The sequence below is a fragment of the Phyllostomus hastatus genome, unplaced genomic scaffold, assembly GCF_019186645.2.
Source record: "Phyllostomus hastatus isolate PE091 unplaced genomic scaffold, TTU_PhHast_1.1 phas_contig_210, whole genome shotgun sequence".
Classification (NCBI taxonomy): Eukaryota; Metazoa; Chordata; class Mammalia; order Chiroptera; family Phyllostomidae; genus Phyllostomus; species Phyllostomus hastatus.
In genome coordinates, this window is record NW_025333737.1 from 25,423,691 (window position 1) to 25,700,342 (window position 276,652).

General features: G+C 54.1%; 11 protein-coding genes and 1 long non-coding RNA gene across 31 annotated transcripts in view; 4 read left to right on the forward strand and 8 right to left on the reverse strand.

Moving 5' to 3' along the window:
* Nucleotides 1-14,735: 14,735 nt before the first annotated feature.
* On the forward strand, nt 14,736-22,749 carry LOC123816868. 2 transcript variants are annotated; one of them, XR_006785352.1, is made up of 3 exons: nt 14,736-14,949; nt 17,235-17,494; nt 19,543-22,749. It is a non-coding gene; the product is annotated as an uncharacterized LOC123816868 (long non-coding RNA). The 2 variants fall into 2 exon arrangements; XR_006785353.1 differs by lacking the exon at nt 14,736-14,949 and adding an exon at nt 16,226-16,363.
* Nucleotides 22,750-22,880: 131 nt separating this feature from the next.
* LUC7L3 (LUC7 like 3 pre-mRNA splicing factor) lies at nt 22,881-45,618 on the reverse strand. 5 transcript variants are annotated; one of them, XM_045836088.1, is made up of 12 exons: nt 45,377-45,618; nt 36,818-36,884; nt 33,598-33,637; nt 32,936-33,080; nt 32,502-32,576; nt 31,383-31,487; nt 30,063-30,224; nt 29,178-29,461; nt 28,383-28,543; nt 24,875-25,015; nt 24,670-24,769; nt 22,881-23,308 (listed from the first exon to the last, which is right to left on the reverse strand). In XM_045836088.1, the coding sequence occupies exons 1-12, from the start codon at nt 45,473-45,475 to the stop codon at nt 23,275-23,277; spliced, it is 1,413 nt and encodes a 470-aa protein (XP_045692044.1). In that variant the 5' UTR covers nt 45,476-45,618; the 3' UTR covers nt 22,881-23,274. The 5 variants fall into 5 exon arrangements, with proteins under 5 accessions (XP_045692044.1, XP_045692047.1, XP_045692046.1 ...); XM_045836091.1 differs by lacking the exon at nt 45,377-45,618 and adding an exon at nt 35,627-35,712; XM_045836089.1 differs by lacking the exon at nt 22,881-23,308 and adding an exon at nt 23,315-24,211.
* Nucleotides 45,619-50,494: 4,876 nt separating this feature from the next.
* ANKRD40 (ankyrin repeat domain 40) lies at nt 50,495-60,005 on the forward strand. The gene is made up of 5 exons (XM_045835635.1): nt 50,495-50,876; nt 55,537-55,685; nt 56,065-56,547; nt 58,046-58,227; nt 58,717-60,005. The coding sequence occupies exons 1-5, from the start codon at nt 50,743-50,745 to the stop codon at nt 58,861-58,863; spliced, it is 1,095 nt and encodes a 364-aa protein (XP_045691591.1). The 5' UTR covers nt 50,495-50,742; the 3' UTR covers nt 58,864-60,005.
* A 2,664-nt stretch (nt 60,006-62,669) lies between these two features.
* ABCC3 (ATP binding cassette subfamily C member 3) lies at nt 62,670-102,422 on the reverse strand. The gene is made up of 31 exons (XM_045835634.1): nt 102,319-102,422; nt 93,345-93,521; nt 92,856-92,981; nt 92,499-92,636; nt 91,590-91,715; nt 91,304-91,365; nt 90,521-90,652; nt 89,151-89,342; nt 85,817-85,994; nt 85,557-85,718; nt 84,931-85,023; nt 83,576-83,779; nt 83,322-83,468; nt 82,821-82,908; nt 82,393-82,459; nt 82,037-82,163; nt 81,785-81,961; nt 77,131-77,298; nt 76,615-76,807; nt 75,456-75,573; nt 75,121-75,268; nt 74,813-75,020; nt 74,282-74,592; nt 72,993-73,192; nt 72,715-72,841; nt 71,626-71,727; nt 69,091-69,237; nt 68,772-68,930; nt 67,997-68,163; nt 65,334-65,528; nt 62,670-63,264 (listed from the first exon to the last, which is right to left on the reverse strand). The coding sequence occupies exons 1-31, from the start codon at nt 102,361-102,363 to the stop codon at nt 63,156-63,158; spliced, it is 4,593 nt and encodes a 1,530-aa protein (XP_045691590.1). The 5' UTR covers nt 102,364-102,422; the 3' UTR covers nt 62,670-63,155.
* A 9,316-nt stretch (nt 102,423-111,738) lies between these two features.
* Nucleotides 111,739-173,682, reverse strand: CACNA1G (calcium voltage-gated channel subunit alpha1 G). Of its 7 annotated transcripts, XM_045836219.1 has the most exons (38): nt 173,230-173,682; nt 166,132-166,243; nt 165,838-165,971; nt 165,396-165,493; nt 163,112-163,271; nt 162,345-162,645; nt 162,128-162,220; nt 159,048-159,831; nt 156,729-157,105; nt 144,520-144,671; nt 143,548-143,733; nt 143,344-143,458; nt 143,095-143,250; nt 140,230-140,298; nt 138,644-138,728; nt 138,364-138,557; nt 137,131-137,562; nt 136,142-136,242; nt 135,799-135,922; nt 134,000-134,068; nt 133,693-133,877; nt 132,687-132,813; nt 130,987-131,112; nt 130,350-130,439; nt 129,653-129,845; nt 127,751-127,804; nt 122,524-122,675; nt 121,708-121,817; nt 120,915-121,048; nt 120,540-120,610; nt 120,336-120,414; nt 120,123-120,244; nt 119,463-119,816; nt 118,640-118,783; nt 116,500-116,634; nt 114,594-114,771; nt 114,126-114,295; nt 111,739-113,045 (listed from the first exon to the last, which is right to left on the reverse strand). In XM_045836219.1, the coding sequence occupies exons 1-38, from the start codon at nt 173,469-173,471 to the stop codon at nt 112,311-112,313; spliced, it is 7,143 nt and encodes a 2,380-aa protein (XP_045692175.1). In that variant the 5' UTR covers nt 173,472-173,682; the 3' UTR covers nt 111,739-112,310. The 7 variants fall into 7 exon arrangements, with proteins under 7 accessions (XP_045692175.1, XP_045692176.1, XP_045692178.1 ...); XM_045836220.1 differs by lacking the exon at nt 127,751-127,804 and having other exon boundaries at nt 129,632-129,845; XM_045836222.1 differs by lacking the exons at nt 127,751-127,804; nt 140,230-140,298 and having other exon boundaries at nt 129,632-129,845.
* A 5,367-nt stretch (nt 173,683-179,049) lies between these two features.
* Nucleotides 179,050-187,194, reverse strand: SPATA20 (spermatogenesis associated 20). Its single transcript, XM_045837075.1, has 16 exons — nt 187,071-187,194; nt 185,860-186,039; nt 185,699-185,763; nt 185,360-185,514; nt 185,141-185,284; nt 184,846-185,047; nt 184,379-184,509; nt 184,175-184,279; nt 183,875-183,949; nt 183,568-183,777; nt 183,282-183,474; nt 182,805-182,973; nt 182,328-182,539; nt 180,655-180,854; nt 179,527-179,607; nt 179,050-179,379 (listed from the first exon to the last, which is right to left on the reverse strand). Exons 2-16 carry the CDS (start codon nt 185,982-185,984, stop codon nt 179,209-179,211), a joined length of 2,238 nt encoding a protein of 745 aa, XP_045693031.1. The 5' UTR covers nt 185,985-186,039; nt 187,071-187,194; the 3' UTR covers nt 179,050-179,208.
* Nucleotides 187,195-189,820: 2,626 nt separating this feature from the next.
* Nucleotides 189,821-200,545, reverse strand: EPN3 (epsin 3). 5 transcript variants are annotated; one of them, XM_045837373.1, is made up of 10 exons: nt 200,257-200,545; nt 196,398-197,098; nt 195,322-195,440; nt 194,564-194,644; nt 194,231-194,359; nt 193,279-193,366; nt 192,538-192,804; nt 192,252-192,368; nt 191,905-192,132; nt 189,821-191,719 (listed from the first exon to the last, which is right to left on the reverse strand). In XM_045837373.1, exons 2-10 carry the CDS (start codon nt 196,957-196,959, stop codon nt 191,385-191,387), a joined length of 1,926 nt encoding a protein of 641 aa, XP_045693329.1. In that variant the 5' UTR covers nt 196,960-197,098; nt 200,257-200,545; the 3' UTR covers nt 189,821-191,384. The 5 variants fall into 5 exon arrangements, with proteins under 5 accessions (XP_045693329.1, XP_045693332.1, XP_045693328.1 ...); XM_045837376.1 differs by lacking the exon at nt 200,257-200,545 and adding an exon at nt 198,708-198,977 and having other exon boundaries at nt 195,322-195,410; XM_045837372.1 differs by lacking the exon at nt 200,257-200,545 and adding an exon at nt 198,708-198,975.
* A 1,346-nt stretch (nt 200,546-201,891) lies between these two features.
* LOC123817446 (MYCBP associated protein) lies at nt 201,892-220,083 on the reverse strand. Its single transcript, XM_045837140.1, has 19 exons — nt 219,978-220,083; nt 214,561-214,688; nt 213,907-214,066; nt 213,641-213,744; nt 212,635-212,818; nt 212,293-212,408; nt 211,612-211,762; nt 210,168-210,283; nt 209,963-210,078; nt 209,422-209,533; nt 208,710-208,899; nt 208,080-208,267; nt 206,876-207,022; nt 206,010-206,399; nt 205,481-205,602; nt 204,448-204,563; nt 203,886-204,031; nt 203,534-203,704; nt 201,892-202,055 (listed from the first exon to the last, which is right to left on the reverse strand). The coding sequence occupies exons 1-19, from the start codon at nt 220,051-220,053 to the stop codon at nt 201,954-201,956; spliced, it is 2,835 nt and encodes a 944-aa protein (XP_045693096.1). The 5' UTR covers nt 220,054-220,083; the 3' UTR covers nt 201,892-201,953.
* Nucleotides 220,084-229,333: 9,250 nt separating this feature from the next.
* RSAD1 (radical S-adenosyl methionine domain containing 1) lies at nt 229,334-240,805 on the reverse strand. 5 transcript variants are annotated; one of them, XM_045835627.1, is made up of 11 exons: nt 240,537-240,805; nt 240,003-240,136; nt 239,690-239,894; nt 236,999-237,136; nt 236,771-236,893; nt 236,504-236,567; nt 235,917-236,064; nt 235,315-235,369; nt 234,525-234,628; nt 234,206-234,339; nt 231,196-231,432 (listed from the first exon to the last, which is right to left on the reverse strand). In XM_045835627.1, exons 1-10 carry the CDS (start codon nt 240,669-240,671, stop codon nt 234,225-234,227), a joined length of 1,221 nt encoding a protein of 406 aa, XP_045691583.1. In that variant the 5' UTR covers nt 240,672-240,805; the 3' UTR covers nt 231,196-231,432; nt 234,206-234,224. The 5 variants fall into 5 exon arrangements, with proteins under 5 accessions (XP_045691582.1, XP_045691583.1, XP_045691579.1 ...); XM_045835626.1 differs by lacking the exon at nt 231,196-231,432 and adding an exon at nt 229,334-229,776 and having other exon boundaries at nt 236,771-237,136; XM_045835623.1 differs by having other exon boundaries at nt 236,771-237,136; nt 240,537-240,803.
* Nucleotides 240,806-243,071: 2,266 nt separating this feature from the next.
* Nucleotides 243,072-264,948, reverse strand: ACSF2 (acyl-CoA synthetase family member 2). The gene is made up of 16 exons (XM_045836864.1): nt 264,781-264,948; nt 255,141-255,336; nt 254,653-254,781; nt 254,377-254,430; nt 253,858-253,976; nt 253,555-253,720; nt 252,888-252,983; nt 252,593-252,750; nt 252,210-252,301; nt 251,862-251,938; nt 246,158-246,265; nt 244,815-244,966; nt 243,863-244,004; nt 243,665-243,775; nt 243,456-243,524; nt 243,072-243,225 (listed from the first exon to the last, which is right to left on the reverse strand). The coding sequence occupies exons 1-16, from the start codon at nt 264,906-264,908 to the stop codon at nt 243,175-243,177; spliced, it is 1,848 nt and encodes a 615-aa protein (XP_045692820.1). The 5' UTR covers nt 264,909-264,948; the 3' UTR covers nt 243,072-243,174.
* Nucleotides 247,353-251,848, forward strand: CHAD (chondroadherin). Its single transcript, XM_045836865.1, has 4 exons — nt 247,353-248,481; nt 250,324-250,487; nt 250,755-250,900; nt 251,233-251,848. The coding sequence occupies exons 1-3, from the start codon at nt 247,702-247,704 to the stop codon at nt 250,894-250,896; spliced, it is 1,086 nt and encodes a 361-aa protein (XP_045692821.1). The 5' UTR covers nt 247,353-247,701; the 3' UTR covers nt 250,897-250,900; nt 251,233-251,848.
* Nucleotides 264,949-274,716: 9,768 nt separating the features above from the next.
* LRRC59 (leucine rich repeat containing 59) overlaps nt 274,717-276,652 on the forward strand; it is an 11,506-nt gene continuing 9,570 nt past the window's right edge. Inside the window, exon 1 of the mRNA XM_045836535.1 lies at nt 274,717-275,061. Coding sequence (XP_045692491.1) covers nt 274,957-275,061 — 105 coding nt within the window. The 5' untranslated portion in view covers nt 274,717-274,956. The remainder of the gene's footprint in view (nt 275,062-276,652) is intronic.

The window sequence follows — 276,652 nt, forward strand, 5'->3', positions numbered from 1 at the left end:
CAACCTCCCCACCTGGTCCCCGAAAGCTGTGAAATCAGAAAGTGTGAGAGTCTTCCTTCTGAGATGGGAAGCGCAGAACGACCATGATAGAAATCTCTTTTGTTTTGTCTTCTTTAGGAGGGAACAGCGGACCATGCAATTCCCTTGGCCACAAAAAAAAGGACTGTGGTTACCAAAACAGTGCACTTCCTTTGTGCTAACGAGAAAAGCTGAAGACCGTTAACAAGCTCAGGGACTCCACAGCGCCCTGGTGATCTGACTCATCAGACAAAGGTCCCAAGTACAACTAGGTAGACCCCTTTCTGGCTTCTCTTGTAAGAGATTTTCTGTGGGTATTGTCTGGCCACTCCATATAAAACAAAAGACTTTTCTCGTCATTTTTTTCTACACAGCCTGTCTTTCCTCTATAAAATATAAACTTAATATCTCTGTACCTCAGTTTCCTCTTCTGTAAAGTGGGGTAATAATACCCCATAGGAATATTTTGTGGGAGAGAAACATCGATTGGTTGCCTCTTGCATGCACCCTGACTGGGGATCAAACCTGCAACCTATGCATGTGTGCTGACTGGGACTCGAACCTGTAACCCTTCAGTCTACAGGACCAAGCTCCAACCAGCTGAGCCACACTGGCCAGGACCAGACCGTACACTTTAGATTTTCATTATGGTAACGTTCCACTTCTGAAACGTTCCATTCCATACCAACGTCTGTCTTAGTGAAAGCAACACTGGCATGTAGAAGAAACAAACTCCCAAATTTTGTCTGCTGAACACACTGGAAGTTCTTTTTTTTTCCTTGTAAAAAAAGGCAGGATGGGAGATGGGCACGCGGGATTAGGGACCCTGTTTGTTACAGTCCTTCAGGGACAGACGGATCGAGGCTGTGTCATTTTCAGTGCATGGCCTCGGAGGGCGGCCTGGGTGTCAGCACCCAGGCAGCGGGGAGCAGGGAGCAGAGCAGGGCCTGGCCTGGTGTTGCAGACACAGACTCGTGGGATGTGGTGCTCCAGCCACGCTCCTGCTGCCACGAGAGGCTGGCTCGGCGGCAGTGGGGATGGCGCGGCTCACACCGGCCAGGCCGGCTGCTCTCGGGCCCTTTACAGAGTCTGCCACAAACAGGCCCTGGCAACTTCTGTCTCAGCACGCGTGCGTCCAACTGCTTCCCTAAACGCCAGATCCGTATTTCTAACAACATGCCGGACTTCCCACACTTCTTGTCCGCACACAGAACTCAGCCCTGTTCCCTGTTCCTTCCAACCTGCTTCTCTGTCTGTGGTTCATAATTCACTTAGTTGTTCATCATTCTCTCAGGCTCGCAAACTAGAAACCCCAGGATGGCCCCTGACCTTCCCATTCCCTCTGCTCCATAGCCAGTGCTCTGTAAGTGTTTGCACTTAGGGTCTCAAAGATCCCCCACCCGCACTTCCCTGTACCCTGCCAGCTCTTGTATTAGCCTCCTAACCCCTGAAGCCCCCACACAACTGAGGCAGCTTCTTCAAAATCCAGTCAGCCTCAGTCGCTTGCCTATAACGAACCCCTTGCTGGCATCTCCTGAGGTCAGCCCCCTACGCAATGGGAGAATCAAGATGGAAACTCTGGTTTAGGAGCCGTGTTCCGGTCCCCCATTCTTTGCAGGATAAAAGCTCCAGGAAGCACAAAGAACATTCTTTGCATAGCAGAGCTCTCAGGCCAGCACAAGGGAAGCCCCTTTCTACACCCTCGGAGAGGAATGTTGCTGTGGGCAGAGCCCTGTTGCCCTGCCCCCTTCTCTCCGTTTCCACCTGTCCCGTCTGTGGGAGACCCCTGGGTCCCCCAGCCTGAGAACCGGGCCATCTCACAGAGGCAGCCTGCCTCCAGAGACTTGTACGAGGCAAAGCCCTTCCCGGAGACCCCTGAAGGTCACTGTGGGCCCACTCCTCCTCCCACCCCTCCTGATGACACTGCGGCCACTTTGGGGGACAAAAAGAAACCAAACCAGGCTGGGGTCCTTCTGGGGAGTCTGAATTTGGTCCTTGGGGCTGCTTGGTGACCATCCTGCCCAGTCGTGAGTGACCCCCCCGTCACTCCCCACCACTCCCCACTGCTTCCTCGTAATACATCCTTCGCTGAAATGGTCTCGTCTCTCACGTGTGTTTGCTTATTCGTCAGCCGTCTCCCACTCTAGAAGGTAAGGTACCAAGTCAGAGGGCGACACTGTCTCTCTTCTCTGCTGTTTCCCCAGCATCCAGAAACATGTCTGACTTATCCTTGACACTCACACGTAGCTGAATGAATGAATGAATGAGTGAATGAATGAATGAAGTGGCCAGCGACACTCTGACAGCCTCTTGCTCCCCCCACGTGGTGAAAGGTGGGGCCCCTCAAGCCTCCCCAGCTCCCCTGGGTTGCAAAGACCCTCTCCTCCCGGAGGACTTGGTCTGAAACCGAGCCCCCGACGGACGCTCCCACCTAAGCAAGTAGCAGTTCCGTTCGTCTGCTTGTTCACGCCAACGCGCCGGCCACCCTCCACTCCTGCCGCCTTGCCCTCCAGTGCACCCCCACGGTACTTCCTGACCAACCGCCTCCCACGCCCCCACCGCTACTTCCAACTCTCTCCTCCGACTGCAGCGACCTCCTAACACGGCTCTCCCCTTCCCCTCCAAGTGGCCTTTCGAAAATACAACCCAAGTGGCCTCACCCCTCTGGCTGCACCCTCCCTTCACACCAAAGGGGCCTTCCTGGGACCCTCGCTCCCCTCGCCCCTTAGAGGGTCTTCCCCGTTGCACCTTCTCTTACTGCCCCGCCCCTCCCTCTCCAGTGCTCACTGCAACAACGGACCCGTCCCAGGTCTACCAGCAGCGCTGAATGTCTGTCCCCACTGGGTTACCAGAGAGCAGGACCCTTTCCGGCCAAGCTCCGGGGACAGGCTGCCTGAGTGCAAGTCTGCCTTCCAATGAACTGGGAAAGCGACCGAGCTGTCCAGCCTCAATTTCCTCCTCCGAAAAATGCGGGTCACTTCAAGGGCGTGACCCAACGACATCGCTGACGTGAAGCACTGTGCTCAGCGCCTGGCACACCGCGTGATCAAATGCCAGCCACGGAAAGAAGGCTGGTGCGAGAAGTACCTAGAAGCACTTAGTCTGTTTACGCGACTTCACTGTGTTCTGCAAGCTCTTCCAGTGAAATACGTAAGCAGCACTCCAGGTACCAGACCGCCTCGATGAGGCAGGTTTGAAACTGCCTCCGGCACATGCATGTTCAGGAAAATGCGAGAGAGACGTTTGTTGTTTTTGGTTGCTTAGCATCCAAACACCCATGGGAGGGGCTGAATCCCTAGATGGTGAGGGCAGTTTCCGACCTACCCGGCTCCCTCTCCCAGAGCCCTGCTGAGAGCTGCACAGTCAACCTGGGCCCATTCTGCCCCGGGGCTTTGACACTGAGGGAAGGTCACAGAGAAGCTGGGACCATGAAACGTCACTCCTCTGGTGTCAGGGGCCCAGGAGGTACCACCACAGGGCAGCTGTGGCAGTGATGTCAGCAAGCCCAGCCTCACCCATCCCTGCCTGCGGTCCTGACTCCCAGCTTTCAGGGTTCTCGCCCAGTTGATGAGTCTGTCTCACTAAGCTTACCCTGTGATTCTGTGGGCCACCTATCCTTCCAGAAAATTCCTTTCAGGCAGCAGTTAACTTGAGTTGTTTTCTGTTGTTTGTAACCAGGAACTCTGACTTGTCTACCCTCCCACGGGGCCGAGCCCCAGCCCTTAGAAAACCTCTGCTGGCGCCCTCGGCCCCACCTCACACATCAGCAAAAGCCCAGAGCTTCCCTGGGGTGGTACCATGGCTGTGCGTCAGCCTGCACTCAGAGCACTCGAGAGCAGGGGAAAAGGTGTGGCCGGCTGAGATCTGGAAACATCACTGGGTTCCTCCCTAGAATGCCATCATCTCTCTCTACCCTGACACAGACGGTGTCAAAGACGTGCCCAGGAGCACGCAGAGGTGTTCCAGGAGAAATGGAGAGAGGCAAGAGGAGCTAGGTCGGCAACACTGAGCTCCAAGTTGAGGTCTTTTCCTCAGTAAAAGTAGGAAGCATGCGAGAGCATTCTCTTGCCTCCTCCCATGCCATTCTCTGGGCTGGAGAGGGGGCACCAGACAGCTCAGAGAAGTTGCTTCCTGGGTGAGGGTGTGTAGGGTCACCCTCTTGGAATACCCTCCATGTGTTTACATGTAAATCAGAGGTGGTAGCGTGGCTTCTCTGGCCAGAGAGGGGCTGTCTCAGGCCCCCAAGTTTCCTAGAGAACTATCTGAGAGCCCTGGCTGGTGAGGCTCAGTGGATTGGGCACCCGCCTGTAAACCAAAGGGTTGCTGGTTCAATTCCCCGTCAGGACATGTGCCTGGGTTGCAGGCCCAGTCCCCAGTTGAGGGTGTGTGAGAGGCAACCATCAATGTTTCTTGAACTCTCCCTCTCTTTCTCCCTCCCTTCTCCTCTCTCTAAAATAAATAAATAAAATCTTTAGAAAAATAAAAAGAAGTATCTGGGAGAGGGTTCTGGGGCGAGAAGAGGTGGAGGACAGCAGGGATGATGCAAAAAAGGAGGCGGGACGGCCGAGAGGCCCCCTGGGTGAGTGCTGTCAGGTGTGGGCACAGCGGGGTGACTCTGGCATGGACAGACACCAGCAAATAATGGCCAGTGAGGCCAGAGACCATCAGGACAGACGCCAGCAGAGAACGTGAGCGTGACCAAGAGCAGGAGCCCCCTCCCTACGGACAGCGCTAGCTGGAACCCCGGGGAGAAAGGCGGGCAAAGCGAGCCCCAACGGAGGAAACCCTGAGTTCTGTAAGAGCATGTCCCCGCACCATGCGACAGGGCAGATTCAGATGGGGATGAAAGTCAGTTACAGCAAATGTCCACACATCTGCCTCTGTTGCCTGCGAAATTTGTACCTGCTGCAAAAGACTCCCGGCCCAAGGAACCCTGCCACCATCGTTGCCCAAGAGAACAGAGGGGAGACAGGTCTTCTTGGGGCCTGGACAGCTTTGGGGAGAGTTGTGGAGTGAGACACTACAGGACTTTGGAGCCGTGGTAAAGCCTTGCTTGTGTGCCAGGCACCATGCCAAACACTAACTATATTGTTCCTGAACTAGATGGAAAATTATGTCCATTCTGCAGACAAGGAAACTGAGGCACAGAGGTATTAAATAGGGGTGCCAGGATGCCCTGAGCTGATGTCCCACAGCTCAACTGACGGTGACTGCAAAGACGGGCTCCTTGGGTAAACCGGAACACTGCTCTGGGGCTTTAAACCCGAAGGTGGTGTTGGGAGAGATGGGAGGTTTCGCCAAGGAGATTAACTGAAGTGCTGGTTCTGGCGGTAACTCAGGCAGGAGCGAGGCGGCCCCTGGTGGACATGAAGAGAATGGCAGCTCAGGGGCTCTGCTCAGCTTCGCCAAGGGCCCCAGATGGAAAAATGCGAAACTCGGAGGTGTGCTACGATGGGAGGGGCCACGTGTGGGGTGCGGTCCCTACTCGGGAGCTGAGCCCCGGGATAGCAGAGACTACTCCAGCAGGGTCCTTTCTGGGAAGGAGCGTTCCATCAGGAGAGACAGAAGAAAGGAAATGGACCTTCACTGAGCAGTGGCCAAATACTTAGGAGAGACATACGGGAAACAATGGTATACAGTTAAAAATGGGCAAAGATACACAGGCACATGGAAACCAAAAGAAAACTGAGGTCATGACCTGAAGATCAAAGCTGAATTAAAGATAAAAAAAAGTTGAATTCAACTCAGGAAAAATTATGTGGGACAGAGAAGATCTCAAAACTCTTAATTACCAGGACATCCTTTAATCTTAACCTTCTTCAAAACCTCAAAAGACAAAATGTGCACCAAATAATATAAAAACATGTACAACAAGCAAGTAAAAAGGCAACACACAGAATGGAAGAAAATATTTGCAAGTCATCTACCTGATCAGGGACTTGCATCACAATATGTAAAAACAATCTCTTACAAATCAACAATAAAAAGACAAATAACCCAATTTTAAAATGGGCAAAGGATTTGAGTTGACATTTCTCCAAAGAAGATATTAGTCATTGGGGAAATTCAGAGCCACAATGAGAGACCACTCTACACCCACTAGGATGACTCAAATTAAAAAGACAGGCACTGCCCTGGCTGGTGTGGGTCAGTGGACTGAGCTCAGGCCCGCTAACCAAGGGGTTGACAGTTCCATTCCGAGTCAGGGCACATGCGTGGATTTCAGGCCAGGTCCCCATTAGGGGGCGTGCGAGAGGCAACCAGACATTGATGGTTCTCTCCCTCTCTTTTCCTTCCCTTCCCCTCTCTCTAAAAATAAAATCTTTTTAAAAATACAGGTACTAACAAATACGGGGGAGGCTATGAATATACTGGAACCCTTATTCATTGTTAGTAAGATTATAAAATGTCACAGCCACTTTGGGGAAGTTTGGCGAGTCCTCAAAATATTATACACAGTTACCCTATGACCTGGGCATTCTACTCCTATATGTACACGCAAGAGAAATGAGAACACACGTATCCACACAAACACCTGTTCAAGGATAAGAGACTTGTACTTGTTCATAGCAGCATAATTCATAACAACCCCAAAGTGGAAAGAACCCAAATATCCACTAACTGATGAATGCATAAATAAAGTGTGGCATATCCTTGAGATGGAGTTATTCAGGAATTAAAGGGAAAGAAGTATGATACATGCTACAACGTGGACAAACCCTGAAAACATTATGCTAAGTGAAAGGAGCCAGACATGAAAGCCACACTTTGCACGATTCCATTGATAAGCAATGTCCAGAGTAAGCAAATCCATAGAGGCAGAAAGTAGATTAGTGGTTACCAGGGCCTGGAAGGGAGGGTGAGGGGTGATGGCTAGTGAGGACAGGGTGTCTTTTTGGAGTGATAGAAATGTTCTGCTGTGAGATAGTGGTCTCAGTTGCACAATAGTGTAAGTATGCTAAAAACCACTGAATCGTACACTTTAAAACTGGTAAGCTTTATGCACTGAATTGCATTTTAATAAAGCTGTTATTGCTCTGGCTGGTGTAGCTCAGTGGATTGAGTGCCAGCCTGCAAACCAAAGGGTCATCGGTTTGATTCCCAGTCAGGGCACATGCCTGGGTTGTGGGTCCCCAGTTGGGGGCACGCGAGAGGGACATTTGACAACACCTGGAGACATTTTTATTGTTGTTGATGGGCATGCACCTGGCATCTGGTGGGTAGAGATCAGGGATGCTGCTCAACGCCGTCGAATAGCAAAGGCCCCGAATAGCAATCGTGCCAAAGTTGAGAAATCCTGGTGCAAATTAACATGGAGCCCCCTGATTAGAAAGGAAGTTCAGAACCACATTTACACCATGGTCCCATATTTTTTCTGAATATATTTATGCTGGCGAACACATAAACACATTTTAAAAGGTATCAGAAAAGTCATACAGAACTGCTCATTCACACGTCATTCTTTCATCCATTCAGCAAACATTGGGCACCAGTGGTACCAGGTGTTACTCTGTTCTAGTGCTGGGCACACAGCAGGGAATGGGCAGAAGAGGCCTCTGCCACTGTGGGTACTCCGGGGACTTCTGGGAGGGGACCAGGAGAACTTCATTTTCTTTTTATTTAATTAACTTATTTATTTATTTAGAGAGAAGGGAAGGTAGGGAGAAAGAGAGGGAGGGAAACATCGATGTGCAAGAGATACATCTATCAGTTGCCTCTGGCATGCCCCCTAACTGAGGACCTGACCTGCAACCCAGGCATGCGCCCTGACTGGGAATTGAGCCGGCGACCCTTTGCAGGTTTGCAGGCTGGCACTCAACCCACTGAGCCACACCAAACAAGGTGAGAACTTCATTTTCTATCTTTCAGGCTTTTGAGGATTTGACTTTTTTTTTTACCAGTAACATTACATTACTTTATAAATAAAAAAACAACAAATACCATAACACCAACAAGCTCATAGATACAGATGGGAAGAAAGGAGGCAGGGCAGGAAGAAGCAGAGTTCAAAGCAGCAGAGTTCAGAGGGCAGGTGATGGGACTCAGCTGCCTGCCTGCCTGAATCTCCTGGGTGAGGAAGATTCTCCCAACCCAGGAGCAACAAAACCTGCTTCAGTGGCATCCGTAGGAGCCCCGTAGATGGTATTCTTTCCTGCTTAAATTTTGTAGGGGCGTGGCTCTGCGACACACAGCTCATCTGCCAGCCCAACTTAAGCTCTTGAACTCGCCTTTGATCCCTTCATCCTCAACTTAAATCCCCAGTGTGTGCAACCAACCCGGACTGCTCTTCCGCCCACCCTTGTAGTTCAAGCACCATAATGTGGTCAACAGTCAGCATGTCTGTGCTGAGTCCAAAACCAAACAAAAAAATTATATGGCTACAAGAGCACCCCACCCTGCCTCGCCCAGCTCCCTCCCCTCTGAGGCCAGAAGGAAACAAAAAACAGGTGAGGGAGGGCGAGGCAAGCATGTGAAAGCACTTTGGTAAAAGACTTGTCCCTGAAGAAACGGAAGCCCCCGTCCTCTCCTGCCCCCTAGTGGTCGCCCGAGGTCCTCTTCGGAATTGGCTGCTCCAAGGCCACCAGGATTCTAGCGAGCAAGGACAGTAGCCGACAGGTACAGAGCTTTACTTCACAGAGCACTCTTTTGTATATTCCATCCTTGAATCGTCCCTAGAAGTAGAACAGGTGGTGTCATTATCATCACCCCTGGTACAGATGAAGAAACCGAGGCTCAGGGAGAAGTTCAGCAAACTGCCAACAGCCCCACGCTTACGCCTATGAGAGCAGGACTCTTCCTCCAACCCCCGCCCCCTCCCAGAGTTGCCCTCTTTTTTATTACGGAGCCACACTGGATTTGTAGCTGGGCCTCCAGTCCTAGAGGCCAGTGTGGATTTCTCTTCGTTGATCCAGCCCACGTGCTCAGGAGGGCCGGCTAAGGACCAAGCGCGGTTCTGCGCGTTCACGGTCCTACCTCCCAGGAGCAAGCGTTTGCTGGAGCAAGCCGCCCCGCCGTTTTGGCCTGCCCCCTGCGTTTATGTTCGCCACAGGGACAGGAGACAGGGTGGGTCTCAGTCCCACTCTTCACGGCAACCTCAGGCCTGGGTGGGCCCAACACCCTGGCCTTCTGAGGCACCAGGGGCTCTCAGCTGCCTTCTCCACACCCCACAGGTGTATGTGGGGCCGCGGGGGGGCGTCCCTGGGGCTGCCTTCTGGACCACTTACCTTCCTCAGCCATTACAAGTATTTTACCTTTCTTTCAAAGTAATATGTGCAAATACTTGCAAAAAGGAATACTAATACAACAGCTTACAGAGGAGGAACCTAGAGCTTAGGAGACCATAATCTTTTATAACGGGCGGTAGGCCTACCTGACCTTTGCCCCAGAGAGGGAGATTACCTTCATCATACTGCCCTTTGCTCTGGAGAGAGACTAGGTCTCTAGCTTCCCAGGTCCTTCACCATGCAAATATTCCAGAAAAAAAAAAAAAACAGTCCAAAGACGGCCTGTGACTCTGCCCCAAGCCCCAAGAGACCTGTAAAGAATTTTCTCCCAACACCTAAAAAAGGCATTCTAAATGATAAGGGTAAAATGATAAAAGAATGCAAACAGGGCAGGCTACAAAGCTCTCATCCTCGGAGCCGCTAGCAGCCTGCCCGGATCAACCCCAGGGCCAGCGCCAGACCGTGAGGGGCAGCCCCCGTGACCCGGAGTCCAGGGATACCATTCAAACCAGCCCACGCCAGACCTGCTTATTAGCCCATCACGCAGTCTCATCCACTCTCCCCGTGAAATACGGGCTCTCGCCTGCATGTCCCCTCACTGCCTCGGCCTCCTGACCACCCCTGGTGCTACTTCCCCGCTGCGGTCCCCATGAGGTAGCCTGCCACGTTCCCCCGCTCCCGGGAACTGTGAGCAACAGACTGTCTTTCCAATGTCAGCTGTCTCCTGACCGGCTGGCCTCACTGTGCCTTAATAATAATAAAGCCTGCCTTTTAACACGCCACTTCTTACTATCTGATGGGCAAAAATCACAAAGCCTGACAACATACCCTCTGGGGGAGGCTGTGGGGAAGCACGTGCTCTCGTCCGTGGCTGCTGGGAGCTCGAAAGGGCTGCACAGTAACGGGGAGAAATGTGGCACAAGAGACTATCACTGTGTTGGCTTTTCGACCCATCAGTCCAGCTTCTGGGAATTCACCCAGAATATACACCTCCCACAATTGAACACATACACAGGCACGAGATTGCTCACTGCAGCGTCGTTTGTAGTTGCAACCTATTAGAAGCATGCTGAATACCTGAATGTAGGCAGTTTCTCCAAGCCCTACAGAATGCTCACACTGTTGTGGGGTATGAAGACGCATTACCTATTCTGTAAGTCAGGAATAATGAGAAAATATACATCTCGCTGTTTAACTTTGCAAAAAGAAACATTGAAAGGATAAGTCAGAAACTTAGGAGATGAATTTCCTACAGAGGACAGAGGAGAGCAAAGAAGGGCTGGGAGGGTTGAAAGACATGACTCTAAATATAAATATAAATTTATATTTATAATTAATATTTATAATATATTTCTATTTATATATTTATTACAAATTTCTATATATAAATATATATCATATACATATAAATATAAATTTAATATAAATATAAACATACATTTATATTTATATATAACATGTCAATGTTTTGCATACGTGTGTGTGGTGTGGGTACACAAGGATTAGGAAGAATCAAAAATGCACATGTGTACAAACGTGGTGAACCTGTTTTTCTTTCAAACGAGCGGTTCTGGAACTACAGTAGTTCCCTCTGGCTCCACTGTTTTGCTTTCCTCGGTTTCAGTTACATTTGGGCAACCAGTGTTGCAAGGTATGAAATGGAAAATTCCAGAAATAAACAATTCGTAAGTTTCAAACTGCGTGCCGTTCTGAGGAGTGTGATGGAATCTCCCACCAGGCCATTTGGCCCTGCCCGACAGGAGCCGCCCTCTGTGTCCAGCACACCCACACCGCGCATGCTCCCCGCCCCCGCCCCTGGTCACTCACTCAGCTGACGTGGCTGTCAGACCCACCTGCCGAGGAGTCTCAGTGCTTGTGCACAGGCAGCCCTTATTTTACTCACTCATGCCTCAGTCGCATAACTCTTATTACAGCATTTGTTATCATTCTTCCATTTTATTGAGATGTAGAGATGATTAATCCCATTTCCAGATCAGAAAACTGAGGCTCCGGCCGTGGCTGGTGTGGCTCAGTGGATTGAGTGCCAGCCTGCGAAACAGTGGGCACTGGTTCGATTCCCAGTCAGGGCACATGCCTGGGTTGCTGGCCACGTCTCCAGTAGGGGGTGTGCAAGAGGCAACCACACCCTGATGTTTCTCTCCCTCTCTTTCTCCCTCCCTTCCTCTAAAATAGACAAATAAAATCTTAAAAGAAAAGAAAACCAAGACTCAGGTTAAGTAACTTGTCTGAGTCGTCCCTGCTTCTAAGTGGCAGGCAAAAAAATTCAGATCCAAATCTGCTTGGTCAGAGGGCATGCTTTCTGACCTCTGTGAGACCCCGTCCATCCACAGGGTAGCCTCATCTGACAGCTTAATCAGAGAGTAAAATGCTCTTCAACGAGGTGGGCCAGGCATGCGGGAGGCTGTGTCAGAGGAGCAGCAGCAGGGCAGAGCAGTTGTGCCAGGTCTCTGGGGGGCTGAGGCCCAGCTGCTGCAGGGGCTGCGGGGCTGAGCCCCCTCCATGGCCCAGACTGAAGGGCGACGACCAGACTCTGAGGATCCTGCGTCCTGGGGGCGTGGAGCTGGGCAGGAGCGTCTCATTTCCGGGGAGGCATTCAGCAGCGTGGGAAAGGCGTGCCTTGGGCCCGAAGCAGGACCAGCGTCATGGGCCCGAGATCAGAGCAACATGCAGGGCAGCGGGTTTCAACCATTTCATCTTACGACAGACACAAGCAATTAAAATTCTATGGCACATCACAAATACATACATTTGGTCAGCTGATCTGACCCCAAAAATAGGTATAATTTTGATTCATTCACACTGGACGGCTGTTGTCATTTTCTTATTTGACAATCCAAGGGAAAAGGGGTCAGTACCCCTGACCAAACAGGCGAGTATTGCATGTTTTAAAAACTCATGCGGCGCCCAGGTTGAATATCACTGGTGTAGGCGCCACATTGAAAAAGTCCCCACCGTTGGCACTTGGGACTGGGTGCTCTGTGGTCAAGGTCTTAACATTTTTAACAATTTTATCCTTAAGTTTGCCCTGTGAGTAGTCATGTGTGTGGACCCTGCCCGGCTCATTGTCCCTTCCCCACCCCACGACTGCTGTGACCTCCACCAGCATCCCTCACTCCAGTGTCACCTTCGGTCCCTGGTGGAGAGCCTGCACAAGAGCAGCGAGTTGAGCAGTCAAGGCAGGAAAGGCAGGACACGGGTCTGAGGCATCTGGGCACAGGAAGGTGGGGGTTTCTCACCACCCCCCGCCCCCACCCCCACCCCCACCCCCACCAGGGGCCGGCCCGTTCACATGGGGGAGGCTGCAGTGCCTTTGGGGTCAGCCATCCGCCTGGGTTGAGCGGGGTGGCTTGTAAAAAGCCACTTTCCATGTTCCTTGTGTGCCGGGCTGCACTGACTGTGTAGCTGACCATGGTCACACCCAGGTCCTGCCATTTGCTAACGGAGCAGACTTCACCAGTCACTCTACCTTTGGGCCTCCAGTTCATGGTCAGAAAATCGGAATGTGTGCATCCCACAGCTGTTTTTTTGAAGACAGCGAGGTTTCTGTTTGTTAAACACACACACACACACAAACCAAAGAAAATCCCAAAATGCAAGTGTGATCATCTCGGCCACCTTGCTGTAACCTGCCTAACAGCCTGGTGCTGTTCTAGAATAAAGACACAAGCCTTTCACCTAGACCAAGGCTCTCCAACAAATACACAGTGTAAGGCACATATGTAAGTCAAACGTTTCTAGCAGTCACATTAAAACAGTAAAAGCAGCCCTGGCTGGTGTGGCTCAGTGGACTGAGCACTGGCCTGCAAACCAAAAGGCTGCTGGTTGATTCCCAGTTCAGGGCATGTGCCTAGGTTGCGGGCCAGGTCCCTGGGTTCTCTCTCCCTCCCCCGCTTTCTAAAAATAAATAAATAATTTTTTCAATACAGTTTATTGATTATGTTATTACAGTTGTCCCATTTCCCCCCCTTCACTCCCCTCCACCCTGCACACCCTTTCCCACCCACATTACCCCACTTTAGTTCATGTCCATGTGTCATACTTAAAATACTTTAGTTTCTACATTTCCCATACTATTACTTTCTTACCCTCCCGCTGTCTATTTTCTACCTACCATCTATGCTACTTATTCTCTGTACATTTCCCCCCTCTCTCCTCCTCCCCCTCCCCTGTTGCTAACCCTCCATGTGATCTCCATTTCTGTGGCATTCCTGTTCTACTTGTTTGCTTAGTTTTTCTTTTTGTTTTAGGTGTGGTTGTTAATAATTGTGAGTTTGTTGTCATTTTATCTTCTTTTTCTTAGATAAGTCCCTTTAACATTTCATATAATAAGGGTTTGGTGATGATGAACTTTAACTTGGCCTTATCTGGGATGCACTTTATCTGACCTTCCATTCTAAATGAAAGCTTTGCTGGATAGAGCAATCTTGGATGTAGGTCCTTGCCTTTCATAACTTAGAATATTTCTTTCCGGCCCCTTCTTGCCTGCAAGGTCTCTTTTGAGAAATCAGCTGACAGTCTTATGGGAACTCCTTTATAGGTAACTGTCCCCTTATCTTTTGCTGCTTCTAGGATTCTCTCCTTCATTTTAATCTTGGGTAATGTAATTATGATGTGCCTTGGTGTGTTCCTCCTTGGGTCCCACTTCTTTGGGACTCTCTGAGCTTCCTGGACTTCCTGGAAGTCTATTTCCTTTGCCAGATTGGGGAAATTCTCCTTCATTATTTGTTCAAATATCTTTTCCACTTGTTGTTCTTCCTCTTCCCCTTCTGGCACCCCTATAATTCAGATGTTGGAATGTTTAAAGATGTCCTGGAGGTTCCTAAGCCTCTCCTCATGTTTTTGAATTCTTGTTTCTTCATTCTTTTCTGGTTGGATGTTTTTCTTCCTTCTGGTCCGCTCCATTGATCTGAGTCCTGGTTTCCTTCCCATCACTATTGGTTCCCTGTACATCTTCCTTTATTTCACTTAGCATAGCCTTCATTTTTTCATCTAATTTGCGACCAAATTCAACCAATTCTGTGAGCATCTTGATCACTGTGCTTTGAACTGTGTTTCTGATAGGTTGGCTATCTCTTCATCACTTAGTTGTATTATTTCTGGAGCTTTGATCTGTTCTTCCATTTGGACCTTTTTTTTTTTTTTTTTGGTCTTGACGCACCTGTTATGCAGTGAGGGGCGGAGCCTTAGGTGTTCACCAGGGCGGGGCAACCCACGTCTCTGGTTTGTGACGTTATATGTGGGGGCGGGGTCTGAGAGGGAACAATGGTGCTTGCTCTGCTCTCTGCTGGATTCAGTCACTTCCGCCGCTTCCCCTAAGCAAACTGGGTGCTTCTGGTGCTGACTCCCATGTGGGTGGGCTTGTGTACGTCCTGGGACCCTGTGGGTCTCTCCCACGAACTCTCCTGTGAGGCTGGGAGTCTCTCCCAGCACCTCAACCCCCGCAGGTGTTTTCAGTTAGTGCGCTGAGGCTTTATTTCCTGGCGCTGGGACCCTGGGTTGCGTGGTCTGTCTTGCTCCCCAGTTTCTCCTGATTTATCTGCGCTCGAATGTGGAACCACCCAGTCTGCCAGCTGCCTTGTGTGCCGCGCCCCTCCCCAGTCTGCCGCCTCGCCGGGTCTGCCAGCTGCCACCTTGCCCAGAGTCCTCTCCACCCGGCTGCCCGTCTCCACCCTTCTTACAGGTCTGGGTGAGTGTTTCTTCTTTAACTCCTTGGTTGTCAGACTTCCATACAGTTGTTTTCTGTCAGTACTGGTTTTTTATGTCTAAATTGTTGTCCTTATTTTGGTTGTGCGAGGAGGTGCTGTGTGTCTACCTACGCCTCCATCTTGGCCGGAAGTCCTAAATAAATAAAATCTAAAAAAAAAAAAAAAAAAGTAAAAGCAGCCCTGACCAGTGTGCTCCATCGGCTGGGCGTCATCTTGAAAACCAAAAGGTCGCCGCTTTGATTCCTGGTCAGGTCACAGGCCTGGGTTGTAGGCTCAGTCCCTGGTTGGGAGCAGGCGTGTGGAAGGCAACTGACAGTGGTTTTTCTCATCCAAGTTTCTCACCCTCTCTTTTCCCTCCCTCCCTCCCCCCTCTCTAAAAATAAACATATTTTTTAAAAAGTAAAAACAGGTTAACTTCATATCTGCTTGACCCAAACACCAAAACCCAGTGTGTATTTTACACCTAGGGTGCATCTCATCTTGGGACAGCACAGGCCAGCTCTCCCACCGTCCAGCTGCAGCCTGCGCCGTGACACTGTCCCTACAGCCACGCTGGAGCCTTCCTTTCATCAAAAGTGCCACTGCCTCTCCTGACGTGGGGTCCCGTCATTTCCGACTTGGGGTCCTGCCTGGATCCTGGAAAGCTCTTCTCTCTTCCTTCTGGATCGAGTTAAGCTGATTCATCCTTGTGTTGCCAGTTCAAATCCCCAGCCTGCAGATTCCTTTCTGGACACCCTCCCATGCTTTCACCACATTGTGTGTCTTGCCCACACCACACAATTGTAGTTCCACATGTACTTTGGGCCACTTGATGGGTACGTCTCTCCTGTTAGCTTGTACACTCCAGGACAGAGGCCACCTGGTTTTTGTCGTTTGAACCATTTCCCGGGTTTAGCACGTGGCCTTGTGCAGAGTAAGCTTTCAACCTACTGGGGGATGGAGACTGTGAGTACTCTGTCGTGTTCGTCCCTTTCCCTCCCCTCCAGAAACTTCTCCTTATAAAGGAACTCTCCTGTGTAACTGCTAAAGAAGCGAGGACAGAAAGCACTCAGTGCTGAAAATATTTAAGTAGAAATCTAAGCACACAGATTACAAATATTTCTCCCCGATGTTACGTGCCACTTAAAAATAATGTCTCAGCTCTTGTTGATGATTTGGGCTGTGATTAAGGAAAATTACTCCTCAAGCTCGAAAGTAATTACTGCTTTTCCCCTGAGGAGGAGCTGCAGGGCAGGCGGTGGAGATCACTGTCCCGGTTTCACTGGCACATCTGGCAGGGAGCCGAATGCTCAGCTTCTTCCTGTGCTAGCACCTTTTCAGGTGAACCTACAGGAAGGTCCAGTCCACAGCTGCCAACTGATCCGGGAGATACCAAACCTGACGACACTGGTGTAGGTGAGGTCTCCAGCCCCTCCCCAGGCTGCAAAACCAAACTCAGCAACGGCTTTCTCCACCTTCAGTCAGTATCACTCCTTAGGACAGTGAGTTTGAAGATTCCATGCCACTGACCCCAAACACTGGAGTAGTATCCATTTCCCAGGGCCTGCCTCTCACCTTGGAGCCCTGGGGGGCGTAGGAGGAGCCACGTGGGAGTGAAGTGCAGCTCAGCACAGTGGCTTCTCAAGGACCCAGAGCTACACGTTTCGTTGGAGCTTCCAGAAACCCAAGTGCAAACAACTCCCACTTCAACAACATGGCACGCTGTCTTCTGGCCACACCCCTTACTCCTGTACTCTGGGGAATTCTAGGCAGGCACGATGCCTTCCTGTCTCCCGCAGGCCAAGAAACAGGTCGTCCCTCATTTCCAAATTCTGGATAGTTCAGATTTAAGGTTGGGGAAGGGCACCAAGGCATCACATGAACACTTGTCTCACCCAACCGTCCAACCAGTGGAAGTTTTATTTTTATTACTAATTTTTAGAGAGAGGCGAAAGGAGAGAGGGTAACATGGGTCGCCGCTTCTCACACATGCCCCAACCCCAGACTGAACCTACAACCCAGGCATGTGCACTGACCAGGAATTGAGCCAGACTCCTCTCCATTTGCGGGACAATGCTGAACCCACTGAGCCACGCCAGTCAGAGCCAGAGAGGGAAAGTTCTAAATAAATACATGGAATGTAATGAGTGAACCTGAGACCTGAATTTGCAATTTGCAGTATGTGTAAGGCCCTCAAAAAAATTTTTTTTTTATTTTAGAGGGGAAGGGGGAAGGAAAAACATTTATTGCCCAGTTATTGATACATTCATTGGTTGACTCTGGTTAGGTGCCTGAACCAGGGATCAAACCCACAACTTGGCAAATCAGGCTGATGCTCTTAACTGCACTGTCCAGCCAGTGATCCACGGGCCTCCTTCAAAGTCAGTACGTTTTTCAACCGTCGCTCTGGTGAGATGATTTGGGACGTAAATCCAAAGGCAAGTTCTCCACTCCACCACCTGCTCAGGCGGAGGACACAATGGGCGAAGCCTCCACAGGCCTCTGAGAGTTGGAGCACCTCTGCACTGAGTGTGCCCTCACACAAAGGTATGTTTCTTTTTTAAATATATTTTATTGATTGTCCCTTTTTTTTTAAAGATTTCATTTATTTTTAAAGAGGGGAAGGGAGGGAGAAAGAGAAACATCAGTGTGTGGTTGCCTCTGATATGGCCCCCACTGGGGACCTGGCCCGCAACCCAGGTATGTGCCCCGACTGGGAATGGAACCTGTGACGCTTTGGTTCGCAGCCCGTGCTCAATCCACTGAGCTACGCCAGCCAGGGCCAAAGGTACGTTTTCAAAAGGACAGTGGGACCCGACACCAGCCAATTCCACACAATGCTCAGTGGTACCGAGGACTGTGATGCGGAAGGACAAGGGTTAACTCCCAAGTGCCACTTTCAGGAGGTATTCTCAATGTGGAAAGTTAGGCAGGGGCTCAGGGTTGGTAACATTATTGGCCTGAAATCATCGTTGTGCAAAAATGAGGTTTTAGATTATCTTTCCGTGAACATGGCAGAATTTGGAAGACTGCTTTTGGGAGCCAAGCTTATTTCTAGCAGAACATTACGCAGGTTTTGCTTAGCGGTTAATTACAGTAAGATCAGCAAGGGCAGCAATACAATCAATGCAAGGATCAGCTAATTCAAAACCAATTCCAAGTTGTTACACACAGCCTGAGTCAAAATACTTTTCTATAATAAACATGAAGTCTTAAGGCTGCACATTAATGAAAATGTGAGGTGCTTCAATAGTTGTAACTCGAGTTTTCACTTCACCCAGACTATGAAAACTAATCTGAGTAAGGGCAATTCCACTGGGAGTTGTTTTTTTTTTTTAAAGATTTTTTTTATTTTTGGAGGGGAAGGGAGGGAGAAAGGGAGAGAAGCATCAATGTGTGGCTGCCTCTCATGCAACCCGTACAGGGTACCCGGCCTGCAACCCAGAAATGTGCCCTGAGTGGGAATCAAACTGGTGACCATTTGCTTTGCAAGCCCACACTCAATCCATGGAGTCACCTCAGCCAGGGCCATTTTAAGATTTTTAAAGCACTGGCATGAATCAAATACCAGAATACTCTCTTGCAGGGGTGTCTGACCTTTTGGTGTCTCTGGGCCACACCGGCAGAATTGTCTTGGGCCACACATTAAATACATCGCAACATGTATGTAATCACAAAAAAATCTTAACATTTTAAGCGAACACAATTTTGTGTTGGGCCACAATTATAGCCATCCTGGACACAGGTTGGACACCCCTGCAGTTTCGTAACACATACTTAGGTTAAAATAAAATACGAAACCATCTAGAATTCTTGGTCTTTCCCACCGTTAACTTGCAGTGGAGTGACTGGGACTGCTCACATCACCTCTGTCCCTCAGAGCTGAGGTCCCTCAGGGACAGGCGCCCGAGTCACAGCAGTCAGGGATGTTTGCACAAGCTGATAGCTACAACCTGGGCTCACAGAGGGGACCCATTTGGGGTCAGAGGGGCGCTGCCAAATGATGCACGTCTCACACTTAATGGTACCCCTACTAGAAGAACAGGCCAAAAAGGAGCAGGCGCCCAGGTGACCACGTAGGGAACACAGGGAAGGCAGGGCCGACCAGCGGCCGGGGCACAGCTCTTCACTGCCCAGCGGCTCCCCTCCCAGGACCAGCACAAACCTGAGGGAAGCTTCCTCGGAAGCTGCTTCAACAGCTGAACAAGAGCATCGGGCTCCTTCGCTGGCACCCAAGTGAAAATTCTATCAAGGTGAAAGGCCGTTTCTAGCTTTAAAAGAACTACAGTTAAGACCCTAAATTTCGCACTTAGAAAACAAGAATTTAAAGTCTTACACATTGAAAGAGGGTTCACTCCATGAAATACATTGTGTATAACATTTTATTAGGCACTACCTTCACCAAAATCTGTCCCTTTAACTTGAAATTTTATTAAGAAAGAGCATACAAACAAAAGCAGACACACAGAGTACAGCAGCAGCCGCGGAGCACCGACCACCACCAGTTCCTCTGCAGGCTGCTCCTCAGCTCGGCCCCCTCCAGCACCAAGGATGACCATAAACTTGTTCATCATCGCCGTGTGTTTCTTCCACAGACCATGTAAACACAGCCTGGTTTTGACCTTCAAGGAAATGGAGCCCTAGTGGATGTGTTCTTCTGTAATGTGCTTTTCTGACCAGAGGTTTCATCTGCATTCCCATGTGCGGCTGTCGCTGAGCCTGACTTCCGTGGAGTCCACTGCAGGAGCACATCCCAGTGTTGACCCAGTGGCCTACTGATGAGCATTTGGGGTCTTTCCAGTTTTTTTTTTTTTTTTTGCTTTTTCCTGTTCTTCCCATGACAAACACTGCCGTTACAGCACGTTACGTCCACCTCCTGGCACACACACGTGTCCCGCCCCTGGAGCTCCTCCCAAGTACTGGGGACGAAGAGCCACGAAAGAAGGGACGGCACAGCCACTTCCGTCAGACAGTGTCCCACCGTCCCCAACATCCTCATCCCTGTTGACAACAGATTCACTCGGGGTGCATGAGGAGGAAGAAACAGATCAACTATGAAACTCTCAAACTTCATTTCAAAAATAAAAATTAAAAATCTGACACAACAATGAAAAGCACGTTTACTTCTCGGTGCTGGTTTACTTGAAATGTACTTTATGTCTGCTATGTTTCAAAATACGGGTGAAACAGCAGTACTCAGCACATGTGGTACACCATCACATACTTTAAGAGTCTACACTATACACACATGCTCACAGCCCCCAAGGCCCACCTCCCCACAGAACACCCACTTGAAAGAGCAATAGGTAACAGTCGCAGCCCCTGGAGAGGGAGCAGAAAGGGACAGGAGAAGGAAGACATGGATCACTGAACACTTTCAGTGATGTATTATTCTTTTTTAGAATTCTTTTAAAAATTTTATTTTTCTACTGTTTTTTTTTTAACCATGTACAAGCATAGTAATACAAGATTTCTAAAAAGTAGTCAACTGGGGTTCTTTCATAAACTAAAAATCAGTCTGAACTGAAACTTGAAAACCTGATTTCATTCCACAGAAAATGTACACGATAAATTCTCAAGTATATTTTCCGTTTCATGCATTTTAGAAAAAAAATGTTTGAAAACATTCACACAGTTCATCTATAGTGCATTTTTAAACGCATAGAATGGACACAAGCCCCAAAACTTCTATCCTAGATTAATTTTAACATCTCTGGAAACTTAATCAGAAGATGGCTGACTTCAACGAGCACGTGGCCCAAGTGCCCTCGGACCTCGGCTGTGGGTCGGCTGCCCTGACACTACTCACACAGAGGGATCCAGAGAGACCTCCTACCGATGAGTGGCGGTGTAAGAAGAGGACACAAATCCCTAAACTGGGTGATGTGACTAGCTGGTTATAAGCGGAAGAAGGTAAGAAATGAGTTTTAATTCAAACTGACAGATGACTGCATTGTGATTTAAGAAAAAAGTCTTAACCAAGGGGGCAGAATACAATGTGGAAGAGACCCCACGTTGAGGCAGGGAGAATGCCAGAGCAGGGGACTCAGTGACTGGGTCCTCTCGAGAGGCAGAGAGAGAGGAAGCAAGTTACCAAACCAGACTCCAGCTCGTGACTGGACACTTGAAAGTTCACCCCATTTCCTTTAATCAGTGAACTGTTAAAAGTCAGTTATCTTTCAGAGATACATGCTGAAATACTTAGATTAAATGGTATGTCTGAGACCTGAAAATAATAGGGGTAGGGGATAAACACTACCGATATAAGACTGACCACTGCATCTTACTGGCGATGAGTTTTACTAGAAGTTAATGATCCTGGTTCTACTATGTGTATGTCTTAAATTTTCCAAAATAAAAAGAAACCAACTGTTTTGAGTCCAATCTTATCAAGTAGTCTTCTGATTAATAAAAACTGGCTCCCCTTAAAGGCTTTTCAAAAAGGAAATACAAATTACCCAACTAACAACGTTCAGGTCTGCAAGGCAGAAACGTGTACTTTTTATACAGAACCTCCCTATATGGAATTCTCGTGAATTTGATAACGAAGAATCAAACTCTGGGTGTTGGGGACGACCCAGCTTCTAGATCTCCACAGCTAAGACCAGACATTAACTATGGACACTTTAAGAAGCCAGGCCTCCCCCTCGAACCCCACATAATGTCAATATTGATCTAAGTGTTTGTAGAGATGAAGACTTTCATGAACTGATTAACTGTGTACATCATTCAAATAAGTTAGCTAGTAACTCCAGATGAGGCAGAACAGAATCTGGTGTTTTAATACCTTAATTTGGTACCTTAATACTTCAGTAAACTTCTGTTTTTCTTAAAAATTAGTAATAGAATATGGTAAGTTATCACTTTAAATTCTTTACCCCTACAGCCGAGCTCCTGTCAAACCGCACGAAGCAGTGCTTGGGAGGTGGCTCAGTGTGTGGGACTGGTTCCCCACCTTCTCTGCCTCGTCGCACGGGCCACCCCGACAGACTCGGAGACAGCCCCCTCGCTGCATCTTCAGCTTCAACTACAAGCACTGCCCTCCGAGGAGGACCTCACAGAGCCTCTGAACCGGCAGCTTTGTTGTTTTCCAACGTTCGGCGGAGAGCATTTTAGTAAACCCCGGAGCAGCTCACTGTGCCTACTGAATGCACGCGGCGGCACAACAGCGAGGCGGCGCTGAGGCCGAGGCCTTGATTCCCTGTGCCGGCTCCAACATGGAGCCGGACGGCCTGGGGTAAGTCATTTAACCCCCTTACTCAATTTCTTGACCTATAAACTGATGGCAGTATTTGAAAGTTATAAATCACAAAGTACTGCTATGATATATGTAGCTGGAGATAACACTTTTACACAATCTTTGACAAAGGAGGCTCCCAGCAGAAACTTGCTACCACATCTGCCACATGTGACAAAAGGGGAAAACCATCTGCTCAACCATTAGTTTACTTCTTAAAAACCCTTGTACATATTACACATCCCACAGAAATACATACATCTGTAACCTGACAAGATCAGGGAAAAGAAATCTTGGTACAGGATTTAAAGACCAAAAACGAGTTAAAAGTTCTCGAATGCTCTCTGCATCATTGTGTCCCCGCTAGAGGATCACAGTGTTCACCAGAAGGATGTTTTGAGTTTTCTACTAAAGATATCTTTCAGGGATGTAAAAATATATTCTAGTTCACTGTACATCTTTGCTATTTAAAAGCAAAATTCAAATTTATTCATAACTACCCCAAATTGAAGCACCATTATTAAAAACATTTAAACTGCAAATTCTGTGAAAACAGAACCAGGTATAACTGTACACCAACACCTCTAGCAACGGTGTACCTCTTATATTTAAAACAAGGGACTAGTTCAGAGTCAATACCTTTATTAGAAAAAGATTAATTAATACTAAAACTTTTCAATGACAGAGACAATCAAATTTGTAACAGAAAGTCAGAGATACTTTATTTTCACTTCTAAATCCAAAGGCTAAGTATAGCAGTTGTAAAAATGGAACCCCACTTAGTCTGATTCACACAAATACTAACGTTTAATCCCGTTTTCAAAGTCCAAGAATGAAAACTTGCAATTAAACACTGAGCAAGCCACATGTTTAGGTAATATTTCTTAAAAAGTCTCAAAGAAAAAAATATGATACATGACCTAAGTTTTCAGTGGCATATATATGATATTAACACGTTCTGAAATCTGGTAGGTCACATCAGTCCTGAATTAATTTTTAATAAAAAAACAAACAACTAACTGAGCTTTTTCTATGCCACTATAGTTTTCTTTCACCTCATTTTAATGTCGGTCTTCGCTTTATGCAGTTTTCAGTTTTCTTCCAAAAATCTTCGAACAGTAGTCCTATAATGCAAAATTTGGGGAAAAATGATAATTAGACAACATGTAAAAGGCAAACTTTTATGACTAAGTGTTGGCCCAGTCACTAACTGCTAATAATATATGTACATGGAGTGCTTTTTGCATCCTTTTTCATTGTCGAGGCATCAACGTGGTCTTAACACGTGTGCCTGTGAGTGCGTGCCTACATGGGAATGTGCACACAGACATCACCTTACGTGGCTGCCCTCGAAAAGGAACGCCATCGACAAACCAACTAATTGGTGCTTCCTTTCATCAGGAATATTCTATCCCACGCCACTAGCCCAAAGAATGAACGGTTTACAGGTTTTAAGAACTCTTATAAAACCTGACTTTTAATAGTTCTTAAAAAACCCAAATTCATTCTATATGGTTCATCAGTCCTTTGTTTATTTCACACATTGAAGAAGTCTATTCTTGCTATTCATGGCTGCTTTAAATGTATCAGCCAGTGATTATTCCTGTATTCCTAGGGCTGACTGAAGAATTCTCCTACACAGTAGGAAATATTAAGCACATACCTCTTAAAGACTTGAGAATTGCATTGAATGTAACAAGGCGAATAATATGAAGTGCTTATTGTATTTTAAATTCTTTAAAGAAATCTAATTCTGGGCACCACTGCATCCCTACACACAGTTGAAAAAAAATTCCATTCTGTTAACATTTGATTTATAAATTTTCACGCAATACACAAAAAACCCCTCTGTGCTTCTTGTAAAGAACAAAAAAAGATACACAACAGTTAAGCGTAAAGATCACAGGCAATAGCATTCAAACATGGATGTGGGTAGAGAAAGGAGTACCTGGCATGAGTACCTGCTTAGTTTGACTGAATCCTTGATTTTTAATTTGGCTTTTCATGGGCCGCTCACAACACCAACGCTGTGTGAGGTATGGTAGTCAGCTGCAATAATTCATAAACCCTACACTTCCATCAATCCAATGCTACTGGCTCTCGAGTTACAGAACAAACTGCATTAGAATGCAAGGCAATAAAGCAAAAAACTAGAAACATCCTTGACAAAGAAATAACTAGCAGTTTAATTAAAACAAAGTAGTCCAACATGTGCCTCAGAAATATTTAAGTTTTTAAAGCATATGTCTCTGCCAATGTACCAACACAAGATGGACTTAATACCAAAAAGAAAAAAAAAAAACAGTTCAACCTTTTTATTAAAAAAAAAAAAAAAGAAAAAGAAATGACAGCAAAATCCCTAAAAAAAAAAAAGGATAATTAACTTTTCAATGGCGACTATATTACAAATGTGGGCAATAATTTCCAAAGAGGCACACTAAGGGGCACGAGTCTGCTACAAAATAGCTGAGACAAAACAATGTACCTCAAAATGTTTTGCAGGACTACACTGTCTTTTCCTTCAGAAGATGTATGTCTTCTTACTCGGCTTAGTTCCATCTTCATCTGTGCATACTTACGCTGCACTGTCAAACAGTAACAAAAAGCCCTAATCAAAGTGAGAAACAATACACTTACCTCTGTCTGATCTGAGGTCTTATCAGATCAGTTTTAATTGGACTGAGTGTCACCTTCAGATTTAATGTCTTCACTGGTCCCATTGACCTCATTCTTAGTATCACTTTCCTTTGATTCAGTGTTTGTGTCTTCACTCTGTTTTTCTCGACTACTGGACTTCACACTACTTTTTTTATCATCAGATCCCTTCTTTTCTGCCATAAAAGAAGACATTGATCATGGATTTTAAAGTAAAATACAAACATGCATAATACTTTGAAAAGTGAAATAATGAAGAGAGAAAAAGACAATAATTTCCCACAGACTGCAAGTAACAGTTTGGTTAATCTATTAAAGAGGTACAAATCTCTAATTATGGAGGAGCGGGGAATCGGAGAAAGAAAAAGGTAAAAGAGTGGGCAAATTCTCTCAAACCAGTAAGAAACTGAAGTACAGGCAACTCCAAATCACTGCAGAATCTAAAATTTTAAGTAAATTTTATTTGGGGTAAAAAAAAAATCCAAAAGCAATGGGAAAGATATGAAAGACAGTACACAGAAGCTGTGTTCACATGAAGTAAATTTATTAAGTTAAAAAGATAAAAATAGTTACTGCAAAAGGTGAAAAAAAGTTGACCCTTTAATAGGCACGTTTCTCCAACTATCTTTTTAAATGCAAAAGATTACTTATGTATCTATATATTTGAATGCCCAAGAGGGACCAGCCCAATGAAAGAAAGTGGATCTTAAATCCCAATCGGAGTACTGAACTTTTATGCTTCACTAAGTAATACATAGGCCATTTCAGAGTTGTTTTTCCAAAAGGAGAAATTAAAGTTCAACTCAGCTACAAATACAGAATGAAAAAAGTGAAGCTTGACGTTTTTCTTTTACTGTTTTCCCTGGAATGCTGAAGGCTCAGACTAGAGATAAAAAGTGGTACACAGAACAAGTATACGCTAGCCTTTCTAGTTCCAAGTATTGCTAACAAAAGATTTCCACAGAAAATGTTAAACTACACTTTCTGGAAAAATTACCTTTTTCTCCTTACAACTAAATTAAAAATAGCTGGTCTAGCAGAGCAGTTCATAAGACAGACATTTTAAGAGAAGCAGAATCCTCTCCAGAATCTGGGTAAAGGTGTTAAGACATAACACTAATAACTGGGAGAGGACTGGTAATGAAAACAAAACATTGTCCGGGAGCACTCATTCAAAGAACTGAAGATCTCATGTGACGGAGCATCTTCAGCTCATAACACTTGCAGAATGCACAAAGCAACGCCCAAGTGGCTGACTGCAGGACTTGCTTCACATCTGTCTGTCCACTCATGAGAACTGGGCCAGTACAGTGTGCTCTAACTGACCTGGTGGGAAAGTCCTCCCTTTGTGCCTTATGGGCTTCTCCGGTGCACAGGTGGCTTCAATGAGGAAGAGTCGTCTTGTTGCCCCGTAGAGGACTAGTAGTCAGTCCAATAATCTTATCTTCTGCCCTATGTAAATATGGTAGATCTTAATAGTCCTAAGGACATCCACATGTGTGGTGGATTTTAGGGCTACCGATTAAAAAAGGAAACTCTCTTGACTAAGAGAGCACCCTAAACTGGTTGGTAGTAAGAAAAATAGGTCTGCGTGAGAAACCACTTTTCACTTGCAGAGTTAGACAAAAGTGCTTCCGTCACAGTAGTGAACTCCCTCATATCATCGCCATTATCAAATGTTTGCTACTGCTCGTACACGGCCTCAAAGTTCAGGCCTTTGGTCATTTATACACCAGGGAGAGCCTGAGTGGCTACATGGCATTTTCAAAAACCAATAAAACATAACATCACTTCTAAAAGGCAGCCCAAAGTTTAAGATAAATCTGTAACAGTATACCCAGCCTTTCAAGATGGACATGATGCCGAGTTTTCTCTGAATCAAGTCTTCTCTCCTTCCTTATCTCAACAGGAAAATCCCTGTTTGTCCATGAACTAAACACACTGCATCTTATTTTACCTAAGTGTCATTAACATTCCATGATGTAGTTATTACAATTAGAATTACAGCTAAGCAATTCGAGACGTCTTTTTCCCCCCTTCCTCTCTCCAGAAATTACACAAACACCGCTGGTTTGTTTGTTTTTTTTCCTCCAGTCAGCCAGTGGCATTCACTGCTCAGCTCTGTTGGCAGGTAGCTATGAAAGCAGCCAACTTTTTGTCCCTGAGAACCAATTTAACTATTTTAAACAGCTTTAGTTCTCAAAGAATAAGTAATTTGACCTCTGACATCAATATCTGCCTCTTAAGTGTTGACCCCTCACCCCAAAAACACATTATTCAAAAAGCCTTGCAAAAGTGTTGGGTGAAATGGGGAATATCTGTAATAGTGTCAACAATAAAAAATAACAATAAATGTTGGGTGAAACTTTCTTACAACTAATGAAAATCAGTTAATCCTTTATAGCCTTTTGAATAAATTCAGAATTTCTAAACTTAAATGGCAAATAAAACAGCTTGTGAGAGTAAGTTTTTAAAAACTATCCATTTCCTACTTTTTAACATTTGCTCCATGTTGCAGAAAAACATTTTTTAAAAGTGCACTTATTTAAGGAAAAATAAAAGCAGAAGACAAAAAATCGTGCTGCTAGTTCTCTTACTCAACCTATCAAAAACCTAAGCCTGTGCCCCCAACAACGCCCAAATCACCACAGGGTAATTCCACAAAAGAAAATAATAAATGAGTGTCACATGAAAGTCCAGTACAATAAACTCAAACAGCAGCACACATATTAGGCTGGTGATCACACATGGACACAGACAGGTAAACAGGATGAAGAAAGAGAGCCAAGAAAATTAGGAACAGGCCCTTTCTCTCATTCCTAAAATTCATGCAAAGCAGAACAGCCCAGTTAACACCAAAAATGAAAGATGCTCAAAGAATCTGAAGGAAACGAAGGAAGAAGACACTGATGATTAAAAGAATGATCTTTCAGTAAAGGCTAAGTTGAAGGGTGGGAATATCCTTGTGAAAACATGCCGAAGACAAAATGAGAAAGTCCAGTAATAGTGCACAGTTAACCAGCTACTGTGCACAGAAAACCAAAGAAAAAAGGCAGAGGGGAAACAGCATGATGTTTCAGTAGAAAACATGGTGCAGACACACGTAAGATATTCAATTTTTGTGAACTTAGAAGTTAATTACTGAGTAAAATGAATGTTATACATGAGAACCAATGCAACAATGTACATTTATGCTACAATACGTTATTGTGGAACACTACAGCAGATTTTTAAAAAATCTGCTACCAATAACCAAGTTAACATATTCTACAGCCTGAAAGCCCTGAAAAGTAATGTAATACTTGGAAGAATACAGATGATAAAACTTCCGGTTATTAATTGAATGTGTTCTACAAAAATACCAGGTCAAATGTCATTCTCACAAATCAGAGCAGGAGAAAATAATGCCCGTCTCCCGCTGAACTGCACTCACTATTAAGTGAAAAGGAGTATAACTTGAAATGAAACTCTGCTTATGTACAAAGAAGAGTGAGAAGAGTATGAAATAGTCTCTTAATAAATGAAATTCTCATATAAACTAACCTTTCTCCTTGGATTTTCTGTCTTGTTCTCTGTCCCGACTTTTGCTCCTGTGCTTATATGACTTTCGATCCCGGCTTTTTGATCTTCTTCGATCCCGACTACGAGATCTATGCTTTCTTTCTGATCTATCATGGCTTCTGCTTCTTCGGCGATCTCTACTTCTTAATAATTTTAAAAAAAGGGGAAGCAATTTCAGCTGATATTACAATAAGAAAAAAATCGAGAATTATATACCACTGAATAAACAAGATTAAACTAAAACCCTTAAAAGGCAAATGAACACAATCTACTACTAAAACACGTTTATGTTAGAAATTTTAAGAACTAAAAATCTTTGTAACTTCAATAAAAAGAGTTATTATGTTCTTGATGACCCCCTTTCTGAACTCTAATTAAATAAAAAGTTAATTTCATGTTGTGTTTTTTAAGAATTAGTTACATGATGTTTTCGTTCTTAATTATGATTGATGTTGTTCAAAGCAAAAGTAGGTAACCTTAACTACAGTAACTTATGATCTGAACGTCTTCTTAGGACCAATGAGAAAAGAAGCACTTAAAAGACCATTCGGTACACTCAGTCCCTAGCAAGACTGCATCAAACCTCGCCAGACTGGTGGAAAACAGCAAAGAATTTGCCTTGAAAAGGGACTAGTTCACTGATTCAACTTTCACAACCCACCCCAGTGCTTAATGACTGTTGAGACCATCTCAAGTAGCGAGGAATAACACCAGCAATTACACCAGTTTACTGCACACTCACTGTGTACCAAGCACGGTCTCACATGTCCTACGTACCTGCTTCGCCTTCTTTCTCTACTTCGTGATCTTTTGTGGTCCCGAGACCTGCTGCATCTTCGGTCAGAAGTCCGGCTTGAGTGTCGACTTCGTGAACGACTTCTCTTTCTTCTCTCCCTGTCGCGAGCCCTTTCCTTTTCTCTTTCTTCCTCCTCTCTTCGTCTTTTCCTTTCTCTTTCTTCCCTTTCTCTCTCCCGCTCTTTTTCTCTTTCTTCCCGTTCCTGCTTCTCCTTCTTTAAACGCTCATCACGATCAGGTTCTTCAGTTCTTTTTCTTAATTTTTCCTAAGGAAATCAAGTTCAATTTTTATTGAGCTATGTTTATGACCTTTAAATACAACATCAAACAATGGCTACCTACTGTGAAGCATTTGTAGACCAATTTACGAAATTTTATGCCCAAAAATGGGTGTCAAACTCATTTTCACTGGGGGCCACATCAGCCTCATGGTTGCCTTCAAAGGGTCAAACGTAATTTTAGGACTGTATAAATGTAACTGCTCCTTAACAGTTAAGCGAGAGCTCGGCACTGCCGCCAGGCAGAAACAAGGTGCCAGGCCGGATGAAACAAGGTGGAGGGCTGGCTGGCCCTCGGGCTTGTGTTTCCCACCTGTGCCTAAAAGGAAATACCAACACCACATATGTACATGAGATATCACTACTTGACTAAATGCTCAGGAATGCTCCCAAATTCCTGGCACTAAAGAGTGAAGGTAATAAAGTGCTTTGGTAGTCTAACTCGCAAAATTTTATAGGGATTATCACTGCTTCAAAGAATGCAAACCAGCCAAATATCATAAGAGGTTTATAGCTATGTAATTAATTCTTAGACATAATGAAATACAGTATTAGCTATAGCTAAAATACATGTTTAAAAGAAACTTACTTTTAATTCTTCTACAGTAGCTTTAATTTTGGCATAGCCCATGTGCTGTTTTCCCATTAAGTGGTCATCTACCCGGGACTGGGCATCTCCTACTATCAAAAAAGCTCCACACACTTCACAAACTTCCATTTGTTTTTCTTGGGCAGCAAAACTTTCAATGGTCTAAAATGATAAATCAGTTATAAGAACGTCTGAGGAAAAGAAAAAAAAACAAATCCCGGGAGTATTTAACATGTAGAATAGATTTCCAATTTTGTGAACTGCTCCCCTCCACTCCCCCCAGCCACAATCCCAAGCAGCACCTGGCCGACTCTGGAGAGGCAAGGACAACAGTGACCAACTTTTCGTCTCCTCCAGGAAGTGCCAAGTCCCCGTCACACAACTGTAACCACTGAGTTACCTGCACCACCTTGAAAAAGTTAAACTATTTTTCAGAAAGCTACCTATTTTAGTCTAAATTCACTTCTTGCTTAGGTTGAACAGGCTAAGGTATCACCTCCATACTAAACTTTTTTTCAAAATCATTAATGGAACTATTGAGCATAGTCTGAACATATCCTATTCAATAGTTGGAAAAACAATGACCAATTATATTCTACCATCAATATCCGTAGATATTCTCTAATTAAAAGATTTTTTAGAAAAGTATTTTAAGAGTATACCAATACTGAAGATTAATATGTACTGAGTAGCTTATTGTGACAAAAAGATAAAAATCAGTTCCAGTCTGCCCACATCCTCACTAACACTTGGTACGGTCGGTCTTTTAATTTTAGCTATTCTGACTGGTGCATACGAGGTCCAAATGAATACTCATGATGCACCAGTTGGCAAACCAGCAGCTAGATGCCTGTTTTTGTAAATAAAGTTTTATTGGATACAAAGCCACAACCATTTGTTTATGTATTGTCTAAAGCGCTTTCATAATATAAAGGCAGAGCTAGGTAGCTGCCCTAGAATAGCATGACTTATACATCTAAAATATTTATTTTGGCCCCAACTGGTATGGTTCAGTGGACTGAGTGCCAACCTGTGAACCCAAAGGTCACTGGTTCAATTCCTTCCTGATGAGGGTACATGCCTGGGCTGCAGGCCCCGTCCCACATGTGGGGTGTGCAAGAGGCAGTCAGTGGGTATCTCTCTCACACAGCAATGTTTCTCTCCCTCTCCTCCCCTCTCTCTAAAAATAAAAAAAGTAAAAGTTTGCTGACTCTTTACTCAAGGCACTAGAAAATTGTTTACAGAAGTTCTCAAATAGGAATAGGTCATAGTAATTCATAGCAAACAGCCTGGGTAAATCAAAATGAGGATGCTACTCACCGATGTTGTGGACCTAAGCAATTCTCTCTCTTCTTTTAACTGTTCGACTAATTTCATCATTCCCTGGGCTTCTTCTACTTTTCCTTCAGATCCTAATTCTTCAATCTAGGAGAGGTCAAAACAACAACAACAAACTAACTAACAAAAAAACCCCCACAACAGTCAAGACTCCTTTTCTAACCAGACTAGCCAGGCATCTCCCCCTCTCCACCATGCTTCATTAGTGTGGTTATTGAGGGTCTTTTTGTTTGGTTTTGTTCGCTGAAGCCTCTTTGTGTTTAATTAACCCTTTTGATTTTTTACAGCATTAAGAGAGTATACTTGACAGGCAGTAAGTTGCTCATTTTAAGGTGCACAACATTGGTAAGTTTTGACACCCATGAAACTAATACCTTCATCTAAATAATAAAAACATCCATCACCCCAAAAAGTTTCCCCATGCCTCTGTACTACTTCTCCCCAAGTAACCATTGATCTACTACTTATTTTCACTATAGATTATTTTGCATTTTCTAATATTTTATATAAATGGAACTACGCACTTTTGGGGGAAGGGGCTGACCTGGCTTCTTTCACTCAGCCTAATTATCTTAAAGTTCACCCATTGTGTTACATGTTGTTAATTCTTTATACCACTGGGTAATATCCCATTGCAAGGATACATCACCCTTTGTTTACCCATTCACCTGTTGATAAACATTTGTTTCCAGTATTTAGGGTTTCTGTCTACTATAAATAAAGCTGCTATACACATTTATACAACTCTTTGTGTAAACATGTTTTCATTCTTCTTGGGTAAATATCTAGGAGTGGAATGGCTGGCTCATGGTATATCTTTTAGCTTTCTGAGACACAGAAAAACTCTTCTCCAAAGTGGTCACGCCATTTTACATTCCCCCAGCAGTGTATGACAGTTCCAGTTTGCCCACATCTTCACCAAGACTTGGTGTGGCCGGTCTTTTAATTTGAGCTATTCTGGATAGGTGTACAAGTCTGTGGTTTTCATTTGTATTTCCTGAAGGACACTGAGCACCTTTACATATATTTGCCATCTTTATTTCTTTTTTGGTTAAGTGTTTATTCCAAGTATTTTCTGACAGTAATGCATACAATTCTTACCTGTTGCAGGAGTACATCAATTTTATCTGTTAGAACCTGAATTTTTTCTTCATTTTTTCCTGTTGGGCCAGCTGCCTATTGAAAACAATAAAATATATTATCAAAAAGAAAAAAAAAAATTCAAACTCTCACAAACTGTACATAATATTTGTATTTAATAATTAAAATGTCAAATCACAAGGATAATAACTCAGTTATCTTCAATTTCTGTTAGTTGACTGCACATTGTCAGTTACTGATATTAAAGACAAAAATCTTATGATTGGCAAAATCAATATTACATTTACAAGTACAGATAAAAAAATGCCTTTTAAAGTCTTATGTCATTCTGAAAGAACATGTAATGAATGAAGCTAAACACAAGTTTCAATACCAGACAGGTCTCTAGAGATCAAGGACACTTTACAAAGACTGTAAATTAATTTCATACTCACCCCAGAGGACTGCTGGTTTTGAGATAATGCCAAACGAGCATGGCCTCGTCTAATTCTACGTTCCACTTCTGCAAGTAAGCTCTGCAAGTATCTCAGAAAATCTCTCTCGTAGCCAACTTTCATGAAACGAGAACTCTTCTCATACCTGATAAAAGTGAAAATAAACAAGCATTATATTTTTCCAAATCTTCACCCATTATAACTCATATTCTATCTTAACTAGTTGTCTCATGGATAGTTACATTAAGGCTAAAGGGTAAAGGAGATGTTTAAGAAGTGAATTTCTAGCTGTCCCTGCACCTGGTACAGGAAAGGTAGCACTGAGCATTACGTTTGGTTAAGAGCATAGATTTTATGATCAGGAAGTGCAGGTGCTCCCACACCAGCTCTACCACTATACTAGGTCTGTGACCCTGGACAAGTCTCATTTATAAAATCGGTGCTGTGAAAAAAGCAACCATGACGTAGCATTGCTGAAGCTACTATATGACTTTCTACCACCACAGCTAATGAACAGGACCTCTATCAGGCATTCATTTTACACCAATTCCAAATTATTTCTTCAATCCTTGTCCCCTTTAAACCAAACAATGATCAAGAGGAAAAGGGTGGGGGTAGGGAGAAAAAAAAAACACCCCTCCCAAAAACCCCCCACAACTTACTGTTTTCGTAGATTTTCATCATGAATTTTTTCACATGGACCTGAAGGAAAAAAATGCAAAATATGAATGTATATGAAGTACTGGTGACCTTAACAACTTTTCAATTTTTGCCAAAAAGGAAACTTTCTTAAAGAAAATAAAAGAAAAAGAAACAAGAAACAAGATCCATTGTATCATCTCATCTGAGTAGGTTGTATGTAGACACCTGCACTGTGCCTACCGAAATCATGGAGCAACGGGCCCGAGTAAGCACACGAAATTAGTCTTCTAGATCAATATAATGGAGAGCAAATGTATGTTAAGGAAAGAGGGTGTGGGAGGAAAGAGAAAATTGTTCCTTACTGCCACCCAAGAAAAAAAAACTCTGACAAAAAATACTGGTCCGAACCACCACTGACATGGTACTAGTTTTGAATATCTGCACATGAAGTCAAACAGTACAAGACTAGCATCCTAGTCTCATCCCTTCCCACCTCTAAAAGGCTACCAATTTTAACCCTTTTAGCTATTCTTCTGGATATTTACAAGTTCTCCATATTTATAAATTCTATACTTATTTTGCTTTCTCTTGGTTTATATTGGGTATCACAATTTTAGGTTAAATATAATATACAATGTTTATATTTTGACTATGCAAGTAATATCAACTGCCAAGCTAAACAAAAGGTACATTAATTATGATGACACTTTGAAAACACTTTATACTTTGTTGAAATTTTTCATTTATTTAGTTTTCTATTTACTTCCAAATTCTTTGCAAACCCTTTAATTCAGTCACAGAAACTATCTGAATATTAAATTCTCTCAAGATTCAACACACAGCCCTGGCTGGTGTGGCTCAGTGGATTGAGAGCATCAGCCTGCAAACGAAGGGCTGCCAGTTCGATTCCCCATCAGGACACGTGCCTGGGTTGCAGGCCAGGTCCCTGGTAGGGTATGTGTGAGAGGCAACCACACATTGATGTTTCTCTTCCTCCCTTCCCTTCTCTACAAATAATTGAGAAAAAAAAGATTCAACACACATCAGAAAATCAGCTTCATTTTCTTCCATGAACTTTCTGACACCTTCAATCTGGGCTGCTTATTTTCTAAGCTAAGAGTTGTCATGCTGAGAAATTCCTTTTCTGGTCTGCATTGAATATAGTTTACTGGATCTCTTGTTTTTCTCCTTCTTGGTTTATGCCCATGTGTTGGTGAAGTTTCCAGAGGAAAGGTTCATGGGAGATAAATTTGTTGAGACCTTGCATGTCTGAAAGTCTGTCTTTCACACCCACTTTCCTGTTTGGCTATATAGCCAACCTAGGTAAAATATTTTCCACTCAGAATCCTCAGGGAGTTTCTCCAAAGTCTTCCAGCTTCCAGTGTTTACTGACAAATCTGAGGCCAGTCTGATTCAGTCCTGTGTGCTCCGCCCCCACCCCAGGTGTTCTGAAATTTCACAATGGTGTATCGTGGTGTGGATCTTGTTCACTCACTGTGCTGAGCACTTGAAGAACACATCAATCTAGAGACTAACAGTACTGCATATTAAAATTTTCTCCCCCTTCTGTTTTCTCTATCTAGACTCTTATTCAGCTATCAAGAGTGCTAGGCTGATATTTTAATCTTTTCTGTCTGATTACCCAACAGTCCAGCAAATTTCCTTGATTTTATTCTCAAACCTTTCCACTGATTTCAGATTTCTCCAGTTCTAATTTCAAGAGCTCTTTTTGGTTTTCCAAAAGTTCCATTTTTATGTAACATCCTATTCTTCCTAATATCTTCTCTTATTTCTCTGATATTAAATTTAGTTAAAACTTTTCTTCTGCTTATCCCATTATCTCTAACTCTACTAATTTTTACTGTTGGTTTTGGTTAATCTTTCATGTTGAAGGTTTTCTTCAAATGTCTGATTGGTGTCCTTGGCTGGCAAAACACTCCACAATCTGACTGGAAGCTGATGTGCAGAGTTTGTCAACTACTATGAGCTTTACTATTGGAAAATGAGGCAGCAAGACTTTCTTTTAGGAGACTCCCCAAGGGTCAGTACCTGTAGATCACTTCACTGGAACTGTTCACTTTCTCTAAAGAATCCTCTTCTCTTCTGCCTGGGGAAAAACATCTGGCTGTATCCTTCTAGGAACAGGGCAGAGGAGGGAATGGGAAAACCCCACTATTAAGAATATAGACTCAATTAATCTCTTACAGTCTCATTTTTACTCTTTACTGCCCTTTGCTATATCTTGAATCCCAGTATCTAGACTCCTCCAGCCCTAATGCCCTACTGAGTTCCTAATGCTCTAGGACAAGCATTGTGCTTAATGAATTGACTTCTCTTTTATGATTCTAAAATAATACTAGTTATGTACCACCTTTGGGAGCACAGTCACTCAGTTATTTTTTTACATTCTGTGGTTCAGTTGACCTAGAGTCTCTTTAGTCTAATTTCTCCAGAAAGGAACCCTCTAGTTTCCTGGGGTACAAGGGTGAGAGAGACAGAATCACCACACGCACAGGTTTAAGAGTCTGGTCGCCTAAACTGGAGGTCCTCGACAGAGAGGAATTATGCACACCCGCCTTCCCTGGGCATGTGGCAATGCCTGGAGGCATTTCTGGCTATCACAACTGGGGTGGGAGGAGGACTACTGGCATCTAGTGGATAGAGGGATGCTGCTAAACATCCTACAGAACACAGGACAGACCCCTAAAACAAGAAAACCACAGACCCCAGCTCACAATGTCAAATGTCAAGGTTAGGAAACCCTTGACTAATCTGTCATTTTGCCCCACGATTCAACTGCCTTCTATGGTACCTTGATGCCTCCAAATCTTGAGCCTGTCCAGGGTTCTGCTGATCAAAAACACTTGCTTCTGTTTAACATCCCATTCTGTAGGCTTTTAGGGTACAGGTTGCTCTGCTCTGTTGAGTCTGCTGCTACTCTTCCATCCACTTGTCATCTTCCAAAATTTGTTGATATCTCTAATGTTATCTCCTCTTCCATTTACACCTTTTTTTGTTGTTTTTAAATTTTCATTTTAGTGGAGGGGATTTAGGAGGGAATGTAAATGGACATGTACTGTATATTTAACTAAACTGACATTTACTAACACATTCAAAATTCTAAGCCAGGAAAGAAACTAATTTGTCAACAAATCTTTTAAGAGAAAGCTTTTCAGAAATATAAAGTACCAGTTTTTTAAAGCCACAAATTTGATAAAATTACACAGAAAATTCACTTACCAAGATCTGAACGAGTGTTTGTGAACAATTCCGCAGGACAAAAACCACACAGATAATATTTACAAACCTAGTAAAGAAAAACAGAGGTACTTAAACTTTTAAAATTGTTCAGTTTTAAAACTATATTGGGAAAGGTGCCAAATAACTATGTTCTCATTTCTGGATCTTCATCTTTCAACCAAGTACGAGTCAGCACAATTTCACGTGTTAGACCGCATTAGGTCAACCAGTGCCTCTCAGACTCCTGCATTTCAGTAAAAGATAGATAAGACTGACAAAGAGTTACCAGCTTTTAAAATCACTGACCATACCCTCAATAGTGACAGCAAATATGGGAAGAAAAATATGGAATCTTGATTTTTTACTTTAAAAAAATTAACACTGTTCTTAGCATTCTAACATTGTGTTAAAGGCCAGAACCAATTTATAGATTAGGATTTGGGAACCACTGTCTAAATTACAATACTCATTTAAAGCAATCTGGTTCAGTATTTTCACTTGAGAGATCCTGTAATCTGCCCTAAAATGTATTGGTTATTTTCATATATACCAGCACTTTACTGACTTAAAAAAAATCCTCACCCAAGGACATTTTTTCACTGCATTTAGGGAGAGAGGAAGGGTAAGAAGATGCAAGAGGAAAGCACTGATTGGTTGGTTGCCTCCCATAGGAGCCTGAACTAGCGGATCGAACCTGCAACCTAGGTATGTGCCCTCACCAGGAACCAAACCCGCAACCTTTCCATTTTTGGGAAAGATGCTCCAGCCGAGCCACAACAGCCAGGACTAGTGAGTGATTCTTTAAAATTTATTTATTTTTTTTAGAGAGAGGGGAAGGGATGAAGAAAGAAAGGGAAAGAAACATCAACCAGTTGCCTCTCACACACCCCCAACTGGGGACTTGGCCCGCAACCCAGGCATGTGCCCTGACTGGAACCAGTGCTCAACCCACTGAGCCACACCAGCCAGGGCACTACTGAATGACTCTTGATGGGCTTCTATGATATAGGAACTTAACATGAAACCAACTTTTAATTCTCTCCCAGTGGTGCTTTTGTAACTCCTTCAGATGTATTCTAATACTATCCTATATTTAATTCTGTACTCCAAAAACCAAAACCTGGTAAGGAAAATCAAAACTCCCTTCGTCTAATAACTTCATTGTTCCTGGATGAATTATCAGTGTACAACCATGACATATAAAAAGAAAAGGTATGTTGAATTTAAGATTGAGAGTTCTTTCTAGATACTTAGAAACAGATGTTAAATATGAAATATTGTATTCTGTCTCAAAGGCCAGTTGTTTTATATTCGTTTGAAGCAATGTGGTTCCATAAGCCGTGTCCAGAAAAACTAAGGTCATAAAGAACAATTAGCCCTGGCTGGTGTGGATCAGTGGATTGAGTACCAGCCTAAGAACCTAAAGGTCACCAGCAGTTCAATTCCCAGTCAGGGCACATGCCTGAGTTGCAGACCATGTCCCCGGGGGGCCCGCATGAGTGGCAACCACACATTGATGTTTCCCTCTCTTTCTCCCTACCCCCCCCCGTCTAAAAATAAATAAAATCTTTAGAAAAGATAAACTATGTATGTTAAATTTGTAGAAACAGGCAAGTTATTCTGATTTTTAAAATACTACCCAACACTTAAAAAAAAATGTTTTTAGGCACTATGTAGACCAGCCTGTGGGCTAAGCAGGTGCTACCTATAATTTAATCTAATCACCCAGTCTGAGACAAGAAAACTGAGACCAAATCACATGACCTGTCCTGAAAGAATCTAGCTACTTACAGAATCTAAATTAGAACCCATTTTCTTAACACAGTTCTGTGTGCTATTTCCACTCCAACTCTCCTTACGATACTGCTATAATGTAATGGTACATCAAAATATTTATAAACTTCTATCCAATAAACTGTGGCTACTTAAGACTGCTTCCTTCCACCCTCCCCAGGGATAGAGGATATTTAACTAAAAATATTAACAAAATCTTTTATTCAGCAAGACTTTACAATCTGACACCCAAAGGTGCGTTGGGGAGCAGAATTCTGTGACTTATCCCCTTGATAAATTTAAGGCAACACCAGTGACAGAGGTTGATCCCAAGAGCATACTTTAGTGAATTCACTACCAGTTAACAGAATGCAGAAATACAGTCAATCTTGGAACTCTGACTAGAAAAATTTAATTGTAAATTTTCCTCATATAAGCAAAGTTAAATAAAAAATTAAAACATATCTGACATAGCGTTGGGAAAAATGACATTCCACACAATAATAGAGGGCTGTGGGACAATTTGGGAGCATCCACCAAAGCATGAAATGTGCATTTAACTTAGTAATTATCTTTCTAGGAACCTATCCTCCAAGTGACTCAGCAGTATGTACCAGAATACTCACTGCAGCTTGGCTGGTATTGGCAAAAGGGTTAGACATAATCTACATATCCACCAGGAAACAAAGAGTTAATTAAGGTAGATTTCTATACCAACCAAAAGATTCCACAGAATAATTCAAAGTTCTTAAATATATTAGTGTACCTATGACAACTTTCACTCATAGGTATAATATATGTGTCTGTAAATTATTAGGGAAGATTAGAAAACATACCAATTTTTAATTTTTTTTCAAGGATTTGGCTGTGGGGATGGGAGGCCAGGATGACTTTCACTATTTCTATGTTCAGTTTTAATCTTTTATAGCAAGCAAGCATGTTTACTTTCATAAATAATTTTAATGGTTCTAAACTCAGAAGGAAAACAAAATAGTAAAAGCAATCCCAAATATATTAATAAGAGAATGTTAGCTAAAACCTGCACCTTCACAAAACATCCTATATTTTAGTATTTACCTCTTCAAGGCACTATCAATTCTGGACATCAATTTAGACCACTTCAATCACAAAAGTACGCTATGAATATTTCTGTCTTCCTATTCCTACTTGCTTCCAACAGTAAGCAGTATATTTCTCCCTGAGCTAACCAAGTATTTTCAGTGCTGTCTGCATTATTTTACTAAACTGCTTTCCCCAAACCAGTTGAATGCCTAGTTTCTCACCCCAATGGTCAGGTTGGCTATATATTATTTACAAATAGTAAAGCCCTCAAATCATTAAAACACATATGGATGTCTTTACAAACACCTACAAACACAGGTTCCTAGCTAAAATCCTGTGGATAACTTAAAGAGCCTCTTTCAGTATTCTAAGTTACTAATAACCTTGTTAAGTAATTGGTTTCACCAGGTACCAAATTCCATTTTATAAACAATATAAAGATAACTTATTATTCAATTTCTGTTTTTGATAATCTACCCCCATTTTAAATGCATCATGGTGGGCCCTGGCTAGGTGGCTCAGTATGTGGAGCATGGGCCTGTAAACCAGGCTGCAGGCTCCACCCCCAGTCCCCCAGTCCCCCAGTGGGGGAACATACTAGAGGTTGCAGTTCAATCCCAGGTTGGGGTGCACAGGAGAGGCAACCACCCCGTGTTTCTCTCTCATATCCATATTTCTCCCCCCCACCCTGTCCCCCTAAGATCAGCGAGGGTGCCCATAAAATTAAGTAAAACAAACAAACCTACCATGTTGGCAACAGTCAACCTAGTATTTTGATGATAGTGACTTAAACTGTCACATACATTTTTTCATTTAAAACCCAGGAATACCTGGAAATTTTACTAATGGAAAAGGAGGATTACCTTTCACTCTGTAATCTTTATAGTCACTTCCACCATTAATAGTTTAACTCAGCGACTTTCAACCAGTGTGTCACAAGAATTTTTAAAAAATATAATACCAGACTATTTAGTCAGGGGCTGATAGCTCTTCCCTTAGACTGTCAAATAAAAATGACAATAACCAACAGGCTGTCTGGTCAGAGCAGCAAAAAATATATTTTTGGGTGTGCCACATGCCACAGAATTAGCAATTAGTTCATGTGTGCCATGAGATGAAAAAAGTTGAAAGTGCTGATTTAACTGACTACAACAGGCTAGAAACAAATGTTTCTTCTTAGCTAAAAGAGTTGATTAAAAAGAAGATAAAATACAAAAGAGAAAGACCGTACTGTAAGAATTCATAACGAAAGTACTGTCCTCAGTACCCACCCCTCGGTCTCCTGTCTCAGCTACGCCAGGACCACTCGTTCCACTGCCACTCATTTCCGCGCCTTCTATCACACACACCCCTGCAATCACAGCTCTTTTTCTTGCCTCCACAAACTTTTGGTAAAATTTTAATCAATTTCCCATAGTAGCCAGAAAGTAAAAATCTCTCTGCTGCTTGGAAACCTTCAATTGTTCAATTGCTTCCCAATGTAACTGAGCCACAACTTTTGGTAAAACTTAAAAAAACACATTCAAAACCATATTCCTGCCCATGTAGCCACATGCCCCCTCTTCAATGAAAACACACAAGGGCCCCAGCTATAACACCACATTTATCAGGCCTATGATTTTCTCTAGCCTCTAGTAAATCCATCTTCTTTACCATTCCCTCAGTCTAATTCCTACTAATCCTTTAGGTTCCAGTTTTAAGGGTCACTTTAAGAGGCCTTTCCCAAGTACCCCAGTCTGGGTCAGGTGCACCTCTCATACACCCTTTTCCCACTGTGGCACTTACCACCACATCATGCTATAAAAGCACATTTACTCCTTCATATCTGCCACCACACTGGTGGCGCTCTCAGACCAAGTGCCATCATCTACACTAAGCTATATTACTATAGCTTCAGAGTGAAACATGCTTGTTGAATAAACGAATACAGGAATTTCCCCAACTTACATGTAACAAATAAAAAAAGTAAACATTTCACAAAATAAAAGCACTGTATTACTAACTTAAGCTACTTTTTTCCCTTGTAAAGAAATCAAGTCTAATGATAATTAACTACACACACTCTTCTGCTAAAGTAATCAAATATTAAGGGAAAACCTCAGTATTTTCAGTGTGATAATAGTACTGTGGGGTTTTTTTTGTCTTTGTATTTTAGAAATACATAATGATGTCACTTAAGGTCTAAGTGATAGAATTCTTCAAAATAATGGAAGGAGCAGGAAATATAGAGAAAAATAACATTGGCCATGTGTTGATAAGGTTGTATTGGGTATGAGTACCTGGAAAGTTCATTATACCATTCACCCTACTTTTTGTTTGTTTTGGGAAGAGAAAGCAACAGCAGTTAAATATACATATTAACACTGACTGCTAGAACTTCTGAGAAGCCCAAAACTCACTATGTATTAATAGGACAGGGCAGCAAATACCTACATTTCCAACAGAAAGAACATTTTGGGGACTGAATTAAAATTAATAAAATACTTAAAAGTTCAAAAATGAAAATGTGGACAGAAACCTTAACTGTTTCTTTTCTACACTTGATCTTAGCCAAAAGGATGAGAAGCAATAGGTTTTTTCTTTTCTAAATAACTTCCAGTGTCAATGACAATATTTGGTAATATTCTGAGGATTTTAGAAAAGAACGTTTAATTCAATTCCCTTCATAAACCATTAAATTTCCAGTGAACAGAAAGCATACTTGAATTTGATAAATGATGAAAGAAATCTCGTTTTAGGTATTATTAGAATTAGAGTTAAGCCAATAGTTATATAATTTCACGTATGGGTTGAGATCTACAATGTAAAATCCTCAATTTGAAGTACAAAATTCCTGTTACCTACTTAGGTGGGTAACAAGCTTCTAGCATCTGGCAAACACTGCAATTTTCTCATGTGGACACTAACTGAAAGGTGCTCACACTAGGCAGTTAAAATCATATGCTTTTCTCATTGTTGTGGTTGGTTAGAACTTAATAAAGCAAAACAAACTGCTTAATACAAAATACTAATAATCTCAAAGAGTAAAATATTAACAAAGGAGGCAGGAAGGTGTGCCAATGAACCCTTGGAATATTTCACTTCAGCTGAAAACCACTATCTCTCAGATCCAGAGCAATCTGCAAAAAGGTTGGAAACGCCTGTTAATACTAACCTCAGAAAGGTACTTTCCAAGATTCAGCTTTGACAGTGGTTCATATATCCATCCTTACAAACAAGTGAAAGGCCTATGATTTTCTCTAGCCTCTAGTAAATGCCTCTTCTCTACCATTCCCTCAGTCTAATTCCTACTAATCCTTTAGGTCCCAGTATTTAAGGGTCACTTTAAGAGGCCTTTCCCAAGTACCCCAGTCTGGGGTACTTTGTAATCACAAATACATCCTTCACTTAAAAAATGAGCTTTCCAAGTGCTACTCAAAACTAAGAACCCAGGACTAAGAGGTGTGTCAGGAAGCAGTAGAAAAAGAGTCCATTTTAAAATGTGCAGATTTCTGGGGCCTTCCCCCAGCCTTACTGAATTAGAATGGCGACAGGGGAGGGGTGCACAATCTGCATTTTAAAACAAACTCCACAACTCAGATACAGGTGTCCTGGAACTACATTGAACACTAAAGTTTCCATTTCAACTGTTAAACAAAAGAACCCCACCCCGCTGAAATTGCTTTTCCTAACTAGTGCAAGTCTGGCATAGAAAAAATTTCAGATGCAATTGGAATACAAAAATATTTTGAAGTATCAGGTCACAATATATACAGGGGCTGTCCATTACCCAAGATTTCAGCACCAACTGCCAACAGCATAAAACATGGAAATGACCCGGAAGTGATTCCATGAACTCCCCAGCTTATTATATTCTACAGTCATTTATCAGTAGCTTGTTACCCATCTAAATAGGTAACAGGAATTTTGTAGGATTTATTTAGAAGGAACCATGTGCTTTTTTTCCTAGTCAATGCCAACCCTTCCCCTGCAGCCCTGAATCTGAAATACCAGTAATTGACTTTTTAAATCCCTGAATCTAGAATGAAGTGCAATCTGTCATTAAAGGTATAAAATATTTTGGTGACAAGCACTGGAAGTTTAAATCTGGGAGCAGCACTAAAACTGAAAGGAAAGCAGATTTATTACAGCTGAGATGAATAAAACCTAACTGCTATTCTGAGAGCCTCACTGCTAACGTTCGTTATAAACCCGTAACACACAATGCAATGTGGCCATAAATACCACCAAGAAAACAAAGTCTCTCCACAACACACGTTCAAAAAACCAAGGAGGCACAGGCATAGGCTGCTCCAGTTGATGAGGCAATCAAAAGCAATTTTCTCTTTGATTCAAAATTGGCAAATGTCCTATTTGCACATCAATCAAATCATAATGTTCTTTTTTGACAAACCTTAGGTGAAAAGATTACTGAGTTAAATGGTAAAAAAAAGTTCACTGTAACAAAGAAATGACTACAAAAAAGAGGGTCAAGACAAGCAACACAATTACGACTTCTATTTAGACAAATAGGGGGGAATCTGAAATATTAAAAACCTGCAAATTTTTCAAAGCTTCACCTCCCTTGAGGTCAATGCCAAATATGTGAATCTGACCCCACTCAATGAATTCTACCCTAACTCTTCATACTACTTTGGAATCAGGTAGCATCCCAATACTTTAAAAACAACACTTATCTTTTAAGGCGCTGAAAGGACTCGTGCAGCACTCTCTTGTTTTCATGTATTGCAAAAAAGATTTTACTCTGACCAAAGCCTATGTTTAAAGAGGAAGCAACTTTTTATAAAATGTATATTTGCTTAACTATTCCTCCATGTTTTGATTAACAACTGCCTTTAAATTACCATGTTGTTTGATTATAACCGCAAGCCAAGTAAGGTTAAGACCTAAAATAAACGTTACGCTGCAGGTTCAAAACACCTGAAATACGTTACGGTATTTTCGGAGAAGCAATTGCATAGAGTTGTTGAAAGTGAACAGGATCACAAAGATTTAGTTTCGCCACTTGCCCACAGATCTTGCTTGGGTGAGCCTCTGAAGTCTCATCTGTAAAACTGGGATTGTCATATTTACCCTTACTCGCAGGGTTAAAGAGAACCAAGTAAGTTTCTGTGAAAAAAGTCCTCTGACAACTATCTACATGAAGGGCTTACTAGAACGTACTCCTATCAAACAATATTTGTAAATCACGACGTATAAAATCTACCAAGTTATAAACTCTTTATAAAGATTTATTTCCCCATATAAGCGTCCATTCAGAAACTGGCCCATTATTGAAATAATATACTGCCGTGACTTTTACCACTAATCCCAACCAGAATTTTCGGTCTGAATACGACGCTCAACCCAAATAACGGAAAAATGTGTCCTTTTCCCTACTTCATTATAAGGTGAAAACTCTGGAGCCTTTGACATAATAAAACACTCCTTTTTTTCTCGCGTTTCCCTGACTGCCTCATTAAGGTTCTTTTCAAATCTAAGGGCCCTCTAGGCTTCCTCGATACTAAAACAACAAAAACAAATCATCCCTTATTCCAGGATACAGTGGACTCCTCCCTCCCCGGCCATGCTCCCGAGTCCCGCCGGCCACGGGGATCAAACACTCCACAGCGTCCCGATCCTGGCCCTGGCACCAAGTAGCGCAGCGGGCACGGCGGGCCCAAGCCCGCGCCGCTCCCCTCCCCCACGGCGCCCGGGCACAGGCCCAAGGCCCGCGGGACTTACGCTCTCGTGGTCCCACCGCACGTTGCTGCGCTTCTCATCCGGGGCGAGGTTTCGGTCCCGGCCCATTAACTCATCCAACAATTGCGCGGCCGAAATCATGGTGCTTCTCTCGGGCGGCTACTCCCACCAGCCCTGGCACCTGCCGAAGAAAACACCGGCGACACCGTCGCCAACCTCTTCGGCCGGCTCGCGGGCCGAAAAAGCCTCCTCTAAAAAGGAGCCGATAAGACAAAATGGCCGCTGCGCGGGCGCTTTCCCAGCATGCCGTGCACGCGCGTGCGCCCACGGGGCACGCCCAAGTCTGGAAGACGAGGTCAAGCCCATTTCCGCCGGCCCAGGGGCGGAGCCTGCCGGCTGGGCCGCGCTCCGCCCCTGCCTAGTGGCACCGCCCTACTCCGCGCCTAGCAGAACCAGAGGTTAAGCAGCGTGCTAACTCAGCCCACCTGAGCACGGAAGAGTCTTCGCGAGCTCTTTTACAGGGAGACAGAGGAGACTAGGTCCTGAAGCTTTGACACCGCTCCAAAATGGAGGAGGGAGTGGTGTATTTCTTTGTCCCACGCAGTTCACTTCGTGCCATCTTCCAGTGGAAGAAACTCATTCCATATTCAGAGTCCATTTTTAAAAAATCGATTTTAGAGAGAGGGAGAGAAACCCATTTGTTGTTCCACTTATATATGTATTCATTGGTTGATTCCTGTACGTGCCCTGACTGGGACCCAACCCGCAACCTTGGCGTATTGAGGCATGCTTTAACCAATTGGACTACAGGGCTGGGGCCAGACCCCGTTTTACTAGACTGCTCTAGAGCATCTTCTACCTGGCTTGGTCCTCCCACCCAGATTCCTGTGATTCACTGGGTGGGAAATCAAGGCTACCATAAGGCAGTTTCTACAGTCATGCAAAGTATGAGGATTCAGTCCTGTACCTTATACCTCCCAGTCTCAAATTAAAAATATATGTATTGGCCCTGGCTGGTGTAGCTCAGTGGATTGAGTGCAGGCTGCGAACCAAAGTGTTGCAGGTTCAATTCCCAGTCAGGGTACATGCCTGGGTTGCAGGCCATGACCCCCAGCAACCACACATTGATGTTTCTCTCTCTCCCCCCCCTTCCCTCTCTAAAAATAAATGTATAAAATCTTAAAAAATATATATGTATTGATTCATTTATTCAACAATTACCTGAGTACTTAACATGTGCCAGGGAAGCTCCTGAAGCTTGATGCTAAGCTGTGAACTTTTCAGACACAGTCCTTGCTCTCACAGACCTTGAGGATTAGTGAGGGAGGCAGTCACTAAGGAAATAATATCAAATATGTCAATATAAATCGTGGTAAGGGTATGGATGCTACACCCAGATCCCCTGGGTTAGTAATCCCAGCTCTGCCATTCTTTCTTTCTCCAACAGCAAAATGGGGTTTATAATAATAATGTCCCCTACACACATGAAGTTATTGTGAAAATTAAATGAATTGATACAATGTAAGGTGTGAAGAACAGGCCCAACACATTTTGAGCCCATTTGATCATTAGCTATTACGATGAAGGGAAAAAGCAGGGCTCTGTCAAAGAGTAAATGAGAGGCTTCTCTGTGGAAATGACTTAAGACCTAAAAGATGACAAGGCTCCAGCCAAGAAAGTGGAGAGAAAAGAATTCCAGGCTTCATCCCCAGTACTTCAGAATATGACTCTCTTTTGAGACAGGGCCTTTTGAGAGGCGGTTAAGTTAAAATGAGGCCTTTAGAGTGGGCCCCAATCCAATCTAACTGGTGTCTTTAGGGGAAATTTGGACCCACAGAGAGAAACCAGGGATGAGTAACAAAGAGAAAGGACTGTGTGAGGATGCGGCAAGGAGGTAACTTATATGCAAACCAAGGAGAGAGGGCTCAGGAGAAACCCAACCTGCTGACATCTTGATCTTGGACTCTCAGCGTACAGAACTAGGCAAATGTTTATTTAGGTCAGGTATCATTTCTCATTCATCCCTGTATACCCAGATTCCCATATAGTATAAAACATGTAGGAGGTAGCTCCAGTTCATTCCTAACCCTATTGATTTTCTGGCTGCCATCCCTACTGCTCCATTGCAAATTTCCTTTCCAAGCTCACCAGCAATTTCCCTGTGGATAAACCCATTCTATAATTTTTAGTCCTTTCTTTGTTGTCTTTGCTGCAGCATTTGACCCTGTGGATCCCCTTCTTTTCTCCAAAACTTCCCACTTCTTTGCTTTTCCTCCTATTCCAACTGCTCCTCTTCAGTCTCATTTGAGGATTTCTCCTTTTCTGTCCATCATTAAAATGTTGGGTATTCTTTGGGGTTCTATTTTTGGCTGTCTTCTCTCAGCACTCAACACGCTGTCTTGCAGCCACCTCTTCCATTCCCATGACTTCAGCTAGCACCTTTTGCTGATGACAGCCAAATCCAAATCACCAGCCCAGAACTCCTTCTTAAAGGTCACACTCATATATACAGCTGTTTACTCAGCATCTCCACTTAAATGAAAATCAGAAAAGAAAGCACAGGCTCTGGAGTCTAACTGCTTGAGTTCAAAGCCTTGCTTTCTGCCCTGACTGGGTAGCTTAGTTGGTTAGAGCATCGTCTTGATATGCCAAGGTTGTAGGCTTGATCTACAGTCAGGGCACATATAAGAAGCAACCAATGAATGGATAAATAAGTTGAATGACAAATTGATGCTTCTCTCTCTCTCTCAAATCAATCAATAAAAATTAAATTAAAAATTTTTTAAAAAGCCTTGCTCCCTCACTAAGCTGCATGGCATTGGGCAAGTTACTTACCTCTTTGTGCTTCAGATAATAATGATAGTGATAATTATGGGATCGTTGTGGGTACTAAATAAGATAATTCATAGATAATTCATGTATAGCATTTAGCATAGTGCCTAGCAATGTGTTGATAATAGTAGTAATTAAAGGTCTTCAGAAAGCTCAATTCAACAGATTCAAAAGTGAACTCATCACTATCATTGAGACCTTCTCTTCATTCTTTGTTCCAATCTCAGTAAATGGCAGCACTATCTATCTGGCCAGAAACATGGGTACTATCCTTATTTTCTGACCATAATCACCTTTCCATCCTATCAGGGACTCTTCCTTGACTTAATCTGTTGGAACATACCTACAATCCATTAAGTGTTTCCAATGTACAAGCTTCACACATATTCATTCATTCGACCCATAGAACAGTCCTGCAAAATAGGTGTTATTGTTACCATCCCTATTTTGCAGATACAGAATTTGAGGCATAGAAAGATTAAGTATCTCATCCAAGATTATATGAAAGGGAAAGCTGGGATACAAACAAAGGCAATCTGGTTTAAATCTCCTTGCTCGAAACCACTATGCCATATGCCATACTGTTTCTATTGTAATATTCATCGCATTCTGTTGTTTGCGTCCTCCCCGCTGCCAGATTGTGTGTTCTTTGAAGTCGGGGACCCTGATTTGTTTCCAGCAGCATCTCCAGTGACTAAATCAGTGCCCAGCAAAAGGTGCCTGATTAATGCACCCAGTGAATCAGATAATTCCCTAGAGATAAGACAAAGTATGAATAAATGGAAGCAATAGAATAGCCATTGGCTTGCATTCAGTTATGGCCAAGAGTAGAAATTTTGTTTGTAAAGAAAGTTTTTGCTTTTGTTTTTATTTTTATATGTGAGAATAACAAGCAAAAAAAAATGGAGTCAGAGCTAAGTAGAGGATGAGTTTAAGAAGATATTAATATTCACTGGTTCAACAGTTATTGGATGGCACATTCTATAATCCTTTTAAGGAAGGGAAATTTGACAAACAAATTCTTATAACAAGAACTCATGGGCTTTCGAGTGCACCCAGGACCAATTTTTTAACACTGCTTTTTTTTTTTTTTAAAGAGGCTACTACCTACTTCCACATCATTCAAATTGTGTTAAGGGACCCAATTTCAGTCTCATGCACATGAATTACCATGCTGGGTCTGAGAACTAATATTTAAATTGATGGAAAATAAAAATATAAGCTCAGAGTTCCCATTTGCCTTGGGGGTCAATTTAAGTTTGCAGTTAGTTTATATTCAGCACCACCTGGTGTGCATGTGTACTATGTGGATTACTCCATCATAATAAACAGAGACGTGTTGGCTTTTCTAAACAGTAGCAAGAAAAACGCTTGCTGTGCAGGACCTGGGCAGCCCCAAGAGAGGGAAATGAAAACTTCAGGCCTAGATTTGTCCCTTCCTATTTCATCTCCTCTCTTTGTTCAGGCCTTCCTCCTTTTCACTGCAGGGTTATTTCCTTAATCCTCCTGACCCCATCTGCAAGTTCCATTCCATGCCACACTGGAAAATCTCTCAGAGGCACCTGAGCTCAGCAAAACAATATTTTCTTTTTTTTTTTTCAGTGCCAACCAGACTCTGAACCTCACTAGACTGAATAGGCAAAGAGGCGAAATGCTGTTTATATCCACACCATAGCTCCCCCTGGAGATCCTGCCATCAGGACTGGGACAGCTCCAAGAAACCTCTTTGGGGTTCTTTCTTTTTTCTTTACATGACCTTCATGAAGAGTCATTAATTTTGATTTATAAGCATCAATAAAACAGTTTAAAGACTCTAGGCACGATAATAATATTTCCCCTGAAAGCCAAGTTATAAGAAATCCCTGTTAGAAGAAATGAGATGTAAAGCAACAGCCATGGAAATAAGTATTCGAACTGAATGGTCCCAAGCCCTGTCAAAAGAAAAAGGACAAGTGTAATCTATCTCTGCAATAATGGGCATATAATAATAGGATGGTTTTCAGCTCATTTCCCCATCCTGCTGGGCAAAGGCTGGCTCCGATAAGGAAAAAAAGGCAAACGAACTGGAAGGAAAAAAAAAAAAAAACACCCCACAATTATTTTTGATGCCTGGTAAACAGCCTGCGCCAGAGGCTTTTCTGGCTCTCCGATATGCTTTCTTTTCTTTCCATGTGTCTGTCCTCCCTTGAAGCTGTGGGATGGGGAGATCTAAAAATAGTCCATGAATCACGGCAGATCGTATTGTGCAGCAGTTACATAAACAGCCGGCCCGGGTGCCCGGACCGAGGGTAGGAACGGAAAATATCTGGGTCAGGGTTGTCACTCTGAATAGGGTCCCCCGGAGCCGGCCTGCGGGAGGCGCGGCCAGGGAGGAGGCTTGGGCCTGCGGGCCGGCAGCAACAGGGGAGCGGCGGGCGGCCGGCGGGAGGGAGCCGAAGCCCCGGGCCAGGCGCGGGCGGCGGCGTGAGCAGGGCGGGCGAGCCGGGCGCTCTACCCCCATGGCCCGGAGCGGGCCGCGGCGTCGGCGGCGCTGACAGGCCCGGGGCGGCGCGGACGGGGGCTGGGCCGAGGGGAAGATGAGCGCTCTCCTACAGCAGAAGGAGCAGCAAGAGAGGCTGCGGGAGGCTGCGGCCTTGGGGGACATTCGGGAGGTGCAGAAACTGGTGGAGAGCGGGGTGGATGTGAACTCCCAAAATGAGGTCAACGGCTGGTAAGTGGGGAGCGGGGAAGACCAGGGTCAGAGCAGCCGGCCCGAGCGTGGGGCGGTCGCCCGTGACCTCGGCGACGCCAGCTAAGGCGTGGCCTGGCCCCTGGGGCCTCCAAGGTTGTGCGCTCTTGAGGCTAGTCCAGGCCCCCCCCCCCCCGTCTAGTATAGTCAGGCACGCGACCTGCCTAAATCCTGGCCCACGTGGGCTTCCCCTGGCAGCGCCCACCTGACCCCTGGCGTCCCCACCGCCTCTGCATCCCCTGGCTAACTTGGCCTGAATGGTGCTGGCTGTGGTTCTCACGCTATTTTGGAGCGCACCACAGTTCAAGTGTTGAGTTATTTTGCTATAGGTGCTTCTGAAGAACAACATATCTGTAGAGCAAAAATCATAAGCAACTGAGCAAAGGTGAATCTTATAAACTAGCACGATTTCTTTCTCAAGATCTGAAAAAAAAATCACTTGCATCACTATTCTGCTTCTGTTGTCTCTCTGCAGCAGTGGTTGCTGCTGCCTACAGCAGCCTGTTGAGGGAAGACGCATTCGTTGATGCTATAGAGAGTTTTGCTTTGTTTTCCTGTTACAGTTTCAATAGAGGATTTGAGCCAAGGCTTTAGATGCCTACCTGCAATTGAGTCCTCCCCAATTAAATTAAGGAGTCTCATTTTAAGATGTGTTGGTGGTGGTCAAAATTTTAGTGTTAAGTTACTGAATGTAGTATTATTCTGCCCTCTTCCACTTACATTTATTTTACTAGCTTAGACTTAAAGTGAGTTTGCAAGTGTTTTATTTTTTTTTAAGTGGAATTATACCTTTGGAACTGAAAGGGACATTGCAGATGGTTTCAACTCCAGAGACTACCTTGCCCTAGGTCACACAGCTATTGATGTGATAGCCAGGACCAGAACCACGATTTTCTGACTCCTCACAATTCTCTCCTCTCCTTACTCTAAAAGAAAAAAGCCTGGGTAGCACTTGAGAAAGCCAGGAAACAGGAGATACTGCTGTTTTGCTTAAAAATGTTTGCAAACAAATTTGCAGTTCAGCGTGTTTCTTTTTTCAGCATTGTTGAGTGGTTCACGAGCTGTGAACCACTGTTGTGGCACTGGGAAGCAGTATTGGGTAGATGAAAGAGCCTGGTCTTTTCTCGCAGATTCTTCTCCATTCCTGCCTAAGTGGAACTTCCTGGAGTCACTTTATTTTCCAGTTATTTCAGAAAAGTGTTGTGAGCATTTAATGAAATGAAGCATAATATAAATAGCTAACATTTACTGAGCTTGTTCAGTAGCACAAATGAGGTTCCAAGCACTTTACATGTATTATTCACAACTACTCAGAGACATAGCTTTTATTATTCTCTCTGTTTTAGAGATGGGGAAACCGAGACCCAGAAAGATCAAGTGATTTCCCCAGAAAGATTAAGTAAGTTATTGTAAATTATAGAATTTACAATAACTAGAGGAGCTGGGGCATGAACCCAACATTGGACCCCAGACCCTTTTCCGAACTGCAATACTGCCACATAATAGGTGCTGTTAAAAAAAAAAAAAAGGAACTGCCAGCCCAAGGCCCCAAGTACAGCAGACCAAGACTTTATTGCACTTTCAGCCTCTCCCAGAAATGTGGCCTTAAACCAATCAGAGCAGGAATTTCCTGATCAACACCTAGTGAGGTTATCTACCTAACAGGACTCCTGCTGCACCCAAGGAAAAGTGCACTGCCTGAAAAAAAAAATCCTTTCTTGCCTTATGCTAATAACTTCCTTGTCCCAGCCCGTTTCTGCCTACAAAAACCTTCCATTCTGTGCAACTTCTCAGAGCTCCCTTCTGTTTGCTAGATAGGATGGTATGTGATTCATAAATTAATGAAGCCAATTAGACCTTCAGGTTTACTGTGTTGAATTTGTTTTTTTTTAACAGTGCTCAGTTAACCTGAAGAGGCTTCTCACAGGTTAAGTGGGACAGATATCCAGTAGGCACCATGCATTCAACGTGTCAAAGGTTGAATTCCTGGTCTCCTTCCACCCCCTAACTGCCCCAAGCCTGCTCCTGGGTGTCCTCCTCATTGCAGCATCAGAGGTGCCCCAGCCAGTACCCATGTTCAGGCCATCCTTGCACCCCCACCCCCAGCCATTCGGCTAATTCTGCCAGGTCCTCCTTCAGCTACTGTCAGAATCTGCCCCCTGCTCACTGGCTCCACTGCTGCACCTCTGGGGCGGAGCCGCCATCAGTCTGTCACCTGGGTCAGAGCAGTAGCCTCCTGACTAGTCTCCTTGCTTCTCCCCTTGTGCCGGATGGTCTTTGTTCAACACAGCAGCCAGAGGGATCCCTTCGCTCTGCTCAGAACCCTTTAGTGGCTCCATCTCACACTGAATAAAAGTCCACAGGACGCTGAAGTTTCCACTCCTGTCCCCTGATCCTTTCTCTTGACCTCTGTGCCTCTCTGGATTTACCCCCTTGCTTTCTCCATTCTGCTCCCCTGGCCTCCTTGCTTTTCCTGAAACATCAGGCATAACTCATTCAAGGTCTATGTGGTTTCTCTTCCTTCAATCTAAAATGCTTTTGCCCTCTCACCTCCTTCAGGTCTTAGCTTAGATGTCACCTGGCCGAGCCTCTCCTTGGACCTCAATTTAAAATTGCACCACTGTATCTCAAAGCTGGGGTGGGGGGGGGGGAGAGACAGCACAAGGAAATAAAATAAAATAAGTTACACCATGTTCTTCCCTGCTTCTGGCATTCCCTAATTCCTTTCCTTGCTTTATTGTGCCTGGAACACTTGACAACACTTCATAACCACCAAGCACACTGTTTGTTTTGCCTCTTTGTTTGCTGACTGCCTCAGTTTCTCCGCTCGTGAGATGGAGGGAGCACTGATAAGGGTACTTAGCTCATGGGTTGTTTAGAGGATTAAATAAGTTAATATATGTATTGCTTTGAGACCAATGTCCAGCATGGAAAGCATTATATCTGTTTATTTTGTAAGCAGTGTGCTGGCTGATAGGGTAGGAAGATTACCCTTGAAAAACTTACTCTCTAGCATAGGAAAGCAGGATAGTTATCGCTTTCGGTTCTTAGCTGCTCAGTAACCACAATTTCAGCACTGATGAGTGATGCCCAGGGCCTCCGGTGCGAAATACCTCCTGGCTTGTTACAATTATTTATTTTTCAAGCCTGTGCTACAGACATCCACACACAAACACACTCTTGGTTGCAGCTTGCCTAGAATCAAGTATGTCTTGGATCTTTCTACTCCTAGTGACATCTACCTTGTTCTTGGCTCATCCATTCAGCGAGTATTAATTAGGCACTTGTTTGTCCAGGCAGATACTTCCTTATCTTCATGGAGCTTATGCTGTAGAAGTCTCAATGAAGACTCTTCCCTTATTTTTCCCCAAATGGGCAGTCATTTTGTCATAGAGTGCACCGTAAAGACACCTGAATAATCTAATTCTAATGAATAATTCGGTGGAATGTCACTCTGAAACATCAGTGGGACTGCTCCCAGCCAGCCAGCCAGCCAGACAAGCTAGCTTTCTGTAGGTCATAAATGGTAGGATACCCAGGGTGAAATCAGCTTTTTCCTGAAACCAAATGACCTTTCTAGATACTACATTTCCCAGGTGAGTGGCCTCCTCCTCACTATGGAACACATGTTCTAGTCTTTGCCATACCTGCATTTGTCTAGAAGCTCTGAAGATATTTATCTCAGTTCAGTTGGGATAAAGATTTTCCGTCCGTAATATCATTCAGCTCTGACAACTGGAGATGAATTTAGTAGCTCTGATTCCTTTCAGTTATTAAAACGGAGTTTTTGCTGGTGCACTAATATTTCTAGCCAGTGTTAAATTAATTGCCCTTCGGTGCATGCATAGCCCCTATGCGTACACTCTTAAATAACTAGTTTTACTTGAATGAGTCTGGTATGGTAGAAGAGTTCTTGAAATTTCGGTCGTTGGTGTACATTTTTAAAATGCCTTAGAAATTAAGGCCTGTGCAGCGCCCTGCGTCTAAGCAGATGAAGGTATGTTTGTAGCCTTCTGGAGAGAATGAGAAGCCAACTTTTTAAAAAATGGAAATGTGGAAACCCTTTTTTTTATGAGTGTGAGGGAACGAAAAAGAGGAGAAGGGAGTAAGCTACTGAGATTTAGACAGTAATATCTTCTGTAGTAACAATAATTTTAGTGTCAGAGCAAACTTGTGGATAAGAGATGGGTATTTGCCTGATAATGTTGAATCTTCAAGGAACTGGTGCATACGAAGCAAGCATCAACAGTGTGTAAAAAAGGAGTGTGGCACTTTGAAGAAATATTGTGAAGAGGTTGGGACAATCTAATGAGCAATGCTGCTAGAGTAACACTCAGCAGTACCATTAGAGTTATCCAGCCAGCCAGCCTGTCAGCCTCCTGGAGGCCATTGAAATCCCAGCTCTCAGGACAAATTAGTTTCTCCCAAGGGCCAGAAATGAAATTCAAAAATAAATTTTAAGCATGCTAAATATTTTGATCATCTGCTTTCTGAAAAGAAAAAAAGCTGAGGTTACCAGCTTGGTGCCCCGATTCTAGCTGAACTTTCGCATATATTTATTTACTAACGTGTAGAATTTTAAATTCCAAGTCACCTCTCCTCTTTATAAATCCCTCCTTCCCGCCCCTTTTCTTTGGGACAGGACCTGTTTACACTGGGCATGTAAACGCAATCACGGCCAGGTGGTCTCTTACCTGTTAAAATCTGGAGCGGACAAGGAGATTCTCACCACGAAAGGAGAAATGCCGGCCCAGCTGACGTCCAGGAGAGACATCAGAAAGATCATGGGAGGTGAGTCAGGGTCTGGGGGAAGCTTTGGGTGTTGTCTCGCTGATTTGAGGCTCGAGGTGTTGGCTGCATTCTCGGAGCCATTCAAACAAGCAGTCTGTTTCTAAAAGCAGAGACTGAATTATTGTGCCAAGATAGTAATTCTGTGTTGTTGCTGGAAAGGTAGGCATTGTAAGGTTTCATTTTTATAATCTGTAAAATTTAAGATGATAAAAATGGTAGTCATAAACCTGATAAAATATTCTTTTTCTTCTGGCTTGAAAAGGCACTCAACACTGACCAAAGGACTTATATACCAAAGGACACTAGCTTTCCCAAGACACCCTTTTCTTGGTAATTTTTAAAGGGCTATGTGAAGGTTCTGTGTTTTCTTCTTTTTAAGTGGAAGATGATGATGATGGTGACAACCTCCCCCAGACGAAGAAGGAGTCAGAGCTGCCCTTCGTTCCCAACTACTTGGCCAACCCAGCCTTCCCTTTCATCTACACCCCTGCGGCAGAAGATTCGGCCCCGCTGCAGAATGGGGGCCCCTCCCTGCCTCCTGCCTCACCCCCTGCAGATGGCTCTCCTCCGTTGCTCCCCCCTGAGGAGCCGCCCCTGCTAGGGGCTTTTCCCCGGGACCACCCCTCTTTGGCGCTGGTTCAGAATGGGGATGTGTCTGCCCCCTCTGCCATATTCAGAACACCAGAAAGCACAAAACCAGGTCCTGTCTGTCAGCCACCAGTGAGTCAGAGTCGGTCTCTGTTCTCTTCTGTCCCGTCCAAGCCACCTGTGTCTATGGAGCCTCAAAATGGGACATACACAGGACCAGCGCCAGCGTTCCAGCCATTTTTCTTCACCGGAGCATTTCCATTTAATATGCAAGGTAACCCCTCGCCAGCAAACAGCCTCTGCACACGTGCAGACAATACCCAGCGGTCTAGTGCGTTACTTCCTGGTTTGGGGGAGGTGCGGGATTTACTGATTCATTTTGAGTAATTACAGATTTACAGAAAAGTTGCAAGGCCAGTAATAAGGAGCTCTCTTTACTCAGATTCACAGATTATTTATGAAAACCTTTGCCCTTTTACCCTGAATAGTGTGTGTGTTTCCTAAGAGCAAGGAGCGTCTCTAACATAATTACCTGCGGTACAATGATCAGATTTAGGCAAGGTGACCTTGACATATAATGCTCTCTAATCCATAGTCCTTATTTAAATTCTGTCAGTTGTCCCAACGATGTCCTTCATGTCTGTTTTCACTGGCCCCTCCGCTGCCCCTTGCCCCAAATCACCGACAACTTTTAGTTACCATGTTGTTTTAGTCCCCTTTGATCTGGGAAATTTCCCCAGCCTTTATCATTTCGGACCTCAATATTTTTAAAGAGTTTAGGGCAACTATTTTGTGGAATATGATTTCCTGCCATTCTTTATGACTTGGTATTTTACTGTAAAGAAGGGCTCTCCCCACTCCATTTATATCAGTGTAAATGCATAGATTCCTATTTATTGGGTTATAATTCACTACTGTTATTTTGATAGTCAAATTATGCCGCGCTTGCCCAGAGGGAGCTTCTTCAAGCCAGTTCTTGTGTCCCTTGGGTGTGTCCCATCACTCTTGGCCTTACTACCTTACTTTTTGTGTTTAAACTGATTTTGAGAGAGAGAAACAAAACATCAGTTTGTTGTTCCACTTCCTTGTGCATTCATTGGTTGATTCTTGTATGTGTCCTGACTGGGATCGAACTTGCAACCTTGGCGCATCAGGTCGACGCTCTAACCGACCGAGCTACTTGGCCAGGGCAAGCACTACCTTACTTTCTTGTCCAGCAAGATGTTTACTCCCCAAACCAAAACTCCTTCCTCATGAAGGCATCCTGTATTCAAATTATAAGTAGACTTTAATTTTTATTAATGGCTTTTTGCCCTTTACTAAGTGTTTAATGCAAAGAATTTCATATTTCATAAATATCTGGAGATCCACAATTGCTAAGTCTTTTTAGAGTAATCCATATACCATATTTTTTATCTCTCTCCTCCTCCTCCTGCTTATATGTAGTTCAACTCCCGAACCCATACTTAAGCCTTAACCTTCTTAATTTTAGCAGCAGAAATAAATTATCCTCTATATAGTTGGGATTGCTGTCCCTTCCCCAACCCACCGCCACCCCCTTTTTACAGTCTTAGGTGTGCAGAAGACAATGCAGGAAGCTGTGCTAGCAAAGCCAGAATTGGGCGTGAGGAAATCTTACTGATGGCGCTTAGTTTTGCTCACTGGGTGGCACAGACGTGACTAAGTATAACCATCTTCTGGAAAAGATCTTCCGTTACATAAACTGATTATGCCAGGACCATTCATTAATATGTCTCCCTCTTTTTTTCTAGAGCTGGTCCTCAAGGTACGGATTCAAAACCCATCTCTTCGGGAAAACGATTTCATTGAAATTGAGCTGGACCGACAGGAGCTCACCTACCAAGAATTGCTCAGAGTGAGTTGCTGTGAGCTGGGCGTTAACCCAGATCAGGTGGAGAAGATCAGAAAGTTGCCCAATACTCTGGTAAGAAAGGTAAGGAAAGGTCAGTTAAGCATGTGTGGTTGGTTGCTTTTTGCATTTGGAAAATACCCCGTTTCCTTCTTGGTCATATGAGTCATAGTTGAAGAAATGAAGAGATAATAGAAAAGGAGGAAAGGGTGGTTTTCCAAATGTAATCATTGAGCTTTCTTTCCCTCTACTGGGTCTGTAGACATCGCATTTTTGAAAATTGAAGGACACCAGAGGGGATTCTCTGAACAGGCTTCTCAGAGCAGCCGAGTGAAACTGACCCTGCATTGCCTCTCCCTTCAAGGTCTGCAGATCGCAGAGCAGCTGCTGGGACGGGCCTCGCGCCCCTGGGGACTTCCCGTACTATCACAGACAGCCTGCCACAGGGATTTTTTTTTTTTTTTGCTTTAGGTTTTAAAATGAGCCAAGACACTGATATCAACTCAACACAGCACACCAAATATATGGAGACGAGTAGCTTCTCTTAATCTGATTAGCCCATTTCTGTTTCAGGACAAAGACGTTGCTCGACTCCAAGATTTCCAAGAGCTGGAACTGGTTCTCACGATAAGTGAAAATACTTTTCTCTTCAGAAGTGCTGCGTCCACACTGCCTGAAAGGCCTTGCTACAACAGGAGAGCTTCCAAACTGACTTACTGATGCAGCAGGGACTCTCACCACCGAGTGTTGTGACAGTGCGCGTCCCCTCTGGGCCAAGGACAAGCCATCAATCTACACGCCTTGGGCGCCCTGTAGGCCCCCAGTGCCACCGAGTAATACACACTAACATTGTTCTGCCAAGGTAGGAAGCCCCTGACCCTCAAGCAGTGGTGCCATTCTCCCACGCCTCTTGGTGCACAATAAACCTATTGCTCGAAGCTGTGACAGCAAAGTGGTCTGGAGAGGCAGAAGCTGACGGTTCTGTACCTAGTGTTTTACACGTAGCATGTGAAGGGAGTTGTCTGAGCCGGAGCTGAGAGAGGGCGAGCCTGTTTCTAGTCACCCTGTTGGCAGTGCACCTGAAGGGCCGGGGTGCGCTTTTTTCATGTTGCATGCTCACAACTCTCCCGAACTGGGAACTGGTTCCGGAGGAAAACTGCGAAACACAGGTACTGGACAAGTGGGTTTCAGTGTGACTTGTGGCTGTGAGGTTTCATATAACATATTTATAAATGTTACTCAGGTTCAAAGTATTTAAGAATACAGTTACCTAATTGTAAATAGGCTGTTAACCAAAAGAGCTTCCCCTCCCTCACTTTTTCCTTTGTAAACACTCATGACTGCTTCTCCGTTGTCTCCAGCCAGCCATCGCCTAGACGGTCATCTCTGCATAACACCCCTTTGTGGCCACTAGAGGGCTCTCCGATGCCTTCCAAAAGAGCACCACTTTTTTTCTTTTTTTTTTTTTTTTTTCACTGAAGTGATTCCTGCCATCCCCGGGTTTACTTGTATGAGAAGAGCACAAACATTGCCTGTCCGTGTTCTGCACTTTCGTTTTCCACTAGAAATGAAAAGCGGTTTTTGAGACTGAACCTGTTGCTGTTTTAGAGGTTATTGTGGGAAACTGAGCTAAAGGAGTTAACATACTTATTTTTGTATCAAAGATAAAGGTTATTTTGAAATTATTAGGATTTTTACAACTCTGAAATCTGTTGCTTTTGTAAACAAATTGTTTGATCTTAGGACTCCCCCACGATCCCCACCAATCTACTACTATCCCCGACAAAGTCAATTGTGAGTCTGCCGGGCTTGTCCTGGAAAAAACAAATACACACCTGATTAAACTCTTGAACATGGTGTAAGAATTTTTTAAAAGAATGCTTTCAAGGATTCCTCTCCTTCCCTTCAGTGTCATTAATGTGAAAAGGAAAGCCACTGTCTTGTTGAAATAAACATTTTAACTTTAGAAATAAGGACGAGCACACACACAGACAGGAGAGCAGGGCTTTGAAGCCAGCTGTTGCAGGGCACCCCTGCTGTCTTAAGAAGATTTTTCCCATAGTGCCTATAGTTTCCAAAGAAACTCAACCTCCGGTGTTAATTTTATTGGAACACGACTTGAGAGAGAATGTGCAGAAGATGTCAGGGGAAGAGAATGTGGCGCTAAGATGCCGGCCTCCTGCTGCTGCCCAGATGCTGAGCTGAGGTCGAGGTGTTTTCAAGGCCAGCTCCACGGAGTCGCTCTGTTCAGTGATTTAATGTGTGTCCCAGCAATTCCTGGTGGCGACTTACCCTTGTACAGTGTCTACATGGCGGAGTGAAGGTGACTCCCTGCTCCCTTTCTCTGAAGTCCTTTAAAGAAACCTCCCGTGTTCCAACCAATCAGAAGCTAGCTTATGCAAACATACTAACCTTTTTATCCCCTTACCTTTGAAAAAAAAATGTTAGTTTAAATGATAAAATTAAGATTCATTCTATCTTGAAGGAAATCAATTTAGTATTAATTCATGTCTAAATCACTGGGGTTAACACCCTTGCAGCCGTCCCGATCAGTTAGCGATCAGAAGCAGTGGGGGCCCCCGGCTGGGAGGCGGCCTACAGAGGACTCACCCAGGGCATTTCCGGGGCTTCAGAAACCCTGGGAGCCAGGAGCCTGTCATCTCAGGTGAGAGGCGGACCCCACACTGGTCTCTCTTCTCCTGCATCAAGTCCTCTCTAGTCCAGTGGCTCCTATACGTGGCAGTAGGATGCGACTGCGCAGTTGCTTGCGGGTGAGTTTAAAGTCTAAATCTATGCATTCAGAGAAATATTTTTATATGCTTTGTGTAATTTATAACAAAGATTTTTTTTAGCTTTGTTAACTGTGAATTCACCCCTCCCCCTCCACTGCATATTTAAAGCATGAGTTCACACTGTGCGTAAACATTCACTGAAGATAATTTTCTTTGCGCATCGCTGACTGTTCAAATATAACAAGTATTAATTAAAATTAAATATTAACTGACCCAGCCCACAGTCTTTCATTGTGGCCGGCCTCCCAAAGAGCACTGCATTCCTATCACAGGGGGCACAAGCCGCTGGACAGTCACAGGGGCAAGACGCTCTGGAGGAAGGATGGAAGGGACTGTCCCCTACCCGAGCCGTCTCCACCCTGCTGCAGCCGTGGGGCTCAGGCCCCGTCAGTGGCACCGGCGACAGATACCTGTGCGGTGCCTTTCCTCCCGGTTCACAGCCGTCAGCTTCCTCTCCCCGGAGTCGCTGAGCCACCTAGACGGAGGTCATCCTCTATCAACCACAGTTTTTGATTATCCTATTTCCTCTACACAACTGAGCCTCTCCTTCGGGCTGTCAGCACCTGTCAGGGCCTCAGTGAGCTCAGAGGCAAACTCCCAAGATCGGAGAGGAAATAACAGCTTTCCACTCTCGGATCCTCAGCCGAAAATGCTGCTGAGTGAATCTGCGTTTCTGTTGGGTGAGGGCAGCTAGAGCCTCGCAGAGCAGGTGTCATGCCAAATTGATCTAATAAATCAGGGAGCATATAGCAGAGACCTTTTCTTAGCACCAAGCAGAGGAAGAATAATTTGGGCATCTGTGCTTTCATACTTGTTTTATCACAGGGATGGAAGTCTTCTTCCATACACTCATAAAACACCCTGAGCCAAAAGAGCCTGCCAAAAAAAAATGTGATTAACCTTTAACAAATGGTCCCGCAGCACCGGCTGACCTGCTGCACTCGGCAAACCGGATCAAAGGAGCCATCTCCACCCCCACGGCAAACCCTTTGGGGTGGGGGAAGGAAAAACCATCCCTCACGGCTTGCCGCATCACGCCCAGAATAAAGACTGGAGAAATGAGAGAGGAGACCAGAACACTTCGGAAGGTAACCAAGAGAAGAGATCCGATCCAAATACAAGGTCTTGTGCAGGTAGACGGGCCGGCAGGGGATACACAGCTGTCTTGCTCAAGAGAGCGAACTGAATTCACCCCCATCCCCTTTGCCAGCCTGGGGCTGTCAGGGCAGGGTGGCCTCCGGGGCTGCTCCGCGCCCCTCCCGCACTCAGCTTCACCAGACTGAGGACGATGAATGACTCGGAGGCCTCACCGGTTATGGGGACCTGTCTGGAACAGACGGCTACGGGAGCAAGGAAATAGCACCGTACGCTTTTCAGCCCCTGGGGAAGCAGGCTTAGAGGTCTGAGGGATGACATAAGCGTGGAGGTGTTCACGGCAGTGTTCCCAAGAGGCCTCGGGTCAGATTGCAGGGGCTTTATTTCTCACCTTTTTATAGTATCTGCACAGCAGAGCAGGAACTGCTGGCAACAACCCACTGCATTTTGGCTGTAAAGACAGTATTTCCAGCCCAAAGCTTTTGGGTCTGAAGTCTTCAGAAATTCCAGCCATGTAGATGTGTATGAAAGTCCATTTCCGCCTCGCTCCCCTCCTCCCTGCCGGTCCCAAAGGCCCTGGTCCTGGCACCTGTGGCCAGGCAGAGAGAGCCTGCATCGAGTTATATGTCACGAGCCACCTTCATTTCACCAGTGCTCCATTTTTAATGGATTCAGGCCAGCACTCCAGAGTACCGGACTCGGTTCCTGGGGACGGTCTGACCTGGCAATCTTCTGTTCCAGGAGGGAAAAGCTTAATTTAAAAACAAAAAACAAAAAAAAAACCCCTTCAGATTAGAAAATACAGGGATGAATCATACAGGGATACAGAGGTCATTCCATGACATGTCTGCAAGCACCGTAGTGGGAAAAGAACACGAGATTCGGAATCGGGAGACCCAGGACTAGTCTGGGCTCTGCCTCAAACCGTCTGTGACCTTGGGCATGTCAGGCACCTTCTGGGCCTCCCTTCCTTTTCTAAAGCATGTAGCACAGTTATCCTGAGGAGTGCTTCCAAAGGCAAAAATCTAGCAAATGCTCCTGGCAATTGCTATCAAGTCCACTCTGCAGACATATTTGGTGTCCTTTCCCTTTCTGAAGAAGAACAGGAAATCCCAGGAATATGTTTCAGGCAAGTCCAGCATCCCTCGCCATCCCGTAGAAGATGCCTCTGGCTGCAACAAGGCTGGCCGGAGAATCGAATTCAGCCACTGTCCCTTTGTCCAGGACCAGGACCCTAGCCAAAGAAAAGGAGTGGTCAGGTCTCTGTTGGCCCAGCCCTGGCCTCATAGCCCAACCCTGCCCTTCTGGGTACTTCTCAGGCCCCGCAGTGCCATGCCAACCCTCCCACTTCAGCCAACCCACCCAACACGGCCGCTACGCCACATGTGCACACTTGCAAGCCTGGTTATTTTAGCCGCTCCATTTGCTCTCCTGGCAGATGAGGCGGTTTCTGGGATCAAACACAAGGTTCCTATTCATCTCTGCAAGTCAGGGATCCGAAAACCTTCCCTAATGAGCCTTTCCCCTGGCCGGGGTCACAGGACTGTGCGTGGGGAGCCACGGTCTGTGCGCTGGGCCCTGTGTGCTTCCATCTGCTTTGTGCCGACTCACAAAGGCACCCAGCAGGAGACTGGGCTGCAGTAAACGCGACACTGGAATCTGGGGCTTTGGCTGCAAACCTGGCTGCTGCTGATGGGTCGATCTTCCCCCACCCACACACGTACCGTAGGCCTGGCATTTGACGATCCCACCCCACCACTGACTAATCACAGGGTGCGCCTGGTACGAGGCCAACAGGCTGGCCGCCAGGGAGAGGCAGGAGTGCAAAGGGCTCTCCCAAGCCTGGGGAGATGCCCCTGGCCAGGAGGGTGTTCACCACACCATTTCCCCGTCTATGGGGTGCCCGAAGCATGTCCCGGGAAGGAGCGTGTCTGTGGACATCACTGCCTGAACACCTCCTACACTGGAGCCCAGGAGACTGCGCCCTCCTCTCAGGGGCTCCTCACTGCATGCAGGGTATGGGGTGCTCTACCCTGGTCCTCGAAGTACAGCATAATTGGGCCCGCCCCTCTCTCCCCTTCCCCTTGGTTCTGCTGCCCTCTTCACCCCGGCACTCCAGCCTGACGTGCCTTCCTACCTCAGGGCTTTGCATGGGCCGTGTCCTTTGCCTGACATTTCCAGCTCCCTCCCTACCCCATCTCCCCCTGCCACTTCCCAACTCCTACTCACCCCTGAGGGCCTGGCTGGGCTTCCCCTCATGGGGAGAGGAGGTGTCCTGGCTGCCCTGGGTAAACTGGCTTTCACGCCCCGCCCGCTTCCCACAGACCTGCTTCCTTCCTGTGGGCTTTCATTACACGTTGGGTTGCGTGATTATTTGATTAATGTCTGTCAGCCCCACTAGAATAAATACCGCCCCACCCCATTGGTAGGTTTGAGCCTTCTCCCCTCAGAGCTGCTGGTGAAAGCCATTTCTAGTTGGGCCTGAAAACCGACCCTCTCAGCCCAGCCCCGTCCCTTATCTGGACCCAGGGCCAAGCACTTCCTGCCCATCCGCCCTTCTCTTCCCCCAGTGGGGTCCTGGGTGGGAGTGGGGAGTGGGGCGGGTGGAACCGACAGATCGCAGCACAGGGCATCCTCAGCTTGCTGCCCAAGCTGCGGGGAGCTGTGGGGACACCTCAGAGAGAGGAGCGAGGGCTGCCCACTGCCACACCCACGACCCTGGCCCTGCGTCCGCATGCCCTGCGGGCGTTTATCTGGTGAACGAAGGCCCGTCCACGTGCTCTCGCCGCCCTCCTTCAGCGTGGATCTGTGGCCGTGTCCTGCCTCCTCGTTCTCACTCTGAGCTCCGTGTCCTCAAGGGGGCTGGCCTGCTGGGCCCACGCCAGCTCGCCTCCTCGAGGCTTCTGAGTCACCCGGCCCCTCCCCTCGTTCCCCAGCACCACACTCTGACATTGGGCACAATGAGGGAATAGGTCACACAGTCTTTCCTTGTGGCTGAGTGCGCTGTCTCCCCAAAGCAGCCTCAAGATCCCGAGGGCAAGGCCCCTTCCCTGATCCTCTGAGAAAACGGGGACTAGGGAGGATTATGGTAAGGAGCTGGGGAGGAAGCTGGCGTTTCCCGGGATCTCATTTCATCGACTCCGTTTACTGTAACCCTGAGAGTCAGAGGTTCAGAAAGGTGTATCGCACTGCCCAAGGACACACATCTGTCCCATGCCCAGATGACCTTCACCTGCCTGCTTCTCCCCAGCGGCCCAGGGGACCCCCCCCAGGTCCCTTCCTGCCTGGGTCCCGGTGCCCCACCTGGTGTAGTCCATGATGGTGTTGAGCCGATGTGCGATGGTCAGCACCGTGCAGGCCTCGAACTCTGTGCGGATGGTAGCCTGGATGAGGTCATCCGTCTCCAGGTCAATGGCGGCTGTGGCCTCGTCCAAAATCAGGATTCGGCTCTTGCGGAGGAGGGCTCGGGCCAGGCACACGAGCTGCCGCTGACCCACACTGAGAACGGAGAAGGCAGACATTTCCAACTGGCACCCCCAACCCGCCCCCGGCCCTCCCAACTGTCTCTGTCTCCACTCCTTCCCTGTGGCCCAGGACTGGCTCTCCATCTCAGCTCTTTCACGGCCCCTCAGCCCTGTCCTGCTGGAATGCGGCTTGAGTGGGGGTCTGGACACCGCAGGATGAATGAGGGGCCTCAAGGGCAGAGCCAGTGCTCAGCAACAGTAAAACCTCCGTCTGCCTCTGGCACGCCGGCTTCCCCTTCTCTCCCTTCCTCTGCTTTCGTCCCCCCTCCTCACTCCTCAACTAGCACCGGGACATTGCTGCTTCACTCTGTCATTTACACCTTAGCGAGAACACGCTTGAACGGCCCTTCCCGGGTATTTGCACACATTATGCCGTCTTGCTGAGGCTCACACCACACAATTCAAAGTCTTCTCCGGCCCCCCTGGGAAATCCAGGCCAGGGCAGGGAAAGACTCGGGGGGACTCCCTGAGTCCAGTCTGGTCAGGTCGCTAGGGAGGTGGAGGAGAGGCGGGATGCATACCCTCAACCTCTCACCTTGGGAGCCAGAGCCGGTGAACAAAGCCAGGCTGTGTTCCCAGCCACAGAGGCGGCAGCACCCCCACACCCAAGGACAAATACCTCGGCCCTTCCCAAAGGGGTGAGTCACCACAGCCGGAGTGAAGGCCAGGCTCCCTCCCCGGCCCATTCCCGCAACTAATGAAGGTTTTGGCAGCAGAATGAGCCGCCAGATAGAATTCAGGGCTGATTTATGGTGGGACTGGTGCAGGATACAGGTTATACTTAAAGAGGCAACAAGCTCAGGGAGGGAGGAGGGGAGCCCATTTCTGTCTCAGAGCCTGGTGTGCATGGGATGGAGGGGTGCTCTGGGGGTGCTGCTGATGGAGAGCAGGCCGAGGAGAATGGGCCCCCAAACAACTCTGGGGGTGCAGGATCTGGATGCTTAGGCCTGTCTGCCAGCTACCCTCCACACAGCTGTGGAAGTAACATCCTGTTAAAATGCACATTCAGTCTCACAAGGCAGGGGCATCCCATGGGTGGTTATAGTGCAGCAGAGAAAGATCTGGGCAAAACACCCCACGTGCCTGAGTTCCTGGCCCTCCCCTTGCTCGCTGAGCAGCTTTGGGCAAATAACTGCATGCTTTGGAGCCTCGTTCCTGGCCCACAGGACTGCAGTCAAGATTAAACGAGATAGTGGAGGCCAAAGCGTTTCGAGCACTACTAAAGTCCTGAGCGAACGTAAAGGTTTTTGTTTTCGTCTTTGAGGTCTGGAGACAGTCCATGGGTATGAACCAAGTAGAAGAATATGAGTAAAGAAGAACAGCTGGATTTCTCAGGAGTATATATTGGCTAAGTCCCTCCTATCAATCACGACGACCCTAAGACTGCTCTGGCCCCATGTGACAGAGCATGTGACCGGTCCCTGGTCACTGTGGCTGTGGAGCGCTCGGGCGTGCCCTCTGAACTTGGGCGTGTTGTCCATCGAAAAATACATACGGGATTTCAAAAGTAGTAAGAAAAACTGTAAACTACCCTGATAACGTTTACATCAATTACATGTTGAAAAGATCATCTTTTCAATATATTGGGCTAAATAAAAAACACTATTAAAATTTATTTCACCTTGTTTCTTTTTCCTTTTTTTTTTAACGTGACTACTAGAAAATATTTTAATTACACATAACATAGCTCCCATTAAATTTGTACTGGGCAGCACGGTGCAAAGATGTATAGGACTGTTATTATTCCCATTTTAAAGTGAGAGAAAAAGGGGGCACAGAGAGGTTAAGCAACTTGCCCAAAATCACATAGCCAGCACTGCTGTGGGACTCTGAAGCCTTAAGACTCAGTAAGCAGAGACTCCTGGCTCTCCTTGATGGACAGCCCAGAGGCTGGGCACATAAAATCTATGGCGGTAAGAAAGCAAAGAAGAGCCTAGAGAGCGCCCCTTGCCCATTCCTCAACTACAGATGAGACTGCATCCATCCTGGAAAGTATTTATGCTCTGCTGAAAGCACTGGCGGTTTCCTTTCACCTGCTCCACAGGTGCAGCCCACACCCCCACAAGCCCCAGGCCAGCGTGGCATTGAAAGCCGACAGGATAAGACTCTGAGTAGGGCTTTGGAATCTCCCAGACCTGGTTCAAATCCCAGGCATGCCTTCTCCCAGGGACGTGACTTTGGGCCTGCCTCAGTTTCCTCATTTTCCAAGCAGGACGATGGACCATCTCCAGAGCTTGTGGGAGGAGTCAGTGAGATGGTGCTCTGCACTCGGCACACAGAGTACGTTTGAGACAGATGAAACCCCCCCCCCGCAAGTGCACCCGGCTCAGGTCGGGGTGGGGAGGACGAGAGAGACAGCCGGCCTGGACTCCGGGTCCTTTGGTGCCAGCTCCCCTGGCTCCGCGGGGTATTGTTTCTGGCCCGCCCACTCCCAGCCGTTACCTGAGATTCTCCCCTCCCTCGGAGCACTCGAAGTCCAGGCCTGCTGGCTGGGAGCTCACAAACGTGTGCAGATGGGACAGCTTCAAGGCATGCCACAGGTCTTCCTCGGAGTAACTGCCAAAGGGGTCTAGGTTCTTACGCAGGGTCCCCGAGAACAGGATGGGTTCCTGGGAATACAACAAGGCCTTAGAGGGAGGCAGCCTGGCCCCCATGAGGAGCCACGGGCCCCAGAGGCAGGGAAAAATAACAGGAGTTGAGGTGGACGCATTCCTACTCTGTCCCCAGCCTTCCAGGAGGGAGGCGATGGCCAAGGAGACAGAATATGTCTGTGGGGAAATGATAAACCTCAGCTTTGCCATTCACAATGTCCTCCGCTTAAAGCAGAGGCCTGAACGCTAATCTGACTCCGAAGTGTCCAGTCAGCAGAAAAAAGAAACCCCAGAGGAGCCAGAAAAAGTGAAATGTAATTCGGAGCTGAGGAACAAGGAGGCCGGGACGGAACGACTTTGGAGTGGGGTGTTGCTGGGGTCCTACGGTCCTGGCTCTGTCTGCTGGCCCAGGGGCTTGCAGGGCAGGGTCTGACAGGGCCAGGGCGCGCCTGACCCTTCCAGATCCATAACAGGTGGCTGCTCTGCGGCTCTGCTCCTATGGTCTGGCTCTCCAGCCAGTCTGGGACCACAAGCTGCAGAACAGGGGTAGGGTCTGTCCCCCAGGGTCACTGGCCAAGACCCCCAGGGTCACTGGCCAGAGTGTCCAGTCCGTGTCAGGGTCATACCTGGGGAATGATGGTCAGCTTGGAACGCAGGTCATGGAGTCCTATGTCTGCTATGTTGAGGCCATCGATGCGGATTTCACCCTCTGAGGCCTCCAGGATGCGGAAGAGGCAGAGGGTCATGGATGATTTGCCAGCCCCAGTGCGGCCCACGATTCCCACCTGGAGGGGGTGGGGAGGGACAGTCAGGGGCAGGCATAGGGGTCGGTGGGGACATCTGCTGGACTCCCCCAGAGAGGCCAAGCAGACGACTGGGATGGAGCATCTGCTCTCCCAAAGGCCCACACTCCCCACGAGGGGCACGAGCCCAGCCCACGCGCACCTTCTCGCCACCGCTCACGTGCAGACTCAGGCTCTTCAGCACCAGGTCCAGGCCCGGCCGGTAGCGCACAGAGTAATTCCTGAACTCCACCTCGCCCTGGGTGGGCCAGCCTGCAGGAGGACGGCTGCCCTCTATCACCCAGGGGGCCTGGCGTGGGGGGAAGATGGGTTCTGCATTAGGGTGGCACCTCTTCACCAGCCTGGCCCCCTCCCACTTTCGGCCTCCCTGTTTCCTAAGGTTCCCTCCATCCTCACCCACCACGGTCGCTGCGGGGGAGAGTCACCGGTGCCTCTGCGGCCCACTTGGTGGTTCAGTGAATCTTTTACCCTCTGCCTCCACTCCCCACATGCTGCTCCAAACCCTCCACTCCCACCCTCTCCTATTCTCTCCTTGCTTTCCCCCCTTCAGAGCTGCCCCTCCTTCCCTGACCTAGCCCCCCCATCGCCATTCATTATTATTGACTGTGTGCTCCGTGACAGGTGCTGGAGTCACAGTGGTGAACAAGACAGAGTCCTTGCTCCCCTGAGGATTAAATTCTGGCACAGGGGCATACGATTGACAAATAGGAAAATCTGCATAATGTAAGAAGGTGATGAATGAGTGCTGAGAAGTGCTTGGTATTGCTGTTCTGTACAGAGTAGTCAGGGAAGCCTTCCTGGAGGAGGTGATGTATAAATAAAGACCTGAAGGAAGTGAAGGAACAAGCCAAGTAAGTATCTTGGGGGTAGGGCACATCAGGCAAAGGGAGCGGCAAGTGCAAATGCCTGCAGGTGTGTTCTGGAGCACAGTGACAAAGGTGAGAGGGAAGGGACAAGTATTGGGTGGCCCCGTAATGAGAGGCTTTGAAGGCCATTTTAAAGACTAAGATCTTTTACTCTAAGATGCAGAGCCATTAGATGGCCATGCACAGAGGAATGACATGATTTGATACTTTTAAAGGACCCCTTTGGCTGCTACCAGGTGAAGGAAGAGGGGGGAGTGGAAACAGAAGGACTAGGGGGAAGGGTGGTAAAATAAACTGGAAGGACCTGAACAGACACTTCTCCCAAAAAGACACACAAATGGTCAACAGACCTATGAAAAGAGGCTCAACGTCACCAGTATTAGGGAAAGGCAACTCAAAACTACAAGGAGATACCACCTCCCACCTGTCAGAGTGGCTGCTATCAACAACACAAGTAATAACCAGGGCTGGGGGGAGAAAGGAACCCTCATTCACTGCTGGTGGGAACGTACACTGGTACAGCCACTATGGAAACCCGTAGGGAGGTTCCTCAAAAAATAGAGCCCTGGCTGGTGTGGCTCAGTGGACTGAGTGCGGGTCTGAGAACCAAAGGGTCGCGGGTTTGATTCCCAGTCAGGACACACGCCTGGGTTGTGGGCCAGGTCCCCAGAAGGGGCCTCATGAGAGGCAACCACACATTGATGTTTCTCTCCCTCTTTCTCCCCCCTTTCCCCTCTGTCTAAAAGTTAATACATAAATAAATCTTTTTTAAAAATTAAGAATAGAGTTACCATATGACCCAGCACTCTCTCTTCTGGGTATCTACCCAAAAAATTTGAAAATATTTATTTGCAAAGATACAGGTACCCCCATGTTCACGACAGCATCATTCACAGTGTCTGAGATATGGAAACACCTGAAATGTCCTTTGCTAGGTGACTGGTTTAAGAAGATGTGGCACATACCGTATTTCACCATGTATAAGGTGCACTTTTGGTCCAAATTTTTGAGGGAAAAATAAGGATGTGCATTATACACGGGCATGATGGTTACATAACATGGGCATAATAATCCTGTGTATAATGTACATGAAAGTGTGGGCGTGCATTATACACAGCAAAATACAGTATGGACAATGGAATACCACTCAGCCCCAGAAAGCTGAGATGAGGCCAGATGAGCTGATGGACAGAGGGACGAAGGCAGATGACAGGACTGGGAGTCCCGGTGAGGACAAAGTTCCGTGACAGTGGAGGGCTTGGAACACACGAGCTGGGAGGGACGGGATGGGTGGTCTCAATGGGGATGTTTGATGGAGATCTCGGGGATGGTGCGGCTTCTGGGCACGAAGAGGTCTGGGGTGCGACCATGGGAGGGTGTGAATGGAGAAATCTCCCCGCAGAGGACAACTCCCTCTCCCCAGCAAAGGGCAGGCTGTCCTACCGCTGCTCCTCTGACCAGGCTGACGTCTTTGGCTGGATGCTCGCCTCCCTGATCACGCCAGCTGAATGATCCCCTTTGGTACATCACCCGAGCTCTGGCCTTCCACCCCAGCACCCTGCGGTGTGCCTCACCTCCGCCACTCCATCAGAATCTGCAGGAGGGCAGGCCCTGTCTTGCTGAACTGGGAAACCTCTACACCTCACCATAGACCTCTGCTTGATGCTCAGTTAGGGCTGAATGGATGAATGAATGAATGAATAAAGAGCCACCCGCGTAGACGGCTTTGGGGTATCGGGACAGTGGGCTACTGAGCCCCCTTCCCCAGCTATGGCAGACTCCCCCAACCCCAGGTCCATCCCAGCACCCACCTCAGTCTCCGTCCTGGAGTACTCCTTGACTCTCTCCACAGCCACAATGTTAGACTCCAGCTCTGAGAGCATTCGTACCATCAGGTTCAGAGAAAATGTCACCTGGCCAAAGGGATTGGGTTGTAAGTGGGGTGATCGCTCCTCTCCCCCAGTGGCTCCTTGGTTATGTTCCTATCCCACCAATGACCCATGTGGGCCTGGGCCAGCCAACAACGGTGCCACCTGGGGCTCTGGTCACAACTGCACCTCAGGCAGGGACAATGCAGACTCAACCAAGGGCCCCTAGGCCAGAGTCTCCCAAACATTAATGTATATAAGACTTCCCAGAGAACCTCGCTTCTGACTCAGCAGGTCTATGGCGGAGCCTGAGATCCTGCATTTCTGACAAGCTCCCAGACGACGCTGACGCAGCGGGTGCCTGGACCACACTTTGTGCAGCAAGGAGCCTCGACGGACACGCAGGACCCTGAGCCCCACCCTGGGCCTCCTGCCCCAGAATCCACACTGTAACCAGACCTCCAGGTGGTCCTCGTGCACCTTGCAGGCTGAGAAGACTGACCTGCCTGAGCTGTCCTTTGTTTGCCAAAGCTCTCAAGACCTGAGCCTCCCGAGGTGCTGAAAACGCGATTTGCTTCACAAAATTCCAGTTGTGGCTAATGACCTGCCTACCCTCTAGCTCAGGTACTTGCTCTGCAGGCACCTGAAATGCGGTGTACTCCAGCCCCACACTTCCCTGCCCCAGGACTGTCAGGATGGACCTTCTGGACCTTGTGCACAGAAAGGACAAGTCCTGCTTGAGTGTTAGGGCCAAGCTCCAAGATAACTTCTCCAGCTCCCCAAAGTGCAGAATCTCCTCCGGGTCTAACTGCATTTTGCTCCTCCCTCCACAAGACCTGCTCACCCGGCACCACAATCCCCTGTTGGTGGGAGTGTCTCTCCATGCTTGACTGTGAGCTCTCGATGCTGGAGAGCGGAACCTGTGGCTGGTCCCCACAGTGAGCAGAGCAAGGTGCTCGGAAGGTGCTCGTGACACCTGTGTGGCCTCTGCCCCAGTGGTGGCCCTGCCCGGGGGTCCAGACGCCTGCATACCTGTAGGGCGTAGGACACAGAAAGGCCCGCCATCCCTGGACTCAGGCTGCTTCTCCCAATCACAGCAAAGAGTGCAGCGAAGAGCACGACACAGTTCCCCACGAACTCCACTCGGACTCCCAGCCACCTGCAGGGATCAGACAAGGACGAACTGGGGCAGGTGCAGGAAGGGGGCTTCGGGGGAAGGAGGGGCTCGGACCCAGAACACCAAGGTCTCTCCTGCAGAGACCCTAATGGGAGCTCCTGGAGGAGCCTGGGGTCGGGGGGAGCCTTCTGACCTGTTGGAGAAGTAGTTGGGATAGGCGTTCTTCAGGTTGTTGTCCACCTTAGCATCACTGATGGCCTCGAAGTCCTGGATGCGGCCATAGGCCCGGATGACGCTGGAGCCGGTCACCGTCTCCGAAAAGTGGGAGTAAATGGGCGAGCGGCTGACAGATTCCAGCCGCTTCAGTTGCCGTGATGTGGCCACATAGAAGCGCTGACGGAGGGTGGAGGAGAAGCCTGGGGTCAGGACTGTGGAATGCCAGCTCAGTCCTGCATACCCTCTGAACCCCTCCGGGCTCCTCCCACCCTTCCCCACTCCCCCACAAGACCTTGCTGCCTCCCCCCGCCTGGAAGCATCTAAGACGCAGGGGCCTGATGTGGCTGCTTGAATTCGTTCCACCCTCTCCCTCTGCTCAGCACTGCCCAGGAGGTGCCCGAAAGGCCGCTTCATCCACAAATCCTTTCCGGATTCCCTCTGAGCTCCTGACCCCCCTCACTCGCTGAGGGGCCTGGATTACAGCACAGACCTTGCTTGGCCTTCTAAGTCCGTGAATATGCCTAGCTCCACTTAGGGGCTTTAGCGGTGTGCTCACACAGTCGAATGTTTTTGCAGAACTTGCAAAAATAAGATAATTTTGCATCCTCTTTCTTAAAGAGCCTCTTCCTCTTCCCATGCCCCAATCCAGTCGTTCAAGCTTCAGCCCCACGAAAACACGGCTCTGCCTCCAGCTCCCCTCCTCTGCCCTGAGGGCCCGAGATGGCCAGAGCGGTGCACGATGTGCGTCTGAGAGTCCCCTGTCCCAGCACGGAGCACAGCCCACGTCACAGTCTCTGCACAGCGGGGCTCCTGGCCACCTTGTGCGTACCCTCATCTACTGATTGATTCATGGCAGGACAGGGGCCTGGCAACACAACCGCCTTTTATCGTTGGCTATACCAAAAGTTGTCAACCCATCTTTAAAACATACATACACATATGTGTTTAGAAATGTATAAAGCGAAGGAAAAGATAATGTGTCTCAGACTGTGAACAATATTGTATTAAAAAAATAGCCCGTAGGAAGGAGTTCTGGGGCCAGCCACGATTCACGAGGACTTCATTTCATCCTACTGACAGCCCTACGATTCTCCCTACTCTACAGGTGAGGAAAATGAGTTTCCAAGAGGGATAGTAACGGACCACTGTCCCTAACCAAACCCAGCTGCGAAGTCCCTGGGTCTGCCCTCCCTGCATCCCTCCCCTGGTCCCGCCCACAGGAGCTCCGGCCCTCCGGAGAGCCACGCCCACCCGCCCCCTGAGCACCTGCACGAAGATGTAGAAGGCAGCCAGAGGCAGGATGACCACCGTGAAGAGCGGCGTGCTGATCACAATGATCACGAGGGTGGAGATGCAGGTGCTGAAGGAGCTCAGCAGCATGAGGATGGCGGGGCCCAGAACCATGTCGATGACTTGGACGTCCTTGGAGAAGCGGTTGAGGATACGGCCCGAGGGCGTCGTGTCAAAGAAGGACTGTGGCGAGCGCATGTTGTTGCGCAGCAGCGCCTGGTGGAGCAAGCGCGCGGCCCGAATGGAGCCCACTGCCATCAAGATGGACGACAGCACCACCAGGATCCCTGTCGGAGGAGGCAGGGGGGGCTCGCTCACCTGGCCCAGGTGGCAGGCACGCAGGGGCAGGCTCAGAGGCAGGGGGGCCACTACTGTGGGCTAGGGAGGCTTCGAGGTGGGGCAATAGCCATGATGGTGGGGAGAAGGGCATGGTTTGGGGGACTCAGCAGCTCAGAGGTGAGAAAGGGGACTGCTGGAGCCCCTTCCAGGTATTTTTTGCAGCCTCACCTTGCAGAATTCCCAAGGCGGCATAGACACCCAGCCTATGGGAGGTGTTGTTCTGTCCGCCATCCACCATAGCCTCGTTGGTCCAGGCACTGAGCCATATGCTGGCTCCGATGGCAGCTGCACTTTGACCCGCGTACAGCAGACAGATGGCCAGTGTGATGGAAAGCCCCAGAGCCTTGGCATAATCCCAGAACACGTTCACCTTCACCTGCATGGCCATGGTGGTCAGGGACAGAGGACTCCCGTGAGCCCCAGGACTGCTGGGGACCTGCCCACCCTATCCAGCCCACCCAGTCCACCTTACTCACCTTGCCCACCTCCACCTTCTCCTCCTCAATCAGCGTCCCATTTGCCTTCCCTTTGGCTGCCTGCACTGCCTTTGCTGCTGGGCCAAGGTGCTTCAGGGGCACAGAATGACCTTGGCCCTCCCCGTCCGAAGACATGGCACTCAGCTGCCTGTGGAGGCAGCTGGTCAGGCCCGGAGCGGAGGCCTCCGGCGCACTCACAAGACAGGGCCCCAGGGGGAGGGCGCAGGCTGCAGCGGAGGCCCGGGGTACGAGTGTCAGGGGGAATACCCCACCTGGCAGGGCGTGGGGAGCCCTGACACAGCCCCGCAGGAAGCTGAGAGCTCTCGGGAACCTACCTCTTCAACAGTTTCTGGGCCTCACTCGTGACTGGTTCATTGTCCATCAGGTCTGTGTGGTTGCTGAGCGTGTCTTCAATCAGCGGCACCTCCTCGCCCTCCGGGTTGTCCAAAGCTGCTGCGGGGCGGGAGGAAGGAGGCAGAGGTCAGCTGGCTCCCTGCGAGCCCCCGTGCCTACTCCGGTGAAGAAGCCCGAGTGGACAAGCATGAGATACGTCAGATGACAAGGGCTGAAGGGGCAGCGAGGACAATAACGACAAAGATCAGTGACCAACTCTGTGTAGGCACAAGAAAAGGGCAGCCAGAAAGGCTGAGGTTAGAAAAGAAGGAAAACTTCCCGTCAGGGGCGATGGCGCAGGGGACTCCAGTATGAGGGTCAGGAGCCTGGGCTCTGACGCCAGACTGGCTGAGCTTCAATCCTACTTCCTCACGGCACGACGTGAGGCGGGCATGTAAAATGGGGATAATAATAGTACCCCTTCATCATGTCACTGTGAGAACTACAGAAACGGACATGTGTCAAGTACTCGGCAAGGCACGGGGCACTGAGGAGACGCTCCAGACGTGCAGGCCGCACACAGAGCAGCAGGTGAGAAACCCCGGGAGCAGGTCAGTGAGCCAGCCCGGGGCTTGGGGTTGGGGAGCAGGGACCGGACGACAAGCAGCGGGCGGGGCAGGGGTGTCTCCTAATGCCAAGGACTTCCATATGTTCAGCGAGGACAGGGATTTGTCTGTTTGTCCGCTCCTCTCTCAGTGTTTAGAACAGTGCCTGGCCACAGTCATTGCTTGATAAATATTTGTTGATAAATCAATGACGTCTCTAAGGGCTTACGTATGCGCCGAAGAATTCGTCTATGAAACGGCCTGGCTGTACATGCTGGGCCTGGGCCCTATGCCCTTTTGACAAATGGGAAAACTGAGGCTCTGAGAAAGGAGCTGCTGCTCCAAGGCGGCAGCGAGGGAAGAGGAGGAGGAAGAGGAGGAGGGAGGGACTTGGCTACACCCCCTGCCCTTTCCCTCCTGGTGATATTTGACCACCCACAGAGGGTCCGGGACCCCCAGAACCTCCCCTGTACAACACTGGGCCTGTCCACAGATACTCAGAGATGCCTTCCCCAGCCAAGACAGGGGACACAGGAATACGGAAAGCTAGGGATACCAGTCTTGCTGTCTTCCTCCGGGGGTTCCTCGCCCGCATCAGGTGCGTAGTTGTGGATGAAGGTGGCAAAGGAGCCGCTGCGCTGCAGGAGGGCTGAGTAGGTGCCCACCTCGGACACCTGTCCGTCAGCCAACACTATGATGAAGTCCATCTGGGGCAGGAAGCTGATGCTGTGCGTCACCAGCACCCGTGTCTGGGGAGAAGGCAGCACGCTGTCACCCCCACCGCCCTCAGCACACACCCCCTTAACAGGCACAGGGCCACGGAGCAAGTGGGAGGAGCCTGTGTGCCAGGCTGCATGGATGGGCACATCAGGGACGCGCCCCGTGCTCGCCGCAGATAGCTCAGTGCATTTGGGCTGTGACTTCCACATGGGTTTCCCTAGCCACCCATCCCCTCCCTCCTCTTCTCAGATTCCCACACCTCCAGGTCTCACCCAAACCCCTTGGCCTCCCACCAGTTCTCTCCCGGGGCCCTAGATCTCGCTTTAGCCCCTTAGCCTCCTGGAGGCCTCACCTTTCTTGCCAGCACACCTTCTGGTCCAATGACTTGGTCAAAGATATGCTTGGCCACGTGGGAGTCCACAGCTGACAGTGGGTCATCCAGCAAGAAAACGTCGGCATCACTGTAAACAGCTCGGGCCAGACTGACTCGCTGCCGCTGGCCCCCAGACAAGTTAATGCCCTGGACGGAGGAGAGAGGTGGGAAGTAGGTACTGGGTAGAAGGGGGTCGGACAGGCTCAAGGGGGGCAAAGGCCCCGCCCACTGTCATTCAGCACGACAGGCCTCTGAATTCACATTTCATGTGCCTGGCCTTGTCTCTGTGAAGCTGTAAGGCCATGGAGAACGGCTGGTGGCTCTTGGAGTCCGCCTGGGACACATGAGGACATCCCGCTCCCTTTGCTCCATCACCCGGCCCAACTGGCCCCCCTGCCTGCCACCTTCATCCTCTGGGAGGATGAAGGAGGTCCTTAACTGACCTTTGAATCGTCCATCACCCGCACGGTTTGCAGATGACGTTCCCAGCAGTTACCCCATTTGGTCCTCATGTCCATCCTCCCAGAGAGGTACCATTAGCCCCACTTTCTAGATCACGAAACTAAAGCCCAAGACATTGATGACTTTGTCCATGGTCCTGAACTACTAAGTTCCAAAGTGAGGACAGAACCCCAGCATCAACCCCCGAATTCATCAACTCTGAGATCGTTCAGGTGCCAGAGGGGAGGGAAGATCTCTCCTTAAACCCTTGACGGGGAAACTGATGCAGACAGCAGCAGGGCTGGCCCAGAGGGGTAGCCTGCCCTCCTCCCACCAGCTTTCTTCATTCCTCTGGAACAGAGCCCGCTCTTTGGGGTGCCCTGAGAAGCTGACCCCTGGGGAGGGCAAATGTGGGATGGGGCGGGAGCTGCTGGCGAGAATCAGGTGTAGCGACTGAGGCATGTGGGCATGCCTGTATTCGACCAACCCATCTCCCCTGAGTGCCTACTGTGTGCTGGGCACTTCATTGGGTTTGTGTGTGTGAGAGGTCAGCATGTGTCCGAGAGAGGAGAAGTCATGTCATACATGGGGAGGTCTTCCCGGGGTTCCTACAACCTTGGACTCCTACTCCCCCTGTGCCCTCTGCTCAGGCCGCCATCATCCCCCAAACCACCACGAGAGCCTCCTCACTGGGGGCCTGTGCCTTCGGGACCCCTCAACACTGTAGCCAGAGCAGCTCTACAGCTGCCCCTGCTCAGCACTGACAGATTGAACATCAAGATAAATAATGATGGTACAGGATTATAACGCATGGGATCAAATAAGAATCCATGAGCCCATGCGACATAAAGAAATTAATGAATCAGTAAAAAAGGGGAAGGAGGAGAAAGCTCTTTCTTAGAGTAAAATGCCAACTAATAACTATGGAATGAACGGAGGCAGAAAATTACCACTTGGCAAACATCATAGCAGACACTGACTCAGGCGAGACTCATCAATGAAAGTCATGACATAAAACGATCAATGACAGATACCACCTCAATCAAGTGGTCAAAGTTCACATTGTTAACAAGGCACAAAGAGACCTCACCTGCCTCCAGAGAGCGTGCACCAAGGACACAACATTACTTCAATGGTATTTCCAAAAAAAAAAAACATAATCTGAATCTAACTATGTTCAAAATGAGAGACATTCTACAAAGTATTTTTCAAAAGTGTCGCCGAGGTCCTAAAAGACAAAGATTGAGGAATCATTCAGATTGACAGAGAGTAAAGGGATATGACAAGTAAACGCAACTCATGATCCTGGATTAGATCCTAGCCCAGGAAAGAAAATAGCTAAAAAAAGACATTACTGAAACAAATGATGACATTTGAGCACAGACTGTGACTTAGATAGTAATATTGTACCAACGTTCAGTTTCTGGATTTTGACAATTCATCTGTGGTTATGTAAGAGGATGTCATTGTTTTGAGGGAATGTACACGGAAATCTTCGGTATGGAAAACAAAAGTGCTAAAACTCCTAGAAGAAAGCAGAGAGGAAAAGTTTCATGACCCTGGCAATGACATGAAACTTTTGGCATTGTTTGGCAATGACACCGAAAGCACAGACAACAAAAGTAAAAATAGATAAGTGGGATCACATAAAATTTAAAACCTCTGTGCATCAAAGGGCACAACTGAGTGAAAAGGCAACCTACAGACTGGGCGAAAATGTTTGCAACACGTATATCCGATAAAGGGGTTCAAGTCCAGCGCAGTAAGTCCTCGCTTCCTGCAAGTCATTGTGACTCAAGCTAAATGATGGATAATGGAACCAATGGATATAACTGATATAAATAAGAGTTAGGTTCCTACAGCATGTCACCACGTTATAATGCACTGACATTGAATGAAACGACGTAATTTGAGGACCTGCTGTATATATAAAGAACTCCTCCAACTCAATGAGGAAAATGCTGCACTCAATCACAAAATGGGCAGAGGACTCAATGGACTTTTATCCGAAGAAGATGTTCTTTATCCAAAGAACACACCAATGGACAATGAGCACATGAAAAGATGCCCGACCTCTGATCACTGGGGAAATGCAAACCCAAACCTCAATGAGATGCCACCTCGCACCCATCAGCATGGCTGCTGTCAGAAACATGAACACCGTCCCACTCCCAAAATCCCCCAAGTGCTGGCCAGGGTGTGTAGAAGTTGGAACCCTTGTGCACTGCTGGTGGGCATGTAAAATGGTGCAGCCATCGCAGAAAACAGGACGGCAGTTCCTCAGAAAATAAAAAAGAAAACAAACAAACCTAGCATCACCGTATTATCTAGCAATTCCACTTCCAGGCAGGCACCCAGAAGAACTGAAGGCAGGGTCTTATTTGCACACCCGTCTCCACAGCTGCCCTCTTCACAGCAGCTCAAAGATGGAAGCAGCCCAAGTGCCCACTGACAAGTGGATAAACAAAGCGTGGTCTACACAGACAATGGAACGTTATTTAACCTTAAGAAGGAAAGAACTTTTCACTCATGCTATGACATGAATGAACCTGGAGGATATTATATTAAGCGAAATAAGCCAGTCACCAAAAAAAGATACTACAATATGTGATTCCATTTATATGACGCGCCTGGAGGAGTCAAGTGCGTAGAGACAGGAAGTAGAAAGGTGGTTGCCAAGAGCTGGGGAGGGAGGAGGATGGGAAGCTACTGCTGAAGACACACACGGGTTTAGCTCTGCAAGCTGAGCAGAGTTATGGAGGGCTGTACAGCAACGTGAATGTATTCAGCACCACTGACCTGCACGCTTAAAAATGGTGACAACTGTAAATTCTGTTATGCACATGTCACAACAATTAAAAACAAATAAGTAAACTAAAAAACAAAAACTTTCACTGATATCTCATGGTTTTTAGGGTACATGCCAAAACCTTAACCAAGGTCTTCCAGGCTCTGCCTTGCCCTGTACCCTCCTGTCCCTTCCTAACTAGTCTACCCACCATCCTCAGCTCACACCTTCGAAGACTTTCCATCCCTCTTGGTATAAAGCCAGTCCCTCCAGTGGCCTGCAAGGCAGCCTGGGAAATGGCTGCCTGGACACCTCGCCGGCCTCGGCTCTTCCCCTTCCCCCGGCTCACTGCGCCCCAGCCATACTGGTCTCCCTACTGGTCCTTAAATGCCTCAATCACTCGTCTGCCTCGGGGGCTTTGCACTTACTGCTCTCTCTGCCTCATGGGGCCTTTCTCCCGGGCGAGGCTCCGTGTCCCCAGAAGTGGCCCGCTGCCTCCTTTCCAACCTTCAGTGAGGCTTTCCCAAGGCACCCGAACAATACAGCCCTGAGCACAGCCCTATGTCCCCTCTCTGTTCCATTCTTTCCCCCTTAGCATTTATCTCATATATATTACACATTTATTTATCTTGCTTATCATCCCCCCCCACTAGAATGTAAGCTATCTGAAGGCAGAGCTTTTAAAGATTTTTATTTACATATTGTTTTTAAGAGGAGAGGAAAGAAGGAAGAAAGAAAGAGAAGGAGAGAGAAACACTGATGTGAGGAGAGAAACAGCAATTGTTTGTCTCTCCTAAGTGCCCCACCCAGGGACCACACCCACAACGCAGGCATGTGCCCTGCCCAGAAATCGAAACCAGGACCTTTCCCTTTGTGGAGCGATGCTCAACCAACTGAGCCAGGCTGGTCAGGGCATTTTCTTTTTAAGATTTTATTTATTACTTTCAGAGACAGGAAAAGGAAGGGAGAAAGAGAGGGAGAGGAAAAGGCCGAGTTTTAAGACTCGCGTACTCACTACTGTATAGCATTGTCTGGGATGTGGGTGTGTAGTAAAATCTGAGGAATGAATGAATGGATGAATGACAAGCCCTTCTTCCTCAGCTGTTACAATGCAGTTCCAAAGTGACGCTTTTCCGTATGTAGACTTCCCCCGCCTGCACTGCCCTCCCTGTCCCTGCACAGGCCTTCAGCCTGACCTGCAGACATTTTTCAGCCTCTGCCTGCTCACGGATTGGCTCCCCCACCCCCGACAACAGATCCGTTTCCCCAGGGCCTAGCGCAGAGCTGGGCATGGTATTACATGAATGTGTGAATGAGTGAATGAGTGCATGTATAGACCCGGGCTGGGTTACGGTGGGCAGCTGTGTATGCCGACTCCCCAGAGGATGGGAGGGGACCATGTACCTTCTCTCCAATCTCTGTCTTGTCCCTTCCAGGCAGCACCTCCAGGTCGGCCAGCAGCGCACAGGCCTCCAGGGCCCGTTGGTAGCGATTGGGGTCCAGGGTTCTGCCAAATAGCACATTTTCCTGAAGAGTGCAGTTCTGGATCCAGGCCTGCTGGGGCACATAGGCCACGGAGCCCTGGCCATAGGAGAAGCCTAGAGTTACCTTGGGGTTCGCCAAGCTTCCCTTCCCAGGAGTCCCCACCCTTCTCACCTTCACAAACACCTTGCCTTCCAGCTTCTCCATCTCTCCCAGAAGGGCAGACACCAGGGAGGACTTTCCACAGCCCACAGGCCCCACCACGGCCACCAGTGCCCCCTTTGGCACCTGGATGTCTAAGCTGGGAGACCAGGAGCCCAGTCAAAGACAGAGATCAGGATTTTGATTTCCAACCTCCCACCTGGAGACCCAAGCCCTTTTCCCTCCCAGATACCACCCTGGCAATTGAGGCTCTCTCTTCCTGCTTTCCAGGCCAGAGACTTGGGAGTAAGGGTTAGGGGCAGGTTTTGCTATTGATCTGAACTTCAACCCACTTTAGGCAGCTAGGAAGGCACGGGAGAAGCTGGTACCTGTGCAGGGCTGGGGGCAGGTCCTGGGCCCAGGTGAAGGTGCCATTCTCTATGATGACAGCATGGTCTGGAAGGGTCAGGGTATACAGGGTCAGTAGGGCCAGGATCCTGGGGGAGGTTAGGAGGGAGAGGGGTGGGAAGCCCTAGGGAAGGGGTCAAGGGGAGAAGGCAGGGAAGCTGGGCGCACCAGGAAAAGGGGCGGGAAGGCCTGGGACAGGGGCATGGGGAGGCCGAGGGAAGGAAGGAGAGCGGGGGGAGGGATGAAGGAGCGGGCAGCAGAGAGCCAGAGAGGACAAAGGCAGGCACAGAATTAAAGGTATGAAAGAGGAAGAACAAAAGGGGTCACAAGAGGAAAGTTAAAAGCTTGGAACAAGGATTTTCTGGAGCAGGGGCCGCTGCAAGAGCAGCCCAGGTAGCGGTGTCTGGACCTGGGGTGATGGTCTTTCTTTCTACACACTGGGAGTCAAGTTCATCTTGGCTCAGGAAATGCTGGATCCGTTTCAGGGACACGCTGGTCTGCAGGAGGGTGTGAGTCAGCCCTGGAAGCCGTGCATTGTCTATCCCCCTCCGTTCCCTCTTACACTTGATGTCCCCCAACTTCCTGGGTGTGGCGGAGCCTCCTGAAGGCCCAGACACTGGTTTGGGGGCCCCTCGTAGGACTAAGTCTTCCTTGGATTCACAGCCAGAGACAGTCCAGGTTGGTAAGAGGAGGTTGCCTCCAGAACTCAGGTTTTCAGGGACCCCACCTGACCTCCTCTGACCCCAAATGACCCCTGATTCTAATGACTTCATTCAACTTTGAATGATTCTTCTTAATGCCAGATGGCCCTCTCCTGGTTCCAGTGACTCTCCTTGATTATCTCCTGACCCTGAGCAACCCCAGCAACCTGCCCTCCTCCAGCAGAACCCCCAGCCCCACCTGCGCTTACCTGAGTCAGACCGCTGATTAAATTGGGCAATGAGCTGAGGGGGTTCTTCAAGATATTGAACAGGGACACAGACACAAAGGCCTTCTCGGCGTCCAGCACGTTGTTTGGGTCCACGGACACGTACACCCCGAGGGTGATGAGGGTCACCTGCGCAGCGGTGGGAGTGTCAGGGTGAAGTATGCTGGGCCCAGAGGCCCGGGCTGCCCAGGTGGGAGGCAGGAGGTGGGAGGCCAGCCCCGGCAGGAGAGCCTCACCAGGAAGGGGGTGCAGTTCCAGGTGAAGACGGATATGGCGTGGAGGTAGGCAGCCCGGCGCAGCAGCCGGAGCTCACTCTGCCGGATGCCCTCCACCTGCTGCTGGAGGCTGGGCTCCCAGGCATACAGCTTCAGCACCTTGATGCCACCCAGGATCTCACTCATCAGCTTGATGCGCGAGTCCTTGAACTTCATTTGTTTCGCCTGCAGAGAGAGTGGCCGTGGCACGCTCCGCTCCCCTCCTCAGGCCTCCACCCTTGGGGGCTCGTACCTTCCACGCAGGGGCACACACTGCAGCCGCCGGGGCTGCTCACCACTCCTCCCCGCCGGGCCTGTGCCACGCCTCCGCCGGAAGGCCCAGCTCAGCCTCCCCGTGTCCTCCAAAATCTAGCTCCAACCTCAGCACCAGGGTTATGGTCCCTCCCAGGCAGCATCCTCTGTCCCCTTCCCTGGGTCTCTAAGGCACAATGTGCTTCCCCAGTTAGGCCGCCAGCCTCCTGACCCTAATCCAGGACACAGCATGCCAAATGAATTTATTCATTCAACCCCTGTTTATGGAGTGCCTACTGTGTGCCAGGCCACGTGCCAGGTGTGGGGCAGATAGCCGTGACCAACTTAAATAAAGCTCCGGTCATCATGAAGCTGACAGTCTGATGGGTAGGCAGGTAGGAAGTGAACGATTACTTAAATAAACACTGAATAAATCAGCGTGCGTATCCTGAGGGAAACCATAGCATTCTGTGAGAGTCTAGGAAATCAGAGTTTATGTTGGGAGGTGGGACAAGGGAAGGAGTTGGGCAGGTAAGGAAGGGAAGGGCATTCTAGGGAAGTGTGGGTGGTGGCCCAGAGGTAGGCAGAGCTCAGTGCTTTGCAGATAAGTAAGAAGGCCAGATTGGCTGAAATTTGGCCAGACTGCAAGGGCAGGGCTTGCGAGGTGAGCCTGGTGTATGGACCTAAGGACTTGGTCATTCATTCTGCATGCAGTGGGAAGCTACTGAAGGCTTTAATAAATGTTTGCAAAAAAATAAGGACTGGGTGACTGGCTATTCACACTCAGCACAGTGTGGCAGAAGAAACTGCATCAAGAAGATGCAGGGTCCAGTCCCAGGTCTGCCTGATTCTGGACTGCCATATCTCTCTCTGGGCGTTGGTTCCTCAGATGCAAAATAAGAATGTTTCTAAAACACTCTTAGCGTTGTTGTGAGGATACAGTGAGCTAGTGTTTGTGAAAGTGGCTTGTAGCCACCCATCATTAGTAAACAAAATAACCGAGGGGCCCCAGGGTAGCGAATGCCCTTCCCAGGCACCTGGCCAGGTGCTCCAGGCAGACACGGTACACCGGTGACAGCACCCACCTGGAAAGCACGCATCTTCATGGCCACAACTGCATTGAGTGGGATCTGCAAGACCAGGAAAGCGACTCCCGCCAGAATGGAGGGACCCAGGTTCTGAGGAGGCACAGGTGGTCAGAAAGGACACATTAAACCAGTGTGTATGTAGATGGAACCCCACAGACAGAGGCTTATCGATCTTAAACACAGAGATGGACGGGAAGCAATCGATAATGATCAGCCAGATAAGCAGCGAAAAGGAGACACAGAGAGAAAGCCAAAATGACCAAAACATCTGCAGAGGCCGCCGGCCATCCGACAGTGACGGCAAACAGGCACAAACAGGCAGGCGAGGAGGGGTGTCCAGATACACATGAGGGCAAATACAGACACAGGGACGGGCAGTTACACACACCCTGCCTCTCAGTCCCTCTTTCCTCCCCTGGGACCTTGGCGAAGGGCAGTTCCCCAGGCTGGGACAACTTGGTTGCACACGCCAGCATCAGCACCCCTGAAGTCCCGACTCCCACCCCAGCATCTAGGGAAGGAAGTTCTTGTGTCCACGATGCCACACCTCTGCTGACCAGTAGTAACCCTCTCTTGCCCTTCCTCAGCAAGGTCAAGGTCAGAGGAAGGGGCCGGAGAGTCACCTGCCAGAGGAAGTAGATGGCCAGGATGATCTGCAGCGGGCCTGACCACAGCAGGTTGAGGAAGGGGGTGAGGTCCATGAAGTGCTGGGCATCCACTGACATGAGGTTGACAATTTCCCCCACGGTGGACTCACGCCTGACTGAATTGCTGATGATGAGAGCCTGCAGGTAGACAGCAGGTGATGAACTGGGCCAGTGACACTCGCCAAAGCTCCCCAGGGCCAGCCTCCCTGGCCCCGCCAAGCCCTGCTCCAGCTGACCTTCCTGTAGATGACGCCTATGATCCCCGTACGAAGCCTCAACCCCATCACAAAGATGTAACGGTTAGCCTGGTGCAAGAACAGCGTCTGCATCACGGAGCACACGAACATCAGCCCGGCGACCAGGAAGCCCCACCAGTTGGGGGCCATGGGGTTTGAAATAAATCTGATCAGGACGCTGCAAGGGCAGGAGAGAGGCATGAAGGTGTGAGGGGGGGGGCTCCCCAGGCTGCTCCCTCTCCTGCTTCCCTCCCCTTTCACCCCCGGCCTCCACTCTGCCCCCTCCCCTGAAACCTCTGGGGTGGCGGCTGCTAACCCTCCTCCCTGCCCCCAGCCAGGGGGACCCAGCCCAGTGTTGCCTCAAGACCGTGACCCTCCCTCCTCGCTCCCTTCTGCATTCACCTCCTTTTCTGTCTGCCACGCCCCCGGCTACACCTCCCTTCTGGCTCTCTCACCACCAGCCTCATCTGCCTGCCTTTCTTGCCTGCTTAGACCACACGGCAGGAAGTGATGCTACATGTTTCTTGATTAGAATTTCCTGTGCCTTCTCCCGGGCTGCTGAGGGCTGAGTGTCCTGCATGACCACACAGGCTCTCAACCCTCAAACCCATCCTCTCCAACATCAGCCGGCGCCAGTGCTAGCTGGTGACCTGCCCCTGGGCCCTACCTCACCTCCTCTTCCACCACCGGCTTTACCGCTCTTCTCTTACCTTCTGAGCGGCTGCCCATTGAGTCCTCCCACTTAACTCACCTGTTACAAACCCCCCACCAACCACACACTTTCCTTCCAACACTTGCCTTCTTCCCTCTGCTGCCTCAGGAGAGAGGGAGCAGCTCTCCTAGCCTGCCCCTGCCCCGCTAAGCTCTGCATCCCATCCACCTCCTCAGGAACACGCTCCATCATCGCCCTCCTTCCTCCTGGTCTTCAATACCTTCATCTCTGCTGGCAGCTCTGTACCTTTCCCTTTGACATGACCAATTCTCTTCCACGTTGGGACACACCTCCCCTTGACCATGGGGATCTACCTCTACAGCCACAGCCAGGCCTCTCCTTCTGAGGGTTGGACGTGTCTCCCAAAACCATATATTCAAGTCCTAACCCCTGGTACCTGTGAGTGTGATCTTATTTGAAAAGAAGGTCTGTGCAGACATAATCAAGTTAAGATGAGATCACGAGGGTGGGCCCTAATCCAATGGCTACTGTCCTTATAAGGAGAGACTTGCACAGAAACACAGATACACTCATGAAAGGGCTGTGAGGAGAAGGCAGGGACAGGAGTGCTGCGTCTACAAACTGATGAACGCCAAGGAGTGCCAGCAACCCCCAGAAGCTAGGGGGCAAGAGACAGATTCTCACTCAGAACTTCTAGAAGGAACCGACCCCACCGACACCTTGATTTCAGCCTTCTGGCCTCCAGAGCTGGGAGAGAATAAACTGCTGTTGTTTCAGGCCACCCATTGTATGGTAATTTGTTGCCACAGCCACAGGAAATGAATGCATCTTTCTACACAAGAAGTTTCTAGACCTCTACGGCTCCTGTCTCCCCTGTAGACCCCCTGCTCTCAGGGCCTTTCCCTCTGTCCCAGTCTCTGTTCTTGGCAAAGTCACGAACCAACTCCACGTGGCCTTGCTCAGGCTCCATTTTCTGGCCGCCTTGCAAGCGCTCTGCTCCTCCATCTCTGCTCCTCCCCGCCAGGCTTCCGCTTACCCCCTACCCGTCAGAATTCCCCAGGGCTCTGTCTGGGGCCTCTGCACGGCAAAACTGAGCCACAGGGTGCGACCCTGGGCTTCCACTGATGGCTCTGAAATGTGACCTTCGGCTGGCTGGCAGTCTCACCTGGGGGGGCCCAGCTGAACTACACAACCATGTAGCCACAACTCAACTCACTACCTTGTCTGTTACCCAGCCCCCTCCTCCCACTGAGTTCATCATCTCAGCAAAAGATCCTTCATCCTCCAGTCACCCTGGACCCCTCCCTCTCCTGGCACACCCCTCATCTCCAGAGTAGCTTCTGAATCCTATCTCACTCCTGGCCTGGGCTCCCATCCGCCCTGGATGGCCCACTTTCATCTGGCCACCTATTCTATTGTCCCCTGACCTACTGGCAGGGGATCCTTCCAAAATACAGACCAGCTGCCCCACCTGGCTGCAAATCTCTCAAGGATTTCCTTCGCTCTCCCCCTCCCTTTGTCTTTCTGCCCTTCCCTCTGACCATGCTTCCCTCCAGCATCCCGGCCGCCATCGGGAATGCCTGGATCGCCCGGATCCTGCTGTCTCAGGCCTTTGTGACTCTGGCTCCGCTGCACCTTTCCCTCCTTCCTCCCCTGGTTAACTAACCCCTGCTTGTGCTTCCAATTTTTATACCCTCCCTGGCTGGCAAACATACCTGCTCTTTCCCAAGCTGGCTTCTGTACCCCTCCTGGGGTCCAGACACCTGAGTGCACCTCTGCCCGCACTGCGCCTTAATGGACTCACCCCCACAAGACAGTAAGACCATAGCTCTTTGGTCCCCTGAAGCTCAACAGCCACTGAATAAACAAATGCATGAATGGAGGGGCACGGAGCTGGTGGCTCAGCGGCTAGGCAGCGCTCTTTCTACCCCCTCTGTTGAGGGCTCAAGCTACTCCTATGACAGATTCTTAGAGCCTGCCTGTCATCTGGGAAGAGCGCTGCACGTGGCTGAGTTCAGAGCCCTGGACTCCAATCCATCTTTACCGGCTGTGTGCCCTTGGGCAAGTCACTTCACCTTTCCAAGCTGCTGCTCCCTCACTTGTTTTTATTTTTATTTTTTAATTTAGTTTTTCTGCTCCCTTGTTTGTAAAATGGGAGTAGGGGCACTTCTCTGTGGGATTTAAAGAAAGAATGTTTGTGCTCTGGCTGGTGTAGCTCAGTGGATTGAGCGTGGGCTTGTGAACCAAAAGGTCACTAGTTCGATTCCCAGTCAGGGCACATGCCTGAGTTTCGGGCTAGGTCCCCAGTGGAGGGCATGCAAGAGGAAACCACGCATTGATGTTTCTCTCCCTCTCCATCTCCCTCACCTCCCCTCTCTCTACAAATAAATAAATTAATTAAAAAAAAAGAAAAATGTTTAACACATCCACAGGGAGCCTGGCACATAGTATGGTAAAGACAAGTTGGATGTGAATGGGGAAGCTGAGGTGCAGAGCCATTGCCACTGCCAGAGGGCACACAGAGAGTGGAGAGAGTCCCTTCGGCTCCTGGTCCGGGGCTCTCTCCACTCTGGTCATCCCCTCCCCTGGGCTCAGCCCTCAGGGACAGCCAGCCACCACCCGCCCAGGGAAGGGCTGCAGCGAGAGGGAGCGTGCGGAGACCTGAGCAGCTGGGGATTGACGAAGGACAGCAGGTCCTGGGCCAGCATGAAGCACGTGCTGATGAGGAAACCCGGGCCGAAGGTGACCAGCAGGGCCTTCAGGAAGGAGGGCTCCCGGGGCCTGGGCCGGCTCCCCAGCAGCCCCTCATCCTCACCGGAGACTGTCTTCCCAGGTGCCCCTGCGACCCTGTGTCTGGTCGGGGAGGAAGGAGCAGTAGGTAATGGGCCCCGTGCAGCCAAGTGCCTGGGATGGGTGGGGAGGAGAGGGGCGCTGCTTTCTGGGCTCTCAGGACTGGGGGCCGGGGCAGGGGGATGGACAACATGACTTTCCAGGTAAATGCCTCAAGAGATTCTGTCCTCAGATGCCAGAGGGTATCCTTACGCCAGAGGGTAAGCGGTGTCAACTGACATCTGAGGACTATAACCCAGCAACGCCCCACCTGTGGCTTGCCCCGGCCTGCCCAGGGAGGATGTGGTGAGGAAAGGGACACACGGGCAGGCAAGGCTAGTGGCCTCGTCACGGGGAGCTGCGCAGGGAGGGGGTAGAGGCGATGCGGAGGGCCAGAGAAGGGGTGCCCAGGCAGACTGGGGAGCCACGGGGCTTCCCAGAGGCTCCACGTTATAGAAGCGAAGACGCTGCTGACCAAGCCCAAGTGCCAGGCTCCTCTGAAAGCTGGCTGGTGTCAGGGACTCCTGACTGAAAAAGCACCGGAGTCCCGGGCCCGGGGTTGGTGGGGGGCTCAGCCCCAGGGTCAGAGGTGGAGGAGAGGAGGACTCAGAGCCCCGTCTCTTGTGGCTGGCAGTGAGCCGGAGATGGGGTCCCTGATGGGGGGCTTCCTGGGGGAAGGCCCCTCAGCTGGAGGGTTGTCTTCTCCAGCTGCTGCCTTCAGACAGGACGAGGCAGGACTGGAGGCCCTGTTCCTCCCGAGGGGCGTCCCTGGAATCTACCTCCATGCTGGGCAAGGTGGTGCAGGGTAAGAGCAGGGGAGCCAGACAACTGGGTGTGAATTCCAGCTGTGCCACCCCCAACTGGGGGACTTTGGGTGCACCACTGAATGTCTATGTCCCCTTCTGCCACAACAAGGGGACAGCAGAGTATACACTGTAGGGGGAGACCGAGTTCACTCTGTGCTCAGGGCCACGCCATGGGTGGAGTAAGCGCTGCAAAAGCAGCAGCCGTCCTCCGGCCTCAGGACAGCTGGAGAGAGCTGGCCTCACCCAGGCCTGAGCCTCCCACTTCAGGACCCCCTGCACCTGCTCTTCTCCCTACCCCCAGCCCTGGAGCTCCCCCCAGTCAGCAGCCTCCCCTGCAGGAGACCTGGGTGCATGAAGGGGCTGGGTGGAGAGGCGTGGGCACCGGGGGGCCCTCACCGTGCTGCCTGCTTTTGCTGCTTCTTCCAGGCCTCCAGCAGCCTCTGCACCACCACCTCGGAGGAGTCTTCCTTGTTCAGGGACCAGAGGTCTCGCTCTTCCAGAGGACGCCGGTAGCCGAGAATGGCCAACCTGGGGCAGGCAGATGGCCCCAAATGGGAGTCAGAGTTTAGCGGCCTGGAGCTGGAACAAGGGTCTCCAGAAAGGAGGGTCTCCCTAGGGTGCTGTGGCCAAGGGAGGTGTCTCCTTTATTTGCCACGTGAGAACAGGCTGAAGGCCACTGCCTCCCACCCCAAGTTCCCATCTCAGGCCCCTTCTTTCCCTCTTCCCCTGATGCCCCACTGACCCCTGGGCCCTGGCAATGAAATTCACACGGGCTGGGGCCCTCTTCAGTGTGTGCAGCACAGTTACTGAGCTGTCACCCAGGTCAGACACACAATTATCCTGCCTAAGCCTTTCTGACAGGTGGCCAAGGAGGTGACAGAAGAGTGTAGAACTAATTACAGGTTTCTTCTAGCCCCTGGGCCTCTCCGCACCACCTGCTAGACGCAGGGCTGGACTAGGGTCAGGGCTGGGCCTCGCCCAGCCCTTGCACTCAGCCTCCAGCCTAAGTCTCTCCATCCTCTCTCACCCCATGGCCACTGGGGCTGGGGTTTGCAGCAGAGGGGCCAGCCAGGCCCAGCTCCTCAGGCCCCCGAACTTCCAGCCTGCTTCCCTTCCTCCCCTTACCCCCACCTCCCGGACCCCTCCCTCTGGCCCAGGCTGGAGGAAGAGCCAACTCACTTTGTGAACCACCAGAAGGTCAGGCGGGAGAAGAAGCCGGCATCAGCCTCTGGGCAGGGGTTCTAGAAGGTGAGAGTAGAAAGGGAGAAATCAGGAATGCCCACCCCCTCTCAAGGCAGAGTAGAGGGAGGAGGCCCTCTTGCCTTCCAGCTGCGAGCCCCAGGGGGCACGCTATGGAGATGACCTGGGAATGGAAGGTTCCGGAAGGGATGGGGAATGCAGGTGAGGGCCAGCCGAGGGGCGGGCGTGGAGCCTCCGTTCCCACCGGCCTCTGTGGGAAACTCACTGAGTCCGCGTTCTTCGGGGAGAACAGCGGCGGCCTCTCCCTGAAGCAGGACAGGACGAAGGCAAGGAGCACCAGGGCGGAGTAGACGTAGAAGGTGGTGAAGCGGAAGGGGTCCTCGATCTCGCCCTGCGGGGACCACAGGGAAGAGTGTCAGAACCTCAGGCTCCTCGGAGAGGGGTGGGCTGTAAGGGGGCCACTGTTCTGGGGGGACTTGCCCTGCATCGGGCACTGTGCCAAGGGCTTGCCTTCGTTGCCTGGTCTGACCCTCCTTGTCCCCCCTGCGAGGTAGGAAATCTCTGACGCCCAGTTTGCACCTGAGGACATGAGGCTCCAGAAGACTAAGGAATTTGCCCAGGATCACACAGAATAAGTGGACTATTCCAAGCCTGCGCTCTCATGAGTATATTTGACTACCTCCCCTTGAGATGGAGAAATGGGGAGACGCTGGATTGACCCCCAGTGTTCCCACCACCCACCATCAGCCTCACCACAGATCAAAAGGAAGGCTAGGAACCGAGGAAGGTGAGAAGAAAGGGCAAAACGACATCATGGAAAGTCCAGGTGAGCCAGACCTACCCATGCATGTCTGCAAACACATGTTCCCTACAGAGCTTGGGCAACCCCGTCAGACCCTGCAGTTGGGGGTGGCTACAGAAAGCCCCCTGCACTCCTGCAAACATCCAACAATGGCCCCATTCTCCGGAACTACACTGGTGCTCAGCCTGAGCACTCCCCCCACCCCCGCCCCACTCTGCTTCCCGGCAGAGATACAGCCAGGAGAGAACACCACGAAAAGGACTGAACCTCGGGAGGGGCAGAGTGGGGGAGCCTGGGACCCAGCAGTGACCTCGAACCCTGAGGTTACCCCCTGCACGAGGCTGGACTGGGCAGGTGCCCCTTTCCCCTTACCGTTGCCATAACCGAAAGGATCTTGGAGCGGAAGGGGATGATGGCACAGAGCACGCACAGGAACCAGAAGATGATGAGGATCCCCGAGGACTGCACCCCCTGCAGCCGCTCACACTGGACCAGCAGGGCGGCCAGCAGCTGTGCAGGGAGGGCGGGGGAAGCTGGGCCAGCGCACGCACCTCTGGACGTGCCCCCGTTCCTCCCCATCCCACTCGGCCGGATGTCTGTGGGGTCACCCCCATCTCCTTCCCATTGCTGAGGTGCCCAGTCTCCTCCTCCGAGCCCATGGGTCCCCCATCACCATCCCACACCCATGGGAGACCCTCCCCCACTCAGCTTCCCGGGTCCCACACTGACCATGGTGACCCCCACCACCAAGGGGGTGACAAAGTAGATGGGGGCAGGGGCCCGGCCGTGGACCAGGCCATGCAGGGAGTAGAAGAGGTCGGCCCAGGAGACGCACCACAGCAGGACGCCCACGGCCTACAGACAAGGTGCATGTTGGAGGGTCTGTCCCCAGAGGAAGGGACAGTCCCTTCCTGCTCCCGAGGCTGCCAGACCTGCCTGAGCCTGGCCCTGAGAGCTGGGCTGGGCACTGGCGGGAAGCTTCTCAAGGGTGGGAGAACCGTGATGGAAAATTTGCTTGCACCTCCCCAAGAAGGGAATGCTTCAGTTGGCTGCAAACCCAGCTGGCAAGCTGCCATGGCCCCAGGGCCGGCTGGTAAGGCTCAGGAACCTTGTCCAGCAGCTGAGGGTTTGGGAAGGGACTCATTAAGAAAAGCACCCCCACCCCACCCCCACCTTTCAGTCCCAGCCCTGCCCGAAGGCGAGCCCTGGGCCCCTGACCGTCTTGAGCCTGGAGAGGTGGGAGAGGACGATGTAGCCTCGGTGGCGGCGCCGAAGGTAGAGCAGGTAGCAGGGCAGGGTGGCCCACAGGTAGATGCAGGGGGTCCAGGCCAGCACGGAGTTCTGGAAGCACGGAGTGAGGTCTGGGTTGTTTGTGTACACCGACAGATTGGAGTCCTGGGGACAGAGGGCACAATTCAGTGCTGTGGCCGCCTTCTGCAGAACCGGGCTCTCCCTCAAGGGAAGTGGCTAGGCCAGAGAGACACTCCACACGCCGCAGGGTCAGAGGGTAAGTGGGCAAACGAGCAGGTGTGGTTCTAGGTGTGAGCTCTCCTCGGAGGACGTGGCTGTCCCCATCTCCCCATATTCTCTCTCTCTCTCAACTGCAGTGTGATTTAAGCACAACGAACTGCACCCATTTAAAGCGCACAATCCAATGGGGTGACGGTTGCACACGCCTGAGAAACCACCAGCATGGAAAGGGGCCGAGTGTGTCCATCATTCCCGGAGCTCCCCGTGCCCTGCACAGCCCATGCTGCCTGAGCAGCCACCAGTCTGCTTTCTGTCATTCTAGATTTCTACTCTTTTTTTTTTTGTAAAGTAATTTCTTATTTTATCAAAACAATATGTGCACGTGGGTGAAGAGGCCACTTCCTCTCTACGCCTCTTCCAGGAAGGGACAGAAAGCTTCCCTGCGATTTCGTGCCTCTGTTTGAAAACGGGGCAGGTCATCCCCCACCCCACCCACCTCACTGGGGGGTGTAAGCTCCGAGGCGCAATGGGATGGGGAGAGAGCTCTGTAAGTCCCCGAGCCTGGGGCGCCAGCCGCCTCAGTCTGTGTGCAGCTGTCCTGGTCCTGCACCAAAAGCCTGGCGTCCTGGGGACCCCGAGAGTCCAGACAAGCCACCCCCTGCCTTGTCTTTGACTATACCTCTACCTAAGAACTTTTTTGGAAAAGATGGGGGAATACATTCAAACACATATTTTACTAAGATTGTTTCCTCCAAGACCCGCAATCAACTAATCTTTCTTCCCTTTTTTGCAAAGAATTAGATGTTCTTTACAGAAAGCTCGGAAAATATAAACAACTGTGAGCCAACTGATCAATGTTTCTCTTCCTCCCTTCTCCTCTCTAAACAGAAATAAATAAAATCTTTAAAAAAATTAAGAGATGGGGGTGTGAGGACTCGGGTGGCCGCTTTGACCTGCTGGGAAGTCCAGCTCCAGCCTCTTTCCTTCGGACACGCACGTCTCCACTGGGCCGAGCCCTCCGACGAAGGCAGCGGGCACCAGCCATGCCCGCGTCCCCAGACTACTTATTCTAGAGCTAGGACGCCCATGGGACAGGACCTGCACGGCAAGCCCAGCACAGAACGCCCGCCCACCCCCTCCTCTCCTCTCTAGCCTGCCCGCCTTGATGGATGGCGACTCTCTCCTTCTCCCAGGCCAGAATCCTTGGAGTCATCCTTAATTCTCCTCTGTCTCTCACATGCCACATCCAACCCTCCCTCCAACCCCAATCACTCTGCCTTCTCATGAGCAGGCGGAGCTAGACGAGAGTGCTACATTCAACCGTTCTTATCTACAAAAAGGCAACCTCAGCTCGTTCTCCTTGATGGACGCAGCATCCTACCACTTCTCCGTGCCCCGTTCTCCCACCTGTACTTCCCTGCCCCGGTCTTCCTGCCGCCACGCCTGCCACTTGCCCTGGCAATCTTTTCCCAGCGCGGCAGCGAGAGGCAGATCTTAATGAAATCTAAACCAAACCACGCTCCCTTGTTCCTGCACTGGTTCAAAGCTCATTCAGTGAAAGCCGAAGTCCCCACGTGGCCCGCGACACCCTCATTACCTGCCTCCCCACACCTCTCTGACCTCATTTCCCCCACTCTTCTCCCTCACCCGCACAGCTCCCACAGCTGTCACCCACACAGCTCCCACAGCAACAACAGCTTCCTGAATAATGGGATTAAACAGCTGGATGGATCCGGTAAGTTCTAGTGCCCCCAAAGGACCTCAAGCCATGAAGGCTGAAATCCCTGCAGACCCACACAAAGGCAGGTGGGAGTGAGGGCCCGAGGTCCCTTTGCCCCAGCGAGGCCTCGGCTCTGTCAGTGACCTCCCAGCTTCCCAGCCACCCCAGACTTGTTGACAGAAGAGTAATGACTTCCTCAATTCTTCGGGGTGGGGAGAAGGGATCAATTGACATGCTCGTTTATTTCAGCGGAAATGGAGGTGCAGAAGGGGCAAGGCCCCGCTCCCACTCACTGACCTAGCGGGGCTGAGGGGCTGAAACAGCGGCCTTTGGAAGGAAGGGCCTGTGGGCCGGCCGGGGGTGGGGGTGGGGGCCAGCCTGGAGCTCACAGGCCTTCTGAAAGGGGCGGGGCCAGACCACAACTTCGGTTATTTCAGCACTGCATTGTTCCAGGATTATCTTTTTTTTTTTTTCCTTCACCCGAGGATCAATTTTTAGAGGGAGAGGAAGGGAGAGAGAAACACGGACATGAGAGAAACATTGATCGGTTACTCCCATACGCGCCCCGACTGGGGGATCAAACATGCAGCCTAGGCGTGTGCCCTGACCAGTGGTCAAACCCCCAAACTTTTGGCGATTGGGACGATGCTCCGCCCAGCTGAGCCTCCCAGCCAGGGCCCAGGATTATCACTTAATGTTCATGACAGCTGAAACCCATGGCTGGAAAATGACTGGCCCCAGCCCACGAGTGGGCCGATGTGAGGACTCGAACCCCAGGCGGTCCGGCTCCAGAGTGCCCACTCCAAACCAGAGTTCTATGGTCTTTTCCCTATGCCCTGCAGGGCTCCAGCAGGACACCCCACCTTGGGGATGGGACATACGTGTCCAGGTCACCAGAAACATGAAAAATCTCCTTTCAGCCTTGCAGCCCACCCGCCCACAAGCACCTCCTTGCTTAGGCTCTTCTCACAGAGCTGAGGCAGAGGGGCTGCCATGCCGCCCCAGAGTAGCAGCGGCTGAGGTTCTGGGAACCCTTGGACTAATCACTTAGGAGGAGAAATCCATTTGAGGAGTAAGCCCCCATCAGTCCCCTCCCCTAGCACCAAGCCCTGTGGGAACGAGCCCCAGTCAAAGAGGGAGAGGCCCCGCCGCCCAGCAGTGGCACACCCAGGTCTCAGCCTTTTCCAGGGATCCGACTCTGCCTGTTGCTTCTGGGACGGTCCCAGCAGGGCAGGGTGGGTACAGCCCAGGCACTCCGGCCCTGCCTCTGGGGTGGGTGAGCTGGCAGTCCCCGCTAGGAGCCAACGGATGGGCTTGGCAAAGTTCCCTCACTTCCTTCTGTGAGCGTGAGAGCAGAGAGCAGCGGGGTGGGAAGAAGCCAGCCCAGGAGGACAGGGGCCAGATCCTCCCGCCAGGAGCCAGGAGCTCAGAGGTTAAAGGCATCCAGCACCAACTTCACTGTCCCCAGATGGGCCGGAGGAAGGAGGTTCTAAGGGCCCTGGCCTGGCAGGAAGGACTGGTTCCTGATGGAGGAGCCTGGGTGCCCACTGGCTACCTCAGGGGCCTGCCACTGCCAGCTTCCCATAGCTTCAGGTGTCACCGTGTTTATTCCAGAGCCAATGTGCCATGTTGAAATTGATAGGGGACTCAAGAGTTGGGAAATTAGAGTTTAAGGTAAATAGTTATAAGCCTAGTAAGTAATGCATTTGTTAAAGCTTTTGTTTCAGAAACTACAGATAAGCCCCCCCCCCGCCCAGCGCCCCTCCTGGGCAAACAGCCGACCTCCTGGGGCACTGCTGAAGATTGCTGCCTGGGGACAAGTGGGGGGCATCTGGGCCTTTGTGTTCCATGGAGCGAGAGAGGACCACCCACCCCTGGGAACAGCTAACTGCCCAGGGCAACATTCTGCAGTTATTAATCTAATTGTCCCTGAATTTCAAAACCCCTCACCACACTTTGTTCCTGTCATAAAAACGCTGGCTTGGAAAGAAAATGTAAGATGGGTCCATTAGGGCACAGGTGGCAAACACAAGGCCCGAGGGCCCACCTTGTTTCCACCCAGCGGTAGTGCGAGCTCTTGCTCAACTGTGAAGGAGCAGTTACATGTATACAGTCCTGAAATTACATGTGGCCCTTTGCAGGCAACTGCCAGGCTGATATGGCCCCCCGTGAAAATGAGTTTGACACCCCTGCATTCAGGTATGAACCTGCCGTCTTCTCAGATCGCTGGCCATCTGAGAATAAAGGGCCCATAAAGATTCAATCCCTGTCTCTGCCCATTGGGTTTGGCACGTGACAGGCGGTGTCTTTTCCGGTTTCAACATCAGAGTCTTATCCATTACTCATGAGTTTCCAGTGGTTACCTACTCAGGCTAGGAAGCAAGCCAGGAGGAAGAGCCTGGGAAGGCGGTGATACCCAGGAGCCAGAGAGTTCAGAAGGCCCTGATCGCGGCTTTGCCAGCCCCCCTCCCCAAGCCTGAGGCCCAGGCTCCCAAACGGGGCAACTAGACCTGAACCGGGCTCCAGAGCCTACCTAAATTCAGCTGGAGCCCAGAGACAGAGATTTGCTCCAAGTCACATGGCTAGTGAGTGACAGAACGGGGCAGGTTGGAGCAGAGCAGGAGACGCGGGGAGCTGAGCCTCTGAGGGACTAGGGCTCAGCCCCAACCCAGGGTGGGTAAGCAGTCCAGGGAGCAGTGGAGGTGCTGGCACCTGAGCAGTGAGAGACCCACAGGCTTCTACTAAGAGCTACCACTAGGTAAATTCCAAGTCTAAAGTGAGGAGAGCGCCAGGGGAAGGGAAGTCTGGAAAATCAGAGGAGGGCCCAGCCAACCTCGCACTGGCCACACCTTCCCTCTCCCTAGGTGGCCATGGAACTTCAGAGTGGGACCCCCAACTCCTTCCTTCATTTGAATCATCTCTCCACGATCACCACCAAGTAAGTAGTCACTAACCATGTGCTTGCATACCCCCAGTGATGGGGGAGATCACTACTCATCAGGCAATCACTGCCACTTCCAGACAGCTGTCTAGAGCAGGACCTTCTGATTTCTGAGCCATCACCAGCCTCCCAGGAGCTTCCTGGGGCCCTTAGATCAAGGCTGATTCTGCAACAGGTCAGGACGTCCTGAGGGTAGCAGCCCTGGGCCCTTCTCTATACACTGTCTTCACCACCTGGGTGCTGCTCAGAACAGAGAGCAACCCTCCAGGCAAGGGACAACAGGGTGCAGCAAAGGGACACCCCATCTCCTTGGTTCTAGAGGTATCCCTAGCTTTATGCGCCCTGGGCAGTTTGGTCATAGTTTATTCTTTTGGAATTTATTTCTACTCCCAAGTCTGGCTCAAAGATGTTGGTAATCTGACCCAGACTAGGTAGAGATGAGAGAAAGATTAAAAAAATTTAGCTAAATCATTCATCTGGTACACAGTGTGTGCGTACACATGTCCAGGGGTCAAGGGTCCCCTCAAGCCTGCTACCCCCAGGTTCATCTGGGGTTGAAGTTACAAAATCCCCAGCAAGCAGCTGAAAAGGGAGCCCCTGACCCAACGGCCCAGCCAGCCCCTTTCTCGTAGGTCTTGCCAGATTTGACATCCCTTTCTAACCTTGTTTCTCTTTCTCTTCACTCCTCTTCCCAGGAACAGCTTGACCGTCAGCCATAATTTTTCGGCTGTCAGTATCGTTTCACATTCTCTGTCTCCTTTGATCTCTGCAAGAATCTTGTGAGGCGGCTGGGAAGTGGCTTATTCCCCCATTTCCCAGGTGGAGAAACTGCGGCTGTGAGACTAAGCTCGTGAAAAGACTTGGCAGCCAAGTGGCTCAGAGGGGCCTAAACCACGCCTCTCCACCCCGCCCCCCCCGCCCCCCAACACTTCACCTCATCCCGTTTTTTCACTCCAGGCTCAGGAACTTCCTGGCTGCCCTAAACTACTTCCCACAAGATAGGTCAACCACAAGCTCCTAAGATAAAAGATTCAGGGGCAGGTATACCTGAATCATATACAATGCGAATGAAACACAAATTTGCACACCACTAAAAGAATAGCCCCAGAGTTCCAGGCCTTCTGGAGAACTGAGCTAGAACTGAGGCTCTAGCTCCAGCCTGTAGGCCCCAGGTCCTCCCTCGTCTCAGCTGTGCAAACCTCCCGGGATGAACTGGGAGCCTTCCTGCTTTCTAACTACCCCACCCCGAGTTACAGGCCACACTGGGTGCAGCCTGGAACAACTCTCAAGAGCCAAGAAGATAATTGGAAGATGGAGGGTGTGTAGAGACTGGGGTGAGGAAGAGGAGCAGTCACCTCCCTGGCCCCTTGAGTTATCCAAGCAGACACCCTACGTGGACTACATCCCTGAGACCTAATATAGATGCGTCGACTCCCACGGACTCTGAGGTCCTCAGAGGAGGTAACAGTTCATGAGCCACACGAAGTTCAGGGACAAGGGTGCCCAGAAGCCCGATGGTGCACAGTCAGGCAATAGCAAAGTTGGAACCACATCTCAGGCGTCCCGCTTTCCAGGCCAGCACCCTGCACCTGACTGTTGTGCGACCTTGACAGGCCCGTTCCCTCCCTGGCCCTTAGTTTCCCCAGGTCCACCATGAGGAGTTGGGCTAACTCCTCCAAGTTCCCAAGCTCTGACATTCTTGAGTTCTCTGATATCATGAAGAGTGGAGCCAAAAGAAATCTCAGTTTGGAACAAGAAGGGGACCCTGAGTATCCCGACTCCAAGTTCCTCAAAGCCTGTCTCTGTACAGTCCTAAGCTCTCAGGGTCAACTGTCCATCCAGGAAGAAAGGGCCCTTGCACTTGGACACATCTGCCCCCTTGATGCACAAGCCCTCTGCTTGGTCTCCCAGACATCATGGCCATGCCATAGCCACACCAGCCAGGCTCAAGTGGACAGTGAAAGAAAATACAGTTGACCCTTGAATAATGTGGGTTTGAACTTCATGGGTCCACTGATAGATTATTTTCACTTGACCCACTCAATTCAATTGAATGGTACAGTTCAAACCCACGTTGTCTGAGGATCACCTGGCGGTTGGAAATTCATGTATTTGGAAGACCAACTTAAGTTATGCACAGATTTTCAACCGCATGGGCGGTGGGTACCACTGACCCCCACATTGTTCACGGGCCAACTGTATACTCATGAGCAAAAGGTGCAACCTCCAGATTCTGGTGGCCAGTAACCAGTCCAGGCTGGATGATGGATGGTGTTGACGCGGGGCTGGGCAAGAGAGCAGCTTCAAAAACCTTACACAATCTGATTAACCCTTTAGTGACCCAGAGAAAAAGAGAAATTCCCCAAAGATACTTTTTTACAGCTGCTCCATTGCCCTGGGTTTCAAAAATCCGTGTAACCCTCACAGCCCATTCCAAACACGGCCCATGAGCAGGGTATCTGACTGCTTAAACACTGGTGTGCATACACACATGTACACACCTGTGGGTAACACATTGTGGGCACACACACGCTAAGCACATAGGTACAAATACTCGAGGCCCTGGATTCGGGACCAGCCTATGGGGGAGGACCACAGACAAGCCTTTTAAGTCTGAGCCTATCTGTGAAATGGAGACACTACCACTTGCCTCCCCGGGCTGCCATGGAATCAAGGCAGCTGCTGGGAGGAGGTTCTGAAAACTGCAGGAAGGCTCTGGGGCTGTCCACAGTCAGTGCACCTGAGCTGCGCCGGGGGCTGGAGTGGGCAGCCTGGAAAGCACCCTGATGTCTGAGAAAGGGGGTTGGTGTATCAGTCCGTAAGAAACATTCAAACCTGCAGAGAATTTTTTGGGTGAGTTTATTGGAACCAAACTAACAACAATCGCCAGGAAGCAGCATCTCAATGGACTGAGAAATGCTCAGCGGAATGGCAGTTTAGCAACTTACTTTATACATTAGAATCAAAGGAGAAGCCACAAGGGGGTTACATGAAGTCCACTGGTGACAGATTAGGGAGGTGGGAGAAAGCAAAGGTGGGGGGGTACCTCTGGGATTGGATAAAAGGTAAAATGATGGACACATACTTCTTTTACATAGGTGGGTAAAGGATAGTTAACAATCAACAATTAACATAACAATAACAATGAGGGGGATTTGTGGTCTCAGCTTGTGCCCAAGGGGTTTGGGGGGAAAGAGGGAAGTTACATAGCTTTTATAAACATAGCTATTTTTTAAAACATAGCTTTTATTCCAAAGCTATGTTACCATAGATGTGAAAAGACAACAGACAGGCTTAGTTAAAGGTTGACCTTTGTTAGGGAAAAATACCGGTGCAGGACGTGACTATCCGCCATGAACTGCTTTTAGTTAATCAGTTTTAATTTTAGACCATTGTGGTCACTTTAAGTCTCAGAGTTTGTAAGGCTGCCTTGCAGGCCTCCCCTAAGCTTGTCAGGTTAATATGTGGCCCCTCTTCTTCCACACCAGGGAATTCTGGGATCCTTGTACCCGTAGGGGCCTGCCTCCAGAGTGAGGTCTGCCTCTCCCTCCTAAGGCCAGGGCAGTGAGGGCCGCCTGCTCTCCTGCTGCCTTTGTTCCCAGAAAACAAGGTGGCAGGGACCCTTTCAAAAGACGGCAGAGCCCAGCGGAGCAAACCTCCAAAGAGTACCTGGTTGAACAACTCCGGGTGCCCTGGACCACAGGGGAGCTGTAGGAGTGCTTAACTGAGCCTTAGTACCGGGTCGTCAGGACTGTAGTTAATGGGGAAACGCCCCTTCTGCACCCTGCGGTCAGCCTCAGAGAGGGACCGGAGCCAGGCAGCAAGTGGGAGCATCTTCCGATTCCGGGGATGCCACTGGCTGTGTCGGGAGGACCTAGTGCCTCGCTTTTCCCAGCTCCTTCACGCTACGGAGGAAGGGCAGGACAGGTCGGTTCCCGCCTGCCTCTAGCCACCCGGCTCTGGGCGCAAGATGACCCCCTCACGGTATCGCATGGCCCCCTCCCCGGTGCCTTTTCAGGGGCTCACTGGTGCGTGACCTCGGTCCTGGGACTCCTCCTTACCCAGAACTTGGAGCCGAGCTCCCCGGAGCCGCACAAGGAGTCCATCCCGCCAATGCTCAGCTGCGGCGGCGAGGAAGACCTGAGCAGTCAATCGCAGGGCATCCTGGGATACAGTGGGCGGGCCAGACGCTTCCCCCGCCCCTCACTCCGCCCCCTCCCCTTATCCCCGCCCCGCCAAGCCCTACCCTCAGGCCCTTGGGTCTAATTCTCCTGTCCCAGCGAATGCTACAGAGCTCCGCTGAACCTGCAGCTCTGGGAGGCACTTTAGGCGAGGTGGGTGGGGAAAAGTCATTGACACAGTGGCCACTGTGCCCACTGTGTCCCGGAGTGGCCACTGAGCCACATGGAAGAGATGCCGCTCCAAGTACTGAGATGGATAGGACCGGAACAGGGTCTGTTTTCAAGGGGCTCACACCCACTCCCACCATGCACAGCTCTGTGGGGGCTGATGAGTCACTGAGACCTGAGAGGGACCTAGCAAGACTCTCCGGGAATAGATCCTTGGAAAGGCCACGTGCATCTCTGGAGCTCAGTCTCCTTATCTGTAAAATGGGAAGACTTGTGTTCCCAGACAGTCCTCTCCACACAGGTTTCTGGAGAGCCAGCAGACACCCCGGCATAGCGTGCGCGTGTGTGCACATGTACCTGAGGGGAAGGGGACAGGCTGGGGTTCTGGCATCATCCAGGCGGTGGCTTTCTGATTCTCTTAAATTGTTGCTTTCCTGCGGTCCTGTGGCTCCCTGATCTTGTGTGTATGGCTTTAGCATCACTCTGTGCCTCCATGTTCACTTCTGAAAAATGGACAGAGGACCTACCTCCTAGGGTTACTTTGACGATTAAACAGGAAAGGTACATAAAACGTCAAGCACATTGCAGGAACGCTTAGTAGGCACCCAGCATGGGTTAATTTCCTCCACCTCAGCCTGGTCAGGGTGGAGGATGGGCAGGTGAGGCCCCAGGAAGAGACCACGCTGGCACACTGGCACCCTCTTCCTAAGGATGAGTCTCCACGTTCCCATCTGGAAAATGGGTTTGGGGTCAGTAGCCTCTTTCTGCTTGCCCCCGCTTGGCCATGCTGGGGTCCATCCCTCCCTTCATTTCTCGTTCCCCCAGTCACCCTCTCTTTCCTAACAGGATCCCAGAAAGCCAATTCATCATCCCTTCTCAGGGCTGCAAAGGAATCGCTGCCTCCTCTCCACAGCTCTTTCTCCAGGTCCCTCTCTCCCCTGCCCTCACTTCCCCAACCTTGTTCCTGTCCATGGCATCTGCCCAGGTTTACCCCTGGTGATTCTTTCATTGGCTCTTATTCTTTTTTTTTAAGATTTTATTTATTTTATTTTCAGAGCAAGGGGAAGGGAGGGAGAGAGGGAGAGAAACATCAATGTGTGATTGCCACTCATGTGTGCCCCTTACTGGGGACCTGGCCTGCAACCCAGACATGTGCCCTCACTGGGAATCAAACAGGTGACCCTTTGGTATGCAGACCGGCACTCCTTCCACTGAGTCACACCAGCCAGGGCGGCACTTGTTCTCAAGAGAAAGTATTTTCTTCCTTGGAGTGATCAGCAAGATATTGCAGCAGCAGCCAGCCACTCACTACTTGTTCTTCTGGACAGGCAGGAAGTCACCAGAAAGAAGTGTCTGAGGCCATGGGCTATCAGAACAGAGATCTGAGCTGGGGCATGCCAGCAGGGTGGACAAAGCTCCCCCTTCCCAGCCAGTGGGACGGGGGCCTTTTCCCTCCACTGGGCAAGTCTTCTCAGCTCCTTGTCTGCCCTCTTCTCCCTTCCAGTCATCCCATCACACCCCTTACTCTGAATCAGAGACTTCACAGAGGTTTCACACTCTTGTCCCGATGTGCCTTGGATTATATTTGTTGTGAAGAGCCTGTCTTCCCTGCCAGTCTGAGAGGCACCCAAGGGCAGGGATGGACTGAGTTACCCACAATCCCCCTCTATGCCTTGGGCAGTGCCTTTTGCATGCCATGTGACCTCAACAAATCCCTTGATGCTTCTTGGATTCAGTTTCTTCAGCAAGTTGAACCAGATGCCATCTAAGGTCTCTCCTAGCTCAAGTGATCCAGGCTTCTATGGTCTGAGCAACTAGCAGCCAACCTTCAACCCTTCCCCTCACCCTGATCTTGGCTTCACCAGCACCTGCTACCCTTGTGTTTTCATCTCGGTCTACCCATCAGCCTCCCCTGCCTCCCTCTCTCTTCTCCTGTTTCTTCTCTAAAGCACCAGAGGAACCATGAGGCTGGCTGGGGGCTCAGGGTCATTCAGAAGGTGAGTCCCCCAAGCTGTCCTCCTTCCTGAAATGGGGAACACAGGATGGGCCCACTCAATTAACTAGCACCAGAGCTGGCCAGGCTGTCCGCTGGTTAGAGCTGTGGTGTGGGGCCAGGCCCTTGGGTTCTGTCTTCAGCCTTGAGGCTGCAGCACCATCTCCTTTGGCCCAGCCTTCTCGTGTTGCCGTTGGAGAGCCCTTCTCCAGCTGCTAACCTCCGAGATCATGGCGGGAGCCCTGGGCCATCCTCACCTTCTCCCGACTCCCTTGACTCATTGAGGGTTTGCCCTTCCTGGCCCCTCACGACATGTGGTTCTTGCCATACAGCCCTTGAATAATAACCACAGTATTCCTAAGACATCATGGTTTAGGTTGTTCTCACGAGAGCAAGAAAATGGAGGCCTCGGGACGTCTGGTGGTGGCAGAGGCCGGATGTGCTCCACATCTCCTGAGTGCCGGCTCCTTGCATGCAGTCCCCTTGGCAGATGCACTTCCTGTGTCTGTAGCCCTGGCACTCATGCCCCCAGCCCGCCTTCAGGCTTACTTGGGCTACTTGGGCTACGCTGCCCCCTAGGCCTCACCTCCCTTTGTGCACCTCGAAAACTCTATTCATCCCTGAAGATTTCACTCAAGCCCCGCTCCCTAAAGCCTTCCTTAAACCTCCCTCACCCCAATCCTGGGCTAAGGGACCCTTCCTCTGCACAGCCCTTCCTCCCTGTGTAGTATTTGCGGATTGTCTCACTTACTCTTCCAGAGATGGTGGCCAGCTTAAGGATAAGAGCCAAGTCTTGTTTATCGCCGTATCAGCACCCAGCACAAGGCTGGGCAAAGTCTGTCCTCAGGAAATGTTTGTTGACTGACTAAACAGTGATATAGTAGGTGATTAGACAGATATGAGCAGAATAGAAACGATAGGCCAGGCCAGGTAGAGAAGGTCAGAAAGCCCTGGGTACCTAGCAGCAGGCAAAACTGGGAAAACAAGTATTTTAGGACCTTGCCCCCAAGGTGACCTTTCCTCCCCCAGCATATCACTGGCCGTTCGCTTCAGACCCTCCCCTGACCTTTCCTCCCCTAGTGTGTCCCTCCTCACGCAGCAGACTCCCTTAGAGCAGGAACAAGGACACCGGGGAATAGCCTCAGAAGACTGCCATACAAGCCCTGCACGACCACTCCCTTAGGCATTAAGTGTGCAAGTCGGTGAGGTTCTGCCCCGCATCAGATAATCTTAGAAACAAGGCCTGGGGGCTGTTGACCACAGAGACAGAGTTTCGGTGGAACTGGAGGTAATCTCCAGCCCCAGAAAAGCAGCAAAGCCAGGGCTGGCATCTGGACCAGCTGTGAAGACTAATGAAGATCCTCCTGCCCTGGCCCCAGCCCATCAGTGGAGACCAAGACCCTGTGGAGACACCCCTGGGAAGTTAATGAATCGTCTGTTGAGATCCTCCCCTGAGACCTCCAGATAAAAGTCCTTAAGACAAGGATCCAGCCCTGGCTGGTGGGTCAAGTTGGTTGGGCATTGTCTCACAAAGAGAAAGGTCAAAGTTTGATTCCCACTCGGGGTACAAGCCTGGATTTCGGGTTCCATCCCCAGTTGGGGCTCCTATGGTAGGGAACCAATCAATGTTTAGCTCCCTCTCTTTCTTCCTCGTCTTCCTTCTCTCTAAAAACAAATAAATAAAATCTTTTTTTAATAGATTTATTTATTTTTAGAGAGAGACGGAGGGAGGGAGAAAGAAAGGGAGAGAAACATCAATGTGTGGTTGTGTCTCGCATGCACCCTACTGGGGACCTGGCCTGCAACGCAGGCATGTGCCTGACTGGGAATCAAACCAACAACGTTTTGGTTTCCATGCCAGCATGCAATCCACTGATCCACACCAGCCAGGGCAAATAAATAAAATCTTTAAAAAAATAAATAAAGTCAATAAATATGCCCTGGGGTGAGGATTAAAGAAAAAAAAAGACAGTAACCCAGCTCCTTCTCTCTCTGGAGTGCGCCCGTGCCTTTCCCTGTCTGCTCCTCCCAGGAGCATTTTCTTGGCCTTTCTTTCCCCGAAACTCCAAGCTCCCCTCTTTCGCCTCTGGAACTTGTTTTCTGAGCCCGTGCAACCCCGCTGGCTCACTTCTTCTACCTCTGTGACTTTCTCAATAAACTTTCGCTTGTATTTGAGCCTTGGCCCTGAGTTCTTAACCAAACCCAAGGACCAAGGTCTAATGTCTGGTGCTGTTCACCATTAACATAAGTATCTCATACCCTAAGAAGAAGTCATAGGTGAGACCTATGACTGCTGTGACACTGCTGTGGCATTAGGCACAGTCCCAGGGGTGGGCACTGCCCACTCTGTTTTTGAGTTTTCAGAACCAAGCTGTTCCCAGCTGGAGACACTGAAGGAGGCAATAGAGACCTTGTGGGTTGGGCTGCAGCAGAAAGAGGGAGGGGACCTACCCCGGCTGATGTGCCCCAGCTTCCCTTCCCCCTCCCTGGCTGCCTGCAGCTCCAGGCAGAACAGAGTGTGTTGCTGTACCTCCCCTGCCCGAGAGCCTCCCAGGGGAACCCAGCACTGGGGATTTCCTGGCAGGGAGATGGAGAGATAAAATGATTGCAAGGTACAGCTCTGAGCAGGAATGACAGCAGAGAGGAGAAAGCAGAGCAAGGCAGGGACAGGGAGACCCAGGGACAGGAAATGCTACAAAGGAGAGGCAGGTGCGAACTACGAAGCGGGGAGGGAGGGGCGATGGCCAAGGCACGTTGCTAGCTCTCCCCTACAATCATTGCCTGATTCCTTTTAACCCCTAGTGTCTGCTTGAAGGCCTGGAGCACCCCCAAACCAGCCTCCAGGCCCCAAACTCCAGCCTTCTCCTTCCCTCCTGTTTCCTCCAGACCCCGGGCTGGTGGGGGCCGCATGGATCCCACTCAGCCTCAGCAAGGCTGCCTCTCGGCCCCCAGCCTGCACTCAATCCGAGCTGACACATGTGTGAGCACTGGCTGCTGTGCCCGTCTCAGGAATTTCCAAGGCAAGAAGAATTCATTAGCTCCACAGGCCACAGTCAGCAGTTCCCTCACCTGGACCAGGGCTAGGACACACAGAGTTTCAAAGTTCCCTTGCAGAATTCCCACCTGGGTGTGTCACCTCCTTGGTCTGCCTTGCTGTGCCCTCGGAGCAGGGCAGCGGCCAACATCTAAACTCACTTTGTTGTTGTTGTTGTTGTTAATGGTACATTTTTCCTAAAGATTTTATGAATTTATTTTTAGACAGAGGGGAAGGGAGAGAGAAGGAGAGGGAGAGAAACATCAGTGTGTGATTGCCTCTTTCATGCCCCCTACTAGAGACCTGGCCTGCAACCTAGGCATGTGCTTGCCTGGGAATCGAACCAGCGATGCTGTGGTTCGCAGGCCAGTGCTCAATCCAATGAGCTACACCAGCCAAGGCCTAAACTCACTTTTGAGTTAATTCCCCTCCTGGCAACCACTGTCCTGGTCCCCTGGAGTTAGGCAGGGATCCCTGGGCACCACGGTTAAGCACTCGGATAGCTGGGCTTCTCCACACACAGACAAGTCCTTCAGCGGGCCCCGTGAGCCTGTTTCCTCTTTTGAGGGGCATGGTATGCAGAGCGCCTCCCCATGGAAGGTGTCCATTGGTGCTGGTATCCTCTTCCTGGCTTGGCCCCTCTGCAGAGGGAGCACTGGGTGCACTGGCACCAGGTGAAGGTGACTTACGTGTTCTGCTTCTGGTGCCTGATGTCCTCCCTCCACTGCCATCGCCAGCCCCACAGGTGGGGCCACTCAGCTGGCCCAGGAGAGCAGGCAGGAGGCCGTGGGCACCAGGCTGTGATGGGAGGGGACTAGGAGTGACTATGGAGGGAAAAATGCTTAGAAAGTGGGAGAGGTCTGGGTGGGGCAGGGGGAGACAAAGGGGTGGAGGAGAAAGAGGTGCCCTGAGGTTCACGGGCGGCATGATGTTGGGGAAAGGTGGTTCCTGGGAAACAGGGTGGTCACAGAGCCAGCTTTGGCCAGCCCTTGGACAAACACCTCTGCTTACAGACACCTTTTTTGTGGCTTAACCTCTCTCTCCATGCCAGGTGGATGGCTGTGGGCTTCTCTAAGTCTCTGAGCGTGCAAAGCTGGGAGTTCATGTGTGCATTTCTGTGAACACAAGTGTTTTTGTGCCCTGGCTGGTGTGGCTCAACAGATTGAGCACCAGCCAAAATATCACCGGTTCAATTCCCAGTCAGGGCACACGCCTGGGTTGTGAGCCAGGTCCCCAGTTGGTGGCGTGTGAGAGGCAACAGATCAATGTTCTGTTCTCTTCCTCTTTCTCCCCTCTCTCCTCTCTTCCCAGTCAGGGAACATACCTAGGTTGCAGGTTCAATCCCCAGTCAGGGTGCATGTGGGAAGCAACAAATCTGTTTCTCTCTCACATCAATCTCTCTCTCTCTCTCTCCAAAATCAATAACCATATCCTTGGATGAGAATTACACAAACAAAAAAGAACAACACCCAATTCTGCCATTTCCTGGCCATGTGACCTTGGGCTAACGTCTCTGAATCCAAAGCCTCACGGGAAAATGAGAGAACCGATACATCGCTGGCTCCGGTGTTGTGAGGAGTGAGTGAGAGACTGCATCTGAGCCTCAGACTTGGTTTAGCGCTAACCCAGCTCACTCCTCTTCCCAGTCCCCCTACAGCCAGACAGACCTTTTCCTGGAGTCTGGGGGCAGAGGAAGCATACGCAGCCAAGCCTGAGGTGGGAGCCTGCAGCTGTTGACATACCTTCCTTGGAACCCCCGGGGAGGAGGCTGGGAGCAGAAGTGCCAGGGCAGATGCTCTTACCTCCAAAAGCCCCACGTCCCTGAAGCTCCTGGCCGGTGGTTCCAGTTCTATCCCCTTGGGGGCCCTAACCCAAGACCTGCCGCCTCCACGAGCCCTTCCCCGCCCCCAGCCTCCTCAGACCCCTCTACTCCCTGCCCCCAGTGCCCCGGCGCAGAATCAAAAAACCACCCAGACAAGCATTGTGAGGGTAGCATCGCTGTTATTATTACTACCGTTAATAAGATCCAGCAGAGTCACATTTCCATTTCAAAACCCTTTTAATGGGACACAGCAGTTTCCATCATCCGGAAAGTCTTTACATTCTTCGGGGAGCTGCCATAGTCCCTCCCCCACCAGGCATTCACTTGGACTCTGGGGGTGGGGGTCTTGGGCTAGAATGGAGGGGACAGGGCTGCAGCCCAGCTGTCTGGCTTTACCTTGGCCCCGAATCCTCCAACCATTAGAGGGAAAAAAAGGTCCAGAACCCCCTCCCCAAATTCCCCAGCCTTACTAAGGAATAGACAGCTACAGAATTCTATAAAAATATGAAAGCTTAATCTGCCTGCCTAGGTGATAAAACTAGGAATTTTATACAGTTTTGCTTTAAAAAAAGGGGGGGGGCTGCTTTTGCATACAAGCACCGTCCCCTCTCCCCCCGCCCAGGGAGGACAGAGGAGAAAGAATCTGATGTTACTACAGGTGTTTGGGTCAAAGCCCAGGAGGCTCAAACTAGGTGTTGGCTGTAAGGACTGGTGTCATTCCTGTCCAGGTTAGGAACCACGAGGTCGGAAACATGAGGTTGAAAAAGCCTCTGGCTTCAACACCTAGCAGTCTGGCACCCTCCCCTTCACCCCCCCCCCCAAGTCTCACCAGCACCCCTCCTGTCCCAGGTTAAGACAGCAGCGGCTGTGAGGGAGGGCTGCCAGCCACTGTTGAGGTTTCAAGCATCCCGGGGTTTGAAGGTGCTGGGCATGTCCAGGGGAGTGGGTCTGGGGTGGGTGTTTGTGGGGTGCTGGCAAGGAACAGGCTGGTTGAGCCCATGGTTGGTGCCTGTGGCGCTGCCTTTTGGCACCAGGGTTTCAGAGAAGAGAATATAGCCCATGGTAGCACCAGAAAGGAGGTTCTGGGTCATGGCGCCAGCCTCTCCACCTCTCTTTCTTCCTTTCCCTCCCTCCTCCGGGCTGGTTCCCATGGGGAGGGCAGCAGCAGGCTCTGTAAACACCTTTCAGGTACTTATTTATCACCCCCCAGGGGCCGACTCCCTATTAGGCAGCCTGGCTTCCTGACCCTACCAGTTCCACGGGGGTGGGGGGGGCGGTGGCCAGTGGGGGTGCACAGCAGCCTGCTGTTTATACAGCTTAATCCCATTACCTGCCCTCACGGGCCAGTGCTGGCAGTGCTGGCCAGCGCCGCACTCCCTGCCCCCAAAGTGGGAGGCTGGAGGCCGGACCACTCAGGTCACGCCTGCTGAAGGCTGGGAAAAGAAAACCCAGAAGCACACCAGCCCACGGCTCTGATTTCGGCAGCCGAGACTCAGACTCAGTTGGCCCATTAACTAGAACAGCTTCATTATGCCGATTTCCAGCTTTCAATGCTCGGCTGATAGCTGTCAGCAGAAATAAGAGTTAATCTGGAATTACATTCACAGAGCTGCCTGGCTCAGAGGAGGCAATAAAGCGCTGAAGCCGGAGCAGATCCTATCTGCCGAGGCTTCCCCTCGCATGGGGGGCGGGGGGCGGGGGGCGGGGGGCGGGGGGGCCGGGGCATCTCCCCTCCTCCATAGCTCCAGGGCGGGGGGGGGCGGTGGGGGGGGACTGAAAGGTTGCAGCAGCCCTGGGGAGAGGCACATGGCTTCTCTCAACCTCAGACATGGACGCACACACACCTATATACTCACTCATATGTGCACTCATACACACTCATACGCACACTCATTTATACACACACATCCATACACTCATACACACTCACTCATATACACACATGCATTTATAGACACATCCATATACATCCATTCATCCACACACTCACACACATCCACACTCACAAACTCACACACCTACGCGCAGAGGCAGCTGGGACCGCTCCCCTCCCCCCTGCCCACACCCCTCCTCCAGGAGCCCCGCTCCAGTGCCATCTGGAAATGCCTAACTGTCCCTTGTGCTTTTACTCTGCGCCGTGATTAACTTTTTATTTTGGAAAATTACTTTATTATATAGATATAGATATGTATGTATGTATATATAAAAAGGTTCCATTTCATTTGTAAAATCTTATTTTTTTCTTTTTCTCTTTTTTTTTTTCCTACAGAAAATGATGACGAGGTTCAAGGAGAAAATAAGTTACATTGCAGTTTCCAAAATCGTTCTCGCTCTCCGCGGAGGACGGGCCACCGTCAGGGCTGCGATGCACTCGCCGTCCCAGCTTGTGCTTTGCAAGAAGAGGGGATATAACTAGATGGGTGGTTTTAGGTTAAAATAGCCAAGAGACAGACGCCTTCGCCTCAAAAATATTCTGAGACACATAAAAGTAGAAGGAAACAAGTCTCTTCAGTCACAAAATGTCGTACATCCCGCATATACTAGATTCAATTAATTTAATAAAATAGAATATACATAGAGATTCTGCACAAACGTATTGCTTTCTCCCAACAGCTCCTGGTGTCGGGAACCTCAGCTACACTGGGCCTCTCTCCTTCCGCCGGGAGCCCGGGCGGTCAGGGCCGCCGCTTCCAGGCCTCTGGAAATCCTGCTGTCGCCAGTGCCCAGTGCCACTGAGGCAGGGAGGAGCCCCTCCTCGGTCTCCACGTGGGACTTTTGTCAGGAATATAGCCCAGGAGGAGGAGCTAGGATTTGGCACCCAGTGGAGAAAGGTGAGTGGGAGAGTGGGGCAGGACTCAGGGGTCCAGGTCTGCCGGGTCAGAGGGTAAACCGGAGACACCCAGCATGTCTTTCTTTGGGGAGGGCGAGGCAGCCATGCTGTCAGGGGGGCCAGAGGCCGAGAGATCCTTGGAGTCGCTGGACGGAGCCCGCCGCCGGAGGCAGATGCCAGGGCTGGGTGGGGGCCGAGCACCCTGGCTCTCTGGGGGGTCTATTGAGATACTGGGTGGGCTGAGTTTTTTCTTGGGCCGGCTCCCGGGCCCCCCGAGAGGTGGCCCTCCGAGGCTAGAAGGGCCGGGGTCCAGGTGGGCTTGGGAGCCGCTGTCCAGGCAGCTGACAGCAATGGAGTGCCTCCTCTGTTCCTCCAGCCAGGACGCGGGCCGGCGCTGGCAGCTCTGGGCCTCCACGCTATAGCACTTCTTCAGGTCCCTCGCAGACGGGGGCTCCTCCTGGCTGCCGACCGCCAGGAGGTCTCCTGAAATCCAGCTCAGCTCCGTGTCCAGCTCTAAGCTGCTCCTGGCCTCTGGTGGGCTTTTGCCCCAGGTGGGCTCTGGGCCCGGGCAGGGGACCGGTGGGTGCGTGTGCTTCGAGATCTTGCTCTGGCTGCGGGAATGCTGCTGTACCTGGGTGCTCAGCCGGCCCCAGAAGGAGGAGGTCCGGGCCAGAGGTGGGGAGGGCCCGCTTGCCTCTGACAGCAGGTCCTCCCTGCTACCCAGGCCCTGAGCATCCAGGGAATCGGTCCTTATTGCTGCCTGTACAGGGTGGAGGGAGGGGAGGCTCAGCCTGGGGGCTTCCTCTCCCCCATGAACTGTCCCACCACTCAAGCCAGATAGCCCTCTCCCCCCCACTCCAGGGAGCTGCAGGACCACCCCAAACAGGGCTACCAGTATTCGCTCCTGTTAGGAGATGGGGGCCATGTGCATGCTGTCCTTTAGCCTCCCCCCCTGTCCCCCAAGCCTGCAATTTTCAGTCCTGGGGACACAAGAAAGCGCCGGGCCAGCTCTGCTCCCCAGCTGGCTCCTTCAGGCCTCCCTGCCTCTGCCTAGGCTCTTGGGCCTTAAGCACCCCTCAACCTTATGGGCTCCGGTCCTGCGTGACGTAGTACCCGGGAATCTCAACCCTCAGATACAAGGGCCCCCTTCCTCTTCTTTGTGCCCTGCCGCCCCAGGCGCACGAACATCCCAGTGCTGGGACTTTAAAGATCTGAAAGGTGTAGGTCTCTGCGGTCAGACCCTGAGTTCTGGAGGGCAGGGCTGTCTTGCTTGTCTGTGTCCCCAGGGCCTGGCACACGCGGGCTGCTCAGGGAGTATCTGCAGGATGGATGAGGGTAGGGTGGAGCAGATCCGCATGTGGCTATGTGCACACATAAGGGCACACACAGCATGGGCCGTGGGCTTGCCACCGGGGGACAGACAAGCCTCCCCTGGCTACAGGAGCCTCTGCTCTGTGCCCCTGGAGTGCGGGCTCTGGGACGCAGGCCCCTACAGTGCCTCGGGCCTCTTCGCTAGGCCTAGACGTACAGAGAATAGGGAGGCGGCTCTGAGTCGAGGAAAGGGAGCCAGAGACCTGGGCTCTATCTCCAACTTCTCAAGTGTCCCTGGGCCAACTCAGCCCCTCTGGCCTCCGAGCTTCCTCCCGGAAACAAGGGAGGGGGCCAACTCCAAGAGGGCACAGCCCACTACCGCTTTGCCTGGCACCGTGTCCCTGGGACCTGGGGTGGCACGTCACTGGCTCATAGAAACTGTTTGCTGGGAGAGTGGAAAGGGGCAACTAGGATTTGCAGCAGAGAGGCCAGCCCCCAGGCCCACGCCCACCTCTCCGCAGCTGCTCACCTGGCGCCTAAGCGGCCTCTGAGCCAAAGGGGAGCGGCCTGGAGGGGGCAGCTTGGGGATGGTGCTCCAGGAGGGGGTGCTGTGGGGCTGGAGCAGATGGGGTGCATCTTTGGGAAGCTGCAGGATATAGTTGGTGTCTGCTGGTTGGGAGTGAACAGACAAGACAGAGCCTGTGGGGGGTGGGGGGTGGGAAGAAGGACAGAGAAAAGGTGAAAGGTCGACCAGTCTGATTCCCACCAGAGTCCCCTCCCTCCTCCTCTCCCTCCCCTACCAGGGCCTCCATCCTTATCACAGAACCCTCACCCTGGTTTGAAAGCTGCCTCCCTCAGGCAGGGGCTGGATGCCCCCTTTCGGGCTGGGGGTGCTCCTCGGAAGTAGGAGACAATCTCTTTTACTGCCTCACTTTCCCCCTAGGTCAAGGAAGGGGTCCCCAGTGGGAGCCCTGCTGACCTGCCACAGTTCCGGTACCTGACTGAGCTTTGGGGAGCCCCCAGCCCCTGTGTCCCAGGGACCCCTCGCCAGAGCTTCCGTCCCGGCACATGTAGCTGTCGTTGGGCAGAGAGTGTGTCCGGCTGACCCCAGACTTCCGCACAGTGAGCAGGTCTGGTCCCAGCGTGCCGGGCACCTCCTCCGGGTGGGGCACCATCTGCAAAAGAAAGAGGGAAGGGAGGTGGGAGGAAGAGGGGGCATCCAGATTGGGTAACTGAGGCAGAGCTGGACAACAGAGAGCAACAGCCCCCCTCCACCACCGCCCAAGGCCCTGGCCCCACCCCCTTCTTGGGCAAGGCGGTGATGGGATGAGTGTGGTGGGGCAGAAGGGGCAGACACACGGAGGAGGCCTCCACACGCGGGGAAGGAAGGAGGTGGGGGGAGGCCCGGCCCCCAGGAAACCATCCACACTGCAAACCTTGGAGCCTCCAGGTGGGGGTGGCGGAGGGGTGAGGAAGTGTCCAGGGGAGGGAGAGCAGCCCCCAGCCCCCAGCCCTGCAGGTGGCTCAAGAGCTCATTCTCAGGGCCCCTCGGAGAGGGGCTGAAGAGCCACACATGAGGATGGAAACAGCATCCCCCTAACCCCCACTGCCAGGGCTGCTGGTGGGGTGGGACTGGGGAGTGAGGGAGGACCCTCCCAGCAAGCCCGAGACTTGGCAGCCGGGAACTGCCTGCAGAGAAGAGGCAAAGTCGCCACCCCATTCTTCAAGGCAGCCGCGGCACACAGTATGGGGCACGGGCTGAGCTCACATGGGTTGAATGACAGATGAACACTAAGGGATGTCACAGCGGGCTTCCCCACCTGTCTCCCCGCTTCCCTTTTAATTACACAATGGGGGAGGGCTGGCTAGTACAGGTGGGGGTGGGGGGGACAAGGCCTGGGAACTATGGACTCAGGTCCTCCCTTCGTGGACAGACTGGGGGTTAAGGGATTTTTTAAAAAATCCATTTCAAAGAAGGGCAGTCATCAGCCTTTGACTCCAGCCAAAGGGAGACAAGGTTTGCTCCCAGGAGATTTCTCCACCCCCCCATCTGTTCCTCATTCTAGGGGAGGCCGTAGGGTCCCCACATGGGCCCAGCCAATGGAGCACCCCGCCAGGCCTGAGAATGGCTGTGTTGAGACAGTCTGGATCCTTTGCTTCCCCGGCCCCCCAGCCCAGGTTCCACTTCTGCACCCACCCCAAGACCCCTAGGGACCCCCAGCCTGTGGTCAGCACAGAGCCCTGCTGTGAGGAAGGGGGCCCCAGTTTTCTCTTTAAGTCCCGCAAGAAAGGAGAAGGAAGGGAGGAGGGGGCTGCTCATAGTCAGACGGGACTAGGAGTCAGGCGAGGGTGGAGATGCTGTCAAAACACAGAAGCCCCCCAGGACGCAGGGACACACAGGGACAGGGACAGAGGAGACGGAGACGGCCCCCCAGGCGGAGAACGGCAAGGTGGTGGCAGCAGAGATGTGGCTCTCCCCCACTACGTGGTGGCGGATGGTGGAGGGTGGGGGCAGGTGGGAAGGAGGGGTGCAGGGAGGGGGAGGGCTGGCTTGCACAGGGCTCCAAGCTCAGAGACTGATTCTGCATCTAGGCAGGCCCCTTGGTCAGCTGCCTGATGCCACCTCTGTTTGGGGCTGGGCCACTCCTGGGTGTCTGCATTAACCCTTTCACGCTGCTGCCGCTGGGCTCTTCTCAGGCAGGCCCCACTTTAATTTTATCTAATTTCTGTGTCCACAGTGGGAGACCTGAAAGACCTAACAGTGGCTGGAGCACCGGGTGCCTGCTGGCTGTGCTTCTGCACTGGGGGCCTGGGGGCAGAGTGAGGGGGGGCGGGATCTGGAGCCCTGCAGCCAGCCCAGCCCCTGGGGAGGCTGGGGGGGCAGTGAGGGGCTGTGTATGTACATTGCTCTCCGGGGCACTAAGTAAGAGTGTATGAGTGTCATCAGGCAAAGAGTCATCCGTCAGAGCTAGAGAGCAGGACGGTTCAGACACAATCTCTGACGTCAGAGACAGAGCCTCCATCTCAGCTAGAGGGATCTAGACAGGGAGAGAGATGATCAGGCATAAGAAACCAGGACAGCGCGCACCCTCCCGTGGGCACGCACACACATGCAACGCACACGCACGTACACAGAGCCCCTCTTCCCCCCCTTTCACAAAGCACAGGGAGAAAAGGCCTCCCTTCTCTCCCCCCCCACCCACTTCCCAAGTAAACTGAGAGCTCCTCCCCTCCCCGCACTTCAAACCCTCCAAACCCGCTCTGATCAGAGAGACTGCGGCAGGCACCAAAGAGCCAGAGCAAACACTGACAAAGCAGGAGACACAGAAACGTATTCTAAAGATACCCCAGGAGCCTGACAGCCCCCTCCCACACCACCACCACCCAGGGCGGAGCGGGATGGGGAGGGCTTTCGACTCATAAAGATACTAAGAAAAAAAATAAAATGAAAGGAGAAAGGCCAGCAAAGCTCCTCTCTGCTCTCAGCACAGACAGAGCGGCGTAGGGGGTGCTGGGGACACAGCCGCCGATCCGATGACTGTTCTCTGCCTCATCTCTCTGCTTCCAAAAGCCTGGCAGGACTTGGCCTGCCCCCACATTCTGGCTTCTCCCCTCCCGGGCCCTCCTCCACACCGCACCCACTAGCTCCAGCTTGGGTTCTGGGAGATGCTCTCCTCAAGCCAGCCTGAGCTGGACACACCTGAGTGGGCCGACACACCATCTGGCTGTCTCACCTGGGATCTGCAGAACTACAGGACCCTGGGGGACCTACAGGGCCCTGGGGGAGACTGGGGTCCTCCTTTCCAGGTGAGCTGGCTGCTCTGATCACTTCTCATCACATCCTCTTCTCCCCCAGCACCTTTGCCCATGAGCCTCCTTCAGGATCGGAGGCCTCCTGAAGCCTCCCACCCTGGACTGTATAAATGCAACTACTCCTTAACAGTTAAGGGAGAACTCAGTGCTGTCGCTGGGTAGAAACAAGGTGCCGGGCCAGATAAAACAAGGTGGAGGGCCGGATTTGACCCGAGGGCCTTGTGTTTGGCACCTATGCCCTAGGTCATGGCCAGGTGCAGGTCCCTATGGCCTATCTGAGACTGAATCCTACCCAGTGTCAGGAAACCTGGAGGCAAGACCCCTTCCCCCATGAGGATCAGATGCCTATAACCTGCCGGCGGCTGCCCTTTCACCCAGCAGGGCCTGTGGAACTCTAGGCTCTTCTGTCTCCCGTTGGTACCTGTTTCCTTGCCTATACTCGAGGTCTACTGCAGCCTCTGACCTAGGAGAGGGATGGTGGGGTGCTGTGGCAGGTGGAGGGGGTCAAGGGCAGCCAGACAGGTCACAGGGAGAGAGGAGGGGACCACAGAAGGCAGAAGACCCATGTTTAGATGGGGCCGGGGGAGAAAATCACGTGGCACTGCGGGAAGGGGCCGGGCTGGGGGAGGAAGCCGAGGCTCTGTCACAGCGAAGGCCCCAGGCCCCAGGCCCCACGCCCAGCTGGGGCCGTCCGATGCTTCTTAGGACCAGGTCAGGCCCACTGGCTCCGACAGCAGCCGCCGCACCCGCACAGAGGACTGGGCGGTGGTTGCTGGTTTTGGAGAAGAAGCGGACTGTGGCCTAAGACATGTCCCTCAATGGGTCCCCTTGCCACCTGCACTGTCCCGAGAGGCCTTTCTGCCCTGGATCTGGCACCTCACTTCCTCCACTCCCTCAGGTCACAATGCCAGCTGGTCTTCTGCTCCAGCCTCCTCCTCTCTTTCCGTTTCTTCATAACCAGCGCTCTCTGCAAACCCTGTCCCCATCCACCCTCTCACTGAGAAGTGCAGTCTCAGCATCCCTATCTTCCAGCCATGTGTCTCCGAGACCGATCTCAGGCTGCGCGACACCTGGGTGCCTCCTGTCAAGCCCAAAGCTCAACGGAGGCCCCGAGGCTGCTCTTTCTCCAGATACCCCGTGAGCTAGATACACCCCACCTCCCGGGAAGCAGGCACAGCATGGCACAGCTCGGCAGGGTCAAGGGAGGGGGCACAGCACGGGCACAGTAACCTGTGGGTCGGAGCCGCCCGCGCTGCTGGCTGGAGGGAAGGCAGAGGGCTGGCCCCATGGGCCTGCCAGCTCGTCCATCAGCTTCAGCTCCCCCTCCAGGGAGCCCTGGATCAGCAGGGATATGGTGTCAAACAGCTGTCTGTCCTGGGAAGGACCAGCCCGTAGGGGGCGCCGGAGAGTCAGGGAACAGGGGGCAGAGGGGCAGTGACGGGAAGTGTTGTGGCAGGGGATTGAACAGGGACACAGAGGGAGAAAGAGAACACACACACACACACACACATACATACACGTGCACACACAACAACAAAGAGACAGGAAGAGGAGGGATGGGAATGGTGGGGAAGAGAGAGGGGTGGGAGGAGGAAGGAGAGATGGGAAATGGAAGTAAGAGCCCACGGGGAGAGGAAGGAGGGGAGAGAAGATCGGGGAGAAGGATTGAGATGGAATCAGGCAGGGGGAGGGTGGGAAGGGAAGGGGTTTGGTAATTGGGCAAGGGTAAGAAAGAAACAGGAAGGAAACAGAAAACTTAGCCTTGAACCTAAGAGCCAGGAAGGGGAGGCCAGGTCGGGCTGGAGGCTCAGGATGGATGACCCAGCACATATGTGGCTCTGGGCGGCGGGTGTGGGCTGCCGTCTCTGGGGATGGGCAGGGGACAGCGAGCCCCGCCACATCCAGGCAGGTGCAGCAGGAGACCCAGGAGGAGCCCTGGGGTCCGTTGGGCTGCCCGCTCCCTGTACGCGCCCCACCCCACTGAGCCGCTGGCCATCCGTCCCACCTGTCTCCCTCCCCACACCCCTCACAGCAGGTGTGGGTGTGTGCTCACCGTGGGGTGCTCCAGGGAGTAGCCAGAGGCTGCACCAGTGTGGGTCCTAGCATGCGGGGCCCCAGGCTTGGGGCTGTCGGGGCTCTCGGGGCCCTCGACCCCAGGCCAGAGGAAGGGGCTGCCCAGCGGCGAGTGGGGCTGTGGGCTGAGCGTCTTCATCTCTAGCTCCAGCTCCGCCTCCAGCTCCGCCTCCTCCTTGGCCTCCTTGTTGCTCTCCTCCAGGTGCTTCATCAGCACGGCGATCACCACATTGACCAGCACAAACTGGGCCGTCAGCACGAAGGACACGAAGTAGATGGGGGAGATGACTGTGTTGTAGCAGGTGGACTCCTGGTCGCAGTCCCGGAGGGTATCCTGGGGGAGGTGGGGGAGAGGGGTGAGGCTGGGGGGACAGGGAACGGACCTGTCATGGGACATCAGGCCACCAGAGCATTAGGAGCTACTGGGTCTTGGGGGCAGGGGAGCATTAGACACCAGCCTGGGGAGGGTGGGCTGGAGCACGTCCGGGGAGAGGGAGGCCCACAGTGTTCTGGCATATGGAGGGTAGGAGGGCACATGCTTTTATTCACCTCTTGTCAAGGAATTTTGGCTCAAGGAGTAGGGCTGTCTCCTTGGAGCCCACGCCAGCCCTGGGGGTGCCCCACTGCAGGGGGCTCTCACCTTCATAATGCCATTCCAGTTGTCACCTGTGGAGACTCGGAAGAGGGTCAGGAAGGCCATGCCGAAGTTGCGGAAGGTGGCATGCCGGCCCAGGCCCTCGCAGGGGTGCGTCTCGTCACACTCTGGAAGAGGGGAGGGGAGAGAGACCCGAGTTAGGCCAGGAGGCCCCAGGTCCCCAGCTGTGGCTCCTCTGCCCTCCCCTCCTTGACTCACCCAGGTCTCCAAAGAGCTCCACGCCCAGAGCTGCAAAGATGAAAAACAACAACATGAAGAGGAGTCCCAGGTTCCCCACCTGGAAGAGAGGAAAGGAATGGAAACGGCACCGCCGGGCTTCCCGGCCAGCTTCCCTGAGCCCCCGCCCCTTCGGAGAGCACCCCCTCCCTGAGAGGTCCCCTCCCGCCCCCACCTCCCAGCTACCTGGGGCAGGGCCTGCATCACTGTGTCCAGCAGCGCCCGCATGCCCACAGCCATCTTCAGCAGCTTTAGCACTGCAGAAAGGACAAAGTCGTGAGCTGGCCCCTCTGGGTCTCAGGTCACATAGCTGGTGGGGCCAGGGCCAGGGCTGGGGCGGGTAGGATGGTCAGCCCTGGCCTGCAAGGCATCCACGGCTCCGCTGCTGCCCTCAGCCCAGCCCCCAGTCCACTGCCTGTTTGGCAGAAGCTGAGAGAAAGACCCACAGAAACCCATAGCCACCCAAGTCTCCCACCAGCCACCAAACTGACCCCTGCTCTCTCCCCTGGCGCCAGTCACCCTGGGAAGGCAAGTGTGGTGGGCAGGCAGCTGCGCACTGACCTCGGGCGATGCGCAGCACCCTCATGATGCGGATGATGGTGGGGTTGATGGGCAGGGAGGCGTTGACCTCGATCTCCTCCAGCGTGATGCCCATGATGGAGAGCAGCACGATGGCCAGGTCCAGCTGGTTCCACCTGCAAAGCCCAGGACACAGATCCCTGAGTGTGGGGTGGGGGCGCTGAGGAGCAGGAGGTAGTTTAGGCAACAGAAAGGAGGGTGGAGGCCGGCCAGTGCAGCCGCCCCACCCTGCAGGGAAGGCTTGACTTGTCCCTGCCCACCTAGCCCGTCGGTGGTACAGGCGGGGCTACTACGACTTCAGCTTGAGGGCCTCTGCTTTTCACTGTTACTCATTTGGGGTTTTTTTTTTAGCACTCATATGGTGTTTGCACTGTTTGAAGGGCTTTACAAATAAGAACTCCCTCTGACATGCATTCTATTACCTCTCATTTTACAGACGAGGAAACTGAGGCACAGAGCCATTCAGTAACTTAGCCAAAGTCACCAGTTTCTAAGTGGTGGAGCCAGGATTCAAGTCTGGTTCAGGCAGTCTGGCTCCAACCTCTTTGTTTTTAAGCCCCAGTCTAGGCCACACTGACTTCTAGCTGCCAGTGTCCCTAGGCCCTGTCTTGTCAAGTTCCCTTCCTTCTCTCCCATCTCCCAGGCCCTGGATGTCACACACCCCACCCCGCCACCATCCCCCAGTAGGTTCTGGAGTAGAGGCTGGAACTCAGGAGTCAAGACAGGTCTCCAGCACTAGATCCTTCCCCGGTCCCACACACCCCTCTTCTGTTACCTGTCCTGGAAGAACCGGCGGAAGCCAAAGGCCACGAGTTTGAAAACTGACTCCAAGACGAAGATGACGGTGAAGATGTAGTTGCAGATCTTCAGAGCCTCGTCCAGGATCTGGTGGGGGTGGGGCATGTCGGGTAAGGCGAGGGATGATGCCTGCCCCTCACATCCTACCTCCCAGATCTGGGAGACGGGTGAGCCTCAGAGGCCCTTTCCTCTCTGTTCTCACCCTGATGGCCAGCCACTGGTTACTGCTCTAGGAGAGAGCCAGTCCTCACTCACACGCACAGTGCAAGCTTTGTGCTACTGGGTCTGTCCTGGAGGGATGCTGAGACCACGGGACAAACGTGCCGGCAGGCCCAGAGCACAAGAGCTGGGAGGGGCCTGGTGCATTACCAGCTCAACACCCCTATTTTACAGATGGGAACACAGAGGCCTGGGGGCGGCTAATGGAGGCCGACTTGAGAAGTGGCAAGATTAGTGGTGAGTTTTGGAGCTGGACATTCACAAGAACCTACTCTCCAGAAGAGCTAGCCCCAGTCTGCCTTCTTTACCCTGAAAGGTCCAGAGCCCAACACAGGGCAGACACTCGATAATAATATGCTGGGTGAAGGAACCAGGTGCTCTGCTTCCCAGCTATGTGCCTCAGGTCAAGTCATCTAACCTCTCTGAGGCTCGGTATCCTCATCTGTAAAACCGAGACCTACCTCCAAGGGTAGCGAAAGGGGTACAAGAGGAACCCCCACAGCACCCAGCTCAGGCGGGGCTGGCCTCCCCACTGCGGTCCTGCAGCTGTAGGCGGGGCCCACGTGGCTCCTACCTGGGGCTGCTGGTAGTGCTCCATGGCCATGGTGACCACGTTCAGCCCGATGACACCCGTAATGAAGAGATCCAGGTAGTGGCTGGTGCAGAAGTGGTGGACGAGCAGCCGGAAGCGGGAGTAGTCCGAGTAGTAGGGTTTGCACTGGGCCTCTGGTGGGGTGGGGAGGAGAGCAGAGCAGCCATCGGGCCCTGACCCCGGCGCCCCCTCCACCCACAGTCCCTCACAGCCACCAGCCGCTAACACTCGAGCTGAAACATTCCAGTGTCACCAGCGCCCTCGGCCCCCATTCACTTCCTTCCCAGGGGCCTGGGGGAGCTCTCTGGGCATCGCCCCTCCAAGCATCTGTTCTACTGGCTACAGTCGGGTGCAGAAGGGGTCAGGACATGCAGAGCTCCCCACCTACATTAGACACCAGGTGAGCCCCCACCCTGAGGCAGCCTCCAAAATCCATCAGCCCCTCGTAACACCCTTGACGCGGTGTTCCGCAGCCAGGCCAGATCAGTAAGATGAAAAACAGCCGGTCTTATCGGGCTCAGAGGCAACTCCATCAACGGAGAAGGGAAGGCTCTTGCTCCTTCACCGGGGGGGGAGCGGAGGAGATTACACAGAGCTGGGATTTGGAGATAAAACCGGAGATTGGAAATTGGACCTCTTGGCAGGCTGTACGGATCCCTCTGAGGGCCTCTGGGGGGTGGGGCAGAGCCCGCGCCTCCTGCATCCTCAGGTGAGGGAGGGCAGAGGGGAGGCCACAGGGCTCTGCTCTGTCCCCGGCTGGTCTGGGAGGGCCCCACTGGAAGGACTCACCCAGTTTCTAATGAGGCGACGCCCAGCCTGCTCCTGGGTGTCAGCGCAGTGTCAGACCGCAGGCTGGGCTGAAAGCACTGTCTGAGATCTGGCAGAGGCATAGCGTTTCTCTGGCGATCAGTGGATCGCTTAGTTATAAAAACCGTGGTGCCAGAAAGAAAGTTGGCCTGCCAAGTGGGGAGAATACATCTGAGGGTGAGAGATGGCGGGGGGGGGCCCTCCTCCAAGTGCTGAGGAAAGGCCAGGACAAGTTGGGGATACATGTCACCCACGGGTGGTTGACAGATCGGTCTCCCAGGCAGCCACAGAGAAAAGAGAGGCTCCCCATGGGAGGCTCGGGCAGCCTCAGGTCCCAGACAGCCCTTCCCCCTCAGGAAGTCTAGGGCAAAAGCCAGCCGGCACACGCCGCAGCCTCTGAGGCCTGTGCCGGAGTGGCTGGCTCAGGGGCAGCAGGAAGCTAGGGCCCAGGCCAGCTCCAATGGAATTGTCCTTTCCCATGCAGAGGACTATTGACCAGAGAAGTAAACTGAGGCAGAGAGCGGCCTGGGCGGGCCCCCACCAAAGCCGAAGGAAGAAGAGTGCCCGAGAGCCGCACGTTCAGCCTCGCCGGTGCCACCCTCCAGCATCGGCCTCCGGGTGTGGACGACCAAGGGGTGGCAGGTCCAGAACGTTCTGGCGCACCCCAGGGTGTGTTAATCCGTCTTTTTTGCTTTTAGACGTGGGCCAGCCGACGGTGGCTTTGTTTGCTCAGGCAGCCCTCCTGACCCTCGGGAGGGTAGGAGGGGACAGGCCCAGGACAGGGGACAACATGAGGCCACAGGCCGTCCACAGTGTGATCCTGGAGGGCGCACCGGGCAAGGGGGCCTCTTCCTTCCTTCCTTCAGGACCCACAAGAACCAGAGGGCGCTAGTCGCCTGTGTTGCCTGAGCAGCTGGAACTCTCTCTGCATTAATCTCCATAAGTGCCGAGAGCACCCGATCCCATTATGCTAAAATATGAATGGAGAATTAACTAAAATGTTTGAGTACAATTAGGTTAGAAAAAGCAGCTCCTTATTAGCTCCATTATCAGCTGAGACGGTGCTGGGGAGGGGTTGGGAGTGCGCCCCCTCTCCCCTCTCGCTCCAGTCTGACTGTACAGGCAGCCCCAGGCCCAGTCAGGCCTCTGCCACCACCTCCGGCTTCTGGCCGGGGACCCCTCCTCCAAGTGGCCCAGAGAGACAGTGGGGGCAGGACGACTAAGGCAGGGCATCTGCTCATAGGGACCGATCCAGTCCCAGGCCCTGAGGTCTGTACAAATGCCCTCCCACCTCGCCCCCCGCCCCCCAGACCAGCAGGTGCCCAGGCTGCTGGAAGTCCCCCGTGACAGCGCAGGTCCAAAGTGCACCAGGCCAGTCCAATCAGCACCTCCTCGGCCAACCCCTCTGTTTTAAAACACCAAGGGCGAGAACGAGGCCAGCAAGCAGCGAGTCGTCCGTACGCTGCAAGGCAGTGACAGAGCCAGGACCTAACTCCCAGCTCGAGTCCCTCACCAGCGGCCAGGCCGGTTTAGATACGGAGCCTTGGGGCTTCGGCCCAGAGGGTGCCCTAGAAGCGTCTGCCCAAAGACCCGTGCTGTCGGGCTCTGGAGGACACTGGCCCCTTGACCTTGGTTTTATCGACAGTGCCTGGGCTCACAGAACTTGAGGTCACTGCCCACTCCACCCCCACCCCTGCCCAGAAGGCGGGGTCTTGGGCAGACTGAACCAGCGGTCCCTGGCATGTTGGCAGCCCTGGCCTCGTCTCCCTCCCTCCCAATGAACCGCATAAGGAAGAGAAGACCCCAGAGCAGACAGTGGGGAGAAGGGCACCCCAGAACTGCCCAGCCCCCCATCAGGGGCAAGGAACAGGACAGGCGCAGGCCGGGCGTGAGGCTGTGAGTGAGGGCAGCAGGTGCAGTGCGTTAGTAGAGGTCACTGGGAGCCCGAGGTGCCGCGGGCAGAGCGCTTGCAGGGGACAGTGTCCGGGAACAGGCGGAAGGCAGGGACGCAGGCCCACCCAGCAGAGGCCGCACCATCCGCTGCTGTGGCCAAGCCTGATCCCTGGATCCCAGTGGGGAAAGAGGGGGTGAGGGGAGGCAGGTGTCACACACAGGTGGCAGTGGGAGTGGAGCTGGTGCTGAAGGTCACGTGGTCACTCGGGCTAACCTGACTGCTTGGGCTGGACCCGGGTGTCCAGACAGGCTCATTCCCCTGATAGCCACACCCTTTTCCCTTCCGCCTCACCCTGGGGTCTGGCCAACTACCTCCCAACGCCCCCAACACTGGGCACGGCACTGGGTGGGCACACATGGCACTGGGCGGGCATGGTCCTGGCAGGGAGGTGGTGGGCGTGTCTGATCCCCACAGCCCCAGACTAGAGGGTGTGACTTCATCCCTGTGACCCAACTGGACAGGCCAGTGCAGCAGCATCGCCAGCCCTGGGGACCAATTGGAAATGCAGGTGCTCCCCTCCCACCCTGGTTCCCGCCATGAGATTGTGTGGGTGGGGCTCAGCAATCCATGTAAGAATATGTTCTCTGGGTAATTCTCATGCACACAGAGGTTTGAGAAAACCCTGGCAGAGACCATGAAGGACGCCAGGCCTGGGAGAGAGGGATAGGGCATCGGTGATCTGAGCCCCTCGTCGGGGTCTCCACGGGCTCACTGCCCCCTGGGAAGGTGATACACACTATGTGTAATCAGCGCACACACCTGCATGTGCCAATCGCAGCACCGCAGAATGTCCCTGGAGAGGGGTACAGCACAAGGGTGACAAGAGCGTTTAGCACCGAGTACGTGTGTCAGGAGTTCTAGGGAGCCATGAAGCTTCCGAGGCCTGGCCCTGTGCTGGGTGGTGTTTTGCAGTGAGTGTGGATGTGTGGACACTTCAGTCTACAGGCTGGGTGAACCCACAAGGAAGGGGAGAGCTGCAGGCCACTTCCTCCCACCTTCTCCTCGCCCCCTGACTCATCAGGAGTCTGCAGTGCTAGCTGGTGCAGAGACTCGGGACCCAGGCAGTTCAGACACAAACTGGCCGGAGATGCCTGAGCCCCAGAGACATGGTCTCTCAATGCCAAACACCAGAGCTCACCCCATGGGGAAAGCAGACATTGATCTGCCTAGGGCCTCAGGGGTGACCACCCAAATGGTGGCTCTGGGGATCCCTCTTGGGTGGGTCCCTGAGCCCCCATAGATCAGACAGCCCAATGTTCACAGGGTTTCTGGCTTCTGGGGCAGGTGGAGTCTGGCTTCTGGGGCAGGTGGAATGGCGAAGAAAGGTACAGCCCAGTGGTCCCCAGCCTGAAGCTCCAGGCCCCGGCCCCTGAGAAGGCAGCCACGTGGGGGTTCTTACGTTATTTCCAATATTTCTAAAAGCCTAAAAGAAATCGTACATGTGCCTGTGTTCAGATCCCACAGATGAATTTAATGGCAAAATAGTCTTTTTGGGGAGCTATCATTCAGTGTGAAACCTTCTGCAGCTCAGACTCTGATCAGCAATTACACGTGCCTTTGATTAGCAAAAACAGTGGAACAAAGTTATTATTGAAGTGCTCTTGACTTCCAAGACGGTCTTGTAAAACGTGGGGTTTGTTGGAGCGGATAAGGGGGGGCCCTCGGGGATGAACAGGTTGGGAACCACGGTGTGGAGACATCAGAGGCTGTGACGAGGTCCCCCAGCCCTGCCGCAGAGCCTCACGGTCTCAGAACCTGCGTCTGGGGGCGGTGTTGGGAGGAGCAGGGGCCTGCGGAGCAGGGGAGGGCAGGACCAGGAAGGCCTTCCCAGAGACACGGCTCTCGAGGAGAAGGACCCAACTCACTCCCAAATCTCTGGTCTTGAGGAGAAGCTTATGGCTAACTCCGGCCTTCGAGTCCCGGTGCCTGCTGTGCGTAGCGATGACGCGCCACCGCGGTTACTTGACTATTAATGAGTCTGTTCAATTATTCATTGTTACATTTTTAAAACAAATCCTTCCCCCCTCTGCTCCGCTCATCCTGCTCACTTGATCAAAGTCTCCCCTTCAGACAACTGAAGACGGGAGAGATTTGCAGCTCTAATATCGCACGGGGTGACCTGGGAGGAGGAGCAGGAGAGGGAGGAGGCAGCAGGGGGCTGGGAAGCTCAGGCTTGGGAAGCCTTGGACGAGAAGGTGGGTCCTTTAAGAGGTGTCTGAGGGAGGAGGGAGCTGAGACCCTCACCTCCCGTCCAGCGCAGCACAGGTCTACGGGGTGACACAGAGCCCGGCTCCCCAGGGACCCTCACCCCCTTGCAAGAGGACAGAATCACTGAGCTGTGGAGAGGGAGCAAAGAGGACACCTGCACGCAGGAGGCGGGCCTGGGGGCATGCAGGGCCTGACCACCCCAGGGCCACGCCCTGGAACCCACAACCCCAGACGCAGTACCTGGCGCCGCGCTGGCTGAGCTGCCGGAAGCAATTACATCGTCCAGCATTAGATCTAAAAGAACGAAACACGACATTGGTCACTGGCCGGACCGGGCGGGCTGGGCAGGGCCCTCCCCCCGGGCTCTGACCCTCACTCTGTTTACGAATGGGGTGTGCTGAGCACAGGTGCCTGAGTGGCCAGCTCCAAGCTCTGAGCACAGAGCACTTGAGGCAGACGTTTTAGCCAACTCCTCAGGGCCACGGGGACAGGGAATCGGAGGCACAGGGAGGGGCAGGCAGCCTGTCAGCAGAACACATGTCCCCTCCCACCCGCACCTTGGCCACAGTAGCACCTGAGGGGGCTACAGAACCCAGAAGGGGAGCCAGCTGGTCAGGCAGGGCCACAAGTGCCTCCTGCCGAAAGAATTCCGTCTGCAGACACCCCGCAGAGACAGCAGACTGAGAGGACGGGCGGGCGGGTGGATGGAGCAGGGATGGGAGCATGGGGGCTGCTGCGGGGGAGGTACCTGCGCAGCTTCAGGCATCCACAGGGGGAGCCGAGAGGGACCCCTACCCCCGGGCCGAGCAGGACAACCCAGCACAGGTATCGAGGGTGTGGGACACGGACACCTGCACCAGCGCTGCTGTCCAGAGAGTGGTATCCCCTCCACCCCTGCCTTGGACAGCCCCTGCCTCTCCTGGGGCACACTGGCTCGGTCCCACCCTCCCCCACCCCCACATTCTCTCCCCTCACTCTAGGTGGTCCTCACAGGCAGCAGGAGCTAGAGTCAGGGGCAGAGGGGCACCGCAGCCCCTCACCCATTTGGTGGTACTCACATGTCAACACACCCAAGGGAACTCGGGGCACTGCATACATCTTAGCGGTGTAAAGAAGACGGTTTGTGAAAAGGTGGAGAGAGGAAGGGAAACCCGCAGAGCCAACAGAGACAGACACACAAAGGCTTAGAGAAACCCACACACAAAGACACTTAGAGAAACGTGGGCAGTGACAGAAAGAAAGAATCATGAGGATTGCTGAGTACCAGACAGGCAGGCGGAAGCCCCGAAGACAGGGAGACAGGTGCAGACACACCTGGGGACACCAAGGAACAAAGGGGCTCCTACACCTGTCACGTCGCTTCCATCCTTCCTGTAACCTGTGTGTCTTTTCACTTGGTCTCGGCCCACCCATGGCAGAAGAGTGTGGGGAGCGGTGAGGAGGGGGGCCTCCTCCAGTGAAATGTTGGGAATCACAGGTGAGGGGGCTGAGGGTTCTAAAGCCAGAGAGCCATGAGCTTAGAGTCCCCGTGACCTCAGACCTTCTCTGAGCCAGAGGGAGATTTTATTTTTTTACAGCTTGGCCAAAAAAATGACAGCCAAGAAGTGAGGGAGCTCTGCTGGAGACAGGGAGGGAGAGTGGACCTGGGGTCCTCGCTTGCTGCTGCGCATTTGCAGCCTCTGCCGAGACCTTGCTCAGCAGCTACAGACACTGGGCAGGCTCAGGTTCAAGACGCTTCCTCGCCAGCCCGGGGCCGGGCAAGGCTGGCACCTGGGCCAGTCGCTGCGTCTCTGGACACTGGCCCCGGACAATGGAGCATGATTCTCATCCCATGAGGCTCTTCCAAGAGTCGAGCTGGGAGAGGCTATGTATAACTCCTCTGGGGAGTATGATGCTGAGACCCGGGGAGCCCCAAGGGTGGGGGTAGCTCCCCCTGACCATGGGGCTAGACTGGTCTGCTTCATGCAGTCTCTAAAGGCTGACATGCTCTTGGGGGAGAGGAGGTGAAGAGGGGGGCGGGAGCATCTTCTCCCTGCCCCCAGCCCCAGCCCCTAACCCCCAACAGTCAGTCGCAAGGCCAAGGTCAAGCACGACTCAGAGAGATGTGGAAAGACTACCGACCAGCCATCTGCTTCTCCTTACTCCTTCTCTTTTTCTCCAGTCTCCGCAGACGTTTCTCCTCCCGCCGCCGGGCCTCCTCCTCCTCCTGGTGCTGCCGACACTTGTGGAAGTTCTCCACCACCACGCCCACAAACATGTTCAGGACAAAGAAGGCCACAATGAGCAGGAACGAGATGAAGTACAGCAGCATCCAGGGGTTGTGGTTCATGATGGGCTGGCAGGGGGCAGGAAGGACAGGAGGAGGCATCAGCACCACAGGGACTGTCTCAGGTGCTGCCCCACAGCCATGTGGGTTTGGTGTTAGACAGTAGGGATGGGTGGGGACTATGGCAAAGTGGAGAGTGGCTCTATCTAAAAGGGATAGCTGCTTCTTCGTTCCTGCTGACTCCTGCCCTGAGGGAAGGCAAGTCCAGTGTTCCCAGATCTTTGGATTTCTCCTGAACAGGCAGGCCCAAGTCTGGGTTTTCATGGGGAATTTGTCAGTTTTTAAATGTTCACCAAACAATTTAAACATTTCGCAAAGCCAATAAAACATGCCTGGATTTGGCCCTCCGACTACCAGTTACAGCCCCTGCTCTAAGAGTTAATGCCTCTTCGACAGCATTTTCCCAACCTGCCTTGCCCTCTTTCTGCCCAGCGTCTGCACCTGTCATGCCCGGAGGTGGCCCATGCTGAGTGACCTCAGCCCGAAGATGGGTCTTCCCCGCTTCAGCCCTACCTGCTGGTCCACGCCCACGGCATCCAGCCCGTCATACATGATGTCCACCCAGCCGTCCTTGGAGGCCAGCACGAACAGTGACATCAGGGCCTAGGGAGAGGAGACCATCTGAAATCCAGCATGGATGGCCAAACCACCACCCACCCGTCCTCAGATCACCTCTCAGCATCAGCTGGGAGGACCCCAGCCTTTCAGAGGTCAGGCTGGAGTCATACTCCAGCCCCCCCAAGGGCTCCATAGCTGGTATGAAACCAGAGGAGCTGGCGGAAAAGACCACACCCTCTGAAATTCAGGACCCCCCACCAGGGTGGGTCAAGGAAACACACCAGCAAAACTGAGTGAAGTGCTTCATTTCATATACCCCCCCACCCCGCCCCCGTCTCTGCAAACGTGGAGTGAGCAAAGGGACGGTCTTGACGATCCGCCTGCACTCTGCACCAGGCCGAGCAAACACACATCGTCTCACTGAATCCTTACCGTGAGCCTCTAGGGAGACACCACTAGGACCCATTTGCCAGCTGATGCAACTGAAGCCCGCTCTAGCCAGTTGCCCTGCAGGCATCATTAAGCACCAACTTGTATCCTCTCTAGACTCCTTGCACGACTCCCACCTCCACCTCGGAGCCTTGGGGCTCACCTGGCCGAGGTTGTCGAAGTTGTACTTGTGTCGGACCCACCGGTAGCTGGCTTCGGCGCAGTCAGACTTGTTGGTGATGTTCCTGGTGTCCTCGCCCTGGCACACGAAGAACTTCCCTTTGAAGAGCTGCACACACATGGACCCGGAGATGGGGAGACGTGAGCTCTGATCACAGGAAGCCCAGAACTCCCCAGCCCCACCTTCCCGCAGCCAGCCTGGGGCCTGAGAGCTCTGTGCACATCCTGGGTAAAGGGGGGTGGGGCGCTCAGCCTTGGGATCAGTCAAGTTAGGGAATCTCCCCTGCAGGCACCCCTTCCTGTGGGCTCCTCGGAGCAGAGCCCCAGCGAGGGGAGGAAAGGTCATGGGGCGGGGACTGACAAAGGGTGGATGGAAGGGAACAGTCATTCATTCTGTACAAAGAACGGTTCTCCAAGTAGAGTTCCCAGACCCGCATCAGCATCATCTGGGAACGTGCTAGAAATACCATCATGGGGCCCACCCCAGACCCACTGAATGAGATAGTCTAGGAGAGGGGCCAGGTGATCTGGTTGAATGGGGGGGGGGGCTAAGTGTTTTTACCCCACTCTACAGATGAGGAAAACGGAGGCTCAGAGAAATAAATTCACTCACTAAGGTCGTGTAACTAATAGAAAGCAGAAAAAGGCTGGGCCTCAGGTCTGGGTGACTGAAAAGCTCACTTTCACTCCAGCACAGACCGGGCCGTGACTGTCACGGGGGTGGGGTTTGAGGAACGAAAGGCCCAGGGGCCCTGGGCAGCTGCTCCGGACACACCTACATCCACAGGGGGAGCCCTGGACTGGGCTCAACAATGGTTTCCTCTCCTAATGCAAGCGGGCCAGGAAAAGAGGGGAGGGAAGGGGCACCGGGCGTGCAGGGAAACACCACACAGCCTTGGCAACTGCACCCCAGCTGGGCCCCTGGGGCTAGAGAATTCCAGGAAAGCAGGGACGGCCCCCATCCCCTCCCCAGCGCAGAGAGGACATCCCAGGAAGTCAAAGGAAGGGAGGGGGACAGGGGTAGCCACCCAGGAGCTCCCCTGCTGCCCCAATAGCCAGCTGTCTACCCTGCAGCTGGAACAGCTGGAGCCAGGGGGAAGACGGAGTGGGAAGACGGGGTGGAGGGGCTCTCAGAGGCGCCTGCTGAATCCTGCAGGCAGCAGCTCCCGCTCTTTTTCCTCCAAAGCCAAGTTCCCTCCCTGGGCCAGAGGCCAAGTTTCCCCTGCAGCCCCCACTTCCTGCCTCGTCTGGGGTCTGCACCCGCTGGCCTGCCAGCACGCCGCTAACCTGGCCCAGCTGTCTGGGCCCTGGATCCCCAGGCCTGGCCTGCAGCCCACCCCACTCAAGCAGGGGAGGCAGGGAGGGGATCCCGGAGCAGACTGGGCCGGTGCCAGCGTCTGCGCTCCGGAGCACAGTGCATCGAGGGGTTGGAACAGCAGCCTGCAGCTGTCACAGGTCAGAAGCCTCTCTGAGGCCCCTGTCTCCTCAGGGGCCCTCTTCCAGGCTTCCAGCTTTCTGAAAAGTGCCCAGGAAGCACAGAGGCCGAGCCCTAGGCCTCGAGGGAAGTGTCCCTATGTATTCCTTTCTGGAATAAAGGTGGCAGCAGATCAGGCGTCACCGTCTGAAGACCAAAAGCAAAGCCACAGGCTTTTGCTGACAGCCGGCCCCCAGACTCCTACAAACCTGCACCCCCAGGATGCCAAAAATGATGAAGAAGGCACAACAGATGACCACGATGTTGCCGATGGGCTTTAGCGAAGACATCAGCGTTTCCACCACCAGCTTCAGGCCCTGTGCCCGACTGATTACCCTGGGGAGGGAAAGGAGAAAGAGGGGTCTTCCATCGTTCAGACACTCCCCTGTCCCGTGCCCTGCCGCTCTGCTTCCCAGTCTTGGCTCAGTGGTCCCCTGGGCTCTGACTGAGGGAAGAAGCCGCGGTTCTGGGCTGAGCAGAGGCCTGTGCAGAGCAGTCCTCTTTTTTCTGGGACCCCTGCTGTCAGGGGTCCCAGAAAAAATCCCCCCCCCTCTAGGATGTCAAAGGATTACGTGGTGGAGCTAGGTAGGGACTCGGCTCCGGAAAGGTGTTCCCCAGGGACACCATGTGGCGTGAGGACAGGGACATACACTTGGAAGGAGCATGTGGGAGGCAGGCAGGGCGGGAAAGCTCGGATTGTCACAGCTAGGGAAGCACCACTAGAGTCTTCATCCGTGTCCCCATCCTCTGGCAGCTCTGACTCTGGGAAGGGGTTGGGGGCGACTGCCTCAGGGGAGGGTTTCCTGGGAGGGCGGATCCCCTGCGGGATCCGGAGGGTGGCCCCCGGGGGGGGGCACGGAGGTGGGGAAAGCAGGGAAAGGAGTCTAGGAGCCTGTCACTGCACCAGGGAGGGCAGAGAGTCACCCCTGAGGGTGCCACCCAAGGCAGCGAGGCCCTGCCTGGGGCCCCTTGTAGTGTGCCGGGCACAAAGCCAGGGCCACAACGGCCCTGAGCAGAACATCACATGGGGAGTGTCACGGAGGGAGGGTGCCCGAGGACAGAAACTCCGTAGCCCCCAGTTGAAGCCAAGTAATGGCAGGGCTCCCTGTGGGGGTCACAAGCAGGAAGCAGGGGCAGGTGCGGGGGCTGTGGCCCCACTGTTGGGGAGCTGGTTGTGGGGGACATCCCTGAGGGGGACGCCTGGCGGGGGCTCACCTGAGTGGGCGCAGGGTCCGCAGCAGCCGCAGCACCCTCAGCATGCCGAGGATCTTGGTGCCGCTGTCGGAGACCATGGACACCAGGATGTCGATGATGGAGATGAGCACCAGCAGCCCGTCCAGCACGTTCCAGCTGCTGCGCAGGTACGCCTGCTCCCCGAAGCACCAGCCCAGCGCCACCACCTGGGGACACCCACCCTGTCACTGTCACCGCCGCCTCCCTGCAGTCCTCCACTCACGGCCCATCCTCTGCGCCCCCACCAGACACCAGATAGCCCCAGACCAATGCAACTGGCCCCCGTCACCTTCACGGTCATCTCCGCCAGGAAGACTGCAGTGAAGACGTAATTGGAGAGGGTCAGGAAGATGCGTTCCTGCGAGAGAGAGCAGGCGCGTGTTGCCACCAGGGCCCCCTCCTTGGGCCAGGTCTGCTCTGCATGCGGGGGCTGCTTTCACCGTTTGACTCCGAACAGCAACCCCTCCCCTCCCCAACAAGGCAGACGGTGTCCTCCCCGCCCCTACTACACACACACACACACACACGCATGCAGTCCAGGCCCGCGACTCACTAGCACCCAGGCCCTGAACAGAGCTGCTCGCCTCCCCAGAGCGGCCTGGAGGGGGAACGATCCCACCACAGGGTTTCACCCGAGCCCCTTACCCCGGCCCTATCCTGATTTCGTCTTTCTTAAAACTGGGGCACGATTTAACTTGATCTCTTACGCCCCCCGCGTGCTACTCTCCTCCCTGCTCCACAGACTCGCTCTCCTGCTGTGTGCCCCAGAAATGGAGCCACAGAGAAAGCTGGGGGCCTGAGGACAGGCTGTGGCAGGAAGGGAGAGAAGGTGGCCCAGCCCCCCTCCCGCCCCCCCGCAACATCTGTGGGCTGATTCCATTGCCGGGTGGCCCAGAGAAGGCTGCGGAGAGCTGGAGAGGTGCAGCGAGAGCAGAGTGTCAGAGAGTGAGCCCCGGAGAGCGAGCGGGGAGAGAGAAGCAGGCACATGACAGCTAGAGATGGAGCAGCTGAGTGCGGAGACCTGGTGACAGTGGCAGAGAGCTCTGCAGCAAGGCCTGGGGCGGAAGGCACACGGGGCCAGTCGGACCAGCTGCCCTTGCTCCACCCCACACAGGCCCAGCGCGGGGGTCCCCAGTGCTGTGCTCCCTCATCCACCTCTTCCTGGGCTGGCCCCTACACCCCTCGGGGCTCCCTCCATCCCCACCCTGGCCTGGCTAGAACCCACCCTAATGGAAACCAGAAGCCCCGGCAGCATTGAAATCCAAACAATGGTGTGGAGGCATGAGGTGGGGGCACGAGGGGCCACCTCCAAACAAGTGGTGCAAGACGCCATGAGAGGCAACAACCCCCCGCTTCTTGGACTGGAATCATTGCCAGGGGGAGGGGCTATGATGCCAGGCTGGGGGAGACAGCTCCCAGAGCAGCTGGGACCATCCCAAAGAGGCTAGCCCCGTAGGACTGTGTCCAGACACTCTGGCCTCTGCTTCTGAGAAGGACTGACAGGTTCACAGCCAAGTAGAAGCGACGGATGTCTCCCCTAACATCCCCGAAAACCTACTGGTTTGGGACCTGGCAGGACCAGAGGAGCCAAGGCAACTTCTCTCTCCTGCTCTGCACCCCCAATCACAGGTGGGGTCGTGAGTGAACCTGAGACCCTCTGCCAGGCAGGAGCAGGGAAAGCAAGACGGCTGCACCCAGCCAGGGCCAGTCTCGCTGTTCGCACCACCCAACACTCGCCGACTCACACAGGGACCTCACGGTCACACGGCAATGGCTCACGAGAACACGCCGTCTGCAAACAGCTGGGGTGTGATGGAGCTCACTCTTCACCCAGGTAAGGAGCAGAACCCACCCCCTTGGCTGGGCTGGTGTATCATGGAAGGGAGACAGAGCCAGGAGAGGGACACAGGAGGTGTCTTCTCGGGGTGCCAGTTCCAGGGGTGGGAATCAGGGGGACCTGCGGCAGAGCCCCGGCTCCCTCCTGCTGTGTCTTTCTGGGCCTCCTTGTCCACCCTGCCCACTAACCCGGGAGGGGCCTGGCCCCGAACAGGCACTCGACAGCCGCCGTGGGCCGTCCCAGGGACTCACAGCGCTGTGCGGGTCGATCTTGGGGCGCTCCATGGCGATGGTGATGCAGTTGAGGAAGATGATGACGAGGACCACGTGGTCGAACATCTTGTGCGTGATGATGCGGTGACACAGGAGGCGGAACCTGCTCCAGGACAGAGGCCAAGGCCGAGCGGGAGGCAGGGCAGGGCAGCGGTGAGAGGCATCGCCCGAGGCCCCTGCCCCTCCTGGGCACCCCCAGCCCAAGGCCCCTCTCTCACACACTCCCGTGTCTGGGGGCACTTCTAGCGTTGCTGGGACGGCATCGCGGGATAATTTCCCATGAAGAGGGGAGATCGGGGACAGGTCAGAGGTCCCTGCTCACCGTGACTGAGGAGGGAAGATGTAGGCAGACCAAGAGTCTCGCTCCCGGCAGCAGGCGGGCAGCCGGGCTCGGATCCACGCCCTCAGCCGTTCCCCTTTGCTCTGCAGACAGATCAGCAGGGCTGTGAGCCGGGCCAGGACTCCGAGTCCCCAGCCCCTCACTCTTTCACAGCAGCGCCACGGGCCCCACCCCTGTCTACCTTCGCCCAGCCCTCTGCCTCTTCCTGTGTTCCTAAAACCACCTCCCCACTCCCCTCAAAGCCCCCTCTTGCCCTCTGAGCATCCCCCGAGTCCTTCATCTCCCTCCTCCTCCCTTGCACTCGCTTCCCCCGCACCAAAGCTCTCCACTCTTCCCATCTCCATCTCCAGCCCAGCCCCCCACCTGCCCTCCCTGCTGGGCTGGGAACCACATCAATTATCCAGCGTGGTAGCCAGCACAGCTGTCTGTTGAAAGGTGCACCTGGGATGAAGAGACACGGGCCCCTCCTCCCCGTGTGCTAACCGCTAACCGGGAGGTCCCGGATCCCTGTGACCCACCCCAGGGTTAAAGGTGGCGGCTGGCGGTTGGGGCTGGGGGAATGGGAAAGACGGGTGTGGAGTCGAGGCTGTGATGAGGTCCAGATGAGAGAGGGGGACAGGAGAGGGCATCAGTTTGGAGAGATGAGTGATGGGTCTTTCCGAGTCACAGGGGGAGGACCATGAAAGATTCATACACATCTGCCCGAAACCATTCATATCCTCCAAGGGCCTCAGAGCCACAGCCCCGGGCAAGATGAGGATCTGGGACTCAGCAGGGCCAATGAAGGGAAGAAAGCAGATGCTTGAAGCTCAGCCTCCAGGGCCGGCACCCCTGATACCCTCTGGGTGTGACGGTGACTTCCTGAATGCCATCGAGCTCGGAGGGGTTGTCCACCCCTGCACCAGGCCAGGCGGAGCTGCCCCCACTCAGGGCTGGGGGTGAGGGGGTCACTGTGCCCGCAGGGGCCTCACCAGGTTGCCCTCGTCATCGCCATCGTCCCCATCCAGCGGGGGGTCGTCAGGCAGCGGGGCCTGGGCCAGGCGCCCCGAGGCCGACTTGCCGTTGCAGCCCTGGTGCTCGGAGGCTGAGCTGCGGCCGCTGGCCGTGCGGTGCAGCCCGGGCACCTGCAGTGTGTCTGGCAGGTCGAAGGAGCTCTTCGCCTCCCGCTCCAGGGAGCCCCGGTGGCGACGGTCGCTGCCGGCCGGGCTGGCCCGCTCCTCTTCAGAGCTCTCCTCCTCGTCCTGGCTCTCCCGGCCCTCGCCGGACAGCAGGGACCTCCGCTCCCCGCTCGGGCTCCTCCGCTTCAGGCTGGGGGCGCGGCCTAGGCTGTTCCGGCTGGAGCGCCTGCTGGTCCAGCTGCTGGCCGCGCTCCAGGGGCTGTGCGGGGAGCTACGGGCACTCGGCTGGCGGGGGGGAGCAGAGGAGAGGGTGCCCTCAGCCAGGACCACACGGTCCTGCCTCCCCCACAGGCACCCCAGCTCCTGGAGCCTCCCCAGCATCACGCCAGGTGTAGGGGGATGATAAGCCCGGTGCCAGGTGTTTAGATTGGGGTCTCAGCTTACCCCGACCTGCTGTGTGACCTTGGCCAAGTTACTGAACCTCTCTGTACCTCAGTTCCTCATCTATAAAACAGATACGATGCTAGCACTGAGTCCTCATTTACCTGGTGACGAGAGAGGTCTTATCACCAGCTGGTGGCAGTATAAAATAATGGCCAGAGCAGGGGACCTGATGCCGGCCTCCTGAATTAAAATGCTGGCTCTGTCATCTCCTTGCTTTGGAGCTTCCCACAAGTCACTTGGGCAACCTGAGAGGCAGGTTCCAAAATGGGGATAGTAATAGTACCTACCTCCTAGGGTTGCCGTGAGGATTAAATGTGTCTAGAACACTTACGAGCAGTGTCTGGACGGTGTCTGGCCCAGAATCAGGGACCGGATGGGGTCTGCTATCATTATAATAAGGTAGTAAGGAGCGAGGGACACCCCCTCCCCCAGCACTTTACAAGGAGGCTCAGAGGCTGAGCCCCCCTGGGTCAGGGAGCAGGGGTGGCAGGACCAGGACCCCGGCCGCGGCTCCTCTACACGCCTGCACTAGGGGGCCTGACTGGTCTCCCAGGACTCGTCCAGCCCACGGCTCCACCTACCCACCTCCGCCCTCTCTTCCCTCACGACGTCCTCACGTCTCCCGCCACCGGGCACCCCTACCGGCGACTTCATCTCGTGGGCTGCCCCGGGCTCGGCGGACCCGCTGCTGCTGGTGCGTCGGGAGGCGGGGCCCAGTGCCTCAGCCAGGCCGGTGCTGGAGCTCTTGGGCAGTGACATGGGCGTGGCGGCCGTGTGGATGATGAGAGGCGGCAGCAGGCTCCTCCGGAGCTCCGGGTGCTCTCCCAGGGACACCACTGCGGGGGACAGATGGGGAGACCCTGAGCCCCCTCAAGGCCGCACCCCCAGGGCCAGGGGCTGCACTCCCAGGATAGACACTCACAGGCCAAGCGCTTCTTCCGGTCCTCATCGCCATCCAGGCTGGGCGAGAAGAAATCGGGTTCCGACTCGGACTTGGTGGCATCTCCCTAGGGTGGGGGAGCAGGGGGCCGTTAGGGGCCTGGCCGGGCAGGGGTGGGTGGGCTGGACGGAGGTCTCCCTGTCTTCACACACACACACACACTACACAGAGGCCACAGGAACCAGCAACCACGGCACGAGACATGCACTGGCATAAACCAGACCATCCAGGCTTGGGGCCCAGGGCTCCCCAGGGTCCCCAACACCCCTGCCTCCCACCAACCACACGTCAGAGAGGGCCACTGTTAACCCCAGAGCCCACAGCACAACCAGCCTGGCTGGCTGGCTCCAAGAATCAGTGAGGGGAGAGAGGACAGCTGGGTGGGTGGGTGGCATAGGCCAGGGGGAGCTGGGGGCCTGAGTGAAGTGGTCACTAGAGTCTCAGTTCCAAAGGCCACTTGTGCCCTTTGCTTTTCCTCCATGGCTGCCCTCCCCGAGCCTCAGCCCTGAGGACCCCGGAAGGAAGCGGAAAGACCCCTGACAGAGCAGCTCAGCCCGAGGGCGCCACTCCAGGCCCTCGGCCTCTCCCCCCATCCTGCCCAAGCTCCCACCCCTGCCCTGGCCCCGTTTTTTCCTCTCTCCCTGTCTCTGGGACAGTTTTTTTCTTCCTTCTTAGCAGGTCAGTAGGTTCCCCAGTAATTACACACTTCTCCTCAAGAAGTTATTAAAAAATACTTGATTGCTACCTTTGATCAGGACATAAATATTGCGTAATTGGCATCTCAGGGGATCATTTCCATTAACTCAGTTTACGTCCCTAACGAGGCCTTTCATTACCAAGTGGGGTCTCCGGGGGGCTGCTGGGGACGGGCAGCGCCGTGGGGTCCTGCGGGAATCCCACCTTCGCCCTGAATTCCGGTGCCGGTGCAGGGAGCGGCAGGGCCCAGGCCCGGTGCGGGGGGCCAGAGGAGGCATGTGCCCCCATATACCTGCCGGACTTCCTGGGTGGCCAAGGGGCCAGACGCTGGGAAGGGGGTTGAAAATTCTAGCCCATTCTGGCAAGAGCCATCCCTACCCCCACCCACATCCTCGGAAGATCTGTCCCGGGCTGAGGCAGCTTGTGGGGTCTCCAACAGGGGCTCGAGGCAAGGGGAAAGGGAGAGAGACTGGGGGGGGGCAAAGTCTGGGCCACAGATAGGACTCCAGTGAGGCCTGGCAGCTGGGACCCCCGGGGGCCCTCTGCACAGGCACACGCGCACACGGTGTACCACCCACGTGCACACAGAGGATTCCAAGTCCCTTCCTTCTCCCTTCATCCACCGGTCTGTCGGGGACGGAGCGTGCCCTTGGCGGGTTGATGGGGGCAGAGGCAAGGAGGCTCCTCTCCTCGATGGCCTCAGGGGGGAAGGGACTTAAAATCGAAGCCAGCCTCACGACACTAACGACCACCACGGCGACCACAGGTTGCACAGGAGCCGAGCGTGAACACGAGCACAGAGACACGGAGGCAGAGTGGAGGGGGCACGGGGCACGGGGCGGGGGCATGCCGACTCAGGATAGCGTACCTACCCCCTGGGAGTCGACAGGCAGCTGAATACAGCTCAACTGTCCACTCGCATCTTCCCGTTTGCTGATTTCCTACAGGGAGAGGGGGAGGCAGGGGACGGGCGCTGGTCACAGGCGCTCGGGCTTTCAAAGAGCAGCAGTGCCCAAAGAGGATGAAGGGGAGAGATGCAAACCCGACAGCAGGGAAACAAGAAGACACGGGGCGGGAGGAGGAGGGGCGAGAACGGCCTTCCAGGATTCAACCACAGGCTCTGGGGCCAGAATGAATCTGAAGGGTGAGGAAGGAGGCCACGGAGATGGGGACAAGGGCAGGAAAGGAGATCAAGCACCCGCAGAACCCTGACGACAGCCACCACTCCCCGGGGTGTGCGAGGCACCGCGGAGCCGCTCCATTAACACTAGCTTGCTTCCTTGCAAGGTGGGAAGCAGGTACTGCCAGCACGATCTGAGAGGGGGCGCCTGAGGTCTGGAGAAGCTGAGGACTCTGTGCACGTCACAGGCAGAGTAAGAGGTGCATCGGGGCCTCCAACCCAAGACTCCAGCTCCCCTTCCCCGAGGGGAGGTGGCAGGCTTGCGGAATGGGCAGGTAGGGAGGAGGGGAGGGGGCATGGATGGAAATGAGAGCCTGGGAAGACCAGGTCGGGGAGGAGAACAGGCCCCCTAACTCCCATCCGCTCCGCCTGCATCGCCCCCCCGGTCAGAACGGGTCTGGCTGCCCCGTTGGGAGGGGAGCGACAGGTGACACTGGGATGACAGACAGCCTGGACGTTGTTTAGCATCAATTAATGGCCTCACACAGGGCCTGCTGCCTGTTCATTTAATTAAGTGTGTGGATGATGAATACACAGGGATTCAGGGCGCTGCCCCCTACAAGTCAGGAAATCAGCAGCCAGCCGGCTCCGTCCTCCAGGCCTCCTCCTACCGCTCGGCAGGTTGGCCTGGGGACACCCCGGGGGCCTGCGGCCGAGGACAGCTCACGACATGGAGGCAGCCACTTCCTCCACCGAGGTGGGTGGCTTCGTGCCATCACAACGGCAGGAACCAGCCTCCCCCGCCCATTCGAGGGGCTCCCTCAGAGCCACAGGTGCGGCCCCCTGAAACTCGGCACAGGAGAGGGCAGGTGCCTCTGGAGGTGCCCAGGTCACTGGCACTGAGCGACCACGCCCGACCCAGGTGTTGGCTCACCGCATGCAGGACAGGGAGCAGCTGGTCCAGCCCCTCCACGGGCCTTCCAGGGCCGTGCCATTGCCACCCCCACAGAGGGGTGTGGACCCCGAAACCCTTCCCTGCCCTCCCCAGACCCGAGGCACCGAGACCGGAGCGAGGCCCCCCCCAGCAGTCACTCGCACTCTGAAGGTCGAGGAGGCTGTGGCCCCAGGTCCTAACTGACCCCTTAGGCTGAGGCAGCCACAGGCCCCCAGCAGGGCCCAAGTGACCAGGCCAGGCCCTGGGGCCAGCTGCTCTCTTCCCACACACAGACTTTGCTGCTGCCTAGCAACCAGGCCAGCTCAGTGGCACTTGACAAGGTGCTCGTTGAAAAAGGCAGGGGTGGGGAGGGGGCTGCCTGTCCGGGGCACCTCGGGGCCTCCCGCCATGGCCATCAGCTAGTTTGAGGGGAAGGGGACAGGCCCAGGGTGCTTTTCCTTTTCCTCCACAGGGTTCCACAGACGTTGTTCTAAGGGAATCTTGGCTGTCAGGAGCTGTGGTGTGGGAGGGGCCGAAGGACCACATCCCCACCTGCTCCTCCTCCCACAGGCCAGGAGCAGTGGCTGGGAGTGGGGGAGAGACCCTGGCTTTTGTGGGAGCTCAGTGGCACTCCTTGACCCTTCAGGCCCCAGGGAGCCACCAAATCAGTGTCCTGTCTCGGGGAGACACCAGGGTCCCTCCCTACTGCAAGAGGCCCAGCTGTCACCCAGGCAGGGCTCCACCACTGCCCTCCCTGTCACCCAGCAGGAGAAATGCGATAACGGGTAACTGTGGAATGACAATGGAAGCTGGAGGAGACCAGTGCTGGACAGACGTCCCCACACCCTGCCAGCCTGGCCCTCCGGGAACAGCCCCCCCACAAGGCTGGGAAAGAGGCGGAAAATAGATTTTTGTTTTTCCACCGTGTGCCGAGTATTTATAGACCAGGCCGCAGCGGGAGTTTCCATCCGGGTCACCCGGAGAGAACTGGACCAAGAGCTTCTCCACGTCCAACCTGGAGCATTTCTAGGTTGGGTCAACCTACCCTGTGCAAGGCACTGGGCTGGGCCTGGGTGGGAAGAGGGACAGAGCTGAGGGAGTGCAGGAGCGTGCAGCTTTTCTGGCAGAGGCTGTGCCCTAGCACGGCAAGGGCAGGATCAATGTAAATCAATATTAATTGATGATGCTGCCTGTGACGAAGGTGATGGAGCCTGGGCTGGAAATAGGACGCTCATCTCTGCCATGCCTGCAGCTAATTGGGTTCATTTCTCACCCTGGGCAGCTCGGCCCTGCCCGGGCCCTGGTGCATCTTCATCATCTCGACCAGAGCTCAGATGACTTGCACACGAGCCCCCCCCCCACCCCAGCTCGGATGGGTCCCCCCCAGACGTCCCCGGGAGCGCCTGTACTCGGGCATCCATCTGCACTGAGTGCTAACCCTTGTCCGGCTTTCTGCGGAAAGGTCTAGCTGACTTTGAAGGGGAAGCCCACTCAGCGGCTGACCTGGAGACCCCCACAATCACCCTGTTTCCCCGAGTGCCGAGGGGCTTCCTGAGACCCAGGGTGTCCTACCCTTAGTCACCTAATCTGAAAGGCATCCGAGGCAGGACCTGCCAGGCCACCACAGCTAAAGCCAGGCAGCCACCTCCTCCTGGAAGTGAATGGTTGTGGGCAGGGAATTACCTCCGCCTGGAAGCCCTCCACCAAAATGGCGACCAGCAGGTTAAAGAGCACGTAGTTGCCAAAGGTCATGAGGGCGATGAAGTATAGGGCAGCCCAGGATGACGTGGAGGCCATGCCGTTGTAGAGCACCTTGTTCCAGTCCTCCTGGGTCAGGATCTGTGGGCAGAGCGTGCAAGTCAGGGCCTCTGCCAGGCTCACCCCACCGCCCCTGCCCGTCCTGTCCTAGCTCCAGCCCTAGGTCCCCCGCACCTGGAAGACGGTGACAATGGCCCAGAGCAGGGAGTCAAAATTCTTCCGGTCCGGGAGTGTGTCCCCGTCCCGCTCGGATGCAAACTTGCAGCCGAAGAGATGCATGCCCAGGATGCTGAAGACACAGGGGTCACGTGCCAGGCTCAGGCCCCAGCCACCCCACCCCTCAGGCCCTTCCCCCGGCAGGCGCCCCGCCCCCCTCACCTGAAGATGAAGATGAAGAGCATGAGCAGCATGCAGAAGGTGGCCACGTTGTCCATGGTCTTCATGAGCACCACGAGCTGCCGCTGCAGCGCCGGCAGGAAGCGCACCAGCTTCAGCACCCGCATCAGGCGGAAGGTCCGCAGCACCGACAGGCCGCCCCCCTGTTGGCCCACGATCTCCCACACGCTGCAAGTGGGGGGCGGGGAGCCTGAGCCTGCTGCATGCCCACCCCACCTGCCCCTCCCTTTACAAGGGGCCAGCAGCGCCTGGGCCCTGGATTAGCCAGCACTGGACTGGTCAGCAGTGGAACACAGACCAGCCCTCGAGCCTCCGAGACAGCAGAGATCTGGGTGACAGCTCCAGCCCTCCCCACCCTCCCGGCCAGGCCAGAGAGCACACGTCCTGGCAGAGCACTGCCCTCTCCTGCCATCGGCCAATGCAACAGCATTAAGTTATGGAATATTTGCTTTGTTCTCTTCTAATGAAATCTAGAGCCAATTCCAAAAAGCAATAAAGCAGCTCTCCTGGCCCTAGGCCTGTGGGGACAGAGCACTTTCCCAAGGTCTTGGAAAAGCAAGCCGCCGGCGTCTGAGATGGTTTCCAAGCACTGTGCAAGCAAGGATCACTGGCTGGGCCTCACACCTCCTCCAGCTGCTCTCCAAAGCCAGCTCCCCAGTCCTCACCCACCCCAAACCTACGTGGGGCCAAGGACAAGAAGTAGAAGTGGGGAGAGGAGACTGCAGAGGGGCTTGGCCAAAGGAGAAGCGAGGCCAAGTTCGTCCTGAGCAGGGTGGGGCTGAGGGACAGGGTGGAGCAGAGCACGGCGGGCACAGAGTCCCCCCCACCTGGGGGAGCAGCGGGGCCCGACTCCAGACTCTTTCACCACAGAGGAACAGGCCGCCGGCTCCTTGCCCTGAGCCACCCTGTGGGCACCCCTTAGGCGAGCAGCAGTGGAGGGGCAGTCGCACGCACCTGATGACAACGATGACTCCGTCGAAGATGTTGTAGGGGTTCTTGATGTAGCCAAAGGGACCGTACACGAGCAGCTTCAGCAGCATCTCCAGGGCAAAGAGGCTGGTGAAGACGATGTTGCTGATTTCCAGGGCGTTGGTAAGCTCCTCGGGCTGGAGGGCAGGGCAGGGCAGGCGTGAAGCAGCCATGGCTGGTCCCTGAGCCCCTCATCCCCCTCCTCCCAAACACAGGACCACAGGGAGAGAAGGAGCAGGAACAGCAAGCGGTGGGAGGTGGCCAGGGTGGTTCTTGATGCTCAGGCTTATGGGGAGGACCCTCCCCCAGGGGGTCCATGAGGAATGCACTGAGGGGCAGCTGTCACAGGAAACCCTCCACTCCCAGGTCTGGATCTCAGATCCTGGGGCCTGCCCTGTGGGTCCTGCCCACCGCCTCCTGGGAGCTCTGAGGCCCAGCTGCTCCTGTGCTGCCAGGTCAGTTCAACGGGCCCAGGCCAGCAGCTCAGCGATGCTGGCCCATGTCCCCAGACGGCTGTCAAGGCTTCCTACACATACCAGTCACACAACCACCACATGCAAAGCCACCCGTGCTCCACAATTACCTTCTCTTGGACAACTGTCGGCTACCCTACTTTCTTCCAGACACATGCACAGACATGCATACACACATGCACACAAACACACACGTACCCACACATGCATGGACACACAAACATTCTGATGCACAGAAGGGAACCCCCGAGAAGGGTTGCCACAGATAAGGAGGCTCCTGGAGCTGCTACCTGAGACTAGGACACCTGGGTTAATCCTCAGCCTATCCTATCACCGCACTGCGGGACCTTCAGCAAGATTCTCAACCTCTCTTGCCAAACATAAACCACTGGAGGTGGCCCTGGCTGGTGTGGCTCAGTGCAATGAGTGCCGGCCTGCAAACCGAAAGGTCACCGGTTTGATTCCCAGTCTGGGCACATGCCTGGGTTGCCAGGCAGGTCCCTAGCTGAGAACATGCGAGAGGCAACCGATCAAGATACATCAATGTTTCTCTCTCTCCCTCTCTTTCTCCCCCTCTCTAAAAATAAATAAATAAACACTGGAGATAAATTACCTTTTTGCTCCAACCCAGGGTCTGGAGAGAAAGCCAAGGACACATCCTAAAGAGGTCATCAGAACTAATGACGAGCGTTATCTCATCTGCTATGCCAGCTCACCACTCACCTCCCTCCCTTCCTCTTCTTTTGACAATGAAACACTTACTGCCTGCCTAGAAACGAACCAGGTATTAAAGGGGCAGCAGAAACACGCCAGCCACGCTCTCTGCCTTCCAGGGGTTCAGCAGCTGGCTGGAAGCGAGTTGTACACACACAACAGCTGAATAACTGCAAGAGGCCTCAGATGCTTCGGTGACAAAATAAATGATCCAGACAGTGAACCTGGGAGTTCAGGGACGGAAGGTGCAGGAAGAGCACACCGGGAAAGCCTCAGTCAGCAGCCAGCGCGTGAAACGAGCTCCGAAGGGTGAGCAGGGTCTCCCCGGACAGAGGGCAGGGAAGGCATCGCGGCTTGAGCATAAGGAGTGAGCCCTTTGGGGAGACAGGGAGGAGTGTGGCGGGCTGGAGATTCAGGATGGGGGTGACCGGTTCAGCGAAGCCCACTGCCCACCTGGTGGGGGGTTTCACCATTCAAAAGCCCAAAGTCCATGGTAGCTACGCAAGAATAACAAATAAATAAACAAAGGAAGCCGTCAGTCCATCAGACAACTCACCCTGTTTACCAGGCTGCCTCCTCTAGCCAGCTGCCCTGGTCGGTCACCCAAGCGAGGGGCCAGGCCCCGGAGACCCCAGATGCCACCAAGTGCATCTCAGTGGCCCCAATTGGAGTGGGCAGCCTGGGGGGCAGGTGGGGAGGATGGGGAGGGAAGGCCCTCTGACTATCAGGTGAGGGCTGTTTGGGGGTCCTCAAACATGGCTGCTCAGAGCCCGCTGCCCAGACAGTGCGTGCCTGTCATCGGGGCCGATGCGGCCAGGAGCCTGTTGCTCCAACAGATCTGGAGCGAGTCTGCGCTCCCCAGACTGCGCGGTGGGGCAGGAGAGGGAACCGTGACCTGACCTAGTGAATGGGGCCCAGGGAGACAGGGCCTCTGGTGAGCACGGTGCAGGTGGTGGGGTGGGGCTGCTATCAGGACAGATAAAGCCTGGGACTCAGACCCCTCCTGACGGAGCGGGTCCCCCACTCAGGGCTCCCAAGCCCAGTCTACTGGGATCCCCGTCCCTCGGCCACCTACCCAGCTGCACGTCCTTGGACTGGATAAAGACAAGAAGCACGGGCAGATGTGGTATGTTGAGGGTTCCCAGGCTCACCGTGTGTCTCGCCTCATGTCATCCACACAATGGCCGCCACACGCTCATTTTGCAGATGCACAAGAAGTCCGGAAGATGGTGAACGACGGGTTCGGAGTCACAGGGCGGGGAGAGCCAAGGAGGTGCGCCGGTCCCACCTCCCTCTGACCCTGATCAATACCAGGCAGGACCCAAACCCAACAGTGGTGACAGCGACGGGTCTGGGAGCCCAGACACGTGGATGGACTGAGTACACACTGTCCCTTCTCATGTATATAAAATCATGTTTCACATGAACACAGATGCCTGAGTAAAGAACAAATGATTTGAAAGCGTAACTGAGATGCACTATGTACATTGTGGCATATACATGACACCTCACAAATGCAAATGAACCAAACGTTTTAAAAGTACCTTTTGTGGTCTTGCATTTACTCAGTCAGTGAGCCCTGAGAGCACAGACACTACCAGGCGTGTGGAGGGAGGGTGTCCTCCTCATTTCCTAAGGTTACCCCTGAGGCAGACACAGTCTGCCCCTGAGGGCTCACGGACGGGCCCACATACCGACAGGAGGACGGTGCGGGACTTCCCCCAGGCCTGCAGCACCCGTCCCCCTCCAGGGGGTGGCAGAGGAGCCCGAAGCCTCCGCCTGGCCCCTCCAGGCAGCTCTGGGACTGGAGAAGCAGGTGGGGAGCAGGGCCGGCACGCTCCCCCTGCCTGCATTCTCTCTCATCTCCACCCCCTCACTGGGCACACTGTAGGGGCAATGCCTGCCCTCCCAGGGCCTGGGATCCCCTGTGATCCGTGGGAAAAGAGCCCTCCTCCCCCAGACATCCAGGTCTGTACAAGTTACTAAATTGGAGGCTGGGAATGTTCTGCAAATGCAGGACAAGGGCGAAGAGATGCAATCTTAGCAACACGGTGGCCCCAGGGACCAGATCCCGGCCACAGCAGCTGCAAAAGGGCGGGGAGGTAGCACCCTCCACAGGTCCTGCATAGCCAGTGCCCTCCTCCCAGAATGTCATTCCCTCCCCGCCTCCTGGACGGGGCGGCCTGCTCCGGAAGATGTGGTCATTTAGAGGTCACATCCTCTGCTCACTTAGAAAGGTGCATCTGTGCCTCCCGATGCACCTTTCCATGCTGCCACCCCTCCCCCACCCCCACACAGAGCCCGTGCAGATGCACACAGCCCATCAGGCAGGTGCCAGCCTCCTCCCACTGACCCTCACTGGTTGCCAGGAAGTCCTTTCTCAGGTCTAGGCTGCATCCTCCCTCTTATTCAGAGGTGCCAAGGCCCGGTGGGGGCTTCGGTGAGTCAAAGCCAGGCAGTCTGAATGTCTCCCACCCAGAGGCCTCAGGCTCTTCTCCAGGCTGAGGCGAACTGTAAACCTCCCATCGCCCATGTCCCAACCCTCCCCCTCCCTCAGCCCGTCACCTTAGAGCAACTGTGGCTCCCACACCAGGATGCCCCTGAAACCCGCAGCACCTCCAGCACCTCCGTCAACTAACCCGCGGTGCGTATGACACTGGTGCTGAACAGTGGGGCTGAACCTGAACACAGGAGGCCTGCCAGCGCTGAGAATCTCCACCTGTGTGACCTAGAGCAAGTCCCTTTCCCTCTCTGATCCCTAATGGCCTCTTCTGTTAAACAGAGCAACACCACCTTGTGCTGAGGCTGCTCTGCAGAACACAGGAAATCGAGCCTGTGAACGCACCCAGCCGAGAGCTGCGCGCAGGTGGCCCTGTGGGCACTGACCGTGGAAGCAGGCCTCACACACGGCAGGACAGAGCGCCTGCAAGGCTGCAACCGGGCACCACGCAGGAAGGCAAATACTAGGAGTGCCCCAGGAGCTCCCACCCAATGGAGGTCAGGGGGCCATCGGGGAGGAGGAGGCAAGGGGAGAGCTCCCGTGGGGGACATCCCCCGCTGGGGGCAGTGTGAGCCAAGGCGCAGAGGAGGGAATGGGCAGGGCACACTGGGGACCAAGAATCAAATGGTCTGCCCTGGGTCAGAGTGGGGAGGGGCGGGTGGGGGACATGCCTGCAGGGTCGGCAGGGCCTGGCGGAAGGACTCTGCTCCATGGCTCAGGCTGGGCTCGCCTCTGCCCACATGCTCCCACCGAGGCCTCTGCGGGTGGGGGCGGGAGGTGGAGCAGAGATGTGCAGAACGGTGTGTTAAGGAGATTAATCTGGCTGCAGTGGTGGCAGCGTATGGACAGCTTGGAGAGACGGAGAGACAGACCAATTAGGGGATACTGCAGAGGTCCAGGCAGGAGGCCGGGAGCAGGCCCGACAGTCAGGTGCCCATGGCAGGGAAGGCTCGAGGCGGGTGGACCAGCCCGGCGAGAGCTGAGTGGGGGCTCATATGAGTCACCCCAGTACTGCCAAAGTGCCGCTCCCACCCCCAGCTCCCAGCCCCCTGCTCCACTGACCCTGAAATCTCTGCTCCCCAGCTCCAACCCTTCAGTTCACTCTGCTTGTGACAGTCCCACCCACTGCTCCCACACAGCCGGGAGGGCTGTTCCAAGGCGGCCGGAGTGATGGGTAAGGGTCACACTGGGTCCCTGGGATTGCCTCCTTCCTCTTCCTCTTCCTCCTCCTTTCAAGGGGGTATGGGAGGTCAGGGGGCATTGGTGTGGCAGGAGGTTTCCAGGAAACGCCATAGGCTTCATCATATAGATCGTGGCCTTGCTGTTTGCCATCCCCCTGGATGCTGGCCAGCTTGGAATGTTGCCGGCTGGAATGTCATGTTGCCCCAGTACCTCCTAACGAGGGGGGCTGGTGGGGGAGGCTTTAGCCCTCACCCACAATCTCCCATGAGCTCCTCGAAGCTACCCCAAGTGAATACACAAGCTAAGCGGGCACAGAGCACCTATAGTGCTCACTCAGCTTGCAGACAGCTAACCCAAAGCCCCTTTGACCTAAAATTCTGGAGCTGTGGCCCATGCCCCTCACCTGCCAGGACAACCTCACGATCCAGAGCCCAGGGTGGACCATTTAAAGGCTGTGTTCATGCAGCAAACCTTGGAGGGCTTCTGTCCTGCCCAGTCCCAGCCCTGGCAAGTCCCCACCGCCTCTGCCTCTCTGCTGCGGTGGGTGAACTGCTGAGCATTGCTCTAGTCACGAACCTGTGCTGACTGGACAGGGTGAGGCCCTGCTGGGGCCCCACGGCTGCTGTGCACCTTTACTGACTGTCCTTTATTGCTGGATGCCCATCTCTCCCCGCCAGGAGCTGCCCCAAGCCTCTCCCTCCCCTCGGCCCCCGTCCCCACGCCCAGCCTGGCTTCCACCTCCCTCTTTCCCCCATGCGGCTCTGGTCCTGCAGCCAGCTCCTCTCTTCCCCTCCTGGAAGGGAGCCAGCCGCTCCTCCACCTGCACCTCCATCTCACTCCCATCCTCCAGGCTCCCCTGGGCCCCATTCCGTTCCATCATTTATCCCAGATTCCTGCACTCCTCCGATCTCCTTGCCCCGCCCCAAAGCAGAAACTGTCATGTGAATCCAGGCCCACTCAGCCCTGGACCCCGGGCCCTACCTCTGCAGCTCTCTCCAGGACCCTCTTCCCAGCCCTCCCCTCAGTGAACGCCAGAGCGGCATCCAAACACCTGCCAGCCCTCTCGCCTGGTGGCCAGCCTGCTCTGACTTCTGTGACCCTGCGCTGGTGGCCACCTGCTGCCGTCCTGGGCTCCCTTCTCTCAGGCCAACATTCCTGAGTTGAACCTGAGCCCACTCCCTCCCCTGGGCTCCCCGCTCCCCCATTTCCCCCTCTCCCACACCCCCAGCTGTCACTGGGTGTAGAGGACACTAACCAATCTCCCCCCAGGGCTTGGCTCCTCACCCCGAGAGCCAGCCTGCCTGAGAGCCTTCCCGGGGTGGCCCACGGCCAGCTCCAAAGCAGCACGTCCAAAATAAACCGTCTCCCCTCCCCTCCCAAACCTGTCCTTCCCTGACTTCGCGGCTCCCTCACTCTCCAGGATTCTGTCCTGGAACCTGGGAGTTATCTAGGATTCCAGCCTGCCCGCCATCCCTCCAGCAGCAGGTGCCAGTGGCAGACCCTGCCTGTGGGCCGGAGGTTCCCCAGCCCCTCCCTCTCCCGGCCACCTCCAGACTTGGGGCCCTCATTGTCTCTGATCCGAACGACAGAAATAGCCTCTGGTCCCTCCCCCAACCCAGCCTGCACCTAATGGAATCTCAGGCTTCCTTCAACTCTGCTCAGACACCTCAGGGTGGGGGTGGGAGGCACCATGATGGTCCTTTCAGAGCCCCCCACCCCCCGTGCATTTCCAGGCCGGGCTTCTGGAATTCGCCCTAACCCTTCCACCTAGATCTCTGGGCTCCTAGCCCTAGCTGCTGCCAACCCCATTTATCTTTCGAGGCCCATCTCAATAGCCGCTTCCTTCATGAAGCCCTTCCTACCCCCCCACCTGGGTGCAAGCACAGCTCTCTGTCCCCGGAAGCCTCCCTTACCACATTCGGCATCATCGTCCCTGAAGCAGAATGACTTTTCCACCAGAACCAAAGTTTCGGGGTGCTTCTGGCTCTGCCCTCACCTCTGCCATTCTATTATTCTACTCTAGGGTGCTGTGCACAGGAGGTGCTCCCAAGTTTGTGGAATTGGGGGAGCTGAGAGCCGGAGGATGCCTGAAGGAAAGTGAGCACCCCTTCAGCTGGCCATCTCCACAACAGCACCCTCCTTCCCACCTATGGCACGATCCTTTGAAAGCCGGGGGCCTGGGCATCTGTAAAAGGATCAGCCCCCCCAAGACCTACGAGGACCCCAGCCCCAGCTTCTCAGCCAGGGCTCCTCTGCCTGGAGGCAAAGGACCCCTGGGAGGTCCGAGGATTGAGTTTGGAGTGGAAGGTGTCCATAAAACCCCTCATTCACTAAAGCCATCATTGGGGTGTCTATGCATGCATGTGTTTTCTGGGGAAAGGGCCCCCACCTTTCAGCAGAACCCAAAAGGAGTCTGTGAATCCTCTCAAAAGTTAAGACCCACCACATCTGGGCTCGCCCCCACCTCCACCCCCAGCGTCCTTCGCCTTGAACAGCCGACCTCACTCAATTATAAATAGCAACCCTCTCTGGGCACGTATGTGGAGTGACAGGATGGGCCCAGAGTCGGAGCAACGAGCAGAGTCATCACCAGCCCCGTCCTCTCCCGGCCTCAGAGGCCACCATCTCTGGACGCTCCCTCTCTCTCCTCCGCAGCCTCGAGACGACTGAGACACGTGTCCTTCCCCTTCTGCATGCGCTCGTCTGTCCTCTAGAATACGAGGTTAGCCCCGACCCTCAGCAATCCAGAGCCAGGAAGGGGACAATTAGGAAGCTCCTGTGTCCCCAAGACCTCCTTGGCACCCCCAGCCTCTTGGAGTGGCCTCGCCCCAGTGCAGACCCAGACAGAGACAGGTTCTGAGAGACACTTCTCTTCTGAGCTCCGGCCACCTGCCAGATAAGTACCAGGATGTCCTGTGGGCATCTTGTACGCATCGTCCTCCAGCCCAAGCCTGCTCAAGCCCCAGTGCACCCACCCCAAGCAGAAATCTGGGTGCGATTCATGCTGCCTCCTCTCCCCAAGGACCCCACTGGTGTTGATCCAGCCACCTGCCAGTCTCCCGGCCCTCTCCTCTCCATCCCAGGGGCAGGGATGGATGAACTGCCCGAACCACTGCAGCAGCCCTCGCGTTGGTCTCCTGCCTCCTGTCCCCGCCCCTCCCTTCCATTCCCCGAGTGACTCCCACAAACACAAACCTCCACGAACGGTGACCTGCTTAAACCCTCTGTTAGAAACCCACCACCTTCACGATAACATCCAAACTCCATCTTTGCCTCTCAGGATCTGGCCCTGAGTTTTTTCCAGGCTCATCTCTTACCATTTGCCCATTCCAGCCCTTACCCAGTGCCGCGAACTCCTTATAAACCTCTCCATTTTGGTGCCTGGTGCCCCTGGCCCTCCCCAACACTGTGCCCTCCCCTCCCCCTTCACCACTACATCTCACTCTTCCTTCAAACTCAGCTCCAAGGTCATGTCCTGCATGGAGCCCTCCCAGAATCCTTTCCCCAGCCTGAGTCACGGGTTGCGCCTCTGTGCATCCCTCTCCAAGCTCGCACTAATCAAGCAAATGTGACTATTTACTTGTTGGTGACCCTTTGAGAGGAAGGAGGAGGAGCCTTAGGCCCAGCAGTGTGCCGGAGCTGTCTCGCACCGGCTGGAGGGGACCAGTCGTGCACATCTCTTCCCAGATCTCCTCTCAGTGACATCACAGTGGGAGCTTAAAACTAGCCGAGGTGGGAGCATTTACACCACGGTAATTGGCAAACGCTATGAACACCACAAATCAGGATTTCTTTTTCTTTTTCTTTCTTAAGGGCTGGTTGTTAACCATTTATCAGGATGCCACTGCTTGGGCCCAACCCTGACACACAGGAAATGTGTGTGCAATGGATGGATGGATGGATGGATGGATGGGAAATTCACGGAAGTTCCTTGCTCCACGTACTGCCCCCTAGTGGATGGGGCACACATATGCTCACCCTCCTCCATCAGATCATATTCTTGCTCCCTCCTCAGTGTCCTATGTCCTTATCATCCTCACCAGTCCCCTCTGGACAAACCAGTCCTGCCAGTTCCCCATCAGCTGGTGGGTTGAGTGGATGGGAAAGAGGACAGTGTGGATAGCACGGGGCCTCCCTTGGGGGGAAGGGGTATGACAACATGGCTGCTTCCTCCGCCAAGATGTTGGTGGAGAGGGGCGGGAGGGGCATCACCGTCCCCGGGGCGGGGGCGGGAACCGAACGATGGGTGCGGTGGGGTGGGTGACAGTGGAGAGGACGGGTGTGGGAGGGAAGAGAGCTGGCTCCTCCCCCAGGGAAGCCCCAGTAACCGCCTCTCCAGCGCCCCCCAGCCTGATCGATAGATACTGGGATCGATGGACACAATTGCCTCATTAAGGGCTCTGCAGGGAAGCCATGAGCCTCTGTCAGCATCTGCTGCCGCTCTCCCTGCTGTCGCTCTCAGTGGTCTCCCTCAACTGGCTCCACCATCCTCCTCCTCCTCGGGTTGGCAGGCTCCACCTCAGGGTGCCTCCCCGTGCCCGCCCCGCCTGCCCCCGCCTGCCCCCGTCTGCCGTCCGTATCTGGGCCTTGGCCTCTGTCTTCGGCTCTCACTCTGCATCTCTGCCTCTGTCTCACGTCTCTGTGCCCCCCTCCATGTCCGTCTCCTCCCCCGAGTCTCTATCACCCCCTCCTATCACCGCCCCTCTAGTCTCTGCCTTCCTGGCGTTACATCTGCCTCTCTCCCTCGGGGCTCCAGCTTGCCCTCTGTGGCCCTGTCTCTGCTTCCCCCTTTCCCTCTCTCCTCCGCCGTGTTTTCTGTCTCAATCTCTGTCTCTCTCCACGTCTCCATCTCCCCCTCTGTGTCTGTCCCTCAGCCCCCGTGTCTCCTCACTCCCCTGCTTGCCCCCCTCCGCCCCTCCCAGCAGCCTGCACAGGCTCCGGGGCCCAGATGGCGGGACGTTCACACCGCAGTGCCTGCAAGTGCAGGACCATGGCTGCTTCTGGGACTTCTCACCGCCCCCGCGGCCCCTGGGCCTGCTGGGCAGCAGTCAGTCATCTGCCTGGCCTGCTGGGGACTCCCACTCAACCCTACGGGGGCTCTCAGCAACCAGGTATTGGAACAAACTCCTCCCTGGAGCAGACTCAGTGCCACCACTGAGTGGGGACTCCCTGCCACTGAGGGCTCGGGGGGCCATCCCCTGCTTTCCTCATGAACTCTGGCAAGGAGATGTTGAGGTGCCCCCGACTGATCAGTTCTAATTTCTCACCTAGAGGATGTCCTTCCTGATGTCTCACTGAAAGCCCTCTTGCTGTGGCTTCATCTGCCCGCAGTTTCTGTGACTCAGCTTCTCTCTAGTGCAAAGCCTCCACCAAGAGCCTCCGGCTGGGTAGAAATGAATGGGCACACTGGCCCCCCATAAGAGACATTGAGTGGGTGACCCCTGGGCGACGGGCACTGACCACAGACAGATCTGGTGTGTCTGTGGAGGAGGCTGAGGTTCAGGCTTGGAGAGCCAGGGTAAAAGGAGGTTGGGGTTGCTACCCTCTGGGTCCCGGCAGCAGAAAACGCTGCCCCCACCAGCCTGGAATAGCAAAGCACCTCTCCCCGGGAGGCTGGCTGAGCGGGCGAGCGTCTACACCCCCACGCCCCAGGCGCCCAGACGCAACACGCCCATCACAGCGCCATACTCCCCACCTGCTGGCGCTGCAGCTGGCATCCTTCCTGCCCACCTTCCTGCCTCTCACCTCCACAGGGAGGGAATCCGGCAGAGACGGCTGGCGGGCGGGGCGGGCGCTGAGGCAAGAGGAAGGGGTGCCAGCATGGTGTAATGGTGGTGGGGAGGGGCAGGGGGTTGGGCATACCGGCCGGACAGGGTAACTGGGGTACGAGCCGAGTGCTCACAACACTGTGGGCAGAGGTCTGTGGGGGGAGGGAGAAGGCTTCCGATCTCCTGAGAAATGAACATCGAGTATCTACCCGGCCCCAGGTCCAGCAGCTCGGACCTACGCTCAACCCAGCCTCACCGTTGGTGGGGACCAAGCCTCAACCCAGGCCCCCACTTCCTCCCTCCCTGTGGGCCCCCGCAAGCCAGTCCCAGACCCTGCCTCACAGTCGCCCTACCCTTCCCACCATGCAGGCGTCCCATCCACTCCTCCGGCCCTTACGTGCCTCTACCCACAGTCAGGGGAGCCGGGCAAGCACACAGCCTTGGTGCCACACCAGGAAAGGTCAGGGTCTCGTGACCCAGTTCCCTCCCTGAGCCCCAGGAAGGTGAGGACACCTAGGAGAGAAGGGCACAGAAGGGCCTGTGGACGGACGGCAGCACCTGCCTGCTGCCCCCTCCCTTTCCAAGAATCAGCCAAGGGGGTGACCTGGCCATGGGGCCACACTGGAGGGAAGGGCTGCCTTCCAGAAGGAACAACATGGAGGAGGCAGTTAAACTTGGTTGTGGTGCCCCATGGGGCTTGCAGCCACCCCAGTCAGTGTGAGGGGTGGGGGTCAGTGGGTCCCCCAGGCCACCCCTTCTGTCTTTGCTCAGCTCTGAGGGTGAGGGCAGCCTCCCCTCCTGAGCCCAGGTCCCGCTGCTGGCCGCCGTCACCCCACAAAACAAGCCTGCTCCCTCTTCCACATGAGAGCCCTTCAAATATTTGAAGGCAGCTCGCCGGTCCCTGCTGAGCCTCCTCTTCTTCCGACTAAACATCCTGGTTCTTAGAACAATTCCTCAAATGCAGTGGTTTCAAGTCCCCTCGCCGTGCTGGGCACTCTCACGCACCCAGCGCCCTGCTCAGAGCAAGGCTCGCAGCACGCAGGCCAGGCCAGGCCAGGAGCCGAGAGCCTCGGCTCCACCCCAGCGCAGCCGCCAGCCCTCCACTCCTCACCCCTACCTGCACAGCCCCCTTCTGCCTCCAGTCCATCATGACCCTAATGATGGAGTCAGGTGCGTGCTAAAGGATCTCCCAACACCTCCCCTTATCTTCTCCAAAGACCCAAATCTCTTCCAGGGACTTGTCCCTCCAAAGAGGCCTTGCCCACATCTGATGCACATCACTCATTCACACCCTTCAAAGCCTGACTCCTCCGGGGAGCCTTTCCCGGCGGAGCACGCCCAGCCCAGGCACTGCCCCTGCCTTGGACAATTTCCACACTCAGAGATGCATGACATTCACTGGGTTGCACCCTCTGAAAGAGCTCACGTGCTGCCGCGTCTCCCTCCTGGCCTCTCTGCCATGCAGGCCCGCAGCGTGGAGAGGAAGCCAAAGCCAGGGGGCAGGACGGGAGGAGGCGGCGGGGGGCCCCAGCCCCGGGGGCCGCGCCCTCGCCCTACCTGCTCGTGGTACTCGATGCCCATGCTGAGCGTGTTGACCAGGATGGCGATCATGATCCCCCGACCAAAGTACTTGCTGTCCACAATCTTCCGGAAGGTGTCACAGACCAGCCTCCAGAAGGCCAGCGCAGAGTTGGGCTCCACGTCCGGCCCCAGACTCCGCCGCCGTCGACTATGGGGGTCCCGGAGGTCGCTGTGCTGGGCATCCTGTGTGAACTCATAAACCGCCTCGCTGTCTGAGTCGGGCATCTCGTGGCCAGCGAGCTCCACCTCCCCTGCCCCAGCCCGGGCACAGTACGGGCAGCTGTCCGGGCCACAGGCTCCACTGTCTGCCTTCAAGCAAGGGCTGGAGATCTTGCAAGAGCTTTGGCAGGCGCCTGGGACAGGAGGATAGAGGTTAGATGCTCCGGCATTTCTTAGCTGAGGCGGCCCTTCCCTCTGAGGGTGGGTAAAATGAGTGGGGGAACGTAGGGTGATTCCAAATGGTGGGGGTGCTGACTGCCCTGCAACGTGGGCAGTCTGAGCACAGATTGCCCTCCAACACCAGGAGCGCCCTACTGACAGCCTCTGCTTTCCTCGGGTCAGACCTTGACATCCTCTGAGGTCCTGGGCAGCTTTGATGTCCAGGAACCTTCAGCAAGGAACTTAGATCACCTCTCCACCCCAGGGAAGCCAGCCCTGCATGGACACTGCTCTGAGTAGCGTTTTTCAAAGAACCTTTAAGACACACACACGTGCTCGCACACACACACATACACACCAGGTGCACACACATGTATACAAGGTAGACACTTCATGTACATAAACACATACACTGTGTATTACACATATTATTTGCATACCACACATTATGCACAACCAAACACACATGTACACAGAGAATGCACCTACACCAGGCATGGGCACACATGGGCACCACACAATGCATATGTACCAGGCACGGGTACACGTGGGCATGCGTATACACCAGACAAGAGCATCACTCCTGTGCGCGCGCACATGTGCCTGTACACATCAAACACACATGTGTGCGCACACACATGGATACCAGACACGTGCAAGCACGCACACACACACTGGACAGCTTCTTGCAGGCATGCACACACCCCAGGCTGTGCATTCGCATGCACATAGTGACCGATCTTCAGATGTCAATGGCCATTTAAATCCAGCTTCGGTCATCCAATACGAGAGCTGAAAGGTGCCTCAGAAAGCACCCAGGAAAAGCAGGTACAAAAGGGCACCGAGCTGAGGGGCCCAGCCACTGGCATCCAACTCTGCTTCCCCTTCCGACTGCACACAGGAGGGCGTCCACAAGAACCCACGGACGGTGACGGTCCCAGCCTTGCCTTTTACACAGGAGGGAGCCGAAACGTGCCTGCATGTGTGTGTGCAGCCAGCCCCCGTCACGTGGCGCGGTAGCGGGAAAGCTGGCACCGGAGCCCTTCGCACTGTGTTCTGTGATAGCACCTTCCTGTCCCAGCCCACGTTCCCACGTAACGTCCCACAAATACACCTTCTCCCACGTGCCAAATCCTTCCTGAAACACAGGCCCTGGGCTGTGACGACAGTGAGTCTGTCTGTAGAAGCGGGCCCGCCCCCCTGCCTGCCTGGGGACACCCACAGGCAGCGAGCACCTCACTTCCTCTGACAGTGGGTGTTCTACTCATCTGACTACCAGCCCCCTGAGGGCTTGCAGCACCAGGCCCCAAGTCCCTGTGGGCAGGAAAGGAAACTCATGCTCTCGAGTCTGCTCAGTGTGGGGCACGGAGCTGGCCACAGTCACACCGCATCTCCCCTCCGAGCCTTGCAGCAAGGGGGTCTCCACAGAGCATGGGTCTCAGAGCCTGCTGGTCCTGGGCCCACCCTCGCCAATGGCATGAGCTTGGGCAAGTCATGCAAGCTCTCCAAGCCTCCATTTTCTCATCAGAAAAATGGGGTCAGTAAGAAGGGTTATTTATCACCTCAACTGTTTGGAGGGGCTCAAAGGATTCTGCCTGCAAAGCATGTGGCAGGCACATAGCAACTGGGCAGCAACTGTTAGGTATCACTGCAAACAGCGCGGAGCAGAGCATGGAGCAGGTGCTTATCACATGATGGTTATCATTATTATTACAATGTGGGAATTCTAATTCCCATTTTAACGGGTGAGAACATTAGGGCTCAAAGAAGCCACAAGACTGACTGACAGGCCCAAGGCTGTGAGTGGCAGAGTGGGGATCCGAGCCCAGTCCTTCTGACTGCAGACCCCGGTCCCTTCTGGGATGCCACCCAGCCCTGGGGCGAGAGGCACAAACAGGCCCCTTCCCAGGTTCTCACCTGTACTCTGTGTCTCTAGCAGCTTGTGCATGGAGCTGTAGCGCTCAGGTGGGATGTTGAGGCTGGTGAGGGTGGGGGGTCCAGAGGTGGGGGCCACCTCCATGAGTGCCTTCTCCTTCAGCATCTCTGGTGGAGGGCTGGTGTGCACAGTGGGGTACACCTTTCCGCTGCTCACAGTCCTGCCCGATGCCTCAGATGGAGACCGGGGAGGGGGCGCCTGGCAGCGGAGTGGCTCCAGGTGGCAGTCAGCATGGTAGAAGCTGTGCACAGCCTCGGCGGCCCCCGGAGAGCCCCCGGGGAGGGCGGGTGTCGAGGGTGGTGGCAGCATGAGCCGGCGGGACCCGTTGGCATCCCTATCCTGGATCTCCGGGCTGGCCCGGGGGCCCCGCAGCGTCCCGTTGCCCAGGTGGTAGTGGTGGTGGTGGTGGTGGTGGTGGTGCACCAGGTGATGGACGGACGGGCGGCGGTGGGAGCGGGAACAGCTGCCGCCGGGCGGGGGCTCCTGGGCCCCAAGGGCTGCGGGACTGCTCAGCAGCCCGGCCCGCACGCCCACCGCCCGGGAGACCTGGGCCAGCCTGCGGGCTGCTTTACGAAGGATGTACACCAGGTACTTGAGCAGCTCTTCGTAGCAGCTGCCCGGCTCCGAGAAGCTGGCCAGGGTGCTGGCGTTGGACAGGAATCGCACGCGCTGCTCCCGCATCAGCTGGCTCTCCCGCTGCTTGGTCTCCGAGAACTGTGTGGCGATCACCACCAGGCACAGGTTGATCATGAAGAAGGAGCCCACCTGTTGGGGTGGGGACAGCAAGAGGAGACGTCCTGAAGAAAAGGGAATGACAGTGCCAGCCACCGGGGGCTAAGCACTTCCTTTATGCCGGGGGCTGGGCTCCATAACTGTCCAAGCATTGTCTTATTTTATTCTCATGACGACCTCAAGAGGCGACACTTCTGTTATTTTCATCTAACAGGGGAGGAACTTGAGGCTCAGAGGGATTGAAGAACTTGCCCAAGTTCATTCAGCTGATGCATGGCAGAGCTGAGACTCGAACCAAGCTCTGTGGTGTGCCAAGGCATTCCTATGGACCCCGATGCTACCGTGCAAGGGTCTCCCAGGGTGCCTGCCCCTAAACACGCCCACCCACAGACTCTGAACGCCCAGTAGGAGTAGAGGAGGCTGCCCGATGCCTCAGATGGAGACCGGGGAAGTTCCAGAAGTCTTGGAACTTCTGAGCTGGAAACCAATGCAATCTTGGGGACAAGAGGTTTCCACATTGGGTTGAGCCCTTTGAGACGCTGGCGAAAAGCCTTGTTCACTGGCCTCCTGCTTCCAGTCCCAGTTCTAATCGTGTGACCTTGAGTGAGAAACCCTTCACTGTGGGGTCTCACTCAGGACCCTCATGTCTGTATCCCTCTTCCCTACGCCTCTCCTCTCCCCTAACTGGCTGATGGGCTGGACCCTGAGCCCAGCAGACCAGCCACCGGCCACTGGGACTTGCCCACACCGCTCCATCCCCATCTCCATGCCCCAGGTTCCTCGGGATTCTGGGAGAGCTGTTCTTGGACAATAATCCGAAATGAAGGAAATGAATATTTATGGTGACAAAGCAATTTTTTCTAGATTGTGTCCTAGTAATTATGATAATTAGCTTTGCTAGTGTGATTCCAGAGAGCTGTTTGGAAAGATTTGTCTGGGGGTGTGTGGGAAGGTGGAAACCAGGCCCCTCACCTCCCTAGTGCTTCCTTCCCCCTCCCCCAAGCCCAGCAGCCGAGTGAAAAAACCAGGCTTCCTAGAAGCACTGGCGTTGTCACCTCAGGTGTTGGTGGGGGTGGGAGCAGGCCCCCAGCCTGGCCTCTCTGCCACCAGGGATGCGGCAGGAGCAGGGCGGGGTGGCCGGGAGGACTCGTCCTTTCTCAGGGCCCAGCCACCGCCTCTCGCTCACGCAGGGAGCTGCCTTATTCTGCCTCCTCCTCTCTGGAGCTTGTCCTAAATCCTGAGCAAATCTTAATCTCCCTCTCTCAGTGTCTGGTATCTGTCTGTCTGTCTGGCTCAGTCACCGGCCTCTTGATGACGTGGGGAAAGGACTGGGCTTGACGCCTATAGCCTGAGGTTGAGTCCTCAGCTCCAGCCACTTAGTTAGCCCGGTGACCAAGCCCTCTGAAGTTTGGAGTTCTCGTTTAGGAGCTGGGGCCCCAAGCCCTGCACGCCGCCCCCAGGGACTACGAAGGCTCGGCAGGCAGCAGCTGTCACCGCACGCAGCAGGAGCAACACCCCACCCAGCACGATTACCCCACCGCCCAGGCAAGGCCCACCACGGGGTCAGGCAAAGGAGGAAACGCTGGTCTCCTCGTCTGTGAAGGGGAGAGGATAACAAGAACGTGGTAGGGAGTAAACGGGCCAGCACAGAAAAAACGCTGAAAGCAGGGGCTGGCGCATAGTAGGTGCTCAATACATATTAGCTATAAGTAGTAGCAATTAAACTGTTACACGACGAATGGTGGTGATTTCAACTATTACATGCTGCTCCTTCTGCCTCTGCCTTGTGCCCTCATTAAGTCCTGGAACTTCTGAGCTGGAAGGAACAAGAGATCACGCAGTGTTTCCCAACACCGAGTGATGGGAACCTGGGGCGGAGCAACGCCTTGCAGGATGTTTCAGGATGTTTACCACCTCCCGCCTGCTCCTCAGCCAAGTGCCAACAGTGCTTGCCTAGTCCCAGTACGAAACAAGACCAACCTTGGCCACTTTCAAAGGTGGTATCTTTTGAAAGTGGCCAAGGTTGGTCTTCACCCCCTGGGGTGAAAAGCACCCATTTTACTAATGAAGAAACAGAGGTCCAGGGTGGGGCTGGGGGTCTCCTGGGAATGACTTGCCCAAGGTTGTAAGTGGTGGTAAGTGACAGAGCTGGGTGACCTTGTATTTCCTCCTGACTGCCCTTGACAGCTGCTCTCTCTGGGTGTGTGTCTTAATGGGACTTGTCCTGAGAGCTAGAATGTCACACTGAGCAAGCTTTCCCCTCTCTGGACTTCCCCGACCCATTTCCCCAGGATCCCCCATCCCCTCGAGGGCCTGAGGAATCACTCACGATGATGAGGAGGATGAAGTAGATGAAGTTGTAGAAGGAATGAGCATCCATCACAAAGTACATGATGTCGACCCAGCCCTCCAGCGTGATGACCTGGGGAGGCGGCAGAGGGTCAGGCTGACTCTGGGCCCCCTACGGTCTCCTGCAGTCTCCTCCAGGGGTCCTGCGCCCACCCCACCCTGTCCGGGGGAATCTCCCGACACCCAGGCCACCCCACCTGGAAGATGGCGATCCAGGCATAGCCGATGTTGTCGAAGTTGATGGCGCCCTTGAAGGGGTTGTGCTCCCCCGCGGAGCAGTTGGTGTAGTACTGGTTCCAGTTGACGCAGGTGGTGTTGCTGGAGCTGTTGTAGGACTCATAGTCCAGGCCGCAGGGCGGGCCGCCGCCCCCTTCCCCGCGCAGGGTGGGCACGCTCCTGCAGGAGCGCATGCCGTTCTCCCGAGGCTGGGAGCAGATGAAGGGGTTCTCGTCCTCATTCTCGGTCTGGTAGTAGCGCTCCAGGTCCACACTCAGGGGGCTGTGGAGGGGACAAGGATGAGGCGGGGGGCGGGTTGTCCAGGGGGAAGACCCAGGAAGGAAGGGCCGGGTGAGGGCATGGAGGCATGCAGGCCAAGCTCCTGGCAGGTGCGGGGATCTGTGGGTGTGGACGGGGAGTGTGAGGACTGAGTGGGAGACTCCAGAGTGGGGATGCTGGAAGGTTACATCCTAGAGTGGTGGTTGTCCAACGGGCTGCACATCAGGCTCACCCAGGAGCTTAGCAATCTCCCCGGGCCCAGGCTGACCCCCCAAACCAATGAAATCAGAATCTGGTGGGGGTGAGACCAAGGCCTCAAAAATTTCTTAAGCTCCCCAAGTGACTTCCATGTGTAAGGTTGAGAACCAGACATGCCATTCATATGAGAACACATATGTCAGCTGCCAACAGGGACCGAGGGCGCTCCCAGCCCCACGACCCCTCCCAGGTCGCCCCCAGCGACACTCACAGGCTGAAGTTCTCGGGCAGGAAGCACCGGTTCCGAAGCAGCCCTGCCCACAGCTGGACGCCCACGATGCCAAAGATGAAGAAGACGAAGAAGCAGAGCAGCAGGACGTTACCCAGCATGGGCAGTGTGTCCAGCAGCAGCGTGACAAGGATGCGCATGCCTGTGGGGGGCAGAAGCCACGCTGGGGGTGCCAGGCTGGCCAGGCTAGGCCGGCCGCCACGGGCCTGGCAGAGCTCCCGGAAGGGGCCCACCAGAGAGGGCCCCCCTGAGGCTAAGACGACTGGGCTCACGCTGGAGGGCAGATCAACCGACACCTCTCACTCGCAGGCAGCCCTTGGCAGCCACCGACCCTTCCAGCAATCTCTCTTGGCGCTCCCACGTGAACAGCGTGCGGCACCACCAAGGGCGAGTGAGCCAGGGCAGTCACAGTTTCCAAAGCACCCTCCTGCACGGCACCCCACCGAGCATCATCACGGCACAGGGGCGCCCCCAGTTTACAGAGGAGCACTGAGGCGCAGAGAACCGACGTGACGTGTCCAGGATCGAGGAGCAGCTAAATGTAGGCTACCATGCTTTCTGCTCCCAAATCCCACCTCACACACCCCCCTGCCGGTCCTATTCCTGTTCTCACCAGACACAGTCAGCTGACCTTTCTAAGTTATTGCCACCACAGTCATTGGGGAAACTGAGGCAGAGAACTCCAGGAGGGACTTAGCAGGTAGGCATCTCATTTGATGGCCCCTAGTAAGGCCAAGATGTCTTATGCTCCACTGTGGTTCTCAGCTCCTGCCCCGGGTCTACTTTCCGTGTGGTCCAGATCCCCACACCAGGACCTGAGGGGACACAGGCTCTCTTCTCAGGTGGCCATCAGTGAACAACACCCACCCCAGGGAAAGCCACCCCCTGCCCCCAGCCACCCAACTTGTCCTGTTGGAGAAGCTGCCAAGCTGCCCTCCCTTACCACTCCAGGTCTAGGACCAACCAGCCCGCAGGTCTGAACCAGCCCCCAGGCCACCGAGCCCTTGTCAAACTCACGGGTCTCTAATGGCTGGTTTTGACTCCCAAAGTGCTGCTCACCACCCCCTGCCCCCTCCAGGGAAAAAGCTTCTAAGTGGCAGCTAATTGGTAGCTAATTGGCTTGGTGACTGCAACCGCCCTGTTCCTGCCCCTTGCAGCCCAGGGCTCTCAAGTCAGTCCCTCTCCCCCTCCTCCAGCCCCATCCCCCCTCGGCTCCTCGGTGCTCCGACTGAGATCAATTCCTCAGGGTTTGCATTAAGGGAATTAACACTGGCGGTTAGACAGAAGCCTATAAATCTGCCAGCCATCACCTGGGGCCCGAGAGGAGGCGAAGGCATGCGTCCTCTGGAGGGCCTGTTAACACCAGCACACCCCACAGCTGGGGGTACACTGAGCAGCTCTGCCCACCCAGAGGCAGCTGCATCTCTCTGACACACACACACACACACACACACACACACACACGCACACATACACACAGCAAAGGGGGCTGCTGCTACACCAGGCACAGAACCCCTGAACCTGCTCCCCCACCCCACCCCACTCCTGGGACTGCAGCAGAGACCAGGTGCAGTTGTGTAGGTTGGGGAGCTGCAAAGGGGGCCTGAGCACGGGTGGGGGGCAGGACGTGTGGGGAGCTAGAGCTGCCAAAGCTTCATTGGCTCGGGAAACCAATGCGGTCTAATTTAGATAATGGTCCCGGCAGTCAGTTGCTGCAATGGGTTGGAAGGGGGTGGGAATGAAGACGGGGATATAGGCGGGAGGGTGAGGCATGGAGTGGCCTTGTCTTCGGAGAAGTCATGCTTCGTGTGGCCAGTGCGGTCTCACCAGTGAGAACAAGATTGCGGGGTGGTGGGGGCTGTTCCGGCTAGAAAAGGCCACGGCACCTTGCACCCACGCCTGGTGCCATCCTCTCTGCCTCGCTCCTCCCACCTCTGTGCCAGGGGAGCAGGTGGTCATCTAGCTGAAGAAGGGCTCATCTGAGACATTTCTGAGACTCTTCCCCCAAGTCAGGCTAAAACAAGGACAGAGGGTCTTTCCAGGTAATTCTCACAGTGCTCTGGCCAGGGGTAGGGGCTCCATTGAGCTCCAGTGAACCTGGGTCCCCACTGAGCCCTTCCCGGATGGGGTCGGCCTCGGAGCGAGCACTGGGCCCTGATGAGGCCTGTGAGTGGTCAGGAGGTGGGGGTGAGGCCTGAGACTTCCACATTTCCTCTTGGGACTCTGCGTCCGGGGTCTGAGGGCTGAGGGTGGAGGGGTCACTCACTGGGCACCCGGTTGATGGCCCTGAGCGGCCGCAGCACACGGACTGTCCTGACAGCAGAGAAGCTCACGTTTTGCAGGTCCAGCGAGTACTCCAGCATCCTGCAGGGAGGGGCCCAAAGGGAGGCCCTTTGAGTCTGAGGCCGCGGTGGGGGTCAAAAGAGGTCAATGAGGAATCCTGCTGCAGAGGGGCAGCACAGCCTCTGACTCCTCCCCCTCCTCCACCCAGGGACCCTGCAGAGGGAGGGAGTGGATGGACAGGCCATGGATTCAGAGAAGCGCAGGCCAGAGCGCTGCAGGCAGGACGGCCTTGGACCCTTACTGGACAGCCAGATGGAAAGCGGTGCTGCAGGTGGGCTGGGGGCGGGGCTCAGGCCTAGGACTCTGGCCCTGGGGACGGGACTGATCTGGTCCATTTCTTGCCCACATCCAGCCCAGGCTCTCACCCTGCAATAACGATGAAAAAGTCCAGCCGGTTCCAAGTGTCTCCCAGGTAACACTTTTTCCCAAAGATGCCCAAGGCTACCATCTTCACCACCATCTCCACGGCGAAGAAGGCAAAGATGAAGTCATCAAAGGCCTGATGTGGGGATGAGAGGCTGCTGAAACTGGGAAGGGGGCGGGGGAGCGTGCCCCACCCCCACCCCCACCAGTGGGGTCAGGGCCTCTCGCAGAGAAGGGGTCAGGGTTATTAAGATCAGGAGCTTCCTCCTTTCTCCCCACCACACACACACACTCACTTGCAGGATCCGGCAGCGCTGGGAGTCACAGGCGATGTCCTCACATGGCCGGAACATGCCCAGAGTCACACAGTTGAGAAGGATGACCAACATGCTGATCCGCTCAAACCAGGTAAATAGGTGGTCAAGGAAACAGCTGGCCGGGGCTGGAGCTGAGCCCGTGCCCCCGAGCCCCACCCCAGTGCCTCCTGCTTCTTGACCTCCCAAACCCATCGGACAGGTGCACTGGGAAGGCCCTGCCCCTGCCCCACCTTGGCCCTCTCACCCCTCTGGACCCAGCTTCCTCATCTGCAAAGTAAGAAAAGCCGCAAATACCCTGACTATTTACACAAGGCATTTGGGGAATAGAATCGATCACACTTATGGAAATGCCAGACACCAAGAGTTTGCTGCTGAATATGAATCCTATTCTCCCTACCTCCCCGGGAAGATGTGAGAAGCAAAGGAGATAATGTATGTGAACGTGCGACACAAAACTGAAGTCGGAGTGTGTCTGCCTTACAGTTTACCAAGCACTTTCACACCACGCCACATTTGGTGCTCACCACAGCCCCACAAAGGATCTGGGGTAGATCATTTTCTCCCCAGACCCAAGGAGACTGAGGCTCAGAGCGCCAAAGGCACGTGCTGAAGGTCACAAGAGAAGCCGGAATGAAACAGGTTCCCAAGCCTCTGATCTGGGAGAGCTGCTTCTGTAGCTGCTCAGGCAGGCGGGGCAGAGGCGGCCATGGCCATGCTGGCACCAGACAGACAGGCACACGCAGACACGAGGGCCCACAGCTCCACCACAGCACCAGAGCCCACGGCTGCCTCTCCCACCACCAGCCCCCTGGCCTCTCAAAGACCTCAGACGGGCTCGAGACACGGTCGCACGTTTACATAATGAGAACCCACCACACACTACGCCTTGTAGTTAGACACAAGCCCCCAGCCTGTGCCGAGTGGACAGTGCCCTGCACACACCGACCAGGCCACCTTCACACCTGCCAGTGGCTTCCCATAAAGCCCCAGCCCAGACCAACTAAAATAGACTCTGTTCTGCAGCAATCAGCAGAGAGAGGGCTTTCTACATCCTGAGTCTTTTCACGTAGCAGACTTTATTAAGGGGCTCACTTCCAGCCCACCAACAGGAGAATGTGCAAAATGGCCTCTGGACCTTAGAAGGTTCTGGGCACCAGACTCAGAGCTAAGTGACGCTGGGGTCTGGGGAAAGAAGACCTCAGGGATGGGATGGAGGGAGGGAGGGTGTCGTGGCAGCTCACAGGTGACCTGTCACGCCAGACACAGTGGGGTGGAGAGGGCCCAGAGGAGAGGGGAGCTTCCTGTCGTAGCCCCACTTCTGGAGGGAGAAGCCTTTGACCAAGGACCCAGCTCCCTTCTTCCCAGCTGACCCCGGCCACACCCCATCTCCTCCTGGACCCTCAGACCAGGCCCCCCACCAGGAGCCCGCGACTCCCTGGATCCATCCATAGCCCTCCCACTCCTCCTTTGTCGCCCAGGCCCTTTTCCCTCAGACTCACGTCACTTCCCACCATCGGGTACCCAACCACCCCAAGGCAATTTCCCTAACCTCCACCTCCTCACAAAAATAAAAGTTAAAAAAAAAGTCCCAGGTTTTGGGGGTAAGCAGATGGGAGTGGGAAATCCAGAGTGCTCTGTTTCCATGGAGCCGTTTTTCTGAGTGGGGCCGGAGCCCAGTGGATCTCTCCCCAGAGTGGGGGTCAGCCAGGAGTCACCCTGGAAAAAGGGGGCCAGGGAGGGAGCTCCCCTGGGGCCGTCATCTGGAAAAGGCAGGACACAACCACTCTCGAAACTGGCCTGCTTTCCCCAAGCTAGCCCCCTCCTCTCCCCTGCAGGGAAGGGACCCATGCGAGCAGCTGTCTCTGTACAGGGGAGGGCAGAGAGTTCTCCTGGGGACACCTGTTCGAACCCCTCTAAGGGTGGCGATTCCTCCCGGCCGTTCTGCGCACCCATCTCACCTCCTTTGCTGAGGCAGGGGCACCCTGACACACCTCACATCCCCTACAAAGTTAGAGTAGTGCTGGCACATAGAAAGAATTAATTAATTAATTAATTAATTAATGAGTCAATCAATTAATCAATCTCCCTGCCTAGAAGCCAGATGCAACTCCCCATTTATGTTTTCCTGCCTCATTCGCCTTAATATTGATAGCCAAGGCAGGAGTAAGGAGGAGGAGGTGCAGAAGTGACACCATGGGGGAGCTGTCCCTCCCGGCCACATGTGCTCACGCTGGGGCTTCTCATGGCCAGAGCCTCCTCCAAACAACCCCACCTCCATCTCTTAACCACAGAAGCCTCTTCTCAGGGGCCCCTTTGGCAATCCAGCTCACTCCCGGCTCCATCCTCCTTCTCACTACTTCTCTCCTTTCCCTACAGGTCAACAGACACAGACAGTGAAAACACCAAGGCGCAGAAAAATTGGGGACAATCTGAATGGAGAGATAATTAATGGGGTGGGGGTCTTTCACCCTTCTCAGGTTAGGGCTTGTTTCCTTGGGAACATAGCTGAATGTCACTGTGTGATGTTCCTCTGTTGCCATAACAACAGGAGGATGTGTCACCAGGTGGTGTGGATTTGTTGCCATGGTAATTAAAAGGACCCCTCACACATGAACTCCCCTTACTCAAGCTGCTGTCTAGTCCTCAAGCAGGGAAGAAGCAGGGAGACCCACAGGTTATCAGGTTGGGGGGGGAACCATGTGACAAATCTCCATGGCAACCAAGGGAACGGGGGACACTGGTTGCCATAGTGACTATAAGAGACCTGTGCAGTCACGTGTCTACTGTTGCTATGGTGACTGTCCAGGCTGGAGTGGATCCCAAAGGGGGAGGTGGGTAGGAGAGGGAGGATCTTTCTTTTCCACACAACCCACCACCAAAAGCAGAGAAAAAGGAAATGGCAGGGCAAGGGACCCCGCTTGCACCCCTCCTCCTCCCTCCAGGAGCGAGAACTAGAGCATGTTATCTGTACAACTGTGTCCTCTCCGTGGGGCTTTATCTGGAGCCCTTGCCTAGCCTGGCAGCCAGGGGAGAGGGAGGTGGGAGAGGAGGGAGGAGGGCTGGGGCTCCTCCAGAGGCACAGGGGCACCAAACAGGGCAAGACTGAGAAGAGAAACAGGCCCTGCAGCTGCCCTGTTCCCCACCAGGAACATGCGAAGCTGAAACGGGGGAGCACTGAGGAGCACACGGGCCTGGACCCAGGAATCCTGGCCTCCTGGCAGTTGGTGGGAAGCGGGGTGCTGTTCTCACCCACGCTGTGGAGGGGCTGGTGTCCAGGGGACCCAGCGTTCCCCGGGCCGGGGTGGGCTCTAGGGGCTCAACAGCGAGGCTCCTGCCGGAAAGGCAGAAAGGGGGATTCCCTAGCCGAGCCCCCACTCCCACACGCCTGTTTCCCAGTGGTCTCCTGCCACCAGCTCCAGCGTGTGGGTGTGTGGGGAGAGAGGTTTCCAGCTGAACTGCAAACTGAAGCCTGAAGAAAGGCAGCCGGCCCCACCCAGAGACAGAGACGTGAGACAGAGACACAAGAGAGCCGGCCTGCTGGAATCTTTGGAGAGGAAATAGGCCAGAAATCTGATTCAAATGTCTGTGACTGTGTGTGTGCATGTCTGCGTGTGTGAGCATTTGTGTCTGTCGCCATCCTGGCTGAGGCAGGCAGGGTGGGGTGAGGGCTGGGGCGGGAGCAGGCAAGGGGTGAGGGGTGTGCGGTGGGGGTGATCCCAGGAATGACTCCAACTGGCACTACGGGTGATGGGGAGTCCCCCAAAAGTGCTGTGGAGTAGCGTGAGTGTGTGGCTCAGAAGGAATGTGGGCCTGGGGATGGAAAGAGTGCCAGGGGGTTCTCTGGCCCCCCACCCCCAAGTCCTATGCACTTCCCCAGCCCCCTCCGGGGAACCCTGGGTTCGAAAACTGGGGGAAGGCATTGGCGCGGAGACAGAAAGAACACCCCCCATTTCCTCTGAGGACCAAAATGGAGGTCTCTCCCTAGGTAAGAGAAACAGGCACACTTGAGGCACTGGGACAGGGGCAAGGAAAGCTCCAGAAATTCCAGGTACCCCCTCCTCTCCAGACGCACACACTCAGACACACACAGTGACGCAGTCACACGCACGCACACTCACTTCTGGAAGCCATTAGGGTTCCTGCCCGTTCAGGCCTTCCCCTTCTCCTCCCCCAACTCCTGGCAGGCTCCCCTCTCTCCCTCTGGCCCCCCCCCTCCCCCTCTCCCTCTCAGCATCCCAAATGCCAGCCTGTGATTTCCAAATGAGAAAAAGCTGTGCTGGGCTCCGAGCTTGGAGAAACTCCTACACAAACTTCCAGATGTGACACAACAGCCGGAGAGGGAAAGCTCAGGATCTCCTTCCCGGGAGGGGAGACGCACTCCCTCACACTTGGAGAAACACAGACGGGAACGTCCACCACACTTCCCCCGTAACCTGGTGGGCCGGGGTGGGGGGCCCTCGGACTCTAAGTTTACTGTCTGGAAGTCTCCCCAGTACCAAAACATGAACTCCCCAGCCCCTCCTCGTTGTGCTGCCCTCCTTCCCTCCCCAACACACACACACACACACCTCTTTCTACCTAGGTCTAGATCTCCTCTCTAGGAAACCTGGTCTCGTAAAGAAGCTAAGAGAGGAGGAGACCTGAAAGGAACGCCAAGAAGAGTCTCACTAGCTTCAGTTAGTTGGGGGGAGGTGTCCTTAGGTCCCTCAGGCTCAGAGGTGCGGAGAAGAACCTTGTGGAATCAGGGAAGCTTTTCAGAAACCAGAAAGACAGCCAGGGGAACACTGAGGCCCAGAGTCACCTCAGAGCCCCTCTGGCAGTAAAAACACAGGTTTCCCTTAACACTCGGGTGCAATGGCGTGGCGGGAGCACACCTAGGAAGCCGCCTGGCCAGGAAATTGTCCTCACCCCATCCTCAGCCAGCCTAGCCTAAGGGGCTTGTCCAGACCTAGTGATGCCATGCCCCACACCCCAACTCCCACCCCAGAGGAAAGCTTGCTCCCCCTCCCCCAAGGTGAGCACTGGGCTCCTACCTCCCTTCTCATCCCAGCCCTGTCCACTTGCCCCCTCCGAGAACGCCTCCAGGAGGAAACCTGCCCAGGTCGCCCACTAGCACCTGGAGTTAGGGCAGGGGGGAAATGCTAGCCAAGAAAGAGGTCAGGTTTTTGTGGAGGGGGAGGGAAATGGGAGACATCCCTCCACCTGCCCTGGACCCCTGAGGAGGGGCTGGTGCTTTTTCTCATTCATGGAGAAGGTGGGTAGTTAAGGGTGGAGAGGAGGAATGCCAGGGCGCATCCTTCTCAGAGACGTTTGCTCCCCATCTCCATCTCTGCCAGTGAGAAAGGGGCCTGGGGGCAGGGGGTGGAGGCGGGCAAAGAGTCAGAGCCAAGATGAGCCTATTCAGCAGGTCTAGACCTCTGAGGCCCCCACCTCTCTCTTCCTGCAGCTCGGAGAGAAAGGAAGAAGGGACAGGGGACAGAGAGAGGGTGCGATGAGGGGAGCTTGCTAAAGACCCACCGGGTGTACAGGATGGGGGTTGGGGGACCCGAGCTCACATTCCTGCTTTGCGCACTGGCGGCAGCAGAGCTGCAGAGAGTGAGGGCAGCACCAAGCTTCCCCCACCCCCCGACTTCCCCAAAGCAGAGTCCGGGCTGGGCTCTCAGGGGCTGCAAGGGAGACCCGCAGTCTCCCACCCTGGGTCTAGAAGAGCCCCCGCGCTGGGAGGAAGGAGCCAGGAGAAGCTGTCAAGACCTGGGATGGCAGTGCACCCTCAACCCTTTCCTTCCGGCAGTGGTGGGACCCCGCCCCGGAGCAAGGAGCCTGGCATTAGTCAAGCGTCGCTTTGTGCTAGTGGCTTAGCAGGAGAGGCCGTGGGCATGAGGGGGCTGGGGTCACCCATACCACTCCAAACTGGGCAGAGGCTAGGTAGGGGGCAGTGCTAAATCTATCGCCCTGGAATTCAGGGCTTGCCTTCCCCGAATGCGTCCAAGGAGTAGACACTGGGGTGGTGGACCCGAGTCCTCCTTACTGAACTGGCCTACTGTCTCAACGTTCCCCCCTCCCCCCACCCGCCCCAGTACTTTCTTGAAGGGCTGTGGTCTCCCATACCTGCTCTGTGATCCAGCTGGAGCACTCTTTATTTGCAAAAGGGCATGGGTAACTTAAACCGGCTTAATCCCATCCCCCACTTGCCAAAGCTCTAGCCACGGTCTTTCCCTCCACGAGAGAGAAAAAAAAATCTAGCACAAAACTCCCAACCCAACCTTAAGCAGCCCGCATTAAATGAATTGTGGAGAAGGGAGGCACTCTGGCACCCGACTCCGGCCGAGAGGGTCCCTGCTCCGGCTCTGGGGGCAGACAGCTCCCCTCCGCCACATCTTGTTCTCATTCTGCGCCCCTGACATCAGCCGCCGCCGGAATCTCCTTGTTGTGCCTCCAACCCGCGGGGGGCGGAGGGGGGTTAGGACCTGGTCCCCGCGCCGCCCCCAACATTTCCTTCTGGGTCAGTAAAAAAAATCCTCTGCCTCAACGACCAGGTGTGGGGGTGTTTGGGGGGGGGGGGTCAGACCCCGGAATCCGCAGCAAACTTTGGAGCGGGGGCAAAAGGGAAACCCGGGAGATTGCGGTTCCCCCTCCCCCGTCCCCGCAGCTTCCTCCCCACCCCACCCCCCAAACTCGGAAACCAAACCCAGCTCGCTAACCAGCGGCGGGCGGAGTAGAGATCCCAGGCTCCCGAAGCTACCCACATCTGGAGGATGACGACCCTCCCCTGCCCACATCTGGAAAGCATCCAGCTGCAAACCGACGGGGCACGTCTCCTCTCTTTTCCTGGCCTGGATCCCAGCCCCCTAAGGAGAACTGAGGTGCGTGGACCGAGGTGGGGTTCGCCGGGGTGTCTGCCAAACCTGCTCGCGTCTCTGCTCCCGCTCTGACACCCCCTCCCCTCCTTAACAGCCCCCCTCGCGTTTTGCCACCTTCCAGGCTCACTGTTCCGACTCACCTGGCTTTGGGTCCCCTCCGGCGGTGCGGCCCGCCCCCCTGCGGACCCCTAGACTGGCCGTCGTGCCCCGAGGATATGGATTACAGACGGTGCGGAGACACCAGCTCCGCGGGCGGCTGTCCTGGCTCAAGTAGAAGAAGACCACCGGGGCCAGCGCCGGGTACGGCAGCCCCTCTGCCTCGGAGTCCGCGCTGCCCGGGTCCTTTTCCGCCGACCCCGGCCCCGGCCGGCCCCCAGCCCCCGACAGGTCGTTGAGCCGCATGAAGCTCCGGGGCTGTCCTGACTCCTCGGCGCCCGCTCCATCCTCCTCCTCGTCCATCCTCTGGCCAACCGGGGCCCCGGGCGGTCTCGAGAGGGGTGAGCGGCGCCCCTCAGAGAAGGTGTCCTCACGCAACCGGGGGGCCCCGGAGGGGGCTCATCTGGGGGGCTCTAGAGCGCAGGCTGAGGCCCCGGGAGGGCCAGTTCAGCCCAGCTCCCCCAGCCCGCAGGGGCATGCTGCCCGCGGGGCGCCGGGTCTCAGGCAAGCACCTTCCCGGCGCGAGTCCCGCTTCCCCCAGGGCCCCTGGGGCCCCCTGGGCCAGCCGGCCGGCTCCCCCTCACTTTGTTCCGGCTTCTTTGCTTCGCGCCTAGGCTCCGGTCGCCCGATTCGGCGCTACCTTCGGCGAAGCCGCCCCGAAAGGGGAAGAGAGAAGAGGGGCGGAGGGCGGGGGTCCGGGGAGGGACGCCCCCTCTTCCCGCGCCGCAACTGGAGCAGGATCTAAGGGGTCAGCATCGTCCCGGCTCCACGCCAAAGACGGCGGGGGGAGGGGAGGAGGGATCTCTTTGGGGGTGGGTTTGGAGGGGGTGGGGGCCGGCTCCTTCCTCCGCCCCGCGGCGGGCTCACGGTCCGGGAGGGGCGGGGAGACCGTGGGGGGCAGTCCCGGGCGGGGGTGGAGGCGGGGATGCAGCCACCGCGGTGGCTGCCGCTGCCGTAGCTTTCGCCGGCGCCACTGCTTCCTTCTCCGGCCGAGACGCGGAGCGAGCGAGCGAAAGCGGTGGCTTAGGAGCCCGGCGCACACCACAGCTGGATCCCTCACTCCAACTTCAAGCCTCGGCCCCGCCTCTCCCCAGCCAGCACCGCAGCCAATCGCCGCGAGCCGTCGACCCCGAGCTGCACGCCTATTGGCCGACCGCCGTGGCAGTGCGGGAGGGGGCGCCCCGGGAGAGAACCACAGCTGGAATCCCGTTCCCACCCCAAAACTCAGGACCGCCCCCCTCCCCTCCCCTTGCCCCTGGGTCCTTTCCCGCAGGCCGGAGCCAATTAGACGGCTACTCAGACCGAACCCACTTTCCTATTGGCCGCTGGGGTCTCTGGGACTCCCCTGGAGGAAGCCCCGGGAAATCGGAGCATTCGGCGCGGGGTCCTGGGGTAGCTCAGACTGCCCCCCAGCATCCTTTGTCCAAGACCGTTGAATTGGACCACAGCCGGAAGGCGGGGCTCAGCTCTGGGCGGGCGTGGAGAAAAACGGAGGCACACAGCCCGGGAGGTGGGGTGTGATCAGGGTCCCAGAGCGAAGTCTAGGTAGCCAGCTGATTAATCGCCCACCCTGGAGTAGAGCCCGGGAGCGGGACTAAGGAAGGAAAAGAGCCGGGCAGGATGTCCAGGACCTAGGGCTTCAGGCTGGAGGGAGCTAATGTTGGGGAAACAGGCGGAGCCTAGGACAGGCAGGGGTGGGCAAGGTCTGGGCGTGGCCTCCAGCAACCTCCTGGGCTTGTTGATCCCGCTTCCAGTTCCCTCCAACTACTTTGACTCTGGTCTCCTAACGCTAACCCGCTGACCCTGACCTCACATTGACACTCCGGAGTTCCGTTCCCTCTGATCCCAGGGACCCTATGGAGGGCGTGAATCCCACGCTGGGTCTTTGCTCTGGAACACGTGGCCCCGGGCAGGGTACGCGGGATCCAGAGCCCGGATCCCCAGGAGCAGCTGCAGAGCAGAGATAAGCTCCAGCCAATGGACCTGGGGTTGGGGTAGTTTCAAGTGTGTGGGCGGGGGTGGAAGCCCAGAGCCGGGCTTTGCCGACTCCTAACCTGCTAAGTTTCACCAACCTCCCACTCGGTGCTTCAATTTCTCCCTCCCGAGTTCCAGTATGGTTTCTGGGGAGGCTGCCCGCAGGACAGGAGTTTCTCGGGGCGCTTTCCTCGTCTACCTCCATCCTACCAAGGAGCGGGTCCACGCACGGCCAGCCCCCAGCCCCCGCCCTGCCTCACCTTCCCGAGTCCCGAGCTCAGTAAGCCACAGTTCCCGCTTACTGCCGCCTCAGAAGGCCGTGGGTATCAGGGAGCAGAGCGCCGCGGGAGTGCTGCGCGCTGGGCGAGGTGGGTAGGGGAGGGCATCGAGGATTAGAGGTCGGGAAGCACCTTCCCACTTGTGCAAAAGACAGGGCAGAACCAAGCAACTTGTCCTCCCAAAGACTTCGGGGCGCGTACACCACTGCGGAGAGGTGGTGGAATAGACTAAATGACCTCCCGCACCCTCCCCTTCCCCCTCTTCACCGGCGTTCTGGGCTCCCCCAAGGCTGCGCCACTAGCGCAGCTCCCTACCCCACCCTACCCGCGCCCTGCGCCTCCCGCCGCCTGGGGTGGGTGTCTCAGTTCCCTCCCGGGCGGGTTGCGGGAAGTGCGATGGGGAGGGCATTGCTGCTGCTGTGCCATCCCCTCCCTGGTTGTCCCTTCGCCGAATCCGGGCACCGAGTTGTGCAAATGAGGCCGGGCTCATTTGCATTTCATGCTAATGAGCAGATCCCTTAAGTGCTTCTTTCTCCTGGCGGGAGCCTCTGCTCTCATTCTGCGTGTGCAGAGCCAGAGTCTTGAAGTCGCAGCAGTCTATTGGGAGAGGGGCCTATTTATGGTTGGCTCCGTGTGTCTGACACCTTCTTCCCTCCCGCCGGTCCGCAGTCTGCCAGGTCGGCCTGCCCTTCCCGGACCGTGTCAAGAGGCCCAGAGAAGGTAGTGACTCTAATCACCCGCTTTTTGCAAGGGGAAAATGAGGCCAGAGAGGCTTGGTCAGGTGTCCTGGTGGTCTGCAGGCGTAACACCTTCATCAGTCATCCAGGCCACCCCAGACCCTGGGCTGAACTCCGTGCTAGAACTTACGCAGAAAGGGGAGCAGACACAGGCACCATCAGGACAAACTGAGACCCAGATTTACCTCCCTGGGCTAGGGGCCTGGGGTGACCTGCTACCTAAGGCATCCTGGTCTCTGTTCATGGCATCAGGGGACTCTGATAATCTGCTTCAGGGATGTTTAGTCAGAATGGGGGAGGGGAGAAAGGAGACAGGACCCACAAAAAAGATAAAGGAATCCTTGACACCATCTTTAACTCCCACCCTCCAAGCCTCATCTCTGACATCACCTCCTCTGAGTGGCCTTCTTTCAGCAATTTCACGGTGCCCAAGTGCCAAGATGCTGAGGACACGGCACCGAGCCAGACAGGAGCCTGGAACCTCGTAGCACTTTGCCCAGGCTGGGACCTCATGGTTACGTTTGTGGTAATGCAATGATTATCTCATTCTCTGGGTTCTATGTTCCCTGAGGGCAGGGGCTATGTCCATTGCACTCCTCCGGGCCTAATCCAGTGTCCGGCACATAGTAGGTGCTTAATAAATCTACCATGTTAGATGAATGAATGCATAACCTCAGTCAGAGAGAGGGAACGAGAGGGACAACAGATTCCTTTCTTTGGGCCCCAGTTTCCCAACCAAGAAGTTAGACCTAAGTGTTCTCTGAGATGGCTTCTGGGTTTGAGGGAGCGCCCCCATAGAGGCACTGCCAGCAGCCCCTCCAGCCCTCTCTCCTCTCCGCCTCCCTCACAGCCTGGCTGGCTTCCTCAGGAACCGAGATAATCTGCCCATCTGTGGTGCTCTCTGCTCAGCGATGATGCATTGTTCCATTTAGTCACCTCACAGCCTTGGGAGTCGGGTGGTGGTTGTCCCATTTTTTACATAAAGAAACCGAGGCTCTGAGAGGTGACATTGCTTAAGTGACAGCCCCTACCACAGGCCCTGCCTCCGAGGGCCCTGGCCCCCAGCTCCTCCAGGACAGTGCTGCCGGGCAGAGCAAGGAGCACACAGCCAAGAGGGACCGGCATGAGGAAGACAAGCTACAGACTTAAAATCCCACATGTGAGCAAGACTTACGTTCAGACTTGCCCTCTTCAGAAAATGCAAGTGCTCCCCAGAGAACCAACCCTTCAGGCCCCACCTCCTTCCTTGGAATCCATTTACAGAATCCCAGTGTCAGGTGCCTGTCTGGTACCAGCGGAAGGGAAAGAGGAGACACAGAGCACAAGGAACTCTGGAAGGAGGGACAGGCGACACCAAATGCACCCTCCCTCACAGCTGTGCCCGCACCTCCCGGAGTGGAGAGGAGGCCTGGGGGATCTTGACTGCACCCTGAAGGCCACAGAAAGAACCAATGTGCTGAGCGCTCTCAGGCCAGTCTCTCTGGGGCTTGAATATTTTTATCTGTATGAGGCCAAAGGTACCTGCCCTGTCACCTCATTCATGAAAATCAATGGTACGTCGGAGACAAGAGGACTTTGCAAACTGCCTAGACCTTTCCAAAGCCAAGGCTGGGACTGCCAAAAAGGCCACCTGCGCTTCACAACGCTCCACCCTCCCTCCTCGCTGCCCCCAGACCAGGCTGCATCTGCCCAGCCCTCAGATTTCCTGGCAAGGCTGAGCAGGCACCAGCCAGAAAAGGGACAGCTGACCTTGTTGGCCGGAGCCCTAATCCCCTCCAGATGGGCCGGTGGCTTGCACCAAGGGCCCAGCTAAACCCTGGTCCCAGTGACCATGTGTGGCTGTGTGTGACCGTGTCCAGAGGATGGCCATGGTCCTCAGGAGACCTTGGAGCGGCTCGTTCCAGCCTCCCAGCTCCTTCTCGCCCCATTCCTTCTCACTGCTGACATCCCTACAAGCAGTGCCCTCCTTCAGGCAGTGTCCCGCTCTTTCTGGGTATCTGCACTGCTTGGCTGCGGCTAACAGGGTGCCCAGGCTCAACAGTCCCCTGAAGGTCTGGAGTGGGGAAGACAGCGCCATGTCCTCCTCCCCCTACCTCTGCCCTTCCCAAAGCACACCTCCTAGTCCTCTCCCCACAGTGGGAGCTCGCGATGGGGTCTCTGGGGCCTGTGAAGAGGTGAGTGCCAAGAACGAGACCTGTATCTCCCAACACTGAGGCAACACGAAGAGGTCACAGCAAGGCACCAGCTTTCCCTACAGCAGGAAGAGCTCAGATTTGGAGACGGACTTCCAACTCGACAGATGTTCCAAATGAAAAAAACCTCTTCCCCTGGCCCAGCTTGTGTGCGAGCAGGGGATGGACGATATGGCCTCCTGCGGGAAGGCTTCCGCTCCATCCCGGCGAGGCCGAGGGCTGCATGGACACCCCAGAAGAATCGCCCTCGGTCCTGAAAAGAGCAGCTCCCACTGTGTACTGGAGTGCATGCAAGTGTGGCCACATCACGAAAAATAAAAGTTCGTATACAGCATCCTCCTGCCCCTTCCCCAGCTTTAAACAGAAGACAATAGGAAGAGGAAGGCAGGCTCCTTGCTTAACCCCACCCAAGGGCAAAGCCTGGCCTTTTCTCTCCTGGTCAAGTCCATACCCCCACCCCCACTTCCACCCCTGGAAGTCATTACCGGTCCCCTGACCTCAGTTATATCTAGGCCACAGTGACAGTGGCTGGGGGCAGGGTCATCCTGGTGACCTCTGAAAGTGGAGGAGGAATTCAAGAAGGCAGAGGGGTCACTAGGGGCTCCCAGAGGAAAGGGCTCTAGATTGCTGGGTCCCAGGCTAGAGCCTGAGGGCCCTCTCTCACAAGCAAGGTGCAGACCCTGAGGTCACCACAGGACACCATCAGGTTTATTTCAAGGTGAGTGGATGCCCGTGGTGGGGCAAGAGGATGGGCAGGTCACCTGGTGACAGGGTACCCAGGGATGGTTGCAGGCTCCGCAGGGCCTGCAGAGCCCAGCCTCTGTTGGATGGGGGAGCTGTGCCCAGGGGGGCCAGGCAATCACTGATGCAGCAGTTTTCTCAGTTCGCTGGGCTCGGTGATGGGCATGGAGCAGGCTTGATTCTCGCACACGTAGGCGGTAGCCCGGTCTTCTAGCCTCCGCAGGGTATTCAGAAAGGGCAGCTGGCGGGACAGGAAGCTGGAGGGGTCCCCATCAGCCAGAATTAGCACCTGGGGTAGTGGCAGAGGAGAAAGAGTCACCTGGGGCGGCTGGGGCACCAGCAGGGCCCCCTGGAGGGCTCCCTCTCCCCAGGCCTTCAGAGAGGGAGCTACTGGGGGGCTGATGGGAGAGGGTGGGGCCAAGCTCACAGTGCACACCTTGTTAGGGATGTAGATGGAGTGGACACACTGCAACAGGGCCTTGGTGTCCTGGGCCTGGGGGTCTCCACAGATGACGATCTGGCCGCAAAAGAAAGGTGGCTCAGGGACCACCAACCATAGGGGCCCCAGGTCCCTCACCAAGGCGCCCTCGAGTGTCGGGTGCAGGGCGGCTGGACCCAGATCTGCCAGGGCTTCCCCATCGTTCCTCCACCCCCATACATCCCTAAGAAGGAATGGGACTCAGCGCAACATCCCCCAGAATCTGAGGCTGCCACCTCAAAGTCACTGCTCGGCAGGTGGGAGCACACACTCATGCATACGTGCACACAGTGCACACACATGCATGTGCAAATGCACAAGGTGGTGGTGTCAGGCACAGAGGCAGAGATACAGTCACGGGGAGACGCAGCATGGGCAGAGACACCTGCATACATACACAGAGATCTGTACACGGGGAGACACAGAGTCATCACAGATGTGCGGACAGAGGCAGACACCACACATGGGAGGACAGACCACGGACACGCACAGGGCGAGATGCACAGGCAGGCACTCGGAGGTGAGCAGGCGAACCTTAACACAGGGCACACTCATGCGGACAGGTGAACATCCCCTGGGAAAAACGCGCACCAGCACACGCTCAGGAAGGCAGACACGGCGTCACACACCTCCAGGCATGCACACACAGCAAGACACACATAGGAATGTATGTGCAGATAAGTGTATATCTGCAGACACACCAGCAGACCCAACTTCCCAGTACATGGGTACATGAAAAGAAACACTTCACCAACCACAGGGACCCCCCAACCACAGGGGCCCCTGCTCCCAGCCCTGCTCCGAGACCCCCAGCCACAGGCACCCACGGAGGCGCCTGCCTGCACCAGAGGCCTTTCAGACACCCCCCACCCCGCCCACAGACTCCTCTACCTGCACAGAGCAGCCCTTACAGGTGTTCCCGCAGAGACACCTGCACACATGTACTCCTAGATGGCTGCACACTCACAGACGGATGGGTGCTCTGGGGGACGGCCCCAGGAGCCCCACCCCGTGTCCCCAAGCTCCCACTGTGGCCCTAGCTTCCCTCTCCCCAGGGTCCCCGCCCAAGTGCCCTCAACCGCCCACCTGCTTGAGGGTCTGCTGGTAGGCCGAGAGGGCTCGGACCATCTCAGGCAATGCGACAGGGACACGGCGCATGCGCTCGGAGAAGGCGGTCAGCAGGCACACACACTTGTCTATCCAGTCCTTGTGGCCCGTGAAGCCGTGCAGCCGAAGTAGGTTGTGGGCTGACACGGAGTTGGCACTGGGCTCTGCACCGTCCTGATCTGCAGGGTGCGGGGTGGGGGGGGGGGCAGAGCCATAAGGGAGGGTCCCTGGGTTGCAGGACCCAGGCCCAGGACTGTGGGCAGGGCAGCTGGAGGAGGGGAGGGAGCAGCATCCCTGCCCACCCACCACAGCCCAGTCAGAGTGGATGCCGGCACCCGCAGCTCTTGCTCCTCTGCTCTCCCACACGCACACTCGACTCCCTTGCCCCTGGATGAACTGCTGGTTCCTGGCTCCCCCGTCCCACTGCTGACACCTCCATCCAACCACCCAGCTGCTCCAGCCAGAGTGGCATCCTTCTTGCCCCTCCCTTCCTTATCTCACCTCCCACTTCTAATTCCTCTGAGATCTCTGAGTCTGCAGCCAGAATAGACCCAGATCCTCTGCTTCTCCCCTCTCACACTTGTCCCTTGTCCCGGCCTTTGCCAGCATTTATCTGTGCTGAATGTCCTGAACAAACAGCCTCCTAACTGGTCTCCCTATTTCCCCTGCTCCCACCCCTTCTCCGCCATCGATCGGGGCACAGCATAGATCTAACCAGAGCAGGCTGCAGTCCACTCAAAACTCCTCAGAGCCTTCCACTCCTCGCCAGGCCCACGAGACCCTGCAGGGAACCAGCCCCGCTCCTCACCTGGGCACCCTCCCCTCACCAGCTGGCCTCTGCTTCCATCCTCCATGGCACAGGCTGCCCCTTCCAGGCCTGTCATAGGCTGCTCCCTCCCCAACCCCTCTGGGACCACAGGGCCCCCTGTCTTGTCCTCTGACTCTTGATAAAATGACACGTCACTGGTTTTATCTGGCTTCCCTCCAGCTGAGTTAGGCCTCACTGGTGTTCTCTCTCATTGCCTTTCATTCATTCAGCTAATGTTTGTTGAGCACCTATTATGTGCCAGGCCTGTGCTAGGCCCCGGGAATACAGCGGTGACAAAGTCCTGCTCTCAAGAGCTCACATTTGGGGACTCGTGGCTCCAGACCGGACACTTCTGGGGACGGTAGGCACTACTGAGAACAGAGACCTCCTCTAATACTTCATGGCACTCACAGTTTTAACTGCGGTACACATTTGTGCGTGCATTTTTGCATTAAATATTACTATTAATTAGTTGTCTCCCTTACTACACTGAAAGCTTCGTGAGGGGAGGGACCAGTTGGCCTTGTTCAGTATATGAATCCAGGCACATCAGTTACCGGGCTAAGCGTGTTCACAGAATAGTTAAACTAATCTTTACATCGACCCTGTAAAGGCAGTACCAGTGTTAGCTCCATTTCTCATATTAAGATACTGAGGCCCTGAAATATGAGACCAGCCCAAAGTCACGTGATGAATAGTAAGTGGTGAAGATGTGAACCCAGGAGGACCCGGCCCCTGCCCACTCTGGCTCATCACCACCACACTGAGCTTACACCTCCCACCGGGAAAATCAAGCCCCAGGTGGGTCCAGGAAACCAGACCGGCTCTGCGTGCCCCGACTGACCGTCCTTCAGACGCAGGGGCAGCCCGGCCCCCAGCTCGCTCTCACTGCAGAAGTAGCCGCCACCACGAGAGTCCCAGAAGAGCCTGTCTTGCGTGTCCTGCAGCCGCAGAGCCCACTCGAGCCACGCACTCTCCAGCGAGGCCTCGTAGAGGTCCAGGAGGCCCCGCACTACGAAGGCATAGTCCTCCAGGAAGCCCCAGCTGGGGGGGTTGCTGAGGGGACAGGCATCAGGGCAGGGGAGAGAGAGGCACTTTCACAGAGGAAGCACTTGTCTTGCATTATTTCACTGAACACTAGAGATCTACCTCCCTGGGCGGTGCCGTGAGCCCGCTTCGGGATGAGCCAGTGGGCCCAGGAAGGTCAGGAGCTCCCAGCGGGCAGAGGGCAGAGCCAGCACTAGAGTCTACCCAGAGGGGAGGAGATGGGCAGCAACAGGCCTGGGCTGCCCAGGGAGACAAACCTTCCCCGGCCCCCAACCTGTGCTCCACGGTGCCCCCTGAGCCTGCGTAGCAGGTCCGCATCAGGCGGCTGCTGGCCACGTCGAACATGTGTCGCTTCAGGAACTTGGCACCGTTGGTGGCGTAGTTGATTAGCCTCTCCATACCCAGGGCAGCTCCGGCCACTGCGAAGCCAGACACCATCAGTCCTAGAGGGAAGAGATGCCAGTGGTCACAAGCAGCTGGCTGGCGCCCTCCAGGTAGGTCCCCTCCACGCTGCCCTAACTCCCCCAGAAGCCCTGATGCCTCTCTGGAGCAGTTTGGTGAGCGAGTAGGACTTGGGCTCCCAGCCCCGGGTCGTGACCTTGGGCAAGTGACTCAACTCTGAGCCTCCATTCGGAGATAATAAAACTGATAAGGGAAAGATGAATATGTGGCAGCTGCCTGACACACACAGGAGGCCTGTGGAGGATGATTTTATAAAGGGGCTGGGCTCCAGACACGGCCCCCCCCGCACCGTTCCAGGCAGCCAGCATCTTGCTGTCCAGGTGCGGCTTCGGCCGATGTTTGCGGGCCTGGAAGAGCTTCTCCAGCCCGGTGTCCAGCAAGGTCCGCACAGCCTCCACCTCCAGACCGAAGCGGGCAGCAGTCAGCTCCAGGGAATACCGGACGGTCAGCACGTTCTGGCCCTGCAGCTCCCCCTTGGGGTCCTGAGGAAAACAGCCCTTGTCCGAGAGCGTCCACTCGCCCGTCTGCCCGCCCCCGCCCGGCTCCAGGAGTCCCGTGCCCCCGGGAGCCCTCACCTGACTGGGGCTGATGTTGCCGGCCTCCGTGAGCCCGTAGTGCTTCATGAGGAGCTGGCCCGCGGTCAGTGGCTCGGTGGCGCCAGGCACGGGCTCCGGGAGCAGCTGCTGGACCTCTTTGACGGTCCACACGTAGAAGGCGCCCTCTTTGGGCCGCGCGCCCCGCTCCGGGGGCGAATCTGCGTCCTCGGCGCTGTAGAAGCCTCCAGACTGCAGGGAGGGGAGAGTTGGCTGGCCCTCCCCCGCCGCACAGTGAAGGCCCCGAGCCCTCCCGCAGCCAGGCCCGCCTGCCTCAGGGGACACGCACCCGGTGGCTCAGGTTCCGAGTGACGTACTGCAGGATGCCTTTGGCAACATCGGAATAGAACTCGTCGCCAGAGATCTGAGGGAGACGAAGGAGGCTGTCAGCAGAGGTCCCCGGGGCAGCCTAGGTCCAGGTCCAGGTCCCTGGGACAGCAGCCAACATTCTCCCGGGAGGTGAGGAGGGAAGCTGGGTACTGGGCTTGTGGAAGGGGATGAGGGCGGAGGTCAAGGGGGAGCCACAAATCATCAGGAAGGCCTTGGGAGGGGCAGCCCGGGAGGACAGACAGGCCGGGCCCGGGGGTACCTGGAAGGCCTGTGAGTAGGCCACCACGAGCTGCCCCTGGTCGTAGAGCATCTTCTCAAAGTGGGGGACGTGCCACTGGCGGTCGGTGGAGTAGCGGTGAAAGCCCTGCACCAGGCGAGCGTGGGTCTGGAGGCCGGCCCCCGCCTCCGCCCTGACCCCACTACCCCCTGCCGCCCCCCGCGGGGAGGGCCCAGCCCCACTCACCTGCCCTATGTGGTCTCGAATGCCCCCGTTGGCCATCATTTTCAAGGTGTGCAGGGCCATCTGCTGGGCTCGAGAGCCATCCTGGGTGAGCCGATGGCCGAGCCAGTAGGAGAACAGGAAGCTCAGGATCACTGCGGGCACCAACGCGGGTGAGAGGGTGGGGGTCAGGGGTGCACACCTGGGTGGGCGGGCGGCCGGCCTTCGGCCAGGCTGGGGTGAGGGGTTCACATAGCAGGCAGTCTCTCTGACAGGCGTGGGGTCAGGGGCTCAAAAGTCAACCCATATCACAGAAAAGCTATATCTAGGTCCCTGTCGGGGTCACTGCTGGGATCATAAGTCAGGTCTCGATCAGAGAGCTACGGACAAGATGAGGGTAAGGACAGCAGGAGGTTAGTGACCAAGCCATTGACCCAGACGGGCATCGGAACGCCAGGCTGGGCTGGGGCTGGCAGGGGGTGGGCGCTGACCCGGTGTGGGGAACTTGGGGGCCTCGGCGAAGCCGCCGTACTCCTCGTCGTAGCCCTCGTCCAGCTGTTGGAAGCAGCGGCTGTTCATGGTGGCGGCCGATGGCGGCAGCTGGCGGTCACCGGTGCAGATCTCCGACCGCGCCAGCAGGGCTGTGGTGACACGCTGGCTGTTTTCAAGCAAGGCATTCTTGTTCTGTTTCCACTGTGGAAGGCGGGGGCAGACTTGGGGGTCAGCATGAGGTGGGGGGGCCCTTTTTCCCTCGCCCTTGACCCCCCCTCCTCCACAAACACTCACCTGCTCCCGTATCCTCAGCAGCACGGTGCGGAAGCCGACTCGGGTCAAGCCGTCCTCCGGGGGGAAGTAGGTGCCTCCCACAAAGGGCTGGAGGTTGGGAGTCAGCCACACACTCATGGGCCAGCCCCCACCACTGCTGGTGGCCTGGGGGAGAGAGGGCGAAGGTGAGGGAGCAGCCCCTGTGCCTGGGCAACCCCCCCCCCCAGGAAGACGGCTCACCTGCACGAAGGTCATGTACACCTTGTCCACGTCTGGCCGTTCCTCCCGGTCCACCTTTACACTGACGAAGTCCTCGTTGAGCAGGCGGCCGATCTCCTCATTCTGGAACGACTCTTCCTCCATCATGTGGCACCAGTGGCAGGTGGAGTACCCCACTGGAATGGGGTCGTGCGGCCACCATGGGGACCAGGGACCGGTCAGAGGGGTGCCAACCAAAGGGGCCCAGCTGGACTGAAGGGGCCCTGACCCCTGGTTTCCTGGAAGGGCCCCAGGCCTGGAAGACCCTCACCCTACCCGCCACCACTCTGCTCCCCATCCCAGGGAAGGCAGTTGCAGTACCTGAAAGGAAAATTGGCTTGTTCTCTTTCCTGGCCTTGTCGAAGGCTTCCTGTCCCCAGGGGTACCTGGGCCGGGCACGGGGAGGCACTGTTCACCAGCCCAGGGTGTGGGAGGGGTTGAGAGCCCAGCCACCCCAGGGCGGGCATCGGGAAGGCACTCACCAGTCCACAGGGTTGTAGGCATGCTGGAGGAGGTACGGCGACTTCTCGCTGATCAGGCGGTTGGACGCCTTCTGCGGCGTGGACTGGGAGCAGTTGGTGCGGCTCCCCTTCCCTCCAGCGGGCATGGACACTGCAGTGCTGACCGTCACACTTCGGTCCTTGTCCCTGGAGGAGCTACCCCTGGCACAAGCAGGTGCGTCAGGCCAAGGGTCTCCCCACCACCATCCCAAGGGCCCGCCCAGCCCCATCCTGCCCTGTGGCACCCCTCCCAGAACCCCCCCCCCCCGCTCTCAGCCCAGTCCACCTTTCTGAACCACGGGGTAGACTGTGGCCTTTGTGCTCCCCCTTGTGTTTTGGGGGGGGTGAAGAAAGGTGGCTCATTGGGGAGTCCCTGCCAGGCTAGTCTCCCCCAACCTCTTGGACCTGGCGGTGGGAAGGATGATGAGTGTGAGGTCAGGGTGAGTCACAATGGACAGAATGCTGGTTCAGGCTCTGTTCTCTCCCCCTACCTGGGCCCCCTCCCCAGAGTGGTAGCGTTGGGGGTATCTCCCTGGCACACCTCGGTGTGTGATATGGGCAGAATAGTCTGCCTGTTGCTGGTGGCTGGACAGGACAAGAGTCCAGTCTGGAACTAGACCATGTTAGGGACAATGAGAGAAAATCAACAGAGAGGACTGCCTCACTCAACATTGACTGGCTGGACCCTTCTGTGGGGCCAGGTCCTGGACCAAACCCCCAGGACCTGGGGCGGGGCGGGGGGGGGGGGGTCAGAACCGAGCTGCAATCTCAAGGGGCTCAGCCTGGGAGGGTGGTGCTGCAGGGCAGCCTGAATAATGACAGGGCCCTGCAGCAGTAAGGACTGTGGCAGGGGAGCCCAGGGTGCTGTGGTTACACAGGGACCTCTGGCCCAGCACTGAGGTTCAAGGAAGGCTTCCCGGAGCTGGGGTCAGAAGAGAGTCCCAGGAAAACCAGCCCCGCAGGCAGAAAGGAGGGGAGTGGGGAGGGGAAGAGGGCCGGGAGGGCAGGAGGGCATTACTGCCAGGGCCAGGTTGCCCGAGCCGCCTAGGGGTCTTGTGGGGTTGGTGGGGTGGGGGTGGGGCGGTTTGAGGCGTGAAGGGCTGGCGGAGCAGGCACTGAAGACCAGCACCCAGGTGTCCCTGGGGCCCAGCAGGCGCAGGGCGTGCCTCAGTGGCTCACTCATCCGCATGTACCTGCTGCTGGGGGCAAGGCCGGGCCTGGCGTGAGGCAGCAGGAGGCCGCGGCACAGCCAGGTCCGCGTGGCCCAGCATGGCTGCTGCAGGTCGTGGGCCAGGGCGCTGCAGACTCGGTGGGGAGGGTGGGTGGGAGGCCTCGAGGGGCGGGTCTGGGCAAGGACCCTGCCGCAGGCGGGTCTTCGCTGACCCTTCGGGCCGGTGGCTGGTCTCCGAGCGCCGCCCTGTGGTAGAACGTGGGATTACAGGCAGAACAACATGGGCCTGAGAGGACCCGGCTTTGTGCACAGAAGTGGGAGGATTTACCTGGGCTTACACCAGCTGCTTCAGGAGGAGCACGTGGAGGACTGTGAAGGATGCCAAGGCCGTGGAATGCTGGAGCCTTGGCTTATTTTGTCCAACCCTTGCTCATTTTACAAATGAGAAATGAGGCCAGAGCAGAAGGTAGGGTTTGTCGAGGCCCATCCAGCCAGTGAGCTTTGCCTGTGCACGCCTCTCCATATCAAGGTCCACCTCAAATCCCGCCCACTCCAGGAAGCCTTCCCTTGCTTGCTGGTTCACGATGACTACATCGTGAACCAACTTTCTGTCCCATCACACACTTTACACACTTGTCTCATTTGCTACATTCTGCCAACAGGAAGTGCCTACTGCCTGCCAGACACTCTGATGGGCACAATGGTGGGCAGAGAGAGCCCAGGCCCCTGCCCTTGCATGGCTCACAGTCCGCTGAGGGAGGTCGAAGCTAATGCAACAGCCATACAAATGAATGCACAACCCCTCACTGTGGGAAGTACAATGATTAAGAATGACAAGGAAACCGGTCTGGGGAGAGAGGCAAGGTGGGGGGGACTTCCTTGAGGAATCACATTTGGGTAGCAGGCGTCAAAGAACAAGATGATGAGTAGGATGAGGAGTACCTGGGAAAGAGCCGTGCAAAGGCTCTGGGGCGGAGCAGAGTCAGGGCCGAGGAACGGCAGGCCAGCCTGGCAGCAGGGCGGAGCCAGGGGAAGGGAGGCGGCAGATGAGATGAAGGCTGGGGAGGAGGGTGGGGGCCAAGCCCTGAGGGGTTCTGGTTATTGATGAGAGCAGAAGGAAGCCGCTGAGGGGCTTCAGCCAGGGGAGTGACCCTGCGCTTTGGAAAGCTCTCTCCGGCTTCCCAGTGGAGAATGTACCAGAGAGGGGCAGGGTGGACAGCAGGAGTGGTTAGGAGGCCACAGCAGGCCCGGAGGAGCTGGCGGAGGTCCGCACCGGGTGGAGGTGGAGATAGGAGGGGACGTCTGTAAAGGGGGAGAGATCGTCGGCGTTGGCGGTCAGGGAGAAGGAGGTGTCAGGAGTGATTTGCAGAGTGGGGCTTGTGCTGGGTGGGGGGTCCATTTGCTGATGAGGAGGTACAGGGAGAGGCTTAGGTGGGGGTTCACAAGGCCAGTTTTGGACGTGTTGGATCAAGGTGCCCTTGAGACGTACACACAGCCATGACAAGGCTCCAGAATCTAGAGGAGAGGCTGGTGGGCGAGAGGCAGCGGGGTGTTCAGTGTGGCGACAGCGCAGGCGTGGGAGAGACCACCCAGGAAGGCTGCAGTGAGAGGGGAGAAGCAGTCTCAGAGCTGGGCTTGAGGAGCTCAGGAGTGCATCCAGGAAAGACGGGAGGAAATGGCCGGAGTGTCCGAGAAAAAACAGGAGAGGGTGGTGCCCCAGAGGCAATGGGACAGAGACCTGCGAGGAGGGAGGGTTGGAGTGGTCAGACTCCAGAGCAGCCAACTGGGATGGGACCGAAAAAGATCCACCGGCTTTAGCACCACGGACGTCAGCGGTGGGCTTGGCGGACGGTGTTCTGGTGAGGCGAGGCTGACGGCAGAGGCCGATGGGGTGGGTTGGGAGGGAGGGGACAGGAAGGGGACATGGACAGGGTGGACCCTCGAGGTGAGGGGGGAGACACTTTCAGGATGGCTGAGGCTAATCATGACAAATGCCTGGGGGAAGGGTTTGCTTGAGAGGAGGCGATTGAGGATCTGGAGAGAAATGGCTGAGAAGCTGGCGTAACGAAAGGGTTGGCAAAGGAGGGTCTCATGGGTGCTCCCTGGGAGCAGTGACGGTAAGATCAGAGGACAGGAAGCCTGCCCTGAGTGTGGAGGAATCTGGAATGAGGACACCTTCCCCGGAGTGTGACCATGGGTGAGGGTGGCCGGGACGTCATGGGGTGGCAAGGCCGCCTTCTTGACGATAGAGACACATGGGATTGAGCAAGATCTGCGTGAGGAGCAGACTGTGAGCCACGACCGAAGCGCGGCAGGAATGAGGTGGAACACAGCTCCAGGTGCGGGGAAGGCGGGGACGGCCCGAGGCTCCGGCCTTCAAGGAGGGGGAGGGGGTCTTACGGGAGGAAGACGGTCTGGAAGCAGCTATGGGGAGCAAGGGTACCAACTCCTTTGTGGGAATCAAAACAGCATCCCTTGGGGGGCGGTTAGAGAAGCAGTGTCCGTGTGACAGCCAGTTTAGAAGAGGACAGCCCAAGCGGGGGAGGCGCAAAGGGTGGTCAGAGACCACGGATGGAGACAGACGGGGGCTGGACCCTGGGCACTGTCCGGCAGACCAGCAGTGAGGGGCAATGGCAGGTTCACTCCTCCTGGTTAGTCTCTGGGGAGGGTGAACCCTGGGCCAAGTGGGCAGTGGCCTGGGAGGAGCCACACAGCGACCTCATAAAGAAGGAACGCGTGTTCCCATTTGACAAGGAAACGGAGGCAGAGTCATAGAGAGGTTAAGTAATTTACTCAAGGCCAGGGAGCATAACCACTTATTACTGAGTGATTATTATTATTATTATTATTATTATTATGTGCAAATCTTGGAGCAGAGTTTTGAACTCAGTCGGTCTGACTCCTAAGTAGGTGCTCTCATCCATCCTGCCTTCAACGGCCACGGTAGGAGTCCCTCCAAAATAACAAAACATCCTCTTGCCCCACCCCAGCCTTAGGAAGGGGAACAGCATTGCGTGTCTCCCCCAGCTTTGGTGTTTCCGGCCTACGGAAGGCCATTTTCTCCTAGCACCTCGAAGTGGGTGCAGCTGGCAGCAGGGCCAGCCCCTTGAGCACTGAGGACACATTCAGTGACCTGAGAGCATTGAGTAGAAAGGGAGGGAGGGGGGCAGTGGTGCCCCACCTGGATGAAGTATCAGGCCCTCCTCCTCTCCCTTGGTTTCTCAGATCCCACATAAACCTTCGGGCTCCCTCTGCATGGCTAAGGTTGAGTGTATTGCCAGCCCTGAGAAAGGAGAGGAGGGCAGAGCCGGATTCCAGGTGACGCAGTAAAACCAAGGGGCCTGGGGGCTCCTGGACCTGGCTTGCCTGCCCTGCTGAGTTCTGAGCTGCTGGAGGCTGTGGGCCTAACAATTCTCTGTTCCTCCGCAGGCAAGCTCAGCATTTTGTTCTCAGCAGTCAGTCAACAGTTGCAAATGAAACCTGCTGTGAGGCCAAGACCTGGAGGCCAGCGAAGCCAAACCGCCGCTGAATCCCAGTCCTGCCCCAGGCTAGCTTTCACCTCCCTGAGCCTCAGTTTCCTCACCTATAAAATGGGGTTTGCACTTGGTTTAATGCTCTGCTGCCCCCATTTTAAAATTCTTAACCCAATTTTTAACAAGGGGCCCCACATGTCCATCTTGCACTGGGCCCCACGAATTAGGTAGCCAGTCCTGAATGTGAGTAATGGTATCTAGCTCAGAGGGTTGTTGCAAGGATTAAATGAAGTGATCTGTCTAAAGTGCTTAGCACGTAAGTGCTCAATAAACGGGTTCCTTGCTGTTAGATCAATCTGGCGCCCATGTGTGATAAATGACTGAAAATGATCAAATGGACGCGAGCCTAGGGAGCGTCTGGAAGCGAAGGTGCCAGTCTGAGGGGGCTGTGCAGAAAGCGGGAGCGTTTTTTGTGCCCCCACATTGTGGAGCAGTTATTTCCATGGCAGCCGCTGATTTGCGCAGTGGTCCAGACCTGGCCGCCACGTCCCGCAAAAAGTCCACTTGGTGAGAGCTGAGACCGTGGGTTCCAGTCTTTATTACGGGGGCGCGGTCTCATCCCCGAGCAGCCATCACTCTTTAGCTCCAGGAGTTGCAAAGGGTCTGCGGTGGCCTGGACTAGGGTCCGTACTGGCCTCGGGGCGGAGTCTCGGGGCGGAGTCTCAGCCTGTCTCGACTTCCGGGGGCGGGTCCTGGGCTGGTAGCCCCGCCACTCCCCAAGGACAGGGGAACAGAATCCAACCCCGTTAGCGTTGGGGGCGGGGCCTCCCGCGCACTGGTGGGCGACCCGGGCAGGAAGGTGCTCAGAGGAAGGGGTTGGTGCTGGCCTGGGGGTTGGGATGGAGAGGCCCAGTTGAGTCCGATGTGGGCAGCAGCGGTGGCGGCAGGCTGGAGGGCGGCGGCGTGAAGGCGCCAGCCCTTGGGAAGACGCTGACTGAGGCGGGGAGGCTCACGCCAGCTGGCACGCTGCTGAGTGGGAGGGGCAGGGAGGTGCTGTAGGTCATGGAGCTCAACGGCGTCCCTATCGGCCGGCCCGCAGCCAGGCCCAGCGCCGGCGACCCGGTTCGCATCTGGTTCAGGGTCGGCCTGCCCAGTTCGACCCCGCCGAACGGGTTGGTGGGGGATGGAGCGCTGAAATCTGCAGAACGAGAGTGGGTAGGGGGTTTGCAGTGGGCCAGGGATATAGCCCTAAATTGGAGGGGGACAGTATCTGGGGTTTTAGAAATAGGGAAGAAGAAGAAGATTCTAGGGCAAGGGCTGAGCTCTGAAAGGAAGGGTGGGGGTGCAGGGTTGAGACCTGCCAGGGAACAGGGGATGTTGTACCTGTCAGGAAGGGGTTCCGGGTCTTCGCAGCCTGGGGTGCCTTGACTAAGGAGTCAAGGTTGACCAAGGAAGAGGCTGAGGGGCCCAGGAAGGACTCAGGAGTGCGAGCTCGGGCTTCTTTGCTAGGCTGGGTTAGGGCTTCTCCCACTACGCTCAGGTCAAAGGCATCTGGCTCCTTGGTACCATTTTGCTTGGAACTGGGGATGGGGTCTCCAAACAGGTCCAGCTCTGGAATACAAACGGGTGTGGAGAGGGATGGGTCACTCGGCAGGAGGAAGAGGACAGAGCCCTCTCCTGGGTGGGCTGCTCATTCCCCAGAGCTGCGTCCTCCTCTGCCTCCCGCTTACCCACAGGGCTGCTGGGTTTCCCAGAGGGCGGGGCCTGGGCCCCCTCCGGCCCCTCCTTGGTCTCTGTGGATACTGGAAGTTTGGCAAATGGGTCAAAGGTTGAGGTGCCACCGAGAGCTAGCCAAGGAAGAAAAGGGAGATGAGATGGGTTGGCAAAAAGAGCAGGCACTGGACTGACCTCTTTCCAAGCAAGCAGCCCTCCTAACAGCCTCACCCCCAAAGGGAGGGGGACCCAGAAGTCCTTCAGCCCCTCACCCACACCCACACCCTCTGGCCCTTTGCTTACCTGGTGTGTTGGAGGTTTCCACTAAGGCCCCCCAAGGGTCAGCCCCAGTGTTGGGGAGTTGGTGGTGGGAGGAGTTCTGTGCCCAGGGATCTGTAGTGGGGGTTCCAGCAGGCAGCACTGGGGTCCGGCCCCAGGGCTCAGAGGAGGACAGTGTCGGGGGCAGGTCCCATGGCTGGCTTCGGGACAGGATGCTTCCTGAGGGGACTGGAGACCAGGGGTCTGCAGAAGGCCAGGAGGAGCCACTGGGCTCTATGTTGGACTTGAGACCTGAAATGGAACAGCACAGCCATGACCCCAGTCTGACCCTTACCCCCAGCCCAGGGTCTTCCCAGTGACCCAGACCAAGTTGCAAGGCTAAAAGATCCATTTCACAGATTCTGGACGCCAATTCGGAACCACCCAGCAAGCAGGAGCCCATAGCTAGCAAGTTATCCCAGGAGCCTGGACTCCCGGGCAGCGGCAGCTCAGGCTACCTTCGCAGTCAGGGACTGGCCGTGGTAGGAAAGCCAGGGTGATGGGCAATAAAAGCACTTTCCCGAGATCATTTCCCATGAGCTGGGCTCTTCAGATGTGCTCCCCTTCCTTTCTACAACACCATGTCACTGAGGAAGCTGAGATTCAGAGACATAGGTGACCTGCCCAGGGGCCCTCAGCTGTGGGTAACGGTGTGCCAGCCAGAAGCCAGGAAGGAAGGAGCTCTCTAGGGCTATCCTGGGGGCTCTTGCAGCCCTGCATGCCCACCTGGGATGTCCCATGGGTCAGCAGAGCAGTGTGTGGAGAGCGGGGCCGCGGCAGGTGCGAAGATGTCCACCAAGTCCAGGATGGAGGACTGCGGAGAGGAGAGGCAGTCATGGCTCAGAGGAGGGCAGGCCCTGCCCTGTCCACCTGACTCTGGATCCTTCTCTCCTTCATGCATCCCATAAACACCTAGTAATGACCCCTCACCTCTGCACGGTGCTTTTCAGTTTATAAAATGTTTCCTCATCCATTTAGTGCCTGGTATTCCCAACAGCCCTATGCGGTAGGTAGGCAAGGTGGTGGTGTGCCCACTTTACAGATGAGCCCCAGAGAGGGGAAACAGTTCGCCTGGAGTCACACAGCCAGGGAGAGGCTGAGCCAGGCCAGAACCCAGGCCTGCCCTCAACTGTCTTGCTTTTCAGCCCATCAGTGATAAGGCAGGTTATATGACAAGGCTACCTCCCTAAGCAGTGCCCAGGAGAAACCATTCCCAGTGAACACGCAGAGCTGGCAGAAAAGGGACAGAGAACCCCAGGGCTAGCGTGGACCGCTTTGGAGGGTGGCCTTGTTCCCAGCAGCTGCCTTCTCCTTCTGGAGAATGTGCACAGGAGCTCAGGATGTCCTGAGTCCACCTCAGTCTTCACCTGCACGGCGTGCCATCCTAGCACCTCAAGACCATGTGCCGCAACCCTAAAGTGGCAGCAAAGCCAGAACCCAATTCGAAGGGTCCTCAATCAGGATTCTTTACATCCCACTTTGCCATCAGCTTGGTCACCAGCCTATGCAGTATGGGACCCAACCTAGGGCTGCTGCACCCCCTCCACCCCCACTTTCATTGAATAAACAGGTAGGCAGTGCTTACTGTATACCAAGCACTGCTCTGCACTCTTTACAAATATGAACTCAGTTCATCTCCTAGGCTCTGCCAGCTCACGCAGCCCAGCACCCTCCCTACCTGGCTGGTTTTCAGCTTGTCCTCCTCCTTTCTCTCTTCTCTCTCGGGCTTTCTGTCCTGCTGACGGCGAACTGTGGCCCCAGCACCATTGGCCATGGGGGAGTCATCTCCCCGCCAGGACCTCACCTCCTGCAGAAGGCACAAAAGGGGTGAGGAGAGCACGGGCAGCCGGGGTTGGACTTGAGGGGACCTGAGCTGAGTTGAGAAAAGTGCAGAGTGGGGGGCGGCTGAGAGGTTAGGCGCAGCAAGCCCACCAAGTGAAGCAGGAGGAGGCTGGTTAATGCCCGGTTAGCACCTCCACCAGCACCAGCACCAGGAGTCTAAGCCCACTACCTTCTGGTGCTCCTGCCGGCTCAGGCGCAGAGCCAGCTGCAGCTGCAGGTCCTCGTCCCTGGGGGAGGCTGGGGGGACCGGCTGCGGGGGAGGAAGAGAGGGGTGAACTTGGTCCAGCACTCCCACTCCTGGGCCAAAAGGGAATGTGGGACTGAGAGAGAGGTGCCCACCCCAAACAACAATGTGGGCGTGGTCTTCTCCCTGTCCAGGGCTGAGATGCAGTTTAAAAATCAAGGTCAATCCTTTTCCTCTGGGTCCCCTGAGTCTCCCCAAGCCCTGCTTCCTGCCGGGTCTGCCTGGATTCACGGAGGTGATGGCAGAGTGGATGGTGGCATAGGGGCTGTCCCTGCCTACAAAAGTATAGCTGATGATGGGGTCGGGGTGGTGGCAGCATGTCTCTGTGTCCCCTATGAATGTGTCTGTCAGCATACGTGTCCCCTTCCCCTCTGTGAGGCGGCAGCAGGCCCCCACCACACTCATCCACCCCCAGCCCACTACACACTCACTGTCCTTTCCAGGCCCAGCCAGGGGACCGGAAGCAGGCAGGTGATCCCTGCTGGGACAATCCCAGGGACACAGGCAGGCTCTGTGCTGTCCTTGGGATCAAGACTACGGTTTTGGGGCCCAGTGTGGGGGAGCCTGAGAGTCAGGTGTGTCTAATCCAGGTACGTCTCCCTTCTCTGCCAGCGCCCTCCCCATGCCAACCCCAGCCCAGTGCTGGGGCCTCCCGAGCTGCCCCGGGGGGGCGGGGTGCTCACCTTCTCAGCCTCCTCCCGGCTCATGGCCAGGGCCAGCTGCAGCTGCAGCTCCTCTTCTCCCGACGTCTGGGGCCGGGCCTGCTCCAGGTCTGAGGTATAGCGGGGGGACGAGGAGGAAGCTGCAATGACCATCGTGGCTCCTGTGACCCCGAGGGTACTCGGGGGCTCCCACACCCCATCCCCTCCAGGAGGCCAAGGCTCAGAGAGAGAGACAGGGGAGGAGAAGAACGGGCAGTCGAGGGCCCCAGGATGCCAGGCCACGTGCTTGGCGCTTTCTGTAATGTTTCCCATCCTACCCCATGAGGACTCCATTCTCTCCTTTACAGACCAGCAAACAGTTCTACGGGCGCCTGGTCAGGCTCCTGCAGCAAGACTTGAACCCAGGTTCCCTGACCCTTCCAGCTGGGCCCCATGCAGCCTGAGGCCAAGTGGGGTGGGAAGATGAGAGGCTCCATTCAAGGTCACTGCTCTCCCAGACCACAGCATGCTGTCAAGGGCTTTATGAAAGGAGGGCCATGCGGAATAAATCTCAGACCGAGGAAGCCCCCACCAGGATGGAAAGGAGAACCAGGAACTGCTCGACGGCTCCCCCCATTTCCAAGGACAGTGCCCTCGAGTCGGGGTGGTTATAGGGAACGCCACTGATGGGGCAGTGTGTGTCATGTGTCTGGACACAAGGCCGAGGGCAGTCCTGGGCCTGGTCTCGTTAATTCTCACATCAAACCAATGCAGATGAGATTATCTCTGCTTTGTGGAAGAGGAAGCTGAGGTTCAGGGAGGCGGTTGTCCGGACCACACGGCCCGGAAGGGGCAGGGCGAGGAATGCCACCAGACTCCAGGGCCTGTGCGTGTACCACCCTGTGCTGCCAGATAGCGAATCAACAATAACAACAAATGTACACTAACAGTACGGTTTATGCTAACTTGTCGAGCACCTACTACGTGCTGGGCATTTGCCTCACGCTTTACACTCCTTATCTCACTGAATCAGCACGACCTCCCTCTGAGGTCGTAGAGCTAGAATTGGAACCCAGGCCACTACTCTGTCCCCAGCCATGCACCCAGGGCTCACTCACAATTGTAGGAGGACGGGGAACCCCGAGAGCGGCCGTAGTCCTCGCCGTGGCGGCGGCTGAAGCCCAGCTGCCCGCTGCCCATGGCCATGCCCTCCAGCGCCATGCGCTCCTTGGTCTTGAGGGCGTGGGTCCGCTCCTGCCGGAGGCGCTCCTCGTCTCTGAGCAGGGCCATCACCTGCTTGACCTTCTCGCGCACGTTGACGCCCTGGTCTTTGCCATCGCGGTCGATGTACTGGAAGTCCTTGAGCGTCTGGATGGTGAAGAGGTTCTCCCGGCACTGGTGGGCCACCCGCTCGGAGCCTGTCTTCAGCAGATAGTCCAGCAGGGTCAGCGCCTTGTACACGTGCCTCCAGTTCTTGCCGCTGTCGTTGAGCCGCCGCCACAGCATGCCCATGACCTCAGCAAAAGCCACTGTGTTGAAGGTCAGGTCGGCAATCTCCGACATGAGCGAGCTGGGCGGGCCCCAGGGGTCATTGCTGGTGGCCTCGCGCACCTTGATCTCCGCCTCGGAGTAGTTGTGCACGATGTTCTTCACCTGGCGCCGCAGCGCGGAGGTCGTCATGGCTGGGGACTTGGAGATGGGCACCCCCCGCCCCAGCCGGAGGTGGAGGGCCGAGGGCCACCGTCGTGAGGTCACTGTGTCCAAGGGTGGGCCGCCGTGCTCTCAGCAGGGCGGCTTCGTCCTTGGGTCCCACATGGGTCTGAGGAAGAGAGGGTTTGCAGCTCAGGGGCGCTGACCCACCTAGCTGACCACTCACTCACCCACTTAAGGCCTGGCCAGGTGTCCCCACTGCCAGGAACAGCCTCCAACGGGCACTTTCTACGTGTCTGATTTTACTTATTACTCAGCAAGCACGGCTAGCTCTGCACGTTCATTTATCTTCACCATCACACTGCGAAGCTCCTGTTATTACTACCACCATTCACAGAGAAGGGAAATGAGGCTTAGAGACGGATCGGCTCGTCCCAGGTCATGGAGCTCATAAGTGGGGATTCGGGGTGGACCTAGGCAGACACACACCACAGTCCTTGCCCTCAGTGAGGGACACAACGACGACCCCCAGGAACTCGACCGGCCGAGCTTCTGCTGGGCTACCTCTCCCCTTTCTGCCAGGATCTAGCTTAAGACCTATCCTTTCCACCTTCTCAGTCCTCACTTTCCTCTCTTCTCGTATTGACGGTGTAGCTCGATTCACTCAATACCCATTTCCTGGGGCCGTCACTGAACCAGGCCCAGGGCACCAGTCCCGGTGCACCCACGTCCGGTTGGGAGGGGAGCGTACAGGCAATCACAGCCCAGCGGGAAAGCGCAGAGGAGCGCGGGAGCACCCAGGCTAGGAAAATCAGTGGGGATGCCCCAGGGGCGGTGATGGCTGAGCTGAATCCAGAGATTGGAAGGCGAGGGAGAGGAGGAGTGAGCCAGCGAGGTAGGAGTGGGGTGGGGGTGGCTCAGAGGGAGCACCTTGAGCTGGGCCGGGTGGGAGAGGAAGGGGCACTGAGGGGGCTGCCTCTCAGAGAAATCCAGCCACCCCACCCCGTCCTACACACGAGAGCGCAGAGGCCAGAGAGGGGCTGTGGCCTGCCCACAGTTACATGGCAAGTAGGTGTCAGAGCCGGGACCAAGGTCCCCAGAAGACTAATCCAATACTTATTGTCAGCGTCACCAGTTTTGTAATGAATTCATTTGATTGCTTTACTGTCTGAGCCCCACCTTTACAGCCAGAAGGTAAGCTCCCTGAGGGCCAGGCTGGTCTGGGTTCCCAAAACCCCCCCAAGGCCTGGGGCACATGGCAGAACTCTGATACTCCAGCTACAGGGGGACTAGGGGCAGCCAGGTGCCCTCCCCCGCAGCCAGAGCACCAGGCCATCTGCTGAAAGTCAACACAGGCCCAAGTCAGAGAAATGTCCTCCCAGAGCCCTACCAGAAACCCACACGGGAGTCCCTGTGCCATCACCACTACTCTGGTGTGGGCACGCGCACGCGCACACACACACACACACACACACACACACACACACACGGCTGGACCCACACAGCTCCCACTTTCGCCAGCGAACTCTCATGGATGCCAGCACCCACAGAGACGGCACCTCTTGGCTCTACCTTGGGACTCAGCGGGAGTCAAAAGGAGTTTGTTCTACCGCCTCGCCCCTCCGCCTGGGTCTGCCAGCACAGGGCTCCTCTCGCAGGGGCCCTCAGGCCTCACAGTTTCCTTCAGGGCCCAGGTGCCTGGGCGAGCTCTGCCCGGACGCCGGCGTCCCTTGGGAGACCCGGAGGGATGGAGAGTGCCGGCTGAAAGCACTGCCTACCTTCTGTCCGTTGCCTTTCTGTCCAGCTGGCCTTCTGAGGGGGTGCGCTGGCCCACACTGGTTTAGCTCCTGCCCTCCCCCTCACTCGTGACTCAGACCTGCCTTTACCTCTCTGAGCGGTGGGCTGGCGGGTGGCAGGAGTGAAGATGAGAAGTGATTGTGTCCCAAAGCCCGCCCCAAGTGCACGCCACCCGCTCCGGAGCCGGCCACTGAAACCAGCAGAACCAGTCAGGCATCGTGACTCCGACTCCGGCAGCGGCTCTACCTGGCCCTCCTGCCCGCCCGGGCAGTGGGAGGGGCTCTCGGTGTGGGCGCTGCAGCCCTGCCTGAACTTTTCTCCTGGGAGGTGGGCAGGGCAGGGCCCTCTCTGCACACCTCTGCCCGAGCTAGGGGAAGGGAGGGGTCGGAAACACCTGAAGTCAGAAGGGGACGAGGTGGAGAGGAAGAGGGGGCAGGGCGAGGCTCGGGGAGTGCGGAAGGGAGGGAGGCAGAGAGGAAGGAACGCGGGCGGGAGCAGCTGGGAGCTCTGCCAGCGGTGTTACAAGCAAAGGGTTTTATCGAACACAATATGCCCAGAAATAAAAGGGAGTGAAACAGAAACCCAGCGGCCGATAAGGCGGCAGTGGCAGCGGCAGCGGCGGCCTGGGCAGCCGGGTATGGAATTACTGCAGTGACCTTGAGCCAGGCCCTGTCAGGTGGAGGGAAGGACACTGAGAAGGCAGGGCCTGGGAGGCCAGTTCAGAGACAGGGGAGAGGGCAGGAGGGGAAGGAGGGCAAGGAAGGAGGAGGGAGGAATCCGCTATGGTGGGGGGGGGTGTAGAATGGGAGAAGGGCCAACAGGGGGTGGGACCAGCTGGGGGGACACATGTCAGCTTTCTCCTATAACAGCGTCCCGAGAAGAACTTTATAGAGGGGAGGGGGCTGCTCTTCCCAGGGCCCAGAGGACTGGGGGACCTGCCAGAACTGAGGAAGCAGATGGCTTCTCCAGAGTGGGGTTCAGGGAGATGGAAGGAACCCAGGTGTAGAGTCACGTGGGTGAGTTTGTCCAAAGTCTGGGCGTGCCACACTGGCCAGCACCCCCTCCCATCCTCTGCTAAGGCAGATGCCAGCCTCTGCTCTCCATCGGGTCCAGCAGGAACAGTGGCAGGGAGTGGCAGTGCCCTCTGGCTGTAAGCTTAAGTCAGCTCTGTGCTGGGGGCCTTGGCGTAGGGCGAGCGCTGCCTGAGTCTAAAGGTGCATCAGGGGCCGAGGAGGAGGGGCTGGCAGAGAGGAGCAGGAGACTGTGAGGAATGCTGCCAAAGAGCCGGGTTCCAGGATGGGGAGCCCAGGATGGGGAGCCCAGGATGGGGAGCCCAGGATGGGGAGCGGCCCCCAGTCCTCCTTCCTGGGGGCAGCAGGGAGGGAGGGGCTGCGGGCAGGAGGGCCACTGGAGACAATAAGCCCGCTCCACCACCCTGTGCTCCTCACCCCTCTCCCTGGAACCTGGGAGGGAGACTAAGCCCCGAAGCTTCCACTGGGGCACCACCGCTGCCAGGGAGGGGCCACTTACCTCTGGTGCAGGCTCCCTTGGCCCCAGCCCTGGGACTGTGAGCAGCCTCTGCGGCGACCCTCCGACCTGCACGGCAGGGGGGCGGCACAGCTTCGGGAGCGTCCCCAGAGCCATCCACCGCAGACTCTCGTCCCGGAGACCCACCCTCGCCAAGGAGGTGTAGACCCCTTGGAAGGGCGTGGCAGGGTCCCCTGAACGGGCTGCAGCTCTGCCTCTTGTCCGCCGGTCTCTTGGATGCCCAGCCGGCAGGCAGCACTCAGGAGGAAAGTTGCTCAGCTGGCCGGGCAGGTCTGCCTCAGCAGTAACAGGACACAGGAGGAAGCGCTGGGTGTGTTAACCCCTTCCTGCTGGCCGGGCGGGCGGCTCCTTCAGAGATGAGAGGCTTGCCTGCAGGCAGCCCCCTGGGGGGGGGGGTGCAGCTCTGGAGCCTGGGAGCACGTGCTGGGGGCCCAGTCCCCCCTGCAGTGTATTAACCCTTCCTGCCTCCTCAACAGGAAACAGGGCCAGGGGCCTCCAACACCCACCCCATTCTTCCCCTCCCACTCTGGGCCAGGAGGAGCTTTCCTGGGGGCTGGCCCTTCTGTAGAGTTACTGCCTCCTGTGGACTCCCAGCTGGCCCCCTTGGCCACCCTGACGGGTGCATCAGCCCTGACAGGACTCCGGCCAGCCCCTTCCCTGCCTCTCCAGCACACAGTGATCTGCTCTCTCTGAACCTCCTCCCATCGCAACCTCTCAACTGAAGGATGCTTGAGGCCCATGAGGTCACCGGAAGCCCGAATGCAACACCAAGCCCATGGGAGACTGTGGCTGCTCCCTCAGCATTGCACTCACACCTCTGTGCCATCAGCACTGCAGGCAACGGGCCCGCCATTAGCAAAGTTGCCCTTCAAACTCTGGGAGCCTGGAACCCATTGCACACAGGAAGTCTAGCTGGAAAACAGTTATGGTGCTGAGCCTGAGCTAACAGCCCCTTTCTCTCCCAGAGCCATCGCTTACCCACTTCGCATTTCTCTGAGCAAGAGGGGGAGTGTGAAGTCCAGAGGCTGGCTTTAAGGCAGAGAAGTAGTGCAAGGAGGCCAGAGGGTCTGGCGTGAGGAGTGGGATGGCACAGCGGGACCCAGGATAGGAACCTTCGGCCGAGGACTAAGGGGTCTGGCGCCGAGGGGTTCACAGTGTGGCGAGCACGACCACCACACGCTGGGAGGGGGCCCTGGGACCCAGCTGAAGTGGGAGGATCTGAGGGAGCCAGGTCCCACGGGTTCTAGTTTTCTTGTCTCATACTTTGTCATGTTCGGTGATGACACCTGGAGAAGACCTGGCTTCAGGAAGCATGTCCCCAAAAGTGTGGGGCAAGGACGCCAGAGGCAGGAACCATGCAGGATGACGCTATCTGTCCTATCATCTGACGCATTCCTTGCCCTGCTGTCAACTTGCTCTTGGGCTCGGCACCCCACACATGGCCTCCCTGGGTGTGTTTCTCTCCCTGCCTGTCAGATGACTGCGGGAACTGGGACAGGGTGGGGTGCAGGGGACCTGGGGGCAGGCGGGGCATGGGAGGACCTGGGCCGGAAGTCAGCTGAGTTCTTCAAGAGGCAGCGTTCAAGACACAAAGGCATGATGGAAATGGTAGGAACTTAAAGGTTCTTTATTGGTTTGCTTGTTAACCAGATGCCCGCAAGGCCGCTTGGGCACACGAGTCAAGTGCAAAGACGAAAAGGCTCCTCAATGTTCTTTATGGGGCTGAGCTCGTCAGCCAGAATCATCAGGTTGGTCACCAGGGTGTCCAGCAGCCCATGGACCTGGAAGAATGGGACAGATGTCAGGCAAAGGTTTGCTCCATGGAAAAACACCTGAGCAAGAGACCACCCACTGTGCTATAGAGGTGGGCGTGTTCACTCCACACTGAGACAGCTAGAGAGGGGATAAAACCCAAGTGGTGAGAAGTTCTGTAGAACTTTCGTTTTTGCAAATAGTTTTCTTTTTCACACCAGACTGGGGAGGGAACCCTGCACCAGCCCCTCGGAGGTGTGGGGACCCTGGAGCCGAGTGGAATTAGACGGGCAACCCCAGGGAGGCCAGGGAGCGGTGCCCACGTAGCCCCCTGGGGTGGCCCAGCCCTGCCCTGGCCCCACAGATGCCAGCTTTCTGGGGACCACAGAGCTCATACTGAAATGTTTCCAAGACCATACCCTCAGTGGGGCTGGACCACACGAGTCTCGGCAAGTTCATTCTTAATTTCAGAAAACCAAGGGAGAGTCCGCCCCATGGGTCCTCAGAGACCTATGAGAACTTTCTAGACCTCATTGACCTTCAGAAATCTCAGTGACGTCACCAGTAGCAACTTGGAGCTTCCGATCAAATGAGACCCAGAGCGGGGCCACACGAGGCGACCCCAGCTCCGCAGCTGTCCGCCCCAGGGGAAGACAGAGCCCGGCCGGCCGTCAGGCAGACCTTGCCTCCAGAGCAAACAGCCACGACGACTAAGAACCCCACGCAGCACCGGGATGACTTTCTAGGGACCTACTGCTTAAAAATGCACCATTAAGAAGTCTCTCCGGTGCTTCAAACCCCTTCCACTGGCTGGAAATCCACTCCACGGGGTGCTGCCCTAAGGAGCACGCCAGCCAGGACACCCTCTAACACAAAGGAAAGGCGGGTGACGGGGAGGGAGAGGTTTCTGTTCAGTGCCCCCCATTCTACTTTCCAAATGGCAGCCAGAGCGGTGGATCTTCCAAAAGCGTACGTCAGACCATGCCACTCCTCTATTTAAAGCCCTGTCTGATTTTTCGTTGTGCTCAGAAAATCCCTGTGTCCTTCCGTGGCCTACAAAACCCCACATGATCTGCTCCCTTTCGGTGGCCTGTCTGCCCCCCCCCCCCACCCGTCCTCACGGCGACTCCCTCCCCTTACGTGAGTAGCTTCTCCGCCCTAGGGCGCTCCTCCTCACGGTCCGTATGGCTACCTTTCCCCTCCCTTCGAGTCTCTGTTCACTGTCACCTTCTCGGGGAGGCCCACCCACCTGGGCCTTCCTCACCCCGTGTCTCTGGTCTGTTTCTCTCCCTTCCTGGGTACTCATCATCTGACGTTACTTATTCTCGAAGTCCCTCGCACATGGGGATGCCCTTCACGAGGGCAGCTCTGCTTCCATCAGGGACGCAGGAAGCACTTACCATGTGCAGAACAAACAGGGTGAAGGAGGGAGCGGAGGCCAGTGCCCAGGGCAGGGGTGATGGGGCAGGGTGGGGGGGGGAGGCTGAGCGCCGGGCTCTGCTCTCACCTCAGTGCGCAGCCTCTGGGTGTACTTCTCCATGACCAGGGGATCTATGGGTTCCTGGGAAGGGGTGGTGCTGCCAGGGGCAGGGTCTTCCAAGAAAAGCTTGTCCCTGCTTGAAGGTTTCGTAGATTTCTTATCATCTTTTGCCTTCTGCTTCTTGCTGTTTAAACGGTCCTGCTTGGAGAGATGAGACATGCACGGCCCTCAGCAGCTCCTGAGGGAGGTCTAGGACTTTCTCAGGAGCAGCTCACTGGGGGAGCCGGAGAGAGCCGAATGCGACAGTGACCTTCTGCAGCCCCTGCGCCTCCTCCCCAGCCCCACGCTGCCCCAGGCCAGGCCCCGCCCTAGAGCGTGCCTCTTTCCCCGGCAGCTTAGCTCCTTTTTTATCTTCTTTGTCTCTGGTTCCCAACTGCTTCTTCTCCTGGGCCGCCCCTCTCCGGTCCTCCTTCCCGATTTTCACGGAAGACGGCTTCATGTCCATGGCAGAAGGCACTTTTCGATCTGAGGAAGGTGAGTGAGAGACAGTGTGGCCTGTGACCCAGCGGACACCACAGGTGGGAGTCTCGAAAGCAAAGTGCTCTCAGCCGCTTTGAGAGAATTCCCACAGACAGCCCCTGGTTCAGGCGTGCGACCTCGTAGAACAGGACTGGGGGCAGGTGCAAGGGCCTGGTTCGAGTCCCTGCTCTGCCGCTCCCCCACGTAGGGCACAGGCAAGCCTTCACCCCTTCTGGGACTCCACCTGTACGCTGAGGGAGCTGAACTAAGGTGATACTAGGCCACTTCTGGGCTCTGGACCTTGGCGACAGAGGAAAGGGTAGCAGGGGCCCCTTCACGGATCACACCGGGATGGGGGTGTGAAAGGCTGAGGCAGAGGGGTGGCGAAGGCCACATGCAGGCGTGGCTGCACAGTGTCTGACCTAGCTCTTCCGGCGTGTCCAAATAGGTGGTCTCCTTCTCGGGCAGGCCCAGCAGCACCCTCAGCCACAGGGAATGGCTCACCAGGCTGTCAATCACATCCCGCCACAGCTGCATACTAGAAGGCAAGACACACTGGGGAGAAGGCATCACCCTTCATCTGTCCTAAAGCCAGAGGTTTGGATGCTTCCCTTTCGAGACACTGGTGCTGGGCGCTGCCGTGGGAACGCTGCATCTCGTCCGGCCAGCACCCTCGCCAGCACCTGTGCAGGTGCTCTCAGACAGACCTGGCTTCAGCCCGGGAAACTGTGTCGCCTGGGGCCAGGGCAAGGTCGGACTTAACTCCAGCTTGAAACCGTGGCCAGACCTGGCCTCAGATTTCCAGCGTGAGGCTCAGGGGGATATGTTCTGAGGGCCTTGCAGAAACCTACCCCCCATTTCCCCGACTGGTGTGGCCCGGTGCATTGGGCATCGTCCCGCAAACCGAAGAAAGGTCACTGGTTTGATCCCCAGTCAGGACAAATACCAGGGTCGTGGGGCAGGTCCCCTATCCATGCTTCTCTAGCACATCAACATTTCTTTACCCCTCTTTTTCCTTCCTTTCCTCTCTCTCTAAAAATAAGTAAATAAAAATCTTAAAAAACAAAAACAAAAACAAAAAAACCCACCTATCCCCTCCCCAAGCCTTTCCAAGCTGGTGACAGGCAGGCTGGCGACTGAGAAGTGATGCTTCTCGTGGGATACGCCCCTCTTCTCACCACCCCCTGGTCCCCCCTCTGCTCACTCCTCTGTTTCTTGAGAAGGAGCAAGGGGAGAGAAGTAGAGGCCCAGGGGTCACTGCTCCTCGGGGGGCAGCGGGCAGCTGCAGGGGCTGCTGTGGCAGGTGCCAGGCACGGAGTGTGCGCGGCATCTTTTCACACTCTGAGCTCAAAGGGAGCTCAGCCCCCTTGCGTCTCGGGACTGCCTGCTCAGCGCCCCTGGCCTGATGCCGCAAAGCGGGGGAGCGAGGGCCGGCCCTCCCGGCGGGGCACCTACCACATCTGGTACAGGAGGTCGGACTGCAGCGGCCTCTGCTCCTGGCACAGCTCCAGGGCTTCCCTGTTGAGCCCGATGAGGGTGTCTTCTCTTTGGTTCTCCTCAGGGAGCATCATGGCTGCCTGGCGGGGTCAGAGGTGCTGTGAGCGACCCTTCTGCCCAGGACACCAGGCATCTGTGTGTCCTCTAGCGACAGGTGTGCTGCTGTGAGGACAGGTGTGCAGGGAGGATACAGCCACAGAGAACCTGCCTGGGGTGCCTTCTGTGAGAGCTGGGGGCCTCCCTCAGAAGTCTGTACCCTCGAACGCCTTTTCCAAGGTTTGCCAGGGTCAGAGAGGGCGCCCTCCCAGCACCCCAGTGGCCTGGGCAACTGAGACAAGAAGAGATGACCCAAGAGACTGTTTTCTCCAGGCCCTGAGAAGGTTTCATTTCTTTGTCCATGGGGGCGAGAGGCGCTGCTGGGCCCTCCCTTGCCTCGCTGTGTGGAAGCTGTTCTCCCGCCCTCTCCCCTCCGGGGTCAGGGAGGCACCTTTCTGAAGTCCTCCAGGCAGAGGTTCCACCCAGGCGGGGAGAGGCCCTCCGGCTCCCCGGGGCTGTCCTCCACCGGCCTCTCCTCCACGGTGCTCTTCTGCGGAACACCCCTGGCCCCCAGGCCAGCCTTCTGGGACCTGGAGGGATCCTGGGCATCCCTGAGGGCCACGTTGTCCTGCCGAGGCAGCTGGGATTCTGAGACTGGGGACCTAACGTCCACGTTCACTGGGGCCTTCTCCAAATGGGCTGCCGGGGCCACGGCCCCCCGGGCCCTGGGGCCGCGGCGCTCCTCTTCGCCCGGCCTGGCCTCCTCGGCTTTGGAGGGCAGGACCATGTACTGGTTCCACAGTCGGTGCAGGTTTTGCACCACCTGGTGCTGGTAGTGCAGCTACGGCAGGGGCAAGGGAAGACACGTGAGGGGGGAGGGCTGGGCACAGGGTTCCCCGCGCCCTCAGGAGCACTGGTGGAGGAGGCCGGGGGAGAGTCGGCAGGAGTGGTGGCGGCCAGAGGGTGTCCCCACTTCCCCCTCGACCTGAGCCTCTCCAACCTCAAGCACTTTTTTTTTGGTATGTGAACTTCCCAGGAATATGGGGTTTAAATGAAGGAGCTTGTGAAACTGTTCTCACCAAGTCCACTTAGGAGCTAAGTTATCTTGGGCAAATTACTGAACCTCCCCGGGCCACAGTTCCCTCCGCATACAGTGAGGACATAAATAGTGCCTGTCTCCCAGGGCTGCGGGGAGGAGAGAGCAGTGAGTTACTACTCGTGAAAGACGCTCAGAACAAGTCCTGGCGTACCGGGGGCTCTGCTATCCCTCCCACCCAGGGCACGCACGAGGGGCAGGAGCCAGTGCTGGGCCCGTACCCCAGGATTCCTGTGGTGGAACAAGTCCTCCTCCGTGAGGTACACCTCCTCGGGGGTCTGCGCACGCTCCTGGGTCAAGATCCCCTCCAGCAGCTCCCGAAGCACGCTCTGCACGATGGTGGCCGCCTCGTGGGACGCCAGGTCTTTCTGGGGAGGAAAAGGTGGCACAAGACTGGCTCAGGCTTGCAAAATCCACATGGCATCCTGGAGGGGAGCCGAGCCAGACCCCTGGGAACTGTGAGCCTTCCTGCATCATCTCTCTCTCTCTCTCTCTCTCTCTCTCTCTCTCTCTCTCACACACACACACACACACACACACACAACTATTCCCAGACTCAAAACCCCTTGGGATGTCTTCCCAAACATCCTTGTTCCCTTAGAAGCTGAAAGGTTCCTGTGGAGGGGCCAGTTCCAGGGAAGCTGCTGTTCCCTTGTGGGCCCAGGAGGCCGCAGTCAGCATTTCCCTTGGACTAGGAAGAAGGGCCAGGGCTGGGACCAGCACGGTTTGGGCCTTGCTGAGAATGTGACTTGGCCGTGCAGTCAGTATGGCGGAAACAGGAGCATCTATACAGAGATGCCAGGCCTATCCTAGTGCGTAAAGCAGACATTGAGTTTGTCAAAATGATCTCTGATGGCCACGGGTTGAGCCCCAGCTGAAGAAGCTGGCTCGAGAAGTGGCTGGGGACCACTGTAAACAGGAAGGCGTGCAGCCTTCCACGGAACCCCGCCAAGCACCTCGCTAGATGGCCAGGCTGTGGACCCGCAGGGGGCCCAGCAGCCTCCCAGCTCCCACCGTGCACTCACTCCTGGGTGCTGGCCCCACTGGTTTAATTGTTCCCTGTGGTTTTGTCTGGCTCTGAAGTCTTGCTGGTTAAATGCAACCTCCCTGGAGGGTACCAGAAGGCAGCGAAGACACACGGTACCCGGGCACAGGGCTGCCCCTTGTGTTTGCGCTCGAGTACTTCCCACGGTCTGCATCTTAGGGTTGAGTCTCCTCTCTCTCTGGCCGTGGGAGCCACACTCGGTGGAGCTCACAGCTGCCCCTCCTCTGGCCTCCCCACCCCTCTTTGACTTCACAAAGCCCTGAGAAGTGTTTGTTGGGCAACAGTAACTGGGAGAAGCCGGGTCCCTGCAGGCAGTGCTAAGGAGCACGCCAGAGTCACCCATCTGATGCGCAGGCGGGCCGAGACCCCGGGTCCCTTACCTCCAGTAACTCCCTCTCATCCCGATAAATGTCCTGGGCCAGGGAGACTGCGTGGAGGTTGACCTGCAGGATAGCACCCCCTAACAGGGTGGGGTGAGTGCCAAACTCCCAGCATTCCCTGAAGATCCCAGCATGCAAAGACTTGAAGAAGAAGGTAAAGGTTTTCGTTTCTCCGGGGAGCAGCACACCTGAGAGGGATGGAGACAGAGGTGTTCACCCCGGAGGAGCTCACGAAGCCCCACGCAGGCATGTCCACAGCTAACTGAGCCCTAAGCCTAACGGACACTTGTGACTGAGCTCCAGGCCGGGTGACCGACCATCCCCGGCTTCGCCCAGGGCTGAGGGGTTTCCTGAGATGTGGGACTTGCAGTGCTGAAATGGGGAGAGTCCCCAGCAAACAGGCCGACGTTGGTCGTCCTAACCTCAGGCCTGTGCATTTGGGTGGCTGCACCTCTAGAATGCTTCTGCTCCCTGGAGGCTCACCCCCCCTGCTCCCCAAACGGGAGCAGTCAGGAGATGACACGTGTCACAGAAGACATGGAAGGGAGGAGGCCGGGGAGAGGGGCTTTCACCGGAAGAGCTGGGCGCTGGCCAGGCCTTGAGATGACCAGGGCCCTCTCTCCCAGGTACCTTCCCGGTTGTTGAAGTAAAAGTGCTGCATCCTGTTCTTCTTCAGGTCCTGGAAACAGTCCGGCTGGGACTGCCGCCGCCAGTCGTACCAAAGGGCCACCGTGCCATTGTTGACCACCGTCAGTTCTGAGGATGTTTTCTGCCCCTCCAGAGTTTCGAAGGTCAGGCTGACAGCGATTCCAACCTGCCTCTGGGGAAGGAGGAGGCATGAGGAGCGTCTCTGAGGGAGGGCCCAGCCTGGGGTGACGGGCTCACCCCAGCCGGCGTTTGTTCCAGGGACTTTCCTGGGTTCCGCGGGGAAGTCCCTCCAGGGCCTGGCCGCTCTCGGGGTGGCGTCATACCCTAGCAGTGGCGGTCCCTGAGGTGCCAGCAACAGTAAGAAGAGAAGACAATACGGATTTTATATCTGATAAGCCTTAGCATCAGAATAGTTTAGAGCATTCTTAAGGCCACAGCAGTCAGAGCAGTTTTGCCTGTTTACGTGCTTGGGGGCGAGGTACGAGCTGGGTGGCTTGTGGCACTCTTTTCAGCCTTGTGATTTTACTCTGGCTCAAGGTAGCTGGTGCTGTTACCATTTTCAGACATGCTGCATGCATGATCCAGATAAAAATGCAAGCAGGAGCCTGAAGGCTCTCTGTGACTGCCAGTCACCTTGAGACTGCACCCAGGGGAGGCCCACCCAGCGGGCGGGTGAGGGTGCGGGCAGGCTCACCTTGTCCTGTGTGTTACTGCCTCTGATCCAGCAGGCTGGCTTCCCACAGAACAGCAGAGACGGGCCCAGGACAGGCATAGGGACCACATCAGGGTAATGGGTCAAAAGATCTCTGCAAGAAAAACCAATGACGCATCTTCCCTGAAGCTGCCATGGTTTTGCCACACGGGGCCCACGGAAAGGGCTGCCAGCAGGTCGGGAGAGGTGCCCTGCCCTGGCCTCCAGTGGAGTGTCATCGGCTCCACTGGACCTCAGCCTGGTCCTGCCCCGTCCCCAGAGGTGGGACGTTCTTGGACACACAGAGACCCAGCTTCTCACTGAGGCACTCAGTGTGCGCAGCCCGGGGAGTGTCTGGAGCAGACCCACCTACCAGCCAAGGAATGTCTGGGAAATCCCCATGAGGAGCTGGTGGCTGGGAGGGAACAGATGGTGACAGGAGGGGGCGGCAGTCACTTGGAGAGGCTGGGATGGAGGCACCCTCATTTCCGGGAGGGAAGCCCATCCTGTAACGCGGTCGGCGCCAGGGCCCTGGCCGACTCACAAGGTCACTGTGTCTTCAGAGGAACTTCTCTGGCTCCTTTCAAACACTGTGAAGTCTTTTGCTGTAACTGCTGAGAAAGGCTGCCCTCTGCCCACCACCTCCAGGCCATCAATATCCTTGGAGAGACCAGAAAAGGAAAGATTAGCTGACCAAAGACAGGTGCCACCCTGGGGGGCTTCAGACGGGGCGCGGGGGCATTGCCAACCTGCTGGTTGAAGTCCAGCTCTGCCATGATGCTCTGCAGCTCCTGGCGCCGGTGGGTCAGAAACAGGCTCCGATCCCAGGTGTGGCGGTACGGAGCGTCCTTCCGGGCCAGCAGTCCTGCCGCAGGGCCCAAGGACCCTCAGTGCAGGCTGCCGCCACGCCCCTCTCCCCTCACTCTCGAGGGGCTCTGAACGCCCCCATCCCTGCACCATTTCTGGAGAACGGGGAGAGGCGGCTTCCCTGTGCCGCTGGGCTCCAGCCCTCCTGCCCCATACCTTCTGCTTCAGCAGTCCTACTCAGGACGGCTGGGAAATTAGCTCTCAAACCTCCAAGTCTTTGGATGATAATAAAACAGTAGCAGCTACCTTTTTATTGCGGGTTCAACAATGGGCCAGAACCTCTTAAATGAAGCATATCATGCTTCATTTAACTTTTTCACAGCCCCTTCAGTATTTTACAGATGTCGACACTGAGGACCAGAGAGGTCAATAACTTGCTCTGAACCCAGGCGGTCTGGCAGCCTTTAAAGCAGTGCTATCCAACAGAAATAGCATGCATCCTACAAATGTGAGGCAAACAACGTAAAATTGTCTAGGTGGTTTAAAAGGGTAAAAAGAAATGGTGGAGCCCTGGCTTGTATAGCTCAGTGGATTGAGCACGGGCTTGTAAAACCAAGGGGTTGCTGGTTCGATTCCCAGTCAGGGCACATGCCTGGGTTGCAGGCCAGGTCCCCAGTTGGGGGAACGTATGGGGCAACCACACACTGATGTTTCTCTCCCTCTCTTTCTCCTTCCCTTCCCCTCTCTCTAAAGAATTAAAAAAAAGAAAGAAAGAAAAGAAATGGCGGAGTCCTGGCTTGTGTGGCTTAGTGAATTGAGTGCCAGTCTGCAAACCGAAAGGTCGCTGGTTCAGTTCCTAGTCAAAGCACATGCCTGGGTTGTGGGCTAAGTCCCCAGCTGGGGGTGTGCAAGATCCATGTATCTCTTGCACACTGATGTTTTTCTCCCTCTTTTTTTCCCTCCCTCCCTCTCTCTCTAAAAGTAGATAAATAAAATCTTAAAGAAAAAAAGAAATGGAATTAATTTTTAGTAATAGTTTAACCCAATGTATCAAAAATATTATCATTTCAACAGGTAAACAATATAAAAAATATCGATAAGATACATTTTGCATACGAACCAGCGTATAGCTTACACGTACAGCACATCTCCATTCAGACGCATTCCTGGTGCTCACCCGCCACGGCGGCCACAGCTGCCGCACTGGATGGCGCAGCCTGGGAGCCTCCGCTCCCACTTGCTCCGGCCACCTGTTCTACCTGTCACTGTCTTCCTGGAGGGAACTGGATCTCCATAGGGTGATGGGACTTGACTCCTGCTTGGTCTCACACCGGGGCCGCACTGTCCCCCCCTCCTAGGCGGGTCACCCGCCGCCCTGCTCCTCACCCATCTCCTTCTGGATGGAGTGCGGCTTCCTGATGTGAGCGACTGGCTCCAGGAGACCACGCTGGGATTTCGTCTTTGTCATCAGCAGACCCGTGACTTCGTCTCCCAAGTATTCCAGGCGACTCCAGAACCCACTGGTCTCCTCAGTGCACTGGCAAGGCAGGGCAGACAGGTCAGACCGCTGGGGGCCCCTTGGAGGGAGAGAGGCTGGTGTGGGGCCTGGGAGACAGGAGCGCAGCGGACCACAGATGCTCACCGGGCGATTCGCTGCAGCAGGGAGGGCGGGGGAGGAGCGTGCACCGCCTTGCGCTCAGGGTGCCCTCCCGTAGCCTTTACCTGGCCCCAGACAGTGGGGGTGATGCTGACATACCAGACACAACAGGCCCTGGTTGCCCAAAAGCTGGAGCTTCAGCTCTTAAGAGAGAACACTAAGACTATTCTAAGAACTCAGTACCTAGGCTACCCTTCCCCTCAATTCACCACCAGTGACCGCCAAAGGATGAATTACTTAACTGGCCAGTCCCCGAACACCCCCAGTAACAGGACCGACAATATAACTTAGTGAAGGCCTTTGAAGTGGCAACGGAGAGATGTGTTTTGCCCCCCAGCTGTGCAAACTGAGGCAGCCATGCCTGTGTCCAGACCTCCTCCTCATGGCGCCCCTGGGGATGCTGTCCTCACCTTCCCGTCGTGCTGCGTGGGAAGGACGCGGTCAATGAGCTCCCGCTCCTCCTGGATCTGCCTGTAGGTCTCCCCCGCATGCATCAGCAGCTCGCCGACGGGCTTCTTCAGGCGTTCTAGAGCGCGAGCCAAGAATGTGGCCCCTCCACCAAATCAGAACCCCCAGGCCCGGCGCTCAGCCCCGGTCAGCCCCATCACTGGGCCGATTCCAGGACCCGCTGGGTGAGGAACACTGGGGAGTGAGCGAATGGCCTTCTCTGGACAGGTGGAGGGAGAGGACGCAGCAGCGGGGCCTGGGCGCCGGGCAAGGCCGGGTGGGAGCCCGTCATCTGTGCCGCTCACCGCTGAGGGCCTCCTGCTGCCTCTTCCACAGGGCCAGGTTGCGCTGCCAGTTCCTCATGAAGTTGTGCTGAGGAGCTGGGGCCCAGAGGGGTGCCTTCTCTTCTTTGGGGGCTTTCTGCTTCGGCTCTTCGGTAGCTGGGATGAGGGTCATCGGGGAGGGCGGGGTGTGTATCAGCTCAGCCAGCTGAAAGTGCAACGCAGGCGGGTGGGGGGTGGTGAGGGTTAGAGAGGCGCTAAATCGGGGCTGGGATTCTCTAGGCCACAACCCCTACCATTCTCCCACGCTGCCTGCCGAGGGTCTCTCCTCTTCGAGACCCTACGGTTGTGAGTGACAGACAACAAATCACAGAACCACCGAGGGGCTTGGAAACTGCTGCCAGTCCCCTCTCCCCCAGAATGGGGACCTTGGTTCTAAGATGGTGCTCAAAATCTTTTCCCGTGTCTGTTTTACAACTGATGTTAATTGACGCCTTCACCTGCAGGGCGACGGAGCTGTTTTTATACGACCCCGGGCCTCTTAGCTCCTGAGCAATGAGATTTTTGGCTTGGAAACAGGGAAGCGAAGGAACTGAGACAAAGAGCGGCAATGCATGCTGGGAAAGTCAGGGAGACAGGCTGACTTTTGGGGGGGGGGGGGGAGCCGGGAGCTCCGGCTTCCTCCAGCATGGGGACTGAGGAGGGAGCAGCCAGGCTTTGCGGGAGGGGGAAGAAGGCCAACAGGGAGCGCGGGCCTGGAGCCCTGGTGCCTTTCTGGGTTCAGTCTAACTGAGCCAGACCTTTGAGTTCCTCGAGGCACCTCTGCATCCCTGAAGCTGCTTCTTGACTTCAGCTGAAACTGGCTCAAGCTGGCTTCACTATTTCAGGGGGACGGTCACTGATCGCTTCAGACTCCGGGGCCCAGAGACTGGACTGTGTTTCTAACCCCAGGCCTGCTCGACTCCACCAGGCGTGAGACAGAAACGACTTCAGTAACGTCTCTGGTCCAGGCAGCTCTGCACACACGCACCTGGGTGTTCCCCTGGGCGACGGCAATCCTCCGAAAGTCCTGGAGACTCCCCAAGATGTGGTGGGGCAGGATCTGGTCGTGGCTATAGAAACTGTCCCCCGGGCCTGGAGGGCGGGGAATGGGAGGGGAAAGACAATGCTAGCTCGCCGAGGTCAACGACTCAAGGCGGCTACTCTCTGAAGGAGAGAGAACCCTGCTTTCCGTCCAGGCTGACCCGTGGACTCAGACACCAGCGGGGCCGGGGCCGAGGCCGAGGCTGGGCATACCGGAGTAGTCCAGGGGCTTGGTGGCCGCATCTGTGGTGGCAGGATGTGCTACTAAGTGGCAGACCTTCCTCGTAGGATCCTTGGGTTTGAGTTTACGGATGATGAATTTCTGAGGAATGACAGGTTTATCTCTTGTTTCGATAAATCGAGGAATGTGTTGCTAAAAGGAAACAAAACAGAGGAGAATTCCACTTGAGATCTGCAGGAGGGAAAACACCACCCGTCTACTCTGTCCTAGTTCTTTGTGGGATTCCTGAAGGCTGACAGACCCGAGTCTCCAGCTCTGTCCATATGTTCTGTTGAGGAAATGCCTTTGCAACAGACATGGGACTTAATACTGTCCTGGAGTGGGGAACAGGAATTACGTTTCATGCCTCCAGACCAGTCAGGTGAGAAGTGGCTGACTCCTCCAGGTCAAGCTTGGGGTTAGGGATTAGTAGCTTTACCCACACCTGTCCCTTTGCTTCTTAAACTCATTTTCCCTTCTGTGAAAGGGGACCGATGGCTCCTGCCTCCGTGGGGAGCAAGATGCCTGATCACGTCCGTCCCCCGTAGGGAAGCGGCAGTGCTGGTGGGCGTGGTCGACGTTCTAGGCCCACACACGCTGCCTGGAAAAGGTTCCCGCGGGAAGGGATCCCTGGGCTCTGTCCTTACCTTCTTCAAGTCATCCTCCTTGATGGCTAAGGCCAGAATGTCATCTCCTTGCAGGATATTGCTGACAGGCTCAGGTTCCTCCTGAATGGGGGGTGTGAGCTGTTCAGGCACCTTTGCCCGCTTCTTTTCTGAAGAGAAGCAGAAAGTTGCAAATGTTGAGAAACAGACATAGATTCAACTCCACGGTCGGGGGGGATGGACAGCTGGATGGACAGCAGAGGCTGCCTGGGTGACCTGGGCAGCACTTCACTGGGGCAGTGGGAGTTCTTTCTTGAAGGTCCCCCTACCTATTGCCCTTGGCCTGCCACGGAGACTGAGGCTTCCGTAGCCAAAATTGAGATTGAACGACGTTCCATTCCGGGCTGTGCTGCTTATAAGCTGGACAACCCTGGATACCCCACTTACCCTCTCGTGGCCCCAGTCTTCCCTTTTGTAAAAAGAGGGAGCTGGACTAAATCCGTGGTTCCCAAATATTAGTCAGCTGTTTGCCTTGGAACCTTCCGAGGAGTTTCACAAATACAGCCTCCTAGCTCCTGCCTGGAGCCAGGGCTGGGAAGCTGCATTTTTAAAAAAAAACTCCCTAGGTGGTTCTGATGCACAGGGGTTTGGGACAACTGGGGAAGATGCTTTCTCAGCCTCCTCCACTGCTGGTACTGATCCCTTCTCCTGGGTGGAGGCATCAGGTTTCTTAAGACACTGGCTAAAATATCAGTGCACCGGGGGGGCAAACAGAACATGCACGGCTGACCATTGATTTCATGCTCTTTCGTTTAATAAATACTGTTTAAGTATTTTCTATGTGCCAGGCACCACGCTAGGGTCTGGGGATTATAAGGCAGAGATTCGGGCTTCAAAGAGCACATACCCACGGGAGACAAGGATGTGAGGCTGAACTAGGGGAGCAGCCAGGGGTCCCAGCCCAATTTTGGGGGGTAGTCAGGGAGGGCTTCCTAAGGAGGTGCTGTTTAAACTGAGAGCTGAAAATGAAGAGAACACAGACAAGGGAAAGGATCTGGGGGACAGGCCTTCTAAGGGGACTAGCATCAAGAGACCTAAAAAAAAAAAAGAGGCCTAGAGGCTGGAGAGAATAGAGCGCACCCCTGGAACTCAAAGCATGCGTTTCTAAAATAGCTGGAGTGTAGCGAGGCGGGGGGTAGGAGGTCGTGCCTGGAGAGAGAAGTGGGAGCCATATCACCGAGAGTTTAGTGAGCCATGGAGAGGACTTCGGTCTTCGGGAAGGGACTCATGGGTACAAGACTGAGGACGAGAATATCGAGGCGTCTACCACAGTGATGCTGAGAGTGATGACAAGTGGCTCATGGGACAGGAGACATTTGGAGAGATCTGAGCCCGTCGTCTCTCTCTCGCACGGGCGCCATGCCGCCTTGCTGGGGCACGGAGATGAGAACTGAGCGGCAGAAGCGAGTCCTTCTCCAATGAGGACACACTCCCTGCCTTCCTTCCACAGAGCTGGGTTAGCAGTTTCAAATGCATATCGTTTCTTTGGCTGGTACCCTCCTGTCTGCCGCCCTCTGGCTCAGAACGGTTTGATGTGAGGTGCTACAGAAAATAATCAAAAGAAAACCCGAGTCCTGACTTCTGGGACTTTGAAGCAGAGCTCGGTTTTGTCCCCTGCTTCCGACACGACTCCACGTTTTCAGAAGCAATACGACTTACAACATCAAAGCCAGCGTTTGGGTTATGAAAGTCAAACTCTTTTTTAGGACATGCCCACATAATTGGTGGCAAAACAACAACAACAAAAAAAAACCCAAAACAAAACAAACCCCAAACCAGAATCACTCCAAACATAACTCTGAATTCTGCCTGTGGGGCAGCGTTCAGGCCTCAGGAACCGGGTCAGCGGGAGCTCGGGAGCCTCGTCAGCTAAACCGCGTGGCTCTGGTCCCATCCGCCACCACGTGTGGGCACGCAGCCTGAGGGCTTTTTTGCTATTTCTGCTTCCCCTCTCCTTTCTACAGAGTCACCAAAGCTGGTAGCAGCCCAAGGGAGAATGGGTACCAATTGAAGGTCTACTTTTATACATATTTTTTGTATTATTTCTATTTTCCAGGATGTCTGCTTCCTCTGTCCATCCCTTTGGTTGGTTCTGCATCTTCCCAAGGGATTGGACGTCTCCAGCTGTGTGCTTTGGACTGCTGGGTGTATCATTATCATGGTTGGATGGATAAAACTTCACCCTTGCTAGAGACTTCTGAAATAGCCAGTGAAACTCTCTGGTCTGGGGTTTTTCTGAGCAGGTTATTCTAATATGCAGTTAGGGAATGGTGTGTTTTAGTTAATAAAATATTCAACATCATACATACATTTTAAACTCCAGTACACCCTGGAGAATATTTACCAAGCCTTTTAGATGCTATATGCTCTAGAGAAGATGGTGTAAGAGATTAACATGTGGCTCCTTCTGCTGAGGAGCCAAAAATGCACCGGGCACCAACACACACCACTCATAACACAAGGGCCTAAAATTAGCGGCACAGATAATAGGCTTGGTGATGTATCAAAGCAAGAACAGATGGATGTGGACCACACAGCTCAGGGCTCTAACCAGAGGTTCAGAGGACCAGCCGCAGGACTGGGGGGTGGGGGGTTGGGGGTGGCTAAGGCAGGTCCTGAAGGGCAGGCAGGCTTTGCCCAGGGGGAGGAGCAGACAGAGGCGTTTCAGGTGGGGTCCCAGTTGGAGCAAAGGTGGAGGTGGGGCTGAGCATGGCGTTCGTGAGACACAGGAGGCTAGCTGGGGCCGTGGGGGAGATACTGGGGATGAGAGGAACACAGGGCACGACGGCTTTGTAAAGCACAGCTGAGGCCTCTGCCCCTCCTCTGTCGGCAGGAGGGAGCTCTGATCTGGGAGCATGAAATGAAAGCAGCAGCTCAGAGTGATTCATCCGGGGAGGGTAAGCAAGTGGACTAGATGGGCAGAGGCAAGTGGAGGAGACCAGAGAGGAAGGGCAGGCCCACGGGGGTCACTTTAGGACCTGGGGCAAGACTCTGAAGGGCCCAAGTGTGTCTCACCACTGAAAGTGCAAGAGGCCCAGCTACTTCCTTCTCTTGGGTCTGGAAACCCAAGCTGAGCGGGGCTCCCGGTGAGTCACCCACCTGGCATTTCTCCCTTGATCCTGACACCAGCCCCCCTGAGTGGGGCAGTCAGGCGGCACTTCTGCCGGAGTTAGTAGATCAGGCAGCTGCAAGCAAGGTGTTCAGCTTGGGGTAGGGAGGGAGCAAGAGACTCAGAGAGTCTCTGTGGACTCTCTTTTTCCACTTCTTGTTTTATCGAAATGTTACTCTTTTTGTGTTGATTAAAGTCTTCAGGAAACTCTGACCTCAGGGGGAACCCAGGGAGGGACTGTCCCTACCAGGGCTGAGCTTTACTTGATGAGGGCGGGGGATCCGGGACTGCTGGGAGACGGCCCTGTTTCTTAGCAACAAGACCTGAGATTCAAAAGGGCTGGAACCTCTAAACAGGTTTACAGTCATAACATTTGCTTGCCTTTTTGCTTATAACTCAGAGACCTTGGAGAAACATTGCTCAAAATTGTAAGATTACATTCGTTGATTAGCTGTGTTATGGGGGGTGGGGTGGGGAGAGGGGAGTGTTAGAGGCTTCCCCTGAGATATTTGGGGGAACTAAACACTTGGGTTTGTTCCCTCCTCACCATGGTGCATGTTATTTACTCCAGGGCTGTTTAATAAACTCAATTTCTCCTTATTAAAAATAAATATGCAGCCCTGGCTGGGTAGCTCAGTTGGTTAGAGCTTCCCCTCGACACGCATATACAAAAAGCAACCAAGGAATGCATAAATAAGTGGAAAAACAAATTGATGTTCCTTTCTCTCTCTTGTTCAAATGCATAAATTTAAAAAATTAAAAGCAAATAAAGATTCAGCAGCAAATCTTTCCTTGATTTGTTCGAAGCTGATCAGACCTCCAGAAACGAGGTCAGCAGTGGCCAGGAAAGCCCTTGACTGCCCTTGCGGAAGGAGACCGGCTACTCTTCCTTCTTTCCCTCCTAACTGTCGCAGACTGTATCCTGCAGCCGCAGCCGGACTTCCCCACTAGGACGGAGCACTAAAGAAAGCCACACTGAACAGCGGCTGAGCTCGTGTTAGTCGGACTCCAGGCCACTTCTCTCTTCACGCTGGGCTTTCACAGACACTCTGTGGCCGGATCTCCCTGGGGCCTGCCAGGGCACAGGCAGCCCTTTCACGGGCTGACCCCTGACCACTGCGCAGGCCCCTGTGGCTCCCTTCCCTCTCCTCCGCACTCACGACCTCTGCCCTGGCCACCAAGGTCACATGTGTTCACAGTGCCACGCCTCAGCTCATGCTGCTCCCTAGACCTGGAAAAGTAAACTGCTCCTTTTTGTTATTGCTGTTGACCACATGTGCAGAAAACCGTCCCTCCTAAAGCTACCATCCAAGGCCTAGGTCAGGTGCCCCGAGCCCCCTTAATGCCACCAGGTGCCTATATCATAACATTTATACTGTCTGGTCACTCCTCCGAGAGTGTGCTAGACTGAATTTCTTGAGAGCTCTGGGGTTAATACCAATGCGTTTGTTGCCCAGCAGAGCACCCCCACACATCAGGCCCTCAATAAACGGAAACAGCAAAAAACGACGGGAGGGAGGGTGAGCTGCAAATGGGAAGGTGTCCACGGGGTCAGTCTGCTGTCAGGCACCCTGGGGCTCTCCCACCTGCAGCCACAGGGTAGCTGCAGAGGCCAGGAAGCTGTCGTGTCTAGCGACTGCCACCAGATTAAACAAGCAGGACAGGTGTCACCCAGCTGGAAAGGGCATGGAGTGGGAAAAGGCAGTCAGAATCAGAGCTAGCGAAGTTAGCATTTCTTGGGGTTTTCCCAGCAGGAGTCTTAGGTGACACCCCCAAAGAGTCCCACCAAGGTTGTTGGTTTCACCGCCCGAGCATGTTTCTTGTATTATTTCCTGAACTTCCTTCTCCCAAGGACCCCACGTCCTGGCCCTTCTCTTCTTAAACTCTTTCCTGGCTCTTCTCCCCACCCCCCACCCCCCACCCCCAACGGGGATCCTCCCTTTTGCGTTCTACCCTAAGATGTGGCTCCAGGTAGGGGTCTCCTGTGCCTTCCTGCCCAAGGCCGGAAGTTAGCCCAACAATTGATCCCTGAGGCCTCAGTCCGTTCCTCACTTCCTGTGTCCCCATCCTCAAGGCCCCAGTGCCCTGTGCCCCTCCCTTATCGGATTCTCCTCCTCATTCATCACCTCTTAGGGTACGGAGTACCCCTCGCCCCCTACCTCAGTCCCCGGTGACATTTACCTCCCTCCTGGTGTCACCCCCATCTTTCAGGCCTCCTGTCGTGAATCCCATCCAAGACCCCCTGCCCCTGCGGGCTTCTCCTGCGGCTCCCAAGGCAGCCTGAGCCAACCTTTGATGGTTTCTGCGGCCTCCAAGAATCTGCTTGTAAGTATTCTGAGGCGGGATTCCCTCTTTAGAGGCTTCATAGTGTTGCCGGGTCTTAAGCGTGGCCACACTCCGCGGGAATCCGAGAAAACGTGGCCTTGCGGCACCCCACCCCACGACCCCGCGACCCCGCGTGCGCCTAGCAGCGGCAGCCGCTGCGTCCATAGCAACCAGCCTCCCGCGCGGGGGCGCGCACCCACCGAACAACCTGGGCGGAGACTGCTTGGAAGTAACCTTTTTCATCGGGTCGCCCTCTGGCGCCCGCCAAGGGCGAGCGGCTCCTTCCTAGCGCGGACCCTGAGAACACCTCGGGGCCCAATCGTGACGTCACAGGCAGCGGAGGCCAGCGCCGTGACATCATCGGCCAGGTGGGGCCGAGTGACCCTCAGGAGCGGGGAGAGATGGGGGTAGGGGCGGTGTGACCCGCCTCGCCCCTCTAGGCTCTAAGCGAGGGGGTGTGGTGGCTGCCTGCAGCTTCTCAGACTGCCCCCACTCCCGCCTTCCCTCAGCCCTTCCGCGCAACCGCCGTGGGATCTTTACCCCGTGCTGGAAACCCATGGAGGGCTCCCCTTGGATTTTGTTTTTTGCGGCCCCTGCCTGTAGCCTAGTTGCGCCTGGTGACCTCCCCTGCCCACTCTCGCTGCAGCCCTTTGGCCGTTGATCACTTCCCAAAGCAGCTCAATTCCCCTCGCCCCACCCCAGCTGTGGGGCCTTCCTTCTCACACTGCTGGTTTCAGCCCTTGCCCCCTAGTGTAGAGCAGCCCCTCTGTTATCTCAACTTTATAATTGCACCCAGTTCATTTTTTTCCCCAGAGCCTTAAAGCACTCTGGAATTATTGTGTCTTTGTGGTTGCCTGTCGTCAAGCTTGCTGTGAGAACCTAAACTCTGTAGGAGCAGGGAAGCCTGTCCCATGTCCCCACCCCAAACCAAAGTCTAACCCATGGTAGTCACCCTGGCTGTAGAGCCAGATGGAGCTGGGTTCCAGTCCCAGCTCTGCCTGCTTGCCAGCTGTGTGTTCTTGGGCCAGTCCCTTAACTGCTCTGAGCCACAGTTTTCTTACATAAAATGGAGGTCATGGTGGCCTCCTGCTCAGGGCCACGTAAGGATTAACAGAGTTTGTGTTTAAACCCCACAAATACTCATGGAACACTGACCTGTTTGCTCAGCTTTGGGAGGGACTTTTACCTTTGGGAAGTTACACAGCTCCTGGGGAGCCTGGCTGGGGCAGCACGAGACCTGGGGGCAGTTTGGGAGGATTCAGTACTCCAGTGCTTTTCATGGCTGAATAATATTTCATTGCATATCACATTTTGTTTATCCATTCATCTGCGCATTTGATTTTGCACATGATTTTGCATTCAATTCCAGGAATGCTCTGAAGTTCATTCGTGTGTTCCTGGGGTGGGGTGGGTTGAGGTCAGCATGCCTAACTAAGACACAGAGCTGGGTTGTCTGGGTTTTCAACTCTGATGTATGTGCTCAGAGGCTAGTGATTAATCACATCTTGGAAAAGGCAGAATGGGTATTAGGGGAGCCTTCTCAGAGAAGGAGCATTTGAGGCAGACCACTAAAGACAAGAGTTCAACAGGCAGGTCAGGCAGCAGGCACTCCACGTGCACACACAGCAGGAGCCAAGGCTGGAGGGGAGGGGAATAAGACACAAGTTCAAGTTTGGGGAACAGCCTTCTTTAGCCACCATAGCTTTAGTTGTCTCCTCGCAGCTCAGCAGCAATGAGCAACCTCCTCCTCAAGCCCGGGGAGGAGGAGGTGGCAGGGTAGGCAGAGGACACGGCATCCGTATTGCTTCGTGTCTCTGTTTATTTCCGCCCCGCCAGGTGCCGAACATGTCCTGGGCTCCTCTTTGCAGGGGCTGATACGGCCTCCTTAAACAGGAAGGGCGTTGCCTGCATCATCCCTTTCCAGGGACAGACACCCTCCGGAGCCTGAGGCTGGGCTTGTTCTCAAGCCCCTCACGGCGAGCTCACCCCTTCACAGGTGGCTCCCTCCCCAGTTCGTCCTGTCACTTCTATCTCACCTCCACTGGCACACCTGGCCCTCTGCCCTAGCGTGTGCATTCCACCCCCTACGTATGACCCCCCCCCCCACACACACACCTGGCTCACTCTTCACAGCTGCTTCATTCCCCTCAATCTAGCCACTGCGTCTCTTAAACAACCCATCACACCACTACCCTCCTTACTAGACCCTTGCTCAGCTAACACGGGACGGGAATCTTCCATTCTTCTTGGCCTTGGAGTCAGGCTGCTGCTGGACACCACTCCCAGATGGCCTGCCTTCAGCCTCGGGGATGGTGCGCGGACTCTGAGCACCGCCCCCAGGCTTGGGCTGCTCTCATTCCCTTCTGGAGGCCGCACAGAGCAGGGGTTAGGGGCAAGGGGGACTTTGGTGCAAAATGTGGGTTTGCATCTCAGTACTGCCTCTCCCTAGGGCATCAGCCTCCTCTTCGAGTGCGGACAGCGCACCAAAGTCCCCACTCACAGAGTTGCCATCACCCTCTGTCTGGCTCATCCTGTTTTGCTATGCCCAGAACCCTTACCCCATATCTCTGTATGATTCATCTGTCTCCCGCCACTAAAGCACAAGGTCCAGGAGAGCAGGGGCCTGGCCTGTCAGACTCACCACTACGTCCCAGTTCCTGGAATAGTGCCAGGCACACGCAGGCCATGGATAATGGATGGGATGGAGGGAAGCCTGGGAGAGTGTCAGTGCACTCAAGCAGCTGCCTCCCCACACCTGGGGTGCAGCGGGAGAGCCCAACTCCTTTTGTGCTGCACCCAAGGGCCAAACTGTGAACTACTTGGGAGGTTTGCTGCAAGACTTTTCCAAGAATCAGAGTACCCTTCTCTTATAGGAGTTCTAGCACAGGCCTCAGGACCATCTGCCTGGGCTGCTGTTGAGATCACGCCGAGATGGATGGACACCAAGTTCAGGGGCACTGTGCTGAGGCTCTCCACTAAAAGGAAGGCTCTCTGTCCCTCCCTCCTTGCCTTGGTTGGGAGAAGGCTGCTTGCTGAGGGCAGAGTCAGGGCTGAGGGAACTAGTTCGCCTTGGAGTCTTCTTCCTCTAGATTGCAGGGGTGCCTGTGGCACTGCCCCGCTCTACCACAGAGAGCACATGGCCTGGAACAAGGGGCGGCAGGGATGATGGGGAAGATGCTAAATGAAAAGCCCTGGGCCCTAGTCTCTCTCTCTCCGTCTGACCCAGGCACTGTGCCCCCTCCCACCCCCCACCCCACACACCTGCAGTCCCATCTACTTCCCTTAACAGAATGGCCTCGATACCACCACCTTCATCAACTTCCCAGGATCCATGCAAGAAGTAAAAAAGGTTGTGTAGTACTCTGAAAACTGTACAGATGAAAGGGATTATAGTTAAAGCCCAGAACACTCAAAGCTACTAGATAATGTCTCCCTTAGTGTGGGAGGCAGGATAATGGCTCTCCAAAGGTATTCACATCCCCATCGCTGGAAGCCGGGAGTTTGTTCCTTTCCGTAAGGCAAAAAAGGACTTTGCAGACGTGACTGAGGATTCGGAGACGAGGAGATTATCCTGGATTATCCAGACGGGCCCAACATAATCACAAGGGGCCTTTTGAGAGGGAGGCGGGAGGATCGGAGCCGGAGCGAACAGGAGAGGATGGAAGCAGAGGTCAGAGCGATCTGGCTGGGAGCCCAGGCATGCCACGGCCTCTAGAAGCTGGAGACGGCAAGGAACGGATTCTTCCCCAGGGCCCACAGGAGGAATGCAGCTCTGCTGACGTCTTGATGTCTGCCATTCCAGGCTTCCTGCCTCCAGGATGGAAGATGATGAAGTTGTGCTGTTTTCAGGCACGAAGATCGTGTGAATGTGTTATGGCAGCAATAGGAAATGAATACAGATGGGCATATAAACACTGTTTCAGATCTGATTCTCCATCTCCCCTTTTCAGTATTCCTTCTCGGCTGATGAAATCGTTCGTCCTTTCCAGGTTAGCTCGGGCCTCCCACGTTATCATGAAGTCGATCACTGCTTATCTGCCGTGAGTTCGATTTTAGCAGCACATGCCAACCTTGACACACCCAAGTTCAAATCCCAGCTCACTAAGTTTCCAGCTGGGCGACCTGAGACTAAATCTTACTGCCCCACTGAGTCTGTCTGTTCTATGGGAAACAGAGGGAGTCGTGAGAATTAAATATGACACCACTCAAAAACTCCTTTCCCAGAAATGAAGGCTGGTGTCTAGGGTTGCCAGATAAAATAGAGAATGACCAGTTAAATTTAAATTTCAGCTAAAACAAACAATTTATTTTTAGTTTAGGTATATCCCATGTGATATTTGGGACTTATTCATAGTTTTATCTGAAGTTCAAATATACCCGAGGATCTATATTTTTATTTGCCAAATCTAGCAACCTTAGTCTTGTTCCAGGTCAAATAGCTTATGAGCCAAAAAAAAAAAAAAAAAAAAAGCTAAGCATCAACCTCAGATCTTTAAACCCCAAGGTCATCGAGCATCCTGCTCCATCACAGGCATGACCTTGAGATTAGCTGAGTCACAGGGCAGCCCTGGGTTCACAACCCAATTGCAGCTTCAAAAACCAATGCAATTTGATTTTCTAAAACCCACTTCATACCTTAAAAAGATCTAAAGTGATCGTGAAAATAAAATGTAAAGACAACACACAAACGAATGCTTATATGTCACATATGTGTCACATATGTATATACATATGTATAAAGCCTGTAAAATCAAAACTGAGTATGAAAATAAATGAAAAAACTACATGCAAAGAAATACTTGAACATATATTAAATATGTGAATCCAATCTCTAAAAGCAATGTGCCTTTATTTACTTTCATTTTTATTGATTTTTAGAGAGAAAGAAAACATCGATTTGTTGTTCTACTTATTTATGCATTCATTGGTTGGTTCTTGGGTAGGCCCTGACTGGGGATCAAACCCACAACCTTGTCATATCAGGATGACACTCTAGCCAATTGAGGTACCCGGCCAGGGCCAGTAGTGTGCTTTTAAAACTTTTTTTCTGTCCCTGGCTGGCGTAGCTCAGTGGATTGAGCGCAGGCTGTGAACCAAAGCATCGCAGGTTCAATTCCCAGTCAGGGCACATGCCTGGGTTGCAGGCCACGGCCCCCAGCAACTGCACATTGATGTTTCTCTCTCTCTTTCTCCCTCCCTTCCTGCTCTAGAAATAAATAAAATCTTTAAAAAAAACTTTTTCTTCTGCCTGATCTGGACCAACACACAAGTCCAGTGGAGTTCACACTAAGTGACAGCTAACTGTACTGTGTGCCTATCATTGACCGGGTAACCTTTTAAGCACTTTATGTGTACTGACTTTTTAAAAATTGAAATATAATTCATGAAACATAAAATTTACCATTTAAGTGTACAATTCAGTGTTTGTTTTTTTTTTACTATATTCACAAGGTTGTACCACCATCACCACTATCTAGTTCCAGAACATTCCCATCACCCAAAAAGAAGCCTCGTTCTCATTAGCAGCTGATCCCCACTGCCCTCCTCCCCCTGCCCCCAGCACACGATGATCTGCTCCCCATCCCTGTGGATCTACCTATTCTGGACGCTTCATATCTATGAAGTCATACAATACGTGGCCTTTCACGTCTGGTTTCTTTCGCTTAGCAAAATGCTTTTAAGGTGCATCCGTATAACAAGTATCTGTACTTCATCTCTTTTTACTGCTGAATAATATCTCACTGTATAACTGTATCACACTTTATTTAGCCATTCATCAGTTGGCTATTGGGTTGTTCCCACTTTGTGACTATTATGAGTAATGCTGGTGGGAACATTTGTGTACATGTTTCTGGTTCTCTTAGGTGCGTCCCCAGGAGTGGGTGGCTGGGTCGTGCGGTAAGTCTGTGGTCGACTCTTTGAGAAACTGCCGGACTGTTTTCCGCAGCAGCTGCACCAGTCTGCGTTTCCACCATCTACACACAAGGGTTCCAGTTTCTCCACATCCTCACAGACATTTCTCATTTTCCTGTTTTGAAAAAAGTACAAGTGCCCTGACTGGTGTAGCTCAGTGGATTGAGCACGGGCTGCGAATTAAAGCATCGCAGATTCGATTCTCAGTAGGGTACATGCCTGGCTTGCAGGCCATGGCCCCCAGCAACTGCACATTGATGTTTCTCTCTCTTTCTCTCTCCCTTCCCTCTCTAAAAATAAACAAATAAAATCTTAAAAAAAGAAAAAAGAAAAAAGTACAAGTATTCCAGTGGGTGTGGAGTAGTTTTGATTTGTATTTTCTTTTTCAGATTTTATTTGCTTTTACAGACAGGAGAAGGGGAGAAACAGAGGGGAAGAAACATCATTGTGTGGTTGCCTCTCATGTGCCCCCACAGAGGACCTGGCCTGCAACCCAGGCATGTGCCCTGACTGGGAATCGAACCAGTGACTACTTGGTTCACAGGCTGGCGCTTAATCCACTGAGCCACACCAGCCAGGGTTGATTTGCATTTTCTTAATGGTTGTAATGATGTCAGCAGTTTTTCATGTGCTTATTGTCTCTCTGTATATCTTCTTTAGAGGAATGTCTATTCACACCCTTTGCCCATTTAATCGGATCATTTATCTTTTTTGTTGTGTTGTAGGCATTCTTAATATAAACTGGATATGAAACCCTTATCAGAGGCAACATTTGCAAATATTTTCTCCCATTCTGTGGGGTTTCCTTTCACTTTCTTGACAGTGTCCTCTGATGCACAAGTTTTGAATGTCGATGAAATCCTATTTATATATTCTTACCTGGTTGTTTTAGTTATGTGTGCTAACTTTGTGAATATTCACAACCACCACGAGGTAGAGAATATCGTTAGCACCCCCATTGTACAGATGAGGAAACCGAGGCATAGAAATGCCAGGTAACTTGCCTGAAATCAGGCAGCCGACAGGAGACAGGGCTGGCTTCTGAGCACCAGCACTCACACTCACAACTCCGGTGCTCCGTCTGGGGTGCAGGAGCAGGTCCTCGAATTGTCGCTGGACCTTCAGACCCTGTTCAAGCAGGACTGCCTGTGTGACAGTTTTTATACCGCATTTTGTAGTGTTTATAAATTAATCTGAAGGGTCAGTGTGGGGTCCTGGGGGAGGGACATTTCCATGGCAACTTCCTCAGTGATCTAAAGCAGCCTCCACAGCTGAAGCTCTGCTTGCTTCACCCCCATTGGTGCTGCCAAGACACTTAGAAAGGGTGTCTGGCCTCTTGCTGGGGTTTGAATCCCTAGTAAAAAGGTCAGCAAAGCAAGTGAGGCCTGTGTAAGTTCGTCAGGTTCAAGGGCAAGGGTTCAGCCCCAGGCTGGGTCGGGGACAACAGGAATGGAGGTAAGGAGGGGTAAGGTCTGGGGAAGGATGAGGAGCAGTGGGCAGCAGGAGAGACCTGATCCGGGGGTTTGGGCAGAGGACAGGTGCGTGTTGGGAGGGTGTCCCAGGGGTCAGGGGTCCGGAGGGAGGTGGGGGTGGTTCCTCCCTGCAGAGGTCAGCCTCCTGAGGAATGGGACCATTCCTGTCCGACCTGACTGGGAAGAGCCTGTGGGAGGCGTCCCCCGCCGAGGGGTTGCCCTATCTGGAGGCTGTCAGTCTGCCCCGTGGCACACACCCTCCCGGCTACCTGGGAGGTGGCAAGTTCTACACTGGGCCGGGGCGGGGGGAAATTTTCCAGAAGCCCAGGGTTACCTACTGCCAAGTTTCAGCATCACAGGGACACAAGTTTCTGTTGTGTCAGGCACCAGGAATTCCTGCTTGGGACCTGCCTTCTTTAGAGCTAGCGTGCCCAGGGCACTGTGTATCACAACGGAAACACTAATGGTAATAAGCACCGCATTTGTCAAATGTGCGGTTTTTTTGGTGCCAGGGACTGCACTAGGCTCTTTCCATCCACCCATCCATCTATTCATCCACCCATCCATCCATCCAGTTTGTTCAAGTTAATTAAGAAGTCATTAAGACTTTAATTGGCTAAATAAAGAGCTTAAATGTGCACACAACACAATTATTAGTAAACAAATATTTAATGGAGAATGCTTAATCTGGTTGGTAAACTTTAAAATGTAAATTAAAACAAGGTACCACTTATACATTAGACTTTTTCTAAACTCTACTTTTATAGACATACCTGTGTGTACATTTAGAGAAAAGGCCTGGGAAGGATACACACAGTGGCAGAGCCGCCTGATTGCCTCAATATCTGTTCTCCCCCCTTTTAATGAACCGTCCCTTCTACTGTGGGAGCTTGGCACGGGGGGTGGGGGGGGGGGCAGCAACGTGCTCAGTTTAAAAACTACACTTCCCAGCCTCCCCTATGGAAAAGGGTGGCCAATTAGAAGCAAGCTGATGCCAAGGGGCAGGGGGACTTTCGAGGAAGCTCTTTAGGTGGGGATGATTTACCACTGTTGCCCCTCCAGCCTTTCTCCTTCTTACTGCCTGGAATGCAGACGTGATGGCTGGAGCTCCAGGGACTATATTAGCCCAGAAGGAGGCCTCAGGGATGCACGCTGTAAACCGAGGATGCAGAACATAAAGATGGAAGCCTGGGTTCTTATGACCAATGAGCATAGGGCCACCCTACTAAAGCACCTGAAATGCTTTGTCCAGACTTCTGTGTTGGACAAGAGTAAATTTATTTGTTTAGGCTTAATGTTACTTTGATTTCGTCATATGCAGTTATGCCTAAACTTAACTGATACCTCAGACCTCTGAGGAAGCAAAACTCTCGCACTTTACTTCCTATGCGGTGGTATTGCCTGCATGTATTCTCACTACTGTTTACAATAAGAAGGTATTGGGGTATTATTTGTAGGAGCCTCTGTTTGGGAGCCCCAGGGAACTCAAGGTGAGTGCCAGCCCCACCACCTCCTAGCTATGTGACCTTGAGCAGTCATTCTCTCTGAGCCCATTTTGTCATCTGCAAAATGGGCATGATAATAATAGAACTTACATCACTGGGCTGTGGTGGAGTTTACATGAGCTAATTCAGACAGCATTCTTGGTACGTGCCTGGCTTACAGTGATGACTGTTTGTGCTACATTATGCCAGCATGTGGGCCCTGGTGGTGGCAGAACCAATTAGAGAAGCCCAGGGCGTGTTGTTGAATGGAGGAGGAAAAAAACCAACCAGGTTGCAAAAGTGGAACATACGTATGATCCCTTTTGTGAAAAATTATCTTTATTTCTACATCTCTATGTATATTCATGCATCAGGAGATGTCTGGAGGGACAGTTATCCAAATGTTAGTGATGGTAATTTCCAGGTAGGGGAATTTCTCTCTTTTCTATATATAGTTGTAAAGCAGAAAAGCACGTTATAATTTTTGAGCAAGAAAATATAAAAAAGAAAAACCCTTTGTCAAACACTATTCCAAGACACAGCCAGAATTATTAGAGCACTCATGCCCTTTGACCCAGCTATCTCACTCTTGGGGGCCAATCTGAGGAAATGACTCCAATGAGGGAAGCCGCTGTGTCCATAAAACAGGCACTGCAGCATTATTTATAATGGAGGAAAACGGGGGCCCACTTAAGCGACTCACATTAGGGTAATAATCATTACATTATTCACTCATTGGAACACTGTGCAACGATTTAAATGAGCAAGATGATGGCCATGTAACGACACGGAAAATCGCTTATGGCAGGGCGAGAGGCGGAGCGGGCGGCCTGCGAAACGGCTTCTGTGCCAGGAGCACTAACGGGCAGAGACCCTGCACGCATCTGGACGAGGGCTGGAAGGGAACACGAGCAAAGAAAAACAGTTTAATTTGTAGGGGCCGCTGATCGTGGGTGACTTTCTTTTCCTTTTGAATTCTAATGTTTCCATAATGTTGTTTGTGTAATAAAAAAAAATTGGCTTTAAGAATCTCCGCAGGGAAAAGAAGGGGGAGCAGGGAGAGGGAAATAGAAGGGAGAGCTGGGACCCTGCCAGAGGGGGGGTCTGGGTAAGAGAGAATCAGGGGCAACACACCGGCAAATACCGCGAGTCTGGTCTTGTGCCAGGTGGCCGCAGAGCTTGCATCCCCTTTGCTCTCTGACTTGAGTGATCGATGGACAAAATAATTGCCAAAGTTAGGGAGGCAGTGTGTCAGCTCATGATGGAGCTAAGAGTGCTCTTCAGATTGGAATCATTTGGAAAAATGGATCGCGCTTGCTACTGACAAACATTTTAGAGAAATGAGAACACTAGCAAGCTAGCAAGAGGGTGAGCTGCTTCCCAGAGGGCAGCTGGTATTGGGTACCCAACCAAAGGGGGGGGTGTCCTCGGTCAGCAACCCCACCGTGGGGGATTTATCCTAAGCCTAAGGAAGTGCTTGAGCCACTGCATAAAAATATTTGCATGCGATGTGCATCACGGAGTTTGTAAAAATAAAAAATTAAACCCTCAGTTTCACCAAAAAGGAATGGGTAAATTTTGGCACAACCATGCCATGGTACCTTATGAAGCTACACTAAAAAAATGGTATGTAGGTGGAGGGAGGGGAGTAGAAGGAAACTAAAAGGTAATATACAAAAGAAATCACAATGAAAAAAGATTTTTTAAATAAAATAAAAAATAGGATGTAGATATAAATTGGACACGAAAGGATGCCTGCCACATATTAGCTAGGACAAGAAGGCCCCGAAGAAAGATGCAGGTTAACCTCATTTTTGGGAGACTGTATAGTCAAATGTGTTCATTTGCACGTAAGGATTTTTGCTCATACACCAGCATCTTAACAGTGATTAGTCTTTGAATGGTGGGATTACAAATTGTATCAGTCCGTGTAGTCTCAGTTGTGCTGCAGTAACAAAGAACCTCGGATCTACTGGTTCACAACAGTGAGTGGGAATGTCTCTCCCCTGCCCGGTGTCTCTACTCTAGGGCCGGGCTGAGGACACAGTCTCTGTCTGAACATCGCGGTCTCCGTGGCGGAGAGAGAGAAGACGGTGGACCCCCTCCTGGCTCTTACAGTTGGGGCACGCGAGTGAGTCTCTTGGCCTTCCCAGATTCAACCAGGCAGGGACAGACAGTCCCCCACAGGCCCTCAGGAAGGGGCATTGCAGGAAGGGTGGTGAACGTTTTGAACGAGAATATGACCTACTACACAAACCATCCTTGTCTTAGTCCATTTGGGCTGCTGTAACAAAGATACCATCAACTGGGTGGCTTAAACAACAAACGTTTATTTCTCACAGTTCTGGAGGCTGGGAAGTGCGAGAGCAAGGTGCCGGCAGATTCGGTGTCTTCTCTCCGTGTCCTCACAGGAGGTGCGGGAGCTCTCTGAGGTCTTTGTAAAAAGGGCACGAATCCCATTCATGAAGGCTCCATCCTCGTGATCGAACCACCGGCCACAGCTCCACCTCCCAGTACATCAGCTTGGGGGTGAGGTTTCCACGTACGAATTCTGGGGAGCACAAACATTCCGTCTACAGCAATGTTATCATTTAAGTCCTTCTCTTCGCAGAATGCGGTTCTGTCCAGGGAACTGGATGGTCTCACAGAGATGGGACACGTGGGTCCCCGTTGTTCAAGCCTCTTCAGGGGAGAAGACAGGGGAGAAGGCACTGAGTCTGAGCTACCCAGCACTGGGGCGAAATGGCAGCTTCAAGCCTGAGGCCTAGGGGCCAGAGAGAGGCAAGGGTTTTGACTGATTTTGGAGACAGGTCATGTCGACCTGGACCCACGGCAAGTATAATGATGTAACAGAAAGTTCTGGATGCCCAGAACTTGAGTCAAGTTAGAGCCTGTTGAATGCAGAATGAAAATGACAATAGCCGCCCTGCCTACTGCACGTTACGTGGTGGGGCGGTGGGGTGGGGGGCTCAATCTTGGCTCTAAAATTGTTAGTGCTCTTGCAGGAGGAAGGTTTGGTCCTTCAAGCTGTGACCGCACACTTAGCGTATTACATTTTCCCAATTTCTCTCATCACCAGAGTAGCTTGATTCCCCTCCTTTTAATTGTGTTCCTGAGTTTTTTTAGTAGGGCAGGTGAAAAATGACCATTGAAATCTCAGTACGGAGGGTCCCGTTGAAGGACGAGCTGTGGGAGAAGGGCTAGACGCAGAGGGAGGTAGCTGTGTAGCTCCGTCCCCTCATCCCTCCTGACCCCAGCCCGTCACAGTGGGAGGCAGACAATGATCAGAGCCATTTATGAAGCCTTTAAAAATGAGATTCCTGGGGCGTGATGAGTGTGGCTCAGTCGGTTGGGCATTGTCCCGCAAAGTGAAAGGTCGCCAGTTCGATTCCAGGTCAGGGCACATGCCTGGGTTGTGGGTTTGGTCCCCAGTAAGGGTGCATACGAGAAGCAACCAATCGATGTTTCTTGCTCATATTGACCATTCTCTCCCTCTTTTTCTCCCTCCCTTCCCCCCTCTCTAAAAGCCAATAAATAAAATCTTTAAAAAAAATTAAATTCCTGGGCTCCACCTCCAGGAGATTCTCACTCACCTGCAGAGAGTGGGGCCAGGCTGAGCCACAGAAGCGGGTCCGTGCCACCCCCACCTGGCCCTGGCTCCAGGCCAGGCAGTCGGCCCAGGCCCGGTGAACAGGGAGCCTGGGTGTCTCGGGTGGCATGAGCCCTGGCCGCTGGGGGAAACCCGAGCGGGCCCAGGTTATCTGATGGCGCACTCGCTCCAGCCCCGTGCTCACTTCTTGAATATCAAGACGAGGGGAAGGCTTGGGGACAGGCTGCCCTGGGCAGCACAGGCCACCCTGCAGGCTGCCCCACGGCCAGAGGAGGTTGTAAGAGAAACGTACTCCTCCTTTCCGCTCCCAGCCCCTCAGCACCAGACGCGCTGCAGCCTTCCGCAGTCCGCACGCTCATCCCTACCGATAACCCTGAAATCTAACTCTTTCCACATCCGTCAGCGTGGCGGTGAGTTCCTCGAGGGCCGGGGCAGGTCTTGTTCCCCTGTGCGCGCCCTGCACGGTGCCTGGCACACCAGCAGTGCCTGCTGAATATTGCATGAATAGATGAGAGGTAGCAACACTTACTACGTTACCTTGGGTCACAGGAGGACTGACATTCACACCCACTAGGCACACGGGAAATGCACGTGCTCACTTCTTAGGGGCGGGGGAACCCTAGCGGCAGTGGCCCAGCCAGAGGCTGAGTTGTGCATGCCCTGAATTGCAGGTACACTAAATTACTTTGGTGTCATGGTACCCTTAGATGTGAAAAATTATGAAGCCTTTCCACAGGAAAACGGCTTTCTCTCTCACGTACACACACACCCTGCATACAATTTCTAGGTGAAGAGTATCAGCCCTTCAAAAAGGGAAGGCTCTTTCGACGTGGATGAATGCCAATTAATGAACGCAGTCGGAGTGACAAGAGTCAGAAACTAACATTTTGCAGCCCTCAAACCCATCTCGGGTGGGTTTTGCAGCCCTCGAATCCATCAGACGAGGATTACGGATAGATGCTAAAATCATTGGGTAAATAATTGTCAGGGAATAAGAGGGCATCTCAGCCTAAATTAAGCCTCTTACCCGCAAATCAGGATTCCGCACTCCATGAAGGAACCCGGGCAAAGGAGAGGACAGTAGTTAAGACAGGCTCCAGACCGTCTTATTAGGCTATTTAAATAAAACCAGGTGACCATGGCTGGCAGTAAAAGGCCAGGGGAGAATTATCAGGCTCTGGGTCTTTTCGGAATCCTTCTCCCCTCTCTTTTTCCTGCTTGCCCCGCCCCCTCCACCTTCACTCTCTCAAGGGAAAGGCCGCAGGGAGAGGGTGTTGGGGGAGGAGACCCAGGAGGATCTGAGAGGCTCCTGACACCCCAGACAGATCCTGGTTGCCGAAGGCTTGCTCTGACCTCCCACTGTGCTCAGAGTCCGGCAGGCCGCTGTGCTGGACGCACACACGGCCCGCCAGCACCCCTCAGCCCCTTCTGTGCTGTGGGGGCTGGAAGCCCGAGAGCACGATTCCTCCGAGCCTCTCGCCAGCCAGGACTGGCTTTAAGGCCACGAGTGAGAGGCACCTGCAGAAACCATCACTGCTCCTCTGGCCGTGGAGGGCGCACCTGCTGCCAGTTCTCAGACCAGAAAGGCCCTCCCACCCACCTCACCGTAGGTGGTCCATCCCCCCCAGGAAGCCAGGCCCGAGCACTGAGCAGAACAGAGATAGCGTGCCTGCTGGGAGAGACGTCTGAAGTGTCAGCCCAGCCCCAAGCCCACCTGGGATGCAGGACATCGGTCATCCTGGCACAGGGGAGGGGGTTTTCTGCCGCCAGGCCTCTTGGAGTCGAGGTAGAAGGGTCAGCAGCAGAGAGTCCAGCACAGCCAGGCCTTCCCAGGAACACCGGAGACCCCTGGAAAACCACGAGGCCTGCGTGTGTGACTGCCTCATCTTGCCAATTTCAACGCCTACTGTCTACCAGTGCCAGCGCCACCCGCAGGCCCCTCCTCATCGGTCTTTCTCGCTTCTCCCAGGTGTGCGATCTGTACAGTCAGGGCTTCCCGGGACTCCTAGCCACCCCCCTCACCGCCAACACACCTGCGATCCAGCAGCAACAGGCCCTGCTGCAGCAGTGCGTCCACCTCCTCACTTGCTCCAAACACGTCCCACAGGGTCAGCTGGGGCTCAAACTGCTGCCAGTGCTGGGGCGACCGGAAGGGTCAGAGGTGCAGGGACCACAGGGTAGGCAGCTGGGGGGGGGGCTACCCTGGGCCATGTGCCCGGGGGTGAGGTGGGGGTGAGGAAGGGTCCGGGACAGGGCTCTCAGTCAACTGACTCTCACTCACACCAGGCCCAGGCTGGCGGAGCAGCAGGGATGTGGGCGCCTTTGCTCCGCGTTCAGGCCGGAACCCAGCTCCCAGCCAAGCCAGGGCTCCCTTGGTTCCTCCCCCACCGCCACCCCCACTGCTCAGTGTAGGGTTAGGGCTTTACAGCCCTGACTTCATCCAGAGCAGCTCTAAGTTTGACTGATCATCTACTGCACCGCCTAGCTGAGTGTTCAGTGTGACTTAAAAACCTTTGAAAACCCTTCATCTAGTCTCTTCCTCCACATAGCTGAGGAAACTGAAGCCCAGAGAGGTGAAAGGGTATGAGCCCCAGGTTGCAGGAGAAGGGGACTAGGCCCTGGGTCTCTGCAGCCCTGGGTTCTCTCCATTGCACCACACTGCCTGTGGATTCTGCCCATCAGGCTGACTGAAGCCCACCCTCCAGCTGCCACCCCCAGAGGAACAGGAGGAAAAGGGTGCGCGCGCGCATGTGTAAAGAGAGAGAGAAATGATTATGTGCAGCGTAGGAGGCAGCAGTGTGCCAGAGCCCCTGGGCCCCTTACCTGGTGAGTGATCCCCACGTCTGTGCGTAGCCCCATTGCCAAAACTTCCTCCAGCCTGAAAGGAAAACCATCACAGGATCTTGGAGAAGAGACCTGTGCTTCTCCCAGTCTTCAAGCCCCACGCTGGGATGTGTGAATGGGGGGCTTACAAGGATCGTGCAGTATGGGGCATGGCAAGGCAAGAAACGAAAAGGTGCATGTGCAGGTGGTTCTGGGGGTGCGGGGGAACACCGGGGGTGCGGGGGAACACTGGGGGGTGTGGGGGACACCGGGGGTGTGGGGGACACCGGGGGTGCCGGGGAACACTGGGGAGTGCAGGGGGACACCGGGGGTGCAGGGGGACACCGGGGAGTATAGGGGAACACTGGGGTACAGGAGACACCAGGGGGTGCAGGGGACACCAGGGGGTGCGGGGGACACCGGGGGTGCGGGGAACACTGGGGGGTGTGGGGAACACTGGGGGGTGTGGGGGACACCGGGGAGTATAGGGGAACACTGGGGTGCAGGAGACACCAGGGGGTGCAGGGGACACCAGGGATGCAGGGGACACCGGGGGTTGCAGGGAACACTGGGGGAAGGGTCCTGTGCCCTCAGATGCTCACAGCTCCAGGTTGCCCAGCGGGGAGTGCTTCCGGGTACCGTGACCGAACAGCATCACCTCCTTCATCCAGCTGTCAGGCTCCAGGGTCTGGATCCGTGCCTCCCGAGCAAGGCCCCCAGCCCCCTGGGGTATAAACCGCCCATGGGCCCCTGGTAACAGCAACGACCACACCCACTTCAACATTAGCTAGTGCTGCGTGCCTGTCAGTGTTAGGTCAGTGGTTCCCAAGGGGCCAACAGCATCTAATATACTAGAAATGAGCTCTTGGGCCCTCCCCCCGGCCCCGCACAATCAGAAATTCTGGAGGCAGGGCCCCACCATCGGGGTTCTGACAAGCACTCCAGGTAATTCTGACATGTGCTAAAGGCTGAGAACCGCAGGGCCAGCCCACCATTATTAAGCACCTCAAAATACATACTCAACGGCTCTAAGGCACCTTTCCCTCCCTCCCTCCCTTCCTTTTCTTTGCCACACCTTAGTTATCAGGAAACAGAGGCTTAGAGAGATTAATAAATGGCTCAAGATCACACAGCCATGACATTCCACTCCTGAGTCACTCAGCCCTTCCATGGTTCACAGGGGACTCACCAGGCCCAACACCAATGTACTGACCACACTGCCAGTAGGTCCAATTGTGGGTACTAAGCGCCCCCTGTGGGGAGGGAGGGAATAGTCAGTGCAGAGCAAAGCTGGTAGCCCCTGTTGCAGCTCAGGTAAGGAGCTCCTGGTTAGAATGTCCCCCCACCTCAGGCTTTAAAGCACCCACCAGAGACCCTTCTCCCCACGGGGCCACTTTCCCAGCTCACACCTTAGCCTGACCACTCCCCACCTTCAGCCGTCGGCCCCAGGACTTACATTCCGGGCGAAGTTGGAGACCTCATACTGGCGGAAGCCAGCCTCCCGAAGAACAGCCCGTCCCTCCTGGTACATCTCAGCAGCGAGCTCGGGGTCTGGGGCAGGAAGGGCGCCCTGCTGCACCTGGGTAAAGAGGGCAGTGCCCCGCTCCAGGGACAGCTGGTAGAGGGAGATGTGGTCGTCGCAGTGGCGCAGCAGGTCCTCCAGCTGCCTGAGCCACGGCCCTACCTGCTGCGCCGGCAGCCCCAGCATCAGGTCCACAGACACGCGCCCGGGGAACAGGCCCCGGGCCTCGGCCAGTGTCCGCAGAGCATCGCTGGCCGAGTGTGTCCGCCCCAGCAGCTGGAGCTCGGTGTCATCCAGGGACTGCGGAGAGAGGGCCGGGGGTAAGCGCCCGGGGCAGCTCAGGGGGAAACAAAAACACCTGACTGAGCCAACTGTGGACACAGATACAAGTGAAAATGCAGGGCGTGGCAGGCAGCCGGAAGGCGGAGGGTCAAGCCCATACGAAGGGTGTACCATTCATCAAAGGGTGGCTACGCGCCAAGCATTTCTATGCGATGCCTAATTCATCCTCATAACCCCCAACAGTCGTTCCATTTCACAGATGAGAACACTGACTTTCAGAGATGTTACAGAACTTGCCCAAGGGCAGACCGTGGCAAAGGCAGACCAGAAATTTAGGACTGTCTGGCCCCAAGGCCAAGAGTCTTTTTTAATTTTACTTTTTATTTTGAAATATTTCAAACCTATAGAAAATGTGAAAAGATATTCCAATAAACACCTTCATCTAGATTCAACAAGTAACATTTTGCTACATTTGCTTTGTCTCTCTATAAATACACACAGGTATTGATGTAATACTGAATCATACATCATACTAATAGTTGTACAGAACAGCACTGTCCAAAAGAACTTTCTGTAATGATGGGAACAGCCTACACCTGCACTGTCCAATACAGTAGGCATTAACCACATGTGGCTATTTAAAGTTTAAGATAAATTTAAATAATCACATTCCAACTGTTTACTGGCATGTGGACAGTGCAGATGCAGACCATTTTAATAGAATATGGTAGCCACTGGCCAGATTTGCAAACTGGTTGTTTAAAAAATTTTCAAAAGTCCTGGCTGGCGTAGCTCAGTGGATTGAGTGCGGGCTGCGAACCAAAGTGTCGCAGGTTCGATTCCCAGTCAGGGTACATGCCTAGGTTGCAGGCCGTGATTCCCAGCAACCGCACATTGATGTTTCTCTCTCTCTCTCTCTTTCTCCCTCCATTTCCTCCTTCCTCTCTCTCTCCCTCCATTTCCTCTCTAAAAATAAATAAAATAAAATCTTTAAAAAAAGATTTTATCTTTTTTTTAATCTTTTTAAAAAATTTTTATTTATTTTTAGAAAGGGGAAGGGAGGGAGAAATAGATGGAAAGAAACATCAGTGTGTGGTTGCCTTTCGCACGCCCCCTACTGGGGACCTGGCCGGCAACCCAGGCATGGGCCCTAGACTCGGAATCGAACCAGCGACTCTTTTGGTTCACAGGCCAGCACTTAATCCACTGAGCCACACCAGCCAGGGCTGGTTGTTTAAATTTAATGAACTTAAATATTGTATCCTTTCACCCCTAAATACTTAAGTGTGCACTTCCTAACAAGGACATCTCTTACATAACCACCATCCAATTATAGCATTCAGGAAACTGATACACTGATACAATGCCATTATCTAACACATAGTCATTCAAATCCGGTCAGCTGTCCCACAACATCTACTGTAGTGGTTTCCTCCCACCGCACCCCAGAGTCCCACCGGGGGTCACACACTGAACGGAGCTGCATCGTCTCTCCAGTCTTTTAGTCTAGATCCTCAGCCTTTCTTTGTCTTTCATGACATTGGTGTTTTTGAAGAATAAAGGCCAGGTGTTTTTCAAAATGTGTCTTAATGAAGAAATCCTAGAGATCAGCAGATCTCTAGACACATCACTGTCTTCATACTTAACACATGTTTCGTGTACACTGTACACTAAAGACTTGGTAAGAGGTTATATCAGTCTTGTTGCCTGTTCTGACCACACACACGAGGAGTCTCTGCAGTTAGGTTTGCCTGAGGTTTCCTCACGACTAGATTCAAGAAATGTGGGGCCAGACCATTTCAGAAATGGTGTGTCCCTTTCTGAATGTCCCGTCAGGACCAGGCTCTGAGCCCAGATTCTATGGTGAGCGGTACGCGTGTTGGCAGTGGGGAAAGCAATACTGGATATGAAAGCACCAGGGGTCAGCCCGAGAGGAATATATTTCTACCTACTTAAAAACCTTTAATGGCTCCCCTGTCACCACCGGGCAAAACCCAAACTCCCTAGCAGGGTGCTGAAGGCTTCCTTATTTCCATCCGCTTTAGTCATGACGAGTGACTCACAGCTCCCCCAAAACATGCAAGCCTCTTCCATATCCTGTGTCTTTTCCTCCCACACCCTCTCCCCTGGTGAACTCACCTCCTCATTCAAACATCACCTCTCCAGGAAGGTCTCCGTGATTTCATCAGACTGAGATGCCCTTCAGTCTGTACTCGGAAGGCCTTCTGTAGAGCCCCCTATACCACGCTGCAATGTCCTGACTACATGTTCGCCTCCTCCTGTCTCTCCAATCATGTAACAAATCTTTTCTGGGCATGTGCTGTGTGCCAGGCACTATGGTGGGTGCTTGGAATTCTGTGATGAACAAAAAGGCACCCACGATCCCTGCCTCCCAGAGCTTGTGGTCTAGCACAGAAGCAGACAATTACATAGTTACAAAATGTCACCAGACACTTTTCAGTACCTGCTAGGCCCTGGCACCCAGAAGGAGCTCAATAGATGAATGTGACCAGAGGAGAGACAGCACAGAAGGGCCGGGTGCCCTGGGACGGGGTGGATAAGATCGGTTACCTGGAGGCCAATGGACAACCTGTTGACTCCTGCTGCCCCAAATGCTGCCAGCCTAGAGGCTGGGGCAGAAGTGGGGTTGGCCTCCAACGTGACTTCGGAGTCTGCAGGCAGGTGAGTTGCCTGGGCCACCGCCTCTAGGACCGCAGCCACAGTGTGGGGACTGGCCAGACTGGGAGTGCCCCCGCCAAAGAACACAGACTCCACCCTGGGTAAAGAACATGGAGAGGATGAGAGCTGGGTGAGCCCTCCGCGACGCCTGCAGCACCTGTCCCATCCGCTCTCTCCAGGTCCTGCCTCTGACCCCCACACCCACCGATGTACCCCGCTGAGCCGCAGCAGAGTCTGAGCCTCAGTCACCAGGCAGCTCCGCATAGCTGCCTCCTCCATGCCGCGGGGGATGTACTTATTGAAGTTGCAGTAACTGCAGCGCTTCTCGCAGTAGGGCCACTGGGGGAAAGGGTGTTTGAAGAGGGAGAGGTGACTGCAGGCTGTCCTGGGTTCAGTCCAGGGTGCAGTCCCACACATCCCCATTCCCATTCCAGGTTTCTCAACAGTGCCTACGTCACCTGAGCCATACGACCCCCAAGGCAGGTCGGACCGGTATTATTATGCTCACTTCAATAATACAAAACTGAGCTCTGAAGGGAAATCACACGGTCAAGGGTCACTGAGCTGGTGAGCACCAGAGACTTCAGGTCCCTGGACCCAGACATTTCCCTGCCAAGGCACCGGGTCCCATCCGAGGCCTCGCCTGGGAGGCGAGGGAAGTCGGCCAGTGAGAAGTCACTATGTAGGTTCCGGCTGGCGCGGCCGCGCCCCCAACCTCAGCCTCCTCCTTCCCACTCACGTGGACGTAAAGCGCCGCGCGCTGGCTGGCAGTCACAGGACTCTGCGATCTTCCCGCGCCCTCCGCGCGGCGGCGCCTCTGGGCCACTTTGGCTGCTGCTGCCCAGGCCCCGGCCCGGGCCCCGGGAAGCGTCATGGTGCGCAATGCGGAGGTACAGTTTGCGCACCGGGCAGGATCCAAGCCCGAGACGCGTCCACGGGGCACACTGTGCGCAGAGCCGAACTGGTTGAGCTGCCCCGGCGGAAGGAAGAAGGGCTGCGTGACCACGCGCCGCGTCGGACACCTCGCCTGGAGGACCCGGGGCCTCGGGTCTGCGGCGCCACCTGCTGGGCACCTATGCGCTCCCCGCAGTCACCCGTCCTTTCAGGTTGGGGGGTGAGCTGCCCGCCTTTGGCACCTTGTCCCGAGGCGAGTTCCCTGACCCATCTAAGAATTCTTAGTTTATTCAGTGAATTCCTTCACATTTTATGTGCCTGGCAGAGAGCTGGGCGATGGGGACATTGGGACATCAGAGACATAAGACCAGGTCACAATACAAGTGCATAAGATAGGAGAAGAAAACCAAGAAGACAACAGGCAACATCTATTAATTCAGCACCTGCTGGATACCGAGGCAGCCTGCTCTGGCCTGTGGCGCAGTGTGTTACAAGGGTCTCGGGGTCAGTGTGGGAGGAGAGGACACTTGGGCTGGATGCTGAAGGGGCAGAAACCCCCCAGGGGAAGCCACTAGGCCAGGAGGTTAGGCTGTCATCTTCTGGGTCAGGCCGCCCTCATGTCTACAGTCACTGGTGGGAGAGTCAGGGATGGTAACTGTGGGAGAAACAGAGTTCAGGTGGTGGGCTGGGGAAGCAGGCCCCTGAACTGTCTCATGAAGTTGAAAGAGCACGGGCTTTTGGAGTCAGACAACCAAGTTCTAACTCGGCAGGACACCGAGCCGCCCTGAGTTTCTGCATCATCATTTGTGAAGTGGGGCTAATGTCTACTTGGACCCTCGGAGTATCCTAAACTTATGTTCGTCTTCTAAAAAAGCAAAGAGTCTGACCAGAGTGGCTCAGTGGGTTGGGCATGGTCCCTTTCAGCAAACTGAATGTCGCTGGTTGATTCCCAGTCAGGGCACATGCCTGGGTTGTGCGCCAGGCCCCCACTAGGGGGCGTGCGAGAGGCAACCAACTGATGTTTCCCCTGCCCAAAGGGAGCAGACACCTACAGGATGAGGATTGCAAGCAGGAAGAATTGTTTTTATTTCTTGGGTCAAGTTATAGCCTGCTTTATCTGGCTCTGCCCATCTGAGAAGCACAGGTTCATTGATGAAAAATAATAATAAAAATCGGGTTGCTTGAGGAGGTGGGGGGGACGAGAGAGTAGGGAGAGATGGGATGATAGCTAAAGGGTATGGCGTTTCTCTTTTTTTTAAAGATTTTATTTATTTATTTTTAGAGAGGGAAGGGAGGGAGATAGAGAGAGAGAGGGAAACATCAATGTGTGGTTGCTGGGGGCCATGGCCTGCAACCCAGGCATGTACCTGACTGGGAATCGAACCTGCGATGCTTTGGTTCGTAGTTCGCGCTCAATCCACTGAGCTATGCCAGCCAGGGCGCGTTTCTCTTTTTTAAACATATGAAGGATTTTTCCCATCACCATTTATCCCCCCATACCCTTTTCCACCTTCACCCACCCCTCCCCCCCTTGGAGTTTCTTTTCAGGGAGATGAAAATGTTTAAAATCAACTGCGACGATAGTGGCGCACACCTGTGAATATACTAAAAGTCAATTAATTGTGTATTTTATTTGTTTTAAAGAAAGGGTAAGCTTTTTAAAATTGATTTTTACAATTTGTAAACATTTATGTATTGATTTAAGAGAGAGAGAGGAAAGGAGAGAAACATTAATTTGTTGTCCCACTTATTTATGCATTCATTGGTCGATGCTTGTGTGCCCTGACTGGGATTGAACCCACAACCTTGGCGCTTCAGGATGACACTCTAACTCACTGAGCTACCGGGCCAGAGTTTTACTGATTTGTAGAGAGAGAGAGGAAGAGGGAGAGAGACAGACAGACAGACAGAGAGGGGGAGAGATCAAGACAGACAGACAGAGAAACACCAGCTTGTTGCCACACCTACCCATGCAATCATTGGTTAATTCTTATATGTGCCCTGACTGGGGAATCAAACCCACAGCCTTGGCCCATCAGGACAATGCTCCAACCCACTAAGCTACTCAGCCAGGGAGAATGGTACACTTTAAATGTGTGATTTGGATGGTACGTGAATTATATCTCAATGAAGCTGTTATAAAAAAGAACACTTCTTGCTGGACTAATCTGGTGACAGTGTGAGAAAGAAGTAAGTATCGTTTTTAAAAATATGCGATGCCCAAGGGACGGAGTGAGGATTAAATTAGTACAGAACGCACACCAAAGAATTTAGCACCCTCGTTGATAAGGAATAAGTTTGAAAGTGCTCGTTTCCCTCTGGCTTCTTCCCTTCTCCTTCCCATAGTAGCTGCCAAGAGATCACACCAGCAAGAGATCAGTCAAAGAAAACAGAGAAGCTCTTTATGTCAAACCACAAAGACAGAGGAGGGGAGTGTGGGGAAAGGGCGGGCAGGGCCTGGGAGGGACTCCCCTCCCCTTCATTCACAGGTTTAGATGCTGTTCCATCTGTTTTTGAAGCTTGAATTTCTGGACCTGGAGGAAAGAGAAAGGAGTGAGAGCCGGCCTTGTGACCTCTACCAGCTAGGGAGACCAACTGTCTGCATGTGCCCGGGACTGGGGATTTTCTTAGGCTACAGCCAGGGAGACTTTGGGGCAAACTAAGTTGAATGGTTGGTCATCATCCTGCCAGGCGCTTCCCTGCTGCTGAGGGAAGCAGAGGGGGGACTGCCCTGCCCCGCCCCTGTCTTCTTCCCCTCACATACCTTTCCCGAGATGGTGAGGGGGTAGTCGGTGACGAACACGACGTACCGGGGGATCTTGAAGTGGGAGATCTGTGGACCAGGGGGAGGTGGAACATGAGGCTGGGTGATGGTCAGGGGGTTGGGGAAGGGAACAGTGGGCTCAGCGGTTGGCAGGGAGAAGGGGTTGAAGAACCGGGCACCATCATGGCGGGGTGCATGGAGGCTCCCACCTTCCCTTTGCAGAACGCCTTGATATCCTCTGGCGTGGCCTCCTCCCCCGACTTCAGCCGAATGCAGGCGCAGATCTCCTCCCCCATCCGGTTGTCCTTCACTCCCACCACCTTCCAGAGTCACAGACAGATATTAGACACCCCTAGCGCCAGCCGTGTTTCCTGCTCCCGGGGGCTCCCCTGGACCGGGTGCCTCACCTGCACTTCCTGCACCTGTGGGTGTGTGTGAAGGAAGCTCTCCAGTTCTGCAGGGTAGATGTTCTCCCCGCCCCGGATGATCATGTCCTTAGAGCGGCCCACGATCTTGCATATGCCCTGCTCATCCATGGTGGCAATGTCTCTGTAAGGAAAGGCCAGAAACGGGCTCTCGCCTGTCTGCCTCAGCCAGCTGGCTGGCTCACTCGTTCATCACGCATTTATCGAGCACCTAATAGGTGTCTTGCACTGCCCTAGACTCTGGAGGATCCAACGTGAAGAAGACATTTCCTGGAACTTACAGTCTAGTTTAGAGGCCAAACACAAACCAACACCTACATATTCCCTCTCTCAACATATCTGTACGCATGCTTTTCTTGGTCGGATTCCTTTCCATCATTCAGGTCTCAGGTCGAACATCTCCCCATGACGGAGGCCTTCTCTGACCACCTAGACTAAGAGACGTTCCCCTCCCTGTTAGTAGGACTTTCTTCCTTCTGATCCTATTTTTTTTCCTTCATTGGTATTTTACCAATGTCTGAAATTGTCTTATTTATATGTCTCGCTCCACCAGACATGTGAGAAGTAAGAGTAGGACCCTTCTTGTCTTGCTTTCTCCTGGCCTGCCGGCGCCCAGAAGTGTGCTGGCACATGACGGGTGCATGAGAACTTGTTGCGTGAACACACGAGCGACTAAATCTGGGCCCCAATTTTGCTGACACTGCCGCAGCTCGCTGTCCTGGCGCTCCCTCCGGTGCCGCGTGGATCCTTCCAGGGGCCCTACGTGCTACCCTCAACCACCCCCACTTCACACACTGTGCAGGTGAAGTCAGGATATGAAGGGCCATCCTGACACACGTATTCTCCCTCTTCTCATTTAGTGTTCTTAGCTCAGGCTCAGGACTCTTGGCTCCTACTCAGCAGCCAAACCCACCACCCCGCCCTGCACTCTCACCCTGTTCGATACCAGTTGTCGAGTCCAATCACCTCCTCAGTCTTCTGGGGATCGTTCCAGTAGCCCAGCATGACGCAGTACCCTCGGATGCACAGCTCTCCAGGTGTGTTCAGCTCTGCTGTGGCCCCCGTCTTCATGTTCACGATCTTGGCCTGGGACAGGGCAGCTTCAGGCTGGGGTCTCCCACACTCTCATTTCAGGATGGAGTGGGGTTAGTCAGGAATGGGTGAGAGCTTTGCCTTTCCTCTCCCCAATAATGAAGCCCTTCTGGCCCTTCTGCCCAGCCCGAACCAGGGAGGGAGACAAAGGCCAGAGCGGATGCATCACCAGACCCCTGAGCTGGGCATGCAAGAATAGGCGAGGCCCGCACAGGGCATGTGGAAGAAACAGAGTGGACAGGGGCTGCCGCGGAGAAGGCCTATGGAGGGCCGGGCAGGCTGAGAAATTATAAATTGTGCAGAAGAAAAGGGAACGTTCTCTTACTTCCCATTAAGTAGCAAATAGAGAAGCCAAAGAGGGTGGTGTGGCCGGGCCATGTGGACAGGAGAGGTGGCAGAGAGGCAGAGTCTGAAAGCCCAGTGGAGAAATGAGCCACAGCCAGCATGAAAGGAAGACTTAGCCTCTGTGTGCCTCAGGGTCTGCATCTGTGCAATGGGGAGAACTACGCTGGCCCTGTCTCCCTCCCAGGTGGGCACCCCACAGAGGGGCAGTGAGGCCGTCGGATGGCACAGCACAGCACACTCGCTCCAGGGAGGAGGGAAGGAAAGCTCTGCACCAGGACGGCGGTGGCTCGAGGGGAAGCCGCAGCATGGACACACTGGCAGTGACCCCACAGGCGCGAGGGCACAAGGGGGCGAGGGAAACCAGGTATGGGCTGGCGTAAAGCACCAGTGTCAGAGCAGGAAGGGAGTCACAGTTGGGGATTTGAGAGCGAGAGATGATGTGGGTCAGCCTGGAGGTGCAAGGGACACCCAACGGGACAGGCAGCTTGGGAAACCCAGTGTGTACACCAAATGAAAAGACGAACTCCACTGAAGTGAGGGCAGGGGGTCTACGGGAGAGAGAGAGCTGTGTAGGAAAAAAATCTATGTGCTTTGGCTCCTCTTCGAGGCCGTCCTGGCTGCCCCGAGACAGACAGTGGGGCTTGGCAAAAACACACCTCAGACAGGAAGGGAGGCAGCAGGGAAGTTCAGCTGGCAGCTGCTCACGGCCACAGCCCAGCTCTTCCTCCCAGGCCTCAGCCCACAGAGAGCCCGGGGCCAGGCCCGGGGAAGACCCTGCTGCAGGGGAGAGGGAGTGCTCTCTGCAGGGAGTAGGGTCTGGGGTCCTGGTCTGGGACTCACCTCTGTGTGAGGCATGACTTTGCCCACACTGTGTGCCTTCTCCTCCAAGGGGTCATCAGGAAAGCTCATGAAGGTCACAGGGCTGTTCTCTGTGGTTCCGTAACCAATCTAGAGGGTTCAGAAAGAATGCTGGGAGGGAGCTGGCTGGCTGCAGAGGGATGGGATGAGCCACCCCGAGGGGCTGGAAGGGACTCAAGGGAAAGTGAATGGTGGGGAACAAGGCACAGCTGGTAGAGGCCAGGGGTCAAGAGGCAGAGGTGCTGGGACATCGAGCTGTTAACAAACGGGAGCCCCAGATGTGCAGCTGACAGCAGGGAAGCCATTCTCTCCTCGCCAGGGTCCTCTCAGTGTGTTTCCCTGGGGCCCTGATTGCTCTCCTCCCCTTTCCCCAGGAATCCGGACACGGTGGCTGGCAAGTGGGCACAGAGGTCTGGTCAGTGGAGGCAGGGCTGCCCACAGGACCTGAGCTGTCCAGGGCTGGTTCCTTGTAGTCAGGCCCCGGGCTCCCTTACCAGCCGGTCCTCCCAGTCCTGTGGCCACTGCCCAGGTGTAGCCTCTGCCAAGTACATCTTGGCGCCACCCTGGCCACCACCCTGGGGATGGGAATGAGGGGATGGGATATTTTAAGGAGATTAAAAGGGGGTGGGGGTGAGACTGTATTTGTTCAGTTGCCTGACTCCTTGCCTGCCTGTGGCCTTCAGGTGTGTTCTTGAGTCCTGTGGGTCACTCCCTCCCACCACCACTGCACACACACGCACACACGCTTTTCTGGTTGGTGTTCAGCCACGGAAAAAGGAGAGAGTGGTCGCAGGGGAAACTCAAGCTTCAGGCTAGTGGAGAGGAGTCTGAGGCCAGTCCAGGGGTGGGGCAGGAGCTCCCATCTCCCTGGGGCTGGCGGCGTGTCTAGCCAGAAGGGGGAGCCCGACGCCAGGGCGGCTCGCGCGCTTGGCCGGCGCCGCACAAGAGCCCCATTAAAGCGCTGCCGGCTGGCCAACCGCGGCGAGACTCGCGTCCGACTGTCCGACCCTGCTTCCTCCTTCGCCGGGTCCAGGGCACCCGGCCCAGTGTGTATGGGGGCGGTGGAGGAGGTGGGCAGCGCGGCAAGTGGGCTCAAACTTAAGCAAACAAATACATTCACGGACCGCCTCCACCCCCCCCCTCCCGCCCCCGTGCAATCACTGGGCTCTAAGCCACCCCCACAGTCCCCCACCCCAAGGCATGGGGAAAGGAGCTAGGAGGTCTGAAAAGAAGCAGGGACTGAGAGCAGGGGATGAGGTTGAGTGCCGCGGTCCCAGCCCCGCGGGGTTGCCAGCTGAGGGAGGGGCCCCGCCCCCTCCCAGTGGAGGGCGGGGGCGCATCACCCGGCGGGAGGGAGTTGAGCCCGGTGGCCTCGATGCTCCACGTAGGAGCTGGCTCCCGCTGTCAGTTGCGGTCAGGGCCACCGTATAAATAGGGCGAGAGACCCGAGCGCCAAGGACTTCCCGCTGCCCGTGTCCCGCTGTCGTCGCCGCCGCTGCCCCCAGCCCGGCCCCAGGCGTCCGGCCATGGCCACCGCCTGCCCTATCCTCCTGCTCAGCCTCGGGCTCCTGGCCGGCCTGCTGCCGGCGCTGGCCGCCTGCCCCCAGAACTGCCACTGCCACGGCGACCTGCAGCACGTCATCTGCGACAAGGTGGGACTGCAGAAGATCCCCAAGGTGTCAGAGAAGACCAAACTGCTCAACCTGCAGCGCAACAACTTCCCTGTGCTGGCTGCAAACTCGTTTCGGGGCATGCCCAACCTGGTGTCGCTGCACCTGCAGCACTGCCAGATCCGCGAGGTGAGCGCTGGCGCCTTCCGTGGCCTCAAGCAGCTCATCTACCTGTACCTGTCCCACAACGACATCCGTGTGCTGCGCGCTGGCGCCTTCGACGACCTGACCGAGCTCACCTACCTCTACCTGGACCACAACAAGGTGACCGAGCTGCCCCGGGGGCTGCTGTCCCCGCTGGTCAACCTCTTCATCCTGCAGCTGAACAACAACAAGATCCGAGAGCTGCGGGCAGGCGCCTTCCAGGGTGCCAAGGACCTGCGCTGGCTCTACCTGTCGGAAAACGCGCTCAGCTCCCTGCAGCCGGGGGCCCTAGATGACGTGGAGAACCTCGCCAAGTTCTACCTGGACAAGAACCAGCTGTCCAGCTACCCCTCGGCCGCGCTGAGCAAGCTGCGGGTGGTGGAGGAGCTGAAGCTCTCCCACAACCCCCTGAAGACCATTCCCGACAATGCCTTCCAGTCCTTCGGCAGGTACCTGGAGACCCTCTGGCTGGACAACACCAACCTGGAGAAGGTGAGGTCCTGGCTGCGGAGCTCTGCCCTGTCTCTGTCTTCTCTGGCTAGAGGCCCAGGAGCCCAGGGCCACAGCTGGGTACCACTCCCTCTCCCCTAAAATCGCCTCTGTCCCTCTGGCCGTCTCCAAGGTGAGGTGCTCTGTCCCTTATCTTGTCACGTTTCCACCCTGCCCTGCTGCCCCCGTCCCCGGTCTTTACCGATGCCCTCCTAGCATTTCTACTTATAAGTGGAGCTGGAGCTGCTCTGGCCCCACCGACGGTCCCTAGGAGGTACGTCCGATTCTCCCAAACCCCCCGCTGTGGGCAGCAGCCACTTCTTCCTGTTGGGCCTTCTGCCCCTCCTCTGCTGTTTTTCCCCCGTCTCCAGTAAACCTACCACCCCATAAAGGGAGGTTTGTTTATTGAGGAGACTTCCAGAGGAGCCGCAGATCAGGCCCACAAAGAGACCCTGTTCCTGGAGGGGGGTGTGCATGTGTGCTGAGGGGTGGGGTGGGGGGGCTGGGGAGTGTGGGGGGGGTAAATACCAGAGGAAGACCTCCTCCATGCCCCCTAGAGGCCCTGGTGGATTCCACCCGCCACCCCCCCCACCCCTCCACACACATATTCCACTGCATTCTGGGTGCATTTCAACTGAGTGGGGACCGGGGACCAGAGCCTCCCCAGACTGCAGGCATGGCACCCAAGAACTCCGTGAAGGGCAAAGGCAAGAACCACAGAACATTGTCAACCTTTGGCACAGGTCCCCAGGTGTCTCCCTCTAGGGAAGACTAAATGTGCCTCACTGTCCCCCAGACTACTGACAGCCCTTGGCCCACTCCAGTCCCCAGACCCATCTCCTGGCTGCAGCCTCATTGAATCCTTCCTCTCCTGTGGTACTCAGCACCTGGCCAGGTGGTGCTGCCTTGGGTTTGGGTGGAATCTCTTCTTGGAGCTGGAAAATTTGCTCTGGCACAAGGGTTTCGGCCAGGAGTTTTGGGCAGGCACTGGGGCAAGGTGGGGGAGACGGTTGTCAGAACAGTCCGGTTATCAGAGGACTTCACACCCCTCCCTGGCCACAGGCATGGAGACGAAGACAGAATCATACCTTGTAGGCAGCCAACTTTTGTCTACATGGATGGAGCTGTCCTTCCATAGCCTGGCTGCTCCCCAGCTGAAGTCAGAGTACCCTGGGCCCCCCCACCCCCCGAGCCAGAGCAGCCCTCCTGGATGCAGCAGAGCTGGGGCAACAGGGACTGATCAGGGACAGGGGAGGCCAGGCAGGGTCTGCGGCGCCTGGGCCAAGATGTGGGCACCAATAGGAGGTTTCCTCTGGCGCTGTCCAACCCGGCCAGAGACTCCTGCAAGGAGGCTCCACAAATAGCTTCTGGCAGGCGGTGAGGGAGCAGTGAGGACAGAGCTGGGGGAAGTTCCAGAGCCTCGGGGCTGTGGGGAGCCTGGGCCCACTGCCCGTCCCACCAAACACTGACCAGCCTCACCGTGTGCCAGCTTGGGCCACTGGGGCCAAACCCTGGCCGCATCCCCAGTGGCAGTGTTTGTGCAGAAAGTGTGGTGCCAGGGGCAGAGGAGCTGGGTGTGGCCCCGCGGCTACTGTGTACTCCCTCTTGTGACCTTGGGCAAGGGACTTAGCTTCCTCCCCCATCTGCATGTTGGGAACACCACCAGCTATCTCAGCAACGTGGTTGTGTGGATCAAATCATCAGAGACGACTTAGTCACATTGTGACACTCCTCAAGGTGTTACTGCTCGTGTCCAGAGAAGGACCCTGCCCCTCTGGGGCCACGAGCTGGGAGGGGCTGGACGCCGGGCCTAGGGTGCTCACTCATGCCCACCTTACTCCCCAGTTCTCCGACGGTGCCTTCCTGGGTGTGACCACACTGAAAAATGTCCATCTGGAGAACAACCGCCTGAACCAGCTGCCTTCCAACTTCCCCTTTGACAGCCTGGAGACCCTCACTCTCACCAACAACCCCTGGAAGTGTACCTGCCAGCTCCGGGGCCTCCGGAGGTGAGCGCACCCCCATGCCGTCCCCAGAACCCGCCCTCCTGTGATGCAGTGGAGATGCACTGGCCCCGAGCTAAGCTGTCCTGGGCATCTGTCCCGCATCTGCTATCTGACAGGTGCGGGGCTCTGCGAGTTCCTACATTTGTAAAATGTAGATGACGGTTCCCAGAGCCCCGAAGCCAAGTCAGTCCCGGCCCCGCAGCAGCCGTGTCCCTTCCCCCATCACTGCCATATCTCTTCCCCAGCCCCGGCTTCTCTCTGTCTCTCCAGGTGGCTGGAAGCTAAGACTTCCCGCCCGGATGCCACCTGTGCCTCGCCCACCAAGTTCAGGGGCCAGCATATCCGTGACACGGACGCCTTCCGCAGCTGCAAGTTTCCCACTAAGAGGTCCAAGAAAGCCAGCCGCCATTAAACAGGTGGGAGCAGGGCAGGCGGGTCCTCGTTCCCCTGTGTGGAGATTCTGGCAAGTGAGGAGGGCGCCCCAGGGTGCTCCCTCCCCACAGGATGCCATGCAGACCCTCCAGTTTCACAGGAAGAAGAGGGGAAGACTGGGGCCCCCTTCTAAAGGGGGAAATGACACCGCCCAGGGCTCCCGCCACTCTCTCCAACATCGTCCGGGTCATTGGAGCCCTGGCAGCGATCCTCGCTTCACCCCAGGTCCTGATCCAGCCGGTCCCGGTGGCTGGTGTCTGCCTTCTGTTGGAGAAACTACTGACCTCCCCACCTCTGACCCCACCTTCTTCCACAGCCTCTGCTGATGCACAGAGCTGTCCACACCTAGACATGTCCTGGCCGGGGGATTTGGGACTCCAGCAGGGACCCAGCTCCACCATCTCCACGTGACAGCGAGGGCTCCGTCACACCTGGCCCCTCCATCATGGTTCCTCTCAAAGAAGCTGCGCCGAGACCCCCAAGTCCTTCAGAACCGGAACTGAGTGGTCATCAGGATGGCCATCCTTCCGTCTGCTCCCCTGACCCTTCCGTTTGGAAACAAACATCAGATCCTTGCCCTGCCCCTTGTTTCCAGGAAGGGCCGTAAGCCCATACTCCAACTCTGCCACCCCCTTCCTGCCAGAGTGCTCTAGCAGGATACTGGTGCTTTGCCAAACATCCCCCATGCTGCATGTCTTCCCCAGGTTCCTGTAAGTATAAATTTGTGTATGTGTAATATTTACTCCCCGTTGTTCACTATCTCCATGACTCTACAGATGCAGATGAGGCCAGGCTGCATTTTCTCACGTCCACTTTCTGGAAGGAAGGTGGGCCGAGAGGGTCTACTCTGGAGACCGGCCCGGGCTCATCCTCACTCCTGTACACGTGTTCTCATCCCAGGCCGGCCTGCCTCCCGTCCCCACCTCCACCCCTGCCCTCACTCACCACCAGGTCCTTTGCGTTCAGCTTGTTTATGATGTCTTTCATCAGGTCTGGGGGTACAGGGGACCCAGCAATGACACCTGAATCAGAGAGAGGGCTGACACAGTTCCCCGCCTCTCCAGGCCCAGTGAGCCCCCTTCGCCTGCAGGTCTTTCTAGGGAAGAACATTCCCTGTCTTCCCTGGCCCAGGACCTGTTCCTGCACTTGAGCTTGTGTCCAGGGTTGCTGGGAGTTTGCCTCCCTCCCATCCACGTTCCTACAGTGACCTTCTTGCCCCCTACATAAAGGACTGGGTGTATATCGGGCTCACTCAGGCCAGTCCTGGCCTGGCCACGCTTGGCCCCACCCCACCTGCTCTCATGGCTGAGACGTCGTAGCTGGAGAAGTCGGGCTGGTTCAGAATGTCCGAGTACATTGTGGGGGTGCCGTACAGGAAGGTGCCCCTGTGTAAGGAGGGGTGGCATGTCAAAGTCAGGTTTGGGAGTCAAATGGGTCTCCCTCTTCTCACCCACCCCACCTTGAACCTGTAGGAAGGGCCGAGGCTGCAACTGTGGGAAAAGGGCAGGAGACGTTCTTTGGAAAAAGGAACTGGTGCTCTCCTGGGGTCCCCCGCTACCCTGTCTCCATTTCTCCTGACCAGGGGGAGGAGACGTGTGGAGCGGGATCAGGTCCCAGGAGGGAGGAGGAAGAGGAGGGTCTCATGAGCCGGCAGGTGGCTCCCCACTGATGCCCACCTCTCTCTGCTGATGGCCTCCAGCGTCTGCTTGCCATTAAAAACCGGAGAAGGCAGGACTATGGGGACGCCGTGTAGCACGCTCACCACTGTGCCCCCCACAGAGCCCATGCAGTGGTACAGGGGGGCGGGCAGGATAATCCTTGGCTCCTCTGGTGTCTGGAGAGGGAGGCAGGAGGCTAGGCTTGTCCTGCAGCCGGAAGCTCCAGAAGCTGGTTCCTTTGGCCGGCAGGGAGAGCCCAGCGGGGCCCCACCCATGCAGGGCGCCAGTAAGTCTTAGCCAGCAACCCCCTCACCTTCAGGTATAGTTTCAAGCGCTTGCCCATAAAGTTGGAGTTGTTGACGATGTTGTGGTGGGAAAGGGTGGCCCCCTTGGGGCTGCCTGTGGTCCCCTGACAAGACAAACAGAGAACACTCGGCCTCTTTCTCCCCGCCTCCCTCACCCCGCCCCCCCCCCGGGGCCACTGCGTGGATGGCACGGGACTGCGGGGCCGAGAGTCGGGAGACTGGGGCTGCCGCCCCAGACCCACGCATTCATTCAGTAGGCGTTCTCAAAGCTTTACCGCGGGAACGCACGGCGCCGGGTGATGAGATCGGAAATGTGGCAGATAAGGTCTTATCAAGTGGCTCAGAGGACTCTGTGGCTCACGAGAAGATGCCCCTTCTGAGCCTCCGTTTCCTCATCTGCTAAATGAGGGAGCAGGCTGCACCAGCTCTGACCTGTAGTGGCACAGTGCATCTGCCCCTGTGCTGGGGACAAGACGGTCAGGGGAAGGGGGCATGTGACGAGGACACCGGTTGCTGATGTTTTCCAGGGCAGAGAGAATGGCTACAGCCAGGCCCAGGAGAGGCACCTGCACTCTGACCTCACCCGTCGTGTCCTCATTCACGGGCAAGAGTCACAGGGGTAGGCAGGGGTCAGCACGCCAGCCTGGGCTTGGGTCACGAACACCTCTGCCTTACTGAGGTAAACTGGATGTTGATAGGGTCATAGCAGGACAGGAACTGCTCGGTGTGCCGGAGCTGGGCCAGATGCTGCTCTGTGTTTCCGGCTGCCACCACATCCTCCAGGAACAGGGTCCCTGGCAGAGGGGTGTCCACTGAGATGAGTGTGGTCAGGTCTGGAAGCCTGGGGGTAGGGAGGGTGATGAGTCACGGACCGAGGGAGGGGGCACGGAGACACCAGCCTCCTCCCTGGGGGTGGGTAGCGGTGGAGGGGGCCAGGATGCCACATAATGTACCCTTCCCAACCAGCGACATCCCCACCTCTGACACTTCAAGGCCCCTGGCTGGGCCTTCTCCAACTCGGGACAGATCTGCTTCAGGATGTTGTAGAATTGCTGGGTCTTGAATTGCTTGGGGAACACGAGGGCTTTGCAGCCCACCTGTGGAACGGGAGCCCCCCAACCCCCGCAGTCAGCAGAACGCCCCACACCGGGGATATGGTGGAGTCCACACTGAAAGTTGCTCTCTCTGGCCCTGGCTGGTGTGGCTCAGTGGACTGAACGCCGGCACACACGCACCACTACCCCAACACACAACACACACATGCCTCTAACACACCCACACTGACTCATTCACGTTCCGCCGCCGTGACACATGCATGTGCCGCCACCCCCAACACACGCCAGCTTTGCGTCTGCCCAACTACCTCCTCCTACCGCCCACTCACAGCCCGAGGACGGACAGACTGTGGGTATGGCCCGGCTGTGTGTGCCCTCCCCACCCCATCGGCCCACTGTGACAACCGAAAGCCCCCCGCTCCAGATCAGGGACAGACCCTACCTTCCTGAGGACATACTCCAGCTCCATGGCCTTGTAGGCTGGGTTCACAGACACCTGCAAGGGTACATCAGTGTCCTGGGCAGACCCTGTCCCTCTCATTGCCCCCGTAGCCCTCAGGAAACATGGTGTAGACAGAGGAGGCAGAAGAAAGCGACCCAAACACCCGTCCAAGCACTGGTTTGGTTCTGAGGCCAAGGGGCCAGCAGGCTTCCTTTGAACGATGCCCTCCTAATGCCCCCCTGCATACCCAGCTGTGCCAGGCCAGCCCCTCCTCACCAGAATGATGCCTGCCTGAGCGGTGGCCAGCTGCATTAGCACCCAGGCATAGGAGTTCGGTCCCCACATGCCCAGCCGGTCACCCTTGCAAAGGCCGATACTCAGGAGCCCAGAGGCAGCTTTGTCCACCTGGTGGAAACAGACAGGGCACAGGGGTGAGGGGTGGGCAAGCAGAAAGGGGCCATGATGCCCACTTCAGCCCTTGGCCCAGGCGGTCACATCGGAACCGCCTGGATACAAGGCCTCAGTGGAACAGGAGTGGGGCATAGGATATGCAGAGTTAAGAAGTGCCCCAGGAGTGACTGATGCAGGAGGCCCCTGGGCAGCCTCTGCCTCAGCCCTGCCCCCATCTCTGGACGTCCCCTGAGGTTCCCAGGCATCCCCAGCACCCTGCCCCACGGTCAGGTGCTGCCCTTGTGGCTCCCCTCAGCCAGAGAAGCCTGGGGACTAGCACCTGTCCACTTGAAGGGTTCAAGGTCAGGACCTACCTCTTCCTTGAGCTGGGCAAAGGTCAACCTGATGTCCTCATGGAGGACAACCAAGGCCTCTTGGTTTGGGAACCTCTGTGCTGTGGCAGCCAGGCACTGTCCCACGGTCTTGTCGATCAGACGGGATTCGGTGCAGCCCCGGACGTAGCTAAGGCCTCCGATGGGCAGGGTGGCAGTGTGGGCCACCTCTCTGGAACTGTGGGGACAGGCGCCATGGACTCCACTGCCCCGGGCCAGGCCTCCCCCCGCATCAATGGCCTGGCACACCCGGCTGGGAGGTAGATCCTTAGGGGTCACGGCTGAAACTGTTGGACCCACCCCATCCATCCCCAGGAACCATCACCATTGAACTTAGGGGAAGCTTCACCATTGGGAGATCCAAACCGGAATCTGACTTGGTGTCCGTAACCAGAGAAAAGGCTCTTTTCCCCAGCCCACTCTGCAGTTCCCACTCAGTGCCAGCCGCCTGGAGCCTTGGTGCAAACACACTAGGAAAGGAGACCGAGGCAAATCACGCGGCTTTGGCCCAACAGACAGGTTGGCTGAGAGGCGCTAGAACAACGGCCTCGTCCTGGAACCACATCCTCCTGATGAAAAAAGCCCCTGGGCATTTGTCACCCCTGGCCTCAGCGTAGGTGAGGCCAGCACATGGACCAACCCTTAATGTAAACTAGGGACTGTAGTCCATAGTAACGGGTCAACGATGTTGCACTACCTGTAACACATGCCGCTGCAAGACGTTAACAATGGGAAACCGTGGTGTCAGGGCAGGGCAGGTGTAGGAAGTGCTAGCTCAACCAATTCAGTTATTCTGTAACTCCAGGACTGTACTACAACAGCTAAGTGTATTACCGTATTTTGGGGCTATAAGACGCACGCCCCCAAGTTTGGGAGGGAAAGGGGGGATGCGCCTTATAGTCCAAATATATCTTTACATTTACATTGGTGAAATATTATTTATGTTATTAAATATATTACCCCATGTTTTGCTTAAAAAATTTTTCCCCCTATTTTCCTCCTCTAAAACCTAGGTGCATCTTCTGGTCTGAAAAATACGGTAATTATTAAAGAGACAAAACCATAAAACGTCTCCAGAAGTCCAGGCACCGTGTGCTGAGGACTGTGTGTGCTCACTTGCTCACCCTGGGTGGCAGGTGCTGGGCTCCTGGTTGGGCTTATGGAGCATGCAGCAGGGTTCGGGTCCCACCAGAGAGGGCACGCTCCAGGTTCCGGTCTCCTCGGCCACCTCCGGGCCACCACTGGGTGGTGTGGGCCCTGAGGGCCAAACCTGATGATTCAATTCTGCAGCTGCTAAACCATGGTTTATGGTTTGTGGAGGACAATTTCTGGGGAAAATAAGGTGTGCCGGCCAGCGGGAGAGGGAGCAGAGGAAACCCTGCCATCTCACAGGAGGGCAGGTCATGATGCCACCGATGAGGAGGGGGCCCTGCCTTGACTCCGGAACTGGAGCTGGGGGAGCTGGGGGAGCTGGGGGTGAGGGTGAGTCGCCCAGTGGGGCCCCGCCGAAGCTCTGCAGGCAGTAAGCAGGCACCGGGCTGGTGTCGGAGGCCTGAGGTCTCATCCCAGCTGTGCTGCTGGCTGGGTGAGTGACTGTCACAGACACCTTTGGTGTCCTGTGTCACGTCTCCTCAGTGCATCTCTGTGGTTTTGGCTGCTGGGACAGTTCCTTGGGGGTTTGTCTGTTCAGGGACTTCCTCAAGACTCCCTTTCTGTAGCTGAACAGTTCTGGGGGGCTGCCGGGCCTTCCCAGAGGTCCTGGGGAGCAAAACCATGGTTGCCTGGGGTGAGGACCTCGATAACACAGCTGATGCTGGCTCCCCTCCCTCTCTCCTCCTCCGGCTCCTCCTGTTTCCTAGGATCACGGACAAGCCGTCTGCATCCAAGTCCTTCTTCTCGGGGGAATCCAAAATAAGACACAGGGTTTATCCTCCCTAAGCCTCAGCTTCCCTACCTATAAAGTTCGGGGACCGAATCAGTGGTTATTCTCAAGGGAATGTTATCTAGTACCCGGACCATCTCTTTCAAAGGGTTGCGGCGAGCCAGCTGAGCCAGGTGGCTCCTGTGGGTGTGTGAGCAGAAAATAGCCAAGACTTGCGGGGCTTTAAGATCCTGTGAGTCCGCACCCACAGCTGTCCACAGGTTGACAAACCTAAAGAACTGCTGAGGTGGTTTCCAGGGGTCACCATGACACCCCTCCAGAGAGACTGTGCCCCCCAAATCCCTACCTCACAGGCATCCTGTAGAGGATGAGGAGTAAAGTGAAGACAGAAAATGGAGTCACTTCAGTCAAGCTGCTGAATTACTGAAATCAAGTGGTGGAGGCGTGAGAAAATGATTCTATTCTTTTTAAAAAATGTTTTATTTATTAATTTTTATTTTATTCCTTAGAGAGAGGGGAAGGGAGGGAGAAAGAGAGGGAGAGAAACATCAATCGGTTGCCTCTTGTACGTGGCCCCAAGCGGGGATCAAACCTGCAACCCAGGCATGTGGCCTGACCGGGAATCAAACCGGTGACCTTTGGCTTTGCGGGACAATGCCCAACCAACTGAGCCATACCGGTCAGGGCAAAATGATTCTATTCTTGCTTTAACTAGCCCAGGAACTTAAAGTTTTATATAGATACCCTACTGATAATCCTCTGGTTACCCCCTGAAGGACTAAAGAATGTTCGTCTGCCCACTGGATATCCAGAAGATTACCATTTTGGAACAATCCAGAGGCTTAGAATACAGGACTGGTTCTTCTCAAGAATTCAGTCTTTACTGCAGGGACCACTAGCTTTTCATTCTTTAGAACACTCCGTGTATCGCCTAGCTGTGTTTCCAGTTTGCAAACCCTATGAGCCGTGAATAAAGCTTTATCTTATTTCTAGCCAAAACCTCCTGCTTTGTGCATGCTAGGTCAATAAGGACACTCATGTCTGCTCACTGGGAAGCAGAAACGCTCTTTTCTTTGGGTTTGTGGAAGTGATGGTTGCAAGAGCAACCATGAGGAGGGAACCTGCTTAAGAAGAAAGCCAACGCAAGGAAAACCAGGGAGAGGGAAGGAGAGACAGTGGGAGACAGAAACAGGAAGTCACAGTGGCCAACTTAATCTTGAGGCAGTTGAATTCCTAGACAGCTGTCTAGCTACCTCTGGACTTTCCACTGCCAATAGGTAATAAATTCCCTCTCTTACTTTAACCCAGCTTGCGGGGGGTGGGGGACTAGCTAAACTCCATTTGTGACAACATGGATGAAACCTGAAGGACATTATGCTAAGTCCAATAAACCACACATACCCCTGGCTGGCATGGCTCAGTGGATTGAGTGCTGGGTTCGATTCCCAGTCAGGGCACATGCCTGGGTTGCGGGCCAGGTTGTAGGTGGGTGCGTGTGAGAGGCAACTGATTGATGCATATATCTCCCACATATGGAGGTTTCTCTCCTTCCCTTTCCCTCTCTCTAAAAAATAATAAAATGTTTTTTAAAAGGGGTTATTTATTTATTTAAGTCTTTATTTATTTATTTATTTTTAGAGAGGGAAGGGAGGGAGAAAGAGAGAGAGAGAGAAACATCAATGTGCGGTTGCTGGGGGCTGTGGCCTGCAACCTAGGCATGTGCCCTGACTGGGAATCGAACCTGCGATGCTTTGGTTCGCAGCCTGAGCTCAATCCACTGAGCTACGCCAGCCAGGGCAAATAAATAAAATCTTAAAAAAAAAAAAACTTTTAAAGATTTGGGGAAGGCGTTTGGGGAAAAGTTTAAAAACTTTTAAAAAAGATTTAAATTGATTTATTTTTAGAGAGCGAGAAAGGGAAGGAGAAAGAGAGGGAGAGAAACATCGATGTGTGGTTGCCTCTTCAGTCTGCAGTCTCATTGCCTCATCACCTGAGCCGCACCAGCCAGGGCCCTTGTAATTCTGTGCTCCAATTTTGCAAGATGTTACTATTAGGGGAAACTAGATAACGGCTACATGGGATCTGTTTCTATTATTTCTTACAACTGCATGTGAATGTTCATTATCTTCAAATAAAAGGTTGAATTTAAACAAGTTCTTAGAGTATATAGTATCGGGGACTCCAAGCTATATAACTGGCCTGCCCAGTCCAGCAGGCATGAAAGTCACACTATCCCAACGCTCCCGGCTGGGACGGCCCCTTGGCACATTTGCAAGACCTATTCTGGGGCCCCCACTGCTCCGCTTGCCTGTTTACTGCCACGGGCAAGAGGTGACATATTGGGCAGATGAGACCATGTCCATCTCCCCACAGTCATAGAAGAAAGCTAAGTTGTTTAGTGTATAACCCATGCTTTTGTGAATGTTTGCCAGGGTCATTGCTCCTTCCCAAAGCATCCCGTGGTTTCTGTGCAAAAGAGGTCAGGCACAAGAGTGTATGCTCTAAAATTTGAGAATAGGTGAAAATTAACCTGTGGAGATTATAAATAAATGAATAGTGATAGCCTCCGGTTGGGGAAGGCAATTGACTGGAAAGGGGCATGAGAGAAATTCCTAGAGGTGTGGTCTCTATCATACACGGTAGCCACTCATCACACGTGGCTCTGGAATACTAGTCTGAATTGAGGTGTCCTGTAGGTGTTCAAAGGTTTCATGGGAAAAAGAAAAAGAATGTAAAATATCTCACTAGCAATTTTTACAACGTTGATTACCTGTTGAAATGATACGTTGGCTACACTAAGTTAAAGAAAATATATCATTAAAATTAATGTCACCTACTTCTTACTACTTTTAAAATATGGCTGCTAGAAATCTTTAAGTTATGTATGTGGCTCACATTATAGTTCTATTGAATGGCACTGTTTTGGAGTGGTGGACAAGTTCTGTATCTTGGAGTGTTGACCAATGGGTGCATATGTTTGTTAAAGTTCGCCGAATTGTACATGTAAGATTTGTATGTTTTACTGTATGTAATGATACTATAAACCCCCATACCTTTCCACCAGTCTAACATAGCCTCCCTGAAGGAGTCTACAGCCTGCAAAGGACACAAAACACAAAGAACTCCCAAGAGGTAAGAGTTTCAATAAGGTTTGAGCAAGGTACTCTGCATTGATGGAAGCTTCCATTTTTAGGAACCGGAACGAAATCGCTGGTTTACGTGTGCTTGCGTGTGTGTAGAGAAAGCACGCAGACAATTATTGAGTCCAGTAGACTCAAGAAGACAGAGGACATTTTCAAAAGCCTGAAATACTTGGGATCAGGAGGCATTCATGCTGCAGGTTTTTCCCTTGGGCCACTTGGATGGGACCCCCAGGAAAAACACACAAGAGTCGGGAGGAGGGACTTGTTCAGGGTACTTGCCCCCTGGTGGGATCACTAAGCTACATACAAGGTCTGGATCTTAGCTTTCTAGGGTCAAACCCCTTGATAAATGGCAGGTACCAGCAATCGCTGCCAGAGGGTGAGGGAGAATCACAGAGAAACACTTCACCTAAGTATGAATGTTGTATGCTTCAACCACAGCCCTCTTGGGTTCAGAGGTCAGGTTCAAAGTCCTGTCTCCTTAGGAATCAGAGAACGTCTACAGAACTGTAGAGTGCTTCTCGTCTAAGTGGCCTGTTTTCCAAAGACCCTGAGGCCCAGAAAAGTGGAGTGACTTGCCTAAGCCATACTGAATTAGAAGTGGTAGGACATGTGCTTGCGGTCATCCAACTCCAAGCCGAGAAACACACGCATGCCAACCAGGTTCGAAAAATACACTTTGTCAGCTACAAACATGACTTGTTTATTTAGTAAGGGAGGGCAGCTGGCAAGATGGATTGCTGGCAACGAGTGAAATGACGTCCAGGGTTTTTGGTTTGTGCAGCAAGAATCAGGAAAAAGAAGAAAGTAACCCTTAATCCTAACACTCAGCAGAAGCACGGGCTTTCCTATCAACACACTGAGGGCAGCTCTACCTGGGTTTGGGCCGTTGGGCCAGTCCCTCCTCCCCTCCTGACGAGGCTGTTGAACTGTGGGCCTTGAGGTCACCACAGGAATGTGTGGGGCCATTGTTTTCCAAGTGGCATCTGTGCAATAATTCATCACTGCATTGAGCTAAAGCTCTCCTTGACACCGGGCTGTGGGTTAAGAATTTTCTTACATAACCTCATTATATCCTCACTGCAACAGAACACATTGGACAAGTCAAGGTGAACTTCAGTGACAAAGCGACCAGCTAGAAAGCAGTTCATTTGAACCCGGATCTGTCTGGCTCTAGAGTTTCTGTCTGTAGATTGAGTAGATAAAATAACCTTGGGGAGCTGAGGAGGGCTTCATACCCAGATTCAAGAGTTCAAGCGTAAGCAAGGTTCCATACAAGTCTGTAGGCTTCGTACTTCAAACTCAGGACAGTCCTCTTGCTGACGGGTGCAGGCCTCCCGAGGACACCTCCCCTAAGCCTATTTCTACAAATCAGATTCTCTCCTGCTTTGATTGACACCCATGGTGTAGCAGCACCCTTTCTGCCTTAAGTCAGCGAGTCTACAGACTTCCCCACAGATGCCTTTTAAGGCAAAGAACTCGGTGAAAACAAGTTTGTATCCACCACCGCTCCCTCCACAGTAGATTGTACACCTACTTGGTGCAAGGCAGGAGAGGATAACTAAAACCAATGTGTACCATTCACAGACGGCAATGGCTAAGCTTATAGTTCATTTTCTATTGTTTCATTTAGAGTGGAGGGCCCCCTTGTATAAGGGACACCATTATCCCTATCCCTTGCACAAGGATGTCATTACCAAATCACTTGTCAATCATCTTTGGGGAATGATGAGAAGAGTCAACCTTGTGTAATTACTATGGTTCCCATCCAAAACACTTCCTGGCTTAATACAATCCCCTCACGTAGGGGTAGCATTGCGTAGTTTCTGATAATGGTCCCTCTAATTACAGCCATCCCCTTGGCAGGGAGCCCGGGAAGGCCGCTTACTCTCTGCCCCAACCGTCGGCACCACGCCGGATCCTGAGAGGCCGGAGTCACCGCTCCCTCCGACTTTCCCAGCTCCACGTGCTCCCAACCCCCTCGATGAGCGCTTTTCAACCCTTTTCATCCCCCAGCACACATACACTAATTACTGAGATTCTGCGGCATCCCTCCCAAAAATCTTTTTTGCCGATCTGACGGAAAATAGGTATAATTTTGATTCCTTCCCACTGGACAGCTATTGTTGTATCGGCTGCTGTCATTTTTTTCATTTGACGATCTAAGGGAGAAAAGGGGTCAGTGCTCCTCACTGAATAGTCAGGTATTGCATCTTTCAAAAATTCGTGCAGCACACTGGCTGGAAATCGCTGCCCTAGATGGATGCAACAAGGCCCCCATTAGAGATTGGGAGGAGAAGCCTGTTCACCCCCAGTCCATCAAGGAATCAGTGTTGGATTGCTCCCTCCAAGACCCTCTGAAGCCCCAGAGTCGGGGCCTCCCTGGGGAAGGGGATGATATGGTGACAAGGGGAAGTCGCTGGTGGTTCAGGAGATCTGGAGAGCAATGGACAGCTTCTTATTTCATTCTGGGGAAAAGGGCTCTGGACAGCCCTGACTTTGATCGAGAGAGGAGTGTCCAGAAGATCCAAGGACTAGACTTGTGGCTAGGCAGAGACTACCATCTCGGCAACTGGCCAGGAGAGAGAAGCAGGTGCAAGAAAGAGGCCACCGAGAGGGGGATCCCCTCCTACTTTCAAATCGGTTGGAATCCCTACCCAGACATCATTGGAAGGTTCGCAGGGCCCACCCAATGGAAAGACTGAGAAGAACACACCTTTGTCAATACAAGTAGCATTAGTGTCAAGCTCACCATGCTTACTTAGGTTATGAGCCAAGGTTATACGGCAAATAGGCGGAGTGCCAGGGCTGTAACTCAAGAGGAGCCTTGATCTCTTCTAACAGGCAAAACTGGAAATCTGATAAATAACAGGCTTAGGTATTAGGTAGCAAGAAATTGGGCTGTAGGGGACCAGATCAGGAAGAGCAAAGGACAGAGGTCCAGGAATATGCACACCGCTTGACTTGGACCACTGAGTCACGGTCAGCTGGATTGATGTTTTTGCCTGCTAGACTGCAAGTCCCTGGAGGGCTGGGTCCCATGGCGTCCACGGCTGCAGCACCCACCAGGGGCTTTGGCACAAGCTTTAAGAATGTCTGTTGAATGATTGATATTCCTGAGGGTTTCTGAATGGGGAAGTGGGAGGGGAAGGGTTGGTGAGGAATTAGGCCAAAAGATTTCAAAATCTTCTCTCTCTAGACAAATAGAGTTTGTTTGTTCCTTTTTTTTATGATACGGAATTTCTCTGAGGCCTGGTGCCTTTGCCCAGAAATGGCAAGCCAATCGTAAGAGGGTGACCTGTTTGGTTCATACTCACAAAAAGTCAAAGGTCAGAAATGTTGCCAGGTATCCAGAGATGGCCTAATTTAGCATCACGGAACGTGTACACTTTGGGGGGGTAACAGTCCTTAGAGCCATCTCAGTATAAGAGGGCAGGCAGGGGTCCAGCGGTGGGGCCTGGAGGGGACAGGGAAGCACAGTGGTTGAGCTGGCCTAGAGAGGCCCTGGGAGTCGGGAGGGACCAGCTGGGAGATAGCCCCGCTCTCTGCGCCAGAATCTCACCTACGGACCAGGCTCGAGTCTGGGTTTCCCCAGAAAATTAGGCAGAGTGACCTCAAAGCAAGGTCAAAACATTGTGATCTTGGAATTTTAGCCAAAAGAGGAGTTTGTACCTCCCTCCAACCTCCACCACCCAATTATTATTATTTTTTTAAGCCAACCAGCTCTCTCAGATAAGAAGCTTCTTTGGGCTTCTCCTCCCTTTTCCATGCCCAGGCCCACACTCTGAGATCTGGTGTCCAAAACTGTGTCCTGACCCCAGGCTTAGTACCTGGCACAGCTGAGTGGCAGGACAGATTCAGTGGTGCCCATGTTTCCCAGGTGCTGAAGGCAAACACCACCACCACTGAATGCATCCGGGGAAGCCCAGCTCTGCTTAAGCAACACTCTTTCCCAGGAGCAATCTGACGGGCAGGCAGCGTGACTTATTGTTACTTATGAGCATCCTCCACCTTCGAGCCCCCACCCAACCCTTCACACCGAAGACAAAGGAAAATAGGCCCAGTAAGTTGCACGGCTCAAAAGCAGTGTATGTCAGTCGGTAATGAGGAGAGGGGAGACTGCTGAGTTTAGTGCCCTGGGATGGGCAGGACCCCGGTGAAAATCGGCAAGTTTATCCCTGAAGGGGGTCCACCTCAGGAGCAGTGCCCTGGGGACAGAGCCGAGGCCTTGCCCCTGCCCTTCTCCCTCAAGGTAGACTGCTAAAGGCCCATCCATGCTCCTGGCGCTCTGCCAGCCCAAGAACCTAAGAATCTCGAGTCCCGCACCAGAACCCGGAATCAGTGAAGGGTAGGCAGCGGCCAGCCGGTGGCTTGCCGGCCACCAGCCAAGTCCCAATCTGCAACAATTGGACCACTATTTCCTGTTGCCTATGTGCTAGGTGCAGCGTACCTGCTCCCCCGAGGGCCACCCAGAGGTGCAGCAGCTGCAGGACTCCCAGCCAGAGTGGGATCGGCCCCCAACGAAGTCCTGCAGGAACCACCCCGACCCCCCACTCCCGGAGACTGGCCAGACCCCTCTCTTCCTCGGTCTCCGTACCTGAGGGGACGGACGCCCCGAAACCTTGCTTCCTGCCAACCCCGAGAGAGGACGGTGCGCGTTGCTAGCACCCCGCGGGGACCGGCGCACAGCCACCAGACGCGCAGCATCCCGACGCAGACAGCCATGGCTCACTACGCCAGTGTCCCGGCCGAAGAAAACTTTTAAAGACAGCCAAGGGGGGTGGCCAGCGCGGAGCACGCGGGCGAATAGGGGCGTGGCGGGGCGTGGCGGGGAGAAATCGGCTCCGAGTCTCGCCACCTTTGTTTGCGGACCACGGACCGCGGTCCTCCCCCTCCCACCCTCGAAGGATTGCCCTGATTTCTCTCTGGATTCGAGAGCCCCTGGCTGCAGCCCAAGGCAGGCTCCCCTCCCAGACTCCAGGGACCTGGGTTTTGAGGCTCAGGATCTTGTTGACTTCTGTACAGGGAAGCCAGTAGAGCGTGAATGCGGGGCGGTGGTGAAACACCCCTTCCTGAGACCGTGACCAGTTTAGCGAGCGGGTCACGTGCTGTCACCTCCCCCACCAACTTCCACCCCGCCCCCAGGACTGGGCTCCTAGGGCCTGCCAGCTGAATCAGAGAGCAGAGAAGGGGTGGGGATGGGAGGGCGCTGGGACAGCGGCAGAGGCCCCACTTGAGTTTCAGATGGGAGGCCAGCCTATCTCCCATAGGGCCGCCTGCCATCCCTCTTCCTGGGCCTCTGCCTTATCTTCCCACCTGCACAGGCAGGTAGGTGGCCTCAAGGCACACTGCAACCTTTGCTTCACTGTCTCTCCCCTGCCCACCGCTCAGTCTCTGAGCTGCCGCAGGTGTGAATGCAAAGCAAGCTCACTCTAACTCCAGACCCCCTTCATGGTCCTCCGAGCTGAGGTGTGGCTGCAGGATGGAGAGGTGACTGCCCATCTCTGGTCCTGGCTGGCAAAGGTGGCACTGGGACACCAGAGTAGCACGTGCACCAGGCCCACACTGTCTGTCTCCAGCCTTGACCCTTTCTCCAGAAGGGTGAGGGAGAGCAATAGGAGAAAGGCCTGGCAGGGTGACCTCCTTTTTCGTGACCCAGAGGTGGTGACAAAAGCTGGGCCAGACAGAAGTGACAGCTCAGTGTGGGGTCTGGCCTGAGAAGACTTCAGCTGTTATCGGGGAACTTTGACTCAAATGGGAAGGAGGCTATGCTGCTTACCTTTATGACTCTGGGAGGAACCTCCAGCCCCGCTGGGGCCCAGGCTCTCCGGGAGAGTCGGGAGAGTCCAGACTTCACATTGTGTGGGGAGGGAGCTGAGAGGGAGACAGGGGAGCAGAGCAATCATGAGGAGCTCCGCTTGTAAGCCTGCACCGTCCTGGTGAGACCAACTCACTGCATCTGACAGCCCAGCCCAGGCACGTGGGGCGAGGGTGAGTGCCCCAAGTCCGGGGTATCAACCTGCCTAGCACGTCCTGCCACTGGCTTGCTGGGTGACCCTGGGTAATTCGTGGCCCCTCTCTGGGCCTGTGAAGTGAGGGGTGGGTACTGATCTTGGAGGCCCTTCCACTTACCTTGCTAGTTTGAGGGCCATTCTTGGGGAACGAGGGGGCTGAGTTCATCCTCTCCACATACTGGATTTGTTCTGCCTTCCCAGACTCACATGCGTGGAATCACAGCCGTTGGTTTCAGGATACTTCCCACAAGTCAGACGCTTCAAGGATGTTTTTTCTGGCCCACACAATCACCCTACAAGGAACAGGCATGCCTTGGAATTTGTATGTGCTTTAACGGGTGAAGAAACTGAGATTGAGAGAGGTTCAGTGACTCGCCCCAGGCCAAAGTGAGCATGGGAAGCACAGGCCAAGGCTCTGCCGAGCCTCACTCTGTGGCTTTGGGGACATCGTGGAGCCTCGCCAGCCTTCGTTGTCGTCTTCAAGACAGGGGCAATGGTGTCAGCCTCGTGCAGAGGGTTGGGGTACGGTGCCAGTGGACTCGGCCAGTTTTCAGTGACTGTTAGTTTCTTCCGCCATCCTCTCCCTCCTCCTATAGCTATGCTTTGAGTTGTTCCTCTGTGTTAGGTGTTGCAAACCTTTTTTTAGGAGGAGAAATGATTTTCCATCTCTGCATAGCTGTGAGAGTCCTGGTAGATATGGCTCAATGGGAGGGGAAGGCTGGGAGAAAGGATAGCGAAGACCTGATGTGGAAGTCCCCGAGCCTTGGTTTTAGATGTTGAACAGAATTCTCAGGTCACTTTGAAGATGTGGGAAACAGGGCACATGGGTCGTCCGGGCCCTTCAACTTTCTCCCTCTTCCATCAACCAAATCTGTTTCTCATAGCTCCCCGGGGTGCTTTCTGCCTGAACCCAGCATGTTTGCTGTGCGCTGGGCAGGACTCACACAGTTCATGGTCCTTGTGGTTTTGTGAGAGAGAAACATCCATTGTTGCCTCTCGCACATGCCCTGACGGGGACTGAACCCACAGCCCAGGCATGTGCCCTGACCGGGAATCACACCCACGACCCTCCAGTCCCTGTGATGACGCTCCAACCACCTGAGCCACATTGGCCAGGGCTGATTGTTTTTAATTCTTATTATCAACCTATGAAAAAAGTCCAGATGACTTCCTTGTACAATAGTTAGGAAACTGTAAATGCTAGGAATCTGGAAGTCACACCCGGCTGCGGTTGGGAGATAAGGGGCAGGAGACGGGGAGTGGAGGTAAATATCCTGACCTTCCAAATCAAGGGGCCAAGAGATCCTGTCTACCAAGGATGGAACGTGAAATAAAGGAATATGTTATTCAAAGTTGCAAAGGCAACGAGCGTATATACAAAGTAACAAGAAAACTATTCAGGAGGACTTGGGGAGACGAAAGTGCAAATCTTTACCTATCAAACAGAAAAACCAAGACATGGCTGAATAAGTATATTGTTTAGAAGTAAATAACAAGATAAAACAGAAATGGCTAAAATAGTTCAAAATGGTTCCCTTTGGACTTGAGTAGACATTTCTCCAAAGAAGGTACACAGATGGCCAGTGAACACGTGAAAAGAAGCTCAACATGCCCAGTCACTAGGGAAGTGCGAATCCAAACCGCAGACACCACCTCACACCCACTAGGACGGCTGTTCGGAAGGACAGAAAACAACAAACGGGGGTGAGGATGTGGAGAAATGGGGGCGCTTGTGCACTGTGTCGGTGGGAGTGTGGAATGGTACAGCTGCAGTGGAACACAGCATGGCCATTCCTTAAAAAATTATAAACAGAATTCACCACCCGATCTAGCAATTCCGCTTTGGGGCATGGACCTGAAAGAATTGAAGGCAGGAACTCACGCAGACATTTGTACAACAACATTCGTAGCAGTGCTATTGACAGCAGACGACAAATAGCCCTGGCCCGGTAGCTCAGTTGGTTACAGCATCGTCCCGATAAGCCAAGGTTGCAGGTTCGATCTCCGGTCAGAGCACACACAAGAATCAACCAGTGAATGCAATGTTTTTCTCTTTCTCATCTTTCCTCTCTCTAAAATTAATAAAAATAAAAATAAAATGAAATGAAATGAAATGAAATGAAAGACAGCCCTGGCTGGTGTAGCTCAGTGGATTGAGCACTGGCTTGCAGTCCAAAATGTTGCCAATTTGATTCCCAGTCAGGGCATATAGACAGGTCTGCGGGCCGGGTCCTCAGTTGCAGGCACGTGAGAGGCAACCAATCAATGTTTCTCTTTTTCTCTTTCTCTCTACTTTCCTGTCTCTCTGAAAAAAAAAAAAAGAAAGAAAAGAAAGAAAAGACAAACAATCCAGGTGCTCTTCAATGAATGGATAAACAAAATATGGTATACAGGGCAGGGCAAAAGTAGGTTTACAGTTGTATGTGAAACACAGTTTATTCTTGTATCATTATGTATTAATTATTGTGTTATTTTCTTTTTTAAAAAAGACTTTATTTATTTTTAGACAGAGGGCAAGGGAGGGAGAGTGGGAAGAGAAATATCACTGTGTGGTTGCCTCTTGCACGCCCCCTACTGGGGACTTGGCCTGCAACCCAAGCATGTGCCCTGACTGCGAATCAAACTGGCAACCCTTTGGTCCACAGGTTGGCACTCAATCCACTGAGCCACACTAGCCCAGGCTAATTGTTGTGTTATTTTCAATATGAAGAACTGCAAACCTCCCTTTGCCCCATCCTGTATACAAACAATAGAATATTACTCAGCCTTAGAAAGGAAGACAATCCTGACTTCTGCTACAACAGCGATGATCTTTGAAAGCATTGTGACACGAAAGTGAAATAAGCCAGAGAGAAAAGAACGAACGTATCATCTGGTCCCACTCCCACGAGGGAGCTAGAACAGCCACATTCGCAGAGACAGGCGGCAGGGGCTGCCGGGAGGGCGAGTGGGGACTCACAGCTGTGTGTGTGTGTGTGTGTGTGTGTGTGTGTGTGTGTGTGTGTGTGTGTGTGCGCGCGCGCATGCGCGCAGAGTTTTAGTTTGCAAGGACAGAGTTGTTCTGGAGCTGGCTGGTTGCACAACAGTGTGAAGGTACTGAATGCCACTGAACTGTATGCAGAAGATGTTTTAAATGATAAATTTTTCTTATGTCTGTTTGACCTCAGTAACAGAAAATGGCTCTCTAAACAGAGCTAGGGAAGTGTCTCGGCAAGCACCACGGACTGCGTGCCAGGACCAGTGGGTTTAGTGAGGTTCCTGCCCTAAAGCAGCGAAGGCAGAAGCTCCCGCGTGCCTGCAGTCAGTCTCGGACTCAGGTCTAGGAAGAGCCCGGCTCCGCTCCTCTTTCTCTCAATGACCTTCAACAAATGTCCTCCCTCCGATCCGATTTTTCATAGCTCTGTTGTAATCGACTGTTTCTAAGTAGTTTATGAAAAACATCCCTTTTATTTTTATAAGTTTTGTTTAAGATTTTATTTTATTTATTTTTAGAGAGGGAAGGGAGGGAGAAAGAGAGAGAGAGAGAGAGAGAGAAACATCAGTGTGCGGTTGCTGGGGGTCATGGCCTGCAACCCAGGCATGTGCCCTGACTGGGAATCGAACCTGCGACACTTTGGTTCACAGCCCACGCTCAATCCACTGAGCTACACCAGCCAGGGCTTATTTTTTATAAGTTTTTTAAAGTTGGTTTTTTGAAATAAAGACAGAGAGAAACATTGATTTGTTGTTCCACTTATTTATGCATTCACTGGTTGATTCTTGTATGTGCCCTGACCAGGGATTGAACCTATGACCTTGGTGTTTCGAGATGAAGCTGTCACCAAATGAGCCACCTGGCCAGGGTGAAAAATGTCCCTTTTAAAGAATTTTCTTCACTGTATGTCCGAGAAGGGAGCGATGTAATAAGAAACATGGCAGTTATGAAGGAGAGGTGGGGGGATGAAACGAGACTGCGGGCAGCCACATAAAGAGAGGAGAGGAAGATGAGGGAGGGAGTCGTAATTTTGAAAGAAGAGATGACAGGGACTTGGGATATAATACTTCTATTTTGCCAATTAGATCCAATACCTACAGAAAACCAAACAGTAGCCAATACCAAAATTAAAAAAGACTAACCAAAATGGTTCTAAAAACGAGTGTTTCTGGCTTTCAAGTGGAAGGTGAAAATAAGGAATGTGTTCTGAACTGCTGTGCAGAGTGAAAGTATTTTGATCACAACTAATAACTGATGGCAGACCCAGGCAGATGTGATCTTAAACAAGCAGTATTTTCTTGCTGACGGCCCCAAATTGCAAAACTAAATAAGCTGCAATCCCAGCAGCTGCCAAAAGTTGTGAAAGCCTCGCTTTCAGGAAGACTATGGGACAAAAATCTTCCTTTGGATGATTTCACTTTTAACCTGAGTCAAAGTCAAGAGCTAAAGTTAGCTGGGAAGTCTTGGATAAAGACCCAGTGTCTTGATAAGTTAGAACAAATCTTATTTATCTTCCTTTCCTCACTCATGGTTTAAGACATTCATTGACTGCTGACTTAATACCAGGCGCAATGCTGGGCGCTTTGTCTGGAGACAGGAAGGAGACAGGACATCTGTCCTCAGGGAGCTTGCAGTCTAGTGGAGGACACCCACCCGGAGACTGGCGGTGGCCGGCAGGATGACTAGTGCTGCAGGGGAGGGGCGCAGGGGACAGGCAGCTACTCTAGGCATGTTGCAGAGGTTCTCCCAGTCCAGAGAAAGGAGGAGTGCATTCGTTGCCTATTATTGCCGGAATAAATTACACCAATTCAGTGGCCTAAACAGCAGAAGTTTATCAGCGTACAGTTCCAGGAATTAGAAGAAGTGAGTCAGGGGACTAAACTCCAAGTATTGGCAGGGTTGGCTCCTTTTAGACACTCCAGGGCAGAACTGTCCCTGTGAGGTCTAGGCAGTCCTTGGCTTGCGGCCACAGCGCTCTCCTCTCTTCCTCCCAGGTCACATTGAGTCACATTGTTTCCTCTTCTGTGTCCAAGCTCTCTCTGCCCTTCTTTTGCTTCTTTTTTTTAAAAAAAATATTTTATTTACTTTTAGAGAAGGGAAAAGGAGGGAGAAAGAGAGGGAGAGAAACATCCGTGTGTGAGAGAGAAACATCAGCTGGCTGTCTCTTGCACTCCTCCAACTGGGGAGCTGGCCTGCAACCCAGGCACGTGTCCTGACTGGGAATCGAACCAGTGACCACTTGGTTCACAGGCCAGTGCTCAATCCACTGAGCCATAACAGCCAGGGCCTCTGCCTTTCTTATAAGGACACTCGGGATTGCACTTAGGGCCACCTGGATGGATAATCCCAGACAATCTCTCCATCTCAAGATCCTTAATTTCATCATATTCTGATTTATTCGGCCATTTCCCTTTTGGCTTTAAATGCAATCCTAAATCTATACTAAGGACTCATATTCATTTGCATCTGTTTCCAGGCTGCCTATGTTGTTCCATTGACACCTGCCTGTGACAACAATGCTAGACGTTTCGAATTTTATTATAAGGTCTAATATCTGGCTGGCCAGGAGGAGCCTTGTGGCAATTTCTTTTTCTATTTCATGAAGTGGTAGCAATTATTGTACATTTATCCTTCTGTATGAATTTGATTCCCCCCTCTAATACTCATTTCAAGATCATTTTTACCTCATTCTAACAACAAAACAGGGAGCGTGTGAGATCTTGTTTCCAAGCATTTGTCATCAGTGTTAGCTCAAATAAACGCATTCAAAAAAAAAAAAAAGAAGAACAAAACAAAAATCTTGTTAGGGTTTCTAATTGTAATTAGAAATTACAGTTGCTTTAAATATGAAGCTTGTCTGGGCATGGGCTGATTTACAGGACCTTGGCGTTTCACTTTACACGTGAACTTATTGAAAGCAAACACATACATTTGTTTTAAGTAATCTCTACAAATATAAACCACTTGTTTTAAAAAGTACTTTGAAGACTCCAGTCTTCAAGGGCGTCTGAGGCTGCCTTTATTTCAGTCCACCTCTGGCTGTGCTGACGAACCACGGATGGAGCCAGCCGCCCTCAGGAAGTTTGGCTCAGGCTGCATAGGGCTATCTGGCTCCTCAGGTGTCTCTCTGTGGGTCCCTGATGCACGTTCCCATTTGATTGCCCCCATTCTACAGAGGGGGACACAGGGAGAGGTGGAGCGACTTGCCGAGATCACACTGGAGCGAGCAGACGCAAGGCCCAAGGTCTGACCCGACCTTGGGCCCGAGGCCCAAGGTCTGACTGGGAACAGCTGCCTCTGATCCTGGTCCTGATCTCGGGCTTCTCAGCCCCCCCCACCCCCCACCCACCCCGCCACACACACAGCGTCGACGTGCAGGCCCGAGGGGTCACTTGGCTCGGGGGCCTCCCCAGCAAGCCAGGCTCTCATCCCCAAGGAAAAAGGGACGCAAAATAATCTTTCTCAAAGTGAACGGCTGCTGTCAGTTCCTCGCTTTGCTGCCTCGCTTCTCTGGGCTGCGTGTCTCTTCTTGTCTGACTCCGAGCCATGCTTCAAAGCCCAACCTAAATGCCACCTCCTTCGTGGGGCCTTTTCTGGTTTCTTCTTTCTTCCAAGGCTTCTCCTTCCTGCCATGGGGCACACCTTTCCTGAAGTGCTTTTACTTACTCGCTGTGACTGGCTGTCCTTAAGCGGTTAAGTAGATGACCTTTCTGAGCCCGTTACTTCCTTTGTAAAACTGAGAAAATATCTGCCTTAAATCACAGTGGCAGCTGCTGTGATTTAAGAGAAATAACACATCTCAATCAGGAGGGAGGGTGACGTTATCACGTATATCTGCACAGCCCTGAACATTGACACACAGATTTTATCTGTATATGTTAGAGCTCTTGTTCTTTCTGCCTTACACAGCAGTTATTTGTGTTGACTACGGGCTCCTGTGGGAGGGGATGAGGGAAAATAGGGCGTGGGGCAAAGAAACAGGATTTGGAATCAAAAGACTTGGGTCTGCCCCTCAACCAGCTGTATGCCCAAGGACAAGGTATTCCTCCTCCCTGGCTTTCTTCCTTTGTAAAAGGGAGATAAACAGTAATATGTCCCATAGCCTTTTAATATACATTAAAATAAGATGTACACCACAATAAGATAATGGACGCTACAGGGCTTAGAGATTGCCAAGGGCTAATGTCTTAATCACCCAATTGCCCTTGACTATTTCCCAGAGCTCAGCACAGTGACTCTCTGGGGGCAGGAGGGGTGCGCACGAGAATTTATCCAATGAGTAGACCTTTGCACTGACTTCATTTGGTCTTCACACACCCCTTCTGAGATAAGCCTTAATATCCCCTTTTCAAAGATGAGAAAACTGAGGTTTGGAGTGGGTAAGGGACTTCATTCATCCATTCAACAGATACCTGCATGAGCAACTATCACGTTCCAGACACTGGGGCATGTCCCAGACACTGGGACAGTGGGGATACAAAGACAAAATCCCTGCCCCTCACAATCCAGAGTGGAGGACAGGCACACAGAAATAAATATAACACAAGACAGATTAGGAATTATACCTAATATTTAGTGGGCTCTTCCTCAGTGCCAGTGCAAACTCTTCTTGTGTTTCACTCATTCGTCCTTCCCAAACAGGCATTATTGTGTGTTCACAGATTAGGCATGGTGATTGCTTAAGGTTTCAAAAGTACCAAGGGGCAGAGCCAAGATTAAGATCCAGTTAATCTAGTGACAGAAGCCCTACCTTAGTCACCAAGCTCTACCACCTCTGACACTAAGGCAGTGCACAGGACATCGACAGAGCCCCAGGGAGGGCCCCGTAACTCAGTCTGGGCCTCACTGGGTGGTTGGGCAGATTTCCTGAAGGACTGGGGGAGTTAGCTAAGCAGAGGTGCGTGGAGAAGGCAAGCCCTGGCAGGAGAGAGAACGGTGAGGAGGCCACCTGCTGGAGCTCTCCACTGCGTCCCAGGCAGGGACCCGGGCTTGTGAGGAGGCTACAGAAGGAGTCAGGGCCCAGTGTGGAAGGGAGAGTGAGCCATAACTACGAGGTAGCTGAGGTTTGAAGGGTTCTGGCTAGATTTCAGAAACATCCTCTGGGCCGCTGGGTAGAGGTGGATGAGAGGAAGAGAGACTCAGAGCAATCCCGGCCCCAAGTTGATGGCTGCTCGGACAAGGTCTGGGGTGGTGAGGAGGGGATAGGGAGCTTTCAGAGGTTGAATTTTCCGGATAATTTGGAGATTGTTAAGTAGAGGAGAGGAAGCACCTTTGAAGGACATTTGCGGCTCCTAGTCCAGGGGAATAGGGGTGATCTCATGAGGTCAGTTTTGGATGCACCCCAGGTCTTTCCGCTCCCATGCGCTTGCCCTTTAGCCCCCTGGCATGGTCAGCGACGATGCCCGCGGGCGTGCCCTGGAGTCACCAGGGAACGCGGATGCCCCGCCTCTCGGGAGCTGGTGGCGACTGCAGTGCGCTGCCCTAGGCGCCAGAGGGCGCTCCCGCAGCGGCCAGGGCCACTCTGGCCCTGCCCGTCTCAGTGGCCGCGGAAGGTGACGTGGACACGGAAGTGGTCGTCGTCGTCGCGGCGGCACCGGTGGGAGCAGGGCGCGGGGATCGGAGTGCGGCCGGGTGGGCGACTGAGCAGCGGAGGTTTCGCACCTGGGGCGGCGGAGGGCGCAGACGTTGTCGGTTGGGTGCAAGTCCGCTGAGCCGAGGAGCGGCTTCTCAAGCATCTCCTGCAGGTCGGAGCCCCGGAGCCAGGACCCGCTCAGCCGGCGTCACCATGACCAAGGCCGGTAGCAAGGGCGGGAATCTCCGCGACAAGCTGGACGGCAACGAGCTGGACCTGAGCCTCAGCGACCTGAACGAAGTCCCAGTCAAGGAGCTGGTCAGTACAGTCGCGCGAGGCCCAGGCGTCCACCCGCGACTGGTGCTAGCCCTTGTGTGCGCTGCTTCCTTTCTCATGCCTGTTTTCATATCTTAAAATAAGGTTGGGGAGAGTGGGACTAAGTCCCCGGGGCGGCTGCATCCGGCCCCAGCATTCTTCCTGGGATGTACACGTGTCACTTTGGCGCAGTTCCAGAAGGGGTCGGTCGGAGCTGCTTGTCCGGCACTGGGCTTTGTACAGGCCAAGAGTGAATCTCCCCGCGTCCCATTTGGGGTTTTTTCACGGCGCCCCGTTCGGTGCTCGACCCCAGGTAGGCGTCCACGGAGCGGTTGCTGGATGTATTCAGAGAATGAATGAACAGATGAATGAATGACTAGGTCTGAGAGGTAGGCGTCTGAGTAAACCGGGGTGTGGCCTAGAACCCGGCTTTCCTAGGAAGCCTCCAATCCCCGTTGGCCACCTCAGCCCGGAGGCATCCTTCCGTGAAGAAGGTGAGGTCTCTGTGCTTGGTTGGCAAGGTCTCTTGCACCGGAATCCCGGGGTTTATCCCTCCAACCCCTCTACTCCCACAGTCCCGCCCAGGAAACTGAGGCCTGTGGCCCTTGGGAGATTACACAGCTAGTGGCCAAAGCGGAGTGAGATCCTTCACCCCTGCTTTTCCCACCCGGGTCCCCACCCGCGCCCTCCTCGCTGGCCTCACTTTGGGTGAGGTGGACTTTTCTCACTGCCTTTGGCACTTGACCCAGTCTGTCCTCCTTGGCTGTGTAGTATGGAGGTTAGCACTGGATTCCCAGTTAATATGTCAACTCCATTGCTTAAGAGCTGAGTGTCCTTGGCAAGCTAGTTAACTTTTATGCCTAGATTTGCTCATTTATAAAATGGTGATGATCGTTCCCGTCTCTTAGAGGTTGTGAGGATTCAGTAAGATAGTAATGTGAAATATTTGGCAGGTAGCAAATGCTGATACATGGAGAGGTCAGAATGGCTTTCTTCCACTATTTCTAACATCTAAAACATTTCTAGGCGGTCAGACTTTATTCCCAGGTCAGACTTTCTGACCATTGGAAAGTGTAGGTTGGCCCAGGGACCTTAACTGAGTCCTTGGCTTCTTCCCCACCCCAGGAAGAGGTCCGGCCTTGTTTCTACCCGGTCGTGGGCCAGCCATCCGAAACCGTTCATGCCAGGCATCTGGTCAGCGTGACATTTCTCCCCTGGGGGGAAAAAGTGTCAGTTTTGCTGAGCTCCTGCAGTCCTGAACACCGGGGAGAATGGAGATGGGTGGAGGGGGCCTTGCCTTCACTCTGACGTTCATTCGTTAACTTGTTCAGTCGTGAATCAGCTACCATGTATACTGAGTGCCGACAAGGTCCCAACTAGAGAAAGTGGAAATTGCAAAGCTATATTAAACACAGTCCCTGCCCTGAAACCTAATAAGGAAGGGTGCTAAAGAACATGTTAGAAGTGCAAGGGAGAATTTCTAAGAATCTGTTTTCTTTCCTTGGCTGTTCCACAGCCAAACCCCTGTTCTTTGCATTCTTCCCTCTGTTGTGGTTGACCGGCTCCTTTTGCCACTCCCATCCCTAGGAGCATT

Coding starts and splice junctions, on each gene's coding strand:
- LUC7L3 (XM_045836088.1), bottom strand. CDS start 45,475: ATGATTTCGGCCGCGCAATTGTTGGATGAGTTAATGGGCCGGGACCGA. Junction 30,225..31,382: donor TGCTTAGGTCCACAACATCG/GTGAGTAGCATC, acceptor TTATCATTTTAG/ACCATTGAAAGTTTTGCTGC. Junction 24,770..24,874: donor TGAAGACATTAAATCTGAAG/GTGACACTCAGT, acceptor ACTGTTTGACAG/TGCAGCGTAAGTATGCACAG.
- ANKRD40 (XM_045835635.1), top strand. CDS start 50,743: ATGAGCGCTCTCCTACAGCAGAAGGAGCAGCAAGAGAGGCTGCGGGAG. Junction 55,686..56,064: donor CATCAGAAAGATCATGGGAG/GTGAGTCAGGGT, acceptor CTTCTTTTTAAG/TGGAAGATGATGATGATGGT. Junction 58,228..58,716: donor CCAATACTCTGGTAAGAAAG/GTAAGGAAAGGT, acceptor TTTCTGTTTCAG/GACAAAGACGTTGCTCGACT.
- ABCC3 (XM_045835634.1), bottom strand. CDS start 102,363: ATGGACTCCTTGTGCGGCTCCGGGGAGCTCGGCTCCAAGTTCTGG. Junction 91,366..91,589: donor CCCCGAAGAACGCGGACTCA/GTGAGTTTCCCA, acceptor CTCACCTTCTAG/AACCCCTGCCCAGAGGCTGA. Junction 74,593..74,812: donor CGCCTTGGGAATTCTGCAAG/GTGAGGCTGCAA, acceptor CTCCTCCGACAG/GGATCCTGGTGGTGCTGTCG.
- CACNA1G (XM_045836219.1), bottom strand. CDS start 173,471: ATGGACGAGGAGGAGGATGGAGCGGGCGCCGAGGAGTCAGGACAGCCC. Junction 134,069..135,798: donor AGATCGACCCGCACAGCGCT/GTGAGTCCCTGG, acceptor TCTCTCTCGCAG/GAACGCATCTTCCTGACCCT. Junction 116,635..118,639: donor CGGGCGGCTCCGACCCACAG/GTTACTGTGCCC, acceptor CTCCCTGTCTAG/ATCCCTCTAGCTGAGATGGA.
- SPATA20 (XM_045837075.1), bottom strand. CDS start 185,984: ATGCCCGCTGGAGGGAAGGGGAGCCGCACCAACTGCTCCCAGTCCACG. Junction 184,280..184,378: donor TTCGAGACCACATAGGGCAG/GTGAGTGGGGCT, acceptor CGCCTGGTGCAG/GGCTTTCACCGCTACTCCAC. Junction 180,855..182,327: donor GCCCCTGCGTCTGAAGGACG/GTCAGTCGGGGC, acceptor CGCACCCTGCAG/ATCAGGACGGTGCAGAGCCC.
- EPN3 (XM_045837373.1), bottom strand. CDS start 196,959: ATGACGACCTCCGCGCTGCGGCGCCAGGTGAAGAACATCGTGCACAAC. Junction 194,645..195,321: donor GCCGGGAGGAGGCTGAGAAG/GTGAGCACCCCG, acceptor CCTCCCCCGCAG/CCGGTCCCCCCAGCCTCCCC. Junction 191,720..191,904: donor CCGGAACCCCTTCCTGACAG/GTACAACATCCC, acceptor CTCGTTCTGCAG/ATTTCAGCGCTCCATCCCCC.
- LOC123817446 (XM_045837140.1), bottom strand. CDS start 220,053: ATGAAGCCTCTAAAGAGGGAATCCCGCCTCAGAATACTTACAAGCAGA. Junction 210,079..210,167: donor AGCTGGACTTCAACCAGCAG/GTTGGCAATGCC, acceptor GGTCTCTCCAAG/GATATTGATGGCCTGGAGGT. Junction 204,564..205,480: donor GACCTCCTGTACCAGATGTG/GTAGGTGCCCCG, acceptor CTTGCCTTCTAG/TATGCAGCTGTGGCGGGATG.
- RSAD1 (XM_045835626.1), bottom strand. CDS start 240,671: ATGACGCTTCCCGGGGCCCGGGCCGGGGCCTGGGCAGCAGCAGCCAAA. Junction 240,137..240,536: donor GCGCGGCGCTTTACGTCCAC/GTGAGTGGGAAG, acceptor CCTTTCCCCCAG/TGGCCCTACTGCGAGAAGCG. Junction 237,137..239,689: donor GGTTGTCCATTGGCCTCCAG/GTAACCGATCTT, acceptor CTCTCTCCGCAG/TCCCTGGATGACACCGAGCT.
- CHAD (XM_045836865.1), top strand. CDS start 247,702: ATGGCCACCGCCTGCCCTATCCTCCTGCTCAGCCTCGGGCTCCTGGCC. Junction 248,482..250,323: donor ACAACACCAACCTGGAGAAG/GTGAGGTCCTGG, acceptor CTTACTCCCCAG/TTCTCCGACGGTGCCTTCCT. Junction 250,488..250,754: donor CAGCTCCGGGGCCTCCGGAG/GTGAGCGCACCC, acceptor CTGTCTCTCCAG/GTGGCTGGAAGCTAAGACTT.
- ACSF2 (XM_045836864.1), bottom strand. CDS start 264,908: ATGGCTGTCTGCGTCGGGATGCTGCGCGTCTGGTGGCTGTGCGCCGGT. Junction 253,721..253,857: donor GGGGCCTTGAAGTGTCAGAG/GTGGGGATGTCG, acceptor CCCTACCCCCAG/GCTTCCAGACCTGACCACAC. Junction 243,525..243,664: donor AGGCGTTCTGCAAAGGGAAG/GTGGGAGCCTCC, acceptor CCTGGTCCACAG/ATCTCCCACTTCAAGATCCC.